A 252,907-nucleotide genomic window follows, 5' to 3' on the forward strand; every position below is an offset into this window, starting at 1 on the left:
GAAATCCTTGCGAAGATGGTCGCTACCCGGCTGCAACCCCTGATTCCTCTTTTAGTTTTGCTGGACCAATCCGGATTTGTGACTGCGCGCTCTACTACACATAATCTGCACACCGTATTCTCCAGGCTGCATTACTTTGAACCCGACTTTCAAGTGGTGGCTGTGCTGCTTGATGCAGCAAAGGCCTTAGATTCCCTTCGTTGGGACTTCATGTTTGCAGTTTTAACACGTATGGGCTTTCCTCCATTTTTTATTCAATGGCTCCGGGTTCTCTATGCGGCTCCTGCCGCGCGGGTGCGTGTTCATGGGTGGGTTTCCCCGGCGTTTCCTATAGAAGAGGCACGAGGCAGGGATGCCCCCTATTACCGATGCTTTTTTCACTGGCCCTGGAGCCATTGGCGTGTAAGCTCAGACAGTTGCATGCGGCCACGGCATTGAGATTCCGGCAAAGACCACTTGTGGTCTCTTTATATGCCAATGATATGTTATATATCCGAGAGCCTGCCACTTTTTTATTCACTCTTTTTCTGGAATACGTGAAGTTTGAGTGTTACTCGGGCCTGGGTATTAATTGGTCGAAGTCAGTGGTGTTCCCGCTGATGGCTGGTACCAAGGAGATAGACCTAGATTTTCCTTTGACGTGGACTCAGGAACCGGCACGATATCTTGGGGTCTGGCTGCATAGAGACCCTAATAGGGTGATCTCAGAGAACTATGGCCGGGCCATTACACGTATTACTGAGCAAGCGGAGCGTTGGGCGCGGTTGCTGCTCTCCCTTGCGGATTGGATAGCAGTTGTTAAAATGACCTTTCTACCTAAGCTTTCATATTCTTTCGCTGATATACCTATCAAATTGTAACATCTGAAAGAAGGCTATATTCAATCTGCTCTTCTTACATTCGTTTGGGGTGGGGAAAAGCCTAGATGTAGCTGGGAGGTGTTAGAGGTGAAAATCCGGAGCTTCAAACCCACCCCGATCAAATGGTTGCACTATTACTTGTGCGCCCAGGTGCACTTTGCGCACTATTGGCATTATCCGCCACGATTTCTGCCTCATCTTGCGATTGAGTCTGATGCTGTCCGCCCCTTACCTTTGCAAGCGGCGACCTTATCTGGGGGATCGGGCGGTCCTGGAACTGAGATTAATCCAGTGTTATGCACTGCTTGGTCATGGAAAATGCTCGCGAAACGGGCAGGATTTCCATATATATCTGCCCAGCGATTACCACTGGCCTCACACCCAGATCTCTGCAGCAAGGGAGGCACAAGCCCTGAAGGAACTGGCAACTGTGGGTATATCCCGACTCTGTGATCTTTACACACACGGACGGTTCAAATCCTTGCATGAAATACAGGGCTCCAAGGCTCGGGGGTTCCTGCTGGGCTTCACTAGTGCAGTGCGGCAAGCTATGAAAACTATTTATCCAGATTACCCGGCATAACCTGTTGCCTTGCAAGCGTTACAGATTATGCTAGGTGGGGAGGAACGAAAAGGCCTCATCACTAAATTATATAATGCCTCCTTGCGTGAGCGGGAGATAGAAGAGCACTCTTCTTATTGTAGATGGCAACGTGAACTGGGATCTGCGCTTACACTGGATGTATGGAAAGACTGCTATGTGGTAACAGGTCGCCTCACGGCGAACCGCAATCTGCGATTGATCCATTTCAACTATTTGCACCAATTTTATTATACCCCCTTACAACTTTATAAGTATGGTTGCGTGAACATGCTAATTGTGTGAGGTGTGGGCAGGCTGACGCTGATGTTTTACACAGGTCTTGGACCTGTCCTGGCATCTCTGCTTTTTGGTCTAGGATTGCGCATATTCTCACAGAGGTTGTGTTGGAACCTGTACATTGTAAACCGGACCTCTGCCTGCTAGGTTATGTGAGACAGTTAAAGCCATGTACTAGGCGGATAGTCGCTGTTTCCACTTTGTTTGCCAAGAGGTCTGTTGCGCTTTGTTGGGGGCAAAAACTACACCCACTGTTAAATACTGGATTCGAGATTTGCTTTATTGTAGAGACAAATTGGAAACATATGCTGAGGAGCTGCCTGAAACCTCACGCCCCAAAGATTTCTGGGTGCCTCTCACGGTCTATTTATGCACCCAGCCGAACTTGACGTGAATGATTCATACTGTACTCCTACCATTCAATGGGAAGTTACTCCTCATGCTGTAAAATCTGTTATCAGTGTTTTCTGACCACCTACTTATGTTTCTATCTGTTTGCCACTGTGCCGTCAATGTACGATGTACTGCAGTCCACACTGTTGGGGATGGGGGGGGTTAGGGGTTGGTACATTTTATTGCTCTTGTTGATATGATTATACATTACATATATGTGTATGTCTATATGCTGTTCGATTCAATAAACAATTTTTTTTTTTAAACTAGAGATACTGCATGAATAGGCCGCATGCGCACCAGTAGTTGCATGTTGTATTTTGCTTTGAAATAATAAATGATGTTGCTTTTGCTCAAGGCTTATGCTAGGTAACACTAATGGGGAATCATACACAGGTGGGTGGTAAACAGTGATGGATGCAGTGTCATATAAGTAATGAATGTCTATTTTATTTGTTTTAGTGGAGTGGATGAAGAACCATTTTCTTAGATTGACTATTGGAAAGGGAGGGTCCTGAATGGGAGCGAGACGGTCATGACAAAGCAGCCAGAAGCGCTGAGCACAGCAGAAGATGCCTACAGGTTGAATGCCGTGTTTGAGAATGCCTGCCAAGGGCAGTGATCGACCGTGCGAAAGGCGACAACTTCAGTGAATGCTGTATAATTTGAATAAAGAATGTTAATTGTAACATTTATAAAATTCATGTGAAAGAACAGAGTCATACTTTGACTATTCCATTGTTCCACTTCCTTTCCCATAGTCTAAGTGAAGTCACAGTGGGATGACATCCCACCCCCCAAAACCAACTAATCCCCTGTCAAGATTCATGAAATTAGCAACTAATGTGGGACAGACATGTAGGTTTTTAGAATATAATTGGAGTACCTTTAGGGGTGTGGTTTTTAGGCTTAGGCTGACAGACAGCGACGCATCTCCCCTCTTCTCTCCTGTCGGTTTGCAAGAGAGGCCCAGCTATTCCTATCTTATCCGGTTCCTGTTAGGGGAATCCCCAAGGTATGCAGGACCGCAAATCTCTCATCACCTGGGTCCAGGGGTGGTTCTTCCTATAGAGCGTTAGGTTTGTATTTAGCTAATGTCCCTACCAGAATATCAGTTTTAATGTTTTGTCTCTGAATCTTTTATCTATTCACCTATCCGCTCTGTCAACAAATTATTGATATGCATTATTTTAGATGAACCTATTGTCTCTTCATCTATCCCTCCATTAGGTATATTATTGTTTGGCATAATTATTTGCTGAATCTCTCTCTTACTCTATCCACTCCTTCATTGCATAATGTAATTGCATAGGGAGTCTGTATCCATTGTAAAAGTAACCTGTCATGAGATTTCGATGTTTTGATTGTGACCAAATTGCAACTGAGCTTTTAACCTTTAATTGAGATAAAAATTCATTTGGTAACCTTACCGAGAGTCTGTTGTTAATTTGATTAAATGATTAGTAAATTAGTATGATCATTACCATCAACTACTCAACTAATTGGTCCATCGACCATATAGAGGAAGAGTTATCTGTCAATAATACTTTTATTTGATTTCGTTAAAAATTATAAAAGAATGATAAAAGCACATAATGCAAAGTGGTTTAAAAATGGGTGTTTGAAAGATGCAAGGGATAAAAACACTTTGCTGTCATTACTCAATCCTCATCAATAGTTAAAATAAGAGATATTAAGTTTGTAATCAGTGCAGTTTAAAAGATGCAAGGCGATGTAGTGAGGAAAAATCAGAAAGTAGTGCAAGTACAGATAAGGAGAGTCTAGGCAGTCTTGTCAAAGCCACTCATGTTGGTTCATATTTATTATCTAGTTCTTTGGCTGCCATTTTCCAAAACATGATGGCTTTGCAACCCAGTTGGATTGACAAGCCTCCAAGGCATTGAATTACTACAGCTCTGCATGTCCTTAGTTGTTTTTTCCTGAAGATCTCGCAAAGAACAATTTTTCGAGTTCCTAGAAGCGAGGGGCAGATGCATAGGAGGTGTAATAGTGTCTGTTCTCCTTATCCGGACAATCGGCATTCTTTTGTCGGCCATGTACACTTCCATTTCGGGGTCAGATCCTTCGTGGGGAATGACCCCAACCGTAAAATCGACAGATAGTGCTTTTCATGATGTGAGAAGTGTTCTAACAAATACGGTTGTGGTTTCACCATCTGATAAGATTGAATCACTGCCCAAGCATGATTTTTCTTGGCGAAAGCAGTTTTATCCATTAACAAAGAGATTCGTTTGGTTGCAGTATTCACCGCGTTTTTAAATATGGAATAGGAGGTAATTGTATGCCAGGCCTCTTCGAGGTGTATATCCGCGAGTGATTCTTTTAAAACTGTGACTGGAATTATTTTGCTTCGCTTGCTTTTCAATTTCCTCCCAGCAAGAGTGGGCTAAAGTATTTTCTTCTGCTTGCGTCATCCGCCAGTAATATTTGACCACCGTCCCTTGTCTGGAATATGGGCTCAAAAGCCAGAAACCAGCCAGTCGGATTTGTGACTTGAAGAGACTCAACTGGGCTTGGTTTGTTTTTAATCCCCCGTCACATCTCCCAGAGTCTAAGTCGGCTGCATCTTTTGTGTTCATGATTTCCGACCCATACGATATAGTTGGTATGAATTTTGCTGCAATTTCCTTCAGCAGATGACCAGTTAAACAGCCTTTTTACTTCCTCTCTAGAATTTTAAAGGCGTAGAGGAGTTGTTTTGCTTTAATTTTCCCTTGGTCCAACTGTTGATTAAAGCTAAGGTTGTGATCGAGCTGAAACCCTAGGTATTTGTACGAATTCACCTGGGATATTGGTTTGCCATCTAGGTTCCAGATTAATTTTCCTTTTGATCCTGTTTTGTGATGTTTAGAAAAGCATAGCACCTTGGTTTTCTTGAGGTTTATTCTTAGTTGAGCTGTGTTCATATAGGCTCCTAGTTGGGTCATTGTTCGCTGCAGACTTATTGGTGTTTGTGATAGAAGAACAATATTGTCAGCATATTGGAGGCTGATGATTGGCGTTTTGCCCAGTTTGTGGGGTCCATTTGAACTTGTTGAAGATGTTTCTCAAGGTCGGCAGTGTAGATATTAAATAAGCAGGGGGCCAACACACACCCCTGTTTTAGTCCATTTTTGGTTGGAATCTTGCTTGTAATGCTGCGTCCGTCTCCTTTCCTTATTTGAACCCACGTGTCTGAGTAGAGGTTGATTATCGCCTCCAGCAGTTTAATTGGTGCCCCCCCAATTTAGCATTTTGGCCCATAGCCTTGCTCTTGGTACTTTGTCAACGCCGCTTTAAGATCAATAAAGTACGCCTACAGGGTACAAGATTTTGCATGTGCTTATTTGACTAGAAGTGTGACCGCAGAGATGTTAGTGAGGGTGCCCATTCCAGGACGAAATCCGGTTTGCGTGTTTGGCATCAAATTTGTACGGCTCACCCAATCTTCTACATCTACCAGCAGATTTGAAGCATAAATCTTAGCACTAATTGACGTTGAGGCTATCATTCTGTAGTTAGCAGGGTCTGAGCATGAACCCAATGTGTATATGGGGTTTAAGATACTTCCTCGCCAGGAGTCAGAGATCGTGTCTGTTGCTAGCACGTGTTTGAAAAGTGGAGTAAGGATACCAGACCAAAATGAAGGGTCATGCCGGAATAGAGCATTTGGCAAACGGTTGGGCCCTGGAGCTCCTTCAGGCATTACGTTTTTTACGATTTAGAGGACCTGCTCTTGTGAAATCTGCGGGGAGAATTCAGATGGGTCTGACTTAGCTATGTTGTGTGCTATTGCTGCATTTGAGACTCCATAATTTGCAATGCCTGAGGGTGGAATAGCGTTGTATGTATGTTCGATATGGGCTCTCCAGGTGTCCTCCATTATTTCCGAGTTGAAATGTCGGTTTTTGCCATTTGATAGCTGGTTAATGACTTCTCAGAAGAGCTTGGAGTCTTTGTTTGGTGGAGTTTTGCCCAGAGAAGTTCTCTATGATCTTTCGCAGCCGCCTTGATGTCCCTTTTTAGGTCTTTTCCTGATATTGATATTAAGGAAAGAATATCCTGAGAGGATTCTGAACCTTGGGTTTGTAGTTGTCTTGGGTGTGTTCAGTTGATTTTTTTTTTCCTTAGATATTTAGTGATCCACGCTGCCCCTGCTGATCTTCCTAATTTGCAGCCGTTGCCTTGTCTTGTGAATTAATTGTTTATATCCTGAGTGAAAGATACCCAGACCTTTATACATGATGATTCAACTTTGAAACTCTCCAAAAGAGCGGTGCATGTGGCCATGATGTCGCCGATGTTTTCCCTTTTCCAAGTGAGTCGTTACAAGTTATAGCATTACTTTTGTAGGGACATCACTTTGTCTGTTATAGAGTTTGCCGTGCTTATGAGCAAAGAGAAGGTTTGGGAATGGTGGTCGCTTTCTGTCCTTTCTTTAATTTGGAAGTTTGAGATGTATGGGAGAATGTCCAGATCTGTTAGTGTGTAGTCAATAGTTGAACCTGTTTTTTGCGTAACCCTGGTATTTATATTGGGAGGCTCTCGGGCGAGACTCGTCCATTTAGTACGCACATTGATAGTTCTTCCAACAAGGATGCATATCTGTTGCCGTGTGTATCCCGTTGTTTGCTGGGTCGAGTATGGCATTTTGATCTTTCTTTACTGCCATGTAATAGGTTCATGTTGAAATCTCCTGACGGAATGATGTTGGCCTGTGGGTGAGCAAGTTTGAGGGGGGCTAATGTTGCTGTTAGTCTTGATACATGGTCTCTTTTGTTTAGGTGAAGGGTGGCTGTAGACATTCAGTATTCGAAGGCTAAAGAAGGGCAAGGCCGCTAATTTGATTCATGACATCCAGATTGAGTGGAGGTCTACCTCAGAGACTTGCCATGAGATGTAGGTCGAGACAAAAATAGAGAGGCCTCCTTTAGCTCTTCCGTGTTTCGAGTCTCTCTTTGCCGGATTTAAATATTCTTTATATCCCAAAATTGGTAAAGGGTTTGTCTGCCATGTCTATTGAAATGGAAGTAGGTCGAATTGTTTGTTGAATTCCATGAAGTCAGGATCTTCTAATTTGTGCTTAGGCCATTCACATTCCAGGAGCAGATGTTACAACCATTGTCTGGTTTTAATGCTTTTGTTGAATTTGTTCATGCCATTCCGTGGCATGTTCCGTTTATGTACGACAGCCTATGACCTGTGTGCTTGACTGCTTCAGGGTGAGCGAAGGTGATGGTGATTTTCCTTCCGGTTTGAACTGTGCCCTTTATTGTGCTATGTTGATCTGGGCCTTTCGCTCCTCTCAGCATGCCCTCTGGGGGGTTTAGTTGTTACAGCGGGGTTGGATAACGGGGGGAGCTAGCTTTTTTATTTCTATGCCCCATTTAGCAAATGAGTCCTGCTGCTGCCAGATCTGCTCAGTGACGGAATTGTCAAAAAAAAGTTGCTGTAGTGATTTTGTGACAGGTTGAGTCAGGATTGACTCTGAACTCTATGCTTTCTTAGTTACCGGTGTCGATATGACTCAAGGAAGGGAGTGCTTTGAATAGTTTTAGTAATACACCTCTATTTATGGTCATGAGTTCCCCTCAATACATAATGGGAGATGAAGTCCAACTTTTTGTTAGTGAAATCAGAAAAGATCGGCCCTCGTTGGGTGTCTTGGCTCTTTTCGGTTTGTTTTTCCTCCGTGATTTGTCCAGGGAAGATCGGGCAGAGATTCTGAACATTACATGTGTTGCTTTGGATATGTGGGTCATTGTTCTTTGAGGTCGTTGCTGCGCCGCTTCCCATGCGGTAGCTGTTTGTTATTTGGAGGTTACTCCTGACCTCGCTGTCACCCTCCTTGGGCAGGATGGCATCCTTTAAGCTGGTTGTGGTAGATTCTTGTATTTTACGTCCCGATATGGGAGTTGTTTTCATAGTTTGTGTGACCCAAGTTGTTGTGTACCGTTTCTTTTCCTTTTCGGTGGGCTTGAATATATTGTATACATTAACTGGTTGAGAGTGCTCCGTAATGGGTTGAGTATGGCTTTTTGAGGTGGAGGGCTTATTAGTAGATGGGGTTCATGTCAGCCTCTAGGTTGACATCCTCAGTGTTTGTAGATATTACATCGTCTTCACTTTGGGTCACATCTTGCTCCTTCGTGGTACTGGTTACGTTCGGTGCCTGTCTTGGTTTTTTACCTTTTCTGGAATTTCTCAAGCCTTTTTTCTCCCGCTTGGATAATGGATCAGTTGTTTCCTGATCTTGCTGCACCCTCGTGATCCTCTCGTTAAAGTTGTGCAGCTTTTGTTCCACCCCCTGAACGTAGATGGCTAGGGTGAGTTTATATCAAGATTAGATATGACAGATGTCCCGAAAGGATCAATAGAGAACATTTGATGTTAAGGAAACAAATTGACACAGGCGCCTAAGGGATACTGGATAAATGTGCATGGGCCATTGTATTAGGTTGTTGATTATCAATCCCTGATCAATTGTTTGTATTGGCGCTGGATCACTAGGTACCCTTTGTCACATTGGCCGAGGGCCAGAAGGGAGCCTGTCTTCCTCTTAGACACGGGGTGTCATTGTCATTCATGTTGCAGTAGGAGGGAATGAGAAATGAGGACCCAAAAAGAGATGTGTTCTAAAAAAAAAACTGTATCTGACACGTGGAGCTGTTGGGCACAGTCTGTTACTAGTCTTTCGGGGGCACTGCGCTGTCTATATATTGGGAGAACTAGGAGCCTCGTATACAATATTTTGTTGCAGGCAGGGCCGGGCCACAATCCCCCCTGCTGTGCTGCCCTACGGCAAATGAAAAGGGCAGGAATGCGCCATATCTATCAAACACGCTGCATTCTTGTCCACTTTCCCAGCGCTGATGCTCAATTGGCTGCCAAGCGCCAACGCAGACACTCTTGCGCCATGGTGCAAGGGTGTCTGCATTGTGGGAATGATTGGTGCAGGAAGGGACACCTCCTGCAGAAAAGCAAAGCAATCAATGGAGGCAATTTCTATGTGTGCTGCTGAATGTAGGGCCGCTGGAACTATGCGATTGTGCGGCCTCAGTGTTGTTTTACATAGCTATGGATTTGTCACGTAATCGATTATCTGCTGCATTGTCTGCAGATTTTAACCCCCAAAAATATTCTAGCTCAAACGGTTCAAAAGTTACAAGAAATTCAGCAAGACATTGTCACGGACCCCACAAGTCTTACCTGTTACACTTCTGGAGCCATCTCGCAGGGACGCCGTGAGCAACCTCCACCGTTCCCCTCCCTACCTGATCAAAGGGAAGGATCAGACCCAGGCATGGAGGAGACCAGGGAAAGATGCCGAATGGGATCAGGGGAAAGACGTCGTGATGGATCAGAGATGGAGTCACGCTAGGCCGGGAATGTTCTCTGAAGAATCACCAGCTGGCAGGTTGTTGTGGGTTCTTTCGTGTACTCCGGATAGAGGTTGGTCTTGACGTCTCAGGTGTGGAAGGATCAGCGGCCGTCATACATGCCTGTTAGGACAGCAGCATGTGATGGACACACAAAGTCGCTCCTGCGCGGTGAGGGGCAAAAGAAAGAACTGTGTGACCACGCTTCCCTGTGCGTGTCACAACTGTGGCAGTAAGCGCTCCTGCGCGGTAAGGGGACAAGGTAAGTCCGTAATCACGCTTCCAGCGTGTCACGGAGGAAGACTGGGTGTGAAAGCGCTCCGGCGCAGTGAAAAACAAGGCAAGTCCGTGACCATGCTTCCAGCGTGTCACAGGAGTAAAGTGGCTTGAGGCGCTCCTGCGTGGTGTAGTAGGCAGGGCGAGTCCGTGACCACGCTACCAGCGTGTCACGGGAGAAAGCAGCAGGGCGAGTCCGTGACCACGCGACCAGCGTGTCTCGGGAGAAAGCAGCAGGGCGAGTCCGTGACCACGCCACCAGCGTGTCACGGGAGAAAGCAGCAGGGCGAGTCCGTGACCACGCGACCAGCGTGTCACGGGAGAAAGCAGCAGGGCGAGTCCGTGACCACGCTACCAGCGTGTCACGGGAGAAAGCAGCTTGGGCGCTCCAGCGTGGTGTAGTAGGCAGGGGCGTAGAAGCAGGCAGCAAAGCAGCAAAACGTCCAGTACTGGAAGCACTGACGGGAGCGGCCGCCGTAGTTAAATGCGGCCGCACTTCGAAGTGCTTCCCAAGGTCCTCGTGAGCACTAGACCGCGGACCTGAGAGCTGCGCGTACTCTGAGAACCGGAAGTCGGTTCCTGCCGTAGAACGTCCCCGGCCGGAACCATGACAGACATGTAGCTGTGCAGTTAAAGGCCCTTTACAAAAGTTGACTGGTCATCTTTCTGTTGCTTATTGGTGTATTTGGATATTAAACTGGTAATGAGGTGCAACTAATGCCCAAACAGTGTTAACGAGTGTAAAAATAATTAAGTAACACTATTGTAAAATGTGATGCGTTATGCTGCATAATTTATTGGTTTTATTGCTGCAAAATTTACTCAACCCTGCTGCAATATTTGGCCCTCCTCTGCTCCATAATTCCAGTGGCCCTGGTGATAAGTCTCTAAAAAGTTTTAATATGAACAGTGTTTGGAATCTGTGGTATCTTTAAAACTGAGAGGTCTGACAACCACTGAAAATCTTCCAAATCCTTATCTGCATTATGAAGTCCCTTGCGGCAATTTAGCACCACTGTAACATCACTTTTTTGACGTTCCAGTGGCGCAATGTGCTGCAGCATATTTATACGGCAACATAAAGCCACTTCACGTGGCTTTTCATGGCCTTGTAAATATGTGCCCCTTCCATGCAGGAATCATAAACCTGGGAATGCATCAGAAACTAACGCCACCCCGGGGTGGCGTTAGGGAGGCACAATGAGGAGAAATGTTTTCCTTTATCCGCGTTTTTTTCGTTTTCTATTTGTGCTGCATTCTTCAGCACACATAGAAAGAGGAAATCGCCTGAATTGATTGATTTGGTGCCGGAAGGGACACCTTCCTGCACAAAATCAATCAGCCCCGCAAATTAGGCAACCTTGCACCATCACCATTGTGCAAGGGTGCCTGTTGTGGCGCATGGCAGCCCATTGTGTGCTAGCGCAGGGTAAAAGGGCAGGAATGCACCATATCTTATAACTATGGTGCATTCCTACCCTTTCTTTTGACGCAGGGCAGCGCAGCAAGATTCCTTGCAGCACTGCCCTGCACCAGAACCTCATAAATGAGACCCTGTATTGTTTATTTAGAACAAAGATGGCACCCCTGCTCAGTTTCCAACTCCCTTCACACCTCCTCAACATACCATCTTAAACCAAAAATGGAGGTGATGGCCAGAGCTGCCTGGTTTAGAATTTTTCATTCCCCCTTTTTGTGGGGGGCATTCAGATGGAGGATCATTGTCGCCCATCTGAACCATCACCCCAAAAATGCAAAAAAGCCTGATCAGACAAGCTGAATTACCAGTCCTCCCATCTTGCAGTCACTTTTCCCAATCTGAGCTGCATGTTTGAAGGTGAGCTCTTCGCTAACTACAAGACGTGTGTTTTATGATGGCATGTAATGGTCTGAGATTTTAGGAGACATTGAACAGCTGTCTCTGTATGAATCAGGGAAACTGGAAATATAAGTGTTTTAGCAAAGAGAAATCAGCTCACTATAGTTAAGTTTTTTTTTCTTTTTCTAGAAAGACATCTTATGCCAGTTTGATTTAATATATGGGAGCTTGATTCAAAAACTTTAAACTCTGAAATGATGAATAGCAACAAAGGTACTCTTGGGTTTGTGCTACAGAATAGAGTGTAGAGGGACTCCTAGGTGCTAGAGTAGATTTACATAGGAGTACATCTACACATATAAATGTACTGTTGTAAATCGGATCAATAATGTGTTTTCATTTAAAACCGTGTACTGATTTAGGTTGTTAAAGACTAAAGCACAAACTTTCCCCCATACGACACCAAAGGGTAAAGTAGAAAATACCCATCCATTGGTTGAACATAGCTTGCTGGATTTATATTGTGCAGATCAATTCTGGATTCCCTGCTTCTCCCTAATTACATTTGAAAGCACCTTGAAATAATATGGTTTGGGGTGTGAGCTATAGAAAACCTCTCCTCTTTATGGTTTAATAGGCTATAATACACAGGAGCCTTCAATCCCTGTATAGAAGCTGAGTTTACATTTCTTTATTACCAGTGAATTATGACTAGGCCTCCCTGTTTTATAGCATTTATACACAGGAGCCTTCAATCCCTGTATAGAAGCTTAGTTTACATTTCTTTATTACCAGTGAATTATGACTAGGCCTCCCTGTTTTATAGCATTTATTTTTTAACATCTCCGTCAGTATTTATCCATATTTATTATTTTACCTTTCCATTGATGTTTAACCATATTCATTCTGTGTTTTGAGAGTAAATGGAGTTGTAAAATTGTATATTTTCACATTTATTGAACTGATAAACATGCACTCATTCATCAATTCCAGTTACGTTTTAGCAAATAAAGCAGCCAAATATAACAAAACCCTACAGCCACAGGTAAATATTAACATTATATACAAATATGTTAACATATGCCTGTATTTAAGGAAATCTCATCCTGCTTTTTAACTCCCCATGCTGTCTATCTGCTCAGCTGTTGGCCTGGAATTCATCAAGTACGCAATGGCGACTCACACAATTTTCTGTATTTTTCCACTTAGAAAGTAATATGTTTTCTGTCGGTATTTAATTTTATGTCTGTATTTACCTGTATAATCAGTAAAAACTGGAAACTAGTAGCCTTAATTATGACGTAGCTGTAACCATGAAATAATGTAGTAGCACAACTGTAAAAAGTTATTAGTCGAGTTGTGACATCGCAATGCCTCCTGCTAGGGAAACCACCAATATAGGTGTCAGGAATGGCACACAGAATAATCATAGCAGCAGTGCAAGCAACGAAATTTAGAATTGGGTTTTAATTCTTGTGATTTGTTTTTCTAAAACCACGATTAGCAGAAAGGAGATATTTATGGCAACCTTTAGTTTTTGCACACTAAGGTGCCGATTCCAATCCTGTAAACCCGGGTACGAATGGTCGTACGTAGCGTATTCTCCGTACGACTCGTGCCCGGGAAATCCACCTTACAAACCAGCAAGTACGATTCGTACAGAAATACCATTTCCGTACGAATCGTACAAAACTACGTACGGCTAAAAAATACCAACTATTCTGATCCGGGACAGCGCGAACGCGACGTCCCTACGGATTTAGGCAGCGTTGTACAGACCAGCAAGTACGATTCGTACCTACAGCACTCCGTAGGACTCTGTTTTTACGGGAGCCAAAAACTGACAGAAAAGCTAAGTACGCTGCGATGCACATCGTACGTGTCATCATGTACGGTGCGTACCCCAACATATGCGCTGTTGGGGTACGCACCGTACATACGCACTCTTGGCCTATGTCTGGAGCCTCCCCCCCCCGCGTATGTCCGCACCGTACCCCAGGTGTACCCCAATCCTCGTGTGTGTACGGGCCGTACAGACGAGTCGTACAAAGTTCGCTCCGTACGGGACGTTTTCCATACGCTTCTGTATTCGGAACGCCGGTATGGATCGTACTTGTGCGCTCAGACTTCAGATTTACAAATCGTACGTAAAACTGTCCGGGTAAGTCTCGTAGACCTTTTCCCAATACAATTCGTATGTATTTTTTACATACGAATCGTACTTCACCGGTTGTACGGGACTTGTATCCGTATTTTTTTACGTACAAATCGTACAAGTCCCGTACAACCGGTGAAGTACGATTCGTACGTAAAAAAATACGGATACGAGTCGTACGGGAAAATTATTTCCAGGATCGAATCGGCACCTAAATGTCATATCTGAAAGAAACACGTTAGTTAGATTCCTTACCTTAGAATATCCCCAGGCGTCAGGCTGGATCCGGAAAGATTTTTTCGTCAGCAATACTCTTGCGCGTCGCTAGGCGTCGTCTGCGGCTCCGTGTCCGTCGTCAGCGTCGTGATCGCCGGGATGACGTCGTCGGAGTACTTAGATGCTGCCCTCGCACGCTGACGTCAGTTCTTCTTTTTTCTGCGCCAGTAAGCACAGATCCGGGAAGAGCATACCCTTTAGTCACTTTTTGACTAAACTTTTTGAACTTTTTTGGTTCATCTTTCGAGTCGACCTCGACTCCTGGTGCCGGTAGGGATGCCCGGTTTCAAGCCGTCACCTGATTGCGAGGACTTCGAACCCGACGAGCGGTAAGTCGAGGCACAGCTAAAAGACAAAGCTCTTCTGACTCCCCTCGCCGGTAGCGCAATTCGGCTGAGGGTTCGGGTGGCACCACCCACTCTGCTCCGGAGCCGCAGGAGTCGCATCCGGCCCCATACCCTCTGGTCCCTGGGCCTAATGTGACTCCGGACGAGATCCGGGACTTCCTCATGGCCATGAGGAGTCTCGCTCCACCGTCGAGGCCTGCCGGCGTGCCTTCGGACCCCGCAGGTCCGACTGGGAGGCCTAGCAAGCCGGCGGCTCGGCCCCGGCACCGTCGTCGACTTCGGTCCTGACGCCGCAGGTCCCAGTGGGATCCAGGCCTGGATCCCGGTCGACCTTACGACCCCTCCGCTGGCGCCGACCCCTATGGTGCTGCCCCCGGTGCCGTCTTTGGACGACGTCATCCCCAGTTTCAGCCCTGGTATGGGTCCGGCGTCGATGGATGAGCAATTCATCTACCGCTCGGCTCCATCCATTCAACCTGTCTACCAGGAGTCGGATGACTGGAATGACCGGCACTGCTGTGCCAGAGGGTCCTCAGACCCCTTCCAGTTTGATCAGGACTGGACAGAAGAGCTGGGGGATGCCAGTGGTCTCGACACCTCCCCTGACACTGGCTTCGTCTCTACTCCCTCCGTGGCTACGGAGGAGGGTGCAACCTATTCTGTGGTGCTGCGCAGGGCTGCCGAAGCCCTTCATCTGGAGCTCCCTGCAGTGGCCGTGAGGACTAACCTCCTCACTGAAGTGCTTCAACCGCCAGTAAACTCTTCGGAGCCTCTGCTGCAGTTCAATGAAGCACTGACTGTGGAGGTCTTGGACAAGGTGCCCATCAGAACGTCAGTCACTCCTGTGGACCGGAACGTGGCCCGGTGCCACCGCCCTGGGCGACCCCAGCTTTGTCGGTACACCCCACCCCTGAGAGCCTGGTTATCCAGGCCTCTACGTCCCAGACCGCCTTCCCGTCTGCTCCTCCGGATCGGGAATCCAAAAGGTTGGAACAGTTTGGGAAGAAGCTGTTTTCCTCCCTCAGTTTGGGGTTGCGGTCTATCAACACCGTGTGCCTTTTGGACCGTTACACCCACTCCTTGTGGGATACGGTGGCGGACGTGCTGCCCCAGTGTCCAGAGGAGGCCCGGACACGGCTCGCCCAGGCTCTTGCTGAGGGGCGTGATGCAGCACGGTACTCGATTCGATGTGGCCTTGACTCGCAAGGTAGGGCGATTGCGACGACGGTGGTGATTCGTAGCCACGCCTGGCTGAGATCCACAAATTTCTCCGGGGATGTCCAGAGCACCCTCATGGACATGCCCTTCGATGGCCGTCGTCTTTTTCGCGACAAAGCGGATAGTGCGCTGAAGCGCTTTAAGGACTCCAGGGCTACGGCCAAGTCCTTGGGCCTCTCGGCCTCGCGCCAGCAAACCTCCGCATTTTGCCCCTTCGTGGCCAAGGAAGGGGTGCCCCCACACGTCTGTCTAGCCACAGGCCACAGAACCAGCCTCAATGCGGTCGCGGACGTGGATTCCTCCGAGGCGGAGCAGGGTGACAGAGAGCCGGTCAGCCCACATCTGCCCCAGCAGCATCTGCTTCAAAGCCTTCCTAGTCGGACCTTTCAGGTCCATTCCACACCAGTGGGAGGCAGAGTTCGCCATCACCTGCTCCACTGGTGTACCATCACGTCAGATAGGTGGGTGCTGCAAATCGTCTGAAGGGGCTACTCCCTCCCCTTCGAGGCAACCCCTCCAGCCATGCCACCGCAGTACCACCGCATGTCGGGGGATCACTTGCAACTTCTGCAGGAAGAAGTTACGGCCCTCTTGGCCAAGGGGGCCATCGAGCGCGTTCCTGGCCCAGAAGGAGGTCGGGTTTGTTACTCCCACTACTTTCTGGTTCCCAAGAAGGGCAAATGGGGCCTACGCCCTATCTTGGACCACAGGAGCGTCAACGCCTTCCTCCAGAAGGAGAAGTTCAGGATACACACCTTAGCTCAGGTTCTGGCTGCCCTAGACCCTGGAGACTGGATGGTAGCGTTGGACTTGCAGGACGCATATTTCCAAATTCCCGTCCTGCCGGCCCATCGGCGTTACCTGCGGTTCACGGTAGGCCACGAGCACTTTCAGTTTACCATGCTCCCCTTCGGCCTCACCAGTGTCCCTCGGGTGTTCACGAAAGTGATGGCGGTGGTCGCAGCTCCTCTGCGCAGATTAGGGGTTCCAGTCTTCCCCTATCTCGACGACTGGTTGTTGAAGGCGGGCTCGCCCCAGGCAGTCATCTCCCACCTCCAGACTACGGCCGACCTCCTGCATTTGCTGGGGTTCTCCATCAACGTGCCGAAGTTGCATCTGAGTCCCTCCCAGAAGCTCCTTTTCATCTGAGCGGTTCTGGACTCGGCGCAGTTTCGGATCTATCCTCCGGAACAGCGGGTTCGGGATATTCAGGCTCTGATTCCCATCTTTCGGCCTCTATCCTGGGTTTCGGTCAGGTTGGTGCTGCGGCTTCTGGGGCTGATGGCCTCCTGCATCTTGTTGGTGCGTTACGCCAGGTGGCGCATGCGGGCTCTGCAGTGGGACCTGAAGTTTCAGTGGGCCCAGCATCACGGCAACCTGTCCGACCATGTCTTGATCTCGGAGGGCACTGCACAGCAGTTGCAGTGGTGTTTATGGACCGCGATTGAGTCACGGGCAAGAGCCTCTCCCTACCCCAACCGGAGCACGTAGTAGTGACGGACGCATCCCTCCTGGGATGGGGGGGGCCATATGGTAGAGGCGGAAATCAGAGGCCTCTGGTCTCCAGCGGAGTCTCAACTCCATATCAACCTGTTGGCGCTGAGAGCGATCCGGCTTGCACTGAAAGCCTTCCTTCCCTCTGTACGGGGAAGTGTTGTGCAGGTGTTCACGGACAACACCACCGCCATGTGGTATTGTTACAAACAGGGCGGGGTGGGATCGTGGACCCTTTGTCAGGAGGCTCTGCGCCTCTGGACATGGCTGGAACACCAGGGCATCATCCTGGTGGTTCAACATCTGGCGGGCTCTCTGAACGCCAGAGCGGACGAACTCAGCCGCCGGTGCATGATGGATCACGAATGGCATCTGAACTCGGACATGGCGCAAGGTCTCTTTCTGCAGTGGGGAGAGCCTTGGTTAGATCTATTCGCCACCGAAGAGAACGCGCAATGTCAGCAGTTCTGCGCGTTGGAATTCCCAAGGCGGCACTCGCTCGGAGACGCTTTTCGTCGCGAGTGGAGTTGCGGTCTGTTGTACGCCTTTCCGCCTATACCACTTCTGCCCAGAGTGCTGAAGAAGATCAGGCGCGACCGGGCCCAAGTCATCTTAGCGGCTCCGGATTGGGCACAAAGGTACTGGTATCCCGAGCTACTCAGTATGTCAATCGATCCTCCGATACGACTGCCTCTTCAGGAGGACCTTCTGTCGCAGCAGCAGGGGACAGTCCTCCACCCGAACCTGTCCAGCCTCCACCTCCATGCGTGGAGATTGAGAGGCGACAGTTGATGCCATTTGACTTGCCTCCTGAAGTCTGTGGAGGGACGCCTGGCTGCCAGAATCACATCACAAAGACGGTATACGCCTGCCGGTGGAACAAGTTTGTGGCATGGTGCACAGCAAAGGCTGTGGATCCCCTTTCCGCCCCTCTTTCTGAGGTTCTACTCTTTCTTCTTTCTTTGGCCCAGCAGGGCTCTGCTCTGGTTACCCTGAAAGGTTATCTTTCTGCAATCTCTTTCTTACGGCTTCCTGATCAGCCTTCTCTTTTCAAGTCCCCTGTTGTTTCGCGCTTTCTTAAAGGCATTACTCACATGTTTCCTCCTGTCCCCTTCGTAATGCCTCAGTGGGATTTGAATCTTGTTTTGACCTTTCTGATGTGCGCTCCCTTTGAGCCCCTTCACAATTGTCCACTTCGTCTTCTGACTCTTAGCTACCGGGAAAGCAGTGTTATCACCTCGGCTAGACGGGTGAGTGAGCTCCAGGCTCTGTCATCTAAGCCTCCCTTTCTTTCTGTTCATCCGGACAAGGTTGTCCTCCGGACTCATCCTTCTTTTCTTCCGAAAGTGGTGACCCCCTTTCACATCTGGTAATTGGTCACTTTGCCCACCTTCTTTCCGCCTCCGCATCCTCCGAAAGAGGAAGAGAGACTCCACCGTCTGGACCCAAAACATGCACTGTCCTTTTATTTGGACCGCACCAGACAGCACCTACGTATCCAACAAAAAGTTGGTCGTCCACCCGGAACTAAGAAGGGGAGAGCCGTACACAAACGGACCATCTCACTGTGGGTCGTCTTGTGTATAAAAGTTTGTTACTCCTTGGCGAAAAAGGACCCTCCTGTTGGGCTGAGAGCCCATTCCACCCGGGCCACGGCGGCGACTACTGCCCTGGGACGGGGAGTTCCCTTGCAGGACATCTGTCAGGCGGCGACGTGGGCCTCACTGCACACTTTCGCCAAGCACTATTGCCTGGACAGCCAAGTCCGGAGAGATGGCTTCTTTGGCCGTTCTGTTCTCCAGGACTTTCTGGTGTGATCTTGGTTTGCAGACCCACCACCGGGGTTGGTATTGCTGGGGTATCTATTCTAAGGTGAGGAATCTAACGTGTTTCTTTCAGATGAACAAGTTACTTACCTTTGGTAACAATGTATCTGTAAGAAACATTAGTTAGTTAGATTCCTCACCGACTCACCCATCCTCCCTGCTCTGCGAACCGACATCTAGGGTTAAGGTCATCCTGTTCAGGGACCTAGACTTTTTGGCACCAGTGCTGGTCTCTTGCATGGCTCTGCGTTCCTGGCGCGGAAAGCTATGTACAAGAACTGACGTCAGCGCGCAAGGGCGGCGTCCAAGTACTCCAACGTCATTCCGGTGCACAACGCCAATGACACACGCGGAGCCGCAGATGATGCCTAGCGACGCGCAAGGGGTATTGCTACAAAAATCTTTCCGGATCCAGCCTGACGCCTGGGGATATTCTAAAGTGAGGAATCTAACTACTAATGTTTCTTACAGATAAACCGTTACCGAAGGTAAGTAACTTGTTTTTTTTGTTTTTTTAAATCTGTTTTTATTGTTTTAAAAGAAAACACTCTTTGGCAGCATACATTACATACAGGAATTCGTAAGCATGTGCAGGTTATTGATCCGTACTTGGGCCGATAGCTACTGTAATGTAACATGCATTCAAACTATACATCAACCGCTACTCACTCCAGAGCTAACTGCATTATCTTTAACAGTTCTGGGGCAGTCTCACAAGGAGTGACAGGAGCAACCGTGCGTCAACCATTGATCCGTACACCGAAGGTAAGTAACATGTTTTGTAGCAGTGGTGAACAAGATTGCCGTCCTGGTGGCATTTTATGGTAATATCTGTCAGCAACCGAGGGCACCATCATCAGGGGTGCTGTTGGGGTGGCAGGAGTCCTGTCTGTCGACTACCGCCATCCCCTCTGGCCCCGAGAACAAGCCGTCCATCGGCCGCCACCCCACCCCCCCTTACCTGCATCCAGGCAGCAAACTTACCCCTGGTGGCAGTATGTCTAGCTATGCCACTGGCCATCATGAGGTGGGAGCCAGACTGCCCCCAGTACCAAAAAGAACACAATATAATACTAGAAATGCATTGTCAAAATGGAATTTCATTTCAGTGGTCCAACAATCCCTGCACTAATCTTTCCTGACAGTAGGTTGACGGGACATCTGTAGACTCCATTTTGACAGAATAGTAGGGGAGCACCGCAAAAAGGAAACATTGACGTAATTGATCACATAATAGGTAAGCCCTTGCTTGCTGCCATTGATATGTTGTCCTGTGATACTAATAAGGAGGTGTCGGTACATTTTCAGATTTTCTGGACAGCGCTAATATATGATACAAACTGCTGTGGTCTTTGCACCTGGCTTACCACACATTTTTCTGTATATGTTAGCATGGCCCCAGCAGTAAGCTGTAAGTAGGGAGGAATTTGTAGATCGTCCAAAGATGGAAAGATGTTAGCTTATATTTAGATACATAGAAGAGGTAGCCACATAGAGATGTAGAGTTAGAGAGAGGTAAAGAGAAAGGGGTGACATAGAAGAGTTTAGGCAAAGCAAGGAGAGAGATTTGAGACAGACAGCTAAAAGCTAATACTAGTCTTTCTGTTTTCGAAGACCTATTGTAGAGCATACCAATATCTTTAGTGGGTGAAGAATGAGTCCGTTGCTTAGCATTGGCTGGATTTCTTGTCAGACTTGTTTGCTCGCTTGTTATTCAATGGGTTTCCTCCCTCTTTTTGTGTTTATCCCACCCCTGAAGCATAGCTACTTCACCATCAGTTTGATTGGATTACTTGAATCCTTCCACTGCTTACATTAGGAAAATTACTTTTTCTTTTTTTTTTTAAGCACTCCATGCCAGTACATATATATCTGAAAGAAACACGTTAGTTAGATTCCTCACCTTAGAATATTCCCAGGCGTCAGACTGGATCCGGAAGATTTTTCGTCAGCAATACCCCTTGCGCGTCGGTAGGCGTCGTCGGCTCCGCGTCCATCGTCAGCGTCGTGCGCCGGAATGACGTCGTCGGAGTACTTAGACGCCACCCTCGCGCGCTGACATCAATTCTTCTTTTTTCCGCGCCAGTAAGCGCCGATCCGGGAGAGCTACCCCTTTAGTCAATTTTTGACTAACTTTTTCGACTCTTTTTGGTCACTTCTCGACTCTGGTGCCGGTAGGATGCCTGGTTTCAAGGCCTGCGACGACTGTCACCGACTGATGTCGGTGACCGATCATCACCGCCGGTGCCTGTACTGCTTGGGCCTCGACCACGACGCAGCGTCGTGCTCCGATTGTATGGCCCTGACCTCGAAAGCTAGGCGGGAGCGGTCCCGCAAGCTTCTCGGGCTTCGCCACTCTGCTCCGCGCCGCTCTCGATCCCGGTCCAGGAGGAGGTCCAAGGATCGGTCGCAGAGCCGCATTCAACATCGTCACTCGTCTGGCTCGAAGTCTTCGGGTAAGTCGAAGCACTCCAAGAAGTCCAAGAGGCGACACCGCTCTTCGGACTCCCCTCGCCGGTCGCGTGACTCGGCCGAGGGTCCGGGTGGTTCCACCCCCACGGCTCCGCAGGAGCCGCAGGTGCCGCGCAAGTCCCCATACCCGACGGTCCCTGGGACTGACGCGATGCCGGCGGAGGTCAGTGCCTTCCTCTCGGCCATGAGGAGCCTGGCCCCGCCGTCGACGCCCCCTGGCGCACCTTCGGGCCCCGCGGACTCGACTGGGCGACCTCGTGTGCCGGCGGCTCCGGCCCCGGCACCGATGGAGGCTCCGGCCCCGACGCCGCAGGTCCCCGAGGGGCCCAAGCCTGGGCCCCCGTCGACGCCGGTCGACCTCGTTACGCCTCCGCCGCCGACACCGATACCACCCCCGACGCCGGCTCCGGTCGACGTCGATCCCCGATTCAGCCCCTGTCCGGTCCCGACGCCGCTGCGGCGCCGCCCGACGCCGCATCCGACTCCGCTAGAGACACATATTGTCTATCGACCGGCTCCGATCATTCCTCCTGTTTACCAGGAATCGGATGACGGGGGCGAATGGGAGGGGTCTGACGACACTATGGCCTTTCAAGGCCAACTTGCACAGGACTGGGCAGATGAACTAGGGGAGGCCAGTGGTTTGGATACCTCACCGGACACTGGATTCATCTCTCCTCCGACTGTGGCTTCGGAGGAGGGTGCAGCTTTTTCTGTGGTGCTGCGCAAGGCGGCCGAAGCCCTTGGGCTTGAGCTGCCTGCCGTGGCTGTGAGGACTAACATCCTCACTGAGGTGCTTCAGTCTGCCGCATGCTCCACTGAGCCTCTGCTGCAATTCAATGAGGCCCTCACTGACGTTCTGCAGGGCACCTGGTCCAAGCCCTCCACAGTCCCTCCTGTGGATAGGAACGTTGCCAGGCGCCACCGCCCTGCTCCGGGCGACCCCAGTTTTCTGTCCCAACACCCCACCCCCGAGAGTCTGGTTATCCAGGCCTCTACCTCCCAATCCTCCTTCCCGTCCGCTCCTCCGGACCGGGATTCCAAGAGACTGGAACAGTTTGGCAAGAAGCTGTTCTCCTCGCTCAGTTTGGGCCTGCGGTCTTTGAACACCGCCTGTCTCTTGGACCGTTATTCCCACTCTCTGTGGGATGCGGTGGAGGACGTGCTGCCACTGTGCCCGGAGGAGGCCCGGGCGCGGCTTTCCTCGGCTCTGGCCGATGGGAGAGATGCAGCGCGCCATGCAATCCGATGTGGTCTCGACACTAGGGCGATTTCTACCACGGTGGCGCTTCGAAGTCACGCCTGGCTGCGGTCCACGTCCTTTTCAGGGGATGTCCAGAGCACCCTCATGGACATGCCTTTTGATGGCACTCGCCTTTTTGGTGAGAAAGCGGACAGTGCGCTGGCTCGCTTCAAGGACTCCCGGGCTCCGGCCACGTCCTTGGGCCTCTCGGCCCCGCGGCCACAAACTTCCGCGTTGGACTTGCAGGACGCTTATTTCCACATCCCCGTCCTGCCGGCCTACCGGCATTACCTGCGGTTCACAGTGGGTCAGGAGCACTTTCAGTTCACCGTGCTCCCCTTCGGCCTTACCAGTGCCCCTCGGGTGTTCACGAAAGTGATGGCGGTGGTCGCAGCTCATCTGCGCAGATCAGGGGTTCCGGTCTTCCCCTATCTCGATGACTGGTTGTTGAAGGCGGGCTCGCCCCAGGCAGTCATCTCCCACCTCCAGACTACGGCGGATCTCTTGCATTTGCTGGGGTTTTCCATCAACGTGCCGAAGTCACACTTGAGCCCCTCTCAGAAGCTCATTTTCATCGGAGCGGTTCTCGATTCGGCGCAGTTCCAGGTTCATCCCCCCGGAACAGCGGGTCCGGGATATACAGGCCCTGATTCCCATCTTTCGGCCTCTATCCTGGGTTTCGGTCAGGCTAGTGTTGCGGCTTCTGGGGCTGATGGCCTCCTGCATCCTACTAGTGCATCACGCCAGGCGGCGCATGCGGGCTCTGCAGTGGGACCTGAAGTTTCAGTGGGCCCAGCATCACGGCAACCTGTCCGACCAGGTCTTGATCTCGGAGGGCACTGCACAGCAGTTGCAGTGGTGGCTCACGGACCGCGATTGGGTCACGGGCAAGAGCCTCTCCCTACCGGAGCATGTCGTAGTGACGGATGCGTCCCTTCTGAGATGGGGTGGCCATATGGGAGATCAGAGGCCTCTGGTCTCCGGCGGAGTCTCGCCTCCACATCAACTTGTTGGAGCTGAGAGCGATCCGACTTGCACTGAAAGCCTTCCTTCCCTCTGTCCGGGGAAGTGTCGTGCAGGTGTTCACGGACAACACCACCGGCATGTGGTATTGCAACAAACAGGGTGGGGTGGGGTCGTGGACCCTTTGTCAGGAGGCTCTGCGCCTCTGGACATGGCTGGAACACCAGGGCATCACCCTGGTGGTTCAACATCTGGCAGGCTCTCTGAACGCCAGAGCAGACGAACTCAGCCGCCGGTGCATGATGGATCACGAATGGCGTCTGAACTCCGAGGTGGCGCAAGGTCTCTTTCAGCAGTGGGGAGAGCCTTGGTTAGATCTATTCGCCACCGACGAGAACGCGCAATGTCAGCAGTTCTGCGCGTTGGAATTTCCAAGGCGGCACTCGCTCGGCGACGCTTTTCGTCGCGAGTGGAGTTGCGGTCTGTTGTACGCCTTTCCGCCTATACCACTTCTGCCCAGAGTGCTGAAGAAGATCAGGCGCGACCGGGCCCAAGTCATCTTGGTGGCTCCGGATTGGGCACGAAGTTACTGGTATCCCAAGCTACTCAGTATGTTGACCGATCCTCCGATACGTCTGCCCCTTCGGGAGGATCTTCTGTCGCAGCAGCAGGGGACGGTCCTCCACCCGAACCTGTCCAGCCTCCACCTCCATGCGTGGAGATTGAGCGGCGGCAGTTGATGCCATTTGACTTGCCTCCTGAAGTCTGTGATATCATTCTGGCAACCAGGCGTCCCTCCACAAAGACGGTATACGCCTGCCGGTGGAACAAATTTGTGGCATAGTGCACAGCAAAGGCTGTGGATCCCCTTTCCGCCCCTCTTTCTGAGGTTCTCCTCTTTCTTCTTTCTTTGGCCCGGCAGGGCTCTGCCCACCTTGAAAGGTTATCTTGCTGCCATCTCTGCCTTCTTACGGCTTCCTGATCAGCCCTCTCTTTTAAAGTCCCATGTAGTGTCACGCTTTCTTAAAGGCATTACTCACACGTTCCCTCCTGTCCCTTTCGTAATGCCTCAGTGGGACTTGAATCTTGTCTTAACATTCCTGATGTGCGCTCCCTTTGAGCCTCTTCACAATTGTCCTCTTCGTCTTCTCACTCTTAAGACTGCTTTCCTGGTAGCCATCACCTCGGCTAGACGGGTGAGTGAGCTCCAGGCTCTATCGTCCAAGCCTCCTTTTCTATCTGTTCATCCGGACAAGGTTGTCCTTCGGCCTCGTCCCTCCTTTCTACCGAAAGTGGTGACCCCCTTTCATCTTGGGCAATCTGTCACCTTGCCCACCTTCTTTCCGCCTCTGCATCCTTCCAAAGAGGAAGAGCGGCTCCACCGTCTGGACCCAAAACGTGCGCTCTCCTTTTATTTGGACCGCACAAAACAGTTCCGAGTGGACGACCAGCTTTTCGTTGGCTACGTGGGTGCAAAGAAGGGAAAAGCTGTGCACAAACGGACCATCTCCCGGTGGGTCGTTTTGTGTATAAAAATGTGTTATTCCTTGGCAAAAAAGGACCCTCCTGTTGGGCTGCGAGCCCATTCTACTCGGGCCACGGCGGCTACTACTGCTTGGGGACGGGGAGTCCCTTTGCAGGACATCTGTCAGGCGGCGACGTGGGCTTCGCTGCACACGTTTGCCAGGCATTATTGCCTAGACAGCCAAGTCCGGAGGGATGGCTTCTTTGGCTGTTCTGTCCTCCAGGACTTTGTGGTGTGATCTTGGTTCGCAGACCCACCACCGGGGTTGGTATTGCTTGGGTACCGGGGTTGGTATTGCTTGGGTATCTATTCTAAGGTGAGGAATCTAACTAACGTGTTTCTTTCAGATGAACAAGTTACTTACCTTCGGTAACGATGTATCTGTAAGAAACATTAGTTAGTTAGATTCCTCACCGACCCACCCATCCTCCCCGTTCTGCGAACTGACATCTAGGGTTAAGGCTATCCCTTTCAGGGCCTTAGAATTTTTTGGCACCAGTGTCGGTCTCTTGCATGGCTCTGCGTTCCTGGCGCGTAAAGCTATGTACAAGAACTGACGTCAGCGCGCGAGGGCGGCGTCTAAGTACTCCGACGTCATTCCGGCGCACGACACCGACGACGGACGCGGAGCTGCAGACGACGCCTAGCGACGCGCAAGGGGTATTGCTGACACAAAATCTTCCGGATCCAGTCTGACGCCTGGGGATATTCTAAGGTGAGGAATCTAACGAACTAATGTTTCTTACAGATACATCATTACCGAAGGTAAGTAACTTGTTCTTGTTGCTCCTTGCGCCCCCCCCCCCTTTCCCGACCCCGATGCCCCCTTTCTGGCCTTGACCTTGAACTGCCACCACACCCCCACCCACTCCTCCCACCCTCACTCTTCCCACGTCACATTCGTTTTTTTCATTTTCTATTTTGGAGGTACCAGCTACTATGCTTTGGTACCAGTTTTCTCCCTTTGTTCTTTCCAATATGCTTGCACAGATATTTTTAATTCACTTCTCCAAAAATGGCAAATGGCATTTTAAATCTCTGAACGGTAAATGAAAGTTAAAACAATAAAAATAAAATGGGCACTGCATGCATGATGCATGCACATGTATAATTCATCACACTGGAAACGTTATTTGTTTTTGCAGGTACTGTCCTACATTGGCAAAAAATATTTTTCCCCTTTTTGCAGGTGTTGAAAAGCACTGGCAATCCCAAAATAACCTACAATCTCCGAGGCAGCTGATGGCAATTAAACCACACAGATTTATAATCTTGCCTTGAAGAGTAAAATGTAAGCATGGGCAGCCCAGGCATACATACTAATCGTATGTGAAGCTGGCACGTCCCGTTGTGCATAAAAACAGATTATCTTTATTTGGACATCATTGTGGCTTCTAAATCCTCAGTGATCACTTTACCAGGAGGCCCCTTAGAAGTTGGGGATTCTGGGCAATTGCACATGCATTCAAATAACAAAGATGACTCAGCAGGCATTTTCCTCATGTTGCTGGATTGTAAAGAGTCTTAGCAGCACCTGTTGCGGGGTGTACCTTAGTCTTGACTGGCAAAACAATCCCTCTACGGAGAAAAAATAAAAAAGAATGCGTGCGTCTTTCTGCATCTCAGGGTTTTGATGATGCATGTACCCATATATGATACAGCAATACATCATAAGAAACTTTGAACACTATCAGGAATTTAAGGGTGACCATACATTTATCGGTTCAATATATGCAGAAATGTACTAGTCCCAGGTTAATTTTTTCCACCAATCCGAAAATAAATATAGATAAACCCAGACAAAATAAGCAAAAACAAATATAGATAAACAGATGGATATTTAAAAACAGAATATTAAATACCATAAAACTTGGAGCCCTAATTATAATCGGGGTCCTAGTGGGCAAAAGCCTAGCTTGGTGATCGACCAGGTGCTTTTCAGTTAGTTAATTGGTCAATCAACCAGGTGTTGACACGTGAAACTCCGAGTTCTGCTGGAGGACAGAGCTGTAGTCCTTTTCACTGTATGGTGCGACTTTTGGTCCTTACATCAAATGACAAATCTACTAATTGAATACTTCCACTCGCGGACATAAAATGAAAGACTCTTGAAGAGGCATTAAATTCAAATTGTCATCTACCACACTAAAATGTATATAAACACATTTATTTTAGAGCTTCTGAAAATTAAATGCTGTCCAACCGATCATTTTAATATTTCAATATGGATCATAGTTGTACAATCAATATTCTGACAGTAACAGTCCTCAGGCTAACCTCGCTTAATCTAATCTCACTAAAATCAGAACTATGCAATTTGCGCCAAATTATAGAGCGATGTCTCTCAAATTCTTAGGTGACGCAATAATTGGTAAAGATTCATATCATTCTGTTTTATTGTTGCAATCAACATTAGACTTCCACATACATTTAACATTAGGTGCACAATTAGGTTTTTTATCAACAACCTTTTTTAATTGTCCCCCGAAAACTAATAAACAATGAATGACTCAAAGAATAATAAATACAATCATCATTTGTATGTAACAAAGTAGTGCATTAATACATTAGAATAATACAGTGCTTAAGAATATGCAAGTGACAATGGTTGCAATTGGGTGCTGTATGTAAAATAGTGCAGCGAGCGGTGTCACTTCTCTACCAGTGTGGAGTTTAGCACAGTGCAATGCCACATGAACTGTTACATCTACATAAACTGTAGTGCTGGGAAAATTACATCGGTTAGGATACAGGGATGCCTATAATGATAATATAGTGCCTGTTGATTTATAGTTCTTGGTGCACTCTTAGATATAACATTGGGTGAAATGAAGCACTTGAGGACTGCTGGGCTTGCAGCTTGGGATTCTGTAATATACGTTTCCTCAGTATAGCTACACTTTTTCTAAACAAACATGCCATTTGAGTGGGCAGCTAACTTCTTTTGGTATTGTATGATAACATTGGTAAACAAGTTTTGCACTGCATGATATTGATCAGCATTAGTTTGTTTGAAGAGAATTGCATGCAGTTTTTGGAATTGCAATATATTGCAACAAGAAACCGATGTTGGTATTTTACCAAGTAATGTACTGTACTGTTAGATTACCTGGGAAAAGCAATATTTTATTTTGTGTGCTGATTTGATGTCCAATTGAAGTTCGCAACAGGAATTATTTTGGACGTTGACATATTGAGTTTCTAGTTTACACTGGAAATTGGAAAAAAATGTTTTAGGATTTAATTTCCAATTAGAATTGGTAACCGAGGGGGGCGTGGCCAGGCGCCGACGAAGATGGCCACCTAGGGACCGAGCTCCGCCGAGCCTACTGTACTACCCACGAACATCCGTCCATTTCTCCGGGTTGAGCGCACCAACGTGAAAGCGCCAACTCCCTTAAGTGTAGCGCGGCTGATCGGCGCTTGGAGCGACGTTCGGAGGCTCAGGGGAGACCGGCAGCAGCAACTGTTTGTGCCGCGGCGGAATTGGGTAGGCGGCTGGAGCCCGAGGCGCGGGGTGGCCGCTACCTGAGGCCCCGGCGTTTGGCCTATATCGAGTGTGGGGCCGGCGCAGGGCGGACTATTGCGGGCTTGACCCAAGCTGCTGCCGCACGTCGTCACTGCCCGGCCACAGGCGGAAATCAGCGGAGACCCTGAGGGGCACGCCGGAGCAGGGGGCAGAGCCACGCAACTCTTGACCCGGCCGTTACGGGCCTGTGGAGGCGGCTGGCCTATGACGCGCCGGGCTCCGGGGGTGGAGCTCAGCGTGAGGACACTCCAGGCCTGCGAGGGGATCCCGGTCATCCGTGGAGGCATCATTGAGGTTGGCGGTGTGACGGAGAGAAAGGCGGCCCTGGGCGATCAATACTGACGGTTGGAATAAGGCCCGGGTGGTGGGCCTGCCGGCGGCGCATTCAGCTAGTGGCGGTAGCGCAGGTGAGCCGGTGGGGCCTGCCCCGGGGGAGCGACGCGAACGAGCCCATGGACTTTCGCTCAGCATTTGAGGGAGCCCTATTACGGCGGCCGCCCGCGGTGAGCTGCACTGCTCGAGGTGGTAGGCGGTCCATGGTGCGGTGGACGGGTGGTGTGGTGTGAACGCCGGTGATTCTACCACGGCGACGTGGCCGGCCAGCGGTGCGGTGACGGGGCACTGCCCGGGTGGAGTGGAGGTGAGGACGAGGCTCGGGGGGTGCTTGCTGGCGCCCGTGCTGGGCCACGGTCCTTGGCGGCGCAGCAGTCTACATCCACCATGCGCCCGAAGGTGGGGAAACCCACACAAACCAATAAACTGGATAAATACGCGGTGCCCACCGGTCAGGCGCAGTCTGGGGCGATGCTGGAAACCGCTGTGGAACATGTGGAGCCCTCCCTGACTTCCATCATGGCCGCGATACAGACGCTGGGCACTAACCTTGAGACAAAGATGGACAAGATCTCGATTGAGGTTAATCTGCTGCGCACGGACCTTGGCAAGACTACGGAGAGGTCGAAAGCTAATGAGACTGACATCAAGGCCCTACAGGCCTCAGAGAAACGGCTTGAGGGGCGCATAAACGAGCTCGTCCTCCAACACCGCCAAATGGCCCTTCGGCTCGAGGACCAGGAAGGGAGGGCACGACGGAGTAACATCCGCGTAGTAGATGTGCCAGAAGGAATGGAGTGGCGCAGCGTGGAGCTCTTTCTGGAAGATCTCATTCTACATCATCTGAAGCCCAGAAGGCTCTCAAAGCTCTTCACCATCGAGCATGCTCACCGAGCCCTGCTCCCTAGGCCCAGGCCGGGGGCCCCGCCGAGGACAATTATCGCTACGATATTGAACTATCGTGACCGGGATGCCATCCTCCAGGTGGCCAGGCAGCAGGGAGATCTCCAGTACGAAGGGGCCACCATCAGATTCTTCCCTGATTTCACGCTGCTGGTTCAGCAGGAGCGCCGCTCGTTCCTGGGTGTCAAGGCGGCACTCAGGGACCGAGGTATAAAATATATGATGTTCTTCCCCGCTAAACTGAAAATCATCACGGGGGGCAAATCTCACTTCTTCACCTCGCCGGCGGCGGTCCAGGAGTGGCTCGATGCGACGACGGAGGTACGGAGGGGGCACGATCGTGACCACACGCCGCAGGGAGGAGCAGCATCCCCCGGTTCAGTGGACGGAGGAGCAGTGAGAGCCGAACAGAGCCAGGGGTCGTGGCGGTCCAGATCGAACAGCCCCCGCTGGGACTCGCTCCCGGACACAGCGGCACGATGAGACTTCCGAATATGGTATCAGGCCACACCGAACAGTAATGTATATGGCATGAACTGGGGTCCTGGTTGACGTGGCTGGGTTGTGAGGTGGGCGTGTGCGCTCCCTCCCTTAATGATTTTGTGATAGACCCCTGATTGCCTCACACAATTAAGGGACCTATAGTTTGGGGTAACACAGTGATGGCGGCTGGAGTTGGGGCCGGCTTACGTTCTCCCTAACAGAGTTTCTCCGGGTGGGGGGGGGTCACTCTCTCCGGGGTGGGTCGGGCGACAGGCGCTCTGCTAATTGGGGCAGTGGGTAGTTTAAAACCTACGGAGCAGGGAGCAGGGTGGGGGGGGTCTGTTCGGAGGGATGTTACAGCGGTTACTGACGGGCTAGTAAGACAGACGGTGACAGATCTACGAAGTGTAGTCCTAATTGTTATGTATATTGTTTTGAGCTGTTGGGGGGGGGGTGGGTGGGAGGGGTGGTAGTTAGACGGTTGGTATGGTCACACATTGATAGTATGAACGGGGTGGCAGGCGGCACCGGTGCTCGGAGACAGGCGGGCTCCTACAGTAATAAGTATGGCTAGTAGCTGGGAAGGCAGCCTTGGGGTCCTTAGCTGGAATGTTAATGGGCTGGGGGATGGGCTCAAACGTACCATTGTCTTACAGTTTATCAAACGCCACCTTCCGGATGTAGTATTATTGCAGGAAACGCACTTGATGGGAAATACATGTCAGGCCCTCAACAGATGGGGATACACTCTAGCGGTACACTCCGGCTTCACCTCTGGCTCTAGGGGAGTGGGGATCCTGCTTCGCCGCTCCCTGCCCCTTCACATTGACCACACGGAGACAGATACACTGGGCCGCTTTGCGGGCCTATCGGGGAGATGGGAGGGCCGTCTGTTAAATCTCATCTCTGCCTATATCCCCCCGGCCTTCAGACTCCAGCGTATGTAGACCTGGGTAAGCTCCTGCTCTCCCTCCCTGACGGGAAGTTGATCATCGGGGGTGACTTTAATGCAGTGATCTCCGGAACCCTTGATAGACATCCCCCCAGGGACACGCCTCAGGGGCAAAGGTGGCTGGCAGACTTCCTCGAAGCCTTCGGGCTCACGGACATCTGGCGGCTGTTGCATCCCACGAGTAGGCACTTTACCTTCCACTCTGGCCCACATCGCTCTTTTTCCTGCTTAGATTACATTTTGACTTCCTTACAGCCTGACATGACCATACGGGAGGCCTCCCTCCTGGCGCGCGGCATTTCTGATCACTCACCGGTATATATGCACCTCACGCTGGGGGGTAGCCGGGAGGGCTGTGTCTTGCCTATACACGCCTGGCGTCTCAAGAGTGAGGACCTGCGGATAAAGCTGTCCCGCTCTATCGAGCACTACTTCGAGCTAAACGTCGGATCGATAAGCTCCTCGGTCACTCTGTGGGAGGCTTTTAAAACGGTGCTGCGGGGAGAGGCCCTTTCGGCCATCTCTGGCAGCCGTAAGGAAAGGGTGGCGCAGATCGCCTCGGTTGAAACGGACCTCAGGGCACTTGAAGAGGCCGCATGCGCGGATACTGAGCCGGGGGTCCAGCACCGGTTGCGCCTTAAAACCGCGGAGTATAGGGAGCTGGTCACACACGCTGCCCAGACTGCCATTCAACACAAGGTGGGCAGGATATATGACCAGGGCGACAAAGCGGGCAAATTTATCGCTTGGCTCGAGAAAAAACAGAGGGACACTACAGTGTTGCCAGAGATTATAACGGCATCGGGAGACGTGGTAACGGAGCCCCGAGAGATTGCGGCGGAATTTGCGAGGCACTTCCGGCAGGTATACAGTAGGGGGCGGACCGTCCGGAGGAGGACTCTGATGCCTTGCTCGCAGATATTCGCATGCCCTGCCTGTCGGAGGCCGACCGTGAAGCTCTGGAGGCCCCCTTGCCACGGCCGAGCTGGAACGTGCGATCGCGGACCTTCGCCCGGGTAAAGCTCTTGGACCTAATGGTCTGCCGATTGAGCTCTATAAGCTGAAGCCCGACGTTCTTAGCATGCACCTCCTCTGTATGTTTGAGGAAAGCACGGCGACGGGGAGATTGCCGCGCGATCAGCGCCTGGCCACTATAGTGACCATACCAAAAGAAGGGAAACCGAGAGAGTCCTGTTCATCGTATAGACCGATCTCCCTGCTCAACGCAGAGCCGAAAATACTTGCGAAAACTCTCGCCAATAGGCTTCACTCCGTCCTTCCCACGCTGGCCCATCCGGACCAGTCCGGCTTCATGCCACATCGCAATTCAGCACTAAACATCCGCCGCCTGAATGGTGTATTGGGGAGGTGCCATACGATCCAGGAAGACGCGGTGGTGGTGTCACTTGACGCCACCATGGCTTTTGACACCCTCGAATGGCCCTACATGATGGCGGTACTCCGCAAAATGGGCTTCGGCCCACGCTTTATGGCATGGGTCCGCCTCCTATACTCGGAGCCCCTGGACCAGGTGGTAGTCAACAACAAGGTTTTTAAGGTTTTCGCCCTGGAGAGGGGCACCAGACAGGGATGCCCGCTCTCGCCTCTCCTATTTGCGCTCTCCCTTGAGCCACTAGCGGCGTGGATCCGGCAGGACATCGTCCATCGTATCCCTGTGAGGTAGGACGGCTGGGAGGACAAAATCTCGCTATACGCCGATGATATCCTCCTTTACTTATCCCAACCGCAGAGATCTATAGTGGCAGCGATGGATATATTTACTAGTTTTGGGCGGAACTCGGGGTTCCGCATCAACTGGAGCAAGTCCCTCCTCTATGCCCTCCATGGCAGCCCCCCCCCCCCAGGCTTCCCAGCGACTGCCCACTTACCGTGGCGGAGGACGGCTTCAGGTACCTCGGAGTGTTTGTCACTCTGGATAAGACTCTCCGGTATGAAAATAATTTACTGCCGCCACTGCGATGGCTCCAGCGTGACAACTTCCTGGCAGCGGCTGCCATTGTCACTGCTGGGCCGTGCGGCCCTCTTTAAAATGATGGCGCTCCCTAGATTTTTATACGCCCTCCAAAACTATCCAGACTTGGTGCCCAATTCTTACTTTGTGGCTATAGAGGCGGCGCAGCGAACCCTCCTTTGGGCGGGTACGCCTAGAATAGCGCTGCGAAAACTCATGTTGGGATGGTACGAAGGGGGGATAGCCCTACCGGATATCCGCAAGTACTATTGGGCCGCTCACCTCTCGGCGATCAATCAGGGGACGTATAGTGATGGGAATGACCCAGGTTACGGGATGGACAGATGGTTGCTCCCGGGGGCTAATTACGATGTCCCGCTCTACTCTAAACCCGGCAAGTTTCAACTCAGGGGACCGACTAAGCACTCGGTGCAAATATGGCACGCTGCACATCGTAATTTGGGCTGGTCCAACACTTTGACCCTGGCCACCCCCCTGTGGGCGTCGGAGAGATTGGGAAGCCTGGGTCACACAAAGGGGTTCCGTAGCTGGGAGCTTATCGGGATCTCCCAGGTGAAGGACCTGTGGGGGCCCGAGGGGATCAGATCTTTTGCTTACTTGCAGGAAACATACGACCTGGCGCCTACGGAGTATTTCAGATACCTGCAGATTAGACACTCCCTCCAAGCTCACATTTCACCGGGGACTAGACCCCCGCAGGCCTCCCCACTCGAAGATCGGCTGCTTAATGGACACATGCCGGAGCATGCCATCTCGCTCACGTACAAAAAACTGATAAATAACCCCCCTGATCCACTCGAATCCCTGAAAGAGAAGTGGGTGGCTGATGGACTTGAGATTGACGACGAGGAGTGGGTTACCGCTCTGGCGTCCCCAAGGGAGGTGGCGATATCGGCTAGACTCCGGCTCGTGCAGCTTAAAATATTGCACAGAGTATACGTTTCTTGCACAAGACTTCATGCGATGGGGGGGAGGAGCTCTGCCGGCGGGGGTGTGGGGCGACTGGCTCCTTTTTCCATATCTTGTGGGAATGCCCAGGGGTGCAGAGGTACTGGAGGCGAGTTGTGTCCTGCATGCGGGAGGTGTGGGAGGTTGACCTTCGCACAGAGGCTAAGAGATGTATACTGAACATCTGGGAACCCACGGACTTATCTACACGGGGGAGACTTTGGGTCACGCTTGGGCAAATGGTGGCGAAACGAAACATAGCCCGTCTATGGGGTGCATCGACGCTGCCGAAATTGGTGGACTGGCAAAAAGACATGGATTGGTGCATGTTGCAGGAGAAGACCATATACACGGCACGGGGGTGCCCTAGAAAGTGGGGGGAGGTGTGGTCGCGTTGGAACGCCTACAGAGGTGACATATGTGAGCCTCCGTAGGCCCGCCTGTCCGGCCTGGAGATTATGGACTGAATCTAGCCTACTTTCAGAACTATTGTGCATACGTCTAGACCTGCACTGTCGCTGTATGTCGCCGGTGTTGCGGCAACTCTGCTGTTTTGGTGGAAAAAAAATGTTGTGACCTTGTTTTGTTCTTGTAAACAATAATAAAGAGTTTTAAAAAAAAAAAGAATTAGTAACCGAGAAAACAATTGTTATGCCTTAACAGATTTGATGTCCCTTTATACCTCGTAATCGGGAAAACATTTTTTTTTAAAGGTGTTAATATTCGAAAACCACATCTTAAATCTGGGAGAATGGCTGCGATATTGATCAAATTATGCATGTTTCCTCTCCTTGGTGAGAATTTATAGGATCGTATCAAATCCTTCCCAATACTTTCATTACAGTTTTAAATACAAAACTCCAGTGACCAGTCCAAGGACTCACCAATTTCTGAATAAATTAATCAGGAGTTGAAAACTAGGCATATTAAACTAGATGAAGAGATTTTTTCATGCAAAAGATGGTGTGTGTATTTGCACTGGAGAGTTATATTTAAACTTGATGGGTCCTGCTCATCAGTAATTTAACGGTGTTGTTTTTTCAACTACAACCTCTGTCTGGACCCTCTGGCGGACCGCTTCTGTAGCCCACAATCTACAAGCAGACTGGATAACAGTTTCTTGAAGACTGCAACAAACATACTCAGGACTCCATCTCAGACTGGTTTCTACCTTGGTTGGATCCTAATTCCACCGTAGCCTGTTTCTGATGTAAGCAGTCTGCTTCCCGCTGCATGGGGTGTTTCAGGTCTCCTTGCTGTTCTCATCCTTAGGTCTGAGTAAAGGGTGCTTTTAAAATAGGGTCTAAGGCACCTTTTCTACTGTTGGTCCTCACCAATGTTATAATTAGATATTTGAAATCCTTTAGTATCCACTGGGATGTCCATCATTAAGGAGGCCTGGTTATCCGTGCCATGACAGCCCTGATTAGAGCAGACAAGGGTACTTTTTAATGATATAATTATTGGAATACCTATTTAGTCAAGATCCACATACTCTATAAATATGAATTTGAAATATACTTCCAGTTTAGAGTCAATGCCATATTCTTGCCACCGGATGTCTCTGTTACACCATGCATTGCTAATTACCACACATGATATCACTCATGACATTATCAATGATATCATGGAAGATATCACTGCAACATTTGCAGTGAAATAATTGATGAGAAAACTGTGCATGGCGGGAGCTTAAGTTATAGTTACCTTATAGCAGGAGTTATTGTTACTTGACATAACAATAACTGCTGATTTTCTATGGTATTGTGTGTGTAAAATCTGAACCTAACTATAAAGTTCCTGTAACCTTTGGTTTCTTTCAGTAATTTTACACCCACAAAACCATAGAAATTCAGCAGTTATAGCTACCTGAGCGAACTAGAACGTATGCCCTCGCAATACACTGCTTCACATATTACATCACTCATGACATGGTCAGTGACATCACGCATGACATCATCCAGGGAGTGTTTTTAATTTGAACAGACATTTACAAGATATAAAATAAGCTACGACAGTAATACAGAAAGTATACTAATTTAACTTCTGAGTGATACTGTTTCCAACATATGTTTTCTGAGTGACTGTCTGTATCAGTGTTAGAGTGGGTGTCTTAGTGGCTGTATGAGTCTGTGAGGGCTTAATGGGTGTGTGTGTGAATGGTTTTCTGGGTGTGCAAGTGGCTGTATGAGTGTATAGATGGGTGTGCAAGTGGCTGTATCATTGTGTATATAAATGGCTGTACGTGTCTGCGAATGGGTGTGTCATTGGCTGTATAAATCTGAGGGGGGCGGGGGTGTGTGTGTGTGTGTGTGTGCGTGTGTTTTAGTTTTTTTTTTTAATAGTGGCTGTATGGGTCCGTAAATGGGTGTGTTAGTGGTCCTGTGGATAATGTCATCAGTGAAGACACTGACCATGTCATGAGTGATGTAATATGTGCAGTCATAAGCAGTGCTTTGCGGAGGTGTAAGTTATAGTTAGCTCAAATAACTATAATTGTTGAATTTCTATGGTTTTTGGAGTGTAAAATGTGAAACTAACTTTAACGTTTCTGTAACCTTTGCTTTTTAAGTGAAAGAAGAAAAATATATATATATATATATATATATACACACACGCATGCACACTAGCTTGATAATTTGGCACTAATGCTTTTAGGAGAAACTTAAGAATTTTCAAATAATATCTGTTAGCAGAAGCTCTCCCTGTAGTCTCATGTGTCTATTCTAGCTAGTCCTGCAAGGGAGAATAAATTTTTAAACTCCTAAATTCTGCAAACTGGCGATGCATGTGGCTCCCACAGAAGAAGAGAAACACAAGCACAATATAGGCAAGGTTCAAGAGGGACTAAAACTAAATGGTGTTCAAGAAAACACTGCCATTGACCATAATGGGACAGGAGGCGCTGACCAAAATAGTCCTCTTTCTGTGAAACCTGTACCCTCTCTACAGGGCCATGGGTGTCCTCCACAGTGGGTTGTTTCAAGAGTTTAACCAACTTTTGGCAGCACACAGGTAAACACAGCAAAGTTAAGCTGGACACATAAATGCCCATTGGAGGCGTGAAGATTGGAGTAGCAAATTAAATTAAGAAGAGAAGACAACATACTCACTGAGGATTTATCTGACTGGTCTCCTATCCAACGGGTCTGATAATTAGTGAATCAATGTAGTACAGTGTGAAGAGGGTAGATCCACTTGACAGGCTTATTCTCCTTCACTCTGAGTTCACTTTCCACTGCTCAGCCTAACAGGTGAGACTATTTTGTAACAAGATGCGGGTATGATAGACCGAAGATATATAAAACTAGTGAAAGGATAAAGATAGGATAGATAAAGAGTGAGTAAAAATGTGGCATTAAGATAAAAATGGTAAACTGCAAAGCACAAGTGGGGGAAATCAACGGAGATCCACAGAGAAATTCAGTGGGACACTGCTAAAAATAGTCACCCAGTGTCAACTTATATAGACAAGTGCTATGAGAATCAGGGGCACTTGATGCGAGTGGACATTACATAAGACAGAGACTCGAAAACAGCTATATACATTATGAAATACTTAGATTAAATTACATATTTGGTTGAATACAAAATGCAGCTGTCAACCTGAAAGCAAAGTTTCTTAATGCCCAAATGTGAAAAATTAAGATTTAGATTTTTTTTTAAAAGAAGGGATATATGATAGGATACAGTTCCCAACTCTGGGTGCCCCAGCACTCCACTTTTTGCAACTGGAGCAGAATTAGGAATGGTTTAAATTAGTAGTAAAGCACACAGGTGAGTGCTGACTTCCTCACAATACAAAAGTAAATGTGAACTTGCTTTCGCAAGACCCTTTCTGTCTCAAGGATACAGAATATTAAATTCATTTTTAGAAAAGTAGAATTCACGTATTTATTGACTTAACTACTTCTTTAGGAAAGCAATAACGTATAGTTGCATTGCATCACTGATAAAGTGCACTTTTAAAGAGCTAGAAATCATGCTTACAGTATTGAATTGTAAGAAATGGGCCTTGGCTGCTGCTATTCACTCTAGGTCAGGGAAAGTATACTTACTAGAAGTAAGAATTTTCTTGTAGACATTGCACAGAACACATCCTGTTCATGTACAAGTCGAAGAATAAGGTTAACTTGGAGTGATACATAACTATGGTACATAGGCCACAACCCTTAAGGGCACTTTTAGGTCTGCCATAATATTACCATATGCACTTTTATTTGTTGAGATTTTAGTTGCCATATAAAGCATGTAGTTGTTGGATGGGTGATAGTCTGTATGTAGATCAGCTGCACACGAGTTTACTCTGAAATGCCAATGCTTAAGGAAAATCTTTAGGAAACCTGGTATTTTAAAAGGAAAAGTTGCCATTCTTATTAAAAGAAGGATGTGCAGGCATATTGGTAAGAGCAACAACATTCTAGGAGCACAGAGAAACAAGAACCATGGGGCAGATGTACAAGGACTGGTGCATCCCTGCATATCAGCAGGGATGCGCTAGGTAAGATGCATCATGCAAGTTTACCCTTGCACCACCACAGATGCGCCACATTTACAATACGGCACATCGTGGCGCAAGGATAAATAGATGCGTGACGCATCTGATGGCGTACGGGCAGCGCATTGCTGGAGTCGTGTCACAAGAGCGACGCAACTCCAGCAATGCTCAGGGGCTGCCCATATCTAACATGATGTGTCACGCCTTACGATTGCTTCAAGCAGGCGCAGGGTTTTGACGCAGCGGCGTCGGAAAAGTGACTCAGTGAAATCTTGTAGATTTCACTGTGTCACTTTTCTGAGGCTTTTTCCGACGGAACGCCCACTCTGCATACATTAAACCTGACGCAGATTTAATGTGGCGCAGGGCTTTACAACGTGACGCATCTAGGGAGATGCGTCACGTTGTAAATAAGGCGCAACATGGCGCATGGTTTACGCCGCCGCTGCGTCACTGAAGTGACGCAACGGCGGCGTAAATGTGTCGTAAGGGGCTTGTAAATCTGCCCCCATGTGTCTAAAACAGAGTAGTGCGAGTCCAAGGCTGTAATTAAGGAGTTGTAGCTTCTCTACGTGGCAATTCCAGCCCTGCTTATTAAACTCTAACTTAATTTTTTATTGTGCAACTTGTGTTAGTGGCCAGAACTGAGATTGTCTTGTTATTTGCTGTTTGCACATTGAAGGATCACTCCTTGGGTTTGAAACACTTTCATTGAATTTACCTTGTGCAAGAACGAGACATCATAATTGCTTTTTATTAGCCTGTATAATATGGATTTTGAATTGAATTTCATGTGTCGGGCATTTACAGGAGAAAGCTAGTTTGGAGACACTAGTGGCAAAGATACAGATTGTGTTAAGGTCTGCAAATCAAGAGCCAACAACAAACTAGGCTAGATGGGTTGAGTGGTCATAATAATAGCAACCATTTCCTTCTTCTGCTTGGTTGTGGATGGGAATTTCTAGAAAATTAAAGATCTGAACTTGCAGAAATGTAAGCTCTTTGTTTGAAGTTGGAGTCTGACCAGTGAGTAAGATTACCCAATCCTATCCAATGTGCTCTCCCAAATTGGATTGTTAAATCAAACTTGTTTTCATTATAAAATAAATGAAATTTCAAATCAGTGGGTTCAAAGCCATAAAGAACAGAGTGTTAAACCATTAGCTTTCTATGCAGGAAAATCACTGTTCAAGGAGAAGCTAAAACTGTGAATGCCTTCGACATCTTTCACACAAATGAGTCATTGGTCACAAATCCCAAATGAATTGGTGCATCAGTCCAACTTCTTGAGTGCCTTCTCCTTGACTTGCTTTCGAAGGCGCTGCATGTCCAGGTATAGGTTGCGGCCCAGGACCTCCGAAGCACAAACCATTGCCCCATTAAGGGCACCTACAAATCCACCAAGAAAGGCATCCTGACCTAGAGAGAACATAGGCAATTATGTTGGGTTCCGAGTCTAAAGTACAGTGACAGTCTTAACAGTTTCCCTTTCTGAGGAGGGTCCATATTTCACCTTGGACAAGAACCACAATAATTTGGAAAGCACAAAACAACTTGTAGGACATGCAGTGGAAAAGTAAAATCACCAGAAGAGCATACATTATCACTAGCTGTGGTTCTTACACAGAGTACAGCAGTTCAAAAGAAGACAATGCTATATATGGTCTTGTTTGGGTACCAGAATATTGGCAGCATAGGGCGTTATGTGATGGGGTTTAGCCCATGGGATCACATAATCAGTGTTGAGTGAATTAACATGGTTAACTGTAGTCCATGAGTTGGGAGCATCCCATTGACGACGGTGGAACAGGGGCATGGTTTAGGTCTCTGGAGCTAAAGTTCGCTAACAGAGCAGTGCAGGATACAACTAGATGTGGTCCATGAACTGGGTACAATCTTAAACAAAGGGCTGCCAATGATTAGAGTCAGAACACACAGGCTGCGCATTATCAAAAGGGAGAAATCACTACCTGTGATCCACTCCTTTTGGTCCAGAAAATTGTCTTTGTAGTGATTTCCAGTCATTGGGGAGCGAACATTGACAGAAAAACATACAACAGCAGTAATGATGCTAAAACATAAGAAAATAACTCGGTCATGAAAAAAACAAAGGTTACAGCCAGCTATAGTTCAAGGATTGGGACTAGGCTTCACTTTTATAAAAGAATATCACTTGAGGTGAGCCAAGCAGTCAATAGAGAAAGGCAGAATATTGCTAGCCATTGCCCACAAACTGGGAAATATTTTCTAGATTGATTCTGATGACAAAATTGCCAATCAAATATTGTGTGATTTAATAAGACAAAATGTAATTGGCTCAGTCAGACTATAAATACACTTGGAGAAAGAAAAAGAGTTAGCTGATGTTATGGCAAGAGCTATATCCGTCTCTCTCCAAAATTATGTTGCTCCTTATTCAGAACTCATACATAGTTTTTGTTTTAAACTACAATATAATGCTTGTAAAAATTTCTTTGGGACACTCTACAAACTATGATTATTTTGAAGAGAGTGACCGAAGATGCATGTTCACTCCTTTAAATGATTCCAAAGTACAGTAGATCACACTCTACTAAACTCCTATATTGATCTATTTTTCCAAATATCAAACATAACTTTCACTTCAAAACAACCCTGAAGTGGTCTCTAATGCTCAGTTATCTGTCCATCCCTCACCTACTACAGGTCTCACAAAAACTGTGTTTAGCTTTCTACAAAATGGTGTGGGGCAGGACTTATGCCCCACTCAAGATGGCTGCCCTTCTCTGAGCTCCGAGGCATCGCGGAGCAATTTATTCATCATAGAAGGTGTAGTGTAAGGCATTTCTCTAACCAGCATGCCGCAGCCAATTCTACTCAACTCCTGACCATGGAGGTCTTACCCTCCAGCTTCTCGGTGGCTTTCTGTGACCTGGAACTGCCGGGTCAGGCCAGTTCTGAAGGATATATGGATATAGTTTCAGATCCTGGATGCACAGACTAAAAAGGCTGTTGCATTGTTTTTTTCAATTTGGAATTTTTACATCACCATCAGATTATCTTCTGGCTGTATGTGTGCCAAAAGCCACTAGAAGTAGGGGGTTTGTCAACCAGATAGGCAGGGGTGCTGGTTGTGATGACTTTGTAGGTTATGTAGCTGGTTTGAAGAAGATGCAGGCAGGCAATACAGCAATGACCATCCTCAACATCTGGTCAGCTCTTCGTGCTACAGCGACAACAATCTATGACACTCTTCCTGCTCCTCATAGTCTCCTTCACTGCAAACTGACCTCTTCATGGTGGATTTTAGAAGGGTACTTTTTCAGTGGGACTAACCTGGTCCCTGTACCTGGCCCACTCTTCATCACAGTTGTCCAGAATTTGTGACTTTCACCCGGTCTCATATGACCAAATAACCATGAGTGGAGCTTTGTGCTTTTAGGTGCTAAACTTATTACCTTAAATCTGTGAAACTGCACAGCTCCAGTTCTACTGATTGGCTTTTTGTCGTGTTGGTGTCAAATAATATATTACATTTTATTCTATTTTTCTAAATTGTTGTGGTATTGTTATTGTGTTGTGTTTTCATCTTATTCCTTTTTGTGTGCAGCATAAATACTTTACATATGGCCTCTAAATTAAGACTGGTAGCTTGGTACAAAAGTAGTCAGAGGGTTAAGCCCAGGTTAATTTAGAGGCTTTTGTGGTTCACCCTGACAAGGAATGTCACTGTGGCTTGAGGAGGGATCACACCGAATCAACCAACAACCCAATTTCTCTCACTTTACATAAATGGTTTACATAAACATCTAACATTGTTGGATAAAGACTTGCAGATAGAATCCCTATGGTGACTTTATTGTATGCACATGGTGCAGTGCCTTTTTCCCAAACATCCTCAGATCTTAAGGGTATGGATAGCTTGGACTTGGAGACCAACCTCACTAAAACTCATTATATGGTCATGGGTGGGGGAGGGGGGGGGCAGGTCTTCCAAAATCTACATTAAGGGTAAGCCCATAAAAAGGGAGTATAGCTTCCCTTATTTAGGAGTTATCTTTGATTTCTTATGTAATTGGGTCCCGTGTTTGTCAAACAGAACAAGAAAGTTTTATCAAACAATTGGTGCATTTTTTAACCTTGCTAAGCGTGTTAGGTCTAAGCTAATATCACCCCTGATTGAAATATGTTCCATTTTCAACTTATTGGCTGCTATCTGGGGATATAGGTCCACCAACATCCTTTAAATTGAAGAGAATAGATTTTGCAGAGGGTTGCAAGGATTACCACCCAGTGGTTCCCACTATTTTGCCCATAGGACTTAAATATGTATCTGACCAAGTTAAACTAGTTCACTTACTATCGTGGTTGCTGGTATGGGCTAATAGACATGCCATTTTAAACAAGTATATTATAGGAGGATTGTTTAGCATGCGACCATGGGTATACACTCCCTTGGTTCAAGCATGTGAGGCAATTATATAATGACCTTGGGAGGTCTAATTTGTATCTAGTACCCACTAAATTAACCCTGAAAGAAAAAGTATGGATTAATCAGCTTTACTGGGAAAAGGCAGAGATGAATAGAGAAAGTGCTGAGAAGGCTAACCCCACAATTTGGAAGTATGTAGTTATTTAGACTACCCCAATACAGAACCTTACTTTGCTTGAGTTCATAATGTGTGGGAAGGAATATGTCACTTACCCTGTAACCATCAATTCGTAGCGTGTAGTGCTGTAGATTCATATGGTATGGTGACTCCTCCTAAAGTCTGTGTTGTGCATGATCATCTGCTCCTTTGTTAGATGTTTTATTTAGCTGATAGTGTTGGAACAAATGAGCATGCAAGATAAGATAAAGTGTTTTAGTAAAGAAGTCAGCCAGTAGCGTCCGGGGTGGAGGGTGGGTGCATTTGAATTTACGGCACTACAAGTTACCCTGTAAGCATCTATTCGTAAGTAACATATTCCAATTTGTAGCATTTGCTGGGAGTAGATGCTTTACTTTCTATGCTAAGTAAATGTAATACTCTACAAAAACGGTGGTTTAGCTAGTGGTTGATGCTGATGTCTGAAAAAGTGTTCACAATACAGCATGACCCACTCTAGATTGTTGATTAGCAAAGATATCGACACAATAGTGTTTTGTGAATGTATGTGGGCTGCTTTACAGATATCCGCTAATGGGATGTTTCTTAAAAAAACAATGAAGGCTCCTTTTTAGGTCTTGCGCCTAGCGTTGCTGTGCGTAGCGCTGCTCGTGCAGCGAGAGACCTCTTGTAGGGGGTTTGGAAACTGATCTAGGAATCGCACACGCTTGTGCGTGTGCTTTTCCTTTTGGGCCACGCTATTGGTTGTTGCGTGCGTCTTTTTTACAAAGACAGCACGCATTGGCCAAAGGCGGGCGCATTGATCCGCCCATGGCCTATTGGTGTCTGTTACGCGCAGCAGCAGCATATGTTTCCAATTATCGTGCCGACATGGGCGCGATAATTGGGAACTTATGCTGCTGCTCTCAACCATGCACGCACACCAGAAGCTCCCGCATCTCGCATGCACCATTCGTGGGCTTGTTGTATATGGCTTCAGTGAGCTGTAAAACGGGTTGCTTGGATTTCGGAATGCTCCTTTGGGGGAGCATGGTGTGTGTGCGTTGTGGGGGGCTGTTTGCACATGCCTTGAGCTAATCCCAGGCTGGACATGCCCGCCATGGCCTGTAATAACAGCAACAGGGAAGCGTCTGTCTGTCCCTGGGCAGCGCTCAGTGACTCATGTTCACAAACTGGAAAGAAAATCTAAGGAGGAACACACTGGCGTTACGGAGAGTGGTCGGGACGAGACAGGCGCACCGCCCTCTCGAGGGTGTGCATTAGCATCTACTCCAGCAACATCCCCAATCAACCATTTTTGGGTTCAGGGGTAGCGTGCTGCACGCCGAAAAGCGCTTTGAGCCTAGTCATGGGTAGTAAGCGCTATATAATTGCAATTAAAATACAATACTATCATGCGCGCCAGGTAAGTACCAGTAAAAAAAAAAATACACACACTGCCTGACGAACACTCCCACCTGAAAACCAGACACAGAATGGCAAGCATGAACGGGTAGCATCACTCAGGCAAAAACATTCCTGCCTGACAAGTGCATGCAATGCAGTATTTTACGTGAAGATACAGAAATGCAGGGACTCATTTTCCAGAGTGCTGCTTGCTTCTGGGAAGCGCCGGTACTCTCCCATTAAATGCATTGCAGTAGTGCTGAAGAATACAGGTACTGTCTCTTTCAAATTAAAGAAGGGCATGTACTCAGTACCTGCCTGCTATTGGGAAGTGCTGGTCCCTCACCCTCCTCACCCCCCCAGTACCTGTCTGCTTTTTGAAAGTGCTGGTACGCTCCCATTCAAAGTATTATTACACCCCTACTGAGAAATTGAGGTACTCTCCCTTTCAAGTTCTAGAGTCGCATGAGGTTTGATGACTGTAGCGCCTCGCCTTCTTCTCGGAATCTACTTTAAAATGGGTGCAACATTGTGATTTTGTTATTTTGTGTTTAATGGCTGAAACAGAAATGTCGAAAAAGTCAAGGGATAAATCTGGGAGTGGGTGAATAATTGGCGCAACACAGCCTCATTAGGGCCAATTGGGCATGAGCTCTTCTCTTAGGGTACGTGTAATGACGGCACCGTTTAGTCAACACGAGTATCAATAGAAGCCATTAGGTGCCTGAGAAGGCGCACTGAGGAACACCGTTTTCAGGTAGGTGATAGGGTCGTGCCCACTGTAAGCCAACTGCACCGTCTCTTTGCCCTGACCCCGCGAGCTCCCCAGGGCTGCAGCCAGGCTGCGAGTGGAAATGAAGGGAGGGCTAGTAAAAACAAATACAGGTGGAAGGTTATTGGAGGTAAATATATATTATGTGAGGGCAGGCCAGACAGCGATATGCGCTGGGGACGGTTAGCCCCGTGTGCGAGAAGCTAGGTGACACTGCGGAATCATGGTGAAGTCAGGCCGGTTTATTTGCTAGACAATCATTCACCCCACCTGTCTGCCCCTGCAGTGGGAGGTGGCGCTGCATGTTTGTCTAGTGCGAATTGCCGTGTTTACAGGAGCGTGCCTACAGTTCTGTCACAGTAGTGAATGAGCAGTGTCTGTCTGACAGTCTGAAAAGTGTACACTGTATCACTCCTTGAGAGAAAAGACACAAGCTGCTGTGTGTGACAGGTGACATGGTGCATACAGGCCCTGCAAAGCACTGCGCGTGCTTACAGGGGTTGGCTGGACCAAGGATTCTATATACCACGGATCTGTGAGTGCTGGAGCTGTGACGTGGGAGCCACGCACCAGCCTCTTACTTACTACTAAGGATGAAATGCAGCATGCCACTGCGCGGAGGCCGGTCTCCCAGCATGCTCTGCGGTATGCCATTATTTGCACTTCTAGTCAAGTGAGCCCTCGCCTATGCACTCAATGGCAGATAACTATTCCCCAAGAGTCCTGTCTGTGCCCCCATACTTAAGCACAGCTGTGAGCTCACTACATTTGGTTTGGTCCATAAAAAGTCGCACCACATCCCACAATCTCGTCTCTCCTTGACAAGTGCACGTCCTAATACCTTTGCTGAAGTCCCAATGGAGCATTAAGATGTTGTAAAAATCGAGAGGCCTCCCCACCCGTCCCACCCCCTGTAACACCCCTCCCATTCTTCCTTAACAGACTGGATGTCCCTACCGCGAGGGTGACCAGTCGCCCCCTGCATGGGACAGGAGTACTGCACCAAGGCCCTCACAGCTCCTGTCCCGGCACAGGAGCTTGAGGTGGAGTCTGTCTCCAGCAGGGGATCCATCCAGATGTGCACTGCAGGAGTCCACACGTGCAGGCCTGTGCCCTGTCCCTGGTGCCTCCTGGGCGGTGAGGCTCTGACGGGGATGGGGTGCACTGGCAGAGGAGATATCGCGAGGCGTCTTCCTGGGGGCGATGCTGCAGCTGATGATTAGGCGCTCAGGAAAAGCAAAGCCGGAAGTGCACTCCGCTGTTTCGGTTTGTTTTCAGATTACAGACCATGTTTTGGCGCTTCTCAGCCTCCCACGTACATTGCCAGTAAGGTGAGGAGAAACCTGGAAAGATGGACAGGAAGCTCGGTGTGCGAGTGCACCTACTGCTAAGAGCTGCGGCAGACTCACCCAGCGGCTCATCATTCCAAGGTATAAAACAAGGAAAGAGTGCCGCGGACCTGGGAAGCGCCTCTCGGAGAACACTATTTAATGCAGGCGTCTAAATCCGAAAGTATGGGAAGCAAGCAGGCTGCCGACTGACAAACTTACACAATATGCTGAACTGCTTTAAGGCGACGAAGCTGAGCTCCCGGACAGTCCTTTCTCTCTTGCCTCTTAAAACAAACATTTGTAATGCAATAGGTCTCGCATTTACGCGATTTTGAGCTATTGACATTGCAAATGATAATACCTTTTATTTTTGTTTTCGTTTTTAAAACATAAATATAAGCTATTGCCATTGTAAATGACTGTCTTTAAGTCGCGTAAATGCGAGACCTATTGCATTGCAAATGCTTGTTTCTGTGTGGAGTGAGCTTGTGGAGTTACAAGCAGTGATCGATTTGTAGTAGCAAGTTAGAATAGCAAGAATGATAGTCAGATGTATTTAATCTTTGGATACAGGGGAACCTTTTTGTGGGTTTGAAAATGCAACAAAAAGTTGTTTTTTCGAAAAGATTTAGTTCGCTTGATATGATACATTAATGCTCTTTTAACATCGTGTGAATAGAGCTCGTTCTGCTACTGAATCAGGTTTTGGGAAGAATATTGGTAGCTCTACTGTGTGATTTGCATGGAATGGGGAAATTAATCCAGAGTTCCGTCGTGAAGTACCAATTTATTTGGATAGATTTGGAAGAAAGGTTCTTCAAGCGGAGCACTTGAAGTTCACTTAGTCGCCTAAAAGATGTGATAGCTACCAAAAAAGCTAATTTCCACGTAAAGGGACTGTAAATCATAGGAATGTAGTGGTTAAGAGAGTAGTCCCATGAGTCTAGTGAGAACAATATTGAGGTTCCAGACAAGTGCTGGTGGGGTGGAAGGTGGAATGACTCTTTTTAGTCCCTCCATAAATGCCTTGATTACTGGAACTTTAAAGAGTGAAATAAGTTGTCCGTTTTGCATATATGCAGCCAGAGCTGCTGAATGTTATCTAATAGAGGTATATGCAAGGCCTGTTTGTTGCAGATGAAAAAGATAACCCTTGCACTGTAGGTGAGAGAGGTTGGATTTGCTTGACTAAACAGTAATGTTCAAATGTTTTTTTTATTTAGCCGCATAACAAGCTCGCTAAGCTCATCTATGTGCTGGTTTTAGAATGTTCATGCATTACTGTGGGAGATTAAGATGTCCAACTTCTAAGCCTGCAGGTGCCAGATCATCAGATAGAGTTGTGTGGGATTTGGGGCCTATGCCTTCTCATGTTCCCGAGTTAGAAAATGAGGCCAGAGAGGCAGTTTCTTGTGTGTAGCTAGTGAAAGTTGTAGTAGGGCTGTTAACCATGCTTGGTGTGCCCGTGTTTGGGGAATTAGGATCAGTGTGGGGGATGTTTAAGAATACTTTAGTTTTTGAAACATGTAAGGAATTAGCGCTAGAGGGGGGAAAGCATAAACAAATATCCCTGACCAGTTGGTTCATAGAGCATTGTCTTTGGATTGTGGGTCAGGAAACCTGGAGGCGAAGCTTTGCCATTTTGGATTCTGCTTGGTTGCAGAGATCTGTCTCCGGGATTCCTTACTGTTGGAAATATGAGTGGAGAAGTGTTGTGTCGATCTCCTACTCGTGTACTTGCTGATGCATTCAGCTGAGCAGATCTGCAAAGTTGTTGTCCACCCCTGCTAGGTACTCTGCTAGGAGGTGGATTTTGTGACATATGACCCAGTGCCATATTTGCTCTGCTTTGTGGGAAAGCTGTATGGAGTGTGTGATCCCCCTGCTTTTTAATATAATACGGTGAAGTCAGGTTGTCGGTATGGATCAGGAATACTTTGTTGCGAAGATGTTGGCAAAAACATTTTTAGAGCAAACTGAATGGCAAGAAGCTCTAAATGATTGATGTGAAAGTATTTGTGTTTGCGACCAGAGGCTTTGTACTGGTAGGTCCTGTATATGTGCCCCTCAAGCTTGTAGGGATGCATCTTTAAAGCTCCAGTTCTACAGATCACCATTACTAGAGGGCTGACCCTGCAACAGATTGTTGCTCCTCCACCACTGCAGACAGGGATGGGACGCTGGGCCTGCCAACACTAGATCCTTTAGATGCCCATCTGCTTGAAATCATTGGGATTGTATATGCGCTTCCTTCAATGCACTTTTCAGTCGTGCATGCACACTATGGAGATGCACAACACCATAATTCAGAGAAAACTCATTACTGTTTTCACTGTGACATGATGTGGTTGAAAAAGAGGTAATGCTAATTGAAGCTTTTTCACTCTTTCTGCACTGGGATAGACTTTGGCTGTAACAGAGTTCGATGTTGTGCCTAAGAACGGCTGCACTTGCAAAAGATTGCAGATGAGATTTTGCAAAAGATTGCAGATGAGATTTTGCTGTATTGAGTGTGAAACCTAATTAGTGTATAAGGTTGATTACCTTTTGAGTGTCCTGTAGGCATTGCTGTTTGGTTGAACTCTTGATAAGCCAATAGGGACACGTGTTTGTCCCCTCCTCCTCAGATGAGCTGCTACCACTGCGAGGCATTTTGTGAATTCTCTTGGTGCAGTAGGTACTCCTAATGGCAAGACCTTGCTGCCCATTTACTTGAAAGAAGAGATCCCGGCGATGAGCTGGGTGTATTGGAATGTGGAAGTAGGCGTCTCTGAGGTCTATGGCTATCATGAAATCTCCTTGTTATAGTAATGGCATCACGTCCTGTAGTGTCACCATATGAAAGTGTTCTGATAGGATGTATTTGTTGAGTGGCCTGAGATCTGGAAGAGGCCATAAAGTCACATCAGTTTTGGGAATGAGTATACCCTGTGTACCTGGTGATGTTTTGGGATGAGTTCCATAGCCCTTTTCTGAAGTAGAGATTGGATGACTTTTAGTGGAGTGTAAGGTGTTCTGGTTACATATTTTGTGTTAGTGGTGGTATTGTGGGTGGGGTAGTTGCAAGTTCTAGGCAATACCTATCCTTTACAATGGAAATGGCCGACTAATCTGTTGTGATTTGTGCCCAGTGTTCATGGTATTGTGGCAGATGCACCCTACTGGTGTTAAATGCTGAAGGAGGAGGCATAGCGGGTCACTGTTTATTGGGAGTGGTGTTCTTAGAGGTGGACCCACAGCCTCTATTATTCTTGTTATGTGACCTATAGTATGTCTCTCTGGTGTATTGGGACTGGTAGGAACCTTGCTGCTTTTGGGTATTGCCTGTGTCTGTAGATGTGCCAGGTCTTGATGCACCTCTATACTGTCCTCTCCTAAAGAAGCCCCTGTGTTGATAAGACTGTAGTGCACCCATGGCTTTGGTGGTGTCCGTGTCTTTTTAAAAAAATGTTAACATATCATCTACCTGTGGTCCGAACAAATGTTCACCATCAAAAGGCAGATTAAGCAAATGTTGTTGAACATCAGGCTTAAAGCCAGAGACTCTAAACCATGCAAAGTGCCTAATACTGATGCCTGCATTCACCTCCCTTGCACTTTTATCGGCTGAATCTAGTGCACACTGTGATGAAAGGAGAGTACTCCTGTAAAGTTCTAAAGTCAGGTACTAGTACTCGTACCTGACTTTAGAACTTTACAGGAGTACTCTCCTTTCATCAGATTATTTATTGTTTCATTGAAAATATACGCCGATTGGGACATATCCTTGGAATTACACTTGAGCCCTGAGGAAGTCGTTTGGGCCATTTGCCCTCAGACGAAACACGTGTTGGCTGCAAACATCCTTGGTCTGTGTGTAAAATACGATTTTCTATGCAAAACCCCTGAGGGGAGATCCTGACAACAGAGATAATAAAGAAGAACACTTCTGATACCCATGGATTGGACTCTATCTGTGCATAATCACTATTCACATTTTGGATACTGATTCCCTTTTGCTCGGGAAGAACTCATTGTCTATGAAGTTAGCAGGAGTGGATGTGAGTGTGTTTGGGGTGCATTCAGCGAGTTGAGCTATGGCAAGTAAAGCTTGGGTAATAGGCGGAGGTCTAAGTTCTATTATGAAGGCAGCTGAATGGTCGAGTGAATCAATGTTTAAGAAGTTATACTTTAAACATGTGGAAAATGCTGTACAGAGAGTTATGGATGCGCTTTGAAAATGCATAATTTTGGCCTCAGTTCCTTCCCATAAAATTAAGATTTTCGATCGTTTTAATGGAAAAGACAATCATGATTTTATTAAAGATACGGAGGCTAATATTATCCCACCCCCCCCCCCCCCCCCGTGAGTACCCAACCCTTTTTATGTTTTTGATTTTTATTGTTTTTCCAGGACAGAACTGAGGAGCAAACAGTGGAGAAGATTCTTGGCAATGAGGTATATGCGTAGATTACATTGGATGAAGTTGATGTTTTTTGGGGTTTTTGGACTCCAATTGTTTTTGCAGGAAGAAAAGAAGGAAGATGGCTGCATGTTCTATGATATTATGCATGTTCTAGAATTTTAAGGATATTCTAGTCTAATTCTAAATTCTTTATTGCCCCTCATACACAGCATCAACAAAGGAGTAGTGCATAATATTAGCCTCTGTATCTCTAATAAAATCTAGATTTTCTTCCTATTAAAACTGGAAAATCTGCATGGTGTATGAACTGGTGATATTGCAGGTGGTGGCAATATAGGAAAAAGAGTTGGAGGAGGAGAAGATGTAGGTATTGAAGCGGATGAAGGAGGTGTAGTTGGAGGAAAAAAGATAGGGCTAGTGCCCCCCGTCTTTGAATTTTTTCTTTGGAGTTTTGGGTGGATCAGGCCCCATGATGTCAAAAGTCTTCTTCCTTTTTAGGAAGGGTGTCCGTTGATGCGAGTGGTGGTTTTGAAACTACCAGTGTCTGGGTTAAGAAACAAAAGTCTTTTGCTTTTATCGAGTCTGTCTTGGAGTTTTTCAAGAATTGGCTCCATAAGCCGCTGTTTGGGCTCCGATGATGTTTTTGATGTATTTGACACAGAGGGTATTTTTGGCGCCAACAGGATTTTGGATGCCGATCATGTTTTCTGCAGACAAGTGTGCTTTGACGTCAAAGGTGTCTTCAGATCCAAAGATTATATTTTCGGTTCTGGTGCCTTGTGATCCTTTCCGGTGCCAACAATGATATTTTCGACACCGGCAACTTACAATGCCTTTTGCATTCCTCTGCCTACAAAGCCTTTCACAGAGGTCGAAATGCCAGTCTGCTCCTTTGCCTGCTTTCGGATACCACATTGGCCTGAAGGCAGTGGGGTTCCATGAGCCATCTTGGCTGTTTTAGTGGGGGTGTGTGTGTGTATGGCTTTCGCTGGTGTGCCCATGTGCGATTCTGATGTTGACGGATCAGGATCATCAATCAGAGTTGTCGCTGCTGCCACCAAGAAGTGTGTTAATGCCCATGGGTACAGCCTGTGCCTCGGCGTCCTCGAGTTCTTCCTCCAGCTCTATCGACTGCTCCCGGAAGATGTCGGGCATATCATCGACTTGGTGCACCTGTATAGTGGAGTGGGCCTAATGACGTTCCCTTGGTTGCCGAAGTGTCTTCTTGGATCGAAAGGCCAGGTACACCTCAAATGACACTTCATTGTGCTCAGGTGATCAGCAGAGATTGCCTATCGAGTGTTGATCCTGCCTGGAGTCCTTGGCGTGGCACTTGGGGCAAAAGCTGAAAGGCGTCTTTTCCATCCCTTTGAGTTGTTTAATGGAACAAGGCAGTGGTAAAAAAAGAAAAACGAAGCTGAACTGGGCCCGAGCAGGCAGATACAAATTGTATAGGGAAAACCAATGGGTATTGTTTATTACCAAATCTTCCGTTGAAGGGTGATGAACCGGGGTGCTGGTAAGGCCTTGTGTCCAGAATCAAAGCTATGGTCACAGATCTCTGAGGTCAACATCTGAACCCGATGATCATGCGCAGTACAGACTATAAGAGGAGTCACCATACCCCATGACACAAAATAATTCTTCGAAGAAAAACAACTTTCAAATGTCCAAGCTCATCACTAGATGGCAGGAGTATGCTAAGTATATGTATGCATCTATGGCCAACATATGCTATGGATAGACAATTATTGACACGATTTAGTGTCGGTAGTATAAGGTGTCACTTGTCTTTCCCCTTGGACCAATATGATACAGCCTTAATCCAACTAAGTCCATGTGATGAAAATTCAGCTTAAAAATGTTGCACTTTGTATTCCTCTGTGAATTTTACAGGTAACTTACTTGCCAATGCATGGTGCCGATTCTCAAGTTCTTCGGTTTTTCTTAAATGGAAACGGACACTTTAGTTGTTACAGTTCCTCAGTAATCATAAGGTTTGCTGCTTAGTTGGTTAGTTTTTAACGTGCACTCTCAGCTACAGAAGACATTGCCTTTATAATGTGGGGTGGGCAAGGATGTATGCAAAAAATTGAAAATGTATAGCGGTTTTAACTTGTTAATTTAATATCTGTTTATACTTTTATCCAGTAGCGGCCGGTGGTGGGGGTGCTGCGGGGCGGTGGTATGGGGGGGTGGAGCAGCGTGGGGGGTAGTAAATCATGGAATATGGCCCAACGAGGGTAAGTAAACAAATAAATACAACGAATTTCATTGGGCTACCCCCACCCTGCTCCACCCCCGCCCCACCACCTCGCAGTACTCCCACCACCTGCCGCTACTGCTTTTATCTAGTTGCATTTCAATATGAAAGCCGGTGGATCAAGCTGTTTTGTACTTTTATGGCTAAAATAAATTAGCTGAATAAAGATTTTCATTCATTCATTCGGGTTCATTTATTTCAATTTTATTACACTGTCTGCTCAGGACAAGTGGTTATAAGCTTTTGTCATTGAAAGTTAATCAACTGTTCGTGTTGAATATTGATATTAAATTCTGTATTGATAAACCTCTTTTGATTCTCACTTTGGGAAAATAATATAATGTTTTTCTTTACCTGTCAAGAAGAGGTTCTTTATTGGGGTGCGAGGACGAAGTTTTGCAGTGTTTTCAGCACTCAAGCGCTCCATACTGTGGTCAGCTCCGTAGAATTCCCCCAGTGAGGCTGCAATATAATGCTGGTTGGTCAGGGGGGTTCCGCTGGACACACAGACAATCTGCAGCAGCCAGAGAGAGCAATTTATCAGAAAGCCATTATTAACCAATGTAGGCACAAAGCACCTATCATGTACATTCTCACTATGAAAGACACCTTTTATAACAATTATTTGTAAATAAAATAGTATAAATGCCTTGCAACTTGGATTAAGTACCTTTAGTTAACTTGGCATTCCATGTAAATAAATGGTAAACACAGAATCTTTGAAAATCAGTGGTGAGGGCGAGAAGCAGTGCTGTCCTGCTTACGCAAGTAAAATTATTGCAATGCACAACTCTCAATTTACATACAAAGGCTACCACTGATTGAATTTACTTAAGTCATTTAGTTTCCTTATGTCACTTGTCACCACTAAAAACATGGATGTTGTCAATGATACTCTACCACACCAAGCTCACAAGCAGTGTTCTATTTTCTGTCTCATAACAAAGCAATGATAGCGTCATTCTGGACTAGAATACTTGCTTGAATTCCAGTTAACAGACATTGAATTGCACTGCACACTATTAAAGTTTTTACTTCAGTAAAAGAACAACAAGATTAGATCCTAGCAAACAAGAGAAGCTAGGAGAGTGGCAACTGACTCGAGAACATCTCTTAATATAATAAGGAACATGTCGCACTAGATCTGAGGATAACTTGTTCGCCCTGATGAAGTGATGTCTTGATCTCTACGGTCACGAAACATGTGCTGACAAGTTCTGGGATGTATGAGTGGAGACACTGTACAGTAAACCATGAAAATAATAGTTCAGTTACTGTAAAACGGTATTTCAATTAAATATGATTGAATAAGGAGAGAAAAAAAATATGAAAGTCATTTGGAGAGCTACATTATTAATTTCAGTCGTCAATCTTTTTTTTAGGTGTGCTATTTCTAATTACTTAAATAAATGGCACATTCTGTACTGCCATGCAATATTTTAAAATTGAAGATTAAAATGCAGAGTAACTTTAATATATGTGCCTCGTTTAGTTTCCTTACAGAAAACCAATACCAGCCCTGAAACTCTTATTATTGTCAAGGAAATTCTGCAAGCCTTGTTTGAAACTGACATTTTCCAGTTGTATTCTCTGGCAGCATATGCGTTATTAAACATGTGTTTTTCTTGTCATCCCAACTTTGGCCAGTGAAGACTACACAAAGTTATTATTTGCTTAGTAAGCTGCTGAAATAATGTGTATTCCCCTAACATTGGAGGCAACATGTCGTCTGATTCATTATCTAAGGTTACAATGCTTCCCCTTTACATTTCGGGTACTGTGCATGAAAAAGAGAAGAATGTGTATAGATAAATTGACGTTATTTGTATAGAGCTGTTCTTTAGTTATGCTTACAATTTCCTAAATATCTACTAAGAGTATTATTAAAGTCACTACTACTGCCATTAACGAAGGGGTACAATGATCATCACTGGAAAAATGTAGCCGGGAAACTGTTAATAATTTGTATTTGCCATGGTCACAAATTGACAGTAAATCAAGTAGTTTGCAACAGCACTGTATCCCCCCAGCCCCAGAGTAATTAATGACAGCCATCAAAGCCCTGCTTGGTTACTGGGAGAAAACCTCTCAGTCAGTAGGGTTTTCACTTCACTTACAAGAGGATAATACTGTAATAAGATTTCTAGATTGTAGACTTGGAAGCAAGTACACGCATCTTCAAGTCCGACTCACTGCTGTGGAGCAGGAACCACTGCCGCAGTACACAGGAGGACAGAAGAATCAAACTTTCTGCTGTGGGGGGGAAGCGGAGTGAAACCATCACTAGGGGCTAGGATCTTCTGGATCGTGAAGCCCACCACTCAGCTATGAGCTAGCAACTTTTTATACTATTTTGAATCCGCACTATGGTTATATCACCAATCTTTTGCCAATAATTATTAATGTATTTTGTACTATTATTCCATATTTCATCATGTCCAATTTTGTACTCTGAGACTACTAATACACCAATGTCTTAAGAACTCCATGAGGTTTTCACCGTCAACTTTCCCTATTGTTGTACAGGGAGTATCAGTAAACTGTACTGGAACCCATGACATTGTCCAAAGCAAGCTGTACTGCAGGACAACGAATGCACTAATGTGCTTGAAAATCTCTGTTCACTGTGCTGTCGTGTATGAATCATCCTGAAACTAGGGCCACTTGATAACTGAGTCTTGCCCTGGGCTGTGGTACAGAAACGGAGCTATGAATATACTAATACCCCACGGAATCAGGGGTGATCGATGCCAGTTGCCTGGAGGGGTACATGAAAACTCATTATACCAAACACAAATCCTGGCAAGATTTTAGCAGCTTTTAGTACTGTAGAGCAGTGTTTCCCAAACTGTGGGACGCAGTCGCAAATCTATTTTTGGTGGGTCCTGAAAGTCACCAAAAGAAATTCCTTTAAATTCTGTAATTGTCTTTGAAGAGCAGCAAACGTGACTAGATAGATTTCAAATGTCAGGCACTGTCTTCTGACAAATTGCTCCTTATTTTGTTAACATGAGGATTGGTGTTTAAAAACTCCTTTCACTTTACGTTTCATTCTCTGACTGCAAAGTGAATTATGTGACACTCTTTCCGGAGAACAGGTAGTGTGGAAGATAAGGCTGTAGGATGTCTTTTTTTTTTGTAACACTCCTCAAAATGTAAATACCTCTAAATGAACTGCACACAGTCAGAAGTTAGGAAAGCAAAAATAAAGTACATTTTGTTTGTAATTCTAAAGTGTGATGGAAAGAAAAAATGTATTAGGATAAAAAGAAATCAAGACACTTTGCTTGGTGATACACAAATAATAATTATTCACTGAAACTCGATTTCCACACACAATCATTTGTGTGCAATATAGTTTTAGCAGTGTAATTGTATGTCTGCGCACATTTAATGGCCATTTTATTGGAAAACGTGCTGTCTGTAAATGGCAGTACACTACCACATAATGCTTTACTAACATTAAGTTTAAAAAAGTAAAAAATCGCCCCAGATCATGTCCATTGAAGCTAAGTGGGTCGTGGAAGTTTGGCATTCTAAAAAGTGAGTTGCAGTTCTAAAAGGTTTGGGAAGCACTGCTGTAGAAGAAAAGAAATTCGATAAGATATAGTCATAAAAAAAGATAAAAATACAGAAGGCTGCATTTTCCTCAACTAGAGGGACTAGTGTGATTATGATGTGGGACTAAGGGGCAACATAAAACAATACCTTTGAATATACAGCAATGAATGCAGCTTGAATCTGAAAGAAACACGTTAGTTAGATTCCTCACCTTAGAATATCCCCAGGCGTCAGACTGGATCCGGAAGATTTTTCGTCCGCAATACCCCTTGCGCGACGCTAGGCGTCGTCTGCGGCTCCGCGTCCGTCGTCGGCGTCGTGCGCCGGGATGACGTCGTCGGAGTACTTAGACGCCGCCCTCGCGCGCTGACGTCAGTTCTTCTTTTTTCCGCGCCAGTAAGCGCAGATCCGGGAGAGCTACCCCTTTAGTCAATTTTTGACTAACTTTTTGATCCTGTCATATCGACACCGGTGCCGGTAGGATGCCTGGGTTTAAAGCCTGTACGGACTGTAGCCGATTGATGTCGGTGACGGACCATCATCGCCGGTGCCTGTACTGTTTGGGCCTCGACCACGACGCGGAGTCGTGCTCGGACTGTAAGGCCCTGACCTCGAAGGCTAGACGGGAGCGGTCCCGTAAGCTCCTCGAGATTCGCCACTCGGCTCCGCGCGCCTCTCGATCCCGGTCCAGGAGGAGGTCCAAGGATCGGTCGCGGAGCCGCAGCCGACGTCCCCATCGGTCGTCGGGATCAAAGTCTTCGGGTAAGTCGAAGCTGTCGGGTTCTCGGCGATTGCCGTTTCCAGACATCCCACGAAGCACGCACAACATTGCCGGGATCCTCACTTCCGGCTGGAAGCTGAGCCCCGGTCTAGTTCTTCTCCTGCCACAGGCTGGTCCTGGAAGCACTTCCGGGGTAAACGCCTTATATCCGCGTTTCCCGCCGGCTCTGTGCTTTGAATTCCAGTTCCGAGGCTTCAGCGACGGAGGAGTGTTTCTGTCCGCTACCAACACGAAGGTACTTACGGTGTTGGGGGTTCCCGCGCAGGAGCGCTCTCGTTCTGGCACCATTGCTGAAGTGCTACAGCTGTAGCATTTCGATCGGCAAAGAAGCAGCGCAGCAGCGTTGTTGAACTTGTTTCTGTGGGTGAGCAGCGCAGGAGCGCCTTACTCACGTTTCTTTGTTTTGTTAGCAGCGCAGGAGTTCTTGACTGTGTATTCGGAGAGCGGCGCAGGAGCGCTTTACGCGCTATTTGATACACCGCGCAGGAGCGCTTTGTTTGTTTGTTTTGATATACCGCGCAGGAGCGCTTTGTTTGTTTATTTTGGGACTACCGCGCAGGAGCGCTTTACTTGTTTACTTTGGGGGAGCCGCGCAGGAGCGCTTTACTTGTTTACTTTGGGGGAGCCGTGCAGGAGCGCTATTATTTGGTTACAGTTAGGGCTTCTGCTGAATCACCTTTAGTAGGAGAGTCTCGCTGGATTCCGGAAACAGAAGCACTGGTGAGTCCCGGCAAGAGAACAGTTGTGTGTGTTTTAGGGATAGTCTGGAATAGCCTGGGGTTAGGTTACCAATCCTGTTGTTGTTTGTTTTCCAGCTACCCCGGGATACCCTGCACGCTCCATTCCCATACCACCGCCCTACGTCCTTAATCGGCTCCCATCCTTGTGTCCATCTCATCCCTGTTGAGTTTCCTATCCAAGGGGGGTCAGGTTGGTACACGGACGGGCGCTCTTGTCGTCTCTGCGGAATTACTTCACAAGCAAAGGTAAGTCTTGTGGGGTACCTGACAGAATTCAAAGCCCACGTTTACTATTCCACCCAGACGACATGGGCGACCCGGAAGTCACCTTGCAGGACATAGCAGTCATGTTGGCTGCCATGCAAGCCGAGAACCTTAGTCTACGCCATGATATAACGTCCATCCAGAGTCACATGGCATCCGGGGTTTCCAGTCCTTGGGGCACTACCCCTAGTTCCAGAGTCATACAAGAAGGGCTGTTGAGGCCGCCGACCTTCACCTTTGGGGGGGCCCCCGCAGCTCCCACTCAGAGCTCCGCCATTCAAGTCGTAACACCTCATCAGGTACAACTGGCACCACCGGAACGCTTCTACGGCGATAGTACCAAGTATGGGATATTCCTCCATCAATGTCACCTACATTTCATGGCCAGAAATACGGCTTTTCCTGATGATGCCTCCAAGGTCGCCTACATCTTATCATACATGGGAGGTGACGCCGCTCAGTGGTCCATTTCGTTTGTAGAAAACGACGATCCCATGCTCCACCACTTGCCGACGTTCACAGAAGCCATGCGGCGGATGTTCGCTCGCCACACCTTTGTGCAGGCCGCAGATAACGAGTTGCTTGGCTTAAAACAAGGCAACCAAGATCTCCTGCATTACATCACCCGTTTCAGCCGGCTGGTCATCGAGGCTAATTGGCCAGAGGACAAGAAGGTGTCAGTCTTCTATCGAGGATTACGTGATGACCTGAAGGACCTCATCGCACAGTTACCCGACCCGCCTGAGGAAATAGGTCCTTTCATCGACTTGGTGGTGAAGATGAATTTTCGTCTCCAGGAAAGAAAGACCGAGAAAGGGAAGGGCAGTGAAAACCGGTTCTTATCCTTTGGAGAAAAAAGCGTTGAGAAAACAAAGGACGAAGCTTCCCCCCAGGGTGAAGCGTCAGAACCCATGCAGATCGGGGGCATACGAGGGCCGTTGACCGCTCACGAGCGAGAAAAGAGAAGGAAGCAGAACCAATGTCTGTATTGTGGGAAAAGCGGACACTTCGTCAGGGAGTGTCCAGTGAAACCCTCTAAATCAAGGGGCAGACGGCCGTTTGCGTTGCCCATCACAAAAGGCGATCAGATGGGAAACGAGACAACCCAGTAGACAAGGGGATCCGTCCTCTGGGTTCTTCGTATCACACTTCAGTGATCCCCGCAGTATTCGATGGCAGTCATCATGTAGGCATCGAAGTCTCCTTACAGAATCAGGCGGGCAGAACCTGGTTGGTAACCGCCATGCTGGATTCCGGTGCGACAGGCAGCTTCATTGACACCGGTTATTCGAGTGCCTTGGGTATACAAACCGTGGCAAAAGAACAACCCGAAGCAGTCAAGGCTGTTGATGGAACGGACTTGACCTCTGGCCCAATCCGACATCAAACCGAAAAGATGTCCATGCTTCTTGCCAACCAACATGCTGAGTCCATCAGTTTTGATGTTATCGACGCTCCGCAATTCAAGGTTATATTGGGGTTGCCGTGGTTGGTGAAGCACAATCCCCGAATCGATTGGGCGGCCAGAATAATTCACCTGGATTCGGAATACTGCTGTGAGACCTGTTATACGAGGGACAATCGTCTGGGGGCTCGCTCGGTGCAGGCGAGATCACTACCCGTTGATGGCATGGGGTCGGTTTCCCACACAACCATACCAGAGGAATATCAGGATCTGGCAGAGGTGTTCGATAAAAAAGGAGCCAACACCCTGCCACCACACCGGTCGTTTGACTGCCGCATAGATTTAATCCCTGGCTCCACGTTGCCATGCAGCAGAATTTATTCTCTCACAGAAAAGGAGAACATCCACCTTCGATCCTATTTGGATGAGTACCTGGATAACGGGTTTATTCGCCATTCCAGGTCTCCGGTTTCCTCTCCTCTTTTCTTCGTGTCGAAGAAGGAAGGTGATCTGAGGACCTGCATTGACTTTCGGGCGATGAACGCCATCACGGTGAAAAACCGGTACCCCCTGCCTTTGATCACCAATCTACTGGATCAAGTAAAAGACGCCTCCATTTATACCAAACTCGACCTGCGGGGTGCCTACCATCTAGTAAGAGTCCGGAAGGGGGACGAATGGAAGACCGCGTTCCGGACGAAGTTCGGTCTCTTCGAATACCAGGTTATGCCTTTCGGACTCTGTAACGCCCCCGCAGCTTTCCAGTACTTCATCGACGAGGTATTGAGGGACTTTATAGATGTCTTCTGTATCGTCTATATAGACGATATCCTGATTTATTCCCGTAACATCGCTGAACACGTGCAGCATGTGCGTTCTGTCCTCCAACAGCTAGGAAGACATCGTTTGTACGTCAAACTGGAGAAGAGCGTCTTTCATGTCACCTCTGTGGAGTTCCTGGGACACATCATAACACCTGAAGGTATCCACATGGACAACAAAAAGGTAGAAGCCATCTTGTCTTGGCCTTCTCCGGAATCCGTAAAAGGGGTTCAGCGGTTCCTAGGCTTTGCCAACTACTACCGCAGGTTCATCACCGGTTTCTCCGCACTGGTAGCTCCCATAACACGCTTGTTGCGAAAAGGTGTGCCATTCGGGTGGGAGCAGAACGCTGAGAGGGCCTTCCAAGAACTAAAAAGACGTTTCACCATAGCCCCCGTGCTGGTGCATCCGGACACGGAGCAACCTTTCATCGTGGAAGCAGACGCCTCGAAGGACGCTATAGGAGGGGTGTTGTCCCAACGAAGCACCGACACAGGACAACTACATCCGGTAGCTTTTTATTCCAAAAAATTACAACCAGCGGAACGCAACTACACTGTGTCTGACCGGGAGCTGCTAGCCATCAAAACGGCGTTCGAGGAATGGCGCCACTTCTTGAAGGACGCCAAACACATAGTGACCATCTACACCGACCATCGGAACCTCCAGTTCCTGCGTTCAGCCCGTGCCCTCACAGCCCGACAGTTGCGATGGACCTTATTCTTTAACGAATATAACTTCGTGATCACGTTCCGACCTGGAAAGGACAACGCCAAGGCCGATGCCCTCTCACGGCTGGACGACCATGACGAACCTGCCGAAAACCCCGAGCCGGTTCCCATCATATCTGAAAAACATTTCCAGGGCGTTATAGCATCTACAGACTTCCTAGCTCAAGTAAAGAGGGACGTGAAGCGGTCCGATCCGATAGGCCTGGCCACAGACAGCGATGAGGTGACTTGTGTGGACGGATTGCTGTTCAAAGGGGAACGGTTGTGCTTACCTGGGGTACCAAGTCAACAAAAAGCAGTCCGTATGTGCCATGATCATGTCCTTGCCGGTCATCCTGGCTATCACAAGACACTCGAACTAATACAAAGACAATTTTGGTGGCCAACACTGGTGTCCGACACAAGAACGCATGTAACGAACTGTACCATCTGTCTGTTAGGCAAGAACAGCTCTGAGCCGTCGGTTGGTCTGCTGCGTCCCATTCCGGTGCCACCGTTTCCCTGGCACACCGTCTCCATGGACTTCGTGGTTGACCTTCCCATCACCAAGACTGGACACACCACGGTTCTCACCATAGTCTACCACCTCTCCAAAATGGCGCACTTCGTACCCTTGTTGAAAGTACCCACGGCGAAGGACCTGGCCCTGGTTTTCGTGCACGAGGTGGTTCGCCTCCATGGCATTCCATCTGTGGTCATAACGGACAGGGGCTCGCAGTTCGTATCCCGTTTCTGGAAAGAAGTATGCAGACTCCTCGAGATGGACGTGCGCTTATCCTCAGCGTACCATCCCCAGACCGATGGTCAGGCCGAGAGAACAAACCACACTATGGAGCAGTATCTCCGATGTCTGTTGCTGATGGTAGAGAAGGAATGGTCTGCGGTACTATGGTTAGCAGAATATGCATACAACAACAGCAAGCATTCGGCCATTGGCATGTCCCCCTTCTTTTGTCTCCAAGGTCGTCACCCTCGCACATCTGCTTGGGAAGTCCCCCGGGACAGCCAGTTGCCTACGGTGCGCGCCTATCATGAGACTCTACATAGACTATGGCAGCAGGCGCGCTTTGAGTTGGCCAAGGCGAAGGACGCCTACAAGGCGCATGCGGACGCCCACAGACAGAAGGAGCCTGAATACAGAGTGGGTGACAGTGTGTGGCTTTCGATTCGGCACATCAATGTGCATGGTCCCAAGAAACTGTTGCCCCGTTTTGTGGGTCCCTTTGCCATCGACAAGGTGGTTAACCCTGTGGCCATGAGGCTCTCGCTCCCATCACACATGCGGATTCACCCTGTATTCCATGTGTCCCTTCTGCGGGCGGTCCGCTCTGACAACCCAATCCCCTCTCCTCCTTCTCCTGTGGTGGTGGCGGGCCATGTTGAATATGAGGTCAGGGCCATCTTGGGGTCTCGCCGGGTGCGAGGTAAGCTTTTCTATCTGGTGGACTGGAAGGGCTACGGTCCGGACGAGCGGTCTTGGGAGCCCTTGTCCCATGTGCGCCATGCTCCCGTTCTGATCCGTGCTTTTCATCTCAGTCACCCCCTGTGCCCTCGCCCTGCTTGTCCCTTCTAGGTCCGGGGGGTTCGGGGGGGGGGAAGTCTTTTGGGAGGGGGTTCTGTCGGGTTCTCGGCGATTGCCGTTTCCCGACATCCCACGAAGCACGCACAACATTGCCGGGATCCTCACTTCCGGCTGGAAGCTGAGCCCCGGTCTAGTTCTTCTCCTGCCACAGGCTGGTCCTGGAAGCACTTCCGGGGTAAACGCCTTATATCCGCGTTTCCCGCCGGCTCTGTGCTTTGAATTCCAGTTCCGAGGCTTCAGCGACGGAGGAGTGTTTCTGTCCGCTACCAACACGAAGGTACTTACGGTGTTGGGGGTTCCCGCGCAGGAGCGCTCTCGTTCTGGCACCATTGCTGAAGTGCTACAGCTGTAGCATTTCGATCGGCAAAGAAGCAGCGCAGCAGCGTTGTTGAACTTGTTTCTGTGGGTGAGCAGCGCAGGAGCGCCTTACTCACGTTTCTTTGTTTTGTTAGCAGCGCAGGAGTTCTTGACTGTGTATTCGGAGAGCGGCGCAGGAGCGCTTTACGCGATATTTGATACACCGCGCAGGAGCGCTTTGTTTGTTTGTTTTGATATACCGCGCAGGAGCGCTTTGTTTGTTTATTTTGGGACTACCGCGCAGGAGCGCTTTACTTGTTTACTTTGGGGGAGCCGCGCAGGAGCGCTTTACTTGTTTACTTTGGGGGAGCCGTGCAGGAGCGCTATTATTTGGTTACAGTTAGGGCTTCTGCTGAATCACCTTTAGTAGGAGAGTCTCGCTGGATTCCGGAAACAGAAGCACTGGTGAGTCCCGGCAAGAGAACAGTTGTGTGTGTTTTAGGGATAGTCTGGAATAGCCTGGGGTTAGGTTACCAATCCTGTTATTGTTTGTTTTCCAGCTACCCCGGGATACCCTGCACGCTCCATTCCCATACCACCGCCCTACGTCCTTAATCGGCTCCCATCCTTGTGTCCATCTCATCCCTGTTGAGTTTCCTATCCAAGGGGGGTCAGGTTGGTACACGGACGGGCGCTCTTGTCGTCTCTGCGGAATTACTTCACAAGCAAAGGTAAGTCTTGTGGGGTACCTGACAGAAGCATTCCAAGAAGTCCAAGAGGCGACATCGCTCTTCGGACTCCCCTCGCCGGTCGCGCGACTCGGTTGAAGGTCAGGGTGGTTCCACCCCCGCGGCTCCGTCGGAGCCGCAGGCGCCGCGTCCGTCCCCATACCCTCCGGTCCCTGGGACTAACGCGACGCCGGCGGAAGTCCGTGCCTTCCTCTCGGCCATGAGGAACCTGGCTCCGCCGTCGGCGCCCGCTGGTGCGCCTTCGGGCCCCGCGGACCCGACTGGGCTGCCTTGCCAGCCGGCGGCTCCGGCCCCGGCGCCGTTGACGGCTCCGGCCTCGACGCCGCAAGCGCCCGAGGGACCCGTTCTCGAGTCCCCGTCGACGCCGGTCGACCTCGTCACGCCTCCTCCACTGGCGTCGACTCCGGTTCCACCCCCGACGCCGACCCCGATCGACGTCGTGCCCCAGGTCAGTCCCGCTCCGGGCCCGGCGCCGGTCCGGCGTCGATGGACGCCGAGATCGGCGCCGCTAGAGACACATTTTGTCTACCGCCCGGCTCCGTTACTTTCTCCTCTACACCAGGAGTCGGATGATGGGGACTACTGGGAGGGATCCGAGGATCCTATGGCCCATCAGGCCCAACTGTCCCAGGACTGGGCAGATGAACTGGGGGAGGCCAGTGGTCTGGATACCTCGCCAGATACTGGATTCATCTCTCCTCCGACTGTGGCTTCGGAGGAGGGTGCTGCTTTCTCCGTGGTGCTGCGCAAGGCGGCCGCAGCCCTTGGGCTCGAGCTACCTGCCGTGGCTGTGAGGACGAACGTCCTCACTGAGGTGCTTCAGTCTGCAGCAAGCTCCACTGAGCCTCTGCTGCCATTCAATGAGGCCCTCACTGACGTTCTACAGGGCACCTGGTCCAAGCCCTCCACAGTTCCTCCTGTGGACAGGAACGTTGCCAGGCGCCACCGCCCTGCTCCGGGCGACCCCAGTTTTCTGTCCCAACACCCTACCCCGGAGAGCCTGGTTATCCAGGCCTCCACCTCCCAATCCTCTTTCCCGACCGCCCCGCCGGACCGGGATTCCAAGAGACTGGAGCAGTTTGGCAAGAAGCTGTTCTCTTCGCTCAGTTTGGGCCTGCGGTCTTTGAACACCGCTTGTCTCTTGGACCGTTATTCCCACTCTCTGTGGGATGCGGTGGAGGACGCGCTGCCCCTGTGTCCGGAGGAGGTCCAGACACGTCTTACCCAGGCTCTGGCCGATGGGAGGGATGCAGCGCGCCATGCTATACGTTGTGGGCTTATCTACGGTCGACGTCGATCGACCCCGATCGACGTCGTGCCACAGGTCAGTCCCGCTCCGGGCCCGGCGCCGGTCCGGCGTCGATGGACGCCGAGATCGGCGCCGCTAGAGACACATTTTGTCTACCGCCCGGCTCCGTTACTTTCTCCTCTACACCAGGAGTCGGATGATGGGGACTACTGGGAGGGACCCGAGGATCCTATGGCCCATCAGGCCCAACTGTCCCAGGACTGGGCAGATGAACTGGGGGAGGCCAGTGGTCTGGATACCTCGCCAGATACTGGATTCATCTCTCCTCCGACTGTGGCTTCGGAAGAGGGTGCTGCTTTCTCCGTGGTGCTGCGCAAGGCGGCCGCAGCCCTTGGGCTCGAGCTACCTGCCGTGGCTGTGAGGACGAACGTCCTCACTGAGGTGCTTCAGTCTGCAGCAAGCTCCACTGAGCCTCTGCTGCCATTCAATGAGGCCCTCACTGACGTTCTACAGGGCACCTGGTCCAAGCCCTCCACAGTTCCTCCTGTGGACAGGAACGTTGCCAGGCGCCACCGCCCTGCTCCGGGCGACCCCAGTTTTCTGTCCCAACACCCTACCCCGGAGAGCCTGGTTATCCAGGCCTCCACCTCCCAATCCTCTTTCCCGACCGCCCCGCCGGACCGGGATTCCAAGAGACTGGAGCAGTTTGGCAAGAAGCTGTTCTCTTCGCTCAGTTTGGGCCTGCGGTCTTTGAACACCGCTTGTCTCTTGGACCGTTATTCCCACTCTCTGTGGGATGCGGTGGAGGACGCGCTGCCCCTGTGTCCGGAGGAGGTCCAGACACGTCTTACCCAGGCTCTGGCCGATGGGAGGGATGCAGCGCGCCATGCTATACGTTGTGGGCTTGACACCACGGACTCGCTGGGTAGGGCCATTTCCACCACTGTGGCGCTTCGACGTCACGCCTGGCTGCGGTCCACGTCGTTTTCCGGCGATGTCCAGAGTACTCTCATGGACATGCCGTTTGATGGCACTCGCCTGTTTGGCGAGAAGGCGGACAGTGCGCTGAACCGCTTTAAGGACTCCCGGGCTACGGCCAAGTCCTTGGGCCTCTCGGCCACGCGGTCGCAATCTTCCGCTTTTCGCCCCTTTCGTGGCCAAGGAAGGGGTGCCTCCTCACGTGCGCCTAGCCACCAGCCGCAGAACCAACCTGCGCGCGGTCGCGGACGTGGTTTCCGCCGAGGCGGATCTTGAGGACGACGAGGTCAGCCCACATCCACCCCGGCAGCATCCGCCTCAAAGCCTTCCTAGTCCGAGCTTTCAGGCCCATTCCACGCCAGTGGGTGGCAGAGTTCGCCATCACCTGCTCCACTGGCGGTCCATCACATCGGACAGGTGGGTGCTGCAAATCGTCCGAAGGGGCTACTCCCACCCCTTCGAGACGAGCCCTCCAGCCATGCCACCGCAGCACCACCGTATCTCGGGGGATTATTTGCATCTTCTCCACGAGGAGGTTTCCGCCCTCTTGGCCAAGGGGGCCGTCGAGCGCGTTCCGAGCCCAGAAGTAGGTCGTGGTTGTTATTCCCACTACTTTCTGGTTCCCAAGAAGGGCAAGGGGGGCCTACGCCCTATCTTGGACCTCCGGAACGTCAATGCCTTCCTCCGGAAGGAACGGTTCAAGATGTTGACTTTGGCTCAGGTTCTAGCTGCCCTAGACCCCGGAGACTGGATGGTAGCGTTGGACTTGCAGGACGCCTATTTCCACATCCCCGTCCTGCCGGCCCACCGGCGTTACCTGCGATTCACGGTGGGCCAAGAGCACTTTCAGTTTACCGTGCTCCCCTTCGGCCTCACCAGTGCCCCTCGGGTGTTCACGAAAGTGATGGCGGTGGTCGCAGCTCATCTGCGCAGATCAGGGGTTCCAGTCTTCCCCTATCTCGACGACTGGTTGTTGAAGGCGGGCTCGCCCCAGGCAGTCGTCTCCCACCTCCAGACTACGGCGGATCTCCTGCATTTGCTGGGGTTTTCCATCAACGTGCCGAAGTCACACCTGAGTCCCTCTCAGAAGCTCCTTTTCATCGGAGCGGTTCTCGATTCGGCGCAGTTCCGGGTCCATCCACCGGAACAGCGGGTCCGGGATATACAGGCCCTGATTCCCATCTTTCGGCCTCTATCCCGGGTTTCGGTCAGGCTAGTGTTGCGGCTTCTGGGGCTGATGGCCTCCTGCATCCTACTAGTGCATCACGCCAGGCGGCGCATGCGGGCTCTGCAGTGGGACCTGAAGTTTCAGTGGGCCCAGCATTACGGCAACCTGTCCGACCATGTCTTGATCTCGGAGGGCACTGCACAGCAGTTGCAGTGGTGGCTCACGGACCGCGATTGGGTCATGGGCAGGAGCCTCTCCCTTCCCCAACCGGAGCATGTCGTAGTGACGGATGCGTCCCTCCTGGGATGGGGTGGCCATATGGGAGAGGCGGAGATCAGAGGTCTCTGGTCTCCGGTGGAGTCTCGTCTCCACATCAACCTGTTGGAGTTGAGAGCGATCCGACTTGCACTGAAAGCCTTCCTTCCCTCTGTCAGGGGCAGTGTCGTGCAGGTGTTCACGGACAACACCACCGCCATGTGGTATTGCAACAAACAGGGCGGGGTGGGGTCGTGGACCCTTTGTCAGGAGGCTCTGCGCCTCTGGACGTGGCTGGAACACCAGGGCGTCACCCTAGTGGTTCAACATCTGGCGGGCTCTCTGAACGCCAGAGCGGACGAACTCAGCCGCCGGTGCATGATGGATCACGAATGGCGTCTGAACTCCGAAGTGGCGCAAGGTCTCTTTCAGCAGTGGGGAGAGCCTTGGTTAGATCTATTCGCCACCGACGAGAACGCGCAATGTCAGCAGTTCTGCGCGTTGGAATTTCCAAGGCGGCACTCGCTCGGCGACGCTTTTCGTCACGAGTGGAGTTGCGGTCTGTTGTACGCCTTTCCGCCTATACCACTTTTGCCCAGAGTGCTGAAGAAGATCAGGCACGACCGGGCCCAAGTCATCTTGGTGGCTCCGGATTGGGCACGAAGATACTGGTATCCCGAGCTACTCAGTATGTTGACCGATCCCCCGATACGTCTGCCCCTTCGGGAGGATCTTCTGTCGCAGCAGCAGGGGACGGTCCTCCACCCGAACCTGTCCAGCCTCCACCTCCATGCGTGGAGATTGAGCGGCGGCAGTTGATGCCATTTGACTTGCCTCCTGAAGTCTGTGATATCATTCTGGCAGCCAGGCGTCCCTCCACAAAGACGGTATACGCCTGCCGGTGGAACAAATTTGTGGCATGGTGCACAGCAAAGGCTGTGGATCCCCTTTCCGCCCCTCTTTCTGAGGTTCTCCTCTTTCTTCTTTCTCTGGCCCGGCAGGGCTCTGCCCTGGGCACCCTGAAAGGTTATCTTGCTGCCATCTCCGCCTTCTTGCGGCTTCCTGATCAGCCTTCTCTTTTCAAGTCCCCTGTGGTTACACGCTTTCTAAAAGGCATTACTCACACGTTCCCTCCTGTGTCTTTGCATGGCTCTGCGTTCCTGGCGCGGAAGGCTATATACAAGAACTGACGTCAGCGCGCGAGGGCGGCGTCTAAGTACTCCGACGACGTCATCCCGGCGCACGACGCCGACGACGGACGCGGAGCCGCAGACGACGCCTAGCGACGCGCAAGGGGTATTGCTGACGAAAAATCTTCCGGATCCAGATACATCGTTACCGAAGGTAAGTAACTTGTTCTTTAGTAAGACACAATTATCTTTTGAGATTGTGTCCTGTGGCTTCTGTAGTTAACCTTGAGGCAAAGATGAAGAAGCTAGAAAATGAGGGCAATCCTCACCTTTAGGGGGTACCAGCATGGTGGGGAGGGATGGCCTTTCAGAGCTATCGAACCCCAATGTACCGCATATTGTGGTAAGAAAAGTGTACCGACTAGCTACCTAGGAATTTGCTAAGGCACCACTTAAGTTTCTTTCTTTTTTAAAAAAAAAACCGCAAGTCACGCGGCATGGCATTACAAACGATCACCAAGAACACGGATTTGTCACTTCATGGCAGCTCAGATTTTCTGTTCAAAACTTTATCCATAGCAGCATAAAATAAGAAGCTAGTATTGCATGATATATGGAAGGAAACTATTCAGTGCTTTAATTCCGAATACATTCAGAAAACAAACAGCATGTCTTTGAGGACAAAACAAAGGTTTCTGAATAAAATGAGGCTACTGCTCGACTGAATGACTTCGTGGACTAATACAAATAAGTTTTAAGGCTTACTAAAGGTGGATAGATCCCCCACAATAGATAGGCATCTGTAGGTGAGTTTTTGTATTTCATGGGTAGGCCTTCTATGGTGTCGATCAATTCAAATTAATCATTATTGGAGTATAAAAATATAGCCATAAAAGAATAAAATATTCGGCCCAATATCATTAATAAATCCATGGCAGACATGGTGAACTCTTTTTTTGTATCAATCCTTTACCTAATAGAACCTGCTTAAAAACTCTAGACATATTAAAAATCGTATCCAATTCTGTTGAGCTGAGTAATTAAAAAAAAAAAACCTCCAACAGTGTAAAACACGTGTGGGTCAGGCAACATACTGAGGAAATAAAAAGCAGGTCTATATTGGAAAAGTCTATAACGTTTTAGAACAGGCGCAAGGTATTTAGACCTGGCCGTCTGATAACATTTGCAGAAAAAGAAGAAGTGAACCAAAGAATAGTGGGGGGGGGGGGGGACACGAGAGAGAGAGAGAAAAAGAGTGAGCGATTTTGATTAAATCATTTCAAGCCTGCCTAGGGATTCCACTGTTTTCGAGCCATAGCTCAGCCACAGGATTCTAATCCCAAAACCACAAGCAAGACAATCACTAATAACCTCCCGGTTGAGCAAGGCTTTTTCATTGCTCCAAATCTAGGTAAAAGGAAGAGTGGGGCAAGCTCCACCAGGTCCGCCACATAGGCCATTCGCTCATGTAGGAAATAATGTGGGCTACCTGGGCCTACTACCAGCAAGGGCCTGAAAAACTGATACACCGGGTTCCAACAGGAGGCGAATTTCCAAAAGCCCCATATTTCTGCCCCATAAATCAGAACAGGGCGTACATTTCAATGTATACATTTCTAAAGGGGGTAGAACAGGTGTGACAATGACTTTGAAACACACCATACAGAGACCCAAGTGAACAGATAAAATGAAGGCAATGATTTGAAATGAGGAGTAAAAAAAAACTATTTCTAGAGTCAAAGGTCACTCCAAGTTAGGGAAATTCAGTCACCCTTGTATTTGATGGATTTAGGTCTGACCTTGGTACTTTATTGCCCGCACATCATATAGTGAGTTTTGCATATAATGATTTCAAGGTCTAAGATGTCCATAAGCAGGACAAAGTTCCCAATAAGCCCATGTAAACCACTGGGGGTACCGGAACATAGCACCTAATCAGCTGCATAATGCAGGGCTGGATCAGGGGGTCGAAGTTTCCTTTGGGAGTTCCATCCCCATTGCTGATAAAGAGGGTGTCAGACAGTTTACGTATAAAAGATACAAGATCAGTGCCAAGGCCAAACCCTGTCAGACGCCTCGAGACAGCCCAAAGGTGTTGATGCACTCTCCCTCTGTACTATACCTAACCTTAGCCGAAACCCCCACAATGTAATGCACACAAGACATCAATCAAAGGCTTGGGCAAACCCATCTCAGTTAAAATGTGCCTCAATTAGAGCGATTTGCGTGATCAAAAGCACTACTTAGATCCAGAAATGAAAGAAAGAGAACCCTTTTTCACTATTGCATACCTTCCGATAAGTAAGCTCAGATTGAGGCAGTGTTCCTGCATCCCCAAGCCTTCTCTGTCTCTATATTGCACTCTATTGATGGCACCAGAATGCTGAACCCAAGACTCTAATCTAGGTAGGATAATTCGGCCACCAACTTTCACCACAGAATCCAACAGAGCTATTGGCCGGTGGCAACGGGAATCCTGCCTACTTCCTTTTCTAAATATGGGAACTTACAACAGCGAGCTGCCAGGAAGTCCGAATCCTGTGAAGAGCTGCAGCGATCAGAACATTGGTGATGATGGGGGCCTACAAAGTGATGTTTTCCTTATATAGGTTCATTGAGAACCCATCAGGTCCCTGTGCCTTTTCAGAGGGGCTGGAAGAGACAGCTAGGGACACCTCCTTGACAGTAAAACGTATGTCGATGGGGAATGTAGGGGGATCAACTTCCTGGGGATTGTACTGTTCATGCTGAAGGGAATATATATGTTTAAAATGATTAGTCCAACTATGTGTGTTAATGTTGAAGCCCAGTCTATTACTCTTAACACCCACAGTCGTCCTCTCATTGGCAATATCCCAAAAAACCTTGGTATCTATCTTTACAAGTTTTAATCAGACTTTCCCAAGTTTCCTCCTTCAGGATATGCCTTCTGTTTTTTAGTAGCTGATTTATACTCATGCCTTGCTAGGCGTATGGTGGCACTATCCCTAGGTTTACATTTAAGTGCAAACATTGATTAGCCCCTGCATTCCCCACCGAAACCACACAGCCTTGTCTGACTTGTTGTTTCTTCTAGGAGCATTAAAAAAAATGTAATGGAGCAACTTATATTTTCGAAGGCCACCAGCATATCAATCACAGGTCAATCAGGTGCTAAAAGTTGATCGAGAATCAGGCCAAGGTTAACCTTGACTATTACAATCATCAGGGTATTGGCATTCATCGCCTGCCACCTTAGCCTAAGACCACCATCCTTGGAAATCAGATCAGACACACCTTTGCAGGCCAGTGATGGAGGGCCTTCGGGGGGGGGGGGGCAGAAGACTAATTTGGTCGGGTTTTGATCACTGAACCCAATTTCTGCTGTGCCCCCCATCTACACATGAGCTGTGATGCCCTTAAAAATAAAATTATAGCCTATAATGGTTTCTTGCCCCCATCCAAAAAAGGTAGTTATTTGCGGCTATGGTTCACCCACAATTTCTGTCAGGTTGCAAAGATCAAACTGCATTAAATTATGCAACAAAAGCTGGCCCAATGATCTGCCTTTCAACTGGGTGGAGTAATGCCTGAGACCAGAAAGGGATCATATCATGTTAAGTTATGGCCTATTTGTGTATTAAAGTATCCTTCAACAATCACATGAAATTAATTTGTGATGCATCTGGCCCTGGCTGATAACCTTTCCAAAACTTCAAAAAGAATAGAAATTTGACAACCCATCCCCAACACCGGGTTATAAAAATTGACAAGAAAAACAATGTAATTATTCTATAACACTATCCATTGCAGCTGAATACCAGGACGACTTCAGGCAACGGGAAAAACTTTTAAATGTTTCGAGATTCTAACCATCATGGCCAGCCCCCTCTGTGCTCTGCCCCGAGCTGAACGAACAGCAGGTATGACAAACGTTTCTCAGATAATATCACCGTGATGCCAGAGTTCCAGTAGCATTATATATCAAATTTAGAGATCTAGTTGCACTAGCTCAAATCTGCTCATTTAGCACTTAGACTAGCAGCGCTCGAACATATAGGATGGGTATGTATCTCCATGATGTTCTGAGCCTTTGGGGAAAACCCGCACATACATGATCTACCGGGTTGCTGCGAGCCTCACTTCAGCCTGCTTCTGCTATGGATGGTGGAAAGATTCTAGATAGATATTCGACATCCTCAAGGCTCGATAGAGGTGCAAACCTGTTGGCGGTGGAGATATTTGGGTGGGCTATTATATCAATGCTTAGGGGGCAAAACCAACTTGGTGTGTAGAAGGTGAGAAATGAGTCTAAAAAAGTAGTCCAATGGTAAATTAGTAATGCTTTTGTTTTGGATTTTTTTCTAGAGCCCATGGAGCACATTATGAGATAAGCCAGTCGGCTAAATACGTATTCCTGCAATTGATCACCACACAGCCCCACTAGTTTGTTTGGTTAGGGGACCAATCCAGTTGACTCTCCAAACTAAAAGAATGTCCTCAAGCTCTGCAAGAGTGACGTTTGTGTTATATGTTAAAAATGACACACCTTATTTTTCAGAGCACTGTGGGTTTCGGGGCGGGTTGCAGACAAACAAGGATCATTTGTCAAAACCACGACCTATGGGCAACACACTGGTGGAAGATTAAGATGTAGATTAGAGGGATGCTCTGTCTAGGCGGCCCTCCTGATGTAATGACAGGGTCAAGAGTCCTGATTTCTGGAGCAGCTTGCTGGGACTTCCCACCTCCAGTAGATGGGATGCTGCTCATGGGAGCAATTGAACCTACAGAATGAATTTGGGGCACAATAGGTACTAATTCCAGTACCTGGAACCTCCTGCCAAGCAATACCATTTGACCCCTATCTTACCACACCTAAGCTGTCTTTGTTATGATGGAGAAGATATGGAGAGAGTCAGCTTAGGGGAACTCCTCTGAAGAAAATGGTTAGAGGGAAAAGTTATCATGGGTCCACATTTTCTAGTGGTGGACTTTTTTTTATATTAAACATTGCGTCATTTAGATATTTGCCCACGAATAAATAGATATACTTTAAGAGTAGCAAATGGATGGGATAGTCTGCCAGCAGAAGTAGTAGAGTGAAAAAAAGTGACATTCTAATCTGGTAAATGTTTCCAAATAGCACCAATATGAGTGAGATTTGACCATGGCAGCTTAGCAAATTATCTTTGTTTCTTTTTTTATATCATTTCTTCGAGTGATATAGATACTCCTAGGCATTTTCACAACTGTAGTTCCTAGGTAGCCGCCATGGTCCCCGTCATTTACCACTGATGTTTGAGCCCGGGTGCTATTGCTCTCCTACTGGATAATAATAAAAAATAATAATAAAAGGGATCTTATCATGCGCAAACATAGCCCGAATGGGCGTCAAGGCGCCTAATTCCAAATCCAGCTCATAACAAAGCCCCTGCAGCTCAACCTGTGTAAGCTCTAGAAAAGCACCTCGTTTTTAGGGCCTTTTTAAACAGCGCTAGAGAGGGTAAGGTCTTCATCTCCATCGGCAAGATGTTCCAGAGTTGTGGAGCAACGACTGAAAAAGCCCTGGCTCCCCATCTGGTGAGCTTAAAACGAGGGACAACAAGTTGGAGTAGTCCCGAAGAGCGCAAACACCTTGTGGGGTGGTAACGGGTAAGCAGGGAGCTGAGAGCGCCTTTAGATCCATCCTCGAGTGCTCTATAGGTCAGACACAGAATTTTGAAATAAATTCTGTGCTGAATAGGCAGCCAATGGAGGTCTCTCCTCGCAGCAGTAGCAGAAGAGGCCCTGGAAAGATCCAGGACAAAACGTGCAGCAGCGTTCTGCACGGTTTGCAGTCGATGTATGAGGCCCTTGTTGGATTCCATGTAGAGAGAGTTGCAATAGTCCAACCTGGAACCAACAAGGGCGACTGCAATCTGCTTGCGTGCTTGAAGAGACAGATAGCTGCGAATTCTGTTGAGCGTCCTGATCACGCCCCAGCAGGTCGAAACAGTCCGATTCACCTGTAAGGACATCGAGAGTGAAGTATCGAACACTACACCCAGATTTCTGGCAGATTGAGAGGGAGTGGGGCAGGTGCCAAGAGAGGAGGGCCACCACTCACTCGACCAGATATCTTGGTCCTTCCCAAAAATCAAGACCTCAGTCTTGTCGCCATTTAGCTTCAGGGAGTTGGTAACCATCCAATCTGCAACGTGTTGCATACAGGACCTGAAGCTAAAGGCAGATGTTATGACAGAGGACTGAGTGAGTGAGACCATGATCTGGGTGTCATCGGCGTATGATACCACCTCCATCCCCTGCGATCTTACTAGCCTAGCAAGGGGGGCCACGTAGATGTTGAACAGGGTCGGACTTAATGCCGACCCCTGTGGCACCCCACATTGCAAAGACTTTGCTGGGGAGAGGTGGTTGCCGAGCATCACTCTCTGTTCCCTATCAAGGTGAAAGGAGTTGAGGAGACTCAGGGCCGAGCCAGTGACACCTGCCTCCCTAAGCCGAGATGTTAGAATGGCAGGAGACAGAGTGTCGAAAGCGGCTGTGAGGTCCAATAGCACAAGAACAGTAGTTTGTCCAGCATCAACCTTGCGTCGGATGTTGTCGACTACAGAGGTGAGGGCAGATTCTGTGCTATGATGTTTTCGAAATCCATGCTGGGTAATGTCAAGATACTCCGAAGCTTCAAGAAAAGAGGATAAATGGCGATTCAGGTGTGCTTCTAGAATTTTAGCAGGTGCAGGGAGCAGAGAGATGGGTCTAAAAATTTTCAAGAGGCCGGGATCGAGTGAAGGCTTCTTAAGGAGCGGCTTCACAATGGCCTTCTTCCATATTGATGGAAAAGTACCTTGAACAATTTCCTTGTTCATCACCTCAAGTAGGGGAGGAAAGAGGCTGTTCCTACACTCTTTTAGCTTTTTGAGAGGCAATGGATCTAGTGGAGAGGAGGATTTCGTCTTGTCTAGAAGAAGATTCAATCCCTCCAGAGACATAGAGGGAAAAACAGAAAGGAGGCTGGAAGGGACTATATCCAGTGTCTCAAAAGAACTTATGCCTGAAGGGAGATTTTCAGCCAAGGAGAGACGTTGTACTTCCAAGGAAGTATGAATATCAAGGATTTTTGTATGAAAAAAGTCTGCAATGTCGTCACAAAGACGTTGAGAGCTGACTACGGGATCTGGAAGTTGGAGGGAGCACAGCGAGTAACCAAGTTACTCAATTACACTTTACTCTAGGGGCATAGCTGGGTCTTAAAGGTAAAGGATTAAATTTAACCTTGGGACTCAATCCTGCTCTGAACAAATACAGAGTGTACAGTTACTGCATCCACCCGGCAACTGGTGGTCCATTATGGAGGCACAGTTCAGGGGGGATCGGGCAAAGCTCCAAGTCTTTTACAAGTCATTGTGCCAAACAGAAGAGTACAGTCGCTGAGAATTGATTTAACATCAGATGTAGGCACACTGGAGTACTGAATTTGCACATGATGTGTGGCACCCACTGGCAATTGGGAGAACTTGAGAATTATTGTGAGAGTCCCATGGCACACACATTATTTCAAAGGTAATGAAATAGATACGTTGTATATGGATATTTCAAATGGCACCGGAATCAGCGGTACCAGCCATGGCTTATCCTGAGACCTTAAGTTAAATGACAAAAATTCTTGTGTCCCCCTCAGGCTGCTGTTTGAAAACCTGCATGCTCTGCTCCTTGGTTTACCAGTTAGGCAAGAACATTTTGAAACAAAAAGTGAAGCAGTCTTTGAGTTTGGTCATGGCTAGTTGGCTGCAGGTTCTTGCAACTCCCCAGAAGACTCTGTTCTTCAAAACGCATGCCCTGATTTTTCAATAAAGATTTGCGAAACACAGAGCACATACATATCAGGCAGGTCCTCTCCTTAAAGGGAAATCCAACAGCTTGCGCAGGTCAGGACACAGTGGCAGGGTTTCTTCATTGCCTACCCTTTGTCTCGGTTTTAAGGGAATAATCAGGTCTTGGAAGGTTGGTCCTGGTCTGAATAATCTCCATGCTGGTGGTTCCTTCAAAGTCAACAGCTCTGATCACCGCTGAATTGCTAAGGAAATCCTCTAAGCGTGTGCTGATGCACTGGCCATTTCAGCTCCACAACCTTGCAAATGAACTGCTTTGGCAAGTACACACCACCACCTACCTTGTCTCGGAGGTTGGGGAAGTGCTGCAGGACTGTCTCGAGTATAGAGTCAGCAAAAGTCTTCTTCAGCCCTTCGTACTCCTCCCCTCGCTTCTGCACTTTCAAGCCCTTCCATTCTTCGAACCACTCATAACGTACAAGTGTCAAAACAGTCAGCGTAGATTTGCCTGTAACAACAAGTTTAAAAAACATTACCCTGCATTATTAAACAAGCTGTGTAATGTAAGAGCAAAACAACTTCAAAGTGATAGTTTTAGATCTTCCCAAAGGACATTTTGTACAAATGAGCTCCACTGGTGTAGTTGGACACGTTTCAAAACTATAATGGTAAAATAGGTTATGAATACGTCAAGTAATTTATAGTGAACACAATCTCCATCGAAATGGTGTTTGGGTGTTAAGGAATTACAAACGAGTATTGGAGGTCCACCTTAGAGTCTTACAGGTCTTCTCAACTTGTGGTGCTTGGGTAGTTAACTTGAAAATTGATCAAAAGCCTCACAACTATCAATAGTGTCCAAATACAGTAGGTTTATGAATCTCAAAGAGCATTTTTATGGTCATCACCTACATGTTGTGCCCAGGTAAAGCCCTTACTAAACGACATACATATATTTGTGTAGTAGCCTAACTAGGTCTATCAAAGCCACAGTAGAACTAATGTTGATCACAAATACAATAGCAGAGAAGCCAGTGCCAACTGAGGTGAGCCTTGCAGCAATGTGGCACATTGACAGCACAGTAACATGCAAACAAAACCTTTGGCAGAGTCCTCACTGCACAAAGGCCTTGCTAGTGTTCCCCGGAGCTTGAGTTTGTAACTGTGCCTCTAGGAAAGTGGCAGGCCAAACGCAGTGAAAGAAGTAGTTCTCTGCAATTTTGTATAAAACACCTTCTCCCAACCTGAGCTTGTGCTATATATTCTTTATGTACTTATGTACTTTTCATAAATGGCAATGTGTTTAACTAGGAAGCTTCTTCCTAAGCACGGTTTTGTTTTTTTAAGGGGTGTCTCAAACATGCCTAACTACATTTTAGATTAGAGGTATACATTTGTTTTATTTTTTATAGCCCCTAAAAATAAACTGTTTTTATTACAATATTTCTGACATCTTTTGATAGTGTGAGCTTTAGAAATGTAGTAAGCCAGCTAGGGAAAACGAAAGGGCTAGGGGTGGACTCCAAACCTGTAGATGAATGCCCTACTTGAGTGAACACAGTTTGTTATTCCCCAATTGATACAAAATAAACTTTCCAGCAAGATGATCCTTGTACTCTTTTTTTAGTAATTTGTTTCACAATACATAACATAACGATGATGGATGGGACCTAAGTAGCTAGCATATTTAGCCAGGCTTGCAAAACAGCAGCATACAATTGACTTAAAATTGGTGCAATTATCAAAATCGATCAAGTGCTTACAGAAGCTACAATGATCATCATAATCTTGCAGAATATAAACCAGTGCATAACAAGGTAACCATGGGCACATCATTGTAACATTCCTCACAAAACATGAGAGCATTTACTGAAGGTTTCTTAGTCCACTCTAGTGGGGGGAGAAAGCATGTTGTGGCTACCAAATATCTTTGGGCCTTGAAGTTTGCAGGACAGTCTTCTGAAAGTGTTCCAACTGTTCGTTTCAGTAAATTAAAATACTATTTCTATTTTCAAATTAGGACTTCCCTCAAAGAACTCTTTTCTACAGTACAGAAGTTGAGTAAACTCCCCGTGCAGAAAAACACGGGTGTAGATAAAGAATTCTGCAATTTGCTGACAGATTCCTTCCAGGCAAAAGTTAAAGCAGTCTCAGATTCCTTTTCCTCCACCCATCGGGTGGCAGGAGTGCGCACTGTGGGAGCCACCCCACTACAACGGATGGATCAAGCTGTTCAGGCACCCCAGCAGTCACCATCCCTAGCTTTAATACTTTTAATCCCATTTTGGATTCACAGGTCATGACTATTCTCAGTCAGACAAGATCTGGATCGCCCTGGGCCCTGTGCCTCCCAAAAGTCCTCCACTCGGTTCCGGAGGTCAGAGCTAATTACCTTAAAGTTATCTTCAACTGTATGTTTTCCGATGGGTATTATCCAATACAATGGAAGAGGGCATCCATGCTCCCACTGTTGAAAAAACCAAATCTGTATAATAAAGAACGGATCAGCTATAGGCCGATGTCTCAACTACCTTTTCCGGCCAAGATTACGGAGAAGGCTATGAATATAGAGCTAACCCAGTTCATTAATGACAAACTCTTGATAGCTCTCAATATGGCTTTAGAAGTCAACATAGCACTGAGTTGGCCTTGATCAAAGTGTCGGAGGAAATAAGAGTGGTCCTGGACAAAGGCAGGAAGACGGCCTTGATCCTGCTGGACCTCTCGTCGGCCTTCAACACGGTCGATCACTATCTTCTCATCAGCCTACTCTTTTCCTTGGTCATTAGAGGTAGTGCTTTGGCTCTACTGAAGCATTTTCTCAGTGATAAGGAGCAACTGGTGGAGTTTGGTGGACACAGGTCCCCTTTGTTCTCTTTTCCTTGCAGGGTGCCGACCATTTTTAACCTTTATGGCACTCCCCTATACTCACTTATAAAGTCCTTCAGTTTTAAGACGGTGTCATAGGCAGACAACATGCAAATCATGGCATCCTTTGCAGGGGACCCAATGAACACCGCGTCGAGATTTCACGACTGTTTGCGTGAAGTTGGGAACTGGATGTTCCAAAACTGCCTGAAGCTAAACACAGGAAAAACGGAGGTGCTTCTCTTTGGACGTGATATCTCCTTCGGGAAACCAAGTTGGTGGAACTGGAAGAAATCCCCAATCCAGTCCTGAAGGAGTCTACTTTGACACCAATCTCTCCTTCGAGGGGCAAATTAATACGATCACCTCTTCCTGTTTTTTTTTACGATTAAAACACTGAGGAAAATATTACCTTTTATTCTATTAGGATAAGTTCCGCAACCACAGCTTTCTGAAGGTCTGTCATAAATTGATTACTGCAGCAGATTATTTCTCAATATACAATCACAATTCTTCAACAAAATGCAGGTCCTCCAAAATGCAGCAGCTCATCTGCTGCTTACCATCTCGAAACATCAATCAGTGGTGCATGCCATCCCAATTTTGCACGGGTACCAGTTAAAAGACTAATCGAATTTAAGGCCATTTGTATCTCCTTTATAGCGTTACATGGACTTGGCCCGATTATTTAACACACAGTTACAGGTGGTATGTCCCAGAGAGGCAGCACCGTTTAGCAGCCTCCTCCAATCTGGTAATCCCTAGGGCCAAAACTGCCTCATGGGGAGGCGAAGTTTTGTTGCGGGCACAGATAGCTTGTGGAACTCACTCCCTCTGGCACTCAAGAAGGAAAGCAATCTTTTGGCATTCCACAAGCTCTTAAAAACCAGGCTGTTTAACAACTAGCCCGAACACACTAATCCAGCATCCCATTTCTGGTTAGCCAATAATCCAGAGCCGAAGCGCCTAGACACCCTTGGGTATTAGTGCGCGTCATAAATCTAAATTTCATTTAATTTCATTTCATTATGATAAGACCCACAGTACTAACCCCACCCCCCATCTATTATCTGCACCTCTAGCTCCATGCATCATTTATTTTTTTACATTGGTACTGTTAGTGGGGCCTCCTTCTGTATGGCATCGTATAGTCTTGATACTATACGCTTAATACAAGGCAAGGAACCTAGCACTGCCAGGGATAGGAACTCTGGCCTTGGTTGTGGAAATAAAGAAGATTAGTTTCTGCAAGGCGCATGGGTTCATAAATCTAGAAACACATGCTGAGCGGTGTGGAGGGCCTTTGAGGTCACGTAGCGAGGTTCGAGGACATTACCTTCAGGGAAAATGCTGCCTATTGCGATGAGGTCAATTGCGCATAATTGCAGGATGGACTTTATCTCCTGTGTCAAGACCACCCTGGATTGGTTGAGAGGAAGTGTTGAGAAGTATTTACAGTCCAGTTTGGCTAGGAGACAGAGTCTGTGCCAGGCTATAGCAAGCCATCATATATCTATTAAGCGATGTTTACGTGCAGGTTGATGCCATATAGCTGTAGCAAGGGATCATGGGTGCATTTTACTTTTTCCAATCGCTACATATGGCATATATATCAGTTGATAATGCCAATAATGTATAACGCATGCCTATGCACATTAATAATATAGATCACTGTCTGGCGCCATGAAGTCCCCTCCTCATTGAATGGAAGAGTTCAAACTTTCCATTTAATACCAGGTTGCTTTCTAGCCTGTAATATTTTTTTCATGAAAGACCGTACTGTCTGGAGAATTGTTGAGGTAGGACCAGCGATATGTTAAAGAACAGATAAAGTAGCTTAGACACAATGACCATGTTCACAAGTATGTTAGGTACCCAAATGACCGGGGTAGCACCATCCAGCAATTAATCTTTTCCTTTATTTGAGTTATACCAACCCCATAGTTTTCACGAAGAGCAGGTGACCCATCATGACTGCTCCAGGTGCCTGGACATGTAGCAGAAGTTCTGCAGCAGCGAAGATGGTATTCTAGCCGACAGACGATGTCTTTCATGAACGGTAATATTAGTGACTTATTCCAGTTTATTGTAAGCCCAGAGAAGTATCCATACTAATAATGTCACAGCCTGAGAATTCTTGTGCTTGCTCATGATTGCAAACTCCAACTCCATTTGCAAATGCCTCAAGCGTGCTTCACTTTCAGTTACAATTGTATTACTTTATTGGAGTATGCCTGTGTCACCTTGCACTATTACTGCAGACAGTTCGCATTGTGGAATATTTATAGCTGAAGCGTTTGTGTATTAATGAAATTCACAAATCTCTGTCAACGATTTTTCTTCACATCTGGGCTCCCTCAACCCCAGATAGTGACGCTGTTTCACCCCAATAGGGCCGGTAATACACCTACACAACTCTTGGTACAAGTGGCATATCAATGTTGCCGGCGCAGTCTTCGCATCACACGCCAAGTAGCACCATATGCACCATCTCTTCCTATACAGGGCACACCCAGGAGGCATCAGGCAATAACCAGCGTAGAACTCATTTGTTGGGAGGATGCGGGCATACAAACATTAGGTAATCTGTACAACGATGGGCAGCTCATCCCATTGGGAGAACTAGCCGAAGGCACGGGTCTGCTACAGGGTCAGTTCCTGCTGCACGCTGCAGTGACACGTGCAATAAGCACATTGTGGGCAGATGTAACACACGAGCCAGTCACTCATCTCACTATACAATATTTGCATGAACTGGGCTCAGGCTGCCATCTTGCCTATCTGATGCCGGAACGTATAAATGAATACTTTGACCACGCGGACGCCAAATGTGCAAGATGAGACGAAGCAGGCGCAGACCTGCTCCATATGCTGTGGTCATGCACAGCCCTTCAAACATATTCGGGTACAGTTACTAGCTGCTTAACTCAATGCACGGAATGAACCTTAGACTGGTCATGGGAACTGTGTATACTAGGACTGTACCAACGACCCAAAAAATACAGTCCAGATACATAGACTTAGGCCTCATAGTGGCCAAGCACCTGCTCACGCGTTGCTGGCAGTCTCCTGTCCCCCAACGGTGAAGGCCTGGAATCAGTCCCTGGAGTTCTGGGTGCAGGCGGAAAGCATAGCGATCTGTCGTGAAGACGCGATGGGTTTGCGTAGGCAACAAATAGCGGCAGCATGGGATGCGATATTATTAGACAGCCACACAGCTTGGAGAGAGCGCTTGGAGTCAACAACAGATGCTCCCGAGAGCGACGAGGGGTAGGCAATGGGAGGTAACAAAGTGCATAGAGAGGGGAGTGGAGGCCAGCACTCAACTCATACCTCCTAGGCATACTTGTGGGCACAACATTATTCCCCCTTTTCACTCCTCTTTTTCCCAGCACTTTCCTCCTTCTTCCCCAGCCTCCTCACTCCCTCCCCCCGCCTCCCTGCAACCGTCCCCACTTCACCGTCCCCACCCCCCCATTCTCCAGTATACACTCAACCCAAATAACACCAAGAATAATCATGTGGATTACAAGCTACTGACGCTGGCAGGCATGTGGGACTAAATCCATACCATATAAGGACAGGACAGGAGGCTGGGTTAATATGATGAAGTGAAGGAACAACAAACGTGATGCTTGTGGCAGTGTGCAGATATGCGGCAAAACGACTCGATGGGAAGGGTAAAATAATGTTATGTTACATACAAGTTGCATTGGTTATAGTTGCTGTCTAACAATCGCAACATTACTCCAATTATAATAGTACACTGTTTCTGTAATAGGGATTATTGACTGTACTGCATAACGTCATAATTGTATTGTTTATACAATGTTGATATGTATCTTATATTGAGTTGCAAATGTTCCAAATGTAATGAAAACTAACAAATTATATGAATAAGAATACAAATTAATTCAAACCATTAAAAAAACGATTTTCCTTCACATTATTACATATTAAGATTAATTTTCTCCTGCAACTCCATGAAATATTGGTGTTCGTGTCACTGTCAATGCTATTTTTAACTCGATTGGAATTACTTTTATGTAATGTTCTAAGTGTCACAAAGTGCACATAAATTCCATGCTTTTAAAAGGACATTTGGAAAGGGAAGGCTTTTTATGGACAATCATTTCCCATTCAGTTTCCTAAACTATAAAGTGATATTATTAGAGAAAAGTATTAAATAAATCTTTGTTCCAGTCTTATTTTCACAGAAAATTAGTTTATTTTACCCCAAAATCTTTCTTTCACCGAAGCTGCTTCTGATAAATGGTGATTCATGTGCATTCCCATCACACCGTCTATAAATGTGTACCAGGAAGAGACTGATAATTAGCAGTTCAATGCCAGTTAATGGTACAGTAGGCTAGTGGGGTCGTGTGCCTGTCGCACAGGCCCAGAAATTTCTTAAACATAGCAAAAAATCACTATTCGAGCTAAAATGTCAAACGACATAGCAATTGTCCTGGCTATGATGTCAAATAATACATTGGTGTGTGGGTTTGAAACTTAGTTACATTTTTCAAATGCCTACATTTTAGCTGACATTGACAATGTCCAATTATTGGGGTTTCAGACAAGTGTATGTATATCAGAAAAAGTAACGTTATTGTGCCATATTTGTTTTTTTTACTGTACTCTAAATAATTTGTCCAATTAGTAGCCGTAGGCAAAACGTCGATTGCAGCAGCGAAGAGCCCACATTTTTAGGTATGCAAAATTAAACATCATGTAATTTTGCTTAACTTTTTTCAGCGAGTGCACATGTAACGTACAAAACTGAGTCCAACATGATACGAGTTGGAGATTGGTCGATCAGAAAATAACTACCAGCTAAACATTCTCCTTGTGAACCAATCTGCTGCCAGTATCTTGGGAGTTTTTTTTTTTGAAAACCGAGATGAACACTTGCTAGAAAAAAAAAGTAGTGCGAGATACAGCAAACCACATGTTGTCCTGCAACCTGCATTAAAAAGCAATATGCACTAGTTGTACTTTCGGTGTTGGTATTTTGAAGTATGCAAAAACTAACTAACAAATGGTTATTACAACTGAAGATTTGAGGACACATTTGCCATATACTTGTTTCTTTCACCTACATCCAGAAGGTGTCATTAAGGTTTGGGTTATAAAATCCTCCACTTTCATGAAAATGTATGCTTACATCTTCCTGTCTGCAAACACAATAAGTGTTTGTTTGGAAAACATCTGTATCCGCTTAGCTTAATTACAGATAATCTTTGATACTAAACACACATGAAAGGCAGAAAGATAAACAAAACACAGTGTAAGGGGCTTCATTAGTGTTCATTCTGCTGCTGGAACACCTCCATGTGATTTAGAGACGCTGGACCACTTACCGCACCCCTTCTCCCAGTGCCCCGACTCACCACGAAAGGGGTCTACCATAGCTGCATGAGCCTCTCAGTCACTGGCTGTTTGGGGAATCCCAAAGAAGACAATTTGACTCAGCACCGGTCACAAACCAACCCTAGCACAAAACATCCCTTTCTGGGAGAAGAAACCTGCATGGAGGTTGAACTTTTTCGGGGAAATGGTGTCCTCATCTCGGTTCCTTCCCATTTTCTACGTGATTGGAGCCTTGCTTTGACCACTTCCATGGTTTTCTCTTGCTATATTGGCCCAAAAAAAAAAAAAAAGAACATGACGCGCCAGCCATGGCAGCGTGTTAAAGATGGAAAGGAACATTTTTAGTTCCCCTCTTAATTAGAGGCCATTGATGATGGCCTATAAACCTGGCTGAGAATGTATTCCTTTTTATTGCTACCCGCACAGAGAATACATACCTCTGGTGCACTTCCTCTTGGTCTTTGCAATAGTTAGCAATAGGGGAGTAGATCATCTGAACAGCTGTACAGTGGCATATATTTCAATAATAGAGGGAGTGCCTGGCCAGAAAAGGATTGATGCAGGATTCAGAACGCAGCCTCTTATGTATGTCGAGCATAATTCCCGGACCTGTGCCAGCCACATTAGCATCCTGTTGATAAACAGACTGAATTTTAAGGGCACTGGACATAATTCAGGAAGACCTATTAGAGTTCTCCATGGTGCCAAAAAGTCATTATTACAGCTACTAGTGATGTCAAATGGACTTAGTATGCAATAGAAGATTCCCAGTGGTACTCATCTTTGGTGGTACTTACCCACTAAAGCCCATATTTGCTAAAAAGTCACACAACAAGACAACTTGCTGCATTGCGTGACAGTAGATATGGCGCATTCCTGCTCTCTCCCTAAGATTTGATGCATTCCTGCTCTATTCCGGCACTGGTGCATTGAATGCTGCCTAGCGCCAATGCAAGCACCACTGCACCATGGTGTGCCCAAGGGCTGGGCAGGCTCAACCTGTGCTTTCAAATTCTAACAAGACCCGGACCTTTGGGTCATGCAGACGTTTGGTCACCACCACCTGGACTCAAGACACTTGTATCTCCAGAACCTCCTCTAATTGCCAACTCAACTCTAATTCATCTGTGCCTTGTGCTTGTCCCTCCCCACAGGGACACCTTGTCTTCAAATTTAGACCACCCCAATGTAAGTCTTACAGGCAAGGCACAGCAACAGGGCTTCTCCTGTGATCAGACTTTGTACCACCATAGCCAACTGGTCTGCCGACTCTCCCAAATGAGGCTGTATATCCTATTCGTAAGTCAACATGAAATCAACAGAATGAATCTACAGGGCAACATGGTATTAATAGAAGAGTGGAGACACGTGTGTGAAGCAAGTATGAAATGTTAAAAATCTGTATTTCCAAACAGCAGAGAGGTTGTAATCACTACTTGCAGAGGACTCCATTCATTCAGCACACAAACTCCAAACAAGTAACAGAAACACAATCACAAGCCACATAGGACAAAACCAAAGCATACACTGGGGGGAAGGGAGGGATTCCAGTCAAAGGGGTCTACGGGCAACTGTATTACTACTTGTGATGAGTGAAATAACTATAGACAACCAGTTACTCACACCACAGGTTACATACACAAAGTTAAACTACTGAAGATGCATTAAAAGCAGTGGTAAGAGAGTACCTGGACATCTGTGTTCATGTGTTGGATCTTTGGCAGAGGGGAAAGAAACAAAGAGCACAGGGATGTGCAGTGGTGCCTCCTCCCTGGAGGATGAGAAGTAAAGGTCTTCTCTGAAATAAAGAGAACAAAAAATTATTTTTTGCGTTTATTAGGAGTATGGTTTCAGAATCACTATTAGCACTATGAATGCTTCACTTTCTTTGTAGTATTCGCTAATCACCAGCACACTATGGAAATATGACCTGCTGTTTAACTAGCCACAATCCTTATAGTCTTGAACATTTGGCCCTCCAGCAGTGATTGCCTTCATAATGCGCTTGAAATACACTATGGTCACTGATGTAGAGGCTGTAATAACTTGGGCAATGCTGTCTAACCTGTCCTGCCCATGTTACTTCAAATTACCTTTGTTGGCATTACCAGTTCTACCAGTGCTGCCAGGTTTAAAACATGACACATGGAAATTGTATGATATGTCTGACCTGATGGAAAGACGTAACACATCTAGCAGCTATGTCTACAATCGTAGTAGGTTTTCTGGATTTTCCTCACTTTATCTGAGAACTCTTCATTGCTCCCAGACATTTTCAATATGTTTATCTGAGTTGTCTGTGCCTTGGCCTTTGCACACACAGAAGATCTGGTATGCCTGCAGCTGGGTGGACTGCCATACTTCTTACACGACTCATTGATGACTTTCCTCTCTCATTTGAACTGCAGGAGGACAAAAATACAGTGCAGCCAAAATATAGAGGTCTAAAATATTGTGAAGGGAGTTATAGATTTACTATTATTAACTCCACATCTACATAACTTGAAGATACATATATCACCAAGATGCACACATGCAAAGGTAAGTAATGTAAACCTATACTGGGCTATATATATTTATCTTCACAATATTTCAGTCCTCGGTAATAAGACCATTTTAATTTGGCCCCCACTGCATTTTGTAGTCGACATTCTGGTAGAATACCCACTGCAGGGCTATGTGTGGGAGCCCCGTGACACTCTTGGTTCGGACTGTGATGGGCAGGAAAGATGAGAAATCATGCCCTCGGCAAGCATGAATTGTCAAAGCCAATAAATCTGGCTTTTGATAGGTAAAGTGTTTGAGTGGCTATGTATGTCTTATCTCCAGCTATCCTAGAAAGAAAATGCATAGCAAAGTAGAATCATATGCTACAGCAATATGGAAACTATGAATAGAACCCTTCTGCATAACAAACTGTTTTAGCAAAGGTAAGACATACCCTCAAAAAAGGTGTTCTGAAACGAAGATTAGGTTTACATTTTAAGTGGCGAGGTTGAAAGGCATACACAGTGAAATTTTACATAAAGGACAGTTTTGAACAAGCCTTTGCAATGCAATAGGTCTCGCATTTGCGAGGGCTTCAGCTTTTGGCATTGTAAATTGTTGGTTTTTTAAATCCGATAAATTAAAGGCATTGTTATTTACAACGACAATAGCTTAAACTCACACAAATGTGAGACCTATAAAGACGGAAATGGTTTTTCAACACAACTGGGTGTTGCAAAGCATTTAACTTGTCTCTGTTGTAGCGTTGGGCAGTGGAAATGCGATAGTGTGTGCGCTACATTTTCATGAGTATTGATGGCAAAGAAAGCGGGCGCCTGTGTTAATGTGAAAGCGGACGCCCATGTTGTTAATCTTAAAGCGGGTGCCATGTTGAAACCTAAAGCAGGGTGCCTGAAGGCGGGACAGAGATGAGGGGCTACGAGGGCCATTAGTGAGTTTGTTAATTTCGATAGCCATGCATAACAAGAGAATTAAGCGGTTGCCTCTGGCACGTCTTAACAGCCGTTGCAGAAAAGTCCTGTCTGCAGTAGGACAAAATAATTAAAGAAAATAGAGTTCACGGACTAAATAAACACACCCTGTAACCACACAAGTAAAATGTTCAGTCCTCATGGGAGGATACAAATGCAGACAAGGCGTTAGTAAGGAGGGACTAACAAGCCTATTAAGGAATCAGAACCAACCATTTAGAAAGGACGGCAACAGGAGCCAATTGAAAAGATGGGCGGAGCTTCAAGCACATACCAGAGTACAGCATGCCTCGCAGAGCAGGGCATGCATTGCCCAGGCTCAACCTAAAAAGAGCCTGAGTTTTCAGTTGAATCTTTAAGAAAGCGTATGTGCACTCTTGTGAAAATAAAAAACACATTCAACAAAGTGTTTATTATGGCAGCAAAGTTAAACAAATGTACGCCGAAGGGCAGATAATGAATAGTATCCAAACAGCACTCACTTCCTAAATAAAAAAAAAACAAACATTAATTAGCAATTAAAATGTGCTTGTCTCAGCAAAGTAAATACATCAAAGAACACACACAGGCTCTCAATTATATTCTACATGTCATGTCACATCTACAATCTATCAAAAGCACTTCCTGAAGCCCCATCACCAAAACCTAAGGGGAATAGAAATGGGATAATATAACCAATCACAAAATGCCACGTCCTTGATAGTAAGCACATCCAAGCAAAGGCAAACCATAAAAACACATGACCGCGATGGCGGAGATGGACTGACTCGCAACATTCTCTCTCTGTGTCTTTTTGGTACCTTTTTTGAAGAATTGATGACTTTAGGTAAACCACACAGAAAGCTGTCTGTAGCCAAGCCTACAATGGACACTCATGATTTACAAATCATTAACTTTTCTGTTGTATATGCCACATTAAGAATCTGTGTTTAAGATGGTCAGTGTGCACATCTGCCTCTGAATCTCTTCATTTGAGCACATCATTTGGGACAAATGGTGATGAAGGCTCTTGATGTTGACAGAGTACATTTACGGAGCATTTCCTTTACCGAGGAAACATTACAGAAAATGTTATTACAAAGAATTACCTGGACAGAGAAGCCACTTTATAGAAGTCTCAATAACAAATGTGTCTCTTAACAGTAAAGCTGCTTGAAATGAAAGTGCTACAATTAATTACTTTACAACGCAAATGTATTGTATCCACCACTTCCACATATGTCATATAAGTGTATCAAGAACTCTGAATCAAAATCAGAACTGAATACTAATAACTTTAGTCCAACCTTAAACTGAACTTTAACAGAAGCTGTTCCTGCACACTAATATATTTAATTTTCCTTTTCATTGAGCACAGACCAAGGCAAATTCAGCTGTCAGAGCGCTGTATACAATATTTACATGCTTATTTCACGTTGACTGCTGGATGCCGGTATCACCGAAACAAAATCAAAGCATTTTAGTGTTATTGTAGGGTATAGAAGGGTGTAGGCGAGCTGGTTCATTTAGTCTTTTATGTGCCTTGCTTAACCAGTCAATTTTCATTTCCTTCTGAAGGAAACAAATTCTGGGCAGAAACGAAATCCAGACTGGTTTTGCAAGACTGCCAGAGCCTGGTCGATGATGTGCGGCCGCCCCAGGTGTACTTTACCATTCGAGAGGGTGGGTGTTAGCAGAGATGGCTGGTGTTCTAGTTAGGTGGCCGGATCTGCGTGAATAACTTTGTACAACAGGAAAATACTATTAAAGATCAGTTTGGTTCTGGAGGGAAGTACAGGGATAACAGAGATCAGGTCATATAATATCTGGATCGAAAATGCTGGCTTTATGTCACACTGCCACAGGGTTTAGTTGCTGGAATAGAGCCAAGGGTGACAGGCTCGATCTGGTAGATGTTCAGCCCCCTGAATACTCATTTTACCTTTGTAAGATGGAACACTCAATCTTGGAACATGTCTACTGCAGAGTGTTACAACCAATTAGTTTAATGATGCAACTTTATGCCTGCAGCCTATATAAAATAAAAACTTTAATTTACCTTGAGAAGCTGTAACCGTAATCTCCAAAAGGAAACAACTGTAACATGTCACTCTTATACACTCCCCACTTTGTCATTAAGTCTCTCTAATATCAAGCGAAGCATCCACGCTGTGACCTTGTGGGTGAGGACTATAGAAATGGAACACATCTAGTGGTAGCCAATTCAACAGTAGCATGATGCGGCCCTCCCCACCCCCTTCAGACTGTCAATATTAGAACCCAACTCACGCATTGTTAAGATTTGGGTCAGGAAAGATGAAGAAGTTCGATGCGGGGAGCGCCAGGCTCTCTTTGGTTCCATCCAGGCCAACAAAAAGGCTGAAACCGGCCAGCCCATGCTGCACACTGCTCAGCTGAGACTGGATCCCTAGGGGAGGAAATGGAAGTTCAGTAGGAGTTTATCCAAGCTTTGTGCACTCCATGCTAGTCTTATTCTGAAGTGACTGCATTGGTTCCCAGAACATTTAGGAATTATTTTCAAGCTTCTCACCCACACGCTATCTACCTGGCACAGAGTTACAATAAATCAAAATAAGAATCATCTCAACCAATGCAAAAATCAGTATGCGCACCTTCTCCATTGTTCCTTCACAGATAACCGGCTTTTCCCATCTGTCGCTGACTGCCAGTGTTCCTGATGTCCAGCGGCAGCTACGGGGTAACCCCTGCTCAATCAACTCCACTAGCAAAAGCAGCTCGCCATCTTTAACGCTGACTCAAAACCAGAAATGCGCTACATCATCTAACGTGCCACGTCTGGTCTCCCAAAAGCAAGGAAACCACTCCCTGATTGCATGCTTTTTATTTCTGAAAGTTTGCTTAGAACGGTCGGTCCTTTTTCATGCAGATATGAATTTAGGAACATTTTAAATTTCAGTTTTAAAAAACACCAACATTTTCCAACCACGTAAGTAGCTAACCGGAGGAAATATAGGGCTTGAAAATGAAATATTCCTTACTACACTTTTGTGCATTAAAAAAATTGTTTAGGCTTAGTTCTCGTGTTTGTTTAAAACACCTTTTGTGGAAATAAACTATCAATTACAGTTGGAGAGATTCTGCTATTGAAATATTTCTCCAACGGTGCAAGGAACACCAATTTTGCTAAAGCTACTATTCTGTCCTGGCATTGAGGAGTATTCAGTGATGTACAATGCACCTGCAGAAAAAAAATTCAAGCATCTTTGTGGTCTTCAAAAATACATCTCAACCAAACAAATCACCAATATTGTGGAAATACACAGATACAGCACTTAGTTACCTCCTTCGAGAATGCCCAGTGGAAGGCAGGCAGGCAGGAGTCATGTTACAAGTGGCTCGTTTGTCTTACCTGGCAATGCCTGCTGCTCCGGGGGGAGGAGGTTTTCGTAGGTGTTGAATATTCCAGCATCAGAAATAATCACTGGGGCAAAGATATTCACTGGATCCCGCCCCTTCCTTTGAACATTAACGCCTAGAAATAAAGCAGGTGGGATGAGTCATCAAATGAAGAAGGTGTCTGAGGTACAACTAAGGCTCACCTTCTTTCAAAATCAACAAAACGAACCATTGAGGTGGCCAGTGATGAGCGCGGTCGTTGAAGGAGCCAAAAGACAATTCAGTTGATGGTGTAAAATAAAAACATACTACCCAAATTAGAGTTTTGCAAAAAGATTTGCCAGATTTGACTTAGGGCCAATGGTATGACCTTTCCATTTTGCGAATCGCAAATTGCGACGTTTTGATACTCACAAAATGCACTGTACCACAGTGTCTCAGACACTGTTTGCGATTCCCAATGAGGTCGCAAATGACCTGCCTCGTTAAAATTCATGAGGCTGGTCGCAATTTCCGACCCATTGGAAATGGCCAGCACTCACAGGGATGGTGGACTGCTGGGGTCATATAAAGCAGTTTTTTTTGTTAAAGCAGCACGTTTTCCTTAAAGGAAAACGGAATGCATTTAAAAAAGAAAAATGAAACGTCTCGGTTTTAATTTTTTAGGAGTAGACAGTGGTCCGTGGGACCCCTGCCTGCTCTTGAAAAATATTTTCGCTGCCAGTCACAAAGGGGAAGGGGTCCCCTCGGGACCCATGTCTGTTTGCGAGTGGCTTACCACTTACTTGAAGTAGGTGGAAAACTGCAAGTGTTTTGCGACCGTAATTGTGGTCGCAAAACAATCGTACATAGAAGCGCGACTCGCAATTAGGAAGGGACACTCTTGGCACCCCCTTCCTAATAGCGAGTCGCAAACCCTATTTTGCATGTCAGTGACAGGTTACAGACTCGCAAAATAGGGTTTGTACATTGCACAGACCTATTTAGCGGTCGCAAACGGGCCGATTTCCTGTTTGCGACCACTAAAAACTGTCATACATCTAGCCCTAAGATGCATATGGATATCCATACAATATTAACATTTGTTAATATCCACAAAACTATACAGTTATCTAAAATACTGGTTCTGTCATTGGACTTTCAAAGATGAATGAAGAACTCTAAAGTTGTGGTCAGCGTTTTATATTTAACATTTTTACTTGGTAAGCCTGAAACATTAAAGCAAGGAGCATGGTCATAGGTCTGTTCCTGAGGGCTTTAGTCCGTATTGCCTAGAAACCCATGGCAACAGGTGTGGCGTAGGGGTAATCCCCACACCTCATTCTAAGTAACTTAATCACAATGATAAACTCCTGGAAAATACCCCAAATCATCTAGCACTGCCCTTACTCCTAGCCTGAAGCCAGGTTCCGGGGGTCGCAGGGAGCTACTAGACTCTTTACTCTAGTGCCTTTCAAGGCTAATGTTTGACTAATAGCCCCTCCTCCTCCAAACCTTCACAGCAGCAACTCTCTCATTCCCTGTCCCATTTACCTGGCACCCAAGTAGGGTATAGAAGATGCTAACATCCAATGCAAGTATCCTTCCTACTCACCATGCCCCCACCGCCCCCTACAATATTCTCCCACTTTGTTCTGTCGCACTCACCACAGGCTCTTCCAGCCTCATCAACCAGAATCCTTTTTACCGGCGCTCTGGCAAACACAGCACCCCCAGCCTTTTCAATCACTGGGATGAGGTGGAAGGCTATCTCACTTGCACCGCCGCTCGGGTACCAGGCTCCATTTAGGAAGTCTTCAACCACCAAGGCATGCAGGGAAAAGCTGGCGTTACGCGGTAAAACACCTGTGGAATGGGAGGTCATATCACCAAATTATACACTTCTTAACTATGCTGTAAAAAAACAAAACATTGTTTTAAGTAATTATGCTGCATTGATGATTATCTAAGACGGTGGTAAAATTCTAACCCTGGGTGGAGCTTGCAGAGTTGTACTCTGTGGAATTTCACTGAGTTACTGGAAAACTCTGTGAAATTCCGCAGAGTTCCGTGGCCTGGCGGAGTTACCTGCACCATTAATTGCCCCCCCCACATCCCCCTGCACCGGCGTAGCAAAGGCCTGACCTTACCTGTCCTGAGCTTCCTCCTTGGTAGGTGGGTATGGCGGCGCCGGCTATCCACAGCAGTACAGCCCGGCCGCCAGTCTCCTAGCTGCCACTGCCTTCCCAAGTTCCTTCCTGGTTCCTGCCTGCTCCTGCTGCTGGCTGCACTTGGCTTCCGCTGCTCCCGCTTGGAGAATTAAATTAACAGGAAGAACTGCTGTGCACATGGCGTAGTGCATGAAGGCATGCCTGACCCTATCATGGGATTTCATCGGGTCAGGCATGCCTTCACACAATATACCATGCGCACTGCAGTGTTTTTCCTGTTGATTGAATTCTCTGAACCAGAGCAGCGGAGCAGAATGCAGCCAGTAGCAGGAACAGGACATCATTTGAGAGGTAAGTAAGTCCTAGACTCATGTCCTCTGCACTGGTAACATCCACTCTGCTGCAAGTGTGGAGTTTTTGAAAACTTCGCAAACTCCGCTGGCGGAGCAGAGTTAACCATCCACCTTTATAAAATTGCTTTTGCAGGGCCTTGTGTAGAGTATCAGTCGTAAGAGGTAGAAGTATCAGTCACAAGAAGTTGATTGATTGGCTGATAAAGCCAGAATGTCAGCAGGACAAGGGAAGACTCCGTCATGTCAGCCAATGAAATATCCCTAACCCTTCTCCAGCTATGCCTGCCGGTCACAAGAGTTAGATATTTGATTGAGTCTGCCCCAGAGGCTTCAACAAAAATAGGAACTCCTCTGGTTTCTCTCAAGGGGAGCCCACTGTGGGAAATAATAGTGCACTGACCAGACAACCTGATTAAAAGTGTCTTTTAAAAAAAATAAAAAAAATGTATGAGTGAGTGATTCGAGTACCTGCAGATTTGATCCTCACAGCTTGGATCCCACACATCTACTACTAATAGAAGCCATTTCATACACCAACTCATGGTATGTGTTCTATATATCCATAACACTTTGTTAAAACATTCCTTGAGTTTGTGAATTGATCCTATAACCCCCTTATGCAGAAATCACTATTCTTTGACATTTTGTTAGTTTTGACTTACTTGTTACATTACTCGCATTGCTTTCTCCAACTTCTCAGGCTTACCGTAATCGAGGTATAGGTAGGACAGCACAGTTTGGAGCTCCTCGTTGGTTGTTAGCTCCCCAACTACCTTGGCAACACTCTTGGATGCCATCTTGAAGAAAGACGACAGCCACGCAACGAGGCCTGTGCGACACAGGAAGAGAGCTAGAGGAAGCGGGATGAGCTTCAGAATAGCCATGTGGGATGCACATCGGGATACCCCCTGCAAGAAAGCCAACAAGTTGGTTTAGGTACCAGCCATCTACAATAATTCAATTTTCAGTCCACCATTTATACAATTTCTATAGATCTAAAATACGTTCAAAATCTGAAATAGGGGTGTCCTGGGTGGAAGGACCAAACGTCTGCATAACCGTAGCTGTACTCCTAAAGGGACATTAAAATATGAATCGCCTGCACATTTTAAATGGGCAGCAGAGCAAGAGAAAAGTCAACTGAATGTAAGGCACTGCTTAATACACTTCTACTACTGCTCAATCAACCCTTCAGGGTATGTCTCCTACATAGGAGTTTAAATATTCCACAGGTGAGACGGTCAGTTGTGTGCTGGACATAGCAAGTAGGTCTGTGGAAGAGTCAGCCACAGGCAACAGGCCAGGTTCTCAGCAGGTTAAGGAACATGAGTTTTTCAGGCAGGCGGAGAGAACGATTCACCCACACCAGAAGGACTGAAACAGGTCAGTGCTGCTGTGTGTGTCTGCTTAAAAGGAGGCACGCAATATCACACCTTGTTAATCTGGAACCTCAAGGGCTGTTGACCCCATTCTTAAGGAAGGAGAAATGTAGGTGCTTTGTAAGACTTTGTGGCAGTGTTTACATGCATGCGTCCCTGGGGAGTAGAATGCATTCTTGTGCTGGGCATTTGAACAGGCAAGGATTGTGTGGTGGAGGATTTGGTGCTGGGTCAGTTTATCAGTACACTTTGCATTTCCTCAGAAGTGGAGTGTGAACAATTTGCTGGTGAGAGTGTGCTGAATACTATCTTGGGACATTTTTAGATATTAAAAAGAGGCCATTCAACAGAACGAGGAGGCGGGAGGGCAGTGAGGAATCTGCTGCTAGATGGACCAAAAACAGCGGTACCCAAGGTAAGGAACTTATGTATTTTTTGATGGACACATCTAACTGCAGATTATTCATCTTAGAATAGCTACGAAAGCAGAACCCTTCACCCTCAAGGAGGAGGGTCTGTAGAGTGGCTCTAATCAAAATGTCTTGAAGAACCGAGCAGGTAAAGTGCCCTTCCCCTTGAAACTGGCTGTCAAGGCAGCAGTGCTTTGTATATGTTTACGCTGGAACCCACGTCGCAGCCTGGCAGATATCAAGGATGTGCACTCCTCACTGCATCACAGTGGTAGAAGCCTTAGCCCCAGTAGAATGGGTTCTCAGACCTTCCGGGGCTACTTTTACTCAGTGCGTTGCAGATTTTAATGTGGAGCACTATCCACCTTGACAAGGTCCTCCTCTGCTCAGCCTGCCCCTTCTTTGCTTCAGGGAACACCACAAAAAATGGATTTATCACTCGAGGATCCTTAGAATGATCTATGTATAACTTAGAGGCCTTTTGCCATCTTTCTGATGGAGTCTCTCCTCTTTAGAGGAGTGAGGGGGAGCAAAGAATGCTGCCAGAGTGTGATGAAATGCCCAACCTGGAAGGGAGTCATGACTTTAGGTCAGACCTCTGTAACAATGTGTTCAGGACAAAGGTGAGTGGTTGTTACACTGAAAGTTCTGGTAGTTAATTCATGTGAAAAGCAAACATTTGCAATGAGGAAGACAGTCTTCATGGTCAGGAGACACAGGGAGTAGCTATGCATCATCGGCTCGACCACATGAGAAAGTTAAGGCCAAGGTAAAGTCCCATAGTGGCATCAAAAAAGGCACGGGAAAAACATGTGTCAAACTTTTAATGAACCTCATTACAACAGGTGATTTTCACAAGAAGAGTTGGTCCGGCAAATGCAGCAAGGCAGAATGGGGCAACAAATAACCTTGTATAGCGCCCACTGCAAGGTCTTGCTGAGCTAAAAGCAAAACAAAAGGACCTCCAACAGCTTCACCTGGAAGGAATCTCTGTGCTGGGCACCGCACCAGGTCACAAATGTATCCCAGAGGCTGGCATAAATGGATTTTGTGGAGTGATATCTAGCGGTGAGGATGTCATCCACCACTTCAGGTGGAAAATCAAACGGTGAATTACCGCTGCTCAATCTCCATGCCTGGAGGTGTAAATTGCATAGATTCAAGTGGAGGATCCTGCCTTGTTGCTGAGACAGGAGGTCCTCCAGAAGTGGCTGCCTGATCGGAGGATATACGCTCATGGTTAGAAGTTCCAGGTACCATACTCTTCTGGCCCAATCCATGCCGTCAGGATATGTTGGCCTGGTCGTTCCTGATCTTCTTCAGAACTAGAGCCAGAATAGGAACTGGCAGGAAGGATTACAGGATCCGCTTATTCCATTCCAGTCGGAATGTTTCTCATAACAAGTGCACTTGCGGAAACCCAAAATGCACACAATTGGTGACTCTGCATATTCTCAAGGGTGGCTAAAAGATCTAGTCAGGGATTTTCCTACTGGTGATCTGATAGGCGATGTCTACTTAGTTTGTCTGGCGTATCATTCAGGCACCCCTTCAGGTGATTGGCAACCAGGAATATTCCAAAAAGTGATGTGGAGCAGCCCTCCACTAAATACCTCTGACCTCCACCTACCTCAGGTGACCCCACCAACCAAGCAGTGATGCGTCCGTCACCACTGTCAGCTACTGATAGGGAAGGGAGAGTGGCCTGCTGCAGAACAAACTGCAGTCGCCAACCACTGCTGCTGACCTTGAGCTGCCTCCTCTGAGATTTGAACAGTTTTGCAAAGGATGCCTTGGTGCTGCGCCCACTGGGACTTCAACTTCAATCGCAGGCCAGCATGTGCCATCTGGTGGCTGACAAAGAGGATGCACAAAGCTAACAGGCCAAGAAGCATCAGAACCTCTCTCACCTGGATCCAGGTACGAGCGTCAAACATTGGGAGCAAGGCCCGAATGTCCTGGACTCACTTTGGTGGAGCTCATGGCTTTTCTTCTATGTCCAGGATCGCCTGAATTAATGGACGCCTCTAAGAGAGAATCAGATGTGACTTCAGCTCATCTTTGATGAACTCCAATGATGTCAGGAATTCTGCAGTCATTCTGGGGGGGGGTTGACAAATGACTGCGGTCATCGAGGCACAGAGATTCCTAGCTTCTTAAGATGGGCAGTAACCACAAAAATCACTTTTGTTAACACCTGAGGGGTGCTTGTGATGCTGAATTGGAGCAGGATAAATGAAAATGATTCTGGCCCACCTTGAACCATGGCTAACGTCTGTGGAACTGCATGAGGTGTATAGGAAAATAATCATTCTGCAAGTCCAGGGGCACCATCCCATTGCCTGGGTCCAAAACAGAAATTATGTTAAATCTGTCCTTCCTTAGGTAGGAATTTAGAGAACAGTCATGATAAGCCTGATTCCCGCATATTTTGATGGCAAGAGGAAATATTGAGAGTAGCAACCCTCACCATTCTCTTAGTCTGGAACCTTCTCAATTGCACTTTTGGAAAGCAACTGGCACAACTCTTGTAGGAGGGTGGACAGGAGCTCCTCTGAAGTCTGTTCTGGTAAAGGAGGGATATTGGGTGGAGAGGTAATAAAGGGCAGGGCTTAGGCATTTTTATTATTTTGCAAGACCCATCTGCAAGATGTGATGGATTGCCAACCTTGGAGGAAATGTTGGCTCCTGCCTCCCACTGAGTGGACATGAGCAACTGAGCGTAAAATAAAGCGAGGTTGACCACTTTATCATTGGTTGTGAAGGCTATCTTTGTCTACATACCACCAACCAGGAGTAGCATCTGTATTTACAAAAGTGGCGAGGAAATTGTTTTGCTGGAGCCAATAGTCCCAAAGAGCAAGCTGTGGCTCATATGGCCTTTAAAATGCCCCAGAGTGGAGTCTGCCTTTTCACCATAGAGGCAGGACCCATGAAAGGGCATGTCCATTCAGTCATGCTGAAGAAGGACAACACTGGAACCAACGACCTTGACAAGGCAATCTGTGGTGGCCAAATAGGTTTCTGTGCATGCTTGGATAAGTCTTGCCCATCTTGTATTGCCTGGGTCAAAGATGCCCTCAGACCGTCCTGGACTGGCAGGAAGGGCTTTCTGGCCCTGTCCAAAGGACATAGGTTTAACAGGCACAGACTGCATTAAGAGACGGCACACCAGACAGGCTAAAGAAAACATGCGCTTGCCAAAGGTAATCTAAGTGGACTGACGCATATCAGGAGGAGTGGTGGGAAATGAATGTATATGATTCACTTTACTTGCCGAGGCCTGCACAATAAGGCTTTCAGAAGTGGGATGCTTGGTTGAAAAAAAACTAGGTCACCAGGTATCAGTATATACAGTCTGGCTACTTGCCTGCTCACAGGCAGGAAAGAACATGGTTTCGGTCAGGAAGTTATCAGCACATATGTAAGAGCATCACTGATAGGAAGCAAGGGCTCAGATGCTAGTGGCCCAGGCTGTATGATTTCTGTAAAAACATTTGTTTTTGCCTCAATGGAGGACAGCTGTAGCTCTAGCACCTCAGCTGCCCTTCAAACCACCACTGCAGATTAGGGACTCTTCTCTACTTGTAGCCCATGTTTTAAGTCAAGCTCTGTCTGGGGTGAAGTGTCAAGCGAACTGGCATTTTGTAATCACGGTATAAGGATCATCAAAATAAGCATGCCATCCCCTGCACCATCATTATCATCAACATGCTGAAATGCACCTCACTCTTGTACAGGATCTGAGTCAGAACCAAAAAGATAATGCAGCCTCTGACAGCTGTGATTCGGTAGAGGCACAGGATTAGAGTCACTGCATGATGACTGGTTGCAATTTTGTGATTTCGTAGTGCGACATTGGTCAAGCTCGGGCTGACTTTGGTCATTAGGCATCAGCAATATATCATCTTCTGGCGCCGCAGCGTTGGCACTTGTTTTGGAGTGGTGGGACTGCCATTGGTTGTGGGGCTGGTGTGAAATTCTGTGTTGGAGTCGGTACGAGCACAGTAGCATATCGGAGAGATAGCGATGGCCCCGAGGAAGGAGCCACAACTGTAACTCACCTGGAGGCCCCTGCCGGTCCTTGGGCCACAAAGGCATGCCAGAAGTACAAAGAATATCTGCAGCCTGGCCTCTCTGAAGATCTCAACCTGCTGTAGAGTAGACAACGGCCAGGAAAACTTGGGACGCAACAGGATCAGCTGGGGAATCATGTTGCATCTTGATGCCCTTGAGGAGCTGGAGTGGCAGGATAGGCTTGAGACCTGCTTGGCTATTTCATGCTTGTGCTTGGACTTACAGGTAGACTACGAGTGGGAAGTGGAATGACCGTGGGAACAGCGCCGAGACCAGTACAGAGTCTGGGCCCATGAACTGGAACGGGACATATTCGAAGGCTGCAACTTTTTCTTGTGCTCTGCGACACAGCTTTGCCTCCTGGTCTCAAATAGACCTCGAATGGATGAGGGTTCAGATGTCACACGACGTAAGGCTGTCTCCCAAGCCCAGGCACCAAAGAGACCCCTCATTTGGTCCATCACTAGCAAATCATCTTCCGCCAATTACAGCATAGCTTGAGTCTTGTGTGTATATATATATATACCAAAGTAGTATTTTTTTATTGTAACCACCAGCGTCTTAAAGACTTTTGGAACATGACTGATGCAAAGATACACATTGACCCCCGTTAACAATCCTAAGTTAGTAATAAAGTGAAACTCTGCAGAATAAGAACTGGACAATGGTCTAAGAGGGAATCAGATTAAGGACTGATATCAAGGTCTTAAAATTGCTAAACTTCACTGTACCCAAGTGATTGGAAGTGCTCTGTTGCTGACAAGCTGTAAAAAGGTTATCTGTCAAGGCACGTGGATTGGTTTCATGCCAGATCTGCAGCACTTTGATTTCAAAAATTAAGAAAAGAGCACTGCACAATTCTAGGGGAGTGATCTGTGAAACAAGGGCAAGGGGTGTGTGATCTTTCATCAGCAATAGTAAAAATGCCCTGGTTACTTGTCTCCAGTTTTCTTGTGTCGAACTAAAGCTTCTTGGCCTTTCTTGTCGGTTTTATAATTTTTGCATTGAGTATCTAGAAGAGAATTTTAAAGGCAAGATCATTTTTAGAACACCTTTTGCACCTTGGCAGCTCTACGGAGTGCGAGAAGCTCACCAAACTTCAAGATGGGGCTATACATCCAGAACACCGCAGCCAGACTCTTTCTCATCATTCCTCGACATGAACACATCAACCAACACCTGCGTAACCTCCACTGGGTCCCAGTTGAGAAGAGAGTAACCTTCAAGATACTCACCCACGCCTAGAAATGCCTCCACAACATCGGACCCCAATACCTCAACGATAGAATGTCCTTCCACGTACCCAAGAGGAACCTCCGATCCAATGACCTTGCCCTAGTCAAACCCCTGCGCATCCGCAGAGCAAGAACTGGTAGAAGAACCTTCTCCTACATCACGGCCAAGACCTGGAACAAGCTGCTGATCGACATCAGATGTGCCCCCACACTGCACATCTTCAGGAAGACCCTCAAGACCTGGCTCTTCGACTGACCAGAGCTGCCCACCCCCCCCCTCCCAGCGCCTTGAGACCCTCGCAGGTGAGTAGGGCGCTTAAAATTCCCTGATTGATTGATACATCAGCACCATTTTGCCATGATTTTAACAGGCGCGTATGCAGCTCCTAGTCAGGGTACTTCTCATGTGCATCATGTAGGAGAATAGGGTCTGCTTTCTATGTTCACCCCCACTTTTTGCTTTTGCTCCACTGGTTTTCGACTTCGATGTGGCTGAAGGCCTGCTAATCAGACCCACAGCCCAGCTGTTCTCTCTCTATACTATGTACTTTAGGTGCATAACCCAATTGGATAGGATCACCTTATTGGCCCCTGTACAGTGTACCTTAGGTGCCCAGGGCATAGGTGTACCCTAGGCCTACCAGGGGCTGCAGCATGTATTATGCCACCCCTGGCTTGGCCTTCCATTATGACACAATGAGCTGATCACTCAGCGGGGGCAAGGTCGTGTAATCACCCCTTGATTAGGTGTAGTATTCCTATACCTACCTTATATATAGACACATGTGTACCTATCAGCCACTCCTATAGCAGGCCTTAACAATCCTGGAGGCAGAGTGCTTGGTAACATGTGAGATGGTGCTCTAGCATGAGCTGAGCCTGTCTGCAGCTGTCGGAACCATGTCCTTATAGCTGTTCTATGATATAGCGTACCATATACTCTTAAAGTACCTTATAATCTTAAACGGTTATGGTAACTATGGTTTGGCTTTATCGAAACATGTCGTGTAAGGTGTCTAACACTTTAGAATAATACCCCCATACCATTTATGGCAATGAGGATATCATTCCCCCCTTCTAGAGGGAGAAGACATGTTGAAACCTACTTACCCGGTTAAAGTTAACCAGAGCCCCAGCATCACAAAATGGATGCTGCTGCCACAGACACAAGTCTGACCTCCTGCTGCTGGGAGTCCTTCCAGCGAGGGAGGCTTGGACAATAGGTTTCCTGCCTTGGGAGGTGAGAGCACCACCCTAGACAGGATTTAGTGTATTGGGGCAGGGAGGGTTGAATGAAACGAGACACTGCCTGGGGCACACAAGGTGTCCCATGCATAGTCCAGTTCAAACCGGTGCTGGGGCACTCCAGCCCCAGCTCTGGCGCGAAACTGGACAAAGGAAAGGGGGTGTAGCCACTCCCCTTCCTGGTCCCACCCATAGGAGGGACCTTGCAGGTAGCCCAGCCCACTAGCCCAGTATATTAGTAGCTAGTTGAGCCCTGCTAAATTAGATTAACCTGAATCTGCAACTTGAACAGAAACTCTGGACCTTCGACATTCGACCTCAGGAAGAAGACTGAAGAAATCTCCCTTGTGGCCAAGGAGTGACCACCCTGGGCAACCAGGCACCATCCAGCGACCGCTGCTTGCTTTGCGACTGATCCTACGAGGGACGACTGCAGAGACTGACCAGCGCCGAGACTTCCAGACACCTCTGAACCAGATCCACATCTCCAGCGAAGCTGAGACCCGTGGAGGCGACGAGGGACGTGGGACCGGCGACTTTAGAAAAGTGGCTAGTAACTGACTAGCGCGACTCCGAGGCTCCCTCGAGGCTGTGCTTGGGGAATTGAGAAGCCCCACTCCCCAGCACCATCTGCAAAGAAGACCAGCTCCCCACACTTCCCGTGTTCTGCGTGGGGCCCTTCTGCACCTGTGTTGCTCGATGTGTTGTCCGGTTGTTGGCCCGTTGGCTAGTAGCCTCTGTGACGACGAACCTTTACTTTCATCTTGCTGGTCTGGCTCCTCCAGACTGGCACCCGCTCCTCTGTGAAAGAGAAGCACCCCAGACCTTCCTGGTCTGCACCAGAAGCAAGTCCTCCATCCTGCGTGGGTTCCGCTTGCCAAGGCTTGTTGGGTCCTGACTCGACTTCGACGCCGCCGACAGCAAGAGCCTTCTTGGGACAGCTCACCTCCTGGTCCTGGTCGTCCTCGACGTCTCCTGGTACCCGTGGCTGCTGTGACAAGCTTCACCTCTTCACCTGCATCTTCACGACATCGCCTGGTTCCTTCCTGGTTCCTTCCCGGCTCCTGGCTGGTGACCTAGACTCTGTCCCTTCTGCTTGCAGGTTCCTTCCTTCTTGATCCCCACCTTGGGATCCACCGGACACTCTTCACTGACTGCCTGTCAGCAACTTTCCTTCAGGCATCCATAGAAGTCCACGACGAAACCCGACGCAAGTTCACACCTATGCACCCGCAGCCCATGGGCTAGGTAACTTGGGTACTTCGGTGCTCACAAGGGTATTGACTATCCTAGGGTCTAGTTTCCGAGTCTCGACTTTCTAGCTATACCAGAAGTGTCCTAAAACTGCTTATTTCTAACTGCTAGTAATTCTATTGACTTTTACGCATTACGCGTGAGTGTTTCCACTCTGCATCTGAATCCCGTGGGCCTCCCACTTCCTAACTGTTGGTAGTTTAGTGTAGCCCCAGCGATTCCCTAGGCCTAGGCCTATCCTGTGTTCGTGACAGTGGTCCTTATACCACTTACTTAGTATATGGTTTGCGTGGCCCCTAGGGCCTAACTGTATTACTTACCTGTGTGACTTAATGTATGCTTAAATAAGACTGTGTTGTACTTACCTCGAATCTCATTAAGAGTGCTGAGGGTTTGACTAGAATAAATACATTCTATTTTTATATATATCTGTTGTGGTGTCCTTTCATTTGGTATTCAAGGGATTACATATGGTATAACAGCTGGCTTCACATGCCATTCAGAGTTTAGCCTAAGACTGCTCTTGTCCATGCTACCACTAGGATAGCTGGTCTATAAGGTTAACTTTACAACCAATTACCATAAGGGTTGTTTGGACTGATACAAGGTGTACACTAGAATTAGTGACATGATATATCAGGCCAACTTCTCACACATCAGAGCAAGTGAGTGAGGAAACATCGGAAGGGTGAGAGCAAACTAATAAAGTTCCTCACAGGTAAATGTAGACCAGCTCCTAGTGGATCACTTGATACAAGAGAGTTTACAAAGTGTGCCAGAAATCCATAGCATAGATGCATGAAGTACAATTACTTTGACCTATCAAGTGACAATATTTCCATTGAGGTGACCATAAAAGGTGCAGTTAAAATGTATGCGAGTTAAACTTCACATATTGTATGTATGGTGACGATACCGCAAACTTCAGTTTACATGGAGAGGATTCTGAGCTGTCAAAACACATTCCTTGCACTTTAGAGGCAGTTCAGGGGAGGATTAATTTAAACTTCTGATATTTCTATGCATCAGAAACAGCGATTATGCTTATAAAAAGTAGCTTAGCCTCTGGGACACTACTTTGTGGTCTTCTGCTCTTGGAACCTGCCCCCAACATGTTCAGGCTGTGAAGCATTTAGGTCTGAAGAGTGATTCTGAGCTGTGTCTTACTCGATGAGAGATTTACTTCTGAACTACTATTAATAACACATGCTTACTAACTTGTGAATCAGAGGCCAGGAGAGAAATTCGTTCAGAAAACTGTGCATTAAAATGTTTCTCATAACCTCGTAGGTACACTCTACTTCTCACATGTGAATCCAGAGAATTCTGGAGCTTGCAGTCTTGGTTCATTTCACTGTACCTGCTGCACTTGATTAGCAGAGTACAAGTGCACATAAATGAACAGAGCAGTTCTGGAGACATGATGTGCCAAGTTACACGTAGTAATATGGGAACTACAGTGCCACGGTCCATTACAACTCAAAGGCTATTCGAAATGCTCAGTTTGCTGCTCCACATTTTTTGCATAGGTGAACACGGTATCCGTTACGCAGTATTCTACTATGCATGCTTTTTCACATCCTATCTTTGAAGCATGTCTGATGACAGCTAAAATAGGCCTTTTGAAGACAGTGGAAGTCAAAAGGGGATTTGGGGGTAGCCGACCACAGAGAGGTCTGCCCCCCGGGTATTTTGGGGAAGGGGAGCAGTCGGATGACTGCTCAGGGTTTGGGCATTTTTTAGGCTACTAATGTAGCCCAAGGGTATATATGCTGCCATTTCATGGTGCCAGGCACCACCATTTTATCTTGGTGACATGGTGGCTGGTACCTGGTAAATAATATTTTTGTCCCACCCTCCTGGCCCTATACTTACATTTTTTCGGGTGGAGGGTCCCCCTTTTCTCGTCCATCATCCTCATTGTGCAAGTTTTGTTGCATACAGGTGTGCAAAAGGGGTTATGTTGTTAGGGTTGGCGCTTGAAGCAAGTGGTTAGGTGGTTGGCAGAGAAGTTGCCATGGTTTAACGAACTGTATTGTTGTTGTCAGCGGCAATTCAGGCTGAAAGAGAATGGGTATTCAAGTTCATGCTAGGACGAGCCAGTAAGTTTAAGGTCTTGTAGGAAGTTTAAGAGGTCAATAGATGTAGTAAAGAAGGATGGGAGTTTAAAGGTCTCAGTTGCAGTTGACCAGCTCTGGAGCATGTATGATATTTCTGAATTAAGTTGTGGTGGGGGAGACATTTTAGGGGTGAGGGTAGCTTAACGTAGGTGATTAACTTTGTATATTGAGGCTGTAGTTTTGTAAGGCAAAGGCCAAGGTTGTTTTGTGATGTGGATCTGTTTCAATGAGGTGGCCTTTTTCACACAAACCTAGTGTCAGTGGTCTGTGCTGCTCCCCTCGTCCCCAACCTATTAATAGGCCTGCCAGATTTTGCTTGGGCTTGGCCAAAAACTTGATGTAGGGCAATGGACACTTCTTCCTCTTTTGCCAGAAGTCCTCCAGGGAAAGAGAAAACCCATCAAATACAGCATCCAGCACCACCGAGTGCTACGGTCATGAAAGCTGCCTCATTATTAATCAAGACAGCATGGGTGTGTGTGGTCATTGATGGAGATTGTCTTGTATGGGCTCTCTGCTCTTTTTTCTTGCGAAACGGCTTGCCCTGGGCTCGTCTCACATGCCCATTCGTGTACTACTGGTTTTTAATGATTTCTTCTGCTATGTACTGCTCGCTCCTGGTTAGAACATATTTACTTTTTATTTATGTAATATGTTTGTTTTCTTTGCTGAAAACTTGAAAAATAAAGTTGTTAAAATTCTGTCGATTCCTTACGGTGGTTGCAGGTGCACAACAGACCGAAAAGTGTTGCGCCTTTGGCATAGAGTCCTCTCTGACCCATCCCTTTTACCAGCTCTGTTTATGAGGGTCATGAAAGCCATCCAAGTCCCCTTGCCAACGTGAGATTAAACCAGGGACACTGGATGATCCAGTTGACCCCATCCTGAAGAGGGTTGTGGAAGGCGGTAGAAGCCACGCTAGCTATCAAACTCTCCCCCAACTCAGTGCAAACCAGCATTTATTCTTCTGCTTTTAATGCAAACTTCCAACCACAAAGTAAAAGCGTCTATATTGCGTTTCTTAAAACTATAGGCGTGTCTTGTCCAATGAAGCTGAAAACTGAAGTTTTTGACAATAAAATTCAACACATCCGCCAAGAGACAGTTACATGGAATGTGGGTTTGAAGATCGCTTGGGATTTTATACGGTTCCAACTTTTATTTTTCACTTTACGTAGATTTTTTCCTTACATTGATTTTTACTCAACAAAGATGTTATTTAAACAGGAGCAGAGGAGAACATTAGTCCTTCCACTGCATTCTGGTAGATGCAGCCCTCCAAAATGTTTCTACTGACGGTCAATCAAGTGTTTGACACACAGAAAATTACACAGCAAATGCTGAAAATTCTTCGACACCCGTTTCTTGTTAATTGGGACTCATCTGCAAGGAGAAATCGATAATCTTTACCTAGAGCCGCTGCCTTCTAGAAATGGAGGCGGAGGTTTTACATCACCCTCTTTGCCCATACTAGCCCACAATCATCCACTTGAGGGAAATGGACTCAATATAGTGGCACCGAGATACTGTGTAGAATAGTTTCCCTCATTTTGCGCTTCTTTGAGGGTTTGAAGATCCGCAAATTACCTTCTGGGAACCAGTAGCGAATCTTATGTACGGCGGTCAAGGAATGTACAGACAGGTTCAGTAAGGGAGAGCAATTCGCGAGTGGCAGGATCTATCCTTCGGATAGCGAGTCCTAGCTGAGGTAGGGAGATGCCAAAGGGGCACGGGAGATTACATCCATCCCTGGATGGTGGTTTTTGGGTGCGGGCACATCAGCCTCCTGCTTGGGAGGAAACGGAGATGGGTGAGGATGCATTGGGTCGATCCATGCATCTAGGGTGGTCTGTGCTAAACAGTAAAGTTGTGGTATGGCCTAGGTTCTAAGATGCTGGTGGTCAGCCGGTGGGCATGTACCAAATGAGGTTGAGATATACCATGGGGCAGCCACAGAAGGGGGTCCAGGGGATGGAGAATATATGGGTCAGAAGCCAGGCACCGGCAGTCGCACAATCTTAGGGACGGTTACGCAGGCCCTCCGGCGGTGGCTGGGGGAGGCCGAGATCGCCAGTGACATCTTCGCCCTGTGGCGGAATTTCTTGCAGCAGAAGAAGGGAGGTATCCAAAGTTTGGACTGATTAACTGAACTTACCCATTGGAGGGGTGCTGAATTGTGCTGGTGGTCCTGGACCTTTCTGCCCTATCCTGGGATGCCTGGAGTTAAACATTCTGTGGGAATTTGCCTGGTACTCCGGCAGGGACTGAGCCCTATGCAGTGCCCTGATGTATGCAATACTGTTGGTATTACCCATCCCTCCGTGTGATGGAGGGGAAATTGCCATTAAGTTATGCCCTGGATGCTCTCGTTTGAGGGTGCGGGCGATGGAGATTAAAAAGGAGCCTGCTGGCATTTTTTGCATTCGAACGTGTTCTGCTGTAAGGGGTGGAGACAACTGTTTTTATTGCTTGCACACTCTTCGAGCTGTTTTGCTGATATTGCATGTTGTAAGATCAGTCGAAGACATTGTTATGGGAATACAAGTGCATTCTGAAGTGTGGAGCTGTAATGAGGGAGACAAATGTTTTAATTGCTTGCACAATCTTTGATCTGTTTTGCTGATCTTACGTCCTGGATTCTCATTACAATAATGTATTTGGCTTATCTCAAGTTGTGAATTCTCATCACAATAATGTCTGCTTAACTATGGCTATCATTCCTCACTGATGCTATGTGACTATGTGAATAAAAAGCTGCGCCATTGGTTAAACCACACTAACTGCAGTTGTTTATCTCCTTGGGAGTCAGTTCAGTGAGGGGGGCAGCGATTTGCACACTATCAATAAGTGCCTTTTAAGTGCATCAGGTTCTGTACCACTGCGAGCCACAGGTGTATCCACGGGGTCCGTCAACTCAACATTCTTTAGGAAACTTAAAGAGTAGGAGACGTGTGTCATGTTAATTGGCACTCATCAGTACTGGATTGGAGTAAATGTATGTATGTGTTCTTGTAAAGCGCACTGCTGCCCTGAGGCGTCGTGGCGCTGTAGACCGCTGGGGAACCCGTCCTGGCTATCCCTGTGAGATGGTCCCTCCTGGGTATCTCCAAAACTCTCAAAACTGTCTAAACTCTCAAAACTGTGGGCATAACAGATAAGTGTCCATGTAGAGAATAACAATAAACAATTAAGAAGTCGACTAGTGAAATGTCCGCTTCTGCTGTTCAGAAACCTAGAGCTACTCATTTTAAGGAAGATGTTTACAGAATAAGGCAGGTGGTGATTTGACAAGTATTGTAGGGGGTCGCTGGCATGACTATAGCTTATCTTTTCCTACAGCCTAAGTCTGTTCTCCAAGGATCTGTACAGCTCGCGCATCTGCTACAAGACCACAAACAAGATGGCTTCCAAGATCACTCACAGAACAGTATTTGTGCTGGTCTATCCTTATAAAGAGAACGTCTGCAAATGCCAAGCATGCGTAACTTGAGAAGGGTAAGGTCTGCAGTAGCCATCTTCAAAGTGAAATACAAGTAATGTGCTTGAAACATAATGCTAATTTAATTTGCATGTAAATGTGTTTGGGCCAAGTTGTCTGTTACAGGCATGCTTTCTACTGGGATCTCTCAAAACATATTTTGGAAGTATTTTAGCAAGTCTGCAAGGATGTGAAAAAATAAAGTGCAATTCGCATTCACTCGATTTAATCCCCAGCGCTAGTCCATGGATGCAATCTGCCCAAACACAAACTGAAACATGAACAAAAATCATTTGCTGGTGGAACTGCTTTTTTGTACAATTCTCAGCAGCCGATTAGTACACCAATCACTTTCGCTTCAAACGGAGACTTTGTCAGAGTGGGGCAGTCACGTATTTCATAGTTAAAATATACAAAACATTTCCATCATCTTGATGTTTATTTTTTTGTTTTTTAGGTCTCGCCTGGCGTTAGCAGCGCGCATACGCTGCCCTCGCCATGCAACGACCTTGTGTAATCAATACGATTCCAGAAGTGTACTTGGAGCCCCGCCCCTCTTTTCTATTGGCTTGCATCATCGTTTATGTTAAACGATGGCGCGTGATTGAAAAGCGGGCTTTTGGGTTACCTCCTTTTCCACTTTTCGGACGGCCCATGTGGACAGCCCGAAGCCATCTTTTTTTTTTATTAGTGCATTTAGGACGACCAGGGGGAAAGATTGTTCATAATCAGCAGGATGTGCCGACGCAGAGGCTTGAACATGGATCTCCAGCTCTCAAGTTCTCAGCTCTAACTGCTGCACCACGGACTGTCTCTCACTCTGGCAAGCCCGGTGTTCACCTTAAAGGGTCTGCTCTGATGTTTGCTCAGCCGCATCTTTGTTTTCTTCGGCGCAGCTCACAAAATCAAATTTTTTGATATTTTACGTTTTTCGTAAGCAGCACCGCACACTGCCTATGCTCCGCAGGTTATTTTAGTAACACACCTAGAGTCCTCCCCTCACCCTCCTCCAGGTTTCAAAGCATGTCCTTTCAATTTCAAAAAAGCATCACTAGTACTCTGTTCACTACAGAATCAGACTAGCAGCCTGGGAGCCTCACAGCTGTGAGTACCTTACAAGTAACTCACTGGCTGCATTATGACGTGTACGAGCTTACAGCTTCACTCTCTGTTTCCCTGTCTTGTAGAGAGGGAGGGGGGGGGGGCGTTTCCCGATTTTACCCCTGCTTTGCTGGATTCCATCATCTTTGTTTTTTGGAAGCAGTACCTCCAAGCCCGCGTAACAGATGCCTCGAAGTGTGAGCCTTTCACCATGGCAGTGTAAAGGTCACGGCACAGTGTCTCGGTGGAGGAAGGAGTCATTTAACTTTGCAAGTTAGAGGCATAGCTTGTCTTACAGCGTTACCAAAGCCTGCATCCAAGATACCATTTGAGTTGCAGCGCAGCTATCTGGCTTGCATTGACACAGAGTCCTCCCCTCACCCTCTTCCAGGTTTCAAAGCATGTCCTTTTATTTTAAACAAGCATTTGCAATGCAATAGGTCTCGCATTTACGCGAGTTTAAGCTATTGGCATTGTAGATGACAATACCTTTTATTTTAGGTTTTAAAAACCAAAACATAAATAAAAGGCATTGTCATTTACAATGCCAATAGCTCAAACTCGCGTAAATGCGAGACCTATTGCATTGCAAATGCTTGTTTAACATGTCAGGTTAGATTCACACCAAATGTACAGTACATGAAAAAGGCAGACTAAAGCCATCAAGGGAAATAGTGATTCATCTTCATCACTACCTGGAAGCCTCGGTGGGTTCCAGAGGAGTCCCAGAGTAACAGCAAACAGACCGTTTGCTTCGGAAAGATACCACTTTGCACTGCAATTGCAAAACCGCTCCAGGTTAAACGTCTACATTTTATTTGAACTGAGGCATCAAACGACTTCGTGTTTTTAAGAATCAGAACACGATGAAAAGGAGTCTAATGTCTACTCCCAAAAAATAACGTGTCAATGCAGCAATCCCAGGACACTTATCAAATTCTGGAAAAGACCAGCTTTAAATTGAGCAGGACAAATGGAATGGGTTGGAACAGCTACTGGAGAAACTCTAGGTTCCTCTAAATCACTTTCTCTGATAGAAAAACACTCTAGCTGCCTGAATGTCTACTGAAAATCTACAACATAGTACTGTTATTACGAGATGCCCGACACCTCAATGGGTCCAGAGGTTCCAGCAGGATCTGCAGATATTATGGGATGTCTCATTACCATCACTCTGGACAACAAACATCAAATTGAATGGGCGCTGTCTAAATATTTGTGTGCAGCTCAGCATCTTAGTGATTTAGCTGATTTGTCAGCCACAGCCCTGACATCAGAAGATAGGTTGGTGGTCTCCCACCAGTTCCTCAGTTCACCTTTGTGCATTATGCAAAGTTGTGCGCGCTTATGTGTAGAAATGATTAGACAAGTGAACAAGTCCAGTGTTCCCATCCTGTTCGAGATTCGCAGCTAGGCTTAAAGTTTGCCTTAAAACCTGTTGTTGCTGTACATAAAGAGACAGAGGCACACTTGCCACCATGTCCAGAGGATTGACCTGATCTCAGCAGAAAGACCCACCATGCCCAACTGCGTGTGCTTGTCTAGAGAACATGGTGCTACATTGTGTGTGGAACCTCTGTCGAGATCAGATTGCTGCTTCCGCTGCCAATCAACAGCAATATACACTGTGCAGTGCTGTTTCCACTTATCTCCAAGTCCTACTGTAAGAGAGCCCCTTGTGTGCTTTTGTACCTGCATGTGTCCGAAACCATACAGGAAAGTGTTCAAGAAATTTCCTCAGTGAGCTGTTGGTTTTATGGTAGGCTTCTCAATATGCTCTCTTTTCCCCTGTGGCCACACAGATTTATGTTACTGCAGAATTCCCTGCGGTCTCAACTACAGTTAACCCAGGGACATTTGAGTAAAAATGGGTTTATTGCTGTTGTAGGCCATCAGAGGTTGATTACATTTGACAGCTCACCCCTCTTCCTTCTGCAGCCAACTAGAGAGTATTTTTCTACCTGAGGTAGACCCGGTGTGTGGGGTGCGCAAAGAGCAATTGACTTGAATAGGTGTAAGTATGGTGTCAAGCCATCTTTGGAATCATTAATCGCTCTAAGCTGGGGAAGTTTAGCTGACGTTTCTCATCCAAGTGTCATCTTCCTGTTTTAAGCACCCACAAAACAAAACAAGCTTAGACAGGCCTTCAAAGGGCCGCTATGACAGCCTCCAATCACTATACATATTTGGAAGCCATATAAAAAACAAAAAAAATACATTTTAGAGAAAGTATTATGGGAAGGTGACATTTAACACAAACTGGCTGGCACCCTGCTGGTGGTTTATAGACCCTGCTGCTTTGCTGGGTCGGAGTGGATTCACTGCAAGTGTTCACATCATTAGCATCTTTAAAGGTAAACATATTGCTCACAGCCTGAATGCAGCAGCACGTCTCCTGTGCTGTGGCTCCGGCTTCCCAGGTCCCATATTACCGAACACAGGTACTACTGCACGGCTCAGGTTCACAATTTGCAGGACTGCATGAAGGGCATCCAAGCGGTCATTCAATAAATGGGCGTCCTTTGCTGCATGAGGGACTTCACTGCAGGGGGCGATGGAATGCAAGCAGGTGAGCATGACATGTAGGATAAAGTGGAGGACCAGAGAACCAGGAGGATCAATAGGAGGACTGGGCAGAGGAACACAAGTCAGAAGAGCAGCACCAGATAACCAGGGCGGTCAGGACCATGAAGGCAGAGAGGACCTGGAGAAGGACCATAAAAAGCAGCAATAGGAGGCCCTGAGGGAGGAGGACAGGAACAGAGGAAGCAGAAATATAATGGAGGACCAAGCAGACCCAGGAGGGCCACCAGAAATAGGAATACTAGGATGAGGACTAGAAGTCACTGATCCATCAAGACCACTAACAGAATCAGATCATGACCATCATGAGTGCTAGGACCAAAAGGAGGACCATAATCAGGAGCACCAGAAGTGATTCTAGACTACATGTATTATGACACATGGTTAATTACAGAGACCATGCCTTTCATAAGTGGTCCTTTCTTTTTAAGGCTTCTTTGGCCACACCCCCTTCAAAGAGTCACCCTCTGTGTGTGCACATACAACTTTCTCAGCCAAATTCAAGCATTGGGATTGTGATCCATTGTTTTTGAGTGGTGGGCTTTCTGTTAGGATTGGGTGTAGCTGTGTGTGTCTGTCCCAGATGGGTACGTCCCACCAGCAACCTCCCAGAACAAAGACATGACCCCGTTTATTCACAGTAACACAACTTCTGGGGCACCAAGATCAGACCAACCAACACAACCCAGGAGCATGTTGGACATTAAATGCCTAAGCCTATGTTTACCACTGCTCGCAAGTCAACAGAAGGAAAGAGCCTTTGCCTCGATTATCAGTCTCTATAATAGTTTTAATTAAGGGTGTGTAAAAGAAAAGAACTGTATATACATATATATGATTAGAAAGCCCTCCAACTGGCGGACTTAGCATTATTTTGTTGATGATTACTTGTGACTGCGCCACTCTTGCTATTAGCCAGAGTTGTATCAGGGGGTACCTAAGGCACTAATGCAAGTAAGGATTAGGTAGTAATAGATAGCCATACCTGGGGTGGAATGGGTCCCTCATATATCAGGGCCCCACTGCTGCTGCACTTATAACACCTACACCCTTGCACTCAATCTAGTTTTATAATGTACCTTTGATGATGTAATGTAAGACAATGGAATGGAGGTACTGTGAGCTCAGGAGATGTAGTGGGGGCTACTGATTTGAAATGGCCAAGTGGTGAGCTGCTTTAAGGAGTCCTGCCCTCGCCATGTCCCTTTATTGAAAGAAGTGCAATCAGCTATGGTGGCTTAAAGTGGACAGAAGGGTAAAAGGAATACTGCCCCACTCCAAACGGCTACCTTTGAATTACCTTAACAAGCTTCATGTATTGGTCGATGGCATGTGCCTCCTGTGGAAACAGTTTTTTGAGTCCTTCTGCGTAGGCATTCTTGCCATAGTACAGTGGATATTGCTTTCCGGTGCCCCCGAGTATCACCACGTCAAAGGGATTCTCAATGGGCGCCCACTGCAACTGCCCCTCCGTAAGCTGGTCCATGATCACCCTTGAGGGATCACCCTCCGACAGATGTCCGATGTAGTGGATTCCTGAAATGCAACCAGGATTGATTATTGCACATAGTTCAACAGTGAAGCTAGAGAGGGCAGTGGCCTGGTGGCTGTAAGCTACAGATACGAAAGGCCCTGCAGACTGGGTGGAGATGTGAAGCAGAAAACACAATGGAACCTATTCTCAGAAGGTGGAATAGGATACCAGGAGCAAAGCGATATAGGGTGGGGTTGGAGGCATGAAAATGAGAGGCGGGCTAGCTACAGGGGGACCAACCGTCGGTAAATTTCACAGACTGTCAGTTATTTTGCTGTCTTGTCCACTGTCCGTCATCATTTCTTTTACGGATGCCTTTTGTCCGTAATTTTGGGACTGCAGCAGGCTGTGCTCTTCCACTGCTACAATTGCAGCCAGCTCACACTTCTCTTTTGAACTCTAGAGGCTGCAGCAGCCTCTCCTGGACCTGGCACAGACTGTGGACGCCCATTGTCATTCTGTCGGTGGCTGGTTATCACATTTAGAATGAGAATGGGCCAAAGGTGAATTGAAGCACCCGCTAAGTGGGGGCGTGATGGGGTCAGATAAAAGCGTATTATGGACCTTCCCAACTTTGATCTGTGGCTCGCAGGTCAGCACAAGACAGGAGAAGACTTTAATAAACAAAACAAGAATAAGCACCATGATGCAGCCCTGGGAAGGGGGCCACAGAGTGCCAAATTAGGCAAAAGCGGTGATAATTTATAATCTATTAAAATGGTAAATCAAAAAGAAGTATGACTCAAATGGAGTGAGAAAACGCAGGAACAATAGAATGCAAATAATGAGAAAGCTGGAAAGATAAGAAAGATTTAACAATAAAGGAAGGACAAGAGGATGATCAAATAAAAAAGGGAACATAAAAATTAATGGGAATACAGAATATGGAAATATGAAAAGAAAATATGAATTTAAAGAATAGAGAGAAAAGAATGATATATTAATAGCTACTGATCATACGAAATACCACAAAAAGACCTGCACAGTTGCTCAGCTGCTCAAAGCTGCGTGCATACTGAAAAACCGCGAAGTGCACGATCGTCTCAACCTATTATAAACTTTTTTTGACTTGTACTTGTTGATTGTCAATTTACTTACTCATATACTATTGCGCGGTCTCCTCTGGTGTGTCTGTAAAGAGTACCTTTTGTCCCAAATTTTTGTCCGGAATTTTGACCCTCTATGCGAAATTTTTGTCCTGAATTTTGACCCTTTTTCCTGAATTTTCACACCCACCATCCTGAATTTGCACCCATGCTAGTTGGTCACCCTAGCTTGCTATACAGAAATTATGAGAACTCACAAAGGTGGGTAAGAGTAGAAGGTTGCAGGCAGAATCAGATATGTCTGGCCTGGCATGTCTCAAAGCCTAGCTGGTTGGATAAAAAAAAAAAAGTAAAACACAAGAGACTAGACTCTAGAAAGCTGTCAGATTCCAGGCAGAGGGGTTCTCTTTTCTGGAATGGGGGAGGACGCGGCAAACCAAGTGTGCAAGTGTTTTTCTATATTAATAGTTTCCCAGCCCCAAGAACTCCTTCTTTCCTTATTCCATATTCATGCATTGAATTCCTGCCAGCCTGCTCAAACCTGCCACTTATTTCAATCTTGACTGAACTCTCTTCTTTTTTGTGCTCTTTATCCTCTGTTTGTCCCCCACACAGACCCTCACAATAGATGTTCTACCTCACTCTAGCACTCTTTTCCACCAATTATCAAACACTTGACTTTACCATGTACAATCTGGCCTCTAAAAGTAATAAATGGATGCTTTTTTGTTGATCTAGTCCCGGCCCCCTTGTAAATGATGTCCCTGTGTCCCATTATGCCTAAGGTCCGTGCCATAATGAAACTAAGTACTTTCCTATTTGCCTCTTTGCATGCCTGGTATAACCGAAGCTGCTGGCTTCTTTGCCCCACAAATCCTTCTGGGCAGCAGCAGTGTCCAACACATCTCAGCTCCTTCCCACTTGATCATAGAGATCTGAAGGTGTCTCTGGACATCTTAATTAGCTCCAGAACTGGTAGCTGCACCAGCTCATTCTCCCTGCATGCATCGGGACTGTGCCTGGCTTCAGGCTTCAGGCTTCTTTCTCGCCTTTCTACCAGTGTTGGTCACACCTGTGCCTTGCCTATGCCAATAAACCCCCTTCTTCTCCTCATCCAGGATTAACAACTACCCGTAGCTCTGCCTACCTTCCTGTTCACAAACCCGCATCACAACAGGATGGTCACATACTCAAACCTCCTTCCTACAATTCCTCAGATGATGCTGTCCTACTCCTTCCAACAAAAAAGCAAATTAGCACCACAAGCTTGTAGTATGGCACCAAGGGTGAAACTAATTCACCCGTCCCACTCCTACCCTTCTGCCTTGCACACTCTTATGCACCAAAAACTCTCCTCCTCACAGCTTAGATGCCCAAAAACAGTTTTCACAGAATGCTCGGATTGTCATTTTTCCAGAAACCATGGCCAGTACCTTTTCAATCAATGCCATAACAAAAATAACCACACCTTTTCTCCTGTCCTAAAAGTGGACAGTGTGCTGCACCTCCTCAAAGCCCTACTCTTCACAAAACCCTCCGACGCCTGATAAGATACTCTCTTGAACAGGGCAAGAGAGCCTTCAGCAAGGCTCATGACCCTCCCATCTTCCAGCACTGGTGTCCCTTGAAATTCCACATTTGGGCTAACCCACAAAATATTTGCTACTGTGAACCAGAAAGTCCATCACATACTCCATTACCCAGGGCTGGAATATGGCGTGCTTTGAACCACTGTAAGCAGCAAAGCTGTAATTCTCTAAGCAAATGCAGCATCCACCAGTCACAGGCAGCCATTCCGGTGATCACCCCAACCACTGTCTTGTCAACCACAATCATCATCTTCTTGTTACTAATCTTTACCCCTTGATGTCTCACTACCAGAACCACAGGGAAAATCTCAGGGCGGCAATATTGTGCTGCCTCTCAACAAAGTCCACTGTCCAGTGCTCTGTGGACCAGAGTCTTTCAATACAGGCAAAAACCCCTAGACCCAGGCAAGATGGAAAAAATCCTGGCCGTCCAGGTGACCAGGTCTTTTTGAAATCACTGTCACTCCACTACACACCTTCAAAATGAAAAGTCAATTCCGCAAGTCCGGACTCATTCGGAGACAAATTCAAACCCTACATTGCTGTTTTTTAACACCGACATGGCAAACACCATCTGCCTGCTTAATGCATTGGAGGGTGCCCCAACTTTGCACTAAGAATTCAGATCTCCTAAGAGTAACTGCAGTTTCTTCAACTCACTTCTTGATTCGTACAATGTCTGGTGACATCAAGTTCAGTCTTGGATATCTCAACTAGTAAGTGAAACCATGGCAATTTAATCAATTTTAATGCACAAAATATGTACCACCATTGCTGACCTTTCCATGTTTTCCAGTTCCAATGCTAACCCAAACTCCTGCAGGCTCCTTTCCAATGCAGGTCTCTTACATTAATTGCAGACTCTGCTCTCCCTACAACAAAAGGAATCATAAAGGTTTTGTAGAACTTGAACCCACTTTAATTTTTACTTCCCACTCCAAAACCTAATTGAACATCTCAAGGCATTGCTTTGTCCACACATATTTGGGCTTGAATTTGGAAACTCCTTATCACAAAAGAGAGAGAAAGAGGCTAAGCAGACCCTGTGTCTGCCTCCAGAAATATATCACATCACAAATTGATGTGGCATCCAATCAGATAGAATCTTTGAATGTGCATGAGAAACTCATTGGTGTCTGTCTACCTGTCCTACTTTACAGCTCTAGATCTGGGTAATTTTCAGAGATTGGATTAGGTTGTCTCACACACGTAATGTGGCATGTGTCATCATAGGCCACCTCATCCCACTCTGGTAAGGTAGTAATACCAGGGCGGACTCGACCTCAAGTTGGACTATCTTAAGGGAGTTCTTAGAAATTAATTACTCTGGATAATTACCTAGGATCCAGTTTATTGAGCTAAAAATACCTCAGAGTAAACCACAAAGAGTCCTTGTTAGGTGGTACACTGGGTAGATACAAAAATACTTAAATTAATACTCAGAGGACATTATTGGATACCATGACCATTACGTACCTCTGTAGTGCCAACATTTTCTGCCCTTGGATAGCCTAGCTTGGTCTCAGGCATTCATCAGGGCTTATCTAACGATCCCTATAGTATACTAAATAATAATATAAAGGAATTAAGGATGGGACCTACCTTTCCTTGAAAGTCTCAAGAAAATTTTACCTAGTTCAGAAAGACCCCGTGCCTTATGGTCTGTTCAAGGGTGGGCTACTCCTATTTTCATCATGAATCTTCGCCCTTTGTATTCCTACTCTGCCCCCGAATACAGTCATCTGGTAGGCCTTAAATTCGAAAAACAAACCAATGAAAATCATACAGTGAACCAGTAGCTATCAGAAAGCAGATCTTGGCCCAGCTCCCTTCCCAGTTTGTATCCCCTCTTTCTCAATATATGCTGCTTCTGCTGCGGTTTCTTCTCCTTACTCCACCCCTCCAGATCCACAGATTTTCACACATCCCATCCAGCTCCAAGGCTTCACACAAGCCTCCACCCACAATTCCAACTGCTTTAAAGCACTGTGTCCTTTATTATTTAGCTTTTCTCCCATCTCATGTGTGGTCCTCCAACAGCCACTTCTTGTCCCTCTGCTGCACTCTCAGCAGCCTGCAGCCCACTATTCTCTCAACCCTGCCTTGATGCTGGTCCAGGGATCCTTTGTCAACTGTCCACCACCGGCCCTGCCTCTGTGGTGGCACTATCGTAGAAGCCCCCATCATTCCATGGTGGGTGGTATCACTGCTGGTTCCTGGACAATTCAGCTCCCTTCTTAGAGGTGATCTCCTGTTGATCACTCCAATTCAAACTCCTCCATTGCCTAAACCAATGTCAACAAGCAGCCCGCTGGCCATCTTGTGGTTACTCGTGACATACTCAGTCCATGGCCCATGACCCCGTCATCACATGTACCTCTGCTTCCATAATCACCAACTCTCGGATCTGCCTTCCTATCTTTGCCACCTTGCCCATCAGCTTCCATCTGAAGGATGTTTACTTTGCGCCGCCCATTCTGTTGGAGGTTTGGGTACCCCATCCTCTTCTACCATCTATTAAGCTCCAATGTCAGCCTTCCCATGATGCATCATTTGCCTCCACGTCGTGGAGTGGTGTGGCTCACTGGTTAGAGGCAGCAGACCCGGAGCAGAGGACGGCCCGGGACCAGGGTTCAATTCCCGACGCGGCAGGGTCGTGGACCAGGCCCAGCGGACTCGATAATTCTCGCTTCGGTGCCTTCTCTAACCAGGGATCACACTCGGCAACTCTGGGTATTAGCTTGCCTCATCTCCACAACGGCCCCCCACATTCGCCGGGGATGCCTGGTTTCACCTTGGAGATACCCTGGAGGGACCATCTCACAGGGATAACCAGGACGGGTTCCCCAGCGGTCTACAGCGCCACGACGCCTCAGGGCAGCAGTGCGCTTTACAAGACACATACATTTACATTTATACACTAGTTAACCAGGCCCATATTACCAGAATCAAAGACCAAAATTGGGTGGAAGAAGAGGCGCTCACACTGTACCTCGAGTCCACCATCAGCTCCACTGCTCATTGTACTTGAGCCCACTGGAACGTGGTAGTTCTTTCCTTCTATGTTGTACTGCACTGCTCCTTGTTGTCCAACTTACTACCCCACTTTGAAGCCTTTTCTGCCCCACTGCTCCTCATGGTGCCCCCATGCTTTTACCCCAACTCGGGGAAAAGCAGCAATAACTGCAATGTGAACATCCACAGATGCCGCCCTCCTTGGTCTTGAAGTAGTCAGTGGTGCCACATGGGTCCTTCCCTGATAGCCGGACCACATAAACAGTACCTGCAATACGCTACCTCCTTTTCTGAGTCGACTCCACAGACATACTTCTTCATCTGCAGAGGTAACAAGTTATCCCTACCTCTGTGTATGCAAGGGCTGAAAACTATCATTGCAGCAACCATCACACTCTGGTCAGATCACCAAGCCCCCCAAAGACTATGTGCCAAAAGGACAGTTCCATCCCCTCCATACTGACAACCCTGGGGTAAACGTCTGTGTATAAATACCTTTCCGAAACATCCCAAAAGGAGCTAGAGCCATCGGTGTGTTCAAGAATCTCTCTGCATGTATATTTAACTAACTATCCCTTCCTTATCCTTCTAAGATGAAGACTCAGAATTTCCGCATACCTCCCATTAATGGCTGCAAAGACACCCGCCCTTCTGAAAGTGGCTGAAGTGAGAGAATAAGAGTGTTATGAAGCCCCAAGCTTAGGACCTGCCAACGTGCCCGTGTACAGAGGCTGTACTAGAGGCTGCTGTGGGAATCTGTACTCTATGGAAGTGCATATGACTAACCAGCAAAGCAGCATCTCCACGGTGCTAGTATTTACTATGTGCTTCTGCAGCAAAACTTACTGTCTGGTATGCATGCTGGTCGGTATTCTGACTTTTAGCGGTAGCTCTTTAATGCTGACGACCCTACACTATCGTACAGAGTCAGCCTGACCCCTCTACCCGCCCTTCTTAGGAACTAGTAAGGTGAAGGTTTACTGGGTAAGCATAGGGTTGTAATAGAGGCTGGGGTGGTTCCTTGATTACACAATCAGGGAAGCCTAGAGCTGTGACCAGTGATTTGAAATAAAGACTTGGGACCGGTGAAAGGGATGATCCACTCATCATCAGTTTCCTATCTGGGTTGTAACTTTCAGGGTTCTGTAATTGGGGGCGAAGGGTCTGGCAAACTCAAGGAAGAGCAAGCAGTGTGCAGGACCTCTTGCCTCTTAAGCAGAGTACTTTGGCCCCACTGGAAGAATTCAAATTTCCGACTTCTTTGGAATGCTTGTTGTAATTTGCAAGGAATACTCCAGAAGTTTTCAGTTGGAGTTAACATCTTTAAAGTGAAAATGTCCACATATGGAAATGCAAAATAAAAGTGCAGTAGCACGTCTCACTTACCATGGATGGTTTCCACCGCCCATTTTATGGACTATATTCCCTCCCCATTCCCATCCTTACTCTGGACTAAGACAGGAGTAAAAATGGGAGTGTTTAAGGGTCGAGACTAACTCCAAAGTGTATGTGAATATCCACAAACCTACAAGTCTATGGAACTTTGCCTGATTTTGCCTGTAAAACTTCCCTGGAATGCTCTCAAGTCGGCCTTTCGCCATAAATTTGCAAATGCAGCGGTCCAAGGTGCTGCAGGAGTTTGTGTATTTGCAAGGGGTGAATCTTACAGTCCAGATTCTGGGAATCCGAATTGATGAATTTGACCTCTCAGGTCGATTTTTGCTGTTTCCCCAAGTTAAATGTCGGTGTGCAAAAGTATTGGTGACTTGTACCTATAGCGCAGGAACTCTGGTTTCACTGAACTAAGGCATTGTGTGTGCTGCTCTTTTTTTCCTTGAACCTGTTGAATATATGCATGCTGTACTTTTAACATCTCTACTTAAATTGCGCGTACATTGCAGCACAAAAATCAAACCCAAAGGTCTCTGCAGGTTATAATCAATTTGCTTTAAGACAGAAGTACAACACAGCCAACATGTGGAGCAGGTTTAGAGCCTAGTGGTTGCCAGTTTCACAAGTCACTGAGTTTAGAAAGTTTACACGTCATGAAAGACTCTGAAAGGTCTGCAGGGATAAGGAAGTGACTGGTCAGACCTGCTCTTGGGACGCGGCCATACTTACCCACGTCAAACTCGTAGCCCTGTTCATTGAAGGTGTGGCAGCAGCCTCCAGTCTTTGCCAGCTGCTCCACCACCAGGACTCGCTTCCCAGCCTTGGCCAGCATGGCGGCTGCTGCCAGGCCACCTATGCCGCTGCCGATCACCACAGCGTCCAGGTTCTGTGGCACCTTCTCCTTCTCAAAGCCTAAGGAAAGATAAAGAGGTACGTGAGGTCTGAACAGAAGGCACTCAACCACATGATACTGCATGCAAGCTCAAAAAGGAACTACAATAGTAGCCAGAGTAACAGATGGAAATCACAGGCGAGAAACCCCTAAATGTACATCGAAGACCTTATCCAAAATCAATAAACACACTATTGGATATCTAATACTGAGAGTGTTTCGGAGAGACATTACCAGAGAAGGAAGACACGCAAGTAGTAATATGAAGAATTTACACTTGTGTCTGGGTGAAGGTGGTGCCCACATTTCAGGAGTATATACATCTGAGTCGATACTGGGTCCAGATGAATAAAACATCTCAATAGGCTGAGTGGTGCACGCTTTGTCATAGCTAGCAGCTTCCCATATACAGAGGGACTTGCACAAGGCTTTTTGCTAGTTCGAGGGGAATAATCAAAGACAAGTTTCAGGAAAGACACCAATACCATTCTCACCACTAAATCACTTGGCTAGGTCTGACTCATCCAGAGAAAATCTTCTCTAACCTATGTACATTAGCCCTAGTAGCCCACACCTACCCTTACAATAAGGCTTGCATCGCAATGACATCTGATGCAGCCAGCTGGAGATTGATATCTCTCCATCCTCCCAAGAAGCCTCTTTAGGTCTTAATTTCCTCGTCAAGTGTGGTGGAGAGCGGATTGATAGGATCTTGTTAGCCGGTGTGCCCCCCACCACTACCTCTCGCATCCTCCAGGTTTCATTGACTAAATTCATTCATTGTTGATCCAGGTACTTGCTTCACCTTCGGTATTGTCCCTATTCCTTACTGAGCTCTTTCACGACAAGTTACTGACTCCTCAACTTGAAAAATAAAGTTACTGACTGCTCAACTTGAAAAATAAAGATACCTTGTGAGCATTCTTGGTCCTTATTAACTAACGGCTGCCACTCCACCGTTCATTCTTAGATTTCGGTGTATAAAAGATGCAAAATACAATACTGCTTCACAAGAAGACAGACAGAGTAAAACTATAAACTGCCCCAAATCTATTTTGTTCTCTACTCGCCATTTCATTTGACAGATTAATTTTAAGTTTTAGCTGTCATCTCTAAAATCATATTGAATGCTGCCTTACATTTGGAGCTACACAGTTTATTTAATTTAAGTCCAAACATTGTCAAATTTGTTATATCTATCTCTGTGGAAAATCTTCCAATCTACTTCTACCACTGTCAGTTCTGGTAGACATATGCATTCATTTAATAACCATATACTTCCAAGCAAAAACAGTCAATAGGAAACTTATGTCACAATGATTTCCTCTTCTCTTTAAAATCAGATATATTCATTTCTATTATGTTTTGTCCAAATATACTTCTCCAATCAGCAGGAAACCAAACAAACTTTCTAAGCTTAATGATGTAAATACGGATCTTGAGATACTTCAGAAAAACAAGTACACATGACTAAGACTGAAACAGTGTTTAGTTGGGCAGTCTTAAATCTGTTGTTGGGGGGAGGCTCACTGGACTTCTAGATTTAAGCTACAATTACTCTTTAGGACGGAAAAAGAAAAATACAGCCCACATTTCTTTAAAGAAATAGATAAGTTAAAACCCCATCCCATCTCATAGGTCTGGTATGTTTCTTAGTTAACTGATTTACTACATCTTTACCTGAAAGGATGTAAGGAAAGAAGTAGAAAGGGCAACGGCTAATCCCACTACCAATTTTAGAGAGCAGCTCATATTGGTGTTCATATCTGGCCCCAACCAACATTCCACATCTCATGCAACACCATACACACAAATACAAACTTTCATACTTTGGGGAGACTGGTGAACTCGGTGAAATCTGTATGCTTGCCACTAATATTATATGACAATGAGTATGCAAACCCAACAATATCGATGATCGTGTGTATATATGACCCCAAGGATAATTAGTACATTATTAAAATAGAACTAACTCACAATAAAGTTCTCTAAGGTTACAAAGGCAGCCTTCCAAAATGTTAGAAGTCCAGGGTATTCAGTCCACATGTGTAGGTTATCAGCCATCTGGGCGTCCATTAGGGGCATATAGCTAGAACCCGTGGATGCTCGACATCTCATCTCTTGCATTAGCGGCGAGATTCATATTCCCTCCCAATTCCCTCCCAGCTCCAGTTGTCCAGTGAGTTTCTAGTGGGCTAAGAAACCTGAGCATAATTAACTCAAGACAATCTACTTTTTGTGGTGCCCTGAAAGTTACTCCAGTTCTAAGGTCTCCACGATTGATTACCCGGGTGCCTATTAACTAGGTCCCTATACCACAAGAGCTCTGATTCAGAGATTAGTTTGACCAGCCTCACTAGTGGTGTCCCTGGCGTGTCCAAAAATGCCTGTGGATAGGAGTTAAAGTGCAATCCGCATTTCTTACAGACATCCTTCTAAATCAGCAGAAAATACCTCATATTCAGAAATGTCAAATTTTAATGACGATTTGGTAGAATATATAGACTAACCCAGCGAATTCACTACACTGAATCATGACATAATAAAGCGTGTTGATTGAATTGAAGGTCTGCAAACATCCAGGGAACCTTTGTTATTGTTCTCCTAAGCTTCTTCCAGGTAACTTTAATTTCTTTGTTTCCCCATATAAACCTAAGCAGCAGATAGAGAACCTACCCAGGCACGGCCTTGTTGAAAAAAAGCAGAGCTGTATTAAAAAAGGAGATTTTTGACAGAACTTTTAATTACATTAAGTATTTCTATGATTGGGGGATAGATCTACAGCAAGCACAATTAACTTTTAAATTATGCAAAAAAAGGGTACTTTTATAATGAACAATTTTCACTATTTGGTCAACGATATGTACCCCTTCTCCCCCGTCCCCTAAATAATTTAGAGATAGTTTAATGAGGGCAGTTTGGTGCGCTATATTCCAAAACATTATCTCTGACTTGTTATCGTTTTATGATAGCCAGACAGTAAATAAAACTCCAGTCATTAAAAGAAAAAGTGGCAATGTCTTTTTTGTCTAATATTTTGTGATAGAAGCAAAATACATACACATATATTTCGAACAAACCTGGAAAAAGCCAACATCTTCTTTGTCCACCTGAGATACTGAACTCTTCTTACAGCTCACCATTCATTAGTATCCTAGCTTTGGGCTTATTATGTAGGCTCTGTATGTCAAAAACTTTAGCAGTATCAAAGATATTAATTTAGTGGAAATGGCCAAGATCTTATTAATCAATAACGCGATGATTCGTTCAATACCGGACAGGCTGTAATTATAAATAATATGAACTAGAATGGCTTGCACCCCTTCTACCCCTGCCATCCTTCTAAAACCCTCCATTTTAACCAAAATTGCCCGACTTGTCCGGGGTACAATATAGGTGGCAATTAACAAAAATGTCTCATCTTTTATTTGTCATATAAATAATCTTATGACCTTTGCAAGATATATGTGCCCCAATTCCAACACATTACCATGCCTAGATATTCTTTCCGTGTCTGATGAACCGACTCAACTGTGTCCTGCTCTATCACATTCAATAGCTCATAGAAATACAACAGGTTTCAAAGCCTGTGTAAATCGGCAATTTAATATTTGGGAGAGTCGTTGTCCTTCTGACATCCTTCAGTTGGACTGGAATCTTTGGGGGGAAAAAACAAGATAAGAGCAAACAAATACTTGGTTGTCATGAGGATTTTTCTCAATTCAAACAGGTCCAAATGTATCCTCATTCTCAAATACCCCAAAGTTTCGAATATTTTACCTTTCATTCTGTACAATTTTATCTCTTAAAAAATAAACTGTTAACCCAGTTCTTTCCCCACAAGGGAGTAAATGCAATACAAAGGTTCAATGCCAAAATGTCTCAGAAATTGTACACAATGTGCATCAGTGCTTTCAAGCTCAACCCCTGATATTTAATATTTTGGATTTGGAATATGCAACATGTTAAGAATTTCACCTCCTGATCTTCTAGCCCAGGGCACAAGTCCTAAAAAAAGAAGTGGGGGGACGCTGTCACCGGAAGTGACGTCACAACAGGAATCTCATGAAAAGAAGTGGGGGGACGCTGTCACCGGAAGTGACGTCACAACGGGAATTTCATGAGTAACAAGGAAATCCCTTCCCTCTGTATATTTCTCTCCTTGTGATTAATAAACTCTGGCACACAGCAAAAGTGGTCTATAGGAGAAGTTTATTTTGGCAGACGGGCAGTAAATTCCGAAGAACAATGTCCCTGAACTGCAATGCAAGGACATTTCAACAACCAAGCAACGTAACACAAGCACTCTTTAGACATATGAACCCAACTTCTTCCAAACACAATGCTGTCCAGCTTTTGGGCAGGGGGACGGCGTCCACCCGGAAAAACCTGGTAAAATAAGTGGGGGGACGCCGTCCACCCGCGTGGTACCCCGACTCGAGCCCTGTTCTAGCCTCCTTCTGTAGAATATAGTCAAGGAACCTGGTTCACACAATGGATCAATGAAAATGTAGCTTTAAACTTTATGACTAGGAAAATATAATTACATTAAAGATGCATAGGCTAATGCAATGTATAAGTATCTTTAATGCCACTCAACTCTGCAGTATGACGGAAGCATGGGCTCACAAATTGTGAGGTCACAAAGTAAACAAATCAATTATAGGACAGCATAACTCAAATAGCTTCCTCTGCTGTGAAACAAACAGGGCCAACAAGAAATTGGATCATTGGTCACTGATGGCGTGTGATTATTTTTAATTGTCTTGCTCAATCAAATCTTCTCATTGGGCGTGATACTAATACCTACTTAAGATACATGACTAACAGAGTGTCTTGTGAAAACAAATGAACGTTTAAAACTGCATTGTAAAAGCATGCTGAAGTGTCACAAACTGTTTTGAATTGAGTCATTCACAACAGAGAGAAAAAATAGCACATTAGTATGATAATAATGCAAGTCGTAGTTTAGCAAATTATGATTATGAAAACGTTTAAGTAAAATTATTTTTGCTCATGTTTTCTCGGACATTTCATATGCATCTTTAAGTCTCAAAATGTTTGATATTAGCGTGATTATTCATTAGAAAATTATGATTTAGTAGTTTTCCATGTAGGCCTCGAAATTGAGAATGCATTTAGTTTTCATTATTTCCTTCGGACAGACTAGAAATACTGACTTGATTATATTGTAGCTATGAGTATTATCGCTGGAGTTTCTTTCCTCTAGTTTGAATAATGGACATTTTCTCTGTGACTAGAAAATTGTAACAACTTTGTTGCAAGTTTAGAGGAAAGCGTGCAAAGCGGACATGAATAGGTTGCAAATGTAATTTCCTATTTCCGAAGGAAAATGATATTGAACATTCTTAGAGAACAGTGAACACTGTACGAAGGTATTGCGTATGGGTTCGGGACGATTTGGGTTAGAAAACGATCACACCACAGTTGCATCATGGATTTTGACCAATGGAAATCATGAAAGCTGTGAAAAAGTTATGTTGTCGGCAGGAACTGATAATGTCAGAAGGTGTAATTACCCTGTGGGAAAAGGACGTGTGCGGCTATTTTCCTTGCAAATCCTGAGCTTGACATGCTGTCCGTTTTAAATCTGATTTCCCTGAACTGAAGCTCTCCTGATTACCACCATACTTTACCGGCTGGTGAAGTCGAGCAGGTCAAATCTTTCAGCTGAAGAACCAAATTACTCCGGCTATTGTACGCTGTACTCTAGCATTCTTTCGGGTTCATCTGGTGACCTGATTCTGAATAATCTATAACCGATTTGGTTTGTATGATTCCGAATTGCATATTGTGTTTGCCAGTGTGTTTTTTCTCTCTCTCTCTCTCTCTCCCCTTCTCCCTCTCTCCCCCTTCACACATGATGTTATTTTTTTTTCAAAACTCTTTTTATTGAGTCAACAGATATGTTAATTGCAGACATTGCAAAATTGTTACAGTATACCAGTATCCAGATATTGAATATTGAGAAGGTGACTATTACATACGTGCTATGAAACAAGAAAAGAAGTAAAGCATTTGGGCCCAAGAACCACAGCCCTAAACAACACACAACACTGTGTTGTATACTGCAAATCAATATCCCGGTCATGTCCCTCCAGCCCTTCCATCCATATCATATCCAAATGTACATCCAAACTGCCCCACGCTGCAACACTATACATTTTCGATTTCGACAGGGTGTGGCAGAGGTGGTTCCATACAAGGCCCCTATAGTCCGCCCAACGTTTCCATATTTTAAAGTGCTTCTGAGGGCACCCCCGCGCTTTAAAAATGGGATGTTCCTGCCCCATACACCAGTCAAGACCTACCCTCCAGACACTCACTTTGGGTGGGAAAGGATCCTTCCACTCCTTCGCAATATCCCCCTTTGCCAAGGTGAGAACCAAGAACAGTAAATGTCTTTTATAGATGTTGCCCCCAATTTCATCCGTAATATGAAAGAGAACAAGCCTAGGCGAATGCAGTATAACCGAACCGAGCACTTCAGATAGACAACGAAGAACCCCCCTCCAAAACCGACCAAGTGAATCACAACTCCAAACAGTATGCAATAGTGTACCCTCCTCGCCATCACATCTTAGGCACCTGGGGGAATTGATCAGTCCCGCCCTCCGCAGCCGGTTATTAGTGAAATAGGTGCGGTGTAAATAATTGAATTGAATAAGCCTCAGACAAGAGGCAATCACTGCATATCTCGGGGACTCGAGGGCTCCCCGCCAGTCGTCACTGTCCAGGGCGCCCAAGTCCGTCTGCCATTTCTCGCGGAGGGCATCCAATGTTGTGGAAAGATTTGTCACTAGCGTTTCGTAAATCTTTGCGGTTTTATGGTCCCCCAACTCCCCAATGAACACTTTAGCCTCAATAGGGTTGAATTCGGGAAGCAAATCTAAGTGGGCAATATATGCGGATAAGGTATGTCTCAGCTGTAAATATTTGTAAAATTGAGTGTGTGGCATGTCGTATTCCTGTCTAAGGTCTTGAAACGATTTCAACGTGATACCTTGCATAACGTTTACCAAGGTAGAAATACCTAGGGCGTCCCACTGCTTAAATCCTAACACATGATGTTATTTGATGATGTATTTTGCTCTAAGCTGGGATATATTGTGATTTAAACCTGTATACAAATGAATTACTGATATTAAATATTTTAATGTATTATTGTGCTCTGACCATTCATCTTGAAGTTTAGATAAAGGTTTTTAAAGACTATTCTAAGTGGTTGTCCTTACTTATTGACATTATTGATATTGTGTGAATATTGTTATTAGATAGGCACTTCTTTATTACAGGTCCTCATGAAGGAGTGGCTTACCGTCTCTTGTTATCGGAGTCCCCATTACCTCTTACAAAGATCTATCGGAGGACCTTTATTGATTATGTTTTTTTGTACAGTTTCTATGGGCCAAACTCTGTGTTATTGTGAATTGTTTTGCTAAGAATTGTGTTCATGGTGTGGTGGGTTGCTCATGTCTGAGCCCACAAATTTTACACACACTTTCGCTGGATCGCCACTCAGATAGTCACAGCAGATTCAAATTCTTGAGACAAAACAATATTAGAGGGCAAACGGAAGACAAGATTATGTTAGTCTCTGTGTATTTCATATAATATAGATTTCCTATCCATAAAGGGAAACATCTGTATTTTATAGCAAGGTCCGGAGGCGAACATTATGCAAAATTAGAGCAAAGCTTATAACACTTTTCAAAACTTCACATGAGGATGGTCCTAAGTAGAAAAAGCAAAAAAGTGAAGATTGTGACCAATCCATTGACTTCATGATGTCCTACAAACTACCTCCCAATTTGAATGCTACAGAGACTAATGCTTCCAAAACAGAATGTCCTTCACACTTACTTGGATCAACACTTCAATCAATCAATTGGCTTGTAGAGCGCAATAACTCACCCGTAAGGGTCTCAAAGGTGCTGAGAGGGGATGGGGGGTGGGGGAGAACTGCTGGTCGGCCGAAGGTGCTTACGTTCAGTCAAAGAGCCAGGTCTTGAGGTCCTTCCTGAATTGAGGCAGTGACGGTGATTGCCTGAGGTAGAGTGGGAGGGAGTTCCAGGTCTTTGCTGTGAGGTAGGAGAATGATCTTTCTCTGGCCATGGTCTTGAGGATATTGGGACGGTAACCAGGGCCAGTTGGGCGGAGCGGAGGTCTCAGGTGGGTGCATGGAATGCGAGGCATGGTTAAGGTATGCAGGTCCCGTATCGTGTAGGGCTTTGTAGGCATGTGTGAAAGGCTTGAAAGTGACTCTTTTGCTGACTGGGACCCAGTGGAGGTCTCGCAGGTGGCCGGGGATGTGGCTGCGGCAGGGGATGTTGAAAATGAGTCTGGCGGAGGCGTTCTGAAAGTTCTGCAGTTTTTGAGGAGTTTCTGGGTGATGCCGGTGTAGAGTGCATTGCCGTAGTCAGTTCTGATGAGTGCGTGGGTGACCGTCTTTCTGGGATCGGTGGGGATCCACTTGAAGATCTTTCAGAGCAGGCGTAGCGTGTGGAAACAGGACGATGAGACTGCGTTGACTTGGCGGCTGATGGTGGGTGAGGAGTACAGGATGACGCTGAGGTTTTTGTGCATGGTCTGTGGGTCTGGGGGGTGGGTCCAAGTGCTGCAGGCCACCAGGAGTCATCCCAGGTGGAGGGGGAGGAGCCCATGATGAGGACTTCGGTCTTCTCTAATTTGAGCTTGATGCAGCTGTTCTTCATCCAGGTAGAGACAGCCTTCATCCCATTGCGGAAGCTGCTCTTGGCGACTATGGGTTCGTTGGTGACAGAGAGAATCAACTGGGTGTTGACGGTGTAGGAGACAATGTTGAGTCCGTGGTCCCCGACGATGGCTGCGAGCGGGGCCATGTAGATGTTGAGGAGAGAAGGGCTCAGGGAGGAGCCCTGAGGCACTCCACAGGTGATCTCTGTGGATTAAACAAAACCAAAGGAAATGATGGACGGAGTGTTGAACATTGCAAGCACTCACCCCCAGTCAACTGATCTGGGTTTAATCCACCGCCGTTCTTTGGCTGAAGACGGCTGAAATGCCAGAAACCGGTCCTAGGAAGCTTCTTTCCGGTCCAGGGAAGGCATGGCTTGGCAGTTCGGGCTGGACTGTTCCCATGAGGCACAGGGTCAGACTGATTTGCATATGGCCATGTCTGAACTGGGGTGGCAGAGTGGGCTAAAGAACGGTGATGGATCAAACCCAGATCTGTTGACTGGGTGTGAGTGTTTGATTGGTTCTGATGCTCCGTCCATCACCACCCCCTTTTGTACCGCTTTGTTCGCCATAAGTTGGCAGGGTATGCTCAGACGTGAGTCCCTTGCTCACTTTGCCACTGGATTCAAGCAAGCCTGGCTGAAGACGGCTGAAATGCCAGAAACCGGTCCTAGGAAGCTTCTTTCCGGTCCAGGGAAGGCATGGCTTGGCAGTTCGGGCTGGACTGTTCCCATGAGGCACAGGGTCAGACTGATTTGCATATGGCCATGTCTGAACTGGGGTGGCAGAGTGGGCTAAAGAACGGTGATGGATCAAACCCAGATCTGTTGACTGGGTGTGAGTGTTTGATTGGTTCTGATGCTCCGTCCATCACCACCCCCTTTTGTACCGATCTCTGTGGATTCACAGTGAAACTGTGGTAGTCTAACTCTCTGTGCTAGGCCGGTGAGGAAGGAGTGGACTCCATGTTGCAGATGCCGCGTCATGGAGTCTTGTGCATAGGGTGCGGTGAGAGACAGTAGTAAATGGCGCCAAGAGGTCCAGAAGGATGAGGGCTGCAGTTTTGCCTCAGTCGAGGAGGGTGCAGACATCTGTTGTGGCGATCAAAACGCGGTTGCGGTGCTGTGGTTGCTTCGGAATTCGGATTGGGAGAGGTCCAGGATGTGGTTGATTTCGATAAACTCAGAGTTGGGCGTTGATGGCCTTCTCAATGACCTTGGCTGGGAAGGGGAGAAGAGAGATACAATAGATATTACCACATATAGCCAATGAGCCAAACTGGGTGCTTTAAAGTGACCTCAGAAAGCAGCTAAACATTGAGGAATTCGATCTCACGGGCAATGCTCTGGTTTTCATAAGCATGTATGTAGGAAAAAGCACACAGTGGTTAGGATGGGCTAAATACACAATGGGAATAGATGTTTTTTCACTCAGGAGAAAGAACCAATGCCAAAACACCAAAAGGTCCAAATGTCCAAGCCATTTTTGCAGCTGATCAGGTGAAGGAGCATTGTTGTTTTAAGGCTGGGGTGCTTTAAGTCTACTCATTTATTTCCCAGTCAACCAGAAGAGTGAGCACCAGGTTAACAGGCACAGGGAAGTAAGTCATATTTTAGATAATTATTTTTTTTACATGAATGCTCTTCAAGAGGCTGCAAACAGTAGGCTTTCTGTCAACAGCTATACTCTCAATGGGTGCATGGTTTGCATATATAAATGAAAAAAGAAAGCTGACAGTGCTAACTTTAGAGTCCTAAAGTGGACTCAGACTCCATTCTAAATATTTAATATCTGATGTTTCTGCCGTAAAAACCTGTAAAGGCGCAAACAGCTTTAAAAGATCAGACCATGATTCTCAACTTGGTAAAACATCACGTGGCCCAAGGACCACCCAAAGAGAAGTTGATGAGGCCAAGGGGGGCTCATAATAGAGCAAGGAAAGGGTAGAAGCACTTGAGGTGTAACTGCGTGAATCAGCATTCTCCTCACAAGTCATCACTTAGGAGATGAAGGCTGTCCATCTGGCAGCGGTTCTGCACCAGACACAGATTCACAATGTAGAGAGCCAAGATGAAGGTTGTTAGATCTATTCTTTCATTTTCTTTTCTTCCATTTTTCTTGTTCCTTTGTTTTTCTAAGTTTGTTTGGTGCAATTCCGTTGTACGCTGTTCTCTTTATGTGATTTTTTTTTAAATCTGAATATATTTTATATAATTAGTTTACATTTGATTGAATATATAGACATTTATTGTTGTAGTGGGATGTTTTGATGTTTCAAAATAAGGTCCTTATACTTAATGGAAAAGCTGTTACGTGCAAAGACTCTTGGGAAGCACACATTTTTCCAATAGGTTAAGGCATTAAATATAATCCTTTAAACACCTTAATAAACTTTTTCTTTTTTTAACTAGTGATTGATCAGTCCCTCTTGTCATTTTTCCCTTTTAGGAAATTGGTACTGATAAACGCAGTATTGATGAAGAAAACCTTAGACCCAATGAAGCTTTCGCGATAATCATGCAAAGTCCTGCCGTGTCTAGTAAACTCTAAGATCTGAAACAATACCTGCCTAGTAGAGTGCAAAGGTCATCAGGAAAGCGCCCTCTGTTTGCCAAGAAAACAAAGCCCTTGGTGCAAATAAACATTCTTCAAAATTTAGAAATTTCTTTCAGAAACTATTCCTAAAGTGTACACAGTTGGCATTAACACCATTCTTGGTTGGGATTATCCTTTAGTTGGAAATAGAATTTGTGGGTGATCTATATTAAAAATGCATCTACTGTGCCAGCTGAAGAGAGTTGTGTTAGCGCTGGCCAAGAGATAAACTCCCCATTTAAGCCATTTCCACATCAGTTCTAAGTCAAGAGAAGAGCCACTAGAATACACGTCTTACTCAAGGTTTCATGCTTTGATAAAGAACCCATAAGACTTAACAACTAGCCCTGCATCTTTAAGGGACCATGCCAGAAAGGCAACAACACCTATTCAGAGTACTCCTACACTCCTCCCCTTTGCTGCAAACCGCAGTGTATCCCGCCCCCATTGCTGAAAGCAGAAAGGTCTGGATGTGCCCAAACTCCTGCTTTTGACTGCACTTTTACCGCAATGTGGTCAATCCGAGCAGCTCCTGTGGGACGTCCAGACCTAATCGATACCCTCCTACCCAGTACTGGCAACAATGAGCACAGTAGGTTCTACACTAACTAAAATAACAGGCACTCATAAATCAATCCGATGTATTATCCAACCAAGTACTATAATTTGGAGAAAGTTTATCGGATTTAAAGGTCATGGGAGAGGCTCAAAAACAATGCTTGGAACTGGGTAACTTGATTGAGAATTTCTCATTCAAAGTCAAATCCCTTTAGCAAATTGATGACATACTTGATCAGGTACAAATACTACCACTTACAATAATATCATACATACAGAAAGACGAAGGTGAAATCTTAAATAAGGAGCTGGGGATATCAAATATATGTAATAAATTGCTATTAGAAGATCATTCCACAGATGCTATAATGATGCTCGTGGAAATGATTCATTTCAAACACGCTTGACAAATTGCTATCGGAACCTCAAAAAACAGGTATCCATGATAGCAAATGATCTCTCCCATTTACAATCTCAAAATGTATCACCTGTATCATTAGATCAAACCAGAAAATGAGGGATTAAGCAAGACAGTATTTGTTTTATATGACACTTCTTTTAAGGAAGGTACAAATAGTTTTAATGGTGAACAGGACATGCTAGATTTAACACACAAAAAAAAAACTTACAATCATGGCACTTAGCTTCACAAGCACCACAGTCATGCTAAGCAATGTATCACCGAAATGGCCACCTTTGTGTCACCTCGCCACTATACGAAAAGGTCACACTTTTGCACGAATGTCAATGTCTCAGTCGTAGTAGCTGTGCTTTATGGCAGCAAAATTGCTCCAAATCAGCAAGTCATCCTGCTAAAGAGTAGAGTAATGGCGAGTCTGCATAACTATGTAAACTGGGTCTCCGTTAGGAAGTAGAGACCATTGCACCAAAAAATAGAAAAAAATAATTTTAAGTGTGCTCCGAGCTGCCATCTCATTTTTACAGCCAATGCCTTTCTGTTTAGCATTCTCTGTAAAGAATCACACAGAAAGCAAGCCCAATACAATTATGCGCTTATGAGCCTGTGTCGTTTTATGCCTAATTATTAATTTGCCACATAATCCATCTAGGTAATTAGGTAAAGGATAAGAGCATGTGCACATATGGTTTCGAAGGACACGTATGGCAATTTTTCATATAGGTATTCTATTCAGTAACTCTTGTGTGTGGCTTGGTCCGTACTGGTTATTGCACAGTGGTGTGTCAAAGACTTGTAAATATGAGCACAAAAATAGTCTGATGACTTTGCATGCTCATTTAAGGTTTAGGTTCAGCATGTTTTTCACGTGGCAGGTGCCAGCATGCAGGTGACATAGGCATCCTTCTGTGAGGCACCGATAACAGATATAAAGGATCTGTACATCTTGGTACATAAGAATAAGATAATAATGTTCTGTGTTTTAATGTAACACCCTTTTAGAATATGGTCACTTGTCTTCCGCTGGTCCTGAAGAAGTCTGGAAAGGGGAATAGGCTGAAACGCGTCAACGTGCAGCTGAACTTTGTCTTCAATATTAGTGTGGAATAGGAATGAACATTTTGTCTCAGATGATCTTTTTAGGACTACCTCAAGGTGGATGCTGGACTCAAAAGAGATATATATATATATCACCTGTAATTTTCGCAAGAATGCGCAAGATGGGCAAGAAATAACCATAAATTGTGCACATTTGTTGAGGTTTGATTTCTTGATGTGTTGTTGTTTATATTTTTTTGTTTTGGTGCTTTTTTGATTGTAGTAGTTACTGTTTTGAATAATCATTTAATGATGCACACAATGTGATATGTACACTTTTTAATATGATACAATTCATAGTACATACATATGTTTACATTTAGATGTACGATGATTAGTAATTTTAGCAAGCTTTATTCATTGGCTGTTATGCAAAAAAATTAGTTTTGTTTTGCAACAATATTGTCTTTCTTGATTGATCCTCACGTTCTTCATTTGTTATGATAATAGCCTTGGGGCAATGAGGTTTATTGGGCATTGACTCTTTCTTCTTTACATAATCCCTCTGCAGCATAATTTACAGATTTTAACAAAACAAATGGGTTTCTACCTCAAACAGATCAGAAGTTACTAAAAGTGAGGCTGTGAGTGTTGCAGTGCATCAAGAGGCAATTCGCAAAGGTGGACTGTTCACCTTTCAGTTGCATATTGCTGTATTTGAGTGCTAAACTAGTACCAATAAGGTAAACCTTTGTTCAGACAGTGTTAATATGTGTACAAATTACAAAATAATGAACTGATATTATCACAAAATGTGCCACCTAATTTGAATTTTCTTGGTGAATAATTTAGTAAACCCTGCATGGTCCTCCCATGCCGCATAATTCCAGGAGCCCAAACAAAGTCATTGAGAAAAAGAAAAGGGCAACAGTCTAGTAAAAATTGATCCAAAAGTCGGAATAATTTGCTAAAAGCACACTGTTACTTAATCTTTAAGGAGGGAAATGAATGAAAGTTGTAGCTATGCTATCAATAGATCTGGCTATAAATGCTCTCTCTGTGATGCCCTCCTTCTTTTTTTCCTTTTTTTTTTATTGCCATTTTTACATTAGACACATTGTACATCGTATAGATCATTCAGATAGTTATAACAGATTGTACATTCAATAGTGGTACACATCATCTGCATATATCCGTGATAGTGATGCCCTCCTTCTTGTGCCTGATTTGCTATTGTTGCATTTCCAAAGTAAGAAGCCTGATCTATGATCACAACTACACGTATACAAATAAAGAACCGGCCCTTACATAAAGACGGTCTTTTTTTTATCCATTACCTTTTTGAAGCAGTTTTGACAGTGGGAGCATGTTTTGGGAAACACATACTGACATGAATTGCTTTTGGTGCCTTGGAAAATGAAGGGTGTGGATTTGATCTTCATGAAAGAAGCAGGATTAAGGGGCACTGGGGACTCCAATAGACCTTAAATACAGATTCTGTACATCTTTCCCCCTGAAAGTGTCTTCTGCACATGCACATCTGTTTGGAACGTTACGCAATTGATTCTTCCATTCCAAATGTATCCGGTACCGTCCATCTAGAGCTTTGTGGTCTGCCTCAGCCTGTATTGTGATGGTTTCCAAGATAAAGAGAGCTTGCTGGGGAGGCAGAAGCTTCATTTACTGTACAGCAAAAAGATGGAATTCTCTTCCTCTGAAGAATTGTACAGATCTTCGATCTTTTAGGAAAGCCCTGAAGAAGTCTTTTTAAGCAATAGATTTCTTTTAAACCCCTTTTTAGCCCATATTTTCCATGTTCTCTTTTCGATAGTTGGAAGCGCCTAGACGCCCTCTGGCAGTAGTGCGCTATATAATATAAATGTCATTTCAAAGGGATTCGTGCAGCCTCCCTAGTAGCATATGCAGATTATCAAAGGAATATCTGGTTAACTCCCAAACCTAAGGGGTTTATATGATATGCAGCTTTCTTCCATAGGAATGCAAATTCAACAAGGTGTGAGCAAAAAAATTGCACTTTCAACAAATCATAACACAAGAAATAATAAAAGTCACAGATCCCTAAGCATTAGCCCACTACATGAATATGGATTTAGCCCAATCATACCTAATATCACCCTAAGTTGCCAGAACAAACTAGTTAAATAAACAGTGAATCATTGTGAATGAATGCAATGCTGTGTGCAAACGGAAAGACCTTGACTGAACACTACAATACTGAGCCAGTGTTAGAGTCTTCCTCGAGAACAGTGACAATCAGTAAAAAACAAATAATCTTGCTCGACTATGTGCAGCAAAACTATGAACGAAACACGAATAGGAGAGATCCATTTTGACAAGACAGAATTGAGGACTAACTGGGGCTTAGTTAGCATAAGCCAGGAAAATACACTTTATAAGGCCATAGCAAAATCGTTTCAAAAGCAATAGCTCACTGTCAGTGTACGAATGAATTTAAGTGTAGATTACTATTTTACGCAGTATTAAAAAATGCGCATTTTGATTAATGCACAAAAGCTTCCTTATGGTATGGATGACTGCTTCTATGGGTCTGGTCCTGTGACAACTTGTGTGTGTTCTATCTCTCTCTCTTTGTGCTTGAATACTTCTGCTCTGTCAGCTGGTGTGAGTCTACTCTGTGGGTGCGTGTGGGTTTTTGTGCTTTACCTAGGACTGCCTTAGTTCATCCTGTGCAACTGCTCCAATGTTATGAGGGTAACCTTCAGAAAGCCCTATTTCTCTAAGCAAACCTCACTAAGTTTGTAAACACTTGCTACAAGGCTCAAATTGAAACTACAAATCCCAGTATACTTGGTGCTGTTCTCTTAAAAACTGGACTGTCTCAAAGTCACCCTCAAGCCACCCTTCACACAACCAGTGCTGTAGTAAGCCCAGGCACAGTGAACCTTGAGCATTATTCCTGCCCAGTGTACTGCATGTTCCACAGATTAAGCAATATGGTCTCAGCTACAAGCCTTCTCATATCAGTGAGTCCTATCTCTCCGGTCCAATTGGAAAGAAAATAGGAGAGGAGGCTGGAAGAAAGACAAGAGTGTCAGTAACGACCCAACGGGGATTCGCGTCGCATTGTCAAATTTCTGCGATGGAATAAATACCAGTTTTGAGTGTATACTGACCATCCCTGCTGTCAGGGAGGAATAGCGCCAGCACCACATCCCTGGCACAATGCTGGCCCTAGCATTTTTATGGCAATAAATGTTTGCATATAGTGCTGATCCTGGTGTAAAAGTGGTTTTGATATAGTGTGGGTGTACAGGACATACGATGGTAATAAAATGGCATGCAAGGCAGAATCTATCTATGTGTAGCCATGTGGACATCTAACCCCCCCCCCCCTCCCCCCACCACCATCATGGAGATCCTTACTCATAACTCGATTGAAAGTTTATTTAGAAGGGCCAGAAAGCAATGATGAAATATAGCAGTGTTGATAGACACAATGGCAAGCATCAGGCCTTACAAACTTGCAGCTTTTATGGCTTTTAGGACCTTTTTACAGCAATAGTGCTGAAAAATGCACATTAGCCACCATCTTCGGAAGCCTATCCTACAGCAAGGGAACCTGAAACATCCCAGGGAAGGTTCATGGCTTGCATGGCACACCACGAAAGAACTTGAATATTTCAGGAGTACCTTTTCTAAGCTCATGGCCTTTTAGCAATTTTGTGTTATAATTGTGCTTTAACATGCACGATTTAACCCGATTTTCAGATTTTTCTCGGGGTGACCACCCTGATCCCTCCTGCTTTAAGTAATATGGGTCCACTTGCTGCAGAGACTCAAATTCAGGTCAGATAATACATCCAACAGCTTCCAAAGATCACAAGCAGCCGCCGCCACTCTTATTTGACCAAAGGGTGCTGGCACTCTTTTGGTTCATGATTGCCCGATATGGAATGGGTAATCAGCCATGTGAACATGCAGAACAGCATTCAAAACCTTTTCCTGTTCCCTTATCCCTCGAAACAAACAATTTGTCAAAAGGGGAGTGAGAGCATAAAAGGTTTTTTATCAGTGTGTGCCACCGGCGTTGGCAGCAGCCTCCTGTGAACAATTTAGGGCGCCGGCACTTTATCTTAATTTAACAAATTAAACACTGCCTTTTAGCACCCAACTCCAAATGAGGACCCAAGACTAGGCCTCAATTACATATAAATGAAAAAAAGCGGAAAAGTAAGGGTGAGACTCAAGGAGGGGGGTGTATGAGGAAAATAACTCATCTGCATGTAAAATAAGACGTTCAAATGATATCGGGGCTAAATAGCCCTGCAGAGTGTAAAGATGAGAGAACACCATAGGTAGGTAAGTACCAGATTTATTGGAGAGCAAGCGTGTGGCACCCTTACGCCATCAGTAGAGACTCCAACTGCCATCATCCCCAACATTCCAGAACCTCTGTCAGTACCTGGTTACCTGGAAACAGGAAACCTAGATGCCAACCCCCCCCCCCCCATTGTACTAAAACAAAAACCAATTTACAAAACTCTTGACAAATTGATTTTAAAAAATCAATGCGGTAAATATTAGTGAAGAATATAACATTATCCCCCCTTTGTGATGATACACAAAAAACATAATTCAAACCTATAATAAATAGAAAATAAATTGCGGTAACATCAATGAAATAATATAAAATTACAGGAGAATTAACAATGCAATAATCATTTGTGGGAGGAGTGTAACATCAGAGCAGATTGTACTACCCCATTACAAAATGTTGATTTTTTTTGGCAATGCGATTGATCTACCAACCCGAGCAGATACATCGGTAATACTAGGTTTAGCATTACCAGAATCAGCATTATTTAAATCCGGCTCCACTTCAGTAGTACCCAACTCTCTGCTGTTTATTCTTCCTGACTCTGAGACTACTCATGGCACAAACATCATTGTCACACAACCACTTATATGGTGGTACACTTCCCTCCTTTCCTCTATCACGTTCCCAATACTTTGTTACATCTTGACAGCTAAAATGCCAAATCTTTTTTATGACTCAACAATGCTGATTTTGAATAAAGGTCCTTCACTAGAAGAGTTTCTGAAAATTTACTGACACCTGTCTTAGTTTTAGACCCCAACTTTACTCTCATCCAGTCACTGGCACCAAATATGCCTTTTACTCCAGGTTTCCTATTGAAATACTCCTTGTGCATCCTTTGAGCTTTTAGCAAATTACCCCTAACCACAGAGGAAGACCATTTACTACACCATTTTATGTCCATACAGGTGGTGGTGTACTTAGTATAGGGTTCCTTACCCTATAGAATCCTGAGGGGACTGTAACCAGTCAAGGTTGGTATGAGTCTGTAGGCCCATATTGTGCCTCTCAATTCCAATTTCGACCAGCATTGATGGCAGCTTGCACGCTACCCATTATCACTCTATTAAACCGTTCAGCGGTTCCATTGCCTGCAGGATGATAAACTGGTGCACGCTTTTCTTTGATTTCATTCCTGGATAAAAACTTCACAAACCTTTTGGCTGTGAATTGTGGCCCATCATCACTTAACACGGATTTAGGGATTCCTTCTCGTAAAAATACCTTCTTTAGGAAGGAAGTTACAGCATTGGCATCTACAGTGTCATACACTTGATAATCTAGCCATTTAGGGTAATGGCCCATGAGGAGTACAATCACATGTTTAGGTGCCCCACCCCCCGCGGAGGAAATATGGGGGGGCTAGGGGGATTGTGACTGAAAAATGAATGACCTGCCTTAATCCTTATAAGTTGGTGCAGGTGCCTTCCTCAAAGTCTCAATGTCTTTCTTTCGAGAAATACTCTCTATGCCCCAGCTATGTTACTGACCTTAAGGCAAACTTTCACTTCTTCAATTCTGCCATAAGTTCTTTTGCAGCTAATTCACCTACAACGCGTTTTAGTCTGTACTCATGATCTTGTCTGTCTCTGCCCATCACCAGTATGTCATACCGGAAATATGTCACCCCTTCTATATCTCTCTGAATAGCTTGCACACAAAACAATGAAATACTGCAGCTGTTGATGCTAGGCCAATGGGTACGCGTACAAACCAATAACATCCAAATGGTGTTAAGAACGATGCCAAACTCTTACTGGTTGGATGTAATGGAACCTGGTGATAGGCAGAGGACAGATCAATTGTAGAGAACCAACAAACCCCCCTGGTTTGAGCCAAAACTTTGTCAATCCTGGGAGGCGGACATTTGTTCACTATATTATTTTTGTTAAGGTCTCTCAGATCAAAACAATCTTACAAGACCATTAGACTTATGAGCCACCGCTAAAGGTGCTAAACATTCTGCACTCTCCACAGTGTCATAATTCCATTTTCCTCCAGTTTGTCCAACTATTCCATTATACTTGCTTTCACACTTACAGGTATGTTCCTGAATTTATGACAACCAAGCAGAGCACCTTCCTCAAGCATAATGTTGTGTACAAATCCACTTAATCTTCCCACATTCCCTAAAAACACACCGGGTAACTTTTTTTTAAAATCAGTTCATCCTCCATAGAAGATACGGGTTCTCAAAGCAACAAAACCTGGTCTTTGCTGTTGGGATCTAATGTAACACCCAAGACTCCTTGATCCATCCACCCAAGAACAGAAGGCCCCTTTTCTGCTATATATAGCTTTCCTAGGGAGTTCCTTCCTTTGAATTAAAATGTGGCAGATCCATATCCAACCATAGGGATTTCTTCACCTGTCAAAGTAGTTGGGTGCATATCAGTAGGGGTCAGGTGGTCACTGAAAATACTTGCAAACTTGCCTTTCCACACAGAAGACTATACTATAGTGTAGGGCAGGTGTCTCCAACCAGTTGAGTATTTATGAACTCTTAAATAAAAGCCCTTGTTCACTCAATATTAGAGTCTGAGAACAAAATTATGTTTTTAAATGCTTATAAAATGGAAGAAAATTAAAATGAAATGTTACCTTAATGATTAATTATTCATTTTAACATACTCCCATTTTAAAGTGATCCATTTACAAGCAGCTATGCCATGTTTATAACTGAAAATAGTCATTTTTGTTTTAAATGGGAGAAATTTAAAGTGAAGAAATCTTTTTCTATTAAAACATTAAGTATTAGCGCTTTTCTTCTTTTTTAATTAACCAAATACATTTTAATGTTTTATGAAACATGTTTAAAAACTTAAAATTCCTCCAATTTAAACAAATGTATTCTTCCGTTATAAATATGGCACCATCTCTACAGGGAACTGGGAGCAAGAAGCTTGGTGTTTGTAAATGTGATACTTGGTAATGGGAGAAAATGCAAATGATGAGTTTTATGGAATCCATATAAACAAAGTTAACTCTTCAGTTTAAGTTTCTCGATACAGTGCCATATTTATAAGCGAAAAGTTGGAAACATTTTAAGTATAGAAACCTTTTCCATATTCTGAACATTTTTGCAAAACATTTTTCTGCACATTACATTTCTCTCATTTATGTCATACATGCAACAGTCCCACATATGGCAAAATGTTTGTCCTGGGCCATAAGTACATATGACACAGTCTCTCAATCACCCATACACATATATCCCATTCATACGCACACAGGTTCACATATCCCGAAAGACCACGCTCTCACTGACGAACATGGCAGCCCTGTTATATCATGGCAGCCCTGTTATAGTGCCCCTAGTCAAAGTATTTTGTTCAAACCATAGCATCTGACTCTATGGACATTAGGCTTAAAGTTAATTAAGCTGGGTGTGGGGGCATCTGCTAACAATGCACGAGTTGCTTAGCAGTCAGTAGTTCACAATGATTTTAACTGATTACAAGTAGCTCTCCCTACAGAAAAGGCTGGAGACCCCTTGTATAGGGTGATCCAGAATTTGTCACCATCAATATGTCTACCCCGCCGATAGTCATAATGCATAAAGGTTTTTTTATTGACAACATTACTGACATCACAAACCCGACTCATACTCTGCATCCTGCTCTTCTTCAAGTCTTTGTTCTTGCCACTTTTTTCCTGCGAACTTGGGAACAATGTCCTGTGATTCCACAATAGGAACACTTTGACCTTATAGCAGGACAACTTTATTCTCTGGCTAAGTGTCCCCTATTCCCACACCTGAAACACACAGGTGTTAGAGCTGTCAGCCCTAGGGTGGTCTTACCCTGCATTTTTTTCCCTTTCTGCCTCCATTTTTACTACCATCTTTTGTTGGACATAGGACTCTGGGCGCCTTACCGCTGCTGAACAGTGCTGAGGTGCAGGTGCTCTCTCTCTCTCTCTCTCCTACCAATATGGTTGCCATAGGCCCCTGCTACTGCGGAGTGGCCACTGTCATATCTGCACGCTAGTAGTTGGGATCAGGCTGGGACATTATGATACTGTAACCCTGAGCGTACCGCCTCTTGTCACCAGAGAAGCCACCACAGAGTCCCCAGAGCCTTCTGGAATCTTCCAACCCCCCAGGCTGGCGCCAGAACTTTCCGCCTTTTTGTAGGGTCACCTGACCTAGGGGTATAAAGGTAAGGGAGGGAAAACCTGACAGGCAGTTGGGGCACTACTGGTCCTGGGGACCCACCGCCGGAGTGTAGGCTGCTGAGCTAGGGGGGAGACTACACTAATGAGGCGGACTGCCTTTAGGCCTGCTGCCACAAGATAGCTGAGTGAACCTGCCAGTTTGCAGACCTTGCCCTGCGTGAGGGGAACCAGGGATACCAACTCGAGTGGGCCTGCCCAGGTCTGTCAACATTCCGCTCTCTGCAACTAACTGCTACAACTAACACCTGCCATCTTCTGCCAGCGCTACAGAAAGAAGCGCTGTGAACCTAACACCTGCATCTCCCCAATTAGCGCTGTGATCCCTGAGTGCTGAGGAACCTGCGAGCGCTGTTGCAGCAGGGAACTGCCAGGTAAAGCGCTGTGACAGCTAGGCGCTATATTGTCAGAACTGGCCTACTTCCTGCGAGCGCTGCGCCAACTAAGTGCTGTCCTTCAAGATTGTGCCCTTTTCCTCGAGCGCTGTGCCAGTTAGGCGGTACATTGCCAGAATTTGCCACTTACCCCAAGCACTAACGCTGTGCCCCCAGTGCTGAATTAGCGAAGCGCTGTATGCCTAAGATCACCGCCGCCGGCCGGGACCCCTCTGGGAGTGCTGGGTGGGAAGAGCGCTGCTGCAGGCAAGATCACTGCCGCCATAGAACTGAATCTAACAGAACGCTCGGACCAGGCATTAGCCAAGACTTGAGAATCCTACGCTATTTTTTTAGCACATCGTTGAAACTTCTATTTCCAGTAATACCCGCCCTGAAGAAGCCCCAGGCCTAAAGGCCATGTAGGGGGCGAAACACGTGTTGGCTGTGCCACCCCTTGGTTTTTTCTCATACCCACTCCTATGTGTGAGTGCGAATAAAGGACTAGCTCACGTTTAAATCAACTTGTTTTGAATTGGAATTTGTTCCTCCAAGAATCAGAATATACCAATCTTGCCTAGACAACCCATCAGAAGATCACTGCCGCCGCCTGTGGCCTGTATTGGGGCCGGGAGCCCCGCGAAGAGTGATGTTGTGCCCCGTTGTCACCGCTGCAGCCCCGGGCTGGAGGGGGCTGGAGATTGCCGTGCTGGAATTAGGCGTGGGAACCCAGGAGTCGCCTAGCAACCGGGGCCTGGAGAGAAGCCTACCCGGAACTCCACTGGCTCTGCTCAGTGATTGGGCGCCAGCGCGAGGTGTCATCTGACCCCGCCGGTCACCAGGAGGAGCTGAAGCGCGCTCCCTCTGCCCCCGCTGGATGCCGGTCACGTCTAAGGAAGCCCTCAAGGATCCGGGAGGCGGCCGGAAGAGGCTCCGGGCTGAACACCGCGTCGGTGTGGGCAAGAGCGTCACGCCCACACCAGATAACCCCTGACTACCAGCCCCCGCTGCTGGGCCACCTGTGCAGGCTCGAGGGCAGCGGGGACTGCCCCAGGAGTGAGCTACGGGGGGGGGGCAATTGGGAGCCCATCTCCTTAGCGAGTAAACTGGACAATCCAGCAAACTGAGCCTCACGTTAAAGAAGGGCTCCCGCGCGTCTGCGGTGGGAGCAGCCCCAGGAGCATCTGGGACCTACGAACTTTGTGGGAATAACCCGGCAGGGGTAGCCCTAAGGGGTATGATGTCCTCCATGGTAAAGGTTGCCCTGAAGAAGTATTGAACTCTTAGTGAAGGAATATTGCCGGTGCTAAATAGGAGCCTGGGAAATGTTACCTGTATTGACCCCTGCATAAGGAATGTTACTTTTAGGGTACACATGCATAAGAAATGTTACTGATCTTGAATACGTGCATGAGAAGTGTTGCCCTTATGGAATAGGCGCGAAAGAGGTGGTGCCGTTCATGAGTGTGTACCTAAGAAATGTTGCCTATGTTGACCAGGAATATAAGAAAAGTTACTTTTGGTGAACATGTGTACTAGGAGTGTTGCCTGTGGAGACCTGATGTTATAAAAGCTGGTTATCCTGTCTACAGTGAGAACCTTGCGTTACCTACCTTGACCAGAAGTAGATAAAGATACTTGTTTTTGCCAAAGAACCTGGAGTGGTATCTTTTCATTGCATGTACATTACTGGGTCACACATAGCTTCCGGCGTGCCTTCCCACCTCGCGCCAAGCTACCGCGTCGGAGTCGGTGGTCCCTGGGACCTTCCGGGTCTAACAACAGGCATTTATCATCTGTCAGACTTCATTTTATCAATCTGTTGCCAAACAAAATTCTTCACAACTTGCTTCCTATACGTCTTTGTACTCACTCTGCTACTTGCAATTTTACACACCGATTCACCATCTACCTCATTTCTTAACACAGCTTTAGCAAATCTTTTCGACATTTCTGCTTTCTTGACAATAGCTAAAATCCCACTGAGTGGTGCATCACCACACACCCACAACCCCTCTTGAATACCAGAATTATTTGAATGCATGACAATTTGGTCTCTTATACGTTCGTCATGCAAGGCCCTGAATGTGCACGATATTGCAAATTGTTTGAGTACAGCTACATAATCCTCAACAGACTCAGTTTTAAACTGTTTCCGTAGGAAAACAAATATCTGTCTATGGCTGCACAAACCAGTGGAAGGTAGTGATTGCCTAAGTCTTCAAGCGCATTCTTAAATACGTCTATGTCTGTATCGCTCTTATGTTTTTTTTCAATCTGGCTATAAACTCTTAGGACCTCGGGACCCAAACAATATTTTTTTCTTCCTTGTAGAAGTAAAATCTTTCTCTTCCTCAAGAGCAGATATATAGTTCGTAAAGTAATCTTTCCTATCTGCCCATTTCATTTGGGGTTCACCAGCTCGGGGAAGAAAAGGCACAGGTAGAGTGAGGCCAAAACTTTGCATACTCATTCTTGTTTACTAATAATAAATACCACTTCCTGGTTAAATAACCGTAATAGCTCCCAACCATGAACCAAATATTTCTTCAAACAATATTCAATATAAAATGTGTATGAACCAACACTCAATAACTATCATATAGTCATAATTTAAGTCCAATTTTGCACATTCTAGGGAAATAAACACTTATCTGATATGTGTGCCTCACCGTCGCTCCAGTCCAGTCCTTTGCTGCGCGTCCACCAGGAAGGTACTTCATTCCTCCCCGGGACCTTGAATTCAGACACGACGGATTACCTCTTCACAATGCTGCAAATAATCTCGATTCTGGCTTAATACTTCCCAGCTATGAACTAAATTCATAACGCAAATAGCCACTCAAAAGACATAGCCACAAGTGGACGGCCGAGCCCTTCCCGCCGGAACTGTGCTCCCACAGTCCTCCTTTCACGTTTTAATTAAGGCACGCTCAACCCCGACCCCCCAATGCCGCTCTGCTTAAGTTCCAGATTAATTTTGGACTTGCACGCCTCTGCACTACTTCCCGCCGGAAGTAGTTCTCGATCTGTGCCTTGACTCAGGCTTCATCAACTTGAACAGCCTTATCCACGCAAGCGGTATCTCCTGAATACCTGCTGAGACCACAAGTGCGACCCCTCCTTGGTCAGTGCCGCCCTCACAACACTTTGAGATTTCAGACTGCTCACTATATGTCCTGAAGATGATCTTAAGTTTCTAAGATCGAAACGCCGTTGACCCTTACAACAGGAACTCCCTTCATTGTATACACTCACGTGGAGTTCCAATGCTTGTTGTCAATGCGATGTTATGTTTTTAATCCACTATCACCTTGTCACATCACGCCCACTTTCACTTTGTGTGAGCACCTGAATACTATTTAGAGTACCAAGTTAAACTTGTGTAAAATAAATGATTTTACACGACATATGTTCCCCTACTTTTGTGTTCCCAGTATGATTATTCGCCCTGTTTAAACTTGAATCCCAGTGTCCCCCGTGGGGATCAAATTTTTTGCTCTGGTCCCATTGTGGCCAACATTGAACCATTGTTCTTCTAAACACATGCCAACCCCAGGTTCACATATCGGGGTACCCTTGTTCTCCCATACTACCTTTCACCGACTTTGGATGCACACACCACACTTACTGTCAATTAATTCACAACTGTAGCTCTAATTTCATGGAAAATGAAGTGGTGTGCATGTCACCGCAAGCACACACTTTTAGCAATGAAGTTGTGTGGGCATCACCGTCCACTCACACTGCTTGTCGAGGGCAGTAAAGTAATATTAACAATAAAGTGGTGTGCAAATCACTGTAGATACACACTGCTTGCTGGAGCTTGCTTAATGACCAGGGTTTAAGAGGTGCACGTGTCACCGCAGACTTCGCAACACAACATACTATTTTCCCTGCCCAAGCGCTTTTAATTTGTGAAAAAGGTGTCTGTGTCACCGCAGATGCACGCCAGGCAGTAAGAAAAAAAAGCCCTCATTCAAGATGGCACCAACGTCGGCGTGTTGACGTCACAGGCACACGCTGAAACGCTAAGCCACACAACGCAATCATTTCATAGGTTCTGTAACACAGCTTGTGCAGCACGTTCTGCTCACCTTGAGCCTCTAGGAAACTCCGTCCTCAACCTTCTCCACATCCAGCAATTACACCCACACAACTCCGCTTGCTCTCCTTGAAGTGGGCGTATGGTTCTATCAGCAGCTTTTGTTAAGGCATCCCATCCTCGTCGCCAAATTTATAAAGATGAGAGCACACCATAGGTAGGTAAGTACCAGATTTATTGGAGAGCAAGCATGTGTCACCTTAATGCCACCAGTACAGACTCAAACTGCCATCACCCCCAACATTCTAGCACTTTGTCAATACCTGGTTACCCAGAAACAGGTAACCTAGATACCAAGCAGGGTTATCAGGAGTTAGAGACACTACACAACCTTCAGTTACAACCTCCGCAAAGCACACACAGAACAATAAGCCTGAAGAGAACCAAGTGTAGAGGATTAGCTTGGACACTTTGTTCTTGCACTGGGAGTGGACAAACCACGAGGTTATCTGTCGCCAGGACATTTGTCACTGATCATCCAACCAAATCAAAATTTCTGAGCAGCTTTTCACCTGACAAGGTCAGTAGCAGGGTGCTAAAAGGGGTTGGTAGGGAGCAGAGATGAATATAATTAGAAGAGCATGTGGGTTGGGGCCAAACACTGGGACTGCCTAATAGAGACGTTTCAGGACCTTGGTCTGCTACTCTGATTTTTTTGGAAGGTGAGGTGCTAAGATAAAGTGGAGTTTAAAGGAGAAATGTTCTGGGATACCTGGAAGGAGCAGCCGGTCACAAAACCAAACTAGAGGTGGATGCTGGTAAAAATGAAGGTAGTTGTGAGGTTCAGCAGCATATTTCTCCATCTTTTTCCCGTCCAGTTTGGTTTTGTTGTCAGTGGCAAGCATGGGTAGACACGGGTTGGAAGTGTAATGAGGGTGTTTGTGAGGTTGCAAAGGTCGGAGAAGCGAGGGTTTAGTTACTCTTTCTGTGTCACACTTGCATAAATCAAGCCTAATTTGCTTTGGACTGGTTGCCTTATCCTCCGAGCCTCTTCTGGATTCTTACTCGTACTCACCCTCACTGGCCGCCATTTCCCAATCTTCAGCATCACGTACCCTATTGTCCCTTCCACCCTTCTTTGAAATCAGGCCTTAGTGTTTAATCGGTCGACCCACTGCCCAGGTCTGATTATTGGCATTTCCATATCAGTCCTTGCTGATCTGTGCTAGGACATCTCCAGGCACTTGTGGTAGGCTTGAACACTGCTTACATTAGCAGTTCCCTTCTACACACTTGGTACCAGACTCTCCCTCCATGACTGCCCTTACACCACCTGCTCTCCACTGGTCAGACATACCTCTACTGCTCAAGGATCACCTCCAACAAGCCAGCCTTCCCCCTCTTGGTCCCTGCCCAGTGTGTTGCATGTTATGCCTTTAAGGCATTTTGTGTGTTATGTTCTTATGATTGTTTTCCATTGTTTATTTTTTATACAGTCTGAGTTCATTAATTTTCCTTTATTTTTTAACCTTTATTTCTTTATTCCAGTTTTGGATTTGTTCCTCATCCTGCTGTATTTCCTGTTTTTGTAAAGGAGGGAGATGGATTATGCATTTAAGTATCTTGTGTGTCGTGTTCTTAAATTGGAGTCACATTAGAGCCTTCTGGTGCCTGTATTCCACTGCTGTCAGTTGGATCTGAGCTGGCAGGATGGAAGCCACGTACAAGGCAGGTTGCAAATATAGGTCAGTCTTAGCCTCCCATGACTGTTGTTGGAGCCATCCCTACAATTTGGTGATGGTTTCCCAGCACACAGCCTGCCTTGTCACTTCAGAATCGGTCTGCGTGCAGAGAGGACAGAAGGCATTGCCTGACTAGAGTCACGGACAGCTGCCTTCAATATATACTGGTACCGTACACTGAGGCCAGCTTTGAGCTAACTTGCGTGGTAGGTCTAGGAATGTGTTAAGGAATCGCCTCAGCGATAGCTATATTGGTCAGTGCAAAACATTTTTAAAAGGCCATCTTGTTACCAGCAAGTGCGAGCCAGTGGAGCACTAAGACCCGCTCAGAGTGATTCGAGAAAGTGCGCGTCATAGCCAAAGAAGAGCGCACTTACTTCGCAAGCCTGTATCATCTGTGCGACTCACGCGTAGAGTGTGCACTCCCCTCTGCAGCCATACAGCCGTTCTAGTGCGTTATCAGCAAGAAGCTAAACACAGCTGTGTCTTGTATTTAGTGCACCGCCAGGGGGCCAACCAAGGTTTTAGCCACATCCGACTTGATTTTCCATAATATAACTGAGAATTTAAACCGTAAAAGTTTGTTATTTACCAGCGCTCAGCTCAGCCTTCACCTCTTCTTTTGCTGGTCCCCCACGACTGTTTGTGGGAGGAGCAGCATATAGGAAGTTTAAGGCACAGCCTCAGATGGGGCTTTCTCGGCTGTCAATCACAAATTAGCGGATAGCATTTACTAAATTATATTTCTTCAGCTCTTTTAGGAGACTTATTCATGGGTTTCAATTCAATAATTTTACCTCGACTATTCTTGTCTGATCGAGGTCGACCTCCAATCCGGTGGGTGGATTGGATAGACATTTTTGTAAATTATTTTGGATAGTCAAAACTTGAGTGGAGAGGAAAAAAGCTTTACAGTTCAGTGTCTTGGAGAAGGAGGATCAGCATATCTTCACATTCTTGCCAGTGGTTCTAAATCCGTAAAATCATTCTATACAAAATGTTTATAAAGAAAAAAATTACGTCTGCAATATAGGTTTGCTAAAGAGACAAATATAGCGATGACGAGATAGAAGTTTTATACACTCCCCAACGACCGGAAGAATCCGTCGACTACTGCGTCTTCAGACAGAATTATCTACGAAGTGCCAATCTGGTCAGAATACTGACAAACTAATAAGAGATCAATTGATAGTACAGTGTCAGAGTAATAAAATTCAGGAGAGGTTATGGGCAGCAAAAAATCCTTCTTAGAAGGATGGCATACAAATTGCCAAAGTAGTTGAAGAATCAGATTTTTGTATGCGTGAGATGAATAACAGTGAAATAGCAAAAGGAGGGGCTGGAGTGTCCATCATTTACAAAGAAGAAAGGGTGCAAGAAAATGCGGGTGTTTTGAATAAATATGGCAAAAGTTCAAAGAAATTTTAAAAAATACAATCAAAACAAATTGTGCAAAAACCTCCTGAGAAAATTGGTTTAAGTGTGGGAGTAATTCCCATTTTGGAGCTTCCAAATCCTGTATTGCTACCAACAAAGAATGTTTGGAATGTGGACGGGTGTGCACGAGTAATGCCAAATCTAGAGTAGCAATGACGGAATGGGGGGTAGTTCCCTCAAAATAATCGTAAGGATCACAGTTTGATGGTGGAGCTTGATAGTGTGGATTGTGTGGGTAGGAAATCTCATCCTGTAGCTATGTTTCAGGTCATGGGTAGAGAGGTGGAGCTGATGGTGGATTCAGGTTCCATGTTTACCATCATTCCAAAAACACTATTTTGGGTGAAATGGCCCGAGATTCTGACTGCCAAGGTTATCAATCCCATGGGTGATCAAGGAGAAACTATTGACATTCTTTGATATTTTTCGTCTCCATTAAAATTTGAGTTGGGAGAGGTGGTAGGAAAAATGTACGAGGCAGACGGCGGTCCACCGATCTCAGGGTGGGTTCACCATATGACCTACATATTATAAATCCCAGGGCGCCCAACCAAGTTATAGTGGTTGGGAAGGTTGGTATTGAAAGTATACTTTAGGAAGCCAAAGATGTATTCAGGGAGGAAATAACTAGTAAAGATGTCTAGCCGAAAGATGATCTTCTCAAAGCCATAAGAATGACTCTCATTCCACATAACAGATCAATTGCGTTCATTTATGGGTCTCGTGGAATATTATTCTAAATATGTTGACAAATTTGCTGAAAAAACTGAAAGCTCAAGAGTTATTGAGGAATGGTTGTACTTTTGAATGGGGCAAGGAGCAGCATAATACTTTAGATTGCATTAAACACAAATTTTGCACTACAGTTTTACTTGTGCCTTTTGGAACTTCATTGAGAACAACTCCAACCGTGCATGCTAGCGCCTCTGGCATTAGAGCTATTTTGTCCCAAGTGCACAACGGTACTGAAAAAACTGCGGCATTTACCTCCTGTGCCTTGACGAACACAGAACATAATTATTCTGTGATAGAATGGGAAGCATTGGCTGCAGCCTAGAGTGTAGAATGTTTTCGAACAGACATGTGGGGTTTGTTGTTTGTGCTCCGTACTGATCGCAAACCTTCGGTAAACCTGGAGGTGCAGACTAGCAAGGTTGTCAGCAAAATTGCAAGAATACCATTTCAGAGGGGAATATATTCCACGATGGAAGAATGCTCAAGCAGATTGCTTGTAGAGTCTTTCTTCGGATTCGAGGGGTGTAGATAAAGAGGGGGTAGTGGCAACAGAACAGAAAGAAGCAGTAGCATGATTAGCAGATACTGAGGAGGACAGTGAAGGGGTGTTTATCATTGGGAAGTTAAGTGCCAAGACTGCATAGGGAGTGAGAAGATGCTGAAGACAGGTATACAATAAGAAGGAGGTCACGTTGAAAATCTGGGAAAACTGTGTGTAATGTTTGCATGGATTTTATAGGACCAATGCAGGGCTTAAGATCCGATTTGAAATATGCTCTTATTACGATGGGCGTATATTCTAAGTGGCTTGTAGTCAAATTTATGAAGATATTGACATGAAGAATACTATTTCTGTTTTAAAGAGAGTATTTAGAGAAGAGGGTTTTCCTAGGATACCCATTACTGATAATGGCACTCAACTTAAGTCCTATGAGATTAAGGTATTTTTTTAAAGGTTTGGTATCAAAACACAGGCGCACAGCATTATACAATCCGCAAGGCAATGGCCTTGTAGAGAGGGCCGACCTGTTGGTGAAGGGTACCATCTGGATGAGACTACAAAGTGGGGAGGATGTTGAGAGAATGGTTGAGGAAATGGTGAAGGCTTATCGCTCTACGGAGAATGGTGCTACTAAAATATCTCCCTTTGAATGCACGAGAGGAATGAAGCCGAGAACCAAGTTGCTTCCAGCGTGGTTATTGATGCATGCGGACATGGACAAGATTGATGAGGATGTTGTGTGTAGTAGAAAGGACAATGTGGAAGCAGGAGATTTGGTCAAGATCACGGAGGGACGTGGGCAAACAGGGTTGTCTAAAAATGTGAGTCCTTTTAAAGTTAAGATGGTTCATGATTGGCATGTTGTACTTGAGAATGGGGATAAATGGAATAAGAGGAGAGTTGCGTTATACCAGAAGGGTGGTGACTGCTATTCATCCACATGCCATAATAATAATGACATCAGTGGGTTTATATTGATGGAGGATGGTGATGGTTCGAAGCAAAATTGCAGAAAGAAGGAGTGGTGTTGGTGAGGGTAGAGAACAGGAAAAGGTGAAATTCAATAGGAGTGAAAGGAGTCGTAGACCACCTGTGTACTTAAGATATTGTTGAAGGAATACAACACGTATTGCTTTAAATAAACAATAATTGTTTTCCATCGTTTATTTTTTATAGAGTCTAAGTTCATTAATTTTCCTTTATTTTTTAACCTTTATTTCCTTATTCCAGTTTCGGATTTGTTCCTCATCCTGCTGTATTTCCTGTTTTTGTAAAGGAGGGAGATGGGTTATGCATTTAAGTAACTTGTGTGTCGTGTTCTTAAATTGGCGTCACATTAGAGCCTTCTGGGGTCTTGAGTCCACTGCTGTTAGTTGGATCTGTGCTAGCAGGAGGGGAGCCATGTAAAAGGCAGGTTGCAAACAAAGCTCAGTCATTGCCACCCTTGACTGTTGTTGGAGCCGTCACTACATTGCACTTGCCCACTTCCCTGTTGCCCTCCACTAGGCTATTGTAACTTACCTATTGCAGGGGTAGACAGATCTCTAGCTGTGCCTCCACTCCTGTTTTTTTCCTGAAATTGGACCCTTCATCATGCAGTGTGTAAACTCTTCCCATGCGTAGTTTATTATAATGACCCATGTAATGTATGTTGGAAGAAAGAAGTGCTCAGCAAAGTAAAGAATTACAGAATGACACCACATACCACCACTGGGATCACACCATTTGAGTTGTTTGGGAAAAGAAGAGCCAAAATGTTGATTTGTCTGACATTGGTGAATAACGAAACAGTGCAAGGAATGAGTATAGTGCTCTCACCTGCTTGCATGTCAGAATATCACATGCAAAAAAATGCCAACAATATCCTTTTGGGTGTAGATTTTCTATTAACTAAAATTGGGTGATTTTTGTAGATTATATTTAGGACAACATGTCAAACAAGATTCTGATAGCACCCCCTCCCACACACTGTACTGTCTGCTTGAATCTCTCTCCTCTGGATCTATATTCATCCCTGCCCACTCTTTCCCTATTCTATCACCTTCCTATTGTTCCACAGTGGTATACTTTGCAATGCAGGCGATTGCCTCAGAAGGTTACCTCCCTTTTTCGTCATCACAGGGTAATTAATCCACCTGTAGTGTCTTGTGTGTTTCTGCCCTGTGTGTAGTGTGGCTGATCTGGGATCATGTAATAGGGCCTAATAAATAGGTACTTGATAGGAAACACGACAGAACTGGAACAGAAATAGACAAATAAAAATCAAATCATAAGAGATTATAGGTATAAAGATAAACCTTTAATGTTTATTTAGCTTTTTTTATAGAAAAATTCATTTTCAATTTATATAAATATATCTCATCAAGAACAAACATATATGAGTTTAATACAAACAATTATATTTCGCCAATACATTAATCAAAAGCATTGTGAATACCCCACTCATAACTTCAACTCAACCATACATACATTCAATCATAACCACATTCATAACATCAAATCGCATTATGGGTGACATCAAATTATCCTTGGGTGTTCGAATGGATGAATTGATTGTATCTCATCCAGAGGAAGCCAGATGGTACTCAGAAAAAGGGAAGGTCATCGAATCAAGCGCCAACGCGCGTTTCGGTATAGGACCCACAGGGGGGCCCCACCTTCATCAGGGCGTAGACCAGGGATAATGGGGGGCAGACACACGATCTAAAAATTTAAACAAATATCAGACCATATGAAAATATGACTTAAACAAATACAATAATGTGTTCACAAAGTTACAAATAAAGCAACAAATTAGGTGTCTTTTAAGTCCAAAACGTTTCCAGTTATATCACAGATAACTTGCGAAAATAAACAGCTTAATATATATGGCCCTTACGGGTCCAACAGTGGCATAAAAAGAACAAATCACCACTAATACATGGGTGTGACATAGGAAGGAAACAGTGAATCAAACCAACTGAATAGAAAGAATAACAATCAAAATAAAAATAAATCTGCACAGAAAGGAGAATAAGGTAACTAAAAAGTTGTCAAAGTTCAAGTAGAACAAAAGATAGTTTAGAAAAGGAGACCCCAAATCCAGTGCGTAGATGGAAACCTACAAAGGATGTGGAACCTATAAGATAAAGACAAGAAATAACCAGAATAGTACATACTAAAACAAACGTCTTTGGAGGGCCGTAGATATTTAACCTCCAGACCAATGTGACAACACGGTTCAGTGTTCCGTAGGAGCGTCGGGTGAGGCTCACTATTAACAAGGGTTTTCTTTCCAATTGTGGGGAGCCGACCTGAAGTAAGCACTAAAGTCAAGTGCGCCCGAAATCTAAAAAAGGCAATAAATGTGCAATATGTAAAGAGTAACTAACAATTAGCCCATGTCTCTCTAGACCGGCTCTTCAAACAGGATACTAGTTGGGGAAAAGGAAACAAATCAGTGTATGTTTAATAAACAACCTACTTGAGTTCTATAAATCGATCCTTGATAGGCGCGAGCCAGGAATGCTTCGATAGAGATCTTTATAAAATTGAGCGCATCAGACTGCAGGGTTTAGTAATGGTAAATAAATAACCCATAGCCCGTGTCCGGAAAATTGCTGGCAGGCATCGATAAAGTTTCTACAAAACAAAAGAAGGGGGGAAAAAACGCAATAAATAAGTGCGGTTTCTGAAGCTAACTAAGAGCAGTCTTATACAATCAATATCCCAAGCCCGTAGTTAAGTACCGGTATAAAGGTGACACGGATAAGGTAATTACAGACTCCTATCAAGGCTTAAGCGTGTGGGGCGCCGTGATCAGACTGTCCCTCACGCCGATAATACATGAACGGGAGCAACAGAAGTTATGGAGGCACTGGTAGGTTTACGTAAGTGAGCGTAGACATATTGACCGCTGCCGTACAACTACAGGTAGCTAGGAAAGTGAACGAGGACAATCCCCAAGGATGCGAGCTCAGTAGACGAACACAATCGCATATCGGCTAACAAAGACACTCGCATTAGACACTTACTGGCTCAGAGCAGTTCGAATCCCACACACGTTGATGTCAAAGGTACGAGGAAGGAACGGCGTCTCAGTCTCCTTCACAGTGGATTTGGAGAAAAGCCCGCTCTTGTCAAATACCTATCATTAATGATCCACCAACCAATGAAATCAAGGGTGGGAGGGAGTAGACTAAACATAGAAAGAAGGTTTAAAGGAGTAAAGACCAGCACATAGTTAGGAATTATGGCGCCATCTTTGAGTCATTCATACGGGATAGACAGAGCTAGTCCGTGAAGGTCTAAAGGTGTACCCGTGGCGGCCACACAATAATAGAAGGTGGAGCGCAAATAAAAAATGAAAAAACAGGAGAAGATATCCAGATTTTATCCTCGAAACCGGAATGTTGAAAACATCATCCAAAGAGGTGCAAAAGCATCACGAGGTTATCCAAATTCAAGAAATATCAAAATGGAAGAAAATTAACCATGGGGACGATAGATGCTAGTCGCCCCCACAAAGATGAAAACGGAGATAAGCTAGAAAATAAAAATAAAAAATAATGATAAAACATTAAGTAAGACTATGAAAGGCAGATACAGAACAGGGCAAATTAAAACTGAGATTGTACACAAGAAAATGAACGAACCCCATCCAAACTCCCAAATGGAGAATAGGTTCCTGTACAATCAAAAGTGGCAGAAGAGGTCCAAACGCACTCAGAGTAATTATATGATGGCATTTTCCCATAGAATAATTTCATTGAGGCCATGCTGAACAGAGTCCAGATAAAAAATCCAGAATGTCTCCCTTTTCTTCCTGGTAGAGGTGGGATTTCTTCCAGGGGGGGGGGGGGAGTGTATTTTTTCCAAGATAGTCCATTTCAAGTCAGAGTCCTTGTGATTCATGTTTAGCCAGTGATTTACTAGAGGGGCAGATGTTTTATTAGTGCGAATATTGGACCTGTGTTCGCAAATCCGCAATCTAATTTCCCGACTCGTTTCACCGATGTAAGGAAGATCACAAGGGCACATGATGATGTACACCACATTGGAAGACCTGCAGTTGGTCATTCCGTGAAGGGTAATCGTCCGATTATTTGCCAGAATAGTGTTGCCAACCATAGCATGGGAACATGCTTGGCAAGTGCCACAACGATGGTTGCCCTCCACTGGTTTCAGTCCAACAATGGCTGTTTGAATAGGAACTGCATTTCCCGTGATTTTACCTCTAATCAAGCAGTTTTTTAGATTCTTATTTCGCTTGAACGCAAAACGCGGTTTAGGAATGCTGCTCCCATCATTACCGACATTTAACAGGTACCAAAGGGAATTGATAGTCTGTCTGATCCTATGGTTGATGTTGGAATGCTTGGTGACATATACCAATTTATCAACCGGGTCAGGTTCCCTTCTTTCAAACATGGCTTCCCTGTTAAAATATCGAGTTCCCATGCTATGGTTGGCAACACTATTCTGGCAAATAATCGGACGATTACCCTTCACGGAATGACCAACTGCAGGTCTTCCAATGTGGTGTACATCATCATGTGCCCTTGTGATCTTCCTTACATCGGTGAAACGAGTCGGGAAATTAGATTGCGGATTTGCGAACACAGGTCCAATATTCGCACTAATAAAACATCTGCCCCTCTAGTAAATCACTGGCTAAACATGAATCACAAGGACTCTGACTTGAAATGGACTATCTTGGAAAAAATACACTCCCCCCCTGGAAGAAATCCCACCTCTACCAGGAAGAAAAGGGAGACATTCTGGATTTTTTATCTGGACTCTGTTCAGCATGGCCTCAATGAAATTATTCTATGGGAAAATGCCATCATATAATTGCTCTGAGTGCGTTTGGACCTCTTCTGCCACTTTTGATTGTACAGGAACCTATTCTCCATTTGGGAGTTTGGATGGGGTTCGTTCATTTTCTTGTGTACAATCTCAGTTTTAATTTGCCCTGTTCTGTATCTGCCTTTCATAGTCTTACTTAATGTTTTATCATTATTTTTTATTTTTATTTTCTAGCTTATCTCCGTTTTCATCTTTGTGGGGGCGACTAGCATCTATCGTCCCCATGGTTAATTTTCTTCCATTTTGATATTTCTTGAATTTGGATAACCTCGTGATGCTTTTGCACCTCTTTGGATGATGTTTTCAACATTCCGGTTTCGAGGATAAAATCTGGATATCTTCTCCTGTTTTTTCATTTTTTATTTGCGCTCCACCTTCTATTATTGTGTGGCCGCCACGGGTACACCTTTAGACCTTCACGGACTAGCTCTGTCTATCCCGTATGAATGACTCAAAGATGGCGCCATAATTCCTAACTATGTGCTGGTCTTTACTCCTTTAAACCTTCTTTCTATGTTTAGTCTACTCCCTCCCACCCTTGATTTCATTGGTTGGTGGATCATTAATGATAGGTATTTGACAAGAGCGGGCTTTTCTCCAAATCCACTGTGAAGGAGACTGAGACGCCGTTCCTTCCTCGTACCTTTGACATCAACGTGTGTGGGATTCGAACTGCTCTGAGCCAGTAAGTGTCTAATGCGAGTGTCTTTGTTAGCCGATATGCGATTGTGTTCGTCTACTGAGCTCGCATCCTTGGGGATTGTCCTCGTTCACTTTCCTAGCTACCTGTAGTTGTACGGCAGCGGTCAATATGTCTACGCTCACTTACGTAAACCTACCAGTGCCTCCATAACTTCTGTTGCTCCCGTTCATGTATTATCGGCGTGAGGGACAGTCTGATCACGGCGCCCCACGCGCTTAAGCCTTGATAGGAGTCTGTAATTACCTTATCCTTGTCACCTTTATACCGGTACTTAACTACGGGCTTGGGATATTGATTGTATAAGACTGCTCTTAGTTAGCTTCAGAAACCGCACTTATTTATTGCGTTTTTTCCCCCCTTCTTTTGTTTTGTAGAAACTTTATCGATGCCTGCCAGCAATTTTCCGGACACGGGCTATGGGTTATTTATTTACCATTACTAAACCCTGCAGTCTGATGCGCTCAATTTTATAAAGATCTCTATCGAAGCATTCCTGGCTCGCGCCTATCAAGGATCGATTTATAGAACTCAAGTAGGTTGTTTATTAAACATACACTGATTTGTTTCCTTTTCCCCAACTAGTATCCTGTTTGAAGAGCCGGTCTAGAGAGACATGGGCTAATTGTTAGTTACTCTTTACATATTGCACATTTATTGCCTTTTTTAGATTTCGGGCGCACTTGACTTTAGTGCTTACTTCAGGTCGGCTCCCCACAATTGGAAAGAAAACCCTTGTTAATAGTGAGCCTCACCCGACGCTCCTACGGAACACTGAACCGTGTTGTCACATTGGTCTGGAGGTTAAATATCTACGGCCCTCCAAAGACGTTTGTTTTAGTATGTACTATTCTGGTTATTTCTTGTCTTTATCTTATAGGTTCCACATCCTTTGTAGGTTTCCATCTACTCACTGGATTGGGGTCTCCTTTTCTAAACTATCTTTTGTTCTACTTGAACTTTGACAACTTTTTAGTTACCTTATTCTCCTTTCTGTGCAGATTTATTTTTATTTTGATTGTTATTCTTTCTATTCAGTTGGTTTGATTCACTGTTTCCTTCCTATGTCACACCCATGTATTAGTGGTGATTTGTTCTTTTTATGCTACTGTTGGACCCGTAAGGGCCATATATATTAAGCTGTTTATTTGCAAGTTATCTGTGATATAACTGGAAACGTTTTGGACTTAAAAGACACCTAATTTGTTGCTTTATTTGTAACTTTGTGAACACATTATTGTATTTGTTTAAGTCATATTTTCATATGGTCTGATATTTGTTTAAATTTTTAGATCGTGTGTCTGCCCCCCATTATCCCTGGTCTACGCCCTGATGAAGGTGGGGCCCCCCTGTGGGTCCTATACCGAAACGCGCGTTGGCGCTTGATTCGATGACCTTCCCTTTTTCTGAGTACCATCTGGCTTCCTCTGGATGAGATACAATCAATTCATCCATTCGAACACCCAAGGATAATTTGATGTCACCCATAATGCGATTTGATGTTATGAATGTGGTTATGATTGAATGTATGTATGGTTGAGTTGAAGTTATGAGTGGGGTATTCACAATGCTTTTGATTAATGTATTGGCGAAATATAATTGTTTGTATTAAACTCATATATGTTTGTTCTTGATGAGATATATTTATATAAATTGAAAATGAATTTTTCTATAAAAAAAGCTAAATAAACATTAAAGGTTTATCTTTATACCTATAATCTCTTATGATTTGATTTTTATTTGTCTATTTCTGTTCCAGTTCTGTCGTGTTTCCTATCAAGTACCTATTTATTAGGCCCTATTACATTCCTATTGAACCGGCTCTGTTCACTTTTTGAAGTATTTTGCCTCTTTCCCCGCATTTACCGGTTCTTTAACTCGTTATTGGGGTCCCCCTTTGTATTGGTGATCTGGGATCATGGCCCCAGCCCCACAATTCTTAAACCCGGAGCATTCCAAGCGTCACAGAATAATTGTATATCATCCTAGGTTATAGTGATGCCTCACCATTAGGGTGGCGAGCTGAAGGATCCATCGACCCATAAATAAGCATTTTCACTTTATTGCTACAATCCGTGCTCCGTTCTTGATTTATTCCTGTTTTCGGCTGATAAACAAGTATGCACAACAGCCGCCCTCTCAGCAGAAGTTCTCTTTTAACTCCCACTTCCGGACAAGTTTATAGAACTCAACTCACACTACTTTTTGGTACGTCACACTACTACTGGCGAGTAGCCTCAAATTTGACACAAGGATTTGGTCTGGTAGCTCAGCGGAGTAATGCATCCACTCCAAGAATCTGTGTTTGACCTTATGGTCACTACTTAGAATCCTGGTATCGACTCTCAGCCTTTCTTCTTACTGAACTCGATAAAATGATTATCATTGAGCTGTGTAACAATAAATATATATTATTCATCACTAAGAAGCCTTAGAGAGTGAGCATACAGCCTGTTTCAGGCAATGACAATGCAGACTCGACAAAACAGGACAAAACATAAATCCTTATACTGAAGATGTAGAGTGACGAGAATCGATGTCTACAACACATGCCCAGTGGGGCTGGGGAGGTTGTGTAGGGTCGCTCAAGGACTGGAAGGTGGAGCTGAGGAGGTTTTATGCTACATCCCTCTTGATATCTAGCCTAGTGTTGAGCATGAGGGATGGGAGTCCCAAGTTAGTCAAACACAGCACACCTTGTAATGATTGCTGGAGCAGCAGGAGGGCTGCTCTACAGGTAGTTCATTCCAGTTAATAGTCTTCTAAATATAAAAATCTATACCAGGACCACGGCTGGGACACTGCCTCTAATTAATCACTTTAGGACCTAACCCTGAACATTAAGAGCGGGGTACACACAACCAGTGCACACTCTGAGTTTGGTATCAGTTAGTCACTTCTGAACATAGTTAAAACCTCTGTGGATTAGCAGTACCCTGCTGGGCTCTTGACTTCTGGTCTCTTGCCAGAGACCATTGCAGCACTGTCACTGGCTTGGTGCTCTGGGCTTGGTAAGAGTGCTTGGTTTCTATCTGGTTGAGATGGTTACTCGCTGCCGTAATTACACATACCACCCTTCCCCACAAAGGCCATAGCCTTAGGACAAGATAACATGAAGACCACCATCTACATACTACTAAAACCATTCTCACACAGAACAGAGATACTGCTCCTAGCTAGAAACAAAAGCCTAGCTACTGGCAGACTGTATAATGCAGTTCAAGGTATTTTATCCGCATGGAAAGCTTAATAAACAATGTATAGTTGAAGCAAGTATGGACGACTCTGAATGAAGAATAACTTAAACTAGGCTGAAATAATTTTACTCTAAAGCAAAAGGATAGGGAATTACATGCACAGGGCAAAGGTGTCTTTTTTAAGATTCCTTTCTTAAGCTTATAGGTTTCCCCAGATCCTTGATGTGGGCCTTTTCTGAAGTGCTCAGAAGTCCCCCAAGAACTATGCACTCCTGACAGATAGATAGAGCCCTCTGTGTGATGGATAGTTCTGGCCCCTCAGCATAGGTATCTGGATTAGAACTGTGAGCATTGCTGAATTGCCCTCTGCAGCACAGTGTATTGAGACTCCAGCGACAGCGGTGTGCATTGTGTGTGCAGGGTGAGCAGTGTGTATTGTTAGTGCTATGAGAACATGGCTTATTGCGAGTGTAGCATGAATGGTGCAAGGTACACAGGACTATGTAATGTGAATGAGAGTATCTCAAGTGCTATGATAGTGGACTTTATTGTGAGTGGGAGGGAATGGTTTAAGAGTTGTGGGTGCAGGGTGAATAGTATATATCCTGTGAGTGCAGGGAGAGTAGCATGTGCTGTTAGTGCAAAGAGAGTGGTGTGTATTACGAGTACGGTGAGCGGTCCAATGTGAATACAGGGTGAACGGTGTGAATATAAGAGTTGTGTATCTAAATGAGAGCAGGGAGAGGGAAGTGCATAGTAAGCAGTGCAGAGAGTGCAGAGAGAAGGGGAGCCTGCCTGGTGAGATCAGGCCAAAGGGGTTCCTGCCTGGTTGAGTGCAGAGAAAAGGGGGAGCCCACCTGGGCCAGTGCAAAAGGGGAGCCCATCTGGGCCAGTGCAAACGGGGTGCCCACCTGGGCCAGTGCAAGGCAAAAGGGCTGCCCACCTGGGTGAGTGGAAGGCAAAAGGGCTGCCCACCTGGGCGAGGGCAAGGTGAAAGGGGTGCCCACCTGGGCAAGGGCAGGTCGAAACGGGTGCTCACCTGGGCGAGGGCAGGGAAAAAGGGGTACCTGCTTTGGTGAGTGCAGAGGAAAAGGGGTGCCCACATCGGTGAGTGCAGGGCAAAAGGGGTGCCCACCATGGTAAGTGCAGTGTTAAGTGAGAGTCCTCAGTGAGTGGTGTATATTGTGAATGCAGGAACAATGGTGTATCTGTATGAATGCATGAGGAGAGTTTCTGGCTGAATTTGTGAGGGGAATGTGTCAATGGTGGGTCTTGGGGAGTGTGGTTTATTACACCAGCCAATTAATACAAGCTAGACTTTAGCTCGATACTGCACTCTATACCAGATCTGTGTCTGTGAAAACTAGTGCAACCACTCTTTGAACAGTTACTACAGACCGCAATTGCGTATTTACAAAACAACAACTGAAAAATAATTAACTTAAACCCAACAAGGAAACAACGTTGGAGTGCCTAGTTTGGACAGGCCTTCTTTGTATGCGTGCAACGTGTTATACAAATGACTGAGTGCACACTAATTAGCTTTGAGTGGGGTGTATTTTGGGTGTAGGAAGAGTGGTGATCTTTTGCAGGAAGAATTGGAGCAGTGGGGATCACAGTGCAGGAGGAGGGATGTGTCTGTGTAAGTGTAGAGAGTTGGACCTCTGAGTGTACGATGAGCAGTGGGCCTGAGTGCAGAGCGAAAGATGTCCCTTTGTGAGTGCACGTTGAGGGTGTGCCATTGTAATCGTTAAATGGGTGTTGTGCCTATGTAAGTGCACGGTGAGCACCTGAGTGCAGGGTGAGTGATGTGTATTGTGACTGCAGGATGCAGGAAAAATCTCTGAGTGCAGGATGAACAATGTATGTGTGTGAGAGTGTAGTGTAAGATGTGTGCATGAGTGTATGTGAGCAGTGCACATGTGGGTCCATAGGGTAAGCAGTGTGCCTTTTTAAACACAGTGTGACTTCTGTGCCATAGTACAGGGTTATGCTGCGTATTGCAAGTGTAGGGTCTGTCTCAATGCAGGGTGAAATGGGGTGTCTGAGTGTAGCAAAAGCAGTGTGAATCTTTGAGTACAGATTAAGTGGTGTGTCTGTGTACGGTGAGCAGTGTTCCCACAAATCAGAATGAGTAGTGTGCCTCTGAGTGCAGGGTGAGTACTGAGCCAGAGTTCAGGATTCAAAGTGTATGAGTGACTGTAAACAAGGGCAGTGTCTCTATAAAAGCATGCTGAGCAGTGTGTCAGTGTATGCAGTAAGAGGGGTGTGTCTGCATTAGAGTAGAGCAATTTGTGTCTTTGTTAAATACAAGGTCATCTGTGTGACTGAGTGTGCAGGATGAATGGTGTGCGTGTGCGAGTGCAGGCTGCAGCATATTAAAGACAGATATTTTGGAATTGCAAGTGCTGTTTTTTTTTTTTGTTTTGTTTTAAATCCACTTACTTTCAGGCAGGCTGCTGCCCTACGGTCCTCGAGGCAGGAAGCTCCCAGGCTACCCTAGCCAATCACGACGCTGCTGACACCATGACAGCAGCGTCGTGATTGGTCTGAGTGCTGTGGTTTGGCATCCAGACAGGGACTGGGAGCCTCTGCATGTTCTCCACCCAGGTTGTGCAATACAGCCAGTGGAAAACATGCAAAGTGTGCATGGCTGTTTGGCCGGCCCAAGATGGCTGGCCAAACTGTCATGCGCACTTAAAGTCCACCACTCCTCCTGTGACAGCCCAGCCTCACCCCAGCTGAGCCAGGACAGAAAAATAAAATGATAATAAATACGTTATTTTAATTTTCCTTTTTTAACTGTTCATAGACCACCTTCGTGTAGGAGACGCACCTGTCCAACAGAGCCTCCTCATCGCTTCTTAAGTTCTGCACGAACTTAAAGACCTCTCGACCTACCCTCCTACTAAGCACCTGGATACCCTCACCGGTAACTAGTGAGCAATACAAATCAGCATAACATTTGTATCCTGTCGCAGTACAACACTAGGGGTTAATGGCTCTACTGGACTGCTTCTATAGTGAAGGTGGATGTATGAGGGCTGATTTGGAGTTTGGGTGACTGGCCCTCCATCACAAACATGATGGATCTCCTATATGCCTTATTACAAGGGCCACAGGATATTACGAATGCATAATAAAGCGGAGGGGATACCCTTTAGGTTTGTGATGGAGGGCCAGTCACCCAAACTCCAAATCAGGCCCTCAGACATCCAAGTTTCTAAATCAGGCCGTAAATCGTCAGCATTCGACATACGTGTTATGGCTGAGCCTTTCAGTCCTAAACCTGGTACCCGGGAGTCCTCTAGCACTTTTCACAAGAGACTAATGCAAAGGTTGAATAAGGACGCAGAGGGCGGACCCTTATCAGATTAGCTCTCCTTTTTAAGCCTGAGTTGCAGGTGGATTATCTTAACATTACAGTCGTTTGAGGCATAACTAGATTTTTTTTTGGTCGTGTTAAGTCCTGACTGCCAAATTCAATCAAAAGGTTTCCTAAAGTCGATAAGACAAGCAAATATTGTCCTGTCTTTGTTTGCTGAGCAAAGTCCAATCTGAAGATACAGTTTGTGGTTCAGTATTTGGTAGGAAACATTTCTGGATCCCATGCAAAATGTACATGTGTATTCTTGGATTCATAAACTGCTCAGGTTTGTTGGCTGTTCAGGTTTACCCTACGGCTCCTAAAAGGAATTGCCGTTGATTGCAACATTTCCTGAGCTTGTTTGCAGGTCGTTTATTTTAGTTTTTTCCCTTAACGTTGATTTTTTGCCTCCCCAAGAGAGGCATTCTGAATGTGTCACAATATTTACTGGGGTATAGGGCTCAAGGTTGGCAAGTTATCGCTTCAGTATTTTTACAGTCAATTTCAAACAATGTATCCTAATAACGCTTACATTTTACTCATGTTCTGGTATATTCAGGAATCCAGTTGCCGCCCTGATGAGGGTTGTGTTTAGGGCTCGGGCTGCTTAGTTTTTATGGCCTAAGAAATGGTCCAGCACAGCAACACTCACAGTGGTTGGCTTCTCATGAGCCAGTTTTACCTGCACAGCACATGAAATGCTGTGCTGCAAACCCAAGAGGAGACAGCACCAATCACAGTGACATGGAGGCAGGGATGGGGGAGCAAGAATCCAAGCTGCTTCAGATCCAGTTACTCATTGGGAGGCTGGGCCATCATTCACGTGGCGGTATCCATCATCACGGGCTACATGTGGCGGCAAGAAAATGGGTCCAGACATACTTTGAGAAGCTGCAGGCGGTGGGTGAGAAACAGGCTGTCAGTCCAGTCAACTGCTATTCCTTAGTAACCAGAGACCTTGCAGTGATCTGGGATGGGCAGTTTTTTTGTTCATAGGTTTCTATTCGCCTCAGTTTTTAATTTTAGAATGCCCAACTCATTTTGAGTAGTGCACTGTGCTGCTGACGTCCCTCGATAAAAAGACCCTCTGACGTGGTACAAAGTAATCTTGATGTCTGGTGTTACCTTCTCATAGGAAGTGACGTGGTAGTCCTGACCATCCTTTGTACAAGTCCCGAAGCTATCTGAGAATGTTTACTTCCAGCCATCATCATGCTCTGTATCAAAGAGGAGGTTGGTTTGCAACAGTGGAGACATTAGTAACCAATCTCTTTGTAAAGCTTTCAATGCTTATTTTTAAGGGATTTCCTTGTATTTGTGCAGAGCTCTTCAGAGTAAAAAATGTTAATTCTTGCAACTCCACACCAGCAAAGTGCCCTTTGAGTTGCTCTTTTACTGCTCTCAGAGAGCATTATTTGCCACAGAGGTTCTGTTTTCAAAGTTTAAAGCAGGTGATTTTCAAAGTTCGGTGGTTTCAGTTGTAAAAATAGATATTCTTTCTCTTGATAAGAGTTTGTGCCTTGAAGTGGATTTACGGCCCGCAGGTCCCTTTTGAGGTTCAATTGAATGATATCTGTGGAATATCTGCTGTTCCTGCCAATAAAGTGTCTGCTTTCCATTTTTTGTCCTGTCTCTATTTCAATACTTTTCCAGTTTTGTTTTTAATTGCCCTTTTCTTTTAACTTTTGCTTTGCAAGTTTTCCAGCTTCACATCCGGGTAGGGTTGGGATGTTGATTTGATTGCATAATGTGTTGTGATGTACGAAGCACTGAGAAGTACGAAGAACACTTCCTTGCCTCTCTTCTGCAAGACTGTGTGCCATGCATTCATCACACTAGCCCAATGTTATGCAATGCAGTCCTAGCAAACCGTGTAGAGAAGGAGGAGGTGAAGTCACCATTGTTCACAAAGAAAGCACCTATTATAAGCCCCGCAAACTTCCCTCAACTATAAGTCAGTACTCATACACTACTCCATTTAACCTAAATCACTATCTCCCATCCTATAATTATACAGGCCACCACCGCACTGCCTCAAATTCACAGACATGCACATGGATGCCGTAGCAAAGATCATTCTCAACCAGCCACTCTACGGAACCCTGGGAGAGTTCCACGCATGGTTAGGCATACAAAACCAACCTACAGCATAAACTCCAACCATCAACTTAGACTTAGTCAGCAGGTCATAGGACCCACTGCATCAGCGCGCACACAATGAATACACTCACTAAAGTAAAGAAAACTGCCCTCCAGCAGAAATGATACTCATAAAATGATCTGCAAAGCACATTGATGTTGGAATAACTGTGGCACAAAAGCGGAGCAACTTGCAACATAATAAAATGATCACATCTTGACAATACTTTCACACCTCCTTGCTTCAGCACCACTATCCACTCCTCACACATCCTAATCATTAGAACCTCCACCCAATGCACTTAACAGCTATGTTTTTCTGCTCCACCACCCGGTTTGAGTGATAAAGTCTTCCTAAAACATTACCCTATTGTCCAGTATTTGTAAAGCGCACAGCTACCCCCGGAGAGGTGTCCCGGCGCTGGGGGCCGTCGGGAAGATTAAGCAAGCTGTTGCCCAGAGTCACATGGTGCTGGGCTGATCTGCCGCCGGCACCGGGGATCAAACCGTAAGCCCCAGGGTCCGTCGGCAGTCGCCCTGGCCGCTGCGCCACACCTCTTCCACCATTGATCCCTTAGTTATCTTGCTCCACCAAACCTTTGAAAAATGTTTCCCTTCAAATGGGTATTCAGGACAGCAGATGCTGGTTCCACTTAGAATAGCAACTTAGCCTTCTTTAACTCTAGTCTTAAACCATTAAAATGTGCAAGTTTAATACTGTCCAAATATAAAAAATTACTATTTACATGTTGCAAGATAGCATATCAGGACAATCTGGTTTGAGCTGCACAGAGGGCACCACTTAATGCAAAAAAACTAGGAAAACCAGCCTCTACCAAATAGCGCCGACATATTCCCTCTTTCAGCAACTGTACCACAAGACCTGGGTCAGCGTCAAACTACGATGGGCCAATCACAGCTCAGATGAAAACAAAAAGGGCTTAAAGCAGGGTTGTGTATTAGCACCCACACTTTTCAATTTTCATATTGATTACCTGGGCAGAGCTTTTGGAAATGACAGGCCTTATCCCCCCAAAGTTAGGTAGGATGCCTATGCCAATCTTACAATATGCTTATGATACGGCCTTACTATAGGCCATCTGTGGCCTTCAGTGCTTGCTGACGGCCTTGGAGGCTTATTGTGAGTAACTACCTATTAGTAAACATCTCAAAAACAAATATTGTTATATTTGCCAAAAGATTGATAAAGACTAACACCGGGACATTCAAGGAATCTCCGATTCCTAGGGTTACAGGATATAAAAATCCTAGAATGTGGCTGCATGAGAGGCAGTCACCGCCTCCACTTTACTACTATAAAAGCAACATCAGTATCACTCGTATCCTTTTTCAAGCGAATTTGCTGCCTCCTCTTCCGTTGCTCAAATTTCGCAAATTCTAAAAGCTAAATTCACACAGCCTGTATGGTAATGAAGTATTTCAGGGTGCAAGGTCACCCTGTGTAAACCCAACCCAATGCAATTTGTTTAGACGCTTATTTCTTCTTCCCCTCTTGTCTTTACAAGCACAGATTACAATAGAATGTGGCCATCTAAACCAACACCTAGCAGGGGAGTCTGTCCTACTTCGGTGTTGGCACAGAAACAAATGTGCTAGGGACAGCACGCTAAAAATCATTTTTGTGGGAAGAGCTAAATGGCTCAAAGGGGACTCAAACCAGCCAGCACCGTTCATAAGAAAAAACAAGTGCCCAAGATAAACTAAGGATGGGTGCCAATCTGAACTCAGCGTCCTCCACTCCATGTAATAGTTTTAAAAGTATTTTGAATTGCCAGAGGAGATTGATATCCTTCAATTAGGACATCTTATATTTAATAGTCCTAAAATGTTTAACTTGGTTGGGAGTTCATGGTCGAAATCAGGATTTTAATCAAATGTAACTTTTGCATTAAGAAAGGCCATAAAAATAAATGACAAATTCAATCTGTTAGATTTTAGTGAGGCTGAGCAGAGCTGGGAAAATGTGGCCGCCAACAACCTATGCATTTTGTGCAACACTAGATCAGCGGGTAAGGCTGTGGGGCTCCTGATCCGACAACTTCCAAATACCAGATCATCTGTCCAAAACCAGAGAGTTAACAGCGACCTAGAGCACCCAGAACAGAAGAGTTGTTTGACAGCAGAGAAGGCATTCTATCCCATGCTCATATTGTGCACAGTCAGGAGGGAGAATAGGACATCACAGGGATGAAGTGGATGTTGTGTCGCTAAGTTACAATAAATGAGTATGCCTACTGAGTATGTGATTTCTGTACATGACTCACTACTGCTCCTCGGACACTGCAGCACTTGGCATAGGCGATTGAGCACAGAAAATGTCCCCACTCGCGCCTTGACTACTGCTCTGTATAGCCAACCACATATGAGAACATCGGGTGGGGTCTCCTAGGCATGTTTCATTACACTTTGTTGGTGTTTATGCGAAACTCAAAAGATGTTTAAAAAAAAATAACACACAAAACAACTCAGATGGGAGTGCATGGATCGCCGGAATGTGTGAGCTACATGGGACAGCGCAAGGGCTCCGGGATGGGTGATCTTCTCACCCCTGGCATCAAATACCTCCTGATCGCTGGTCAGTGTGAGCTATTCACTCAATATGCGACGGCTTAGGAATGCTAAACTAGGGGACCAACTCCTAAGTAATGTGTGGCAACAGTAATTCATTCAATTCATAGATTTCGTGCAGATATCCGTGGCTCTCCCACTGCGCAGACATGTGGCAGCTTCAGAGCACGCAGGGCTGCCACCTGTTCCAGAGAAAAATAGTGGTTGTTTATGATTTACGATTCTTCAAAGGCCTGGACATGAAATGTACATAGATCTGTGTGTATAATATCGTATGTATACATTTTAAATATGGTCTTTCTGCCTATGTTTAGCTTAATTAGCAGTCTGAAATCAAGGCAGCTACAGAACACATGATCAAGTGCTTTTCTCTTATATTTACTGTTTAAACTGTCTATTGATGAGGTGACAAAATACCTGCTTTAATTTTCCTGATTTTAATGCCAACTAGGGGGCAACACTAAGAGTACTAGCTTGACAACGTACACAACACACATTCTCCAAAGCAGCATGGATCTCTGGACTGGGTGAATACATCATGGGCCATCTGGGCGGTCTGCCACGACCATGAGGCACCAAGGTCAATCTCAAACCTTGCAAGGATAATGTGATTTCATATAGCAGTGCATTAATAATACGTAGCATTTATACAGGGCGCATCACAAACGGATTTGTGTCTTGGACGGTGCTTTAACAATAGGTGCAAGGCTGTCAGACATTTGAAGACTCAATAGGTTGGGTGATTTCAAATTATGTTATCCTTTAGGTTTAGGCTTCCTGACCATAAGTAGCGTCGCGCTCTAGTCTTCACGTACCACGTGATGACGTAGAGCGTGGCGGCCATCTTGAATACGGGCAGTAGCGCGGAGCTAGCGATCGGAGCAGACGTCTCCCGGCGCTCTCTTGAGTAATGTATATTAAAAGTGTTTAATAAACCTGTACCTACTTGCAACCTTTCCTGGTATGAGCTCTACTTCCTGCACTTGCCCCAATAATACAAATGGCGACGAGGGTCTGGGCTCAGTAAGAAGAAGGACCAAGAAGTACTGAACCGGGTGCAACACGTGGCCAGGCGCACCGGGAGGACAGCAACCGACCTATTACAGGTACGAACTCAGGGAGAGCACGGCAGAGGGGGCGCCAGGCACCAGAAGCTACCAACCATGCTGATACACACATCGCACCTGGAATATGCTTTCAAGCCCACAATAGCAAGGGGGTCTGTCCACGTGGCAAGAAGAGTCAGCAAAATAGACCACAATCCAGCCCCAGAAGAACGCCACGAGGCAGTAAGGAGAAAGCGCAGCAAGTAACCCTCGGCCAACAAAGGGGGAGAGCAGAGGGGCCCAGAAAAGAGCACCAGAGCGCAGAGACAAGGCTCCCCACAGCATAGAAGAGAGAAGAAACGCGTGGGGCCCTGGCGGAGCAAGCAGAGCACAGCAGAGGGGGTGGAGCGGTGCCGCAACAGAGCCCCCCACGCCTACACAGACAAAGCACGCCGGGAAGTCCGAGGGGAGAAGAAGAGTCATCAGGGAGAAGAGCAGAAATGTGCACCCAAACGTCCTCGCTCACAACACCGATCCCCTTCTTACCCAAACCGGGGGATCCCTCGATGAAGTGGGAAGATTGGAGGGAATACTTTATGAACTATCTAGAACCCCTAGACGACGAGAATGGTGAAGCATTTCCCAGCAAAAGAAGGAAGAGGATATTGCTTCATAACCTAGGACCGGAAGGCATCAGAGTATTCCAGAATATAGTCCTTACTCCAAGGCAAGCAGCGGATGACTACGTGTTCCAGCACGCGATAGATGATTTGAATAAACACTAAAGACCAGCGGTGTGCACGTCTATAGACCAATACAACTTCCAAAAACGGAAACAAGCAGTGGGAGAGTCCATAGATGAATACGTAGCAACGTTGAAGAAATTGGCAGTCACGTGTAAGTTCGGGACATTACATGATGAATTCATCAAAGATCAAATAGTCATGCACACCACTAACTCGACGATCCAGGACAAACTATGGGTTAATGGAGAGGCGACCCTGAAGAAAGTTATAGCCATGGTGAAGATAGCGGAGCTATCGAAAAGATGTGCGTAAGCGGCGAAAAAAGATATGGCCCCCAGGCCCATGGTGAACAAAATCAAGGAAGCAGAACCACCAGAAAGAGGCAAGGGAGCAACAGGGGACACGAGGACACAGACCAAATGGTCGTCCAGACCAGCACCGGTGAAGAAACAAGGCAACGAAGGCAAGAACACGTGCTACAGGTGTGGCAGCCTGTCTCACCCTGCGTATGATAAGCGGTGTCCAGCCTTCAAGGCCAAATGCATGTTTTGTGGGATAGTTGGGCATTACGAAAAAGTATGTCGCCGCAAGCAAAAAAGAACGTCCGTCAAGTATGTCGCAAAAGAGGCAGAAGAGGAAGGAGAAAGTGAGGAAGATGAAGACAGCCTGTTGTGCATAGACGAACACATACTGGGGATCAACTGCAACTGCTGCAAGAAACCCCAATGCGACCTAGTGATAGGAGTAATACCAATACAGATGGTAGCAGATTCCAGATCCCCCTACACCATAATACAACGAACGGTGTGGGACGAACACTTCAAGGACCACCTGGGGCACCACCTGGAGCCCCCGGACATTCGCCCAGTCACATTCACAGTCAATTCAAGGAATGAAGTGCAAAGTGCAAACTATGCGTGGCAGAGAAAGGTCCCTCGGTCCTAGGGTGGATCGACCAAGGAGACCTGGGGATACAGTTGAACCCTGGTGGCACCACACAAGTCCTGATGACCAGCAATGACAAACGACCAGACATAGGGAAAATGAAGGAAGAATTTCCCACCGCGTTTGGTGGCAAGGTTGGCAAATTAACTAAATTCACGCACAAGATCGATCTCAAGGCAGATGCAAAACCGGTGTGCCACAAAGTGAGAAATATCCCACTGGCGATCAGAGAAAAAGTATAAAAAGAATTACACAGACTGGAAGAAAACGGCATCATAGAACCGATAACAAGTGCTGAGTGGTTGGCACCGTTGGTGGTAGCGATGAAGCCTAACGGCAAAATACGCCTGTGTGTGGACCTGAGGGAGCTGAACAAAAACATAATAGTAGAAAAGTTCCCACTACCAAGGATAGACGAGATGCTGGCAAAAACCAAGGGGGTGAAATGGTTCTCGACCATTGACCTCACCTCAGCCTACCATCAGATAGCCCTACACCATACCTGCTAGAAGTTGACTTCATTCATAACCCCCTTCGGGTGTTACCAGTTTCACAGGATGCCATTTGGACTGGCCTCGGCAGCAGCCGTATTTCAGAAACTCATGCACAAGTTGTTCCGAGAAGTAGAAGGAGTGCAGTACTTCCAAGATGACATCCTGGTAATGGGCATGAACAAAGCAGACCATGATACCAAGTTGTCTAAAGTCCTACAAGTCTTGGAACGCAATGGACTCACGGCAGAATGGGACAAGTGCCGGTTTTGTATGACATCGGTCACGTACTTGGGTCATGTGATCAGCGATCAAGGCATTACTCCCAAACAGTCCAATGTCAAAGCGATATGTGAAGCCCCACCCCCCGAGTACCAAGGAAGAAGTCGGGTCATTCCTTGGCATGGCCGAGTTTTACAGCAAATTCGTACGGCACTTCGCCACCAAGACACATCACTTGCGACAACTCCTAAGGGACAAGACAAACTTCGAGTGGACGAAGGAAACACAAGAAGAATTCCAAAGGATTAAAACGGACATCAGCTCCGCGATACCTCTGTGTGGATATGATCAGCAAGCCATATCCGTATTGATGACGGACGCAAGCGAGAGGGGCCTAGGAGCAGTCCTGATGCAGGAGACGAAGGGAGGAGAACTGGCCACCCTTAGCTTTGTATCCAGATCATTGTCGCCCACGGAACAGAAGTACAGTGTAATAGAAAAGGAGACGTTGGCAGTAGTTTGGGCCATGGGGCACGAGATTCAGGCTGAGAACAGGCCACAAGCCTCTGGTCAAAGTCCTCACGTCATCAGGACATGCGAACGCGACCCCCCGCATCGCGAAGATGACATTGAAATTATTAGACTATAGGTATGATGTGGAACACATTCCGGGACAAAAGAATAAAGTAGCTGACTATCTCAGTCGAGCATCAGCCATGGAGGAAGCTCCGCGTACTTCCGAGGAGGAGGACACCAAAGTAGCATTCATGGAAGATCACGAACGAGTGATAAGTGAACAAGAGTGGAAGGAAGCGTATGAGACCGACGCAGACATAGTAGCGGTTAAGCAGTTCATACTAAGAGGATGGCCGGAGAAAAGGCATATGGAGTCAGCGCTCAGGAAATTCTTCGAAGTAAGAGAAGAATTGTCAGTGTGTGACCGAGGGATCTTCCTGCGGAGAGGAGAAAAGGTAGTCCCTCCCAACAAGTTGGTCCCACATTTACTTGCTCTCATTCACGAAGGTCACCTGGGCATCGTAAAGACAAACTAAGGGCAAAACAGATGTACTGGTGGCCGGCGATGGATAGCCAGATAGAAAGACATGTGCGGGAGTGTGACCAATGCCAAAGAGTGGACAAGTCTCAAAGCCTTATGTGACCACCCTTAGGAAAGTTCGACAACCCCGATAACCCATGGGAGGATCTATCGATAGACATTTTGGGTCCGATATTGGATGGTCAGAGAATCCAGAAATACATGGTGGTACTCGTAGACCGGTACTCCAAGTGGCCCGAGGTGGACAAACAGGAAGACATGGACACGGCCAAAATATTAAAGTTTCTAACCGCTGTTTTCCTTAGAGAAGGTATTCCAAGCTCCCTCCTAAGTGACAATGGGCCTCAGTTCGTATCGGACAAAGGGAACGCACACATGGGAAGGAATGGTATAAAGGTCAAACACACATCCATATACCATCCGGCAGGAAACAGCCTAGCCGAGAGGTTCAATAGAGTCATCATGGGTTCTGTACAGTTGGCGATAGGAGCCGGGAAGGACTGGGTGAGAGAAGTAGAGAGCATGTTATGGGCATACAGGATTACCCCGACCGGCACAGGATACAGCACTTTCCAGATTCTGAGAGGTCGAGACCCATTCACGAAAGACAATGTCGCATGGAAGGAGCGCACTATCACGAGCAAGTGGTCTCCAGCAGTAGTGCATCACAATCTAGAACAAGCATTTGCAATGCAATAGGTCTCGCATTTTCAAAGGTTTGACCTATTGGTATTATAAATGACAATGCCTTTTATTATTGCAGGTTTTTAAAAAATAAAAAGCATTGTAATTTACAATGCCAAAAGCGCAAAATCAGTCAAATTCGAGACCTATTTCATTGCAAATGCTTGGCCATAAAGTTAATAAAATTAAATTAAAAAATGGAAACTGTGGAGGAGCTACGCTGGTGGCATAAACAGTAAAGAGCATGTCCGCAACGGATTGGGGTAAGGGGCGTTTAAAAAACAGAGATGGGCGGCGAGGGATGAGGGAAGCAAGTGGACTTGGAATAAAACTAGTACAGAGAGCACAGAGTTTGTGGGCGAGTGCAAAGAACACACAGTGGAGTGGTGGCGAGTGCTAGAAAACACATGCACTCACATTGGAGTGTTTAAAGAAAAAAGTATTTCCCTGCATGTAAGCAGTGGAAGGTCATAAGTAATCAGATCAAAACATGGCAGAAATGGAATGCTCCAGAGACAAGACAAACTAAGAATGCAGAGGACAGCCATTGAAAAACAATCCAATACGAATTAGACAAGAAAGTCCTCTAATTAAGAGCAAGGGCTGGCACAAAGCCCTCTGCATGTGTATATTTTAATATATTTGAGGCTATTTACATTGTAAATGACAATGCGTTTTACTTATGTTTCAAAAACCAAAACCTAAATAAAAGGCATTGCCATTTACAATGCCAATAGCTCAAACTTGTGTAAATGTGAGACCTGTTGCATTGCAAATGCTAGTTTACTCAACTGGTGGCTTCCACCGCGGAATTTATTTTTTCATCCATATTAAATGCATAATTCAGCAGGTGTCCCTGCTAATGGGATTGCCTCGTGTTTAGGACACACTGCAATGGAAGCTTCCCTGCGGCATGCTCTTGTTCAGGTCTATAACTTACAGTGACAGTGTTTAAAATCCCAGCAGCTGTCTTACAAGGTCAGTGCCACAAGAGTTCATCAGAAAGGCTTTCTGCATCAATCTTGTGCTCTGCCCTTTGACCTCTTAGAAGTATTTAATGGCTGTGGAGACTGACATTATATGGTTATGTGAGAATTACTGGCGCCCAGCAGCGTACCCTGCTTTCTATATATGTGTGGAATATTTTAGTGGAGTGTGACAAACGGGGAGGGCAGGCTGTGATAAAATGATTCCTTGATAGTTTGCAAGCAGCCTGCCAGACAGGTCGCATGTTTTCAGTCCATCTCGGTAACATCTGTCTTTTGGCTTTATGCAAAATTGTCTTCTTTTTTTAAACAAATTTCAATAGTTTTTGCAAGCATGCTTATGATCTAAATCTGCATATACAGAAATGTCAGGCATAATTAAATTGAAAGCTTGGCACCTATGTTTGGTTTTAGTTTAAAAGCCCTCTGCTGCTCACAACTCACTTTATGGTTTAAAACGCACTGCTCCCGAGGTCATTTGAATCAAAACTGTTGAACGCAGGTGGAGGCCAACTCAACTGAAGTGTGATTTAAAGATCACTGAGCTAATTTAGGCTATTACGTGGGCCCTAAACATTACTTCAACTCAGCTACTTTATGTGTTTAACACTTTTTTTTATAATATTTATTTTTACTTTAAAGGTTGTGGTTTAAGATGTGTAGAACAAAAATAATCTAGGGCTGTATGCATAACAAGAAGCGGGATTGACGAGAGAAGCTTGCATTAATTAGCCTCTGCACAACAGTCTGTTTGTGACTAAAAGAGCCTCACAAACGTTCTAATGGTTACGGGAGAGAGGAGTGTTGTGGCTCTCTTTGCTGCGTCGGCTTTTCCTTACATAGGCCCGTCTCTCCAATATACACTATTTAAAAATGCCATAAGTTTACGCTTTCAATGCCAGTCCCTCTGCTTCAGCGGCATGGGGATGTGCTGCGTCCAGCAGGCCAGTGATCGCTGGCCGCTATGAGCAGGGATTCCGCAGTCCAGTCAAGGGCTGCCGTGGCAGTGACTAACACAAGCTGTGTGAGCAGTGCCCTAAACATAGTAAACGTACCACACAAACTTCATCCATAGTCAGGTGATGCTGTTAATTATTAGACCTGTGGCCATGTTTGAAATTTAGCAAATTTCTGTGCTGCATCACAGTATCTGGGACCCGTCCACCGCAGCCTGACATCTCCGAAGTTCCCGCAACACTTACTGCCAGCTGTAAATCCTTTCATATGTGCGCTCGGATATCTGGATCGTTTGCCAGGTGACCAGCTAATCCGAGGACTAGCAAGATCAGCAGCACAGGCACAAAAAGTAGTGTTTTAAAAAGCGCAGCACAAAAAAACAAGTAGACAGTAGAGCATGTGAAAAGCCCAGTGCTCTTAAAAAACAAGCGAATGCTAATGATAAAGTTCGGTTGCCAGGCTGCTTTAAAAAAACAAGCGAGACGCGGCGGAGCGTGGCACGCGCGCTTGGCGGGGGCGGGGGTGCGCATTCCAGGCGGGGGAGCGGACCCTTTGAAGTATGATGCCGAGGGCGCCAGTGGGCTGAAGCGCTTCCCCAAACGGATTGCATGGCGGCACGATGCACGTGATTGTGCGCGTGCTCGCCATGCAATCCACTTTTGGGAGCACTTTGAAATGCCCCTTACTAGAGTCTTGCATAGCGATTGCGTAAACGCAATAGCTAGGCGAGACCTAAAAAGCGCAAAGAAAATACACAGAACACTTCAACAGAAGACGAAATGTCAAGGAGACGGAGTTGGAGAGAGGAGAGTGGGTTCGAGTCAAACTAGCCCAGTTAAGAAGGAAGGGTGACAGCAAGTTCAGCGCACCCTTGCTAGTGGAAGAGGTTTACAACCGAGCAGGCCTACTGAGTGATGCGAAAGTTTGGTCTCAGGACAGGATGTCTAAATGCAACAAGATTCTGCCATGGAACGGGAGAGAAAGAGGACAGACAGTAACTCCCCTGACTCAAGATACCGAAGCCAATCCGGAGGGAGAAGGCACAGGAAACAAGAGAGAAAGAGAGAGGGAGGAAGAAGTAGAGATGGGGAATGATCCAGGTGCCTTGGAACTCTCGGAAGAAAACAGTGGATCACCTCGCAGAGGAGTTCCCCTAGGTACAGAACGTAGTGAAAAGAGAGTCTCCCAAGAAGTCGCAGTGTACACTTCCAGTACCCCGGTGAGGCGCACCCGCACCGGAAGAGCAGTGGTAAGACCGTCGAAGTACAGAGACTTTGAGATGGGAGACGGGGATGAGTCCACCCGCAGGTAGCCTGTTAGACTTTATCCTATTTACGAAATGTATATCTATAAATAAGGGAGATATGTAGCGTCGCGCTCTAGTCTTCACGTACCACGTGATGACGTAGAGCGCGGCGGCCATCTTGGATACGGGCAGTAGCGCGGAGCTAGCGATCGGAGCAGACGTCTCTCGGCGCTCTCTTGAGTAATGTATATTAAAAGTGTTTAATAAACCTGTACCTACTTGCAACCTTTCCTGGTATGAGCTGTACTTCCTGCACTTGACCCAAATACTACACCATATTCCATGAATTTAACACCCCTTTCCAATACCACTCTTCACCCTTGCACCACTTCTTCTCTGCATCTTTGCCTCTCTCCCACGAACCTCACATCCAGCTTTTTCTCCTTCCTCTACACTCCTCTTACACAAATACCGTCTCTCTTTTTTGTACTTTTTGCCTCTTCACTATCTACCGCACTGCTTGTCTGTACGTCTACCCTATACCTGTCCCTTGATACACCCAAATGAACCTCACCTGACCAGGCTGGAATATAAAAATAACCATATATAACAGGAGCCTCCCAGAATTAGTCATCGGTTGCACGACATTACCACACATTTCTTACAACACACGCCTTCACCACGCAGGTATTTATAATAAGGAAAGTAAAAAATATATATATACGCATTGGTATAACCACTCCAAGATGGCACCACCTTTGGTGATAAAAGAAACAAAAAAAGGTGAAGGTGGAAGTCAATCTGTATAGTCCCTTCTTACTATCTAAAATGTTTTTAAACCATTGTAAATGAAAAAACTATGTCGTGAGCAATGTAGCGTCAAGCTATCGAAACGCGTAGACAGGTGTCTCGTCGCAATAAAGGAGACCCATTTTGAAGAATCCCTTGGTGTGCTGCGTGATTATTTTGAGGAAAAATAATCGGATAATTGACATTTTTCAGGCGGGGCGGCCGCCGCTTCAGCAAGCACCGTTGCCGTTCTGGAAGCACGCCAGTGAACCGTCGACCTATCATTGGGAGTGAGAGACAGGCGCGCCCCCTAAGAAACCCGGAAACATGTCCCAAGTGTTCGACCGAAGCGCGATTGTGCGATGGAGCGATACGGAGAAGTTAAGACCGGGAGAAGTTGTATGTAAGCTGGAGTCAAATGATTGTGGTGAACGAGAGAACTTTACCGGAGAAGGACTCCAGTAAGCTGGGAAAAGCTGGGCACGTGTCCGGGAAGCTGAGGAGCCGAACGAGTAAGAGTTGGACTCTCGCCTATGAAAGAATACTGTGGGTGAGTACAATTCCAGCATATTACCGCAAGGGATTTCAATTGGGCACCAGTTATGAGTGACGAGGAGTGTTTAGCATAAGAGCTAGAAGCCAAAAAGCTCTTTGAAGATACCGCGTTGCCGCGTATAGCGGATAATGTTGTTCCAGCGACAACAGGAGACAATGATCTATCGAAATTACTACAGGAATATGAAAAACTCAAAAAAAGAGAAATCTCACGTTGGTGGGAAGTGGCTTTGTTGCGCCAGTATTTACAAGTAGGTCGAGTCCCGAGAGGACTGCGAATAATGACGACACCAACCTATGAGAATCCCCATGTCGATATGCTAAGGGAATGGGCAGAGAATAGTGCCGCCAGTTCAACTAATATGATACGTATACTAGTTAAGTATGCAGGACTGGAACGAGAAGAGGTTTTGGAGAGAATAAAGGAATTAAACAAAATATTGGATGGCCATGTGGAAAAAGGGAAGATAGAAAAATTCAGAAGTGAGCTGAAATTGAAATTAGAAAAATATGAGAAACGTATAAAGGATAGGAAGTTTACACGAGATAGACTTGATTATGAAACAGGGCGCATCTACACCTTTGCCAAAAAATTTGATTCAGTTAGGAGGCAACAAATCCAGAGTGGAATATTAAGACAGCAAGGTGCGTCTCAAAGTGAATTGAGTGAAATAAGTTCAGATACTGGATCCGAACAAGAACAAGAGAGAAGTAGGGACTCAAAAGATATCCGATTGGGGGTAACGGATGAGTCCCGTTTTTTACAGCTGGAACGGCAAACGGATTTCCAACCCTCGAGAGTTCGTGGAAGGGGAAGAGGCCGAGGAAGAGGAGGCAAAGAAGGGGTGGAGAAGGATATAGAAGAAGTGCAAGAAAAGCAAACAAAACGCTCAATGCGGTCCAATACGAAGAAGGTAACAAGGAAATGAACCTTAACAAAACCATTATGAATTTAAGCACAATCTCCCTGACAGAAGAGGAGAAGAGTGTTTTAAATTTGGGACTTTCGTACTGTGACGACAATGATTTTAATTATCCACACAGTAGAATGGACCTCTATCGGTATGTGCGTAAACTAAAATTAGCCAAAATGTTTGCAAATAAAAAAAGCCTTGTTTCCCTCAAAGAAGTTGATGAAGCAAATCAACTAACAGTAATGGATGTACCGGTCTTAGAAAACCTGTTGGGTCTATATGAAGAAGAAGAAATTAGTCACAATGAGATATCTATCGATGGAATTGCCTCAAGCACTGACATTTCATTCAAATTGAAAAATAGCGATCACACCCCATATAGATTGAAGTCTAAGTATATACCACAGATGCCGCGTGATAATGTGGACATATTTTCAGACAATGTAACTAGAGATTTAAAAACTCTGTACAGTAAATTGGCGGTAACCCGAAATAAGAAGAGAAAAGGAGGAACCTCCCGAAAAGCTGAAATACAAAGAACAGTGGAGAGAATACAAAATGATGGGGGTGTTATAGTAAAACCGTCAGACAAAGGCGGAAATGTTGTTTTGTGGGGGCGAGATTTGTATAAAAAGGAGGCCCTTAATCAATTAAACAATATTGAATGCTATAAGAGGATGGAAATGCCAGATTTTTATTTGGTAAAAGAACAATATCATGAAAGGTTGGATGAATGGAAACAGGAAGAAGTAATTAATTGGGATGAATATAAATTCTTAAAGCAACATAATCCTGTTTAACCTGTGTTCTATATGTTGCCTAAAGTACACAATAATGCCATCACACCACCAGGGAGACCTATTATCTCCTTGTGTGGGAGTCTATTTGAAAATATATCCAAATATGTAGATTATTTTTTAAACCCAATTGTCAGGACCCTAACCTCATATATTAAGGATTCAACTGATTTTTTGAAATATATATATATGATGTTAAATGGGAAGAAAATAGTATGTTGTTATTAACATTAGACATAACAACCCTGTACACAAGCATACGACATGAGGACGGTCTTAGAGCTACAGAATTTTATTTGAATCAGAGACTCCTGAGATTTGCAAGGCATAACTGCATGCTGTTGGAAATGATGAAATGGTGTCTAACTAAGAATATGTTTTTGTTTGGTGATGAGTTGTTTCAACAAGAGAGAGGAACGGCAATGGGTACCTGCTTCGCCCCCAGTTACGCTAATTTACATCTGGGCTGGTGGGAGGGGCAGGTACTCAAAGGACCAACATTGGAACATTGGCTAGAACATGTCTTGCTGTGGGTACGATTCATAGACGATGTCTTCGTGCTGCAGCAGGGCACGGAGACTGAAGTCAAGCAATTCATGAGAGATGTGAATGACAATATGCTTCATCTAGCATTCACCGGCAATTACAGCAGAACTTGTATAGACTTTTTAGATGTCAGGGTGAAAGTAAGCGAAGGAAAATTAGAGACAACAATTTTCCGTAAGTCTACTGCAGGGAATACAATCCTTCATGCAGATAGTGCTCACCCAGCCCCACTTATCAGGAGTATTCCTTTTGGGGAATTCTATAGAGCTCGTCGAGCCAGCAGTAGTGAGGAGGAATATTTGATTATTGAGGGGGAGATGACTGAAAGGTTTGTTCAAAGAGGGTATTCATCTAATGTGATAAAAAGGGCCGCCTTAAAAGCCAGGAAAATAGACAGAAAAAAAGCATTATTCGAAGCCTCCAAAACAAGCAAGAAAAAGGAAATCCCTAAAGATGGCATGAATAACTGTAGGTTTATAACCACTTTTAATACAAGCCATGTTGAGGTTAGGAAAATCCTGAATAAACACTGGCATTTGATTAAATGTGATTCTGTATTAGGCTCGATGATGAAAAAACGCCCAGACATTACATTTCGTAAATCTAAGTCATTAAAGGACAGAATAGTCAGCTGTGAGTTCACTGAACAGAAGAAATCGGGACAATTAAGTTGGTTAAGCAAAATGGGATTTTTTAAATGTAAGGCGTGTCAACATGGAGTGAATTGCACGCAATTTAAAACTATTTTTGACAAAATCATTAAGGTTAAAGGACACCTAACCTGCAGATCCAGTTTTGTAGTCTATCGGCTACAGTGTCCCTGTAAGAAGATTTATATAGGCAGTACCACTTTACTGGTTTTTAAACGTGTTCTACAGCATAGAAGAGCTATAGTGACCAAGGATAGAACGTATCCTATTGCTAGACACTTTGAGAAATATCATCAGAGCAATCCTGAAGGTCTACAGTACAGTTGTATAGCAGAAATCCCAAAGAAAAAAAGAGGAGGGGATAGGGAGAAAGACCTCCGAAAATTGGAGACCTACTATATACTGGAATTTGACTGTAAAGAACCTCATGGATTGAATGTGGATGAGGATCTGTTCACCTGTCTCTAAGATAAGTAAAATGAATTAGGAATTGAAGGTTCCTGTAAATAATAATAAGTCATTGTAGAGTAAATGAAGTGCTGATAACACAAGTTTCTTTTTATTTTTAAGAGTAAACATGAAAGGAAAGAAAATAAAAGAGAATTTTATCTTTCTTTTCTGAAATATATTTTAAAAAGTAAGTTGAAAGAGGGACACAAACAAAGGAGTAATATAATAAGTATTTCCGATTTTCTAAACAAGTAAAGCGAACATGTACATTAGTATAAGCACTTTGAAGTACTTTGTTATCTAGTGCTGAAGAATAGTTTCCCGTATTTTATGAGAAGGATATGGGTTTACTTGAAGCACTAGCACTTTATGAATTCAAAGATTGTTTACATAAGCACTTGCACTTTGTAAAAAATGTTTAGAATGAATGTTGGTTTACATAAGCACTTGCACTTTGTAACCAAGTGAATATGAAAAAAACGGTTACGTGAAGGAAACGTAGGCTGTAGCAAAAATGGAACATGAATATCGCTTTATTTGAATTATTGTTTTTAACTTTCTCTTGAATGTTGTAATATGCACTTGCACTTTATAAATGAGTAATTAAGATTTAATTACTTACAAGGGTTTGTTGAACAAAGAACATTTTTTTGTGTAAAATGTTTGTTTTTTAGCACTTGCTTGAAACAACCCGCATTGGTATAACCACTCCAAGATGGCACCACCTTTGGTGATAAGAGAAACAAAAAAAGGTGAAGGTGGAAGTCAATCTGAATAGTCCCTTCTTACTATCTAAAATTTTTTTAAACCATTGTAAATGAAAAAACTATGTCGTGAGCAAGGTAGCGTCAAGCTATCGAAACGCGTAGACAGGTGTCTCATCGCAATAAAGGAGACCCATTTTGAAGAATCCCTTGGTGTGCTGCGTGATTATTTTGAGGAAAAATAAATCGTATAATTGATATATAGATATATATATATATATATATATATATATATATATATATATTGGTTCAAGCTTGCTTCTGCAACCCACCACCTCCTGAACGCAAGGCGCGTCGGCGTTAATGGACCTCCGAAGCCCGGTCCAGTAATACGATTCAAACTCCAAAACAAATGGACTGTCGACGCTGTGTCGTTTGGAAAATGGTTTAATGTCAGCTGGAAAGAGTTAGACGCGTTTCGCCTGCCCTGCAGGCTTGTTCACCAACAGCTCCAATAAAGTTTTCTACCACCATTTAAACTCATGCATAGGTTCTGTGTCACATGATAAACTACAACAATAAAAAGTGAAGACATACTCGTAGTTCCTTAATTGTAGCACATGTTAAATTCATTCGCATTGTTCTATCTGAGGCTCAAAATTCAATATATTGCTCAAAAACAGGAAAATTTGCCTATTTCATTATTTAGACGTTCCTCATTAATTTACAGTAATTCATCACTCTAGTGAGATCAATTGTTTGGCGCGTGCCACAAAATACAATGGTAAACATGCTGATAGGATGTTGGATTATTACTAACACAAGGACACTTTTAGATGACATTCAATGGCGCATTTCATTGCCCTATCAATAATCATTGTTGACATTGTTGATTAGCCTCACTAGAGACATAGATGAATGTCAACAATGATTATTGATAGGGCAATGAAATGCGCCATTGAATGTCATCTAAAAGTGTCCTTGTGTTAGTAATAATCCAACATCCTATCAGCACATTTGCCATTGTATTTTGTGGCACGCGCCAAACAATTGATCTCACTAGAGTGATGAATTACTGTAAATTAATGAGGAACGTCTAAATAATGAAATAGGCAAATTTTCCTGTTTTTGAGCAATATATTGAATTTTGAGCCTCAGATAGAACAATGCGAATGAATTTAACATGTGCTACAATTAAGGAACTACGAGTATGTCTTCACTTTTTATTGTTGTAGTTTATCATGTGACACAGAACCTATGCATGAGTTTAAATGGTGGTAGAAAACTTTATTGGAGTTGTTGGTGAACAAGCCTGCAGGGCAGGCGAAACGCATCTAACTCTTTCCAGCTGACATTAAACCATTTTCCAAACGACACGGCGTCGACAGTCCATTTGTTTTGGAGTTTGAATCATATATATATATATATATTACCTACTGGCGGTCGCCAGTAGGTAGTTATAGTTAGGACCACGTTTCCATAGGAAATCCGCAACATTCTATTTTGAATAACTTTGGCGCCGGTCGACGAATCCTCGCGAATTTTTCAAAATAGGTGGGGCGCTACGCTCCGCTCCTACCCTGAAAGTCTCGGGGGGATTCGTCAAGCGGGGGCTGAGATAAAAGGGGGGTCCCAAAACGCGTTTTTCCCATGCATTTTTCCATAGGACCTTTAGACAGGGCTACAGCCCGAACGGCTGAACAGAATTACTAGAAATTTGGCAGAGAGGTAGTCCTCAGGTCAAGGAAGTGCCTTTTGTAGGTTTGGTGTAAATCTGTTCAGTAGATTCTGAGAAAATAGCCTTTAAATCAATATATATATCTGAGCCAGCTTACGGTGCGCTTACGGTACGCTTACCGTACGCGTACGGTGGCGTGCGCGAGCGTGATTCTGATTGGCTCTTAGATCTTAGTAAACATTCGAATCGGCCGAAATCAGGAAGCGGCGGCCGCCATTTTCTCTCTCGCACTGAGAGTGATGTTTAAAATATAAAGCACAAAAACATGTAAAGGGGCTGTTTAGACAGCTCCCACACACATAGCAATGTTGAGGGAGTCCCCAAAGATCCCCCAAGGCCAAAAACGGAATTTTTATTTTTTCGCTAATTTCGCCGATTACGCTTACCGTACGTTAAAAAATTATAAAAAAAAAAAAAATATCCACACTCTCTCCACCCCGTGTGCAAATGGTGCCCGAAGGGCAACATTTGCGCATGGCTTATAACATATACGAAAAATTAAAATATTACATTTCAAAACGAAGTGCATCATATGTCCTCCATGTGCGCACGGTGCGCGAAGCGCATCGTGCGTACATGGCCCATCTAGCGTAACGTGGGCACGCGGTGCGCGTAGCGCACCGCGTGCCCACCGTGCGTGCACGGCACTAACTGCGTAAAGTGGGCGCGCGGTGCGCGAAGCTGTGTGTGTGCTCACACACAGCTGTGAGTGTGCTCACACACAGGTGTGCTCACTGTGCGCGCACGGTGCGCGAGGCGCACCGTGCGCGCACGGAACGAACTGCGTTAAGTGGGCGCGCACGCCACGAATGGCGTAAAGTAACTTGGCATTTAAAAAAACGTACAAATTCACTGAAAAAACCATAGGTTTCACACACGTTATAGTTAGGAATTAGCATTTAAAAAACCTTGCAAATTCACTGAAAAAACCATAGGTTTCACACATGTTATAGTTAGCGGAAATTTTACTGATAAAAAACCAATGAAATTCCCCTGTTATAGTTAGTGCAGGCAACTATAACTCACGCGACCGCAATCTTCTGCTGATGACATATGTGAATTTATGAAAAAAAAATATTTGTAATATATGTATAGCTAAAAATGTATGGAAGAAGACATGGGCAAATAAGTGTCTAAATACAGTATTAGCATCAGCAGAGGATTGCGGTCGCGTGAGTTATAGTTGCCTGCACTAACTATAACGGGGGAATTTCATTGGTTTTTTATCAGTAAAACTTCCGCTAACTATAACATGTGTGAAACCTATGGTTTTTTCAGTGAATATATATATATATATATATATATATATATATATATATATATATATATATATATATATATGTTTTTTTTTTAGTTATTTATATTTTGTGTGGCTTGCTGTGGGACATATTTTTTTGAAGGGGGGGGGGGGGAGACCCCCTTCTTAAATAAATAAACATATTTAAATTTTTTTATTGGGGGGGCCCACCCCAAGACTCTCTACTAATTATCTTTACCACCCTATGCCTCAACCCACCCCTAGAGATATCCTTGTCACCCAATACCCTTACCCACCCTTAAACCCTAAAAACTCCCTTACTACCCTATATCCCTACACACCCCTAAACCTCCTACCCACCCCTAAAAATACCCTTACCACCATATACTCTTACCTCCCTGAAACCCTAAAAAATCCCTATGCCCTAACCTGCCCCTAAAATATCCTTACCACCCTATACCCCTAAACCCTAAAAAACACTTACAACCCAATACCCTTACCCACCCCATAACCACAAAATACCCTTACCACTCCATAGTCCTACCCACCCCTAAACCCTAAAATATTACTTACACCATATGCCCGTACCTACCAATAAAAACACCCTTACCACCTGTAGTATCCTGCTTCTAATATGGTTCATGCTATGCCAGTGGAGTTCTCCCTGAATGATGTAAGATAGAATGTTGGGCGTGAGAACCTACAGTTGGAGAAGGGCTGAGCAGCATGCTGGCTGCTCCTGGTGGGGCTGAACTACCGGAATTATAACTACTACAATAAATACTCCTGAAACTCTACTAACTGTCTGGACTCAGTTACTACAATTTTATGGCGACGAGTTGACTCAAGAACCTGCGTCTGCTACCTCTCAAGTTCAAGTGGAAGTAACACGGTACTACTTCTGCATCTACATCTGCATTTCATCAACCAACTGGCACTCCCCAGCCCCACCAGTGACCTCTACGCAACAGTCCCAGCTCCTGTCTCATCTGCGGCTCTAGTCTCTGCATGCTGTCAATACAGCGTCTCAACAAGCAAGGTAATTGGACTGTCTTGAGGTGTTCCTGTCTTCAGTGTCACACCCCACAGAGTGTGTGTCTCATCTATATGCTACCCGCTACCTGCCAGACAATCTCACGGTACCTTGCATCAGAGTGTGACTTAATGTACGGCCCCACGGTAGCGGTTTGTGGTTATTTTAACTAGTGCCTCAAGGTAGTCGACACCGTAATACAGTGCACACTTTAGAGGACGTGTGAGGTGAGGCATTTCAGTGTCTGTTATTGAGACCTTCGCTGTTGTCCAACCGTCGTGTTTGGTTTAAACATGAGGCGCGTGTCTTAACTAGCGCGCGCATCTACCTGTGTCGTAGCGTGTGCAGCTCGGTGGAATCCTCAGTGTTACCTGGATTCTTCTGCCCCGCTCGATCCGTTGTGACGCCTGCTGGTCTACTACTGTTGTTTTGGTGGATGCATCTTCCGTTAACCACGCTGCGCCGGCGTTATACTGCGTGGCGCCATCTTAGAGTTGTCTTCTATTTCCCTTTTACCAACCAGGTTCTCTGTGTTGGTCTGGATGGAGCGAATGTGAGGACACAGACCTTACTCTCCTGTTTCACAGCTGTCCTCCGCTGTACTGGGATCGGCACTGTTTGGAGATCGGCAAGTACGAAATTTGAGCAACTGTTCACGGTTGCTAGTATCTCTTCCTTGTGACGTGTTTCCTGGACTTTTTCCATCGCCTGTCATTTTTGCTCAAGGATGAAGCATATTCTTGTTTGCGCTGTAACAAGTTGGTTTGTGCTTTAGCTTGTCTATCCTTGGCTCTATTTATAGGCGATCAGCTTCTTTTCTCCAATCTCCTAAGGTTTGTTCTTAACTTAATTGCCCTACAGTGTGGTTAATATGTTTTGTACAACAGGATGTATTTTTACATTACGTGGCGTAGCTTTGTTTTGAAGGCATTAGCAATGGATGTGCATCTCGGGTGAGAAGCCGCTCACTGGTGTGGACATTTGTCGTATGATTTCCTTTAGGCATTGTTTTATTTACGATGCTTGTTTACAGAACTTATTTATTGTTATATTTACGAGGAATTTCATGTTCATGGCACACTCATTTCAACTTTCTGAGTTTAGGTTGCCTTACCATAGGGATGCATACTGTAATTGTGTTTCATTGCATTCTCAGCTACTAAACCTGTTAGTTTACGTTTTTGAATTTGTGCAGAGTTTGTTGGACATGATTATTTAGTACAGCACTTTTTCACAGCATTTCCTAGTGTACTTTACTCCACACGGTGTGTCCAGTACTTTCACTCTCTATGTTTTGATGCAGACCAAGAGACCGTTACTCAAGGATGCTTGTACACTATTCACTATTTCTTATACTTTTACCCTACATAGGGTGTTGTGAAGGTTTCAGTCACATCACGGAGAACACAACATTATTACCTCCATGAGAGGTGTCTTTACTCTGTGTTTAGCTACCCAACCAGTGCACAACGTTCCTACCTCCACATGAGGTGTGTTCAACCAGTGCACAACGTTCCTACCTCCACATGAGGTGGGTTCCATGGGGTGTCTTCCCTTTTGTACAGTGCACAATTTTAGTACCCTCACGCAGTGCACCTCCTCGCATACCTCCATGTGAGTTTTGTTTCATAGGTTTTAAGTCCTATCGACACTGTGCACAGTCTTCTTACCTCTGAACGAGGTGCGTCCTTTGGGTTGTTTGCCCTTGGATCGGTGCACATTGTTTTCACCTCCACCTGAGAGGTATAGGGTTGGTGTCATTCCTATCGCTACTGTCATTACTACTGTGCACAACATTTGACCTTACATTGTGCACGTTTTACAGTGTGGGTGTTTTCTTTATTGCAACAGTGCAAAATGCCTTACCTCCTCTAGAGGTTACCCCTGCACAAGCGAGTTGTTACCCTTATTGGGTGTATGGTTTGGGTCTCAGTCCCATTTCCATAGTGCATGGTCTACGTTACACTGGGCGTTTGTTTTTTAGGTTTCATGTTTTATTGTCAACACTATAGCCCAGTCTTGTTCTCTATTTTGATTTGATCTTCAATATGTGATGGAGAAGTATGTGTAATCATTTGTATTTCTCTTCTTCTCTGTCTTCTGGTTTTTTCCTGCTCTGACTTGCTTCCTCGCATACCTGTCTGGCCAGTAGGTGGGCAGGTGGTAGTCATTGATGGCTTTTACTTCTACTCTATCTCCCACTGCTCTTCTTGTCTCTCTGGTTCTCTCTTTCGTATCTCCCACTGCTCTTCTTGTTTCTCTGGTTCTCTCTTCTCTCTTTCGTTCATCTAGTTTCAGCTACAGTGTTCTTTTCTGTTTTCCTATGGAAGGAAGGAGGATATGTAGTATCCTGCTTCTAATATGGTTCATGCTATGCCAGTGGAGTTCTCCCTGAATGATGTAAGATAGAATGTTGGGAGTGAGAACCTACAGTTGGAGAAGGGCTGAGCAGCATGCTGGCTGCTCCTGGTGAGGCTGAACTACTGGATTTGTAACTACTACAATAAATGCTCCTGAAACTCTACTAACTGTCTGGACTCAGTTACTACACCCCCATATACCCTTACCAACTCCTAAACCCTAAAAACACCCTTACAATATAATACTCTTACCCACCTCTAACCGTTAAAAAAGTACCTTATCATCCTCTACAAATACCTACCCCATAACATATATGTGTATACAAACACACAGACACACATAGTACACACACATATACTTACCTTAACTATACTTAACATGCGTGGTAAAGGCATGCATGGCCAAGACATGTGCGTTGTAAATGATGCGCAGTAGTGCCTGCGTTGTAAAGGCTATTTCCCCAAGTCATCTGTCTAATGCACCACAGTTATACTCTTTCTTCTAGCGGACAATCAATACATTGTAAATAACATTTTCTTCCCGAGTCACACATTTGAGGCAATCCTAATCATAGCCCGTATAACCACCAAGGTGGTGTGTACACTGACCTCGTGAGCGAACAGTTCCTCTCACGTAGCTCAAGCCAGCTCCTGAGCAATCAATAATCCATACTTGTACACGACAAAACCATCACCACTGCGTGTGGTAGCTTAACCCTCAGTCCCGTTGGGCATATAGCATCGCCATTGTTACAAATACACGTTTATAGGTGTGAGCACAAGAACATGCCCTCGGTCTTCATTTGTATGGAATCATCTTCTTGCAGTTCCCAGACTTTTCAAAACCAGAGACAAAATTATAGTTTGCCTTTTGGGTGCTTCCTTTTATCTAGCAACAACTATCCTTACACCATTCTTATGGTCACTTATGTTGGCGATTTAAGGTAGCTGCTTACAATGCATTAATTGGCATCTGTCTCACTCTGCCTTACTCGGCCACAGATGCTAACTGTGTGCAAAAATCAGTTAACCCCTCATCTATAGCATGCTTGCATCTCCAGTCTGAGACCCTCCAACAACTACACTGAAGCAGCTCAATTTTTAGCAGTATCACTCAGTCAGTATGTTTCTGTACTTTGGACCACAGCCCAGGAATTGATATATGTAATGATCTCAACCACTCCACATAGTTTAGTAATTGGAGCTAGACATTGTCAATACAATCCAATTTTTGCTTGAAGAGACTGCAATATTAAGACCCACGGATCTGCCCCGGTCTTGATCGATTGTACATTGGCAATTCTAGACAAGAGACTCATAGCAAAGCAAATGCACCCACAACACCTTAAGTACACTATGCTATGAAACCCACACACCTTTGCTTAATTTGAGCTGGTGGTTTCCGGTGTTCGGCACCGGCACTTAATTGTCAACAACGCACATATGATAGTCTCCCACATGGTGCGCTGCTGACCTAATTTAGATATGAGCAGAACAACGGTTGTTCATTAATACAATACACATAAAAAATTACTAATGCCTACCTCCCCAGCCATTCCTTTAGTTTTGGGGACCTCGAATAATCTGAACTGTAGCACTTACAGGCGAAAGAGGTGTTTGGGTACCGTCATTGGCAGCGTTTACGGGTAAAGGGAAGTGCAAGCTCAGTGGCCTCATGGCCAGGGCTCTGGCACCTTTTTACAAATTGGTCACTGCCATACACACAGCTTTGCCAATAAAGATCCATTCAAAGCTAGTTTACGATATTTAAATATATAACCTGGAACATTAAACTGTTTAAATTGAGGATCGATTAAACAAATTTTGCATTGCTGTACAAGGAATATTTCAAATATTTCTTTGAGCTACTCAGCCATAACTGTCCAAGCACCCCTCGGAACAAGGCCTCGTTAGTCATGTCTACAAGGCTATTTGCTATCGGACTACTCTGATCTAAGTCCCTGCACATAGTCCCTTCCAGGGCTTTAAGTGGGCCGGGTCTTACAGGTACTGAGCCCCTGCAGTTTTTAGTTCTCGCCTGAGCCAGCGCTTTAGCGCTGCTCTGGCAGGATTTTTAGTAAGCAGGATTTGAAAGTGCAAACTAGTGGCGTTTGCAGGCCTCTAGCTACAGTGCATGTGCGCCACCGGGCGCGTGCACCATTTGTCCGCCTGCGTGATCACTTTCGCGGCCGCTTTGATGTTCTCAGTGAGCCGCGCGGCCACTGAACATCAAAGCGGCCGCGAAAGTGCTCACCATATGCTCTGCTCGCATCTCCCTCCCCCCTTTTCTGAACATGGTTCGTGTGCGCTCGCTTTCGTGACTTGTTTTAAAATTGCACTTTAAACGAAGCCTGCTCACATTGAGTAAACTACAGAGTCTGAGGCCAGGTCTGGTGTCCAAACAAACATGGTCACCCATTGTGCGTTACGTCTCACCGGGATCGCTTGATCTCTTGACTCTTTCGTCATGGCGTCATTCTCAAATCCTTCCAACGCTTACCTCATCCCAAACGCACCTGACACACATTGCTGTCTATGCTTGCTGTAAATTTTGGGACCCAAGTCATTGTGCCTGCTCAAAAATACATTTGTCTTGTCACTATTCATGCTTCAGACCATGAACCTTGAAGAATTTTATATTTCTACAAAATTAAGTAATACCCGTCATCATTGCCCGTTACCCATATGTCTGCATTGTTCTAACTCAGTTTCGCAATTCCTTTTACTCTCCCAACCCTAGTCCTTCGTGTTGCTTCCACCACCCCCGCCGTATATGTTGCTTCTGACTCCCTGCCCTTCGTGTTGCTTTTTCCCCACTTGCTCCTACCATGCTGCTTCCACCCCATGCCCTCCTGTTGTTTCCCAGACCCGCTTAATAAAAAGAAACACTTTTGCGCTGCTTTTTTTCTTTTTATTTAGATTCAAGATCAGGGAAACTTAAAACCATTGTCAATGCTAACAGGGCCCAAAGGCGAAACCCATTGGCATTGCCAATGCTTTTTTCATTACAAGGTTGGGAAAATTCAACACATCTACCATGCGATGCCTAAGGCAACGTGCCAATATGCTGTTTAGACACTACGCGTGTGTCTTTAAGTTATTTGAAACATGTGTCTTTGTTATTTGAAATGCATTTCTTCATAGTTTCGCACTACAGTGAAAACGCGTCACACCTCTGTCGTGTTGCGCCTCTGGCAGTGGGGCAATGTACTGTTTTTTACACTACGTGTGTTTCTTTAAGTTATTTGAAACCTTCATGGCAATGGGTCAATGTGCTCGTTGTACAGTACTTGTGTGTTCGTTCAGTCATTTAAAACCAACTATCATAGTAATTTTGTACTACGCTTGACATTCCCAACAGTACCGCTTCCAGACACAAGTAGTCTAGGAACAAATTGTGCCCCAATCTTCTTTCCGCTCCTAACAGGGCTGGGGCTCAAATGCGCACTAAGCTTACAAGGGAAAGACATAAGCAAAGGAATACAGGGGTATTTTTTCTTTACTTGAATCAGGATTTAAAGTATATATTGAACAATATCCAGGCATTCAACTTTCAATAATACTTTATTTCGACCTGTTTCGGCCATAAAAGCAGCATAAAAAACACAGTACATTAAAATACACAATGTAAAAACAGCAATACTAAAATTCAAAGCTGATAAACCCTAGTTTGTCTAGGCACTGTTTCGAATTATAAAACTCCTTTTTATCCAGAATGCATGAAGATACTTCGAAAGAGCAAACACAATATGACCTGCTGTATTCGATTTAAAGATTCTAAGTGCATCTGCATATTTGCGAAAGCCCAGGTTCCTACAAATCGGTACAATCCAGTACTTCCGGGCTCTACTGTACATAGGACAGAAGAATAAGATGTGACAATTATTCTCTATGTCCGTGCCACAGCCTGGGCATTTCGAAACCCGGGTACTAGACCACTTGTTTGTGAGGCATGCTAGAGGGAGGCAACCAAACCTCCATTGGATATATAGCTTTCTGGCCAGTACAGGGTAAATTACATTCAAATAATCCTCAAAGGAGTATACAATTTTTATCTCTAAGAATGAATTTACCATAGAGCCATTACATGAGTCATGCAACCATGCGCTAGTACATCTAGATCTATAAGACTGGGTAAACAGTTTCCCCGAGATCTCACTACAGGCAATTGCTGGCTGATGCCACATGTCTGCAAGGCCCATTGTCACTAGTTCGTGTTTGACATAAAAGAGCCAGGGAATCTGCACAGCTTTGCTCAAATTTAGTACTTCCTGAAGTTCAGTTCTGTATTGAATAAGTTCAGGAGTTAGCCGGTCGACGAATCCTCGCGAATTTTTCAAAATAGGTGGGGCGCTACGCTCCGCTCCTACCCTGAAAGTCTCGGGGGGATTCGTCAAGCGGGGGCTGAGATAAAAGGGGGGTCCCAAAACGCGTTTTTCCCATGCATTTTTCCATAGGACCTTTAGACAGGGCTACAGCCCGAACGGCTGAACAGAATTACTAGAAATTTGGCAGAGAGGTAGTCCTCAGGTCAAGGAAGTGCCTTTTGTAGGTTTGGTGTAAATCTGTTCAGTAGATTCTGAGAAAATAGCCTTTAAATCAATATATATATCTGAGCCAGCTTACGGTGCGCTTACGGTACGCTTACCGTACGCGTACGGTGGCGTGCGCGAGCGTGATTCTGATTGGCTCTTAGATCTTAGTAAACATTCGAATCGGCCGAAATCAGGAAGCGGCGGCCGCCATTTTCTCTCTCGCACTGAGAGTGATGTTTAAAATATAAAGCACAAAAACATGTAAAGGGGCTGTTTAGACAGCTCCCACACACATAGCAATGTTGAGGGAGTCCCCAAAGATCCCCCAAGGCCAAAAACGGAATTTTTATTTTTTCGCTAATTTCGCCGATTACGCTTACCGTACGTTAAAAAATTATAAAAAAAAAAAAATTATCCACACTCTCTCCACCCCGTGTGCAAATGGTGCCCGAAGGGCAACATTTGCGCATGGCTTATAACATATACGAAAAATTAAAATATTACATTTCAAAACGAAGTGCATCATATGTCCTCCATGTGCGCACGGTGCGCGAAGCGCATCGTGCGTACATGGCCCATCTAGCGTAACGTGGGCACGCGGTGCGCGTAGCGCACCGCGTGCCCACCGTGCGTGCACGGCACTAACTGCGTAAAGTGGGCGCGCGGTGCGCGAAGCTGTGTGTGTGCTCACACACAGCTGTGAGTGTGCTCACACACAGGTGTGCTCACTGTGCGCGCACGGTGCGCGAGGCGCACCGTGCGCGCACGGAACGAACTGCGTTAAGTGGGCGCGCACGCCACGAATGGCGTAAAGTAACTTGGCATTTAAAAAAACGTACAAATTCACTGAAAAAACCATAGGTTTCACACACGTTATAGTTAGGAATTAGCATTTAAAAAACCTTGCAAATTCACTGAAAAAACCATAGGTTTCACACATGTTATAGTTAGCGGAAATTTTACTGATAAAAAACCAATGAAATTCCCCTGTTATAGTTAGTGCAGGCAACTATAACTCACGCGACCGCAATCTTCTGCTGATGACATATGTGAATTTATGAAAAAAAAATATTTGTAATATATGTATAGCTAAAAATGTATGGAAGAAGACATGGGCAAATAAGTGTCTAAATACAGTATTAGCATCAGCAGAGGATTGCGGTCGCGTGAGTTATAGTTGCCTGCACTAACTATAACGGGGGAATTTCATTGGTTTTTTATCAGTAAAACTTCCGCTAACTATAACATGTGTGAAACCTATGGTTTTTTCAGTGAATATATATATATATATATATATATATATATGTTTTTTTTTTAGTTATTTATATTTTGTGTGGCTTGCTGTGGGACATATTTTTTTGAAGGGGGGGGGGGGAGACCCCCTTCTTAAATAAATAAACATATTTAAATTTTTTTATTGGGGGGGCCCACCCCAAGACTCTCTACTAATTATCTTTACCACCCTATGCCTCAACCCACCCCTAGAGATATCCTTGTCACCCAATACCCTTACCCACCCTTAAACCCTAAAAACTCCCTTACTACCCTATATCCCTACACACCCCTAAACCTCCTACCCACCCCTAAAAATACCCTTACCACCATATACTCTTACCTCCCTGAAACCCTAAAAAATCCCTATGCCCTAACCTGCCCCTAAAATATCCTTACCACCCTATACCCCTAAACCCTAAAAAACACTTACAACCCAATACCCTTACCCACCCCATAACCACAAAATACCCTTACCACTCCATAGTCCTACCCACCCCTAAACCCTAAAATATTACTTACACCATATGCCCGTACCTACCAATAAAAACACCCTTACCACCTGTAGTATCCTGCTTCTAATATGGTTCATGCTATGCCAGTGGAGTTCTCCCTGAATGATGTAAGATAGAATGTTGGGCGTGAGAACCTACAGTTGGAGAAGGGCTGAGCAGCATGCTGGCTGCTCCTGGTGGGGCTGAACTACCGGAATTATAACTACTACAATAAATACTCCTGAAACTCTACTAACTGTCTGGACTCAGTTACTACAATTTTATGGCGACGAGTTGACTCAAGAACCTGCGTCTGCTACCTCTCAAGTTCAAGTGGAAGTAACACGGTACTACTTCTGCATCTACATCTGCATTTCATCAACCAACTGGCACTCCCCAGCCCCACCAGTGACCTCTACGCAACAGTCCCAGCTCCTGTCTCATCTGCGGCTCTAGTCTCTGCATGCTGTCAATACAGCGTCTCAACAAGCAAGGTAATTGGACTGTCTTGAGGTGTTCCTGTCTTCAGTGTCACACCCCACAGAGTGTGTGTCTCATCTATATGCTACCCGCTACCTGCCAGACAATCTCACGGTACCTTGCATCAGAGTGTGACTTAATGTACGGCCCCACGGTAGCGGTTTGTGGTTATTTTAACTAGTGCCTCAAGGTAGTCGACACCGTAATACAGTGCACACTTTAGAGGACGTGTGAGGTGAGGCATTTCAGTGTCTGTTATTGAGACCTTCGCTGTTGTCCAACCGTCGTGTTTGGTTTAAACATGAGGCGCGTGTCTTAACTAGCGCGCGCATCTACCTGTGTCGTAGCGTGTGCAGCTCGGTGGAATCCTCAGTGTTACCTGGATTCTTCTGCCCCGCTCGATCCGTTGTGACGCCTGCTGGTCTACTACTGTTGTTTTGGTGGATGCATCTTCCGTTAACCACGCTGCGCCGGCGTTATACTGCGTGGCGCCATCTTAGAGTTGTCTTCTATTTCCCTTTTACCAACCAGGTTCTCTGTGTTGGTCTGGATGGAGCGAATGTGAGGACACAGACCTTACTCTCCTGTTTCACAGCTGTCCTCCGCTGTACTGGGATCGGCACTGTTTGGAGATCGGCAAGTACGAAATTTGAGCAACTGTTCACGGTTGCTAGTATCTCTTCCTTGTGACGTGTTTCCTGGACTTTTTCCATCGCCTGTCATTTTTGCTCAAGGATGAAGCATATTCTTGTTTGCGCTGTAACAAGTTGGTTTGTGCTTTAGCTTGTCTATCCTTGGCTCTATTTATAGGCGATCAGCTTCTTTTCTCCAATCTCCTAAGGTTTGTTCTTAACTTAATTGCCCTACAGTGTGGTTAATATGTTTTGTACAACAGGATGTATTTTTACATTACGTGGCGTAGCTTTGTTTTGAAGGCATTAGCAATGGATGTGCATCTCGGGTGAGAAGCCGCTCACTGGTGTGGACATTTGTCGTATGATTTCCTTTAGGCATTGTTTTATTTACGATGCTTGTTTACAGAACTTATTTATTGTTATATTTACGAGGAATTTCATGTTCATGGCACACTCATTTCAACTTTCTGAGTTTAGGTTGCCTTACCATAGGGATGCATACTGTAATTGTGTTTCATTGCATTCTCAGCTACTAAACCTGTTAGTTTACGTTTTTGAATTTGTGCAGAGTTTGTTGGACATGATTATTTAGTACAGCACTTTTTCACAGCATTTCCTAGTGTACTTTACTCCACACGGTGTGTCCAGTACTTTCACTCTCTATGTTTTGATGCAGACCAAGAGACCGTTACTCAAGGATGCTTGTACACTATTCACTATTTCTTATACTTTTACCCTACATAGGGTGTTGTGAAGGTTTCAGTCACATCACGGAGAACACAACATTATTACCTCCATGAGAGGTGTCTTTACTCTGTGTTTAGCTACCCAACCAGTGCACAACGTTCCTACCTCCACATGAGGTGTGTTCAACCAGTGCACAACGTTCCTACCTCCACATGAGGTGGGTTCCATGGGGTGTCTTCCCTTTTGTACAGTGCACAATTTTAGTACCCTCACGCAGTGCACCTCCTCGCATACCTCCATGTGAGTTTTGTTTCATAGGTTTTAAGTCCTATCGACACTGTGCACAGTCTTCTTACCTCTGAACGAGGTGCGTCCTTTGGGTTGTTTGCCCTTGGATCGGTGCACATTGTTTTCACCTCCACCTGAGAGGTATAGGGTTGGTGTCATTCCTATCGCTACTGTCATTACTACTGTGCACAACATTTGACCTTACATTGTGCACGTTTTACAGTGTGGGTGTTTTCTTTATTGCAACAGTGCAAAATGCCTTACCTCCTCTAGAGGTTACCCCTGCACAAGCGAGTTGTTACCCTTATTGGGTGTATGGTTTGGGTCTCAGTCCCATTTCCATAGTGCATGGTCTACGTTACACTGGGCGTTTGTTTTTTAGGTTTCATGTTTTATTGTCAACACTATAGCCCAGTCTTGTTCTCTATTTTGATTTGATCTTCAATATGTGATGGAGAAGTATGTGTAATCATTTGTATTTCTCTTCTTCTCTGTCTTCTGGTTTTTTCCTGCTCTGACTTGCTTCCTCGCATACCTGTCTGGCCAGTAGGTGGGCAGGTGGTAGTCATTGATGGCTTTTACTTCTACTCTATCTCCCACTGCTCTTCTTGTCTCTCTGGTTCTCTCTTCTCTCTTTCGTATCTCCCACTGCTCTTCTTGTTTCTCTGGTTCTCTCTTCTCTCTTTCGTTCATCTAGTTTCAGCTACAGTGTTCTTTTCTGTTTTCCTATGGAAGGAAGGAGGATATGTAGTATCCTGCTTCTAATATGGTTCATGCTATGCCAGTGGAGTTCTCCCTGAATGATGTAAGATAGAATGTTGGGAGTGAGAACCTACAGTTGGAGAAGGGCTGAGCAGCATGCTGGCTGCTCCTGGTGAGGCTGAACTCCTGGATTTGTAACTACTACAATAAATGCTCCTGAAACTCTACTAACTGTCTGGACTCAGTTACTACACCCCCATATACCCTTACCAACTCCTAAACCCTAAAAACACCCTTACAATATAATACTCTTACCCACCTCTAACCGTTAAAAAAGTACCTTATCATCCTCTACAAATACCTACCCCATAACATATATGTGTATACAAACACACAGACACACATAGTACACACACATATACTTACCTTAACTATACTTAACATGCGTGGTAAAGGCATGCATGGCCAAGACATGTGCGTTGTAAATGATGCGCAGTAGTGCCTGCGTTGTAAAGGCTATTTCCCCAAGTCATCTGTCTAATGCACCACAGTTATACTCTTTCTTCTAGCGGACAATCAATACATTGTAAATAACATTTTCTTCCCGAGTCACACATTTGAGGCAATCCTAATCATAGCCCGTATAACCACCAAGGTGGTGTGTACACTGACCTCGTGAGCGAACAGTTCCTCTCACGTAGCTCAAGCCAGCTCCTGAGCAATCAATAATCCATACTTGTACACGACAAAACCATCACCACTGCGTGTGGTAGCTTAACCCTCAGTCCCGTTGGGCATATAGCATCGCCATTGTTACAAATACACGTTTATAGGTGTGAGCACAAGAACATGCCCTCGGTCTTCATTTGTATGGAATCATCTTCTTGCAGTTCCCAGACTTTTCAAAACCAGAGACAAAATTATAGTTTGCCTTTTGGGTGCTTCCTTTTATCTAGCAACAACTATCCTTACACCATTCTTATGGTCACTTATGTTGGCGATTTAAGGTAGCTGCTTACAATGCATTAATTGGCATCTGTCTCACTCTGCCTTACTCGGCCACAGATGCTAACTGTGTGCAAAAATCAGTTAACCCCTCATCTATAGCATGCTTGCATCTCCAGTCTGAGACCCTCCAACAACTACACTGAAGCAGCTCAATTTTTAGCAGTATCACTCAGTCAGTATGTTTCTGTACTTTGGACCACAGCCCAGGAATTGATATATGTAATGATCTCAACCACTCCACATAGTTTAGTAATTGGAGCTAGACATTGTCAATACAATCCAATTTTTGCTTGAAGAGACTGCAATATTAAGACCCACGGATCTGCCCCGGTCTTGATCGATTGTACATTGGCAATTCTAGACAAGAGACTCATAGCAAAGCAAATGCACCCACAACACCTTAAGTACACTATGCTATGAAACCCACACACCTTTGCTTAATTTGAGCTGGTGGTTTCCGGTGTTCGGCACCGGCACTTAATTGTCAACAACGCACATATGATAGTCTCCCACATGGTGCGCTGCTGACCTAATTTAGATATGAGCAGAACAACGGTTGTTCATTAATACAATACACATAAAAAATTACTAATGCCTACCTCCCCAGCCATTCCTTTAGTTTTGGGGACCTCGAATAATCTGAACTGTAGCACTTGCAGGCGAAAGAGGTGTTTGGGTACCGTCATTGGCAGCGTTTACGGGTAAAGGGAAGTGCAAGCTCAGTGGCCTCATGGCCAGGGCTCTGGCACCTTTTTACAAATTGGTCACTGCCATACACACAGCTTTGCCAATAAAGATCCATTCAAAGCTAGTTTACGATATTTAAATATATAACCTGGAACATTAAACTGTTTAAATTGAGGATCGATTAAACAAATTTTGCATTGCTGTACAAGGAATATTTCAAATATTTCTTTGAGCTACTCAGCCATAACTGTCCAAGCACCCCTCGGAACAAGGCCTCGTTAGTCATGTCTACAAGGCTATTTGCTATCGGACTACTCTGATCTAAGTCCCTGCACATAGTCCCTTCCAGGGCTTTAAGTGGGCCGGGTCTTACAGGTACTGAGCCCCTGCAGTTTTTAGTTCTCGCCTGAGCCAGCGCTTTAGCGCTGCTCTGGCAGGATTTTTAGTAAGCAGGATTTGAAAGTGCAAACTAGTGGCGTTTGCAGGCCTCTAGCTACAGTGCATGTGCGCCACCGGGCGCGTGCACCATTTGTCCGCCTGCGTGATCACTTTCGCGGCCGCTTTGATGTTCTCAGTGAGCCGCGCGGCCACTGAACATCAAAGCGGCCGCGAAAGTGCTCACCATATGCTCTGCTCGCATCTCCCTCCCCCCTTTTCTGAACATGGTTCGTGTGCGCTCGCTTTCGTGACTTGTTTTAAAATTGCACTTTAAACGAAGCCTGCTCACATTGAGTAAACTACAGAGTCTGAGGCCAGGTCTGGTGTCCAAACAAACATGGTCACCCATTGTGCGTTACGTCTCACCGGGATCGCTTGATCTCTTGACTCTTTCGTCATGGCGTCATTCTCAAATCCTTCCAACGCTTACCTCATCCCAAACGCACCTGACACACATTGCTGTCTATGCTTGCTGTAAATTTTGGGACCCAAGTCATTGTGCCTGCTCAAAAATACATTTGTCTTGTCACTATTCATGCTTCAGACCATGAACCTTGAAGAATTTTATATTTCTACAAAATTAAGTAATACCCGTCATCATTGCCCGTTACCCATATGTCTGCATTGTTCTAACTCAGTTTCGCAATTCCTTTTACTCTCCCAACCCTAGTCCTTCGTGTTGCTTCCACCACCCCCGCCGTATATGTTGCTTCTGACTCCCTGCCCTTCGTGTTGCTTTTTCCCCACTTGCTCCTACCATGCTGCTTCCACCCCATGCCCTCCTGTTGTTTCCCAGACCCGCTTAATAAAAAGAAACACTTTTGCGCTGCTTTTTTTCTTTTTATTTAGATTCAAGATCAGGGAAACTTAAAACCATTGTCAATGCTAACAGGGCCCAAAGGCGAAACCCATTGGCATTGCCAATGCTTTTTTCATTACAAGGTTGGGAAAATTCAACACATCTACCATGCGATGCCTAAGGCAACGTGCCAATATGCTGTTTAGACACTACGCGTGTGTCTTTAAGTTATTTGAAACATGTGTCTTTGTTATTTGAAATGCATTTCTTCATAGTTTCGCACTACAGTGAAAACGCGTCACACCTCTGTCGTGTTGCGCCTCTGGCAGTGGGGCAATGTACTGTTTTTTACACTACGTGTGTTTCTTTAAGTTATTTGAAACCTTCATGGCAATGGGTCAATGTGCTCGTTGTACAGTACTTGTGTGTTCGTTCAGTCATTTAAAACCAACTATCATAGTAATTTTGTACTACGCTTGACATTCCCAACAGTACCGCTTCCAGACACAAGTAGTCTAGGAACAAATTGTGCCCCAATCTTCTTTCCGCTCCTAACAGGGCTGGGGCTCAAATGCGCACTAAGCTTACAAGGGAAAGACATAAGCAAAGGAATACAGGGGTATTTTTTCTTTACTTGAATCAGGATTTAAAGTATATATTGAACAATATCCAGGCATTCAACTTTCAATAATACTTTATTTCGACCTGTTTCGGCCATAAAAGCAGCATAAAAAACACAGTACATTAAAATACACAATGTAAAAACAGCAATACTAAAATTCAAAGCTGATAAACCCTAGTTTGTCTAGGCACTGTTTCGAATTATAAAACTCCTTTTTATCCAGAATGCATGAAGATACTTCGAAAGAGCAAACACAATATGACCTGCTGTATTCGATTTAAAGATTCTAAGTGCATCTGCATATTTGCGAAAGCCCAGGTTCCTACAAATCGGTACAATCCAGTACTTCCGGGCTCTACTGTACATAGGACAGAAGAATAAGATGTGACAATTATTCTCTATGTCCGTGCCACAGCCTGGGCATTTCGAAACCCGGGTACTAGACCACTTGTTTGTGAGGCATGCTAGAGGGAGGCAACCAAACCTCCATTGGATATATAGCTTTCTGGCCAGTACAGGGTAAATTACATTCAAATAATCCTCAAAGGAGTATACAATTTTTATCTCTAAGAATGAATTTACCATAGAGCCATTACATGAGTCATGCAACCATGCGCTAGTACATCTAGATCTATAAGACTGGGTAAACAGTTTCCCCGAGATCTCACTACAGGCAATTGCTGGCTGATGCCACATGTCTGCAAGGCCCATTGTCACTAGTTCGTGTTTGACATAAAAGAGCCAGGGAATCTGCACAGCTTTGCTCAAATTTAGTACTTCCTGAAGTTCAGTTCTGTATTGAATAAGTTCAGGAGTTAGCCATAATCTCCTCCAACATCTAAGGGGTTTAATAGATAGTTCCTCCTGAATTGGGAATAAACCCAAATCGAGCCTTAAAGGAATAAGAGGAGTGCTTTGTGGAAGCGATAGCAACTGCCTCAAGAATCTATTCTCCGCTTTGGTTATTTCTGGGCTCACAACATGCCCCCATAGTTCCCCACCATACAGTGCCGCTGCTCTTGCCCTAGATTTATAGATTTCAAGCCCTGGGCTTATGGGCCTAAATGTAGAGGCATTATTCATTTTCAATATACCACCCGCTGTTTGGGTCAGTTTGAGCTGTGATTTTAAGAGATGGGGAGCCCAGGAAAGGTTTTCGCTCAGTGTGACACCCAGATATTGGAAGGTCTGCACTCACTCTAAAGAGACTGCATCCAAAGTAGGGGGAGGTCTGGTGCATGAAGAGGGATTAAAAATCATAAATTTAGTTTTGTCTACGTTGATCTGTAGACCATGATCGATACAAAATTTATGAAAACCATCCAGTATGCGCTGTATCCCCATGGGTGACTTAGATAGTAAAAGAGTGTCGTCGGCAAACATTATAGCCGCGACTTTCTTGCCTGCCAACCTAGGTGCGTCGTTGTTTAGTACTGCATCCAGGCAGGATATCAACCCATTCACATATAGGCAAAACAGGGTAGGGGCAAGGACACACCCTTGCCTAACTCCCTTGTTTACCGGAAACCTCGAAGACAAAACTCCTCCCCTCGCACACCTGACCTGTGCAAAATTCTGTGTATGCAATCTCACTAATATTTCCAATAGTGCATTGGGGACTCCCAAGTCCCGGAGAACAGCCCAAAGTTTCCCCCTTGGCACGGTGTCGAATGCTGAACGGAGATCAACAAACACCATATAGAGGCTGCAACCCTCTATTGTGACAGTCTTCCAATACAACATTACTAAGCGGAAAATCTGATCCGTAGTAGATGTTTTGCTCCTGAACCCAGCCTGGTAAGGTGACAGAATCTCATTCTCATTGATCCACTCTTGCAGACGATCTAGAATAAGTCGTGCAAATATTTTTTGGGGGACATCAATGAGACTGATGGGTCTGTAATTTACTGGGAGCAAGGGTGATCCCTTTTTGAAAATGGGTATAATTTCGGCTCCCAGCCATGAGCCTGGAACTTCTGCACCTCGCAGGATAGTATTAAATAAAGCGCACAGGTACGGGGCCCAAATCATTGGTTGTTCCTTAAACATGTCACATGGAAGTTTATCTATTCCTGGTGCTTTGCCCCACATCAGTTTTCCCAAGGCAATGGTGATATCCTCATGGGTGAATTCCAGAACCTCGTCTTCATCATCTCCAGGTGTGGGTGGTTGTATGGGCAGGAGATCTAAATCGGAAGTTACTGCGTAAAGAGTCTTAAAATGGGATTCCCAAACCCCTGGATCTAGGTTTACTTCAATTGCATTGCGGGGTTCAGCAGACCCTGTATTCACAATTGCCCAAAAGCTCCGCGATTCCTTGTTAGTAAGTGCAGAGGCAAGATTGTGCCAACGCTCCCAATCCCAGGCAATTTTTGCCTGTTCCATTACCTCCTTATAGGAACGTCTAAGAGCACATATAATTGTGCTATCAGTACCATCCTTAAGTGCTTTAAGCAATTTGGTTTTTGACTTCCTACACGCAGCATTATACCAGGAGGAAGGGCGGGGCACCATAGGTTTGTTAGTTGTTGCAATTGGATTAAAGGTATCAGCTAGCGTATCCACCAGATCCTGGTGAAGAGTTAGCAAGTTCACAGATGGAACAGAGTACTCTCCTGAAGACCAAATGTCCCTTGCCATAGTGAGGAAGGGGAGAATGGTTGAATATAGGCTGGAAAGTGCATCCCCCTTCTCTCGCAGTTTCGCCCATTTGACACGCCGCCTATTGGTGGATAAAACAAGGCCAGGGTCATTAGGCACTTCAGTTGGTCTCTTTGAGACTTGGGGGGATTCCAACTTTAACACCAGGGCGTTATGATCACTATCCGTCCTGAACAATACCTCCAGATCCACAATCTTTGGCCAAAGCCTGGTCTCGACCATGACATAGTCTAGGTGGGATTCATGATCTTTTTTGTTATACGTACACCTAGAAGGGATATCCGAGGGTTTCCTGCCATTAACCGCCCTAACCGAGTTATGAAGTGTAAGGGACATAATCTGTGTGGCTAGTGGAGACCAAGCCTTTGCAGGAGCAGAATTGCAGGGAGGGATTCCCCAAAACTCATCCTCTTCCATCAGGGCCCCCTCGTTCACCCCATTTAAGGGCTCATAATGGCAATTGAAGTCGCCTGCAATTATATACTGGATTTCCCGATTCAAGGAATCGAGAAAAACTGATAGTTCCCTAATAGTGTTTGATTCCTTTGCCAATGCAGTAGGACGTGAGTAGACATTAATTAGTGCTAGTTTAAAGGAGGATGGCCATGTCATTAGGACACATAAAATGTCATCTGAGTTGGTCTGAATTGGTTCTGCTATGCAGCCCAGATGAATACCAACCCACGTGGTCAGGCCGCCGGAAGGCCGACCAATGCCTCCCCAACGCGCCAGAATATTAAAAGCCACGAACCCCAATCTATGGGCTCCCTCCCTAGCCCAAGTCTCTTGAAATAAAATCACATCAAAAGTATCTACAAAAGTGCCCCATTCGGGGCACTTAAGCTTAGTACTTAATCCCGCCACGTTCCAGGAAGTTATAGTCATATGCTGAACGTGACTCATGGATGGGGGAGAGAAATCGGGCGGGTGGGATGGACTCTCCAATTGGTTGGGTTCAGTGGGGTAAACAGGAGCAGTACTAGCATTAACTAGTTTTGCTGGCAGATGTGGCTCACTAATACTACAGCAGGTTCTCTCTAAAAAGGAACCAGTACTAGTCCCTGCGTGGTAGGAAGAAAGCTCCCAATTGCAGGAAAGCATGTTACCTTCACGAGTTACCCCTTTCTGATCGGGGACCTGAGTTCCATCTGTTGCCCTAGCCAGTCAGTCAACCTAATCTAAATGGCTGAACCTGTTATAAAGGGGGGTGAGAGGGCGGGGCAGGGTATAAGCATCTAGCCTTATATTCCCGCCACGCCCCCAACGGGAGTAGGGTACTTGGGTCCATTTGTTTTCTAGCCGGATCAGAGATTCGCTAGGGTAAAAAGATGTGAGTGGGCATACTGCAATTTTAGTTTCTGAGCGGGAGGATCCCCACCTGCAGATGTACTCCACTGTTCTAGGATCCCTGAAGTTAACTATAACGCAGTCACCTTGGAGAGTTTTGGGGGGGTGTCCTATCCAACCCACCCTTCTGACCATGATAATCTCACTTCTAACATGAGGGGGCAGGGGCCTATGGGTGCACAGCCATTGCATCGTCTTGTTCTTCAAAGAATTAAAATCCTCCGTAGTAGCTCCATTAATTTCAGGAACCCCTGTGAGTATGGCCACATAGGGGCTTGCTTCAGGAGGTAAGTCAATTGTCGTAGTGGGCCCAGGTACCTCTCCCTTTCCTCCCCTCCTTATCGGTCTTCCATTAACACTACCTTTTGTCGCAGGAACCAATTCTGGGATGTTGGGGACAGGGTGTTGGATATCAAAGAGCCTATCTTAGTGTTGTAATGAAGGGGGGTTGGGGATATTAGCAGGAGCTGCCTGTGCTGCTACAGGGGGGTTGTTCAGTGGCTGGGTGTTTGAGCAATTGGAAGAAACAGCATGCGATATCCCGTCTGTCCTACTATTAGGGGTGCAATTGCAGGAGCATTGCGATTGTATTTTATTACAAACGTTACCATATGTACCCTTAATATGAGTCTCAAGCAGTGCCAGGTGAGATGCTATACTGTCTAACCTTTTTTCCAGGGGATCTAGTAGGGTATGCAGCAATGAATTTAGTTGCATAATTGTTACAGCCCCATCAGCTTGAAGTGAGATGTTAGGAGGAGCACTTACATCGACCGTTAATGGAATAGAATCTGGGTGCATGGTACAGGTCTCTGAGTCTTCAGTGAGCATAGTGGGAGCCGCAGTGGTTATATTAACCCGGTGTTTAATAGTTTTGGTTCCCCCAGGGTTAATTCTTTTCCGACTAGGAGCTTTGGACTTAGTTTTGGGAAGCATCCCCAGAGTTTTATCCTTCTTCTTTCGCAGGGTTGGACCAGAGCTCGGCAGTGGAGGGGATCTAGCTTTCGGTGATGCTGGCAAATCATCACAGCTCATAGTATCACTTTGAGGTGTGTCGTCTATAAATTGGGTCAAAGGGAGTGTGGATGGTTTAACACCTGTGCAGTTGGGAGTACCCTCCATAGCTCGAGGGGTGCAAGCAGAAGCAAAAAGACCCAGGGATGATCGTCTAGCCAGTGCGAGTTCCTGTGAAACTCTTCGTTCCATGAGAACAATGCCCTGGTCTATCACTGAATTTGCTCTGATTATAAAATTGTCTAGGGTGCCCGTAAGGTTAGCATTTGGAGTGAGGTTCCTGCCCGCTTTGGTAGCCATTACGCTAACAACAGGATGTATGACAGAATAGCGCTAAAGCGCCCACAGCTATGTCGATCAACAGCCTAACACCAGCTATGCCCTGTCGGCCAACAAAATGCATACAATGTATATTTTAAGCCCAGTTAAAACCTACACGTAAGTCCGTGAATGAAAGGGGGGTGGCCCGGTCCAGACTCTCTCGGGCTCCAACGGGCTACAACGGGCCCGCCCTTGGCCCGGGCTTCGCACCGCGCTTCGTTCCGCGCGCGTTCCGCTAGCGCGGAGAGAGTGGGCCGTATTTGTCCGGAGGGAGCAGGAAGGGGGAGGGCCAGGGAAGAGGACCCAGCTGCGCCGATGTTGCTCCAGGCGCTGGAAAGCTGGTCCTCTCAGTCCCGCCCTCCTTAAAGCCGGTAGTTCAATAAGGCGTGAAGGCAGCAAAGATGGGTCGGCCACAGTATCTGGACACACAGCGTCCTCCCAGCAGCGTTTCAGGGCACACAAGAGTTTCTCACACCACGGGTTTTTATCGCCGAGCGGCACCCGCGAAGCAGGGGCCGTGAGTCGCTGCAATTAACAAGGGGGAGGGCCAGGGAAGAGGACCCAGCTGCGCCGATGTTGCTCCAGGCGCTGGAAAGCTGGTCCTCGCAGTCCCGCCCTCCCTAAAGCCGGTAGTTCAATAAGGCGTGAAGGCAGCAAAGATGGGTCGGCCACAGTATCTGGACACACAGCGTCCTCCCAGCAGCGTTTCAGGGCACGTCAGGATTAACTCCAAAGAATGTTTCTCATATCAACGGAGGAAACAGTTAAAAAGCCATCAGATATTATTAGGACTCCCAGAAATACAAGCCTTTGTTGATCACAACCAGTAAATATCTTGGCTCAACACTTCTAACGCGGCACCAGATGCAGCTCACGTCTGCAAAAGGTTTCTAAGCAGACGGACGGAGGGGTCATAAAACACCCGCCCCCCACTCCACTTCAAAAGCAAACCCAAGGAATTCTTCTGGTCGAGCAAAGGGAGCCCCATAACACTTGTGCTTATCTCAAGGAAGCACATTCCGCAACGCTCGCAAAAAACAGGCAGAAAGAACAGTGAGGCCCCAGCAACAACACAGGTCATTCGTTATCTATTACCAGGGCTCTCATACATATTAAAACATGCACTACAAGGGGGGAAAATGCATTCTCTATTGCCGTCCAAACATTCAATTTTAATGCACAGCATTTAATGTTTATAAAGCAACAGTTCACAACTACCCTATCGAGGTGCCTCAAACACGCACTAACACGTGGAACAATGCTACATTTACCATTTCTCATTGGTAAAAAAACAAGCATTGGCATAGCCAATAGGTCTCGCTTTTGGGACCTTACAAGTCTTTAGTTATGCAGCACAATATCCTTGGTGCAACAACATCAACTGTTGCATGGCTAAACACTTATAAGGTACGCGGTTTAGCCATGCAACAGCTGATGTTGTTGCACCAAGGATATTGTGCTGCAAAACTAAATTCTAATAAGGTCCCAAAAGCGAGACCTATTGGCTATGCCAATGCTTGTTTAAAAGAGGCCTCGAAACGGGTCTCTATCGGGCTCTGTTTTGTACCCTGGCAGAGGCGGTCCATTTTTTTCAGGACTGCAGTGACAGCAGGCACATGGATGTGCGCGTGCTCAAACTGCTCACTTGTGGAGAAGTTACGGCATGACGTCATGCCAGGTGAGCGTTGTAGGGGAAGGGAAATCCTTTAAAGAGAGTCATTTTCTATCTGGATTTCCCTTCTCTTTTTGAAACTCAGGAGCAGCAACACTGCCGTAGTGTCACCAGGGCTTTAAGTGGAAGCATTTTCAATATTATATACAAGCCATAGTTGCTGCTTGTTTATCTTACGCAACTAACAACCATTGACAAAGCCAATAGTCCTGACTTGCTTTAGGTATGATGTTACTTGTTGTATCATATATCTGGATGCAATGACAGAAACAGCAATACAAGTTGGGCAGCACACTATGCTAAGCACAGATTTTTTGCTTACGTGTTTTTAAGCCACAACCTTCATTACATTGGCCACGCCCCTTTGAGAGACCCCCCAGTTTTTTTCATCCCACTTAAAGCTCTGGTCCCTACTTTTCTTCTTCTGGGAGTTGCAGGGGCTCCGGTCAAGATAAAACAAGCCTTTGCACACGAAATGCAGCAAGCCTCAAGATGTTATTCTTCGGTCTGGCTACAGAGAGTTGAGCACAATAACTAAACATACACAGTGAGCAGCTTTTGCTCGCCCTTTTCAGCCATGGATTGCTTTGGCTCATCCCCCACCCCCCTTAGTCTTTGCCAGGTGCTTCAATCGGGCAATTAGACTGCCACATATGGTTAAGCCCACAGAAATATTGTGCAGTCACACATTCTGCATTGGATATTTGAATTGGTGATTGATCATAAAAGAATCCTCACAGGCATAGCTAAGCACTGCCACTTACAGAAACAGTGCTTCCACCTCAGCATCCCAGGCACAACCTCTAGGAGCTATAGCGGTGTCTCCTCCCATCCCATCTCTAAAGTAATCCCAAACTGCAGGTCCTAGCAACTCCATAGATTCCGATCACATGTGGGACTGCACCAGGGTGGCACCATCTGCCCATTCTGTCCCAGCAACTACCTGCTACCCATCACCATTGCTTCCAGAGAGAGGGCAGCCCAACTCTGCCCTTGGCATCTCTGGAACAATCTGTGGGTGGCCCATACTGCGCTTTCACTCCTCCCAGGTCTCGTACCTTGAGCAATGCCTACCAGGGCACTTCGAGCTGGAGTTCCGCTGTTGAGGCGTAATACCCCGAAACGGGTCCCAGGATGCTTGTTTTCCGATCCAGAGAGGACCTGACCTGGCAATTCGAGCTGGACTGTTCCCATGGGGAGCAGGGTCAAGACTGCTTTGCATATGGCTAGGTCTAAACTGGAATGGCATGACAAGCAAAATAACAATGGATTAAACCCAGATCTGTGACTGGGGGTGAATGTTTGACAAAGTTCAGAATTCCGTCCATCATCCTTTGGTGTTGCATTGTCTTAACACTATCACTACCGCTGTCTAAGGGCCCCAGACTGTAAGAGCCATTTAACCTGTCTACATCCATCCAGACACTCGCTTATTAGTCAATAGTTCGTTCAGACACGTCTGCCTTTTGGAGGCAGCTTTGTTTAGGTTTGTGTTTTTTTGCACAACTAAGCTGCTTTATTTTTGCACGACTGTCATGGAAGGCATTTAGCTACAAAACAAATGTTGTCTCATAAGCCCAACACAGAGCTCCGAAAGCACCTGCCTTTGCTGTTAATTACAAGCCACTTTTAGTCCAACTTTCAAACGTCAGAAGAACGCCAGCTAGGTAAACTTCAATTTCTAAGAGCTCTCCATTCCTGTGTAGCAGTGGAGAGCTCTTAGAGACTGAAGTTTACCTAGTTGTGTAGTGATGGAGAGCTCGTAGAAACTGAAATGTAACCAACTGAGCTTCCTAAAAACAATTGCGTTAATTTACTGAGCAATTTTAACGCTCGATTATTTTATTTGCTCACACACACTTTAGGGCACTGTGGATTAATTATTAACAACTCAGTTGAAAAAATACAAGACGCTCGGGTAATCTGATGACAGAGTGTGGGATGTTTGTGTTACACAGCAGTGACAGGCGAGGGTGGGGGAGTTAAGGTCTGTACTGTTTTACAGGCTGGGCGACTATTTCAGACAGTTTCACCAGACACCAACAACAGTCGCATTAACCAGCAGAACTGTTTTAACGCTGGATTGGTTTATTCTGCTGACTCACGGTTGCTTCACCCGCTCTTGGGTTTATTATTAGGAACTCGTTGGATTAATTATTAATTACAGTTCTGTCAGGTAATCTGAGGACATCCGCACAGGATGTCGGCGCTAAAACAGAAGTGATAGGCGAGGGAGGTTAACGTCTAGTTTACGGACCATGGGGCATATTATCAAGACAGGCGATAAAATTATCGCCGCTTTAGCGGCAGAAAACTGCCACTAAAACGGCGATAATGGGCTTGATAATATGCTCTATGGGATTCCAATTGAAAAGCCCATGTTAGATGTGAAGGCCATCTAACATGGGCTTCAACTGGAATTCCATAGAGCATATTATCAAGCCCATTATTGCCGTTTTAGCGGCAGTTTTCTGCCGCTAAAGCGGCGATAATTGTATCGCCTATCTTGATAATATGCCCCCGAGTGTCCTTTTCAGACAGTTTCACTAGCACAACGGTTATGTTTATAAAGAACAGAAACAAGTCGCGACCCTCAAAAAATAAAACCTTCACTTCAGGGCTAGGACACGTGGTTCCAATCAAATGACGGGCAGCCGCACTTTAAGGTTCGCCTCTGTCGCGCGTGCGCGGGGAGTATGACCGTCACGTGCCGGGGTCTCCGGAAGGCTGCCTGAAAGGCGGAGGCAGTCGACTGCTTACCTTGCTTGATGACCTGCCTTCGGACAGCTTTGTCGGTTACGAGCGGGGCTGGGGGTCTCCGGGCATCCGCCTCGAATGGGTTCAGGGAGCGCTTCTTCCTCCTCCCCCATAGCTTTACGACGAGGAGCAGGGGTAGCAGCACTGATGCCAGGTACAGGAGCCACATGCTGCCGGCAGGTGTTATCTCAAGCGTCCTCAATCTCTTAGTCTTTAAGTGCACGGTGGAGGGCAGGGCCTCAGTAGCAAGGCTTGGCCTCTGTTCCAGGCGCCACTTCCTGTTTGCGTTAAAGTAACAGGAGAGTTACTACAACCACTAGTGAAGCTCTACTTCGCCTCTGAAAAGTCCTGCGAGGTTAAGAGTGACTCGTGCATCGCATCGGCCAACGTGAGAGTTTTCGTGGTACTCGCCCCAGGAGAAGAAAGAGCCTTGCACATCACTTGGTACACGACTATGTGATAGATCACACTACTTTTTATCCAATAACACTAGCATTCTGGGATTTGTAGTCGCCCTCCCTCACCCCCCCCCCCCTCCCCGGAAAGGCTAGGCTGGAAAATCACTGCAAGAAAGGTGTACCGTACTCCCTCTTTTTAAAAAAAAGAAAAATAAAGAAACCAGCCGTATGGATGCGACACATGACTATGCAACTTGCTGCGCTCTCAGTGAAATATATCTATCCACCAATGTTTCCAAATGCATTAACAACCAGTGCTTTAAATCGGAAAAAATAAGTGCAGGTACTCATTAAAATGAGGTTGTGGTAAGGGGGCGGGGCTAAGGGCAAGACATGATGATACTTAACAACTTCTATATTAGTTGCAGCACAATCCAAAACACATGAGAAATGTGTTTATATCAACAAAGCAGGTTAATTTATTACAAAAAATGAAAGAGAAATGGAATAATATATTAACATTTCCTTTTTTTGCAATAGTTGCACCTTCTTAATGTCATACTGTTAATTGTTGTTTGGCACAATACTATATATTTTTGAGGACGCGAGTAGGAAGAAACTGCAAATACCCCCACATCGAACCAAAGCTCTTATGCACCAAGCAAATGAAGCAACTCAACATGACCCTCCCCAGAAGATATCTTGTCTCTTCCATCGATCTATCCATTCATCCTACCATTTACCTGCTGATGTCCACCATTTAACCTTTACATTCTATTGTCTATTCAGTCTTTCATCAATCATTCAGTTTTTCACCATTCCGTCTATCCACCCTTCATATCCAAACCTATCCATCCATCTCCAAACCTATCCATTCATCCTTTCACTCATCTATCTCTTTATCCACCCTTTCCCTCATCCATCAATCCTTTCGCTCATCCATTCATCAACCCTTTCACTCCTTTATTCCATCCACCCTTTCACTCAATCCCTCCTTTCACTCCTCAATCATCCACCCTTTCATCCATCCTCCCTACCTTTCTTTCATTCATCCATCCAATCTTTCACTTTTCCGACCATCATTCGCCCTTTTATCCAATCATCCACCCATGCATGCTTTCACTCATCCAATCATCGATTCATCCATCTATTCATCCCCCCATTGCTCACTCATCTATCCACTCACTCACTCACCCTCCCTTTTATGGTATTTATGAATCTTTGTTGCCGAGCAGACATGTACAAACAAAGTGCCACTAATTTTCTTTAAAATACCTACTGAGAGTGTCTGGATTCTCTCTCTCTTTCTCTCACTTTTTTTCTTACAAAAACAGGCATACACACAAACATAACAGATACACAAAAGACTAAGGTAGATGAATGCCATCTTTTCTCTTCACCGACCTGATAGTGAATTACAGCCTACTTCGTTTTTCACTATTGCAAGGCTAGCTGTTACCCATAGGCCAGAATGGGGAGTTTGATTATAACATCCTATAATCCTAACTGACCCAGGGAACACGGCAGGAATTAGAGTTTAGTATGCCTTAACTCAGAATGATAAAATACATCTTTTAGGGAAGATGGTTTTAACATTGTGTTTGAAAATATCACTTTTAGAAAGTAGGTATTTTCTTACCTAACCATCCAGCCTGCCTCTGCTAGCTTGTGTATTGTCTGTCTGGTTTGTGAGTGACATGGGCTGGGGGAGACTCCAGGAGATAGGGTGAGTCAGCACAGGGCTGAATAGACTTATCTGCATGTAGATGGGTGGGAGGAGTAGCACCTGGGTCTGAATAGGGCTGTGCCTGCCTTCCACAATGCTGCCTCCACCTCCTGTGGTGCGGTGCGTCTGAGGACCCTGGCCCACACTGACAAAGGAAGAAGGTGCATAATGGCAGAATGCACCCAGAACTGGTTTGAACTAGGTACAGGACCCTCTGTCTGCAGAGGACAAAGGATTTGCTAGTATAAATATTGAGGCCCAGACCCCAAGATTTAAGAACTCTTTTGGATCAAGAAGACTGCCAAGAAGAAGAGCTGGAGAAGTTGTGAGGAGGAACTACCACTTTGCTGTTTGCTTTGCTGTGTTGGCCTGCAGTGGCTGCTTTTGTCTTGGGCAGTGAGAGGACTGGACTGAACTTTCTGCAATCTACTTTTGGGAGTTTCTCCAAGGGCTTGAGGTAGAGCTTTCCCCCTGTTCAAGAAGTCTCAGGAACAGTAAAGACTTCATGCTTGACGCCATCTACAACGCTGCTGCTGACTCAGTGTCCTGAAGGCACTGCAGAGGACACTGCTGCAACGCCGCACCGCGACCCTGGTCTCACCGACGACGCCTGCTGATGCCGCCACCGAGTCAGTGCTCGCACTGCGACCTGTGGGCCCCGCACTCCACACCGCCTCGCTTCATGCCGCCGTGGTATCCCTGACGACACCACTCCATGCCGAAATCAACGCCGCTGCTTGCACTGTGGTTCAAGGACACACCGCTCGTAAAGTTACACGCACCGCAGCCTTGGCCTGCCGGTGCCATTGACTCCAGTTCATCAGCCGACGACAGCGCTTCAGCAACGATGACGCCGCTGCTTGCACCATGACCTGCCAGCACCGTGACGAGCACCGCTTTCATCTCACACCGCGACCCTGGTCTCACCGATGACGCCATCTGACGCCGTCACCGAGCCGCTGCCCGCACCGTGACCTGAGGGCACCGCACGCCGCACTTCCAGCGCTCCTGACTCCAGCAAAGAGAAGTTCGATCTGCAACACGTGTTACTTCGAGGGCCCAGACGACTCCTGCACCGATCTCCGGAATCGACGCCTGCAGACGCCATGTGTTCGGAAGCTCAACGAGAGGTCATCGACGCCCTGCATTTCTGAAAGGTACTGTTTGCGGGTTTTCCCAATGCCGTAGCTGGCCCGCGACGCCGCAGTCAGCCAGAACTGTTTGGATTTGTTTGCTCACGACGGTGTGATTGCCCCGGACGGAGCTATCAACATCAAGGAACTTTTTTTCAAGATTATTTTGATAACTGAAGATTTTTAAGTACTGTATTGTGGATTTTTACCGTTTTGGTCTTGTCTGAAGTATATAAAAATATTGGATATTTTTCTAAACTGGTGTGGTTTCCATTTGTAGTGCTTACACTGTATTACTGTTGGTTATGTGCAAATGCTTTACACACTGCCTCTAAGATAAGCCTGACTGCTCGTGCCATGCTACCAAGGGGGTAAGCAGGGGTTATTTTAGGAGTGTAACTCCCTTACCCTGACTAGGAAGAAGGGTCCCTATTTGGACAAAGGTGCAAGCCCTTGCCAACTAGAGACCCCCATCTCTAACATTGGTTGTCAGCGGTGAGGATAGGACTTGTGTTGCACTTGACTTACAGTGATTGGTGTGCACTACTACCATAATCGCAGACCATTACGTACCACATACGTTCTTTTTCTCTTTGGCCTATTTTTTTATCTTGCCAGTTTGAATTTGCTACTTCAATATGCCTGAATCTAGAGCATCATCAATTGCATCAATGGAAATTGCCTTTGAGGAGGATAGGTTGGAATCCTACAATATAAAGGAATTGAAAGCGATTTGCAAGAACCTGAAAGTCCAGGTCAGAGGCCTCACCAGGAAGGATGAGCTACAAAAGGCGCTGAGGGTATGGGTAGCAGCCAGACATGCCAGTGGGCAATCTGGTGATCTCAGTGGAGAGGCTTTGATTGATTTGATTTGAATTATCGATTTGTAGAGCGCACGAATGCCCAGAGGCGTCTTGGCGCTATGAGCGACATATAAGGATTCTGTGCAGTTTTGCTTCGACCACCAGATACTTAGATAGTTAGTTCTTAAACAGCCATGTTTTAAGCAAACCTCTAAAAGTCATTAGTGAGTTGCTATTCTTTAATGACATAGGTAGGCTGTTCCAAATTTTTGCTGTTCCCAGGAAGAAACTTCTGCCCCCCCATCACACCTGCTTGTATCTAGGTACTGATAGGAGTGCTTGACTCACTCGACGCTTCCCAGCTGAGTGGTCGCTCCCTTTGGCTCCGGTATCGTTGTGTAACGCTTCTTGCTGGAAACTGTGTGAAATTAATTGCCTGCTGTGCGCTTTGTATGCCGCTTTGCATATTTCATTATTAAGATTGCCAGCGCGACTTTCCTGCTCTTTTAGTGTATTCCCCCAAGCGCCCTCCATTTTGTTGTTGTTGTCCTCCTACTTAGCCCGCCCCGCCTCCCAGCTGAGCCGCCCTCCCACAGACTACAACAGCGCTCCGTTACCTGGAAGCGCTGTGACTCACTCGACGCTTCCCAGCTGAGTGGTCGCTCCCTTTGGCTCCGGTATCGTTGTGTAACGCTTCTTGCTGGAAACTGTGTGAAATTAATTGCCTGCTGTGCGCTTTGTATGCCGCTTTGCATATTTCATTATTAAGATTGCCAGCGCGACTTTCCTGCTCTTTTAGTGTATTCCCCCAAGCGCCCTCCATTTTGTTGTTGTTGTCCTCCTACTTAGCCCGCCCCGCCTCCCAGCTGAGCCGCCCTCCCACAGACTACAACAGCGCTCCGTTACCTGGAAGCGCTGTGACTCACTCGACGCTTCCCAGCTGAGTGGTCGCTCCCTTTGGCTCCGGTATCGTTGTGTAACGCTTCTTGCTGGAAACTGTGTGAAATTAATTGCCTGCTGTGCGCTTTGTATGCCGCTTTGCATATTTCATTATTAAGATTGCCAGCGCGACTTTCCTGCTCTTTTAGTGTATTCCCCCAAGCGCCCTCCATTTTGTTGTTGTTGTCCTCCTACTTAGCCCGCCCCGCCTCCCAGCTGAGCCGCCCTCCCACAGACTACAACAGCGCTCCGTTACCTGGAAGCGCTGTGACTCACTCGACGCTTCCCAGCTGAGTGGTCGCTCCCTTTGGCTCCGGTATCGTTGTGTAACGCTTCTTGCTGGAAACTGTGTGAAATTAATTGCCTGCTGTGCGCTTTGTATGCCGCTTTGCATATTTCATTATTAAGATTGCCAGCGCGACTTTCCTGCTCTTTTAGTGTATTCCCCCAAGCGCCCTCCATTTTGTTGTTGTTGTCCTCCTACTTAGCCCGCCCCGCCTCCCAGCTGAGCCGCCCTCGCCCCTCCCCCCCACCCTCCTTATATGACATCCGTTCCCGCGCGCAGCGTTCACGCGCAGCGACCACGCCCAATCCGCGCCGAAGGTGCGCCAAAGGTAAGCCCGTCTACGCCCGTCCGCGCCGGGACCGCGCCCAGCGCCAGACCCCCTGGCCCTTGCACCCCCCACCCCTCCCGCATCACTTACGATGCCACCACCCTCCTAGCCCTCAACCCCGGTCGCGCCCCCAACTGCGTCCAAGCCGCTCCCGGACACACCCATGGACCTTTCTCTTGCTACTCCTGCAAATTCAGCGGCACCGACAACATCTCCGCTACGACCACACCACAAATTCCCGACCCCAATCACCTACAATGCATCCTTCTCAACACCCGATCGATCCACAGGCACGCCATTGACCTATGGAATCTACTAGACACCATCTCTCCGGACGTCGCCTTCCTAACAGAAACATGGATGAACGCTTCCTCCGCCCCAGACATCACCATTGCCATCCCTGAAGATTATAAGATCACACGCAAAGACCGTACCGGCCACACAGGAGGAGGAATCGCTATCGTCCATAAAAAATCAATCCGCATCTCAACCAGCTCTGACACCAACCTCGCCAACTCCGAACACCTTAACTTCCAGATCCACATCGACCCCAAGACCACACTCAGAGGCACCCTCCTCTACAGACCACCAGGACCCCGCGCAAAATTCAGTGAAGAAATCACGGACTTCATCACTCCACACGCGCTCCCCTCCAAAGACTACATCCTTCTGGGAGACCTCAACTTTCACCTTGAAAAGATCAACGACCGCAACACCACCACCCTCTTGGACAACCTCGCCAACCTCGGACTTAAACAACTGGTCACTTCCCCCACCCACATCGCAGGCCACACACTCGACCCCATCTTCACCTCCAGCAAACATGTCTCCTTCAACTACACTACGGATCTCCTCTGGACTGACCACAGCTGCGTTCACTTCACCTACAACAAGCCAAAACCCACCAACCACCTCCAACCAACTCTGCAAAGAAACTGGAACAAAATCACCATCGACCAGATCTCCTCATCGCTCCTTCTAAACACCCCAGCCCACTCTTCTAACCCAAACCAAGCCGCCGCCAACTTCACCCTTTGGTTATCCAACACCGCCGACACCTTAGCACCACTGAAAAAACGACAAATCAAACTTGGCAGCAAGAAGGCCTCCTGGTTCAACGATGATCTTAAGAAATCCAAGAAACTCTGCCGCTCCCTCGAAAAGGCCTGGAAAAAAGACCCAACCACTAGCACCAAGGACGCCTTCAAAAACGCCACCCGCACACACCACCAATTAATCCGAAAGGCCAAGAAAACAGCATTCAAGGATCGACTTGACAACAGCGCCCACAACAGCAAGGAACTTTTCAACATCGTCAAGGAGTTTACCAATCCCTCGGCCAACTCCAACGACATCACCCCCTCTCAAACCCTCTGCGACTCCCTAGCCTCATCCTTCCACAACAAAATTGCAGACATCCACAACAGCTTCGACAACCAACCCGGAGACCAACCCACCGAACCATATGCCGAACATTCTCCCCCCTTGAACACCCTTAACGACTGGAACCCAATCTCCACTGAGGACACCATCCGCCTGATGAGCTCCATCCACTCAGGATCCCCCACAGACCCATGTCCTCACCACATCTTCAACAAAGCAGACTCCGTCATAGCACCACACCTCCGAGACGTCATCAACTGCTCCTTCAACTCCGCCACCTTCCCGGAAAAATGGAAACACGCTGAACTCACCGCCCTTCTGAAAAAACCCACAGCGGACCCCACCGAACTCAAAAATTACCGCCCCATTTCGCTCCTTCCATTCCCGGCCAAAGTAATCGAGAAAGCTGTCAACAACCAGCTCGCCGCTTTTCTCGAAGCCAACAAATCCCTCGACTCCTCACAGTCCGGCTTCCGAGCAAAACACAGCACTGAGACCGCCCTCATCGCAGCAACAGACGACATTCGAACTCTACTGGACAATGGAGACACAGTCGCCCTCATCCTCCTCGACCTCTCTGCAGCCTTCGACACAGTCTGCCACAGCACCCTTTTACAACGCCTCAGAAATATCGGAATACAAGGAAAAGCACTTGAATGGATCACCTCGTTCCTCACCGGTAGATCCCAGAGAGTCCGCCTTCCACCATTCAAGTCCGAGGCCACTGAAGTCATCTGTGGCGTACCACAAGGATCCTCACTCAGTCCCACCCTCTTCAACGTATACATGAGTCCCCTCGCGACCATCGCCCGCCAACACAACCTCAACATCATCTCCTACGCGGATGACACTCAACTGATCCTTTCTCTCACTAATGACCCCAGCCCCGCCAAAACTAACCTACACGAAGGAATGAAAGAAGTTGCCGAATGGATGAAACACAGCCGTCTGAAACTGAACTCAGATAAAACAGAAGTCCTCATCTTAGGTACTTCCCCCTCTGCTTGGGACGACTCCTGGTGGCCGGAAGCTCTTAGAAAAGCACCCATCCCGACAGACCACGCACGGAACCTAGGCGTTATCCTGGATTCTTCACTCTCAATGTACAGACAAGTCAACGCCGTATCCTCATCCTGCTTCAACATTCTTCGCATGCTCAAAAAAACATTTCGCTGGATCCCCACCGAAACCAGAAAAACAGTCACCCATGCTCTGGTCACGAGCCGACTGGACTACGGAAACACCCTCTACGCAGGTACTACCGCTAAACTCCAGAAGAAACTCCAACGAATCCAAAACGCCTCAGCCAGGATCATATTAGACATCCCGCGCAACGAACACATCTCTGGTCACCTGAAAGACCTCCACTGGCTACCCGTCAATAAGAGGATCACTTTCCGACTGCTAACCCACGCACACAAATCACTCTACGACATCGGACCAGAATGCCTCAACTCACGACTGTCCTTCTACACCCCCTCCCGCCAACTACGTTCTTCCAGCCAAGCCCTCGCCACTGTACCTCGCATCAACAAGACCACAATGGGAGGCAGATCCTTCTCATACCTGGCTGCTAAAACATGGAACTCACTCCCCACTTACCTTCGCCTTACCCAGAACCACCTAGCATTCAGAAAGCAACTTAAAACGTGGATATTTGACAAGTAATCCTCCTCCCCTCCCTAAGCGCCTTGAGACCCTCCGGGTATGTAGTGCGCTATATAAATTCTTTGACTTGACTTGACTTGACTTGACTTGTGAGGACCTCAGATTCCTGGATGGGATGTAATTTTTTTATGTGTGTTTTGAAATAGTGTGATCCATTCCCTTGCAGTGCCTTGAATGCAAGGCACTGTGACTTAAAGATGATTCTTTTGGCCACAGGAAGCCAGTGAAGTTCTTTCAGTTTGAGGTAGACTGCCACCGTATGAAACCCTGGGCCGGTCTTCAGGTCTACGTTAGAGGGGGACCGTTCTATAGGCAGACACGTGGAGGCAGATTGTGCGAGATTGGAGTTGTTTTTATTTCTCTTTTGCGGCGTATTAGCACATTAAGGGCAAGCAACCGTTACGGCTCAGTCAGGAGGTATATACAAGAAACGACAGAGTCCTTCTATGGGCGTTCCTCTTCGAGACTCCTTGGGCGGGTCGGTATGCTGCTAGGGTGCCTGGAGGTTTCTCTTGGCTCTTTGTTCACGGCGGGGCCGTTGTTGGAGCATGTAAGGCAAGGGAAACAAGAAGAGCAATGTAATCGCCTGCTTCTATAGGTATTGTTGGGGAAGGGTGTGAGGGACACCGGTGCTCATATTTACAGGAAGTGCAGTGATCCCGGATAGGACGTGGGTACACAGAAGGGAGAGCCGACTAAACCTTCTCCCGCCTCCCGAACCACCCTGCCATACGCCCGCGTACCTGGGAGAGCCACGCGCCTCCAGGTACGTGGCTGGGCGAAACACCTTCCGGTTGGCCTCCTGGCTTTCGTCCTCCGCCTCCGCCCGTGGGTCTCCTCGACTCTTCGTCCGCCGTGGCGTCTACGAAGCCCTCCGACTCCTCGGTTTCCGGTGTGAGGTTCTTCACGTCTGCTTCTCGTCCTCGCGGGTTGGGTCCCCTGATGTAGAGAGGCTGCTCCCTTTTCAGTGGTAGAGGGCAGGTCACGAGATAGTTGGGGGCGGGTTCTGCATCACTCCCGGGAATTTTAAAGGCGCCTGTCCTGCTCAGCGGATCTTCGGTTATATTGGGGTCATACTCCTCCTCGAGAGGCTGTTGGGAAAAGACAGGGTATCGGCCATGTGAATGTGTGTCGGACGTCACAGGGGAGCCCGCGGCCCCGTGACATTCCTCCCCCCTAGGATTCTCCCGATCGGGGAGAGGTAGAATGCGTGATAAGAAGTCCGCATTCCTGTTCTCACTGCCTTTTTTGTGTTTGATGGTAAAGGAGAAGGGTTGTAAGGTCAGGAACCATCTAAAGACCCTAGGGTTGTGTCCTTGGTTTCTGCTTAACCATTGTAGAGGGGCATGGTCCGTATACAGAGTGAAGTGGGTTCCTTCCAAATAGAATCTTAATTTATCTATAGCCCATTTTACAGCTAGGCACTCTTTTTCGATGGTCGGATATTTCATTTCTCTGGGGAACAGTTTTCGACTTATAAAGAGAACCGGATGTTCTATCCCCTCCTTCGATACTTGGGATAGTACTGCTCCAATCCCACACCCGGAGGCGTCTGTTTGTAACATGAAGGGTCGTGTGAAGTCGGGTGACACCAGTACTGGGCTAGTAGTGATGGCGAGTTTAAGGTTTTCGAAGGCTTTTTTTAGGGTCTCAGAAGGCTGCTGGAGAACTTTGAGCTTTACATCCTTTTTTAGCACATCAGTGAGAGGTCCGGCTATCTCCGAATATGAGGGGATAAACCTCCTATAGTATCCGAGGAGGCCCAAGAAGGCGCGTACCTCTCTTTTAGTGCTAGGAAAGGGGGTCTCTCGGATAGCCCGTACCTTCTCTTCTTGAGGAGCGATCATCCCTTGACCTAACACATATCCTAGATATTTGACAGAGTGGTAACCTACTCGGGATTTCTTGGAATTGATATGTGGGCCCGCCTCCCGTAAAGCGCCCAAGACTAGGTTGAGGTGCTGTAGGTGTTCCTCCCGAGTCGAGCTAAACACGACTATGTAGTCGAGGTATGCTGATGCACAATGTCGGACGTCTTTCAGTACCTCATTCATGAGGCGTTGAAATGTTGCCGGCGCCCCATGAAGACCAAAGGGAAGCACCAGAAACTCATACAACCCGTCGGGTGGAGAAGGCGGTCTTTTCTCTGTCTGAGGGATGCAAGGGGACCTGCCAATACCCCTTGGTAAGGTCCAATGTTGTGATAAAGCGGGCCTCCCCTAGTTTCTCAATAAGTCATCCACCCTGGGTATGGGATATGAATCAAATTTCGATATTTCGTTGAGGGCCCTGAAGTCCATGCAGAAGCGAATGGACCCATCGGGTTTCGGTACCATCACTATGGGTGAGTTCCATTCGCTTCTGGAGGGTTGTATGACCCCCATCTTTATCATGTCCCGCACCTCCTGCCGTACGGCTTCCTGTCTGGCAGCAGGAATTCTGTATGGTTTTTTTATTAACCCCTTGACCTGGAAGTGTGTGTATCCTATGCTCGGCGAGGGTGGTTCTACCGGGCAGGTCGGAGAACAGATGGACATATTGCTGTAGGAGGGTATTGAGCTCTTCCCTGTGTCTGCTGTCTAGCTCTGTGTTGACTACCAATTGTTCTAATGTAGTGTCGGATGTCTTGAGAGTGGGTAAGGTAAAGCCCACCGTTTGGGGAATCGGGCCTAACCACTTGCGAAGGAGGTTAATGTGGTACGTTTGTACTCTATTGGGCTTTATTTGGAGTTTATAGCTGGTTTTCCCCACTGTCCCAACGATTTTATAGGGACCCAGTTTTTCGGCCCTGAACTTGCATGTGGAGGAAGGCATCATGATGAGCACCCAGTCTCCTACCTTTAGGAGTCTCCACTTTTTCCCCTTGTTATAGTGGTATGCTTGTTCCTTCTGTTTTTTTTCTAGGTGTGAGTATGCCAGGTCTCGTAATTTCCCTAAGCGGGACTTGAGATCCCGTGTATACTCAAGCATTTCCTTGGTGCCTATCTCCTCTTCCTACTCCCATGCCTCCCTTGTCATGTCCAAAAGCGACCGAGGTTGCAGTCCATAGAGTAACTCGAAGGATGAGCAACCGAGGCTGCTCTGGTATTGGCTCCGGATAACATAGAGGGCGAGGGGTAGGAGGCGGTCCCATTCCCTTCCCTCTACAGTCAGCATTTTTTTGAGGATGAGTTTTAATGTCCCATTGTACCTCTCAACCAGACCATCAGTTTGTGGATGGTACACTGAGGTACGAATGTGAGACATATCGAGGAGGGTACACACCTCTTTCATAGTACGGGACATAAAAGGGGTGCCCTGATCCGTAAGGATCTCCTTGGGAAACCCTACTCTCGCAAATAATTCCACCAGGCAATTGGCTATGTTTTGGGTGGTCGTTGTTCTTAAGGGAAAGGCTTCGGGGTACCGGGTGGCATAATCGACCACCACGAGTAAGTATTCATGCCCTTTTCGGGTCTTAGGGAGAGGACCTATTATATCCATCCCAACCCTGGTGAATGGTGTACCAACGATTGGAAGTGGTTGCAACGGTACATGGGGTGGCTGATAGGGGTTGCGCTTTTGGCATGTGGCACACTCCTGACAGTATTGTTTCAACTCTTGGTATATCCCAGGCCAATAAAAGTGTCTTAACACGTTTTTTAAGGTTTTCTCTACACCGGTATGCCCAGCGGTCAGGTGAGAGTGTGAGAAGAACATAATCTGAGCACGAAAGGCCCTAGGTACCAACAACGGAGCCTCTTCTTCTGGAGCCGGCTTTCTGTACAACATTTCCCTATCAATGAAAAAATAGGGGTGGCTTGGGGTATCTGTTTTGTTCCTTCTCTGAGCACTCTCCCAAGCGTTACGTAGAGTATCGCAGTGAATTTGTGCAAAAATGAAGCTTCTGTCCAGAAGCCAAGGTTCTTGGGTAAGTAGGTTGTGTGTGACTGTCGACCCTGCTGGGGTTCGGTCTGGGTTTAGAGCCTGGGCTCGGAGGATGTGCTGAAATTGGTCGAGGAATTCGGGATTATCTGTTACTATTATTAAAGCTTCAGGGAGACCTGTCATGACACCAACCCTGATAGAGTGTGGGGTTTTCCCAGGGTATGTGATATCCAAGAGGGCTACTGGGTATGGCTTAATGTCTCCGTGGACACATCTAATGTGTACCTGTTGCCCGGTCAATAACTGGTTGGGCTTTACTAATTCCCTTTGTACCACTGACTGCCTACACCCGAAATCTAATAAGGCTTTTACCGATCGTCCGTTCACCAGAACACTCACATAAAATGCATTCCCCAGCTCGGCCGTGTATAACACTGTCTTCGGTAAATACCCGATCTCCATGGGTTCTTCCTGAGATCGTTTCTTGGGGCATGCTCTAGCAATGTGACCCAAGTCACCACAGTCATAGCACTGCGGCCCCTTCGGAGGTCCCCCTTCCATACGGCGTGAAAATAATCGTACAGAGTCCGGAGGGGGTTTTACTGGTTTTTTTTTCCGTCTTTTGATTCTGTAGTCGTGACCCACGCTCCGTTTCCAGTTGGGGTATTCGTGGTTGGGCGCGTGCAAACGTGGAGGCCATCTCGATGGCATCAGCAGTGGTGAGACCTGAGTGTTGGCGTAGCCACCGTTGAGTATTGTAGGGGAGGGCCTCTAAGAATTGTTTTAGGTATATTTTATCGAGGATTTCCTCTTTTGTACTCTCTTGTGAGCGCAGCCACTTATCAGCCTCGTTCTTCAGACGATAGAAAAGGGTCTTGGGGTTCTCTCCCGGGACTCCCTTCTCTTTACGGAAACGTACGCGATATGCCTCGCAGTCCATACTAAGGTGGTCAAGAATGACAGTTTTAATGGTTTCATACGGTGTGGTCCCGTTTGGGTTCGCCACCTGGTATGCCGCCTGTGCGTTCCCCGTGAGTAGGGGAGCTAGTACAAAAGGCCATTGCTCCACTGGCCACTTACAGGCCCTTGCGGCTCTCTCAAAGTTCAATAGGTAGGAGTCTGGATCTTCACCCGGTATGTATTTCTGGAGTGCGATGCCTGTGGGACCTGTGGGAAAGGACCGGGGTACCTCTGTCCCCCCACCTGTTTTGTCACTGGAGAATTTGACTAAATGATCCAGTTGTGCCGCGAAGGAATCTTTAAAGACGTCTCTATCTGCCTGAGCAGACGCCATCTGCCGTTCCACTGCCCATTTGAGGTCATCCTGCCCTTTGATTAGATGTTGGATGACGGTTTCCATTATTGCGGTGCTAATGGTTACAATGCCCGCATTCTCCACCAAATGTCACCGTATGAAACCCTGGGCCGGTCTTCAGGTCTACGTTAGAGGGGGAACGTTCTATAGGCAGACACGTGGAGGCAGATTGTGCGAGATTGGAGTTGTTTTTATTTCTCTTTTGCGGCGTATCAGCACATTAAGGGCAAGCAACCGTTACGGCTCAGTCAGGAGGTATATACAAGAAACGACAGAGTCCTTCTATGGGCGTTCCTCTTCGAGACTCCTTGGGCGGGTCGGTATGCTGCTAGGGTGCCTGGAGGTTTCTCTTGGCTCTTTGTTCACGGTGGGGCCGTCGTTGGAGCATGTAAGGCAAGGGAAACAAGAAGAGCAATGTAATCGCCTGCTTCTATAGGTATTGTTGGGGAAGGGTGTGAGGGACACCGGTGCTCATATTTACAGGAAGTGCAGTGATCCCGGATAGGACGTGGGTACACAGAAGGGAGAGCCGACTAAACCTTCTCCCGCCTCCCGAATCACCCTGCCATACGCCCGCGTACCTGGGAGAGCCACGCGCCTCCAGGTACGTGGCTGGGCGAAACACCTTCCGGTTGGCCTCCTGGCTTTCGTCCTCCGCCTCCGCCTTCTTCCGTGGGTCTCCTCGACTCTTCGTCCGCCGTGGCGTCTACGAAGCCCTCCGACTCCTCGGTTTCCGGTGTGAGGTTCTTCACGTCTGCTTCTCGTCCTCGCGGGTTGGGTCCCCTGACGTAGAGAGGCTGCTCCCTTTTCAGTGGTAGAGGGCAGGTCACGAGATAGTTGGGGGCGGGTTCTGCATCACTCCCGGGAATTTTAAAGGCGCCCGTCCTGCTCAGCGGATCTTCGGTTATATTGGGGTCATACTCCTCCTCGAGAGGCTGTTGGGAAAAGACAGGGTATCGGCCATGTGAATGTGTGTCGGACGTCACAGGGGAGCCCGCGGCCCCGTGACAGAGACAGACTCATACTTTGGAATGTCCAAAATCATTCTAGCCGCTGCATTTTGCAGCCTTTGAAGTCTAGTTAAAAACTGTGTTTGAAGACCCATATAAAGGGCATTGGCATAGTCCAGTCGTGATAAGGCTAGAGCAACAACCACAGTTTTAAGGGAGTCCAGTGGAATAAAATGACGGATTTTATTAATCATTTTCAATATACCCCAAAAGGTAGAGGCCAATTTCTTAATTTGCCATTCAAATGTTAACTTTTCGTCTATTATGACTCCTAGGTTCCTCACTTTTGTGACTGGAGCTGGACATTCCTCTAATTCAGCCGGCCACCATCTTGGAGACCAAAAGGGAGTTTTAGCTCCAAAAAGCAAAACCTCCGTTTTTCCTCCATTCAATTTGAGGTAATTTCTTTGCATCCAGGTATTAATTTGTACCATGCAGATATTAAATCGGTCGGCAGTCTCCTCAACGTTGTCAGACAACGAGACCACTATCTGTGTATCATCGGCGTATGAGACTACCGAGAAGCCAGCTTTCCTGATTATGGCCGCCAGGGGGGCTACATATATATTAAAGAGAGTGGGGCTGAGGGAAGAACCCTGAGGCACTCCGCATGATAGATTGAAAGATTTGGAGACCAGCCCATCCATTTCTACAGCGAACGATCTGTTTGTTAAATAAGATGAAAGCAATTTGGTAGCAGTATCATGGAGCCCTAACTTTGTTAGTCTTTCAATTAGGATTCCATGATTAACTGTGTCGAAGGCCGCCGACAAATCTAATAAGATTAAGGCGGCCTTCTTTCCCTCATCCAGTGTAGTTCTGAGTTCTTCTACTGCCATTACCAACGCTGTCTCGGTTCCATGTCCTTCTCTGAAGCCATATTGTGAGTGATCTAGAAGCTCTTGTTCCATGATAAAGGTTGAAATTTGCGTGTTAATTAATTTTTCCAGTACCTTAGAGAAAAAGGGAATTCTTGAGATTGGTCGGTAGCTACTTGGCTCATTAGGATCTAGATCACTCTTTTTCAATAGCGGTCGGACAGATGCTATTTTCCAGGATTCGGGGAAAATTCCAGACCTGATTATTTCCAAGAACACTGTTGTAAGCTGTTCACTAATCATATCTGTAAGCATGTGAAAGATTTTAGGGGGGCAAGGGTCCGAGGGGGCTCCAGACTTAGTTGACATAACTGTTTGTCTGATCTGCTCCTCTGATGGTGGACGGAAGAAAAACCTCGTACTTGGTACTGTGAAGCAATTTCCTGCCATACTGTCCTCCGAGTCTAGCTGTGAGCTGTCATTTAGTGATTTGTATAGTGTCTCTACTTTGTCAATGAAAAATGTTCCCAGGGTATTGCAGAACTCTAAGTCAGCCTTCTTCTGATAACTATTTGGAGGACTAGTAAGTTTTTTCACTGTGTCAAACAATTTACTGCAGGAATTTTTTGTTTCTAGGATCTTGTTGGTGAAATATTTGGACTTTTCCTCTTTAATTGTTTTTTTATAATCGTGTAACGTCTGTGCATACTCTTTTCTTCTCACCTCCTCATAATTTTCTCTCCACCTTCTTTCTGCCCTTCTGCATGCTTTTTTGTGTTCTCTTAGTGTATCCGAGAACCAAGGTTGGGAGGGATTTTTCCTGTTAGACAGGAAGGTTTTCTTAGGAACTACTATCTCTATCGCTGATTTAGTCCACACGTGTAGTCTATTGGCCATGCTGTTTGAGTCAGTTTCCAAGTTTGGCTTTGATGTTCTTAGTACATCTTGTAGCCTGGAGATATCAGTATTTGTCCAGTCTTGGTAAACCATTTTATCCCGATTAACAGTAGGTGTTCTTGATTGCCCTTTGCCCTGTATAGTAAATACTATGGCTTTATGGTCTGACCATATAACTGGTATGACTTCCACAATTTTTAATGTGGGATTGGATGTGAAAATGCCGTCTAAAGTGTGTCCTGCGTAATGGGTTTCTTGACTGACGATTTGTTTTAAAGAGAAACTTGCCATTGAATCAGTAAGTGCTGCCATGTTTTTATCATCTTCTTTTTCAAGATGGAAGTTAAAGTCTCCTAAAACAGTAAAGTCAGAGTGCTTTATACTGGATTCTAAAAACTGACTTATCTTCTCCATCAAGGTATTATGAGCTTTTGGCGGACGGTAAATGAGGAGGCCATTTAGAGTGTAGTTGTCGTGGAGGCTTATCTGGAAAGGTAGGGTTTCACACTCTGGTGAACTGCCTCTCGCACAGCCCGACACTCTAATTTCTTCTCTGAAAATAATAGCGAGCCCTCCGCCTCGCTTATGTTCTCTATCTGCTCTAATCATAGAGTAACCTGGAGGAAGTGCTGCATTTAGTTCCATATTTGATGTGACATCCGCCCACGTTTCTGTGATGAAGGCCAGATCAAGTTTCTGGCTTTCTATCAAATCTGCCAATTCGGTATTGTGACGAATCATTGATCGTGCATGAATTAATACTGCTCTCCACTCCCTCGGTTTTGAACGGTTACTTATTGTCTCTTGGCTAGTGATATTTTTTATCTTGATATAACAGAAGTTTAACTCGCAGTGTCGGCATTTCCTTGGTTCAGACCTAAGGTCTAGTGGTGTGCCACATCCCCTCTTGATGTTCGCATTCAGCTTTAGGAGATCCTCCCTGGAGTAAGTTATTACATTGTGGTTTTTGGTAATTGGAGCAGGGATCATGGCGCTGGACGCGGGCCAGACGCGGACGGGCGCAGATGGGCTTGCCTTAGGCGCGCCTGCGGCGCGCCCGCTGCGCGCACGTGTCATTCCTCCTTTTAACTCACCCTGGCCGTCAACACTAGCCCGCTAACCCACTCCTTCCAATATGGTGGTACCGCGTTCAAGTGTGGGCCCCCGGAGTTATCCTCGAGTAAGTGCTGTGCAAATAGGCATGTATTTTTTAAACAGACTAAAAGCAACTAAAAAGTATTGTATATTTTAAAATAATTATCGCGTTTCTGGCGGAGATTCCTTACCGTCGATCTACTCCCGGCTCAAGCCTCAGGAGGTCAACAGGAAGTCTGCTTGTGCCACTCCTCCTCTTAACTCCCCCTGGCCATCAACACTAACCCGCTAACCCACTCCTTTCAATATGGTGGTACCGCGTTCAAGTGTGGGCCCCCGGAGTTATCCTCGAGTAAGTGCTGTGCAAATAGGCATGTATTTTTAAAACAGACTAAAAGCAACTAAAAAGTATTGTATATTTTAAAATAATTATCGCGTTTCTGGCGGAGATTCCTTACCGTCGATCTACTCCCGGCTCAAGCCTCAGGAGCCTATTTCTAGGGTGGATGTGTTTTTGGGAGGGGGGAAACCTCCAGACCAGGCAGCAGTAGCTTATCCCCAGAGGAGCTGGAGTACAGGCGGGAAGGAAGTTCGAGTTGGAGAAACTCAGGATAGAAAGTGAGAGGGAAAACAAAAGAATAGCCATGGAGGAAAGGAAGATGATCTTAGATCATGAGAGAAGTCTCAAGGTGCTAGAGCTAAAAAGTAGATACGGCTCAGATGGTGGCAGCAACTCTTCAGCGCACACAGATAGGATTGTACACATCCCCAAGAATGTAGGTAAAGAGTACAAGAAGGGGGATGACATACAAAGGTGGTTTCAAGGGTACAAGTTGTCTATTCATATGAATGAGGTCCCTGAAAGGAACTGGGGGGCAGGGTTGTGGCCTCTCTTTCCAGAAGAAGCTAGGGATACCCTGATAGCTTTGGGTAAGGGGCAGGACCTCACCTATGCTGACATGAAGGACTCTCCTCACTAGGTATGGACACACTCCTGAAAAGTACAGGGATCAGTTTAGGTCCAGTAAAAAGTCTGAGACCAACACTTAGTTGGAATGTGTGGATATGTTCTGCAGGTCGCTGGGTGAAGGGCAGTAATGTAACAGATTTTCAGGGGCTCTACAATTTGATTGTGTGGGAGCACTTGTCTAGTCTATGTTTTGCAGATCTGCGCCAGCACCTAGTTGATAGTAAGCTGACTGACCCCAGGAAACTTGCTATGGAGGCGGACTGCTGGGTGAGTACCAGGGTCCACAAGAAAGCATTTGGGGGAGACTCAGCCCAAGGTGGCAGGGTCCCCAGCAGAAAAGTGGGGGGGACAAGGGGAAAGCACAGGAGTTCTCTAAAGGGCCCCAAACTAGTACCCAGGGTAAACGTTCCATCCCACCGGAGATAAGAAGAAAGGGGTCTCTACAGGAAAACCTGCTGAGACCGGCCCCCGCAAGTGTTTTTCATGTGACCAGGTGGGTCACTTGAAGGGGGACCCCAGGTGCCCAAAGGGGACACAGCCACCCACCGGTGGGCAGACCAAGGTGTTGACTAGTATAGCGCTTGGGGTGGAGGGGTGTCCACAGGAGGGTGAGGATCCCGCAGAAATGACCCTTGTCTTACTAGGGGACAGCGAGATGGTCCCAGGAAAACAGGTGCCCCCTAACACAAAGAAATATAGCACCTGAGTGAATGGGAAAAGGGTAGAGGCTCTCAGAGATACTGGAGCCAGTGTGACCTCAGTCTGGTATCACCTGGTCTCTGAGAAGCAGGTAGTCCCCGGGGCATTCCATCAAGTAGTTGCAGTGGACAACTCTGAGAGCCAGTGTATGGTGGCGCAGGCTCCCTTTGAGTGGGGGGGGGGGGGTCACAGGTCCCTTGACGGTGGTTGTGAGCCCTACCATGCCTGTAGATTGTCTGCTAGGTAATGACCTGGAGCAGTCCTTATGGAAGGATGTTGAGCTCAGGTCTCACTTGGAGATGCTTGGGTTGCCAGAGTGGGTATGCGTGTCTACTCGGTCAATGGCAGCCAGAAAGAGTGATCAAGAGGACTTGGAGCCTGAAACAGTGGCCCAAGTCCCTGCCAACAGAAAGGGCGGGGGTGCGGAAAACCGGTCCCTGAAGTTCCCATGGACCAGGAGGAGGCGGACCTCGAGGGGGATGCCCCGGTACCTACAGGGGAGCAGATAGCCAAAATGGGGGAAATCTCTGAGCTGACCCATTGGCAGCAAGAAGGGGGTCCCACCAGGGAGGAATTCTGCAAGGAGCAGAAAGAGTGCCCTACTCTGAAGGGTCTGCGGCGGCAGGCTGCAGACCAGGCAGCTGGTGATCAGTCCGGGTCACATCTGATCTACTGGGAGAATGGTCTCCTATACAGTGAGCCTAAGGTTGCTGAGCCTGGGCCAGCTAGTGTGCAGCGCTTCAGAACCTTCCTACTGGGTCTGGCTCATGACGTGCCTTTTGCAGGACATTTGGGGCAGGACAAGACCTTTGACAGGCTTGTCACCCATTTCTATTGGCCCCAAATGCGATGGCAGTCAGTCAGATGGACTCTGCAGGTCTTGCCAAACTTGCCAGGCAAGTGGCAAGAGTGGGAGAAAGGTCAAAGCTCCTCTCCAACCTTTTCCTGTTGTTGGAACACCCTTTGAAAGGGTAGGGATGGATATTGTGGGGCCACTGGATCCCAAGACAGCCATGGGCAACAGGTACATCCTGGTCTTGGTGGACCATGCCACCCCGTACCCAGAGGCAATCCCTCTCAGGACAACGACAGTGCCAGTAGTGGGCCGGGCGTTAATGAGGATCTTTTCCTGCGTGGGATTCCCCAGAGAGGTGGTTTCTGACAGGTGAACCAATTTCATATCCAAGTATATTACATCCCTGTGGAAGGAGTGTGGTGTGACCTCCAAGTTCACCACTCCTTACCACCCAGGAGGAAACGGTCTGGTGGAGAGATTCAACCAGCCCATGAAAGGCATGATTAAGGGTCTAACAGAACCTATGAGGCGTAAGTGGGACATCCTCTTGACATGCCTTCTCTTTGCATACAGGGAGGTGCCTCAGACGTCTCTTGGGTACAGTCCCTTTGAGCTCCTTTATGGCCACCCTGTCAGAGGACCTCCGAGTTTGGTAAAGGAAGGCTGGGAGGCAGCTCCCAGGAAAACTCCCCAGGATGTGTTTAGTTACATGCTGGCCTTCAGAAACCAAACTGCCTGCTTCAGGAAACTCGCTCAGGTGAACCTAGAAGCAAGCCAGGAAGAAATGAAGAGGTGATATGACCAGAATGCCACTCTGGTCAAATTTCAACCTGGGCAAAAAGTGGGGGTCATGGCCCCAGTGGAACCTTGTGCCTTGCAGGACAAGTGGACTGGACCATATGAGGTGGTGGAGTGCAAAAGTAACGCCACTTAACTGGTGGATTTGCGGACTCCAAGGAACCCCTTGAGGGTCCTCCACGTGAACCGCCTCAAGCCCCACTTCAAGACGTCCGAAGTGAGCATACTCTTGGCGACAGATGATGGGGTGGAAGAGGAGAGTGAGCCTCTCCCTGACCTCCTGTCTACCAAGGAGCACGATGGGTCAGTGGAGGGTGTGATCCTCTCCCCTACACTGACTCAAGAGCAGCCGGGGGACTGTCGCCAGTTGTTGGGACAGTTCGCCCCACTGTTCTCTCTGGCCCCAGGTGTTACTCACTGGTGTACCCATGACGTGGACACTGGTGACAGCCCTCCTGTGAAGCATAACATTTACAGGTTGACTGACAGGGTCAGGGCCAGCATCAAGGAGGAGGTTTCTAAGATATTGGCGTTATGGGTGATGGAGCCCTCCAACAGTCCTTGGGCCAGCCCAGTGGTCTTGGTCCCAAAGGCTGCTGCACCCGGTGCCAATCCAGAACTACGGATTTGTGTGGACTACCGTAGGCTCAATGCCGTCACCAGGACTGACGCACACCCCATCCCCAGAGCTGATGTGCTCATTGATCGATTGGGAGCTGCCCGGTTCCTCAGCACGTTTGAATTAACGCCTGGGTACTGGCAGATTGCCTTAACCGATGGGGCCAAGGAGAGGTCAGCATTCTCGACTCCAGAGGGTCATTACCAGTTCCGGGTGATGCCCTTGTGGTTGACGAATGCCCCTGCCACCTTTCAGAGGTTGGTCAACCAGGTGTTGGCTGGACTGGAGGATTTCAGTGCCGCCTACCTGGATGACATTACTGTGTTCAGTTCCAGCTGGGAAGAACATTTACAGCACCTCGGTAAAGTGTTGAGGGCTCTGCAAGGGGCAGGCCTCACGATCAAAGCCAGAAAGTGCCAGATCAGGCAGGGTCCTCTGGTGTACTTGGGACACCAGGTAGGAAACGGCCAGGTGGTGCCCCTACAACCCAAGATTGACACCATTCTGGCTTGGGAGCCCCCAAGACCCAGACAGAGGTGAGAGCCTTCTTAGGTCTCACCGGCTACTATAGGAGATTTGTTAAGGGCTACGGCACCATCGTTGCCCCCTAAACAGAGCTGACTTCCAGGAAGCAGCCCAGGAAGGTGATCTGGACTGAGTCCTGCCAGAAGGCGTTTGATGCCCTGAAGGCAGCCATGTGCACGGTGCCTGTGCTCAAGGCACTTGACTTCTCCAAGGAATTCGACGTGCAGACTGATGCTTCAGAGCATGGTGTGGGAGCGGTGCTCTCACATCTGAACCAAGAGGGCCTAGACCAGCCAGTAGTCTTCCTTAGCAGGAGACTACTCCCCAGGGAACAGAGGTGGAGTGCCACAGAAAGGGAAGCTTTTACTGTGGTCTGGGCGCTGAAGAAGCTGAGACCATACCTGTTTGGGACTCACTTCCGGGTTCAGACAGACCACAGGCCCCTCAGATGGTTGATGCAAATGAGGGGTGAGAATCCAAAACTCCATCTCCCTACAGGGAATGGACTTTACGGTGGAACACCGCCCTGGTACAGAACATGCCAACGCAGATGGTCTGTCCAGGTTCTTCCGCCTTAGTGAAGAGAACTCGCGGGAGGTTGGGTAGATCTCCCTACTTTCAGCTGGAGGGGACATGTGTTAGACTTGGTATCTTTTGGAGTGTTTCCCCCGAGTTTTTGCTCTCTGATCTTCCGGTTTTGAGACTGTTTTTGCTGGTGTAATGATTCTGCGCACTTTTCTCACTGCTGATCAATGGTAAAGTGCAAGTGCTCCTGTGGTAAAATGTGTTATGGATTGGTGTTTCCATGATTGGCCTATTTGATATATGTGGCTGTCCCTAGTAAAGTGCACTGCGAGTGCCAGGGCCCATAAATCAAATGCTGTTCGTGGGCTGCAGCACTGGATTGTGCTACCCATGCAAACAGCCCGTAAAGTGCAACTCTGGCCTGCCATTGCAGAGCCTGTGTGCAGCCTGGGGCTGCCATGTCAACTTGGCAAGTGCAGACACTTTCCAGTCCCTAAACCTTCCCTTTTCTACATGTTAGTCACCCATAAGATACGCCCAAGTTATCCCTGTGGGCTGGGTGCATTGTATGTGAAATGTAGGACATGCCCTGGTGTGTGTGGCATGTACTAATAGTGAATTACAGCCTACTTCGTTTTTCACTATTGCAAGGCTACCTGTTACCCATAGGCCAGAATGGGCAGTTTGATTATAACATCCTATAATCCTAACTGACCTAGGGAACACAGCAGGAATTAGAGTTTAGTATGCCTTAACTCAGAATGATAAAATACATCTTTTAGGGAAGATGGTTTTAACATTGTGTTTGAAAATACCACTTTTAGAAAGTAGGTATTTTCTTACCTAACCATCCAGCCTGCCTCTGCTAGCTTGTGTATTGTCTGTCTGGTTTGTGAGTGACAGGGGGAGACTCCGGGAGACAGAGTGAGTCATCACAGGGCTGAATAGACCTATCTGCATGTAGATGGGTGGGAGGAGTAGCATCTGGGTCTGAATAGGGCTGTGCCTGCCTTCCACAATGCTGGCTCCACCTCCTGTGGTGTGTCTGAGGACCCTGGCCCACACTGACAAAGGAAGATGGTGCACACTGGCAGAATGCACCCAGAACTGGTTTGAACTATGTACAGGACCCTCTGCCTGCAGAGGACAAAGTATTTGTAGTATAAATATTGGGGCCCAGACCCCAAGATTACAGAACTCTTTTGGATCAAGAAGACTGCCAAGAAGAAGAGCTGGAGAAGCTGTGAGGAGGAACTACCACTTTGTTGTTTGCTTTGCTGTGTTGGCCTGCAGTGGCTGCTTCTGTCTTGGACAGTGAAAGGACTGGACTGGACTTTCTGCAATCTACTTTTGTGAGTTTCTCCAAGGGCTTGAGGTAGAGCTGTTCAAGAAGTCTCAGGAACAGCAAAGACTTCAAGCTCGACGCCATGTACAATGCTGCTGCTGAAGGCACCGCAGAGGGCACTGCTGCAACGCAGCAACGCAACCCTGGTCTCACCGACTGCACCTGCTGATGCCGCCACTGAGCCGCAGCTCGCACAGTGACCTGTGGGCACCGCTCTCCGCACCTCCTCTCGTCGCCGTGGTATCCCTCACGACACCGCTCCATGCTGGAATCGACGCCGCTGCTTACTCCCTGATTCAAGGGCACTGCTCATAAAGTTACACAACGCACTACCCTCATCCCGCACTGCAGCCTTGGCCTACCGACGCCGGTGCCCTCTAATCCAGTTTGTCAGCCGACGATAGCGCTTCAGCAACGATGATGCCGCTGCTTGCACCGTGACGAGCACCGCCTTAATCTCACACGCGACCCTGGTCTCACCGACGACGCCATCTGACGCCACCACCGAGCCGCTGCTTGCACTGCGACTTGAGGGCACCACACGCTGCACTTTGCACCGCAGCACCCGACGCCTGCGGACACTAGCGGTCCTGACTCCAGCAAAGAGGCGTTCGATCTGCAACGCGTGTGACTTCGAGGGCCCCAACGACTCCTGCACCGACCTCCGGAACTGATGCCTGCGAACACAGTGTGTTCGGAAGCTCAACGAGAGGTCATCGACGCCCTACATTTCTGAAAGGTACTGTTTGCGGGTCTTCCCGGCGCCGTAGCTGGCCCGCGACGCTGCGGTCAGCCAGAACTGTTTTGATTTGTGTTATGATTTACACTGCTGGTATTAAATGTGCACTGTGGAATCTTCTCCATGTCATGGAATGGAGTGATGCATTGTATGATGCATCACTCATTCCAAGGGGAAAGAGACTACGATTGAACGGTTGGTGCTGCTTCGCTGATCTCGCTGTGCCTGCCAATAAACTACCACTTTATCTTCTAAGCGGATCAAGACCTTTATTACACTGGCGACGAGTAGACTTTGCCTGTTTGGGGACGGGTAACACGGCTAAGCATCAATTCCCCTACGACGATGACGTTCTTTCGAGATTTGGACTTCTAACATTTCTCTTGTCGGAGAAACAACGATCGAAGATCAACAGCGAACGATCACACCACTTTATGTGAGTTTACAAGACAAATTTAAGAGTGTTACAAGCAACGTTAAATTGTACCGTTAGTCCTCACGAGCTGGTCTTCGCGTGCTGCTGGTCTGCCTCGTTCACGTCATTCACATCTGGAACGCATGTCTTGGAACGCACACGTTCCTGCGCGTCTCGTCATCATGCAGCCATCCCGTAGCGTTACCCTGACAACGCTATAAACGAGGATACGAACGAAGTGTTTTTCTTTTGAACGAAACTTTAAGCTGAAATGGCTACGGTAACAACACACACGTGAATAAACATTGGAGGAGAGTACCTACAACGAACATTTGAGCATTTGTGCTTACAACTGGCATTTTGGGCCTTTTTGAGGCAAACAAATGCACAATAAATCTTGAGACAAATCCATAACAAGCCTTGGTAAGGTTTCAAGTGTTTCTCTTCAGATTTTGATTTCAATAAAAATGGCGTTAGCTTCGTTCTCTAGCATGTCACAGCCACCGCCTTTTTTGTCAGAAGAGGGTGATCCTATTCTTCCCTGGAAAAGGTGGAAAAACCTTTTTGACTCATATAGTGGCCATTGGTGGAGAAAAGTTTTCGGCTGTCAGGAAGCAAGCTATCCTCCTTCATAACTTGGGCGTGGAAGGAAGGAATACCTATGACAGCATGGCTATTATTCCTGTTGGTGATGGTGATGGTTCTCCCGGTGATGTATATGAGATGTCCTTGATTATGCTAGAGAAGTATTTTGGTCCCCGTATCAACGTGGTTCTGGAAAGACATACGTTTTTCACTAGGATCCAGGGTCCCGTAGAGCGTGTAGGCAGCTATGTGGCAACCTTAAAAACTCTTGCGCGTACGTGTGAGTTTGGTGACCTCTCGGATTCGTTAGTGAGAGACCAATTAGTGAGGTGCACTAACAGTGTTCGTGTCCAGGAGAAGCTTTTATCGAAAAATCCTTCTTTAGTTGAAGCTGTGGCCATTGTGGAGGGTATGGAGAACACTTCCAAGTGGGTTAAAGAAATCAGGAAGAACAAAGAAGAAAAAGGTCAGAAACCGAGTGAAGTACAGGTCATAGAAGAAGGTGAAAACTTCGAGACTTGCAATAGTTTGGCGAAGATTTCTGTCTCTAATAATAGCAAGACTGTTGAGAAGGACACACATATGCGTGTTTCTTCGAAGGGTGTTCAAAGCAGGGTGGAACGTGACAGTCATCCCGCTGATGGGAGTAGTAATTCTTCTGACAAGGCTGCATCTACTAATCCTAAACCTAAATGTATGAGGTGTGGAAGTTTTTCGCACTTCTCTAATTACCTGCACTGTTTTGCTAGGGAGGCGGTGTGTAACAAGTGTGGTGTTAAGGGGCATTATGCTAGGGTCTGCAAAGCTTCTGACAAAGCTCGTAACCCACAGAAAAATGTGGAAATAGTACGCACCATCCTTTTGAGTGTTAGGGCTGATGATGGGAAAATAGATGCTGACAGTATAACAATGCCTGAGTGTAAAATTACGGTTGATGGGTTTGATTTTTCTGTTTTGGCTGATTCAGGTTCGCCTTTTACCATGATTGGTAATAAGCAGTGGGATGAGTGTGTGGGCTTTGACAATGTGATCTTGTCGAGACCGGATATCAATCCTGTCAGCTATGGGGGTTCCAAGATCAACGTCCTTGGTTATGTTCAAGCCTCTATCCAATTTAAAGACAGATGTACAATGGGTAAAGTCTATGTGGCTGAAAGAGGGGACAATTTGCTAGGATGGAGACATCAACGTGACCTTGGCATCATGCTTAACCCTTGTGCTAAGGATCCCAAAGATCAAGTTATGTTGGTGGATTCGTGGGATTCAAGCTGTGAGTGTTTTGATAAGTTCCCAGAAGTCTTTTCGGATGCCTTAGGCTGTCTTAAGGGGTTTGAGCATCGCATTGTCCTTAAAGAGAAAGCCATCCCTTGTGTACACAAGGTAAGGAGGGTACCTAACATGATGGTTGAACCACTCAAGGTTGAGTTACAGAGATTGCTTAATTTGGGAGTTATTGAGGAGATCGAAGCTTCGGAGTGGCTTGCCCCCATTGTTCTTGCTCCTAAGGATGGGGGGGGGCAAGTGTCAGAATGTGTGTGGACTTGAGGGGCCTGAATGAGTGGATTTGGGTGGATCGCCAACCCTTACCCAATATATCTGAGTCTCTCAGCGTTCTTTCAGGAGCCAAGATTTTTAGCGTGTTGGATCTATCCTCGGCCTACCACCAAGTCATGTTACACAAGGACTCAAGACACCTTACGTCTTTTGTAACGCCTTTGGGGGCTTACAGGTTTTTGCGAATGCCCTTTGGGTTGGCGTCTGCTGCAGCATGCTTCCAGAGGGTCATGAAAATGGTGTTAGGGAAAATACCTAATGTAATGTTCTTCCAAGATGATATCGTGATATATGGGAAAGATGAAAGGGAACATTGTACAACCCTCTATACAGTGTTGGGAAAACTGAGGGATGCGGGGCTCACAGTTAAGAGACAAAAGTGCCGTGTGGGGTTGAGTTCGGTAACATATTTAGGTCATGTGATCTCTGGAGAGGGCATACAACCTAACTTGGAGCTAGCGGAGAGTGTAGTGAAAGCTCCTATTCCTCAAGACAAGGACCAGGTGAGGTCGTTTTTGGGACTCGCTGAGTTCTATTCTAAATTTATACATGGGTTTGCGAGTGTAGTTGAGCCTATCAGGGCTCTGCTTAAAAAGGGAACACAGTTTGCCTGGTCTGATGAGTGTCAGAAAGCTTTTGATTGTATAAAGGCTGGAATTGGTAAAATGCCCACTCTAGGACATTTTGATGTTAATCGCAAGACTATACTAACAACAGATGCCAGTCTTAAAGGTTTAGGGGCTGTGCTCTCTCAGGTTGTGGATGGTGAAGACAGGGCAATTGCTTTTGCCTCTAGAGCTCTTAAGGATGCAGAAGCTAACTACTCATGTATTGAGAGAGAAGCCTCGAGTGTGTTCTGGGCTGTACAACATTTCAGATTTTACCTTTGGGGAATTCCTTTTGTGGTCCAAACAGATCATCGTCCTTTGGTGCAGGTTTTCTCATGCCGGCATAATGAGAACATTACACCCAGGCTCAAACGCTGGAGTGAGGGTCTCCAAGAATTTAATTTTGTTGTTCGGTATATACCTGGTTTGAACAACAAATCTGCGGATTGCCTTTCTAGCTTGCCAATCGGTCAAACCTCAGACTGCAGTGAAGTTGAGTGTGTATCTTGGATTGCTGAGCCTGCCTTTTCATCTGAGGAGTGGTTGGAGGGTGTAAGTAGTGACAAGGATTTTGTTCTTCTTAAAGAGTGGGTGAGTCATGGTTGGCCTGATTACAAGGACTTGGATCAAGATATGAAATCTTATGGGGCTGTGAAGGATGAGTTGTCGTTTTGCTGTGATAATCTCATGAGAGGTGATAGAGTGATTCCTCCTAGTGTGTTCAGGGACAGAAAACTCAACCTTGCTCATGAGGGACATTTGGGCAGGAGTCTGACGAAAGCCCGGGTGAGGGAAAAGTACTGGTGGCCTGGTATGGATCGGATGATTGAGGGTGTGGTTAAAGATTGTTTGTCTTGTGCTTCCAACGACAAATCTCACATTCCCAGCAATGCTCCTTTGTCCCCTGTCGAAGTTCCTGACAGAGTGTGGTCGAAGTTGGGTCTGGACATAGTTGGGCCGTTTGAACTCTTACCCTCTTTTGAAAGGTTTGTTCTGGTGCTTGTGGACTATACCTCTAAGTGGGTGGTCACCAAATGTGTGTCAGTGGCTAACACAAGGACAGTAATAGATTTTCTTAAAGATGTCTTTGTTTCTGAAGGGGTTCCTATGTTTTTAGTCACTGATAATGGAGTCCAGTTTGTTTCCCATGAAATGTGCAGTTTTCTTAAAGACTTTAACATTGTCCATCAGAAGACCGCCTTATATTTGCCTCAGGCCAATGGGTTAGCTGAAAGGATGAACAGGGTGGGCAAGGGTTGTGCTCAACGGGCTCTTGAATTGAAGATACCTTTCAGCACTGTTTTGAGAGATACTTGGTGGGCTCATCGCACCACACCGAATGCTGTTACTTTAAGGTCTCCTTTTGAAGTTTTAAGAGGGAGGAAAGCTTCTTCCAAACTGAATCCTAGTTGGCTGCCTTCTAGTTTTGGAAGGGGTACGTCTGCTGATACAAGACGAGCTAGAATTTCTAATTATCAGGACAAGTACAAGTCAAGTTATGATTCCAGGATGAATGTTAAATACAGGAAATGGTGTGTTGGCGACCAAGTGCTGGTGAAGAACCCTAGACATACTTTCAAAGGTAGAACTGGTTTTCTGGGTCCCTTTACCATTGTAGCCATCAAGAAGAATGTGGTAAAGGTTAACACAGGCTGCTGGTGGAGTATGTCTAGATTAGTCAGACACACTAGTGGTTTCCAGAATGTGGAGAGTTCTGGACCTTCTTTGCCGGGTGGAAATCATTCAAATGGGGAGGATATTGTTGACGGAAGGGAATCCAATCATTATCCTCCTAGGTGTAGGAGGGTGCCTGTTAAAATGAAGGACTGTGTATTGTACTAGTGCTTATATTTAGTCTGTTATGTACTATACTAGTGCTTACATTTAGTTTGTATGTTATTTGATGCTGTATTTTTCTTACAAGTTGTTCTTTTGTGAGGGTGTTTTATGCTTTCATGGGAATGAGTTTTTGTTAACATTTTATGCATTCTTTCCTTTGGTTGGGAAGGGGATTTGTTATGATTTACACTGCTGGTATTAAATGTGCACTGTGGAATCTTCTCCATGTCATGGAATGGAGTGATGCATTGTATGATGCATCACTCATTCCAAGGAGGAAGAGACTACGATTGAACGGTTGGTGCTGCTTCGCTGATCTCGCTGTGCCTGCCAATAAACTACCACTTTATCTTCTAAGCGGATCAAGACCTTTATTACAATTTGTTTGCTCACGATGCCGTGATAGCCCCGGACGGAGCTATCGACATCAAGGAACTGTTTTTCAAGATTATTTTGATAACTGAAGATTTTTAAATACTGTATTGTGGATTTTTATCGTTTTGTTCTTGTCTTAAGTATATAAAAATATTGAATATTTTTCTAAACTGGTGTGGTGTCCACTTGTAGTGCTTACACTGTATTACTGTTGGTTATGTGCAAATGCTTTACACACTGCCTGTAACATAAGCCTGACTGCTCGTGCCAAGCTACCAAGGGGGTGAGCAGGAGTTTTTTTTAGGAGTATAACTCCCTTACCCTGACTAGGAATAAGGGTCCCTATTTGGACAAAGGTGCAAGCTCTTGCCAACTAGAGACCCCCATTTTTAACACTGTTTAGAGTTTATGCGCGCTGGCTCAGGCGAGACCTAAAAAGCGATGGGCGTGTTGTGGATGTGTTCCAGCTCCACAGACGGAATACAGCATGCCTCGCAAAGCAGCACACGTGCGCTGCCTCTAGGCTCGACCTAAACACACCAGTGTATATTACACGTTTAGAGTAAATCCTGGGTCCTCCGGCATATTTCCATTGAGATCTTGGCAGAACATATCCAGGGAAAATGTCCAGAATGTGGGCCATTATGCGGCGTAGCTTCCATTGGTGCAGCAAGTGCAGTGGCACCAGGACCCATAGACCTGAGTGGTCCTCTGAACCCTGATTATCGCAGGTATTTCACAGTTCAAACTGTGGTCAGGAAGCCCAGCTCCATCCTTGCACTAGAGCCCATGACACACCGGCTAAGCCATGACACACCGGCTATGCCACTGTGAAGCCAGCGCACACACAAGATCCCGGTTATTCCCCCTTTCAGAATGTGAACCATGTGTGGTTACTTGCAGTATTTCCACAACATTTTCACTTTGTACACGCTACCAAAAAAACGTTTTCACAGCTTGAATAAAATGGTGTTCATTTATTTTGTTTTCCAATTAATTTCGGCAGGAGGGCTCCAGATTTACAAAACTTTTATGCAGGCACTCGTTCAAAGCAAAGCGGCAGAAACAATGTCAATCAATTTTTCGATGTAAAATATAATTTGCACCAAAAAGAGGACACACCAAACGTTTTTGCATCTCAGTGCCAAAACCGTGAGGCAAAAAGTGCACAGTGGGACAGAAGCAGTGCAAACACCCCCTAGGATTTAACGTAAAACCATATTAGCTTATCTAGTATGACTTGGTTTTGTGTGAAATCCTAGTGCCAAACGAAACCAGATGCAAACAATAGGTCAAAAGAATATAGCATGATAACCCCACAAGTAAATAACATTTTTCAATAAATTACACATTTTACTTGGATTACCACTGGGTGTTTGCCATTGCATAAACATCTGTACCAGAGGATGTACTCTGAGAACAAATGTTAGACAAGACCCTGCTGTCTTGACTTTTCACCATGGTGTAGTGCTAAAACACAATTTTGGGATGTGTGCACTCGATTATATTATTGGCGCAACAGTACCAATTTCATTATATATACAATTATAGGTAACAGTGAATTATGGAGTTTGTTTCATCACTGAGGGGTTCTGAGTGACATCAAACAGACAGCCAGAGCACAGCTCAAGTTGTCTATAAAGTTGAACTATTAGAACCCAGAGGTAAATAATATCCCCGTAATTCATCTTCTAACCATCTATAATTTTTTGTTATGTATGGCCCCCAAAATAATCTGCCCCTGCTTTCATCTACTTTGGAGAGCTATAGGAGTAATGAATGAGCCATGTATATCATGGTCTCTCTTCTATGTTCAAAATGTAAAAAAAAATATTAATACCTGGCCTCCGGCCGCCCAGCCTTGCTACACTCCTCGAAAAGCTGTGCTCTATGGTTTTCCAGCACTACTCTGACAGGCTCTTAGTAAGCTCACACACAAAAGGGAAAAGAAGGGAGAAAAAATAGGCTGCCTCCCTCTCAGGAAAAACCACAAGGTTTTTTTTAATGCCCTCACTCCCTAACAGTGGCATGCTTCATCATTTGTTGTGTTTCAACATTTCAACATCCCTTCGCAGACCAATGCCTGGGATGGAGGAAAGGTTTATAGGGGAAGACAATATACACATTTATGGGGATCCACCATGCAGAAAATATCATTAAAATTACTCCAGGGATCTCCCTGGTTTCTCTTTAATTCTGGACTCCCTGAGCAGGATTAAAATAAAAACCAGTGATGAATCGGAGATCGACAATAGGCAAAAAAAATATTGCATAATAACCCCACATGTAAATTCAGATTTTCATGAAATTACACATTTTACTGCTGAGAGCCCAGCCAGAGCAGCCTGGAATTCCTTTATGACATAGCAACTGAGGGTGACAACTTTTAACAACTGTTGCTCCATCATAGCAGTGAGTAACTGAATTTGAATCTAGTTATTCACACTAGTTGCTCTCTACCAAAGCCATGCCTAACATGGAATTATAGATGGGTAATAGTGAATTATGAGGATGTTTTTCACCAAGGAGCCCTGAATGACATCAAATAGACAATGAGAGCGACGCTTGCGTTGTCTATCATGTCACTTAGAACCCGGAGGTGAAAAACATACCCGTAATTCACTTATTACTCATCTATAATTTTATGTAATAGCCCCCCAAATGATCTGTCTCTACTTTGAACTGCTGCACAGGAGCAAAGAAATAAAGGGGGGACAATACATGACAAGGCCTCTCCTTCCTGACCCAAATGTTAAAAATGAATACCTTCACCTGCCATCCTTAACCAGTTCCGTCATCCTCCCTGCTTTCCTTCCCCTCCTGCAGTTGTGTGTTCTGCTTTCAGTCAAAGTAGACACGCAGCACTGCGACATAGCAACAGTGGATGAGTTTTGTTATTCAACTGTTGCTAAGTCATAGCAGTAAGTTATCAGATTCAAAAACTGAAATAAATGATAGAGGCACTCTACAAGAGCCATACATAACATATATAATTATAGATGGTATCAGTACATTATGGGGATGTTTTCACCGAGGGGTTCTGAGAGACATCAACTAGACAACACGAGCGAAGCTCAAGTTGTCTATGATGTCACTCGGTCCCCTACACCGGAGTGTGTGGGAATTCCAGATTTAGATACAGGCCGGTCAGAACCTTTTGTGGGTTCTGACCGGCCTGTATCTGTATCTGACCCGGAGACCCTCCTAGTAGCTTTATCACTGCCAGCCAACATGATCTTATTTGCAACTGTCTTAGAGTTGGACGTAGTAGTTTCTTCCTGAGTGATAATAGCGCCGGGCAGGTGCACAATAGGTGGAACAATGTTTGACTACTGTATCCGCAGAGACGACACTTCGTGGTTGACCAGATCTGTTTCCATGCCGGGGTTAAGTCTTTTGATGGAAAGACTCCCAGCCTAATTAGCATCAAGTAGTGCTTCTTTGACTCAGATAAGTGTGCCGACAGGTATGGTTGAGGTTTCAAAACTTGGTATGAGGATAGGACCAGCCACACTTGCCTTTTGTTCACCAAGGCTGGTTTGTCTGTTAAAAGTGATTGATGTTTGGCTGATTTATTTGTTGTCCATTTGAACACTGGGTACTCTGTTATGGTGTGCTAAGCCTCTTCTAATTTTAGGGCTGAAATTGACTGCTGTAAGGAAGTGTAGATGGCTTTCTTGGCGCTGCCCTTTTCTTCTATTTCGAGCCAACATTGGTGGGACAATGAATTTGTGTCTGCTGCCCTCTTTCTCCAGTAGTATTTTATTATGGTGCCCTGTCTGACGGGGATCTGGTTGAGTGGCCCAAAGTCCAGCCTAATGGGCTTGTGATATGTGTCGTGGGATCCCGAACAGTTTTTTGAAGTGTGTAGATTGTAGGGTGTTCAAACGTATGGCATATTTGTGCTTGAATAATTCTGAGCCATATGCTATGGGGGGGGTGAATTTTGCTCCTACGACCTGCAAAAGATTGTTTGTTGAGCAAACTCTTAACTTTTGTTGCAAAGTTTTGAATGCACACAACAATTTGTTTGCTTTTACTTGCCTGGATAGTGCTTGCTGTTAGTAATTCAAATGGTGATCTAAACACACTCCGAGATATTTGTAAGCTGTGACCTGTTCCAGAAGTTTACTATTTTTGGGTTGTCTGTTATGCGCTCTCGAGAAACATAGGACCTTTGTTTTGTTGTAATTAAGGTCTTAGTGGCACTTTCACTTTCCTTCATAGGGAGCAGGATCACTTGCCACTCTCGCCCTTGCAGTAATACATGAATTTAGCAAGACTCCTTTGATTTTAGGGAGCTTGCCTCTTTGGCCAGCAATCCAATCTGACAAATGTTCCAGCAAATCTGGCATCCAGTGGTGTCTTTGGGTGCAAGTAATCGGCGTCTCAGTCTCCAACGATTGAAAACTGGTTTTGTTTCACTGATGTCACTGCAGGCATACTGGCTCCTGCGTCAGTCAGACATTAAACTGCCTGGAGGATCACTGTTATTCATTCTTGGTTCCTTGAACTACGTATACTGTACAATTAACAGTGAAGTGGGAGTTGTGGCTGTTTAGCAGAAATGGATGTAGGGCTTTGGCAGGCTAGTCCCAACATGTAGGTAGCCTCCAAAGTATGTTTACAGCAGAGCATGGCCTCATGTGATGGGATGTGCCACACTTCCCAGGTAAGACGTTTAATTATTCTAATAGCCAATCATCAAACTATCCTCAGTGGATAAAACCAGCAATGAAACTGCAGAGTAGAGAGCTACACTTGTGTTTCACATGAGGACTTACCCACACTTCCACTCCACGCCCACTCCACTTCAAGTATCAATGATGTCTCTGTAGCGTCCTCCCCAGCCTGGGCACCCGTCAATGACTACGCCACACACGGAGCTTGGTATTACACATCTTTATTCGTCTGCGTGTAACCGCAAACTCCACATTCTAAACTAGCATTCACTTAACTGTGCTCTAACACTTACGCCACAGTTCTACGGAGTCCAAAAGGGTTCCATCATTGCTAACTCACACAACACTAGTCTCCAACATAGATAAATCAGTTTTATATTAGCTTCACACTCCCTTCCTCGTCCAAGCTTAACTCTGTGGGAAGAGGCTCAAGGGGGACCACCTCATACAACAGGCACACACTTGTTAAAATTCCAGAAACTCCTTTTTCCCAGGCGGGCTCTGTGGGGACGACTCAAAAAGTGGACTGGCCAAAGAAGCTTAACTAGGAATCCTTTCCAAGAGTTGTGGTATATGTATTTAAGAGTGAGATTTAACAAATTGAAACTAAAATCCTGTGCTTCACACAGCATATCATCTGACCAGTATTTGGGTGACGCTGTGTCAGCGGTCAAAGTGTATTAAAAAAAAGTATGGGAACTGTGATGCTGCATGCAATGGGTGCTTGGTCAGTGGGTGTGGGGTAAAAGTGTGGCTAAAAAAACTAAATATTTTGTACTCGTTTTGGTCTTTCTCCCTCAGCTACATTTAAAATAACATGCAGCTTAAATGAGAAATACGTTTTCAAAAAGTTACGTTAATTAGTCGGAAATTCACTAGTACATTATGAAACCTCTATTTAATGCACCACAGAAGTTTGAGTGCAGCCAGAGAATTAAATCTTAGTTGGTGCAGTGTAGAATAGAGACTTCTGTATTTTTAGTGCTACGGCGTTCCAGCCTGTGACAGAAAGCACTGAATTTGTAAGTCATTATTTTAAACTTGCATACACACAGTATAAGATAGACTGCTACAAAATGCAGAAAAATGTTAAGATAAAATGGTGATTCCAAAATATAGATTTTAGTAATACCCAGACTGTATGTAATGCAATTTTTCTTATATAACTGTCCCTTAAAAACATGCGCTTCACACCTCAGCTGATAACTCTCTTGCACTACCATTCAAAAGAATAAATCTTTGTCAGAACAAAGTTTCAAGTGAATCCATTAATTAAAGAAAGTACTGCCCCCCCCAAGCACATTTTATAGTTGTAGATTGACTAGTGTACATTTGCATTTCTTTCAGGCAAGCAGGCACCCTGGCAAGAAGGGTTGTTGTTTCTTATTTAGCTGTCTCCCCGCCTTCAGTTTCACAGCACAGGAGACTCCCTGAATAACACTTCTGCTGATGCTTTTACACTATCAGAATAAACCTGCCTCGGGACTGTTGTATTTTCACAAAACGTTGGGGAAAGTTTTTTCATAAATTAAACAATTATGGGCAGGTCGTGCCCCTCTGATCCCACTCACTTCGACATCTGTGCTGTGTGAGTTTGGTCACTGGAATTATGCGGCAGGGTTGACTAAATTACACACCAAGACAGCATTATGTTGTCATTTTGTACACATGCTAACACTTTATGGGGAAATGTTTCACCTCACTACTGGCAGTCTAACACAAATACAGCAATAGAGAGGTGACCAGTCAATCTTTGCGAAGGATCTTCTACTTTGTGGGTAGCCAGGTTGTTGAATTGAATGGTGTACTTATAGAGTGCACTGCCACTCCCAAAGGAGCATCCTGGTGCTCAGCGGCTATGAATGTGCCTACATAATCCGAAGTGACCTGATGGAAGTGAACATCAGAGGATGAGCGAACACAGCGCATCAGAAATGCCAATGACTTCCGATTCAACAAATCTCAAATAGCTAGGGAGATGATTGCAAGCCTTTGTACCCAAGACAGTGAAGAATTTTCCTTCTTGTGTTAAGTCTGAACGTAGGAGGTTTAAGAAGGTTTGCTTGTGAGGACCTAAGCGTCCTTGGAGTCATGCAGTGAAGTTAAGTATTTTGGCTGCAGTGCTATACGAGCTCTGAAAGCGAATAAAAGGATTTTAAAAAGAACACTTTATTGCACTGGCCGTCAGTGTAAGGCTTCCAGGGCTGCTGATCCAGAAGAACATCAAGGATGTTTTAGCACCAGTCTGGCCGCAGAATGTTGTACCACCTGTAATTTCTGAATAGTTTGTTTAGATGAACCTGCATACAAACTATTACAGTAGTCTAGTGAAGATGTTATCAATGCAAAGGCTACTGTCTTTCTTGTCGCTAGTGGGAGATACTCAAAGAACTTTTTCAATGATTTTATGAGGCTAAAACACATTCCTGCTAACTGCTATCGCTTGTGGGCGAAATAAGAGAGGAGTCCAATTTTACTCTGGGGCTTTTTACAACCTCGACCATGGTTGGTTAATGGGGGGAGGGGGCGAGAGGAGGGAGAGTGGAGTTGGGCCACCTTAGAGCCAAATCAAAGGAATTGAACCTCCCAAGTAGCATAATCTCCGTTTTGTCCGTATTGCACTTAAGATGATTTAATTGCATCCACCGGATGATTTGGTTAAACAGTTTTTAAAGTTGATCTCAGAGTCTTTATCCAATTTAAACTGCCATGTCAACCTGGCAAGTACACCCACTTGCCAGGCACTAACCTTACCTTTTCTTACATGTGAGACACCCCTCAGGTAGGCCCAATGTACCCCCATGGGCAGGCTGCAGTGTATGTGAAAGGTAGGACATGTACTGGTATGTGTGACAGGTCCTGATAGTGAAATATTGCCAATTTCGTTTTTCACTACTGAAAGGCTATCTGTCCCATAGAATAGTATGGGAGGTACTCTAACATCTTACAAGTATAACTTCCCATTGGGACAAGAGAGAGGAATAAAGTTTAGGCTCTGTGAACTCAGAATTTAATAACATCTTTTAGTAAAGATGTTTTTTAAAATGGGTGTTTGAAAACGCCCCTTTTTTAAAGCATGTTATAAAAGGAACAATGGTACAATAGAGGCCACTAGGGTCCTGGGGTAGCCTAGGCTACTATTATTTAAATGAGCATTAGTCAGGAAAACAAGGAATAAGTCCACAGGGGACTAGTTACGCAATATATGCAGGGACGCAAAGTTGAAATGACATCACATTTATTAACAGCATAAATGGAGAATCACTTTTTTCTATTCAGGTGGTAGTTCTGGTGCTAACACAAGAATATAGTGATGGTGCGTGAAGTAAAGGGTGCTAGTGACATTTAAAAGTACATCGCATTGACAACATTAAACAAAACTCCAAAATAAATTAATGCAATGGCCGAGTTTTGGTTGTAAAAGGTCGACGGCGTTTCAATCTCATAAATGCGAGATCATCATCAGGACGAAGGAGTGTGAGCAAGTAGAATCTATGAAGAGGAGAAAACATGATCTCAACCATTAGTCCAGAGTGGTGATCATTTACAGTGTATACAAAACTAATCATAGAATGAAAATTGAGGGATAGTCAAAGAATTGGGCTCCATGAGCAAAGAATAGGAGAAACAGTTAATGTCACAGATAATGTAGGCGAAGCCGGCAGTAGCAGGAGAGTGCTGCCTCCACGGGAACCGCCATTACGCCAAGGAGATAGGACAGTTAGAGAGAGGCGTAAGAGCTCATAAGTTGCTGGGGTTGAAAGTAAAGCTAAAGACAGTCACATCATGCTGGGAGCAGCTTGAAGAAGCCAGCCAAGGTGAGTCAGCAGTGCTTGGAGCTAATGAGACGATAGTAAAAACAGTGCGGCGCATAAGCAATAGTCACGGTGCACTAGTGGGTGAAAAAGGAGCCCTGGATGAGCAGGGGGTATGGCTGATACCCCGGGGGGGAAAGCGGCAGCTAAGGTTCGCGCAGGAAAGAGAGCAGAGAAACTCGTAGGACTTACTTGCCAGACTAGTGCGGGCCACGGGACCGCCTCCCTCTAACTGT

The 252,907-nt window shown here is 45.9% G+C and overlaps 1 protein-coding gene across 1 annotated transcript; it reads right to left on the bottom strand.

The window, feature by feature from the left end:
* Positions 1-39,499: 39,499 nt before the first annotated feature.
* LOC146784359 (all-trans-retinol 13,14-reductase-like) lies at positions 39,500-214,365 on the bottom strand. Its single transcript, XM_085636189.1, has 11 exons — positions 214,120-214,365; positions 122,806-122,988; positions 114,801-115,036; positions 95,325-95,526; positions 93,763-93,960; positions 92,129-92,251; positions 91,027-91,165; positions 86,968-87,077; positions 77,380-77,546; positions 53,867-54,026; positions 39,500-40,184 (listed from the first exon to the last, which is right to left on the bottom strand). The coding sequence occupies exons 1-11, from the start codon at positions 214,283-214,285 to the stop codon at positions 40,039-40,041; spliced, it is 1,830 nt and encodes a 609-aa protein (XP_085492315.1). The 5' UTR covers positions 214,286-214,365; the 3' UTR covers positions 39,500-40,038.
* Positions 214,366-252,907: the final 38,542 nt, after the last annotated feature.

This window comes from Triturus cristatus, chromosome 11, assembly GCF_964204655.1.
Source record: "Triturus cristatus chromosome 11, aTriCri1.1, whole genome shotgun sequence".
Taxonomy (NCBI): Eukaryota; Metazoa; Chordata; class Amphibia; order Caudata; family Salamandridae; genus Triturus; species Triturus cristatus.

Coding starts and splice junctions, on each gene's coding strand:
- LOC146784359 (XM_085636189.1), bottom strand. CDS start 214,285: ATGTGGCTCCTGTACCTGGCATCAGTGCTGCTACCCCTGCTCCTCGTC. Junction 122,989..214,119: donor AAGGCAGGTCATCAAGCAAG/GTAAGCAGTCGA, acceptor ATCTTTCCTTAG/GCTTTGAGAAGGAGAAGGTG. Junction 91,166..92,128: donor GGAGCAGCAGGCATTGCCAG/GTAAGACAAACG, acceptor TTCCTCCCCTAG/GGATCCAGTCTCAGCTGAGC.